General features: G+C 46.0%; 2 long non-coding RNA genes across 6 annotated transcripts; one reads left to right on the plus strand and one right to left on the minus strand.

The window, feature by feature from the left end:
- Positions 1-9,410: 9,410 nt before the first annotated feature.
- Positions 9,411-127,149, minus strand: LOC146811204 (uncharacterized). Of its 5 annotated transcripts, none has more exons than XR_014966695.1 (6): positions 127,021-127,149; positions 104,158-104,189; positions 68,598-68,612; positions 53,872-53,889; positions 36,842-36,859; positions 9,411-9,614 (listed from the first exon to the last, which is right to left on the minus strand). It is a non-coding gene; the product is annotated as an uncharacterized LOC146811204 (long non-coding RNA). The 5 variants fall into 5 exon arrangements; XR_014966696.1 differs by lacking the exon at positions 9,411-9,614 and adding an exon at positions 12,258-12,750; XR_014966694.1 differs by lacking the exon at positions 68,598-68,612 and having other exon boundaries at positions 9,413-9,614.
- Positions 127,150-271,075: 143,926 nt separating this feature from the next.
- LOC146811205 (uncharacterized) lies at positions 271,076-278,191 on the plus strand. Its single transcript, XR_014965793.1, has 5 exons — positions 271,076-271,119; positions 271,972-272,037; positions 272,356-272,421; positions 272,931-272,984; positions 278,160-278,191. It is a non-coding gene; the product is annotated as an uncharacterized LOC146811205 (long non-coding RNA).
- Positions 278,192-288,358: the final 10,167 nt, after the last annotated feature.

Consider the following 288,358-nt stretch of genomic DNA (forward strand, 5'->3'; position numbering starts at 1 on the left):
AAAAGACGGGCTTGCACCAGAAGCCCCGCCCCCTCCCAGCAACTCTCTGCAAACGCGCCCCGTGGCACTTTTTAAGTTGGGGAATTAATTTCCCTTCAATCCCTCAGGATTCAAGGGGAATTAATCCCCCAACTTAAAACCCACCAGGGGGGTGCGTTTGCACAGTGGTGAAGGGTTGGGGTGGGGCCTGATGTGACATGGGTGTACTTATCCAATCACTCTGCCAAAACAAAGCACTTATAAATTCACTATGCACTCTCCTTGAAGCACTCTAATCATCAAGTCACTCCCATGCACTCATGCAATGACCCATGCACTAACTCATGCACTGCTACAATACCCTGAGAATTATCCATGCAGACAAGCCATCACCCTGTCACTACCCATGCACTTCTCCAATAACCCAGTGAGCACCATGTACTTATCCAATCACTCCGCCAAAACCCAAGCACTTATACATTCACCATGCACTCTCCTTGCAGTACTCTAATCTTCCAGTCACTACGCATGTAGTCATGCAATGCCCCAGGCACTAACACATTCACTTCTACAATCCCCTGAGCACTTCCCATGAAGACCTATAACCACCTACACACTACTGATTCACACCTCCAATAACCCAGGTAGAACCCATGCACTCCAGAAATCCCTCTGTCACTACCCATGCACTCCTCCAATCACCCAGCCAGCACTATGTACTTATCCAATCACTCCACCAAAACCCAAGCAGTTATACAATTACCATGCACTGTCCTTGCAGCACTCCAATCATCCAGTCTATCCCCATGTACTCATGCAATGACCCAGTCAGTAACACATGCACTGCTGCAATCCCTTGAGGACTACCTATGCAGTCCAGTAATCTCCCTGGTACTACTTATCAAGTCCTCCAATCACCCAGCCAGTCCTATGTCCTTATCCTATCACTGCGCCAAAACCCAAGCACTTATAAATTCACCATGCACTCTCCTCGCAGTACTCTAAACATTCAGTCACTACCCATGTAGTCATGCAATGATCCAGGCACTAACACCTGCACTGCTACAATCCCTGTGTACTACCCATGCAGTCCGCTAACCAACTACACACTTCTCATTCGCTCCTTCAATTCCCCTGGTAGTACCCATGCAGTCCAGCAATCACCCTGTCACTCCCCGTGCACTCCTCCAGTCACTCAGCCACTACTATGTACTAATCCAAACACTCTGCCGAATACCCAAGCACTTATAAATTCACTCAGGCACTCTCTTTGCAGTATTTTAATGTTTCAGTCAGTAGCTATGTACTCATGCAATGATCCAGGCCCTAACTGACCACTGCTGAAATCCCCTATGCACTACCCATACAGTCCTCTAAACACTTACACACTTATTATTTGCTCCTTCAATTCCCCAAGTAGTACCCATGCAGTCCCGCAATCACACTGTCACTCCCTGTGCACTCCTCCAATGACCCAGTCACTATCATGTACGAATCCAAACAACTATAACATCTATAGTGGTCAAAGACTGACAGGTAGATTGCTGGAGTGCAAAGGTAGTCCTCTGGGGATTGTAGCACTACATCTGTTAGTGCCTGGGTCATTCCATAAGTACATGGTTAGTGACTGGATGATTAGAGTACTGCAAAGAGAGTACATGGTGAATTTATAAGTGCTAGTGTATTGGAGCACTTATTGGATAAGAACACAGTGCTGACAAGGTGTGGCGATTGAAGCAGTGAATGTATTCGTGCCTGGGACATTGCATGAGGGCATGTGTATTTACAAATTCACCATGCACTCTCCCTGCAGCACTCTAATCATCCAGTTACTACCCATGTACTCATGCAAAGGCCCAGGCACTAACTCATGCAGTGCTACAATCCCAAGAGTACTACCCATGCAGTCCAGCAATCCCCCTGTCACTCCCTGTGCACTCTTCATGCAATGGCCTAGGCACTAATACATTTACTGCTACAATCTCCATAGCAGTACCTATGCACTCCAGCTTTCCATTTGTCACTACGTGAGCACTTTTCTAATCACCCTGTCAGCACCGTATACTTATCCAATCACTGTGCCAATACCCAAGCACTTATAAATTCACCATGTAGTATCTTTGCAGCACTCTAATTACCCAGTCACTAACAATGTGTTTATGCAATGGCCCAGGCACTAACAGATGTAGTGCTACAATCCCCTGAGGACTAGCTATGCAGTCCAGTAATCTGCCTGTCACTACCTATGCACTCCACCAAGCACCCAGCCAGCACAATGTACTTATCCAATCAGTCCGCCAAAACCCAAGCACTTATAATTCACCATCGACTCTCCTTACAGTACTATATTCATCCAGTCACTACCCATGTACTGATGCAATGGCCCAGGCACTAACACATGCACTTCTACAATCCCCAGCGCACTACCCATGCAGTCCAGCAATCCCTCTGTCACTCCCTGAGCACTGTTCCAATCACTCTGCCAGTACCAAATACTTATCTAATCGCTCTGCCAAAACCCCAGCACTTATAAATTCATGATGCAGTCTCTTTGCAGCACTCTAATCATCCAGTCACTACGCATGTACTCATGCAATGGCCAAGGCACTAACTCATGCAGTACTAAAATCTCCAGAACACACCCATGCAATCCAGAAATCCCCCTGTCACTCCCTGAGCACTCTTCCAATCACCCTGCCAGCACCATTTCCTTATGCAAACAGTCCGCCAAAACCCAAGCATTCATAAATTCACCATGCACTCTCCTTGCAGTACTCTAATCATCCAGTCACTACCCATGTAGTCATGCAATGACCCAGGCACTAACACAAGCACTGCTACAATCCCCTGAGCACTTCCCATGCAGACCTCTAACAACCTACACACTACTGATTCACTCCTCTAATTACCCAGGAAGTACCCATACACTCCAGAAAATCCCTCTGTCTTTACCCTTGCACTCCTCCAATCACCCAGCCAGCACTATGTACTTATCCAATCACTCCGCCAAAACCCAAGCAGTTATAAAATCACCATGTACTGTCCTTGCAGCAATCTAGTCATCCAGTTACTACCCATGTACTCATGCAATGACCCGGGCACTAACACATGCACTGCTACAATCCCCTGAGCACTACTGATGCAGTCCAGCCATCTCCTTGTCACTACCCATGCACTTCTCCAATCACCCAGCCAACACCATGTACGTATCCAATCAGTCCGCCAAAACCCAAGCATTTATAATTCACCATCGACTCGCCTTACAGTACTATATTCATCCAGTCACTACCCATGTACTGATGCAATGGCCTAGGCACTAACACATGCACTGCTAAAATCCCCAGCGCATTACCCATGCAGTCCAGCAATCCCTCTGTCACTCCCTGTGCACTGTTCCAATCACTCTGCCAGCACCATATACTTATCTAATCGCTCTGCCAAAACCCCAGCACTTATAAATTCACCATGCAGTCTCCTTGCAGCACTCTAATCATCCAGTCACTACGCATGCACTCATGCAATGGCCAAGGCACTAACTCATGCAGTGCTAAAATCTCCAGAGCACACCCATGCAGTCTAGAAATCCCCCTGTCACTCCCTGAGCACTCTTCCAATCACCCTGCCAGCACCATTTCCTTATTCAAACAGTCCGCCAAAACCCAAGCATTTATAAATTCACCATGCACTCTCCTTGCAGTGCTCTAATCATCCAGTCACTACCCATGTAGTCATGCAATGACCCAGGCACTAACACAAGCACCGCTACAATCCCCTGAGCACTTCCCATGCAGACCTCTAACAACCTACACACTACTGATTCACTCCTCTAATTACCCAGGAAGTACCCATACACTCCAGAAAATCCCTCTGTCTTTACCCTTGCACTCCTCCAATCACCCAGCCAGCACTATGTACTTATCCAATCACTCCGCCAAAACCCAAGCAGTTATAAAATCACCATGCACTGTCCTTGCAGTACTCTAATCATCCAGTCACTACCGATGTAGTCATGCAATGACCCAGGCACTAACACAAGCACTGCTACAATCCCCTGAGCACTTCTCATGCAGACCTCTAACAACCTACACACTACTGATTCAATCCTCTAATTACCCAGGAAGTACCCATACACTCCAGAAAATCCCTCTGTCTTTACCCTTGCACTCCTCCAATCACCCAGCCAGCACTATGTACTTATCCAATCACTCCGCCAAAACCCAAGCAGTTATAAAATCACCATGCACTGTCCTTGCAGTACTCTAATCATCCAGTCACTACCCATGTACTCATGCAATGACCCAGGCACTAACATGTGCAGTGGTACAATCACCTGTGCACTGCCCATGCAGTCTTCTAATCACCAAGCCAGCACGATGTACTTATCCAATCACTCTGCCAAAACCCAAGCACTTATACATTCACCAAGCACTCTCCTTTCAGTACTCTCTTCATCCAGTCAGTACCCATGTACTTATGCAATGACCCAGGCACTGCTACAATCCCCTGTGCACTACCCATACAGACCTCTAACCACCTATACAGTACTGATTCACTCCTGCAATTACCCAGGTAGTACCTATGCAGTCCAGCCATCGCCCTGTCACTACCCATGCACTCCTCCAATCACCCAGCCAGCACCATGTACTTATTCAATCACTCTGCCAAAATCCAAGCACTTATAAAATCACCATGCTCTCTCCTTGTAGAACTCTAATCATCCAGTCACTACTCATGTACTCATGCAATGACCCAGTCATTAACTCATGGCAAATACAGAGGAGGTCCTGCTAATCACAGGGGTACCCCAACACATAGTGTTCCCTAGTGTATGTAGGTGTTTTCACTGTATTCTTAGTGTCTTTTAGCATAGCACTGGCTCTAGGCCTGGTTAGTCAGAGTCAGTTACCGCCAGTACCCGTCAGCAAAAAGTTGGTGCACAGGAGGACGTTCTGCTCCTCTGTTGGTTCTTTCTGCACATCTCTTGCTTCTTTCTGCGCTTTTCTTCCTCTTTCTTCACATGTCCTACCTTTGTAGGCATAGTTAGAAATTAGCATTTAAAATTGAAATTCACTGAAAAAACCATATGTTTCAGGGACTTTATAGTTAGAAATTAGCATTTAAAAAACCTTTGAAATTCACTGAAAAAAAACATAGGTTTCAGGGACGTCATAGTTTGAAATTAGTATTTAAAAAACCTTTGAAATTCACTGAAAAAACACAGGTTTCAGGGACGTTATAGTTAGTTGGACATTTCACTCGTACAAAACCAGAGAAATTCAGCCGTTATAGTTAGTTCAGCTAACTATAACTCGCGCCCCCGCAATGCACTGCTGACGATGTCATCAGTAATGTCATCAGTGATGTAATTTGAGATGTCATCAGTGATGTCACTGACTATGTCATGAATGTTGTAATATGTGACATCATCAGCAGCGCATTGCGGGGTGCCCGTTATATTTAGCTGAACTAACTATAACGGCTGAATTTTTCTGGTTTTGTACGAGTGAAACGTCCAACTAACTATAACGTCCCTGAAACCTGTGGTTATTTCAGTGAATTTCTAAGGCTTTTTAATTGCTAATTTCTAACTATAACGTCCCTGAAACCTATGTTTTTTTCAGTGAAAATATATATATAGGATGCCTGAAATGTGTATATTTACATCGCAGAAAGCTTTTTTCAATGCATGCTTTAAACATATCTGTATTTCTTTTATGTTTACCATTGCCTTTAAGGGGGGAAGGGCTATTTATATTCAAATGTGTTTGGCGCCATTTAGATTGAGAAAGCCTTTTGTGAAGGCGAAACGCGTCTCTCTTGCCAGGGGGTCGAGCGAGATCCGAGACATTAAACAAAGCCATACCTGACTTCCTCGAGTACGTGCCTTCTTCTTCATTGGAGTGGGATGGTGGATTCATATATATGTATATATATATATTCACTTAAAAAACCATAGGTTTCACACATGTTATAGTTAGCTGGACATTTCACTCGTAAAAAAACAATGAAATTCCCCCGTTATAGTTACTGCAGGCAACTATAACTCACGCAACCGCAATCCACTGCTGATGACTTCAGATATTACATCACTGTATTTAGACACTTATTTACCCATGTCTTCTTCCATTAATCTTTAGCTATACATATATTACAAATATTTATTTTTCAGAAAGACACATATGTCATCCGTGAAATGTCCAGCTAACTATAACATGTGTGAAACCTATGGTTTTTTAAGTGAATTTGCAAGGTTTTTTAAATGCTAATTCGTAACTATAACGTGTGTGAAACCTATGGTTTTTTCAGTGAATTTGTACGGTTTTTTAAATGCTAAGTTATGTTTTTTTTTTTTTTTTCCAGGTTTTACACTGTGCGCGCTCTGTGGGCACTCGGAGCGCTTCGCACACCGAGCACCCACGGTTCGCAGTGCGCGCAGGGTGCGCGCACCTCGCGATTTATAAGAAAAAAAAAATTGTTTTTTTCTCCCTTGGGGATCATTCTGTGACCCCCTGACCAAGGCTAGGGGGTCAGGAACTGTCCACTCTGCCCCTTTTTCACGTTCTCCACCTTTGTTTTTCACCCCCTCAGACTGCGAGAGACAAAATGGCGGCCGACACTTCCTGGTTTTGACCGATTCGAATGTTTACCGACATCTAGCGACCAATCAGAATTGCGCTCGCGCACGGCAGGGTGCGCGCACAGTGCGCGCACGGTGCGCGCGCATAGATATTGATATGCTTTTAAATGCTATTTTCTCAGGAAATACTGAACAGATTTACACCAGACCTGCAAAAGGCACTTCCTTGACCTTATGGCTACCTCTCTGCCAAATTCCACGTAATTCTGTTCAGCCGTTCGGGCTGTAGCTGCGACTAACGGTCCTATGGAAAAATGCATGGGGAAAATGCGTTTTGGGACCCCCCCTTTTTCTCGGCGCCCGCTTGACGAATCACCCCAAGACTTTCAGGGTAGGAGCTGAACGGAGCGCCCCATTAGTTTTGAAAATTTTGCGAGGATTCGTCAACCGGTGCAAAAGTTATTCAAAATAGAATTTTGAGATTTTCTATGGAAACTAGGTTGTAACTATAACTATCTACTGGCGACCGCAGGTAGATAATATATATATATATATATGTATGTATATATATATATATATATGATTCTCCAAGGTAAGCCTGATGCTTCAAGGACGCACTCCCAGTCACAGCTGATCACAAGGAACAATTTCAGAAGAAAAACCGGAAGCTGCATTCCAGGTAAAATTGCTTTTATTCCCAACGCGTTTCGAGGCGGCAGCCTCTTCATCATGGGTTACTGTTCGGATATGGCATGGAGGTTCCGATGTGCATGCTGCTTCGTTTTTAACCCTCAGTGGATCGCGCACAGCACGTGATATTCTGCACAGCATGCTGGGCTTGGTAGTCCTCATCGGCATTGTTTGTGCCTATAGTAGGCTCCTTGCCACATCCTATGATTAGTCAGTGTTCGTTACAAATTAATATACCTCTCGTAGGCCCCGGGATGATGTTCCGGTTTATATTTACTCTTGTGACTGGGCTGCTCGCAGCTGTGAGGAAATCCCAATGCCGCGCAGCCTTCTCCCTCTTCCAAGGTGTAATGGAAAGAAAAAATGGTGCAATCCTTCACGGCGAGGCAGCCGTGTAAAATGTGATTCTCCAAGGTAAGCCTGATGCTTCAAGGACGCACTCCCAGTCACAGCTGATCACAAGGAACAATTTCAGAAGAAAAACCGGAAGCTGCATTCCAGGTAAAATTGCTTATCCTATGATTAGTCAGTGTTCGTTACAAATTAATATACCTCGTAGGCCCCGGGATGATGTTCGCGGCATTGGGATTTCCTCACAGCTGCGAGCAGCCCAGCTGTGCGCGATCCAGCTTCCGGTTTTTCTTCTGAAATTGTTCCTTGTGATCAGCTGTGACTGGGAGTGCGTCCTTGAAGCATCAGGCTTACCTTGGAGAATCACATTTTACACGGCTGCCTCGCCGTGAAGGATTGCACCATTTTTTCTTTCCATTACACCTTGGAAGAGGGAGAAGGCTGCGCGGCATTGGGATTTCCTCACAGCTGCGAGCAGCCCAGTCACAAGAGTAAATATAAACCGGAACATCATCCCGGGGCCTACGAGAGGTATATTAATTTGTAACGAACACTGACTAATCATAGGATGTGGCAAGGAGCCTACTATAGGCACAAACAATGCCGATGAGGACTACCAAGCCCAGCATGCTGTGCAGAATATCACGTGCTGTGCGCGATCCACTGAGGGTTAAAAACGAAGCAGCATGCACATCGGAACCTCCATGCCATATCCGAACAGTAACCCATGATGAAGAGGCTGCCGCCTCGAAACGCGTTGGGAATAAAAGCAATTTTACCTGGAATGCAGCTTCCGGTTTTTCTTCTGAAATTGTTCCTTGTGATCAGCTGTGACTGGGAGTGCGTCCTTGAAGCATCAGGCTTACCTTGGAGAATTATATATATATATATATATATATATATATATATATATATATATATATATATATACACACAGACTACCTTTCTGTCGAAGAAGCAAGAGGACACAGCGGGCAACTTGGCAGGAGTTCTTTATTCTGCAGCTTGTGTGGCATAATGCATTTCGGCTCCTATGAGCCTTCCTTACATGCCGTGGCTGAAAATGAGGTGAGTCCAACTTCCTCCCTTATATTCCTAAGGCCCTCCCAATGCCGTGAGTTCAGCTAGCTCAGCTGAATTGGTATATATATATATACATATGTTGGATTTGAACATTTTAAGCAAACAACATTGCTAGGTAGTTGTTGGACAAATTGATATGACATGCAAATTGTGGTGTCTATTTTTTTATTTGCCATTGCCTGGCACATCCCGAAGCTGTGGTGGTGGGCCACAAAGGGGAGCCAGGATAAATAGGACTTGGAGACTGGTCACATCTGCCTCCCCTTTGGAGACACCAGTGGCTATAACTCAACATTTCACTTAATTAAGGGGTGAACAGTGTGCAGGGAGTTCCTCTCCCTGTTTTCAACCTATTCTGCCCAAAGTTCATGCATTAACTCAGAGTAATTCCAAGTTATGTGTTTGAAATTTAGGCATCTTGCAGGCATAAAATGGGTGCTAACACCAATGATTCAGTCCCTGGTACTTTGCAACCAGGGCTGCATTTTTTATAGTTTACAGCTGATGAATTTATAATGCCTATTAGAACATATCCACTGTAACCAAATGTGATTGGAAAAATCATGCACATTTTCTACTGTTGATGAATGCCTTTGCTAATCATTGGTAGGTAAACATTGCAATATTACATCATATTGTGTATCTTGAAATGAGTTAGGTAGAAGCAGCAGAGTAGGTTGTAATTCACATTCTGATTGGCTGATAGGACATTTAACGTTGTGGAAACTAGATCTTTATTTGCAGAAAATGCTTTGAGTGTGCGAATGGTTAATTTAGACTGACCATTCCACTGCACACCCTCAAATTATTCACAGCATGGACCTTCAATGTCTTCATTGAAAAGCACAGTATACGTAATTTACATGTTTTTGTACAAACAATAGCATGATAAACAATCTGATAAACAATCTGTACTTACTCCAGTAAGCGTATCCTAGAACATACATGAGACAAAGGATGGTATGACATGAAATCAAGTCAAATAAAACAATACAATTTGATTAAAACAAAAGTGTAACTTTATAGTAAATTCAATCATATAAAACAGGGATTGGCATGACATTGAATTATAATGAAACAATCTCAATATTCTAAAAAAGTGCATACATTATAATCTGGTGGTTATATAATGGTACTTTTTGTAACTTGTGAAGGCCTGAATTTTCCAATTTTAAAATGTTGCTGGCTTAAAAGGAAGGATTACCTGATGGATTTGCACATTACGTACTATCCCTCTCATAAAGTGGTTTTGTTCATACGCAATGATCTTATATCATGATCCACGTGGATAACCAGATAAAAACACTTTTCACCCATTTTATGAAGTGCACTATATCATTCTCATCATGTATGTAAACAAGCATTGTAAATGCTGATTGTTTCCACTTTTTAATGGAGTATAGAGAACGTGTTTTTACAAAGTTTCACTTGTGAGCCAAGAAAATTATTATAGGGCAGCTTGAGTTCAATTTCTTCTTACTCAAATGCAGATTGCATAAATTAGAGTTTGAGGTACAGTGTGAGAGAGAGAGTGAGTCTGTGAGTGTATTTATGTGCGTGTGTGTGTTGTGTCTGTGATTATGAGTGTATAAGAGAAGGTGAGAGGGTGTCAGTGTGATTGTGTGTGTGAGAGAGTGTGTGTGTACCTGTGGGTGTTTTATGCTTGTAACTGCACTGCTGGCCCTAGCATATTGGGGATAATTCTTGGCTTCTTGGAAGAGCATACATGCCCTTCTGGATGGAGGATGTTGTTTTGAGAAAATGCAAACCCTGGCACACAGGAGATAATTCATGTCATATGAGGGCATTCACTGCAAAATGTTGGTGCGGACATATTCGTGATAATTCTTGACAAAAAAGAGCACCTAGAGCGTGGAACACCTTTAGCAAAATGATTGCCCTTGCATTCTGTGTACACTTTTTGGTATATGTGGCCCCATGTCTATGGGGTTTATCTAAGGCACATTCTAGCATATGGTGTGCCATTCCTGGTGCAAGGGAACAAGGGCAGCATTTTGGTGATGATGTATTGGAGTTATTTCTTGGTAAAACAGGGTACCCACAGTATGAGGGCATCCATAGCAAAATGACAAAAGTGTTGCCCTTGAAAACCAGAGGTCATTTTTAGCATGTGATGGGGCATGTGGCAATATTTTTGCACTGGCTAGGTACGAGTGCCCTTTCAGATCTAGTTTATTATTGTATGCGAAAATTGTCTTTTAAAATAAATGCATTACTTGGCCCAATGTTGTTCGAAATTTACTCTGTGGGAGAATCTCTCACTCTGCCCTATCCCTCCTCACCCCAAACCCTGCTAGTAGAAATATAGTTCACTTACATTGCTCGCTGGAACTTTCGGCTAGTGTTGCAATCCACAACTTTTTAAGATCAATCGCTAATAATCGTGAGCAGAAGTAGCGAGGAGCAGAAAGGACAGTATATGGGCTGAAGGGACTGAGTTTGTTCAAGGAGGGCAGTTGCAGAGGTTTCGAAATTAAATTAAAAGCACTGTCTAGTCTAAAAATGTATAAACTTGTTTACATTACACAAGTGACAAGTGATAAACCAGCTGCACACCTGTCATACCTGTAATTCTTTACAATTTAAGTTCAAAATGTGGATATGGAATTCTACCAAATATTTTGTGAATCTGGCTCCCATGACTGTTACTAATGATTGTCAGCTGTCCTGCCAAATAGCGGACATCATTGATTAGGTTATAATATCTTAGATTAAATACCATATTACTATACTGACAGAGTGATCTTAATTGATCCCATTCCCTTTGTCATGGCACTGATGATGCAAGAGTGTCCCACACACACTGCACTAATTGCATTGTATTTCACCCGGCATGAGAGACACTCCACAGTTTGTCAGGCTCCAGCATGTGCTGCTCCTGGCCAAGCTTGCCAGTGAGGAAGGCCTAGAGGATGGCTGGAATCACAACTTTAAACTAAACAGTGTGCTTTAAATGAGCTTCTCCAGTGGTGCAAAGTTTGGATTCTCATTAAGAGTGGCCTGGCTGGGAAGGTGATAAGAATTGTATCTTTTAAAATCTGGTACTATGGATAGGAATTTCAAGAATGCAATAACTATTGTCTAGTAATTACTTTGCAGTCAAGGCCTAGTGAGATTGTCAACATTAATCAGGTCCATCTCCATGGTAAAAAGAGGAGGGTAGAGTACTTAAGTTGGAAAAAAAACAACCAATGGGAGACTGCAAATAATTTAAAAAGGCCAGAGTTTGTATGAAACTATTTAACTGTGATTTTGTGTTACACAAATCACTGTATGGCACTGCACAAATACAAGTCCTGCTCCACACCATTGAACACCAATATGAGAAACTGAGTTGTTGTGTGACTGAGATGTGAGCTCTGGTCAAGCAACATCCACAGTCCTTTGCAGTGTGAACCATAAATTGTCATTACATTTACCTGTGCTTAACCCTGGGTAGCTTGGCACAAAAAACAAAATGTAGTCATGCTTAACTTGGGGCTAATGTCTAAGGTATGTATGCAGCTCACTAATGGTAATAGAGTAAAAACACAAAAACACAAAAATCTCACAACAATTTAGGAAAATAGAGTAGGTTTTAATACATTATTTGACACCAAGACAGCAAAATCCAATCAGTAGAACCAGAATTATGAATGTTTAATGTTTTTTAGCAAAAAGTAGCACCTAAATGATCAAATACCCAACCGCTGACATTTAGTCATGCAAGATCTGGTCAAAATAAAAAAATATGGCTGACTTTGATGACATGATGGAGCATGGTTCGGATACAAGAACTGGATTGGGCTGGTTTGGGCTTACTTTCGGACTTAGAAGAAAGTTTTGAGAAAAAGTTTCTGAGAAAGTAAAAGTCAGTGGGGTGTTCAAGGACGGAGCATCATGGTCAGATAGTCTTTGATCGATGCCATGTGAAGATTTTAACATTTGGACTTGGTCTCTTTTTTGGAAGTCCGGAATCTCCAGCGGGATTAGGCAGAGGGCAGTAGCTGAAGACAGTTTCACAAGGCCGGATCCCCCTTCGAGGAAGAACCACTGAACAAGATTTGCTGCTGCGGAGAAACAAAGTCATTGGAAAAGCCATGACGTCAATCTGATCGGAGATGAACCTCGTGCAGTAAGCAGGCAGGTTGGACCAAGTCTTGTTGTGTAGTTTCTAATAATACATACGATCTGTGCGTTTAGACAACATAAACTAAGGTTTTGGTGTTCAGACTGATTCCAAACACCATAATAAATATGTCAGCCATTAGACCAGCTAGCTCACAGTGCCACCATACTCCGCCTAACCTTACAAAGGAGTGAATAGTTTCTGGCAACTATTGAACATGACAACCCTTCATCCTTCAGGGATCGTAAAAAGTAAAGTACTTTTCACTGAGTCAATTGTGCTCACTTAGTCTCAGAGAGATATGCAGAATAAACGATGGGGATATTTTCAATAAGCATTTATTGAACCAGTGTAATTCTAGAATAAAAAATGTTTGCTGAGACAATCATTAGACAGAAACAGATATATATGATTACAAGCACCGGCAGAGTAAATAAAAGGTAGAATACTACCATGGTACTAAAACAGTAAATATATGCAGGCATATCAATACATGGCAGTAATCAAGCGTACTCCTAAGATGTGAACCCTATCTAAGTGTACCTAGCATGTATGTGGGTGTACAGCCAAGAATCCCCTTGGAAAGAGCGAACCCAATTACCTGCTGGGAGAGAATGAAGGACCCTGTCTTGGTTCGAGTTGGACTCCCCGCAAGGGATGTCAGACCACTTCATGCTGGACCTTCTGCAGGCCAGGACCTCAGCATCTTGTGTCAGCATGGAAGCTTCTCCTCTGGTTACCCAGCAAAGATGTGGTTCTTTTATACCCAAAAAGTACCCGCAGGGGTTCTACCTAGATATGTAATGGCTTGCCATTATGTACAGTGGACCTGTCATCCAAGGATGACGTTAGCAGTTTATACAGAACATAGTTATCCTGCTGTGTACGTCCTGGGCAGGGGATTACAATATGAAACTAGGTATCCTCATGCATAATAAATCAGGCCAGTTTCAGAGAAAACTGATCAACATTTATTCAGCCTATAACTAGGCAAAAGTTCAGTGCAAGAACCGTTATGCAGAGCAAGTTAGAACAAATGTAGGTAAAAGGTCATGTAGCTACCTAGGCCTATTTTGAGGTACATTAGGGCTCAAAACAGGCTCCTCCTGGTTCGCAAAGACTTCTTGGGACCATATAATTCTAAATCCTCAGTTTTGGGATTTGGGCATCTGGGCACCTTTAGCACCGCAACCAAGGTTTCTGGACTCTTGGGACAACATTTGGGGGTTTAGGACTCACTCTGAGTCTAGGTGTGGGTCCAAAAATGGTTGAAGCCGTTTGTGTCCCTGTGACTCACAACAAAAGGCCAGTACACTAGCTCTTGGAGTCATTCTGGCAGTCCTTAGTCCAGGGGAAGATGCAGAGCTCAACAGCAGGGCAAAAAAGTCCTTCCAGGTACAGCAAAGCAGTATCGCAGAGAGCACAACAAGGTCGCCAGCAAGCAGTCCTCTGAGAGTCCTTCCGCAGGTCCAGGACTGAACAAAAGAGTCATTGTTTAAGGTTCTAGTGTTATACCCTGGTAACCTCCTTCTAGAATGTAGGAGAAACTTCTTGACAGTGGCATTGAAGTGCATGGAATTTCCCGACATCCTTGCCCTGGCTCCGAGCTGGATGCAGTGGCAATGCGGGAGTGATAGGTCCTTTGTGTAAAGGCAGAGCAGCCACGATTCAGTTGCAGGGAGGCTGTGCTCATCTCCGCCCCATCCTACCAGCAGATCGCTCATTAAGGTACACCTAATCCGTCAATTCCGTGAATGTTTGTGAGAAAACCACAAAGTCTAACTACAGTTATACCCAGTCATTTGACACACAAAATGCTGCATGTACAAAAGTGCAAAAAAAATGCCAACTTTCTTAAAAGTAGCATTTTAAAAATTGTAATAAAAAACCTGACTTTAACATTAAATAGGATTTTTCAGCTCAACTCCAGAGACTCTAACTTGACATAGCTGCCTGCTCCCAATTTGAAATTACAATTTATAAAATGTAATAAGGAATCTCCAATGTTATCCTATGTGAGGGGTAGGCCTCCCAGTAGTGAAAAACCCATTTAGGAGTTTTTCATTCTCAGGGCATGCAAAACTAAAAGGTATATGTCCAACCTTTCAATTACAAGGCACCCTGCTCCCTGCTCTGTGGGCTACCTAGTGCCTTCCTTTGGGGTATCATATATGCAATAAAAGGGGTGTATAGGGACTGCCAAGTCGACATCACAGTTTAAAATTGCATTCAGGCTGCAATGGTATGTCTAGGGCATGATTTAAAGGGCTACTTAAGTGAGTATCACAGGGAGTGCTGTAGGCCCAATAGTAGCATTTACAGGCCCTGGGTATAGGGTATACCACTCTACAAGGGTCTTATACGTAAATCAAATATGTCAAACAGGTGTAAATTAATCAAACTATGTTTAAGGGAGAGAGCACAAGCACTTTACCACAGGTAAGCAGTGGTAAAGAGCACAGAGTTCTAAAGCCAACAAAAATGAATTCAGCAAAAAGTGAAGGAAAAAGGCAAACAGTTTGAGAGTGACCCTGCAGAGAGGGCTAGGTCCAACGCTAGGCTACAGTTTTCTTACAGCATGCACTTTAATGTTTTGTGAAATCTGACTAGTGTAGGTTTATAAATATGATTGCTGTTCTTTTAAATCGCTATATTAAAGCACATTAGTTCTTATTCTCAAAGGAAAAATTGGCTGTATCTTATATCTGTAATCAGATTTAGCATACATATGCCTGCCAGGAGTTCAAAATGCAATTCCTGGTACGGTTAAGCCAAATTATGAGTTTGGAGAATTCCACCATGTTGGAGGGAGGACCACCGGGGAGTCGGGGGGACTACTCCGGGGCACCTTCCTACCGCAAAGTTATAGCCGAGCGCCGCTGAGAAGCCTCCTAGGAGAGGTCCTTCTCCTATGATCGTACTAGGCCCAGTAACACCACCACACAGGACTCCGTATCAGTTGCTTATCTTGGTTCTTTATATAAAAAGGAGCACGCTCAATATTTACAGTGGGATCGAGTGATCCAGTAAGAGTCTCAATGTTCTTGGAGGGATAGGGTAGCGGGACAGTCTTAGTACCAGCCAGGTACGGGAAGGCTCTGCGCCAGACCTTGGATGCTGGTCTCAGAGCGGCTCGGACGTGGAGAGCCGCGACGGCGTCTGCAGGGCTCGGGTGGTAGTTCCGCTTGGGTCGAGCCGCGACACAGTCAGCAGGGCTCCGGTGGTAGGTCCGCTTCGGTCGAGCCGCGACGAGGTCAGCTGGGCTCTGATGGTACGTTTCAACAAGGTCGGGCCACGACAGCGTCAGCAGGGCCCCAAAGGTTCGTGAAGGTCTTGTAAGCACGATGGAGCCGCGACGTCGTCAGCAGGGCTCAGGGTGTGGTTCCAGGAAGAGTCTTTCTCCGTAGGGTCAGCCGCGATCCGATCAGCAGGGCTCTTGACTCCGGGATACAACTGTCGTCTTGTTGCCGGGTCGCCCCAGATATAGGTCTGGAGCCCTTTGATGTCCGGACCCTTGCGCCCAGGAGGGCGGAGAGGCCGGGTAGGGCGCGGCCAGACGCCCAGCAGGAGAGGCGCCAGGCCCCAGAGAGCTGTGGGGCGATCGCACCTAGGTGTGGAAGGACGGTTGGGGGTCCCATCGATACTGCCCTCCGCCGGGAGTGGGGAGGGCTCACGTGGTATCCCCCGGGCCAGGGGTTGGTGCCTCGATGTCGGGCCTCGCTGGGACCGAGGCCGGGTAGAGCAGGGTCACGTAGGTGGTCACGTGGAGTGACGTATAATCCAAAATGGAGGAGCCCCGAGGTGCATGGGACCTCGTGCGGCTTAGCGAGGGGGAACAGGACCACGCCACGAGGCCGGCTCCAACACGCGTCCCCCCCAGCTGAAGGCAGGGAGAGTCACCCATCTCCTTGGGGGTTCTCCTCGCCGAGGCGGAAGAACCTGGACAGGCCGTCAGCATTGGCGTGGTCGTTGCCGGGCCGGTGTTCCACGGTGAAGTCCATCCCTTGCAGCGAGATGGACCATCGCAACAACTTGGGGTTCTCGCCCCGCATTTGCATGAGCGACCGCAAGGGCCGGTGGTCAGTCTGGACCCTGAAGTGGGTGCCGAAAAGGTAGGGCCGGAGCTTCTTGAGAGTCCATACCACAGCGAAGGCCTCCCGCTCGATGGTGCTCCACCTCTGTTCTCGGGGCAGCAGTCGGCGGCTGATAAAGGCCACAGGTCGGTCGAGGCCCTCGGCGTCCATCTGGGAGAGGACCGCCCGACCCCGTACTCTGATGCGTCGGTCTGCACCACAAATTCCTTGCTGTAGTCAGGGGCCTGTAGCACCGGGGCAGCACACATGGCCGCCTTGAGGGCTTCAAAAGCAGTCTGACAGCGGGGCGTCCAGTGCACCACCCTGGGGCTGTTTCTTGGAAGTGAGCTCCGTAAGGGGGCCCACAATGCTGCCATAATCTTTAATAAATCGCCGGTAGTAGCCTGTGAGGCCTAAGAAGGCCCGGACAGCGGTTTGGGTTGCGGGGGGCTCCCACGCCTGGATGGCATCGACCTTTAACTGGAGGGGCGCTACCTGGCCACTCCCCACCTGGTGGCCCAGATAGGTCACAGATCCTTGACCGATCTGGCACTTGCTGGCCTTAATTGTGAGCCCGGCCCTTTGGAGAGCGGCCAGGACTTCTCCGAGGTGTCCTAGGTGCGCGGCCCAATGGTCGCTGAAGATTGCAATGTCGTCGAGGTAGGCCGCGCTGAAGGCTTCTAGCCCGGCTAGGACCTTGTTCACCAGCCTCTGAAAGGTCGCTGGGGCGTTCTTCATACCGAAGGGCATCACCCGAAAGTGGTAGTGCCCATCGGGGGTGGAAAAGGCGGATCGTTCCTGGGCGCCGGGAGTGAGCTTGATCTGCCAGTACCCAGCGGTGAGATCAAAGGTGCTTAGGTAGCGGGCGGCCCCTAAGCGGTCGATCAGCTCGTCTGCCCGTGGCAGGGGGTGGGCATCGGTCTTGGTGACTGCATTCAGGCCCCGGTAGTCTACACAAAATCTGAGTTCCGGAGAAGTGCCGGGGGCGGCGGCCTTCGGCACCAAGACCACCGGGCTGGCCCACGGGCTGTCTGAGGGCTCGATGACTCCGAGGGCGAGCATCTTGGTGACCTCGGTCTGTATGCAGGCTCGGACTCGGTCAGGTACTCTGTAGGCGAGGTGTCGCACAGGGTGGGCTGTCCCCGGTATCCACGTCGTGGACGCACCAGGGGGTCACCCCGGGCGTGAGAGAGAAGAGGGCAGCGAAGGGTTGCAGCAGCCTCCGGCAGTCATGGCGCTGTTCTGGGGTCAGCTTGGCGGAGAGGTGGACGCCCTCCAAGGAGCCGTCTTGGCCCGAGGACCCCAGGAGGTCTGGTAGGGGCTCGGAGTCGCTTTTGCCCCCATCGTCAGTAGCCAGCAGCAGGCTTAGTTCAGTTCGGGCAAAGTGGGGCTTGAGCCGGTTGGCGTGTAGGACCCGGAGGGGGTTCCTCGGGGACTCCATGTCGACCAGGTAGGTGACGGGGCTCTTCCTCTCAACCACCTTGAAGGGCCCGGTCCACTTGTCCTGCAGGGCGCAGGGGTCCACGGGTGACATGACCCAGACTTGCTGGCCCGGCTCGAACTCGATGGTCGAGGCATTTGCGTCATACCAGCGCTTCATGTCTTCTTGGCTGGCTTCGAGGTTGGCTTCTGCCAGGGCCCGGAACTTCCGAGTCTGGTTCCGCAGGGTCAGGAGGTACCGGTAGACGTCGGGGGGGGCATCTTGGACGTTCGCCTCCCAGCCCTCCTTGACCAGGCTGAGGGGCCCTCGGACGGGGTGCCCATACAACAGTTCGAAGGGGCTGAAGCCCAGGGATTTCCTTGGTACTTCTCGATAGGCGAACAGGAGGCAGGGCAGCAGGACATCCCACCTCCTCCTCAGGGGCTCTTCCACGCCCTTGATCATCCCTTTTAGGGTTCTGTTGAACCGCTCGACCAGTCCGTTCCCCTGGGGGTGGTAAGGGGTGGTGAATCTGTAGGTGACCCCACATTGTTGCCAGAGGGATCTCATGTACTTTGAAATAAAGTTCGTACCCCTGTCGCTCACCACTTCTCGGGGGAACCCCACCCTGGAGAAGATGCCCATCAGGGCCCGGCCCACCACTGGAGCTGTCACAGTGCGGAGTGGGATGGCCTCGGGGTATCGGGTGGCGTGGTCGACCAGTACCAGGATGAAGCGGTGTCCCAGGGCGGTTCGGGGGTCGAGGGGCCCCACGATGTCGATCCCCACTCGTTCGAACGGGGTGTGGACGGCTGGAAATGGTTGGAGGGGGGCTTTAACTCGACCCCCAGTCTTTCCGCTAGCCTGGCAGGTCTGGCAGGACCGGCAGTGGTGGTCCACGTCTCTCCGCATTCGGGGCCAATAGAAATGGGTCACTAGGCGGCTGTAAGTCTTGTCCCGCCCGAGGTGTCCAGCGAGGGGCACGTCATGCGCCAGGTTCAGGAGGAACTCCCGGAACCGGAGGGGAACCACCAACACCCGGCCGGCTCCCAGTTCGGCGACTTTCTGCTCGCTATATAGTAAGTCATTGTCCCAATAGACCCAGTGGGTTCCCGTGGGGTCCCCCGAGGCCTGGGCGGCCGCTTGCTGTCGGGCCCCCTCGAGGGACGGGCAGGCCTTCTGTTCTTGCTGGAATTGTTCGCGGGTGGGGCCCCCATCGTGGCGCCACTGGGCCAGCTCGGGGATCTCGCTGAGGGAGGCGGCCTCGTCGGGAGAAAGTTTGGATGGCCCGGCCTCATCGTCGGGTTCCTCCATGCCGGAGGAGGGTGATAGTTCTGGGCCCGTAGGCTTGTCGGAGGCCGCGGCAGTGGCTGGTTGGGCGGCCATGGACCGGGTGGTGGCGCAGGCCCACTCGGGCAGCCCTAGCATCCCCAGATGCTCTCGGCGCTCCACCTGGGCCCAGGGGGAGCTCTCTAGGTCATTCCCCAGGAGGCAGTCCACGGGGGCGTCGTCGCGGACAGTCACTTTTAGGGTGCCGGACACTCCTCCCCACTCGAAGGGGATCCTGGCCATCCGGCACAGGCTTTCGGTGTTGTCCACGGTCCGGACAGGGCATAGGACATGTGGCAGGATTTGTTCGGGGGTCACTAGGTGGCAGTGGACAGCGGTCACGCTGGCCCCAGTGTCCCGGAGGGCTTCGGCCCGTCGTCCATTGATGGTGACCCACTGCTGGTAGTTCTGGGTGTTGCTGGGGATGGCCGCTCGGGGCACCATTTCTCGGGAGCCCAGGCATACGAGCGACATGGCAGCTGGTTCCCACTCGGGGGATCCGTCGTCGCGGTTTTCCTCCCCGTCCTCTCCTTCCCCCAGGGCGGCGGCGGCTATTTTTCGGGGAGGGGGCCCAGCGGTCCCGTTCCGTCGGTTCACGGGGCAGGCCGGGTCGCTCGCATAGTGGCCGGTCTGCTGGCAGCCGAAGCAGGTCACTGGTGGTCGGGGTCCAGGCTGGGCGATGGGGGTCCCCCTTCGGCCCAGGGTCGGGGACGTGTGGTTGGCGGCTTGGCCTCGTGGCGGGCTTCTGGGCGGTCCGGCCGGGAATTCCCGACTGCGGTGGGACCCCCCTCCTCCGCCCCGCTGGCGAGGAGGTCCCGTGGTACTCCGTTGGTAGTCCCCCACGGGGTTCCGGGGGACCCGGGTGTTGACCCATCGGTCTGCTTCGGCGGCGAGCTTCCGGGGCTCGGTCAGCTTACTGTCCAGGAGGTGTTGCCTTAGTTCCACAAAGCAGTTGTTGGCGAGGTGCTCCCAGACAATAAGGTCGAACAGTTCATTGTACGAGGTGACCTTGCTCCCTTTTATCCACCCTTCAAAGGCCCGGCTGAAGAAGTCCACGTACTCGACCCATGTGGTACCGGGGAGCTTCTTGCAGTCCTGGAAGCGCTGCCGGTACATCTCGGCTGATAGTCCGTAGCGGGTGAGTAGGGCTTCTTTCATGTGGTCGTAGGAGGTCATCACTGCGTCGGGGAGTTGCAGCAGGGTATCACGGCCCTCGCTGAGGAACCTCCCCCATAGGCCGGCACCCCAATCCTTCCGGGGTACCCGATGGGAGGTCATGGCTACCTCGTAGGCTCGGAACCACTGCTGGATGTCGTCGTTCTTGTAGTATTCCTTGACGACATCCTTGGGGATATGAACCTTTGGCTCGGTCAGTGGCAGAGCGTCCCGGGTCCCGGGGGTGCTGGTCTCCCCAGTTTTGGATTTCAGTTCGAGTTCTTTGAGGCTCCTCTCGTGCTCGAGGGTTAGCCGTCTCTCTTCGAGTTCCCGATGCCGTTTCTTTTCTTCGATTTCCTCTTGCAGCCGTAGTTGCTCCAAGGCTATTTTCTTCTCCGCCAGTTGGAGCTCGCCGTCCAGCCGGAGTCGTGCGAGGTCCATTTCGTGTGCCCGGACCCTCTCCCGTTCTCGCATTTCTTCGTGGGATAGGCTGGTTTCGGGGATGCCTCGCCCCCCATCTGTCGGGGTTGTGGTCGGCAGGTTTTCGTCCCGGGCCGCGGTCCCTTCGGTGCGGGGTGGAGTGGCCTCGGCTTCTGCCCAGGCTTTCAGGGCTTTCTGCATTTCTTCCTTGGTGCCCAATCCTGTGGTTGGGATCCCTTTGTCCTTGCAGAATTGTTTTAGTTCTTTGTGTGTGTATTCTTCCAGCTTTTCCAGCTGGAAGGTTGCAGCCACGGTTGCTTCTTGGCCGTCCATGGTTCCCTTTTTCTTTTTCCGTCTGGTTAGGTAGTGGGTGCGTTACTTGCCTGTATGATTGCGTCTGGCTCGGATCCCGTCGCTGGCCACCAAATGTTGGAGGGAGGACCACCGGGGAGTCGGGGGGACTACTCCGGGGCACCTTCCTACCGCAAAGTTATAGCCGAGCGCCGCTGAGAAGCCTCCTAGGAGAGGTCCTTCTCCTATGATCGTACTAGGCCCAGTAACACCACCACACAGGACTCCGTATCAGTTGCTTATCTTGGTTCTTTATATAAAAAGGAGCATGCTCAATATTTACAGTGGGATCGAGTGATCCAGTAAGAGTCTCATTGTTCTTGGAGGGATAGGGTAGCGGGACAGTCTTAGTACCAGCCAGGTACGGGAAGGCTCTGCGCCAGACCTTGGCTGCTGGTCTCAGAGTGGCTCGGACGTGGAGAGCCGCGACGGCGTCTGCAGGGCTCGGGTGGTAGTTCCGCTTGGGTCGAGCCGCGACACAGTCAGCAGGGCTCCGGTGGTAGGTCCGCTTCGGTCGAGCCGCGACGAGGTCAGCTGGGCTCTGATGGTACGTTTCAACAAGGTCGGGCCGCGACAGCGTCAGCAGGGCCCCAAAGGTTCGTGAAGGTCTTGTAAGCACGATGGAGCCGCGACGTCGTCAGCAGGGCTCAGGGTGTGGTTCCAGGAAGAGTCTTTCTCCGTAGGGTCAGCCGCGATCCGATCAGCAGGGCTCTTGACTCCGGGATACAACTGTCGTCTTGTTGCCGGGTCGCCCCAGATATAGGTCTGGAGCCCTTTGATGTCCGGACCCTTGCGCCCAGGAGGGCGGAGAGGCCGGGTAGGGCGCGGCCAGACGCCCAGCAGGAGAGGCGCCAGGCCCCAGAGAGCTGTGGTGCGATCGCACCTAGGTGTGGAAGGACGGTTGGGGGTCCCATCGATACTGCCCTCCGCCGGGAGTGGGGAGGGCTCACGTGGTATCCCCCGGGCCAGGGGTTGGCACCTCGATGTCGGGCCTCGCTGGGACCGAGGCCGGGTAGAGCAGGGTCACGTAGGTGGTCACGTGGAGTGACGTATAATCCAAAATGGAGGAGCCCCGAGGTGCATGGGAACTCGTGCGGCTTAGAGAGGGGGAACAGGACCACGCCACGAGGCCGGCTCCAACACACCACAAGTGATAAGTTCTCTGTAGTCAAAATCCCTCCAAGGAGTTCCAATGTGTGAGTAGCCGCGAAAGTTTGTTAATGCCCACAAAGATGCCTGTTTAACTTTTGTGATCTTTCACACATTTAACTAATGCCCCATTCTGCTTTGGAAATGGTCAGAGTTGTAATCTAGCCTGGCGCTGACATTGATCCTTTTCTGGGATGTTGGTCATAAATAAGAAAGGGTTTCCTCCAAGGGCATGGGGGAAAATAATTTACTAATATAGGAAAAAAGGAAACATGTATTTGCATACAGGATTCTATTCCCCATGCAGGGTGGTCGGCTATGCATAACTCCGGAATAGTATCCTGATACGGGCAGCTACAGATATGGATTGTGTGTCTGTTTTCTATTTAGTTGAGTCTAAACACTTCAAATAGATTTTCTTTTTTACAAAGCACAAGATACCTTATCATAAATTTGAAATCAATATGTGTTTACCCCAAACATCTACATTCATAAACAATAGACAGCTTTGACAGAACAACAGGGTGCACCTTTATTATTATTTTAACTGGTTAAATAGTTAAAATCATTGGGCCCAATTCAATAAAGTAATCTAAGACAAAATCCTAACTTTACGACTTTCAGTATTCACAAAAGGCATTTAGGAGTAGTAAAGTTGGGATTTTGTCTTAAGTTTGTCTTAAGTTTTGGTCTCCTAGGAGAGTACTTCCTTTGAGAATGACAGAGTATTGATGTTGGGCCGAGTGTACCTATCTGTGGGGGTGGGTGGGGTGATCATTTATTATCGAGGAATTTTGTTAACGGCTCACTAAATATACTAAGACACAATGGGGAATCATAATCCACTCTGCTTAGAAGGGGTTTTCCCTATGGGGAGGGACAAACGGTCACTGGCTGGTGCAACACTCAAGTGACAGGCTAAGATTGGGTCTGTCTCTTAAGGACCCTAAGTCCTCATTAAATTCCTTCCTCAAAAAGAATATATCAGTTTGTATGGAGTGTCTAGCTGAAGACACAGGAGAAGCTTTATTTGCAGCCTTTCAGTAATTATGTCTTTGTATTAGAAATTACCAGTTAAAACCCATTCAGCCACCTCAAGATGGTCCATATTGGTTCAATGGGCTGTGTTCCATGGCAAACCATCGTTTGACAAAGGCTGACTCTGAACTTCCAACAGACATTGAGGTGGTGCAGGAGGCTAGAGGGAATTACCATTGACTACATAACAGGTACTAGGATTAGCTGGAGTTGGCAGTCTCACAGAAAAACCATAAAGCATTTTGAGATGCTGCCAATAGACTATGTCAAAGGGATGCGTTTCCCTGTGATCGGTTAGGTTGTAATATCTCCGGCGCAGAGTGGATTAAGCATTTCTCCTCAGTCTACCAGCTAAATGAGGACAAGACCTGAATGTACATGTTATGCATCCATTTGATAACCTCCCCTCCACTCCAGGCTTCCCTCAAAGAAATAGAGTTAACTAGCAGATCGATTAACTATCAGATAATGCTCAGGCGGTAAATCTCCCGGGCCAGATGGAATACCCATCGATCTCCTCAAATCCAATGTTGACCTGTGCGGCCCTCTATTCACAAATATGTTTAACAATGCTTTATGCACTAGGATACCAAGCTCTTGAGCCCACTCAGTTATAGTACTCATCTTAAAAATAGGAGACCATGGGTCTCTTAAGTGCTATTGTCTGATTTCACTAATTGATAGTACAGTAAAAACTGTAGGGAGGGTAATCTTGAATCGTTTGCTAATCTGGACAAATCTTAATAAATTCTAACCCCTTGTCAGTATTGTTTTCACCCTGGGCTAGGCACTGTGGAACAGTGTCTAAACCTACACTTGATTGTGGGGGAGTATACCTCCTCTAGTTTCTGCCCACTGTACATTGCTTTTTTTGGACCTATCTACCATATTTGATTGCGCAAACAGGACTAAATTATCGCTTACCCTTTTAGATATGGGAGTGAAAGTCCCCTTGGTGAACTTTCTGTATACACTTGGTGAGAACATAGGGGCTAGGGTTAGATACGGTTGTGAGGGGAAACTACAGGCATCTTTCCCTTAAGCAGGGGTGTGTGGGGGGTACATCATGGCACCTCTGATTCTTATCATTTACAGCAATGAGCTCGGTGTTCACCTGAAGGCAGCTACTAGTGACATACCTAAAATAGCCAACGTCCTAGTCCCGGCTCTAGTATATGCTGATTACGCTGTCCTAATGGCCCGCACCCCTAGTTCCCTCTGTATATTGTTTGAATCCTTCATCAGATTTATGAGGAGCCTAGATCTGACAACTCAATATGGGAAATCTCACTTAATGGTATGCAGCCAAGGAAGGAGAAAGCTGAGGTCCCTGCAAGTTTTAGATTAGTTCTTGAGCTCTGTTCAGAATTTTAATTACCTTGGTGTAGTTTTCAATTCCACAGGTTCTTGGCAGACCCAGGTTAATGCTATTCATGTCAGGTTAAGGAGGGCTTCTGGGTCTTTATTTAACATCACTCGTAAGGAAGTCAGGGGTTATATTTGTCCTTACATTAGAATTTATACTTTGCAAAGTGTCCCTTTAGCAATTTATGGGGCAGTGGTCCTATACTGCTTTTACTATACAGGTGGATAAAAATCAGATATGTAGGTGACTCCTAAATCTCCCACCAACTAGTTCCAACAAAATTTCGCATTCAGAGCTTAACGAACAATACATTTCATATGTAGTTAAGCTGGCACCTCTTCTGTTGTGGATTAAGGTATCGTACAGACCACAATAAAGATTTTAACAGGGAGGTTGTTTTGGACTGCCTCAGTTTAGACAAGGGCCTAGCTATACCCTGGGTGAAATATGCTAATAAGGTTTTCGCTAATATTGGTCTCCATGAAAAGTTTACCACTTCAGCTACCTTAAAAAATCTGACAGGTAGCCAGTCAAGTCCCACCACACAGAGCTCTGTAGTTCACAAAGAACAGTGGGTGTCTTTAAAAAGTGCCACACACATTATATTCTTGTAGCTTCAGGGGAGATGGCATTTTATTTGCATTTGGGCCAGTACAGTTTGGCACTTTTTGTGTTTTCCTGATGACTCGAAGCCTCGGAGGAGCGGACTACTGGCCTGCCCTTCTGATGGGTTGGCTGAGCTGTCTTTGACACATTTTATGTTCTTCTGTAAATTTTATTGACCTTTCTTTCTAAGCTATCTTAAACATATTCTGAAACCTCTTGCCTTCTAGAAATGTAACAATGCCCTATTATGTTTGCAGCTGATAGGCAGCACGTTTGTTTGAGACAGTGTGTGTTGTGTTTTTCAAACTGTCACTTAGAAATAGTAAATTAATGGATGGCTGAGAAGTATTACTCGGCTAGCTGCTGATTCTGTGGTCAGAAATCTATGGAGGAGTGGTCCTCTAGTGGCTTTGCACTTATAGAGCTCTGTTTTCTATTAATGCAATACTAGTAATAAAATTATTCATTATCTAGATTGTTTCAAATAGTTTAATTGACTCAAGATGCAGTGTATTTTATTTATTATTTTATGTTCTTTTATCTGTAAAGTTTAATAAAGATATTTTGAACAGAATTGAATTGCACCAAAACAGTACATAAGTCAAAGACACCACACATTGAAAATCCAAAACCCATTTATATAAATATAGGATAGGAACCAAAGATATGAATTTCAAAAGATTAAACCAAAAATTGTGCATTCTAGCTCCAAAAGCTTAAAGTGTCAGTCGTGGCAATCTGGTCGTGCAGGACCAGGACAAAGTCAAAGTTTCAGGCTGACTGTGGTGGAGCAAGGGCTGACTCAATTGAGTGCTAGGTCTCAGTCAAAAGTTCACATTCAGACATAGGAGCACATTTATGAAATCGCTGCATTGCATCAGTCTGTGCAAGGGAGGCCTTCCATGGGTGTAGTGGTGGGTATTCTCACCCAATTGTCATAGTTTTTGACGCATTGCCAGAATTACAAACCTAGCAACCTTGACAAAACACCACAAATATACACCTCCACAGGGGAGGTGTAATGATTTTATTATTTTTCCTTGTTTTTCCTCTTTCTATCATTCTGCAGCACACATAGTAAGAGGAAAAAGCCTTTCAGTATTGTTTTTGTGCAGTAAGGTGCCCCTTCCTCCTCGAGAACAATCCTGCCTACAGCACAGGCATGCTAGCACCATTGTGGTAGGCAGCCAAAACGGCACCAGTACATTCCTGCCCTTTCCCTGTGATGGAGGGCAGCACCGCAAGGTGACTTGTGGTGCCGCCCTGCAGCACTAATGTCATAAATATGCCTGTAGTTCATTTTCTTGGAGCTTTTCTCTGCAATAATAAGTCGTCGGTTTCCTCGGATCCGCCGTTCACTTCGACAAGGTGGCCTGCTGCAGCGCTATGCCTCGATTAGTCATTGGAACTCTTTGCCTTTTGCATCAATGGCTAGGAGCTCTAGAGCTGTTCAGTGAAACAAAGCAGTGTAGTCAGGCTGATTCACAGTTCAATGTGAGCGGCTTGACTATGGAGGAAGAGCCTGTCTCTTCCTAGAGCTTTTCAATAAAACTTTGTAGAAAGTTTCCAAACTTTCAGAACTTGTTTCTTGTTGGTTCCTTTGTGGAGATAAGTGTCCAGCCAAGGGTTCAGGGACACTGGATTGCCTCTTGGGGGCATGGACGCATTCACCCGTGATTCACCTGTGCAGTCTAGAAACATCCAGTTGTAACTGATCAGCTGGGTAGTCCTCTCTTTGTCTGATGAAAGTGACTTCTTTCAGCACTTTTATACCTGTTACAACTCAGGGAGTCCATTTGTTATTCTTTGAGTCAGGCATGGTCTTTTCTTTGTGGATTGTTGAGAGTGCAGCAGGTGCAGTCATTTTGAATGTAAGCCATCTGTGGTGCAGTCCTACTTCTTCCTTTGGCCCAGGCAGAGTTCTGAGAAGCTCCTGCAGTTCTGCCATATTTATACCCCATTGTGGACAGGCAAGAGAGCGGAAACCCCAACCAATAGGGGTAAAGTTATCTCCTAATCTAATTAGTGCGGGCTCCCATCTTGCTGGGGATCAAGGAAGTGGGTGCTGGCCTGCGTCCTGTGACATCTTTTCTCTAGCCTTTGAAATCCAACCTATCTCCTCAGCCCCTTTCCTCTCTCTGGATTCACCAGTAATCATGTATCCATCACACCAAATGGGTGTATTTTTTCAGCCCCAGGCCTCTTCACACCTTTTAGGTACAGCTTAGCTCAAGCTGTCAAAGGATGGCCAATCAGAAGAAGATGAAACAGGGCTGTGTTAGGTAACTTCAGGATAGTAAGTTCTAAAACACTTTCCTGTAATAGTTATAATGCATTCGGCCATGGCAAGTTGTTGGATTTATTGTAACGATTATTTTTGTAGTTTGAATGAGATTGCTAGTTAGCTCCAAGTTTAATAAAGCCTTCCCATGTTAGCCTAATCGGCTAGCAGCACTACTATAGGGAAAAACGTTTTTCCCCACCACGGTATATGGAACATATTTTAATTGGCCCTGATTTTTATAATGAGGCAACTTATACTTGGTGCAACTAGGTCAGACCTTAGGGGTAACTTGTAATTTATAAAAATAAAAGAGTTGTTTTGGACTTTGGAAGTCAAATTGAACATAGTCTTATTTCAAAACTAGCCTGTAAGGCAGGTCAGGATTTAAAATGACACCAGACAGCAAAGCAGGACACATAAGTGCATTAAGTTCCCTGGGGTCTCTAAACCTACATGCCTTACCATATACTAGGGACTTACAGGTCATCTTGCCCATTCGATGTATACCATTTACCATATAACTTTAGAGGTCAGAGCACTGGCCTGGGGTCTGGTTAGCAGAGTCCAGGGCACTTTCAGAGTCAGTAACCACCAGCATCAGTCAAAACATGAGGCTGATCAGGGCAAATGGGATGATTCTCCTATGAGTCCCCCCTGAGAAAGGCGATTGGCACCTAACCTACACCCTGGAAGTCATCATCATCTGAGTGTTAAATCCAGGAAAGTCCTTCTGCATTGGCATGGGCAGTCCTAGGTCTGTGTTCCACTGTAAAGTCCATCACCTGTAGGTAAATGGACAACTTAAAAATGTTGGCTTCTCCCACCTCATCTGCATGAGCCATCTAAGAGATCTGTGTGTCAGTTTCCACACGGAAATGAGTTCCAAACAAGTATGAACTCAGTATTTTCAGGGATCAGACCTCTAAAAATGCTTCCCTCTCAATGGCACTCCATTCTTGCTCTCTGGGCATTAATTGCCTGTTGATAAAGCCACCTGTTTGATCTTGGCCCTCTTTATTTACTTGTGCCAGTCAATCAATCAATCATAACACTTGTATCGCGCACTACTCACCCGGAAGGGTCTCAAGGCGCTTGGGGGAAGGGGTCCGCTACTGCTCGAATAGCCAGGTCTTGAGTTGTCTCCTGAAGGCGAGGTGGTCCTGGGTCAGCCGAAGGTGGATGGGGAGGGAGTTCCATGTCTTGGCTGCCAGGTAGGAGAAGGATCTGCCTCCGGCGGTGGCTCTTCCGATGCGTGGTACGGTGGTGAGGGCGAGGCTGGTAGACCGTAGCTGGCGGGTGGGCGTGTAGAAGGTCAGGCTGTCGTTGAGGTACTTGGGGCCTAGGTCGTGGAGAGACTTCTGTGTGTGGGTGAGGAGCCTGAACGTGATCCTCTTGTTGACGGGGAGCCAGTGCAGGTCCCTCAGGTAGCCGGAGATATGGCTGCGTTGGGGGATGTCCAGGATGAGTCGGGCGGAGGCGTTCTGGATGCGTTGGAGTCTTTTCTGTAGCTTGGCTGTGGTTCTGCCAGTACTGCCTCAATTCCTTGCTCTGAAGCAACAGTCTGAGCGAGGGGCCAGTAGGACTGGTGCTGAACACATAGCCTCCTTCAGAGTTGCAAAGGCCTGCTCTGGGATCCACATCACCTTGTTGGGCTTCTTCTTTAAGGTAAGTTCTGTCAGGAGAGCTACAATGGTCCCATAGTCCTTTACAAACCTCCTGTAGTACCCAATTGGACCAGGAAAGGCCCTGGCTTGTTTACAGGTCTTAGGAACTTCCCAATCCAGGATGGTCTATGTTTTGGGCCGGAGAGGTTATACAAAGCCACCACCTAACAGGTGGCCAGGGTACACCACTGAACCTTTTCCTACCGGACATTTGCTTGCCTTGATAGTCATGCCTGCCTTCTGCAGGGCCCTAATCACTTCTTTAAGGTGGTTAAGGTGCTCCCCCTAGGTGGAACTGACTACAGCTATTTCATCTTGATATGAAGCATGAAAGTTTCCAAATCAGACAGAACTCTATTCACCAACCTTTGGAAGTTTGCAGGAGCATTTTTCAAACCACAGGACACCACCTTGAATTGAAAGTGGCCCTCTGGTTTGGAAATGCTGATCTCTCCTGCACTTAGAGTAAGCTGCTGGTAGCCTAAGGTAAAGTCAAATGTACACAGGTACTTGCAGCCTCAAACATTTCAAGGAGCTCATCAGCTCTAGGTATGGGGTGAGCACCAGTCTTGGTGACTTCATTCAAACCTCTGTAGTCCACACACAACCTTAATTCTTTCTTCCCCCTTGGGCATTAGGTTAGGGCACCAATACCGCTGGACTGGCCCATAGACTTTCAGAGGGTTCAATTACCACCAGATCAAGCATCTTAGCGACTTCAGCCTTAATGCTGGCTTTGACCTCGTCAGATAACCTGTAGAATGTGTTTTTGACCGCTAGGCTGTCGCCAGTGTCAATATCATGGACACATCAAGTGGCGAGTTCCGGGGTCAGGGAACTGCTCCAAAACTTGTCTGCAGGCTTTCTGCTGCCTGGCTTCCAACTTGGGAGTCAGTACTACTCCCTCCACTGACCCATCTTGTGTTGGGTGGAGAGGAGGTCTGGCAGATTATCGCTCGCCTCCTCCCCTCCTTCATCTGTGACACGCAGCATGGTCATGTCTGCCCTGTGTTGGTGATGTTTCAATCTGTTGACATAGAGTTCCCTGTGGTTACTACTGAGGGTGCCAAGCTCCACCAAGTAGTTAACTCACCCTGTGTCTCCTGAATGGGGCTGGGCTCAGTCAAGTAGTCCTGGAAAGCCTTGGGAGCCACACGCTCCAACACCCAAATAGAAAGGCAATGTAGCACACCAGGATGGTATAATAATACCCTAATTTGATCAATTCCTTGGGTATTGTCCATGAAAAGTTCATAAAAAGATGCACATCATTGTCCAGTCTTGATAAAGTTGTTTTTGTTGAATTCGTTTTATTATTAAGCAAGTAGGTGTCCAATGTTCAGAACGCAGCCGACGCGCGTTTCGCCCACAGGGCTTTCTCAAGGCTGCATATGTACAAAAAAGACAATAAAACATCAAGTCTGTTTGGTATTGTGCGTGAATATGCAAACGAACATTGCAAACTGTACCAAATCATGAATAATAAGGGAAGAGAGAGTAGATTGTACTGAAACCCGTGCTAAAGGAAAGATTGATACAACTATGTATATATTATCTACTGGCGGTCGCCAGTAGATAGTTATAGTTAGGACCGTGTTTCCATAGGAAATCCGCAACATTCTATTTGGAATAACTTTGGCGCCGGTCGACGAATCCTCGCGAAATTTTCAAAACTAATGGGGCGCTACGCTCCACTCCTACCCTGAAAGTCTCGGGGGGATTCGTCAAGCGGGGGCTGAGAAAAAAGGGGGTCCCAAAACGCGTTTTCCCCATGCATTTTCCCATAGGACCTTTAGTCCGAGCTACAGCCCGAACGGCTGAACAGAATTACTTGAAATTTGGCAGAGAGGTAGTCCTCAGGTCAAGGATGTGCCTTTTGTAGGTCTGGTGTAAATCTGTTCAGTAGGTCCTGAGAAAATAGCATTTAAATCAATATATATATCTGTAAGCGCGCTCCGTGCGCTTACCGTAAGCTTACCGTACGCGTACGGTGCCGTGCGCGAGCTCAATTCTGATTGGTGGTTACATGACTGTAAACATTCGAATCGGTCGAAATCAGGAAGTGTCGGCCGCCATTTTCTGTCTCTCGCACTGAGAAACAAAGGTGGGGAACGTGAAAAGGGGGCAACGAAGAGAGTTGCAGACCCCCTAGTGTTTGTCAGGGGGTCCAAGAAGGACCCAAAAGTACGAAAAATACATTTAATAATTTTTAAAAAAAATCGCGGGGTGCGCGTACGGTAAGCTTACCGTACGCGCACGGCAAAAAAAAATAAAAAAATAAATAAAGAAGTAACAATCAAATTTATTAAATAAATTAAAGGACCCAAAAGGGAGAAAAAAACAAATGTTACTGTGTAAAAAAAGGCGACGCGCGCACGGCATGGACTGCGCAACGTGGGCGCTCGGTGCGTGAAGCGCACCGAGCGCCCACAGCGCGCGCACGGTGCGCGAAGGCCACCGTGCGTGCAGGGTGTGCGCATAGTGAAAAACCAGAAAAAAAAATAAAAAATAAATACAGAACTTAGCATTTAAAAAACCGTACAAATTCACTGAAAAAACCATAGGTTTCACACACGTTATAGTTAGGAATTATCATTTACAAAACCTTGCAAATTCACTTAAAAAACCATAGGTTTCACACATGTTATAGTTAGCTGTACATTTCACTCGTAAAAAACCAATGAAATTCCACGTTATAGTTAGATCAGGTAACTATAACTTGCGCGACCGCAATCCACAATGTGTAATTTCAGATGTCATCATTGATGTCATGAGTGATGTCACTGACCATGTCATGAGTGATGTAATATGTGACGTCATGAGCAGTTTATTGTGGGCGCTCAAGTTATAGTTACCAGATCTAACTATAACGTGGAATTTCATTGGTTTTTTACGAGTGAAATGTACAGCTAACTATAACATGTGTGAAACCTATGGTTTTTTAAGTGAATATATAGATACATAGATCCAAAGGAATACCACCACCGAAGACAAACCCGTGCTGGGTGGAATGGAGAAACAGAATGAAAAGTAAAGGATGACCAAGTATGATACCAAAAAAGTAGAGTGAAAGAGCATACCGTGCGTTGTATTGAGAAGTGAGTTAAACGAATCAGTAGACCCCCAAGGAATTGATCAAATGAGGGTATTATTATACTATCCTGGTGTGCTACGTTGCCTTTCGATTTGTTTGTAAAATCTTTGGATTACTTGTAGTCGCAAAGATAATCAATACTCTTAGTGGATGAGTATTCGGCTTCATGTCAGCACCCATTATTACCATTTGCAATTATTACTGTTTTTTGGCATTACTTATGTACACCAAATGATGTGCAGATCCTTTCAGCATATCCACCAGGTTTTTTTCGCATACGCTCCAACACCCACACCAACTGTCCTGCATGGTACTCATCTCAGGCATAGTAGCCATCTGGTCATGCCAAAGCTTAGTAAGCTCTTGGGTGGCCTCCAGGTTTTTGCTTGCTCTCCTCATGTACTCTACCATACAGGAATGAAGGCCTAGCACATAGTCAAGCACATCTTGTATGGGCTCTTTGAGAGGCTTCTCCCAACCTTCTCTAACCAAACACAATGGCCCTCTTACCAGATGGCCAAACAGTAACTCAAATAGGCTAAACCTAACTCCTTTCTGCGGCCCCTCCCTTTAAGCAAACAGAAGGTATGGAAGTAGAACATCTCATGTCCTGACCCTGTCAGATAAACCCATGGTCATACACTTCAGGGTGTATATGAATTTTCCACCTCACCATTGATCCGGGATGATATGGGGTGGTGAACTTTTAAGCGACGCCACATTCATCCCACATTGCTGTCATATAGGTGTACATAAATTTACTCCCTCGAATCAGAGTTCCTTCTTTGGAAAGTCTACTCTGGTGAAGATGCCAAGTAGGGCTCTGGCCACTGTGGGAGCAGTGACCATCATGAGCGTGTTGCATCTGACAAAAATCCAATTTAAAGGAACCTGAGATATGAATTTGTAAAATTGTGCATTCCAACACCAAAATGCTTAAACCACCCACCATTCGCAGCTATCTGGCAGCGCTGGACCGTTACAAAGTCCAACTTTTAGGCTGACCGTGATATGGCGCGGGCCTGAATGTCTAAGCGCTAGTTCCTGGTAAAAAGTTTACCTTCGGATTTAGGGGCATATTTACTAGGGCCTTGCATCATGCTTCCACTACGTAATGTGGTACATGCATGACACACATCTCCAAGTCATATTTATGAAGCCATCCAAGACACTTTGCATAGCTTTGAATGGCTTTGTATTACTCTGCAAAAGGGAGGTGTTCCATGGGAAATACCCATGGTTTTTGATGCATTCCCAGATTTACCAAATCTCATAAAACTGGGAATGTGCTTAAAAGATACCCCTCTCTGGGTGAGGCATAACAAGGAGAAATATTTGTATTTATCTTTGTTTGTTCCTCTTTGTATGTGTGCTGCATTCTGCAGCACACATAGAAAGAGAAAAACTCCTTTATGGATTGTTTTTGTGCAAGAACGTGTTCCTTCCTGCTCAAAATCAATCCTGCCTCAAACACAGGCCATCTTGCACCATGGTGCAAGGGTGCCTGAGTTGGTGCTAGGTTGCCAAAATGGCACCAGTGCATGGGTAAAGGACAGAAATGCACCATATGGGATAAATGCAGTGCATTCCTGCCCTTTCCCTGTGATGGTGGTCAGCACAGCAAGGTAACTTGCTGCGCTGCCCTGAGCCACAATTCCCATAAACACTCCCCTTAGTCTTTTCTTGGAGCTGTCTTTGATGTAGAGTCCTTGGGTTCCTTAGATCTGGAGTTTTCCTCGACGATGGCAACGTGCAGCAGCGCAATGCTTCAGTAAGCCTCTAGAAGTCTTTGTACTCAGTGTCAATGCCAAGTAGGTCCGGACGTTTCAGCAGATCAAACCCGCGCATTCAGGCTGATTCACGGTTTGACAGTGGTGACTTGACTCTCGATGATGAGCCAGTCTCCTCCTGGAGTTTTCAGGAAAACTTTGTAGAAAGTTCCCAAACTTTCAGAGCTTGTTCCTTATAGGTTCCTTTGGGAAGATAAGTGTCTAGAGGCACGAGTCAAAGAGTGAAATGCTTTGATGAAAGTGTGACATTGGGATCCACCCACTCAGAGCCACCATGTTGTATGGAAAGGCCACACAACAGGTAAAGTCACAAGAGGCGATTCTTGATATGTAAGTTCAATAACAGTATCTTATAGCGCGTGCCTTAGGGTGCATATGCATTACACATTTTGGTCCTGATAAAAGCCAAAATGACCCTGATGGGCCCATAGTAATGGCTGAAACAATCTTTACATCGCAGTCATTAGACCGCGATGCCTTTACAACACGGTTGTTACAACAACTGCATTGTTACCACGTAATGCCATTACTACGCAAGTCATTACATCAACTTGCAGTAGATGATGCTCTAACATAAGGAATAGTAGAGCTTACTATTCCAACACATTCCCTACTGTTGCGTAGGCTGGAGTTGGAATAGTAAGTTATAGATTCCTAATGTTACGGCGCCACCTACTGCAAGTTGATGTAATGACTTGGTTAGTAATGGCATTGCGTGGTAAAAAAGCAGTTGTTGTAACAACTGCGTTGTGAAGGCACCTCATGTAATGACTCACGTGGTAAAGAGTCATATTCGCCTAAACATAATGACCACACAACAAGGGTTATAAAAGTACTATTAAAGTCCTAAAATATATCCCCCACATTTTTAAACTTTCCCAAGGTAACCATTAAATGATGTTCCAAATCAAGTGGTAGACTTTGAGACACTTTAAAATCTCATACTCTTCACGCACTTTCAGAAAACCCAGCACTGCAGTAAATCTGGTATCAAAGCACACCCTGGGGGCACTCAAGACCCATGATGAAGCATGTCACCAACTAGGTTGCTGATTGAGGGTTATTTTAAAAGAACCAAAGGGTTCCTTATTTCAGAAGGACTAAGAGACTTTGAAAGCAGCTAATGTTGAGTTAGTAGTGTGCTCATTCTTTATGTTTTGAAACATACATCTGACTACACTGTCCTTCTGGCCCCTCTCCTAATCTAGTTAGAGGGGCTCCCATGTAGCTGGAGGCCAAAGAAGTGGGGGCTTGCCTAGGTCATGTGCCATCTGTCCTCCAGCCTTCGAAGACCAGCCTCTCTCCCAAGCCCCCTTATTCTCCCTGGCTTCTCCATGAAGCAAATCACCTCCCACCAAATAGCTGTATTGTTTCAGCCCCAGGCTTTTTCCCACTTACTCAGGTAGTAGCTCCACTCAGGCTGTCAAAGGTTGGTCAATCGGAAGAGGCTGCTACAGGGCACAGCCTTCCCATGTTAGCCTAGGGGGCTAACAGCAATACTATAGAGAAAAAACGTGCTTGGCTGTTTTTCCCTACTGGGAAATATAAAAGATATTTGGGAACAGGCCCTGCTTATTATGACAAGACACCCTAACCTTGGGGCACCTAGGGCAGGCCTTATGCGTAACTAGTAATTATTATTTTTTTTTAAAGTTAGTTTTGGGCTTTGGAAATACTTTTAACTCCAAAGTCGAATATGACATAGGTGTAATTTAAAACAAGCCTGACAACGGACATAACAACAGTGCACACATAAGTGCATTAAGTCCACTGGGGTCACTAAGCTTACATGCCCTACTATATACTAGGATCTTACAGGTGGGTAGTCTTGGCCAAGTAGAATTATACCAATTACCATATACATTTATAGAACAGACCACTGGCACAGGGCCTGGTTAGCAGAGCCCAGGGCATTTTCAGAGTCAGTAACCATGGGCATCAGTCAAAAAATGAGCGTGATCAGGGAAAAATAGATGACTTTCCTATAAATATCTTTTAGGAGAAGCCATGCACAACTGCCTACCTTTTTTCAAAACATCCCATTTTCCTTTAAGAATAACAGGTAGCATTTTTTAAAAATTGCTTTATTTAAAATCAATCACAGATACGGTGGTTCTGCAGATCTCAGAAGGCCACCATATATTCCACTATATATCTACTTAAATGCATTCATGAAGTGTCTTTTTTGCTCGCTAAGAATATACTCGGTTTTAAGTAGTCAGAAAAGTTGATGTACACATCATGTTTCATTGATTAGCAAGCAATTTGCACATGGATCCAAAACTGAACTTACCGTAAGTGGAACACCACCCTAAATTAACAAAGGCAAAATAAATACATTTTAGGTGATATTTATATTCCTCTAGAAAGCATTACACACTGTATTCTAAAGCTGAAACATTATCACAGTTTCACCAAACACAACTACAGACATGGAAGAAATGAAAAGCAATACAGAACAAGAATTCTTTTTTTTTCCTTATATCTTAGATTTCATGACTGCTTCCATTCATTATATTTTTATGTGTTACTTTTTTGGCCAATAGTTCATTTGCATTAATTCTAGTGGTTTGTGTTGCCTTCATTTGGACATATAATATAGATTTGAAGTGCAAAGTTAATTTTTATTTGATGAATACAAAAAATAATCAATGCAATCATTTTTCAGTAATGCAGATTATCTGAATACAATTATGTTTTAGGTCTGTGTGGATTTCAAAATTATATTTGAAATGATGTGGACTTTTACACTCTTGATTAGAGGAGCTATCCACACAGTTAGTGAGCCTCATATCCATTGGCTGCGATTTATATTGGGTTGCAATTTGAGACCTACCTCATTAGTATTCATGAGGTAGGTTGATTGCAGCCCACTATAAATTGGGTTTTTGCAAACCAACCTATTAATAAACAGGTTGGTTTGCAAAAACAGAATAGATTCAGTAGGAGTTGGTGCGCAATTTGCAACATATTTTCTTTTCTTTTTTGATAATCACAACCAACTAGTAGTGTGTTTATGTATTTCAATTTCACTGTTTTCATTGAATATCTCTCTGTTTACAAAAAATCCAATTTTCAAGCTAACTTTCAGAAATAGACAAGAGAATTTCTATTGCCATATGATTAGTTTCCGTTTTTTTTTTTAATAAACAATTTTTTAAAAATGTTCTCTGTCAAAAACATGCTCGAAGAGCCATTTTAAGGATATGAAACAGGACACAATATGGCATATATATGGAAAATAACATTATTGTATATTAATAACAGGAACCAAAGAAAAAAAAAGAAAAATTAAAAAAAAAACAGGAAAGAAAAGAACAGGCTGCAGTGGTGGTTGAAGATTAAGGAATCTTGGGAGTATGATCATGTCCCTTGATATTGACCCAGTAATCATCCACTTCGTCAACTTGGTAATGGTATATAGACATAGTACGCTATGCATGAGGCAGAAACTCCAAACCCAACAATGATTAGTTTTTTTATTTAATTTTAGTATCATTGTTTGGGCATCTGAGGGTGTTAAAGACTCATGTGTCTTATAGACGTGTTTACTATTTACATAGCCATTTGGATAGAGCCCAGCACAGTTAGTTGATGTTCTTGTTTGAGCTCACTGAATTCAGTTTTTATCTTTAACCATTAGTCATTACTTTACCTATCTACATTGTAGAGTCTGGGACCATCAAGCAATAGTAGAACCTCACTGCAACAGTGTCTGATTGAGCATTTAATTTACAGGCCCTGGGTATAGGGTATACCACTCTACAAGGGTCTTATACGTAAATCAAATATGTCAAACAGGTGTAAATTAATCAAACTATGTTTAAGGGAGAGAGCACAAGCACTTTACCTCTGGTTAGCAGTGGTAAAGAGCACAGAGTGCTAAAGCCAACAAAAATGAATTCAGCAAAAAGTGAAGGAAAAAGGCAAACAGTTTGAGAGTGACCCTGCAGAGAGGGCTAGGTCCAACACTAGGCTACAGTTTTCTTACAGCATGCACTTTAATGTTTTGTGAAATCTGACTAGTGTAGGTTTATAAATATGATTGCTGTTCTTTAAATCTCTGTATTAAAGCACATTAGTTCTTATTCTCAAAGGAAAATTTGGCTGTATCTTATATCTGTAATCAGATTTAGCCTACATATGCCGGCCAGGAGTTCAAAATGCAATTCCTGGTACGGTTAAGCCAAATTATGAGTTTGGAGAATTCCACCACAAGTGATAAGTTCTCTGTAGTCAAAATTCCACCAAGGAGTTCCTAAATCCCACCAAGGAGTTCCAATGTGTGAGTAGCCTTGTAAGTTTGTGAATGCCCACAAAGATGTCTGTTTAACTTTTGTGATCTTTCACACATTTAACTGATGCCCCATTCTGCTTTGGAAATGGTCAGAGTTGTAATCTAGCCTGGCGCTGACATTGATCCTTTTCTGGGATGTTGGTCATAAATAAGAAAGGGTTTCCTCCAAGGGCATGGGGGAAAATAATTTACTAATGTAGGAAAAAAGGAAACATGTATTTGCATACAGGATTCTATTCCCCATGCAGGGTGGTCGGCTATGCATAACTCCAGAATAGTATCCTGATACGGGCAGCTACAGATATGGATTGTGTGTCTGTTTTCTATTTAGTTGAGTCTAAACACTTTAACTAGATTTTCTTTTTTACAAAGCACAAGATACCTTATCATAAATTTGAAATCAATATGTGTTTACCCCAAACATCTACATTCATAAACAATAGACAGCTTTAACAGAACAACAGGGTGCACCTTTATTATTATTTTAACTGGTTAATTAGTTAAAATCATTGGGCCCAATTCAATAAAGTAATCTAAGACAAAATCCTAACTTTACGACTTTCAGTATTCACAAAAGGCATTTAGGAGTAGTAAAGTTAGGATTTTGTCTTAAGTTTGTCTTAAGTTTTGGTCTCCTAGGAGAGTACTTCCTTTGAGAATGACAGAGTATTGATGTTGGGCCAAGTGTACCTCTCTGTGGGGTTGGGTGGGGTGATCATTTATTATCGATAAATATTTACCAGAGGAATTTTGTTAACGGCTCACTAAATATACTAAGACACAATGGGGGAATCATAATCCACTCTGCTTAGAAGGGGTTTTCCCTATGGGGAGGGACAAACGGTCACTGGCTGGTGCAACACTCAAGTGACAGGCTAAGATTGGGTCTGTCACTTAAGGACCCAAAGTCCTCATTAAATTCCCTCCTCAAAAAGAATATATCAGTTTTTATGGAGTGTCTAGCTGAAGACACAGGAGAAGCTTTATTTGCAGCCTTTCAGTAATTATGTCTTTGTATTAGAAATTACCAGTTAAAACCCATTCAGCCAGCTCAAGATGGTCCATATTTGTTCAATGGGCTGTGTTCCATGGCAAACCATCGTTTGACAAAGGCTCACTCTGAACTTCCAACAGACATTGAGGTGGTGCAGGAGGCTAGAGGGAATTACCATTGACTACATAACAGGTACTAGGATTAGCTGGAGTTGGCAGTCTCACAGAAAAACCATAAAGCATTTTGAGATGCTGTCAATAGACTATGTCAAAGGGATGCATTTCCCTGTGATTGGTTAGGTTGTAATATCTCGCAGAGTGGATTAAGCATTTCCCCTCAGTCTACCAGCTAAATGAGGACAAGACCTGCATTTACATGTTATGCATCCATTTGATAACCTCCCCTCCACTCCAGGCTTCCCTCAAAGAAATAGAGTTAACTAGCAGATCGATTAACTATCAGATAATGCTCAGGCGGTAAATCTCCCGGGCCAGATGGAATACACATCGATCTCCTCAAATCCAATGTTGACCTGTGCGACCCTCTATTCACAAATATGTTTAACAATGCTTTATGCACTAGGATACCAAGCTCTTGAGCCCACTCAGTTATAGTACTCATCTTAAAAATAGGAGCCCATGGGTCTCTTAAGTGCTATTGTCTGATTTCACTAACTGATAGTACAGTAAAAACTGTAGGGAGGGTAATCTTGAATCGTTTGCAAATCTGGGCAAATCTTAATAAATTCTAACCCCTTGTCAGTATTGTTTTCACCCTGGGCTAGGCACTGTGGAACAGTGTCTAAACCTACACATGATTGTGGGGGAGTATACCTCCTCTAGTTTCTGCCCACTGTACCTTGCTTTTCTGGACCTATATACCACATTTGATTGTGCAAACAGGACTAAATTATCGCTTACCCTTTTAGATATGGGAGTGAAAGTCCCCTTGGTGAACTTTCTGTATACACTTGATCAGAACATAGGGGCTAGGGTTAGATACGGTTGTGAGGGGAAACTACAGGCATCTTTCCCTTAAGCAGGGGTGTGTGGGGGGTACATCATGGCACCTCTGATTCTTAATATTTACATCAATGAGCTAGGTGTTCACCTGAAGGCAGCTACTAGTGACATACCTAAAATAGCCAACGTCCTGGTCCCGGCTCTAGTATATGCTGATTACGCTGTCCTAATGGCCCGCACCCCTAGTTCCCTCTGTATATTGTTTGAATCCTTCATCAGATTTATGAGGAGCCTAGATCTGACAACTCAATATGGGAAATCTCACTTAATGGTATGCAGCCAAGAAAGGAGAAAGCTGTGGTCCCTGCGAGTTTTAGATTAGTTCTTGAGCTCCGTTCAGAATTTTAGTTACCTTGGTGTCATTTTCAGTTCCACAGGTTCTTGGCAGACCCAGGTTAATGCTATTCATGTCAGGTTAAGGAGGGCTTCTGGGTCTTTATTTAACATCACTCGTAAGGAAGTCAGGGGTTATATTTGTCTTTACATTAGAATTTATACTTTGCAAAGTGTCCCTTCAGCAATTTATGGGGCAGTGGTCCTATACTGCTTTTACTATACAGGTGGATAAAAATCCAATATGTAGGTGACTCCTGAATCTCCCACCAACTAGTTCCAACAAAATTTCGCATTCAGAGCATAACGAACAATACATTTCATATGTAGTTAAGCTGGCACCTCTTTTGTTGTGGATTAAGGTATCGTACAGACCACAATAAAGATTTTAACAGGGAGGTTGTTTTGGACTGCCTCAGTTTAGACAAGGGCCTAGCTATACCCTGGGTGAAATATGCTAATAAGGTTTTCGCTAATATTGGTCTCCATGAAAAGTTTACCACTTCAGCTACCTTAAAAAATCTGACAAGTAGCCAGTCAAGTCCCACCACACAGAGCTCTGTAGTATACAAAGAACAGTGGGTGTCTTTAAAAAGTGCCACACACATTATATTCTTTTAGCTTCAGGGGAGATGGCATTTTATTTGCATTTGGGCCAGTACAGTTTGGCACTTTTTGTGTTTTCCTGATGACTCGAAGCCTCGGAGGAGCGGACTACTGGCCTGCCCTTCTGATGGGTTGGCTGAGCTGTCTTTGACACATTTTATGTTCTTCTGTACATTTTATTGACCTTTCTTTCTAAGCTATCTTAAACATATTCTGAAACCTCTTGCCTTCTAGAAATGTAACAATGGCCTATTATGTTTGCAGCTGATGGGCAGCACGTTTGTTTGAGACAGTGTGTGTTGTGTTTTTCAAACTGTCACTTAGAAATAGTAAATTAATGGATGGCTGAGAAGTATTACTCGGCTAGCTGCTGATTCTGTGGTCAGAAATCTATGGAGGAGTGGTCCTCTAGTGGCTTTGCACTTATAGAGCTCTGTTTTCTATTAATGCAATACTAGTAATAAAATTATTCATTATCTAAATTGTTTCAAATAGTTTAATGGACTCAAGATGCAGTGTATTGTATTTATTATTTTATGTTCTTTTATGATTTTATCCGTAAAGTTTAATAAAGATATTTAGAAAAGAATTGAATAGAATTGAATTGCACCAAAACAGTACATAAGTCAAAGACACAACACATTGAAAATCCAAAACCCATTTATATAAATATAGGATATGTGTATCTATGAAATTAAATTAAATCAACAAAAATCCAAGGTAAGGAACCAAAGATATGAATTTCAAAAGATTAAACCAAAAATTGTGCATTCTAGCTCCAAAAGCTTAAAGTGTCAGTCGTGGCAATCTGGTCGTGCAGGACCAGGACAAAGTCAAAGTTTCAGGCTGACTGTGGTGGAGCACGGGCTGACTCAATTGAGTGCTATGTCTCAGTCAAAAGTTCACCTTCAGACATAGGAGCACATTTATGAAATCGCTGCATTGCATCAGTCTGTGCAAGGGAGGCATTCCATGGGTGTAGTGGTGGGTATTCTCACCCAATTGTCATAGTTTTTGACACATTGCCAGAATTACAAACCTGGCAACCTTGACAAAACACCACAAATATACACCTCCACAGGGGAGGTGTAATGAGGAGAAATTTTATTATTTTTCCTTGTTTTTCCTCTTTCTATGTGCGCTGCATTCTGCAGCACACATAGTAAGAGGAAAAAGCCTTTCAGTATTGTTTTTGTGCAGTAAGGTGCCCCTTCCTCCTCGAGAACAATCCTGCCTACAGCACAGGCATGCTAGCACCATTGTGGTAGGCAGCCAAAACGGCACCAGTACATTCCTGCCCTTTCCCTGTGATGGAGGGCAGCACCGCAAGGTGACTTGAGGTGCCGCCCTGCAGCACTAATGTCATATTGCCTGTAGTTCTTTTTCTTGGAGCTTTTCTCTGCAATGTCAAGTCGTCGGGTTCCTCGGATCCGCCGTTCACTTCGACAAGGTGGCCTGCTGCAGAGCTATGTCTCGATTAGCCATTGGAACTCTTTCCCTTTTGCATCAATGGCTAGGAGCTCTAGAGCTTTTCAGTGGAACAAATCAGTGTAGTCAGACTGATTCACAGTTCAATGTGAGCGGCTTGACTATGGAGGAAGAGCCTGTCTCTTCCTAGAGCTTTTCAATAAAACTTTGTAGAACGTTTCCAAACTTTCAGAACTTGTTTCTTATTGGTTCCTTTGAGGAGATAAGTGTCCAGCCAAGGGTTCAGGGACACTGGATTGCCTCTTGGGGGCATGGACGCAATCACCCGCGATTCACCTGTGCAGTCTAGAAACATCCAGTTGTAACTGATCAGCTGGGTAGTCCTCTCTTTGTCTGATGAAAGTGACTTCTTTCAGCACTTTTATACCTGTTACAACTCAGGGAGTCCATCTGTTATTCTTTGAGTCAGGCATGGTCTTTTCTTTGTGGATTGTTGAGAGTGCAGCAGGTGCAGGAATTGTGAATGTAAGCCTTCTGTGGTGCAGTCCTACTTCTTCCTTTGGCCCAGGCAGAGTTCTGAGAAGCTCCTGCAGTTCTGCTATATTTATACTCCATTGTGGACAGGCAAGAGAGCGGAAACCCCAACCAATAGGGGTAAAGTTATCTCCTAATCTAATTAGTGTGGGCTCCCATCTTGCTGGAGATCAAGGAAGTGGGTGCTGGCCTGCGTCCTGTGACATCTTTTCTCTAGCCTTTGAAATCCAGCCTATCTCCTCAGCCCCTTTCCTCTCTCTGGATTCACCAAGAATCAAGTATCCAACACACCAAATGGGTGTATTGTTTCAGCCCCAGGCCTCTTCACACCTTTTAGGTACAGCTTAGCTCAAGCTGTCAAAGGATGGCCAATCAGAAGAAGATGAAACAGGGCTGTGTTAGGTAACTTCAGAATAGTAAGTTCTAAAACACTTTCCTGTAATAGTTATAATGCATTCGGCCATGGCAAGTTGTTGGATTTATTGTAACGATTATTTTTGTACTTTGAATGAGATTGCTAGTTAGCTCCAAGTTTAATAAAGCCTTCCCATGTTAGCCTAATCGGCTAGCAGCACTACTATAGGCAAAAACGTTTTTCCCCACCACGGCATATGGAACATATTTTAATTGGCCCTGATTTTTATAATGAGGCAACTTATACTTGGGGCAACTAGGTCAGACCTTAGGGGTAACTTGTAAATTATAAAAATAAAAGAGTTGTTTTGGACTTTGGAAGTCAAATTGAACATAGTCTTATTTCAAAACTAGCCTGTAAGGCAGGTCAGGATTTAAAATGACACCAGACAGCAAAGCAGGACACGTAAGTACATTAAGTTCCCTGGGGTCTCTAAACCTACATGCCTTACCATATACTAGGGACTTAAAGGTCATCTTGCCCATTCGATGTATACCATTTACCATATAACTTTAGAGGTCAGAGCACTGGCCTGGGGTCTGGTTAGCAGAGTCCAGGGCACTTTCAGAGTCAGTAACCACCAGCATCAGTCAAAACATGAGGCTGATCAGGGCAAATGGGATGATTCTCCTATGAGCCCCCCCTGAGAAAGGCGATTGGCACCTAACCTACACCCTGGTAGTCATCAACATCTGAGTGTTAAATCCAGGAAAGTCCTTCTGCATTGGCATGGGCAGTCCTAGGTCTCTGTTCCACTGTAAAGTCCATCACCTGTAGGTAAATGGACAACTTAAAAATGTTGGCTTCTCCCACCTCATCTGCATGAGCCATCTGAGAGATCTGTGTGTCAGTTTCCACACGGAAATGAGTTCCAAACAAGTATGGCCTCAGTATTTTCAAGGATCAGACCTCAACAAATGCTTCCCTCTCAAGGCACTCCATTCTTGCTCTCTGGGCATTAATTGCCTGTTGATAAAGCCACTTGTTTGATCTTGGCCCTCTTTATTTACTTGTGCCAGTACTGCCTCAATTCCTTGCTCTGAAGCAACAGTCTGTGCGAGGGGCCAGTAGGACTGGTGCTGAACACATAGCCTCCTTCAGTGTGGCAAAGGCCTGCTCTGGGATCCACATCACCTTTTTGGGCTTCTTCTTTAAGGTAAGTTCTGTCAGGAGAGCCACAATGGTCCCATAGTCCTTTACAAACCTCCTGTAGTACCCAATTGGACCAGGAAAGGCCCTGGCTTGTTTACAGGTCTTAGGAACTTCCCAATCCAGGATTGTCTATGTTTTGGGCTGGAGAGGTAATACAAAGCCACCACCTAACAGGTGGCCAGGGTACACCACTGAACCTTTTCCTACCTGACATTTGCTTGCCTTGATAGTCATGTCTGCCTTCTGCAGGGCCCTAATCACTTCTTTAAGGTGGACAAGGTGCTCCTCCTAGGTGGAACTGACTACAGCTATTTCATCTTGATATGAAGCATGGAAGTTTCCAAATCAGACAGCACTCTATTCACCAACCTTTGGAAGTTTGCAGGAGCATTTTTCAAACCACAGGACATCACCTTGAATTGAAAGTGGCCCTCTGGGTTGGAAATGCTGATCTCTCCTGTACTTAGAGTAAGCTGCTGGTAGCCTAAGGTAAAGTCAAATGTACACAGGTACTTGCAGCCTCAAACATTTCAAGGAGCTCCTCAGCTCTAGATATGGGGTGAGCACCAGTCTTGGTGACTTCATTCAAACCTCTGTAGTCCACACACAACCTTAATTCTTTCTTCCCCCTTGGGTATTAGGTTAGGGCATCAATACCGCTGGACTGGCCCATAGACTTTCAGAGGGTTCAATTACCACCAGATCAAGCATCTTGGCGACCTCAGCATTAATGCTGGCTTTGACCTCGTCAGATAACATGTAGAATTTGTTTTTGACAGCTAGGCTGTCGCCAGTGTCAATATCATGGACACATCAAGTGGCGAGTTCCGGGGTCAGGGAACTGCTCCAAAACTTGTCTGCAGGCTTTCTGCTGCCTGGCTTCCAAATTGGGAGTGAGTACTACTCCCTCCACTGACCCATATTGTGTTGGGTGGAGAGGAGGTCTGGCAGATTATCGCTCGCCTTCTCCCCTCCTTCATCTGTGACACTCAGCATGGTCATGTCTGCCCTGTCTTGGTGATGTTTCAATCTGTTGACATAGAGTTCCCTGTGGTTACTACTGAGGGTGCCAAGCTCCACCAAGTAGTTAACTCACCCTGTGTCTCCTGAATGGGGCTGGGCTCAGTCAAGTAGTCCTGGAAAGCCTTGGGAGCCACACGCTCCAACACCCACACCAACTGTCCTGCATGGTACTCATCTGTTATGTTATGTTATGTTATGTTAAATTGATTTATTGTGCGCACAGCTACTCCAGCCAAGGAGCGTCCCGGCGCAAAGACAAGGAGGAACACAACATAACAGAAACGGGAACGCCTAAGATAGACAACTAAAACAAAAAAGTCTTGATGGCTCTCCGGAAAGAAAGCAGATCGTCTAACTGACGGATTTCAACTGGGAGGGTGTTCCAAATTAATGCAGCTTTCACGCTGAAGGAGCGACCCCCCATCCGACAGAGTCTGAATCTAGGGACCACAGCAAGAGCCTGGCCCTGAGATCGGAGGCTACGAGTGGGGACATAGAAAGAAATAGGATTGGACAGGATTTTTGGGCCTATACCTCTTAATATCTTAAAAGTCAAGCAAAGGACTTTGAAAAGAATACGCTTCCTTACAGGGAGCCAATGCAAAGAGCGAAGGACATTCGCCACCGGGCAAAATCTGGGTAGGCCAACAATGGCTCTGGCCGCAGCATTTTGAACCCGCTGTAGGCGAGTTAACTCAGCCTGATTAGCCCCAGCCAGAAGAGAGCTAGCGTAGTCCAGGCGAGAGATGATAGTAGCCTGGACTACAAGCTGTCTGGTGGGGGCATCAAAGTGTTTCAGGACTGGTCTAAGACCTCTTAATAGACCAAAACAACAGGCTGCCATTTTTTTAGTATGTCCTATGAAGGTAAGGCCAGCGTCCAACCAGACCCCAAGATTTTTCACCTCCAACACTGGGGTCGTAGTGGGGCCCAGCTCAGAAGGCCACCACTGATCGCCCCAGAGCTCCACTCCCTTCCCAACAACCATCACCTCTGTTTTTGTGGCATTAAGCTGGAGACAGTTTTCTGTCAACCAGCAGGCAACCGCCTTCAGTCCGGACTGAAACCTGGGGGCGTCTTGATGGACATCTCCGCTAAGGGTGACCGCCAGCTGAGTGTCATCGGCATATGAGACCAAAGTAAGGCCCCACTGCCTCGCGACATCAGCCAGCGGTCTCACGTAAAGATTGAACAACGTGGGACTTAGCGAAGACCCTTGCGGAACCCCCATGGCCAGAGGCTGGAGACTGGACGAAAAGGGAGGAATGGCCACACAGAAGGAACGATTGTCCAGGAAGGAGCGGAACCACTGCAGCGCCAGACCACTGACACCGATCTCCTCAAGCCGATGCAGGAGGATGCCATGAGATACAGTGTCGAAGGCGGCGCTGAGATCTAACAATATCAGCGCCGCCGTCTGACCCACATCCAACCTAGCACGCAGATATTCCACCATAGCGAGGAGAGCGGTCTCCGTGCTGTGACCAGCGCGGAAACCGTTCTGTGTAGGGTCAAGGGCGTTGGTCCGGACTAGATGTTCCGACAGGGCCAGATTGACATGGGCCTCTGTCAACTTTGCCGGCCAAGGTAACAGCGAGATGGGGCGAAAACTTTCAGGTTTAGACGGGTCTAAGGAGGGTTTTTTGATGATCGGAGACACTACCGCCTGCTTCCATTTAGTTGGAACTACCCCCGACTCTAGAGAGAGGTTGACCAGGGAGCGCACCACAGGGCGCCCCAGAAAAGTCTGGTCTCGAAAGAGAGCAGGCTTTACCGGATCAGATGGAGATCCTGATTTAACTTGCAAAGCAAGTTTGTCAAACCCGTCCGAGGTGAGAGGGGGAAATGAGGGCAGGGCGATCTGACGTAGTGCCTCATTGGAACTTCCCAGCGGAACCCCAGTGCTAGGGAAAGTCCGATAGATGGCTTGGACCTTTCCCAAAAAATAGGAAGCCAGGGATTCACAATGGGAAACAGAACTCTCGGCTAAAGAGGTAGTCCGTTTGGCCATAAGATCTTTCACCGCTTTGAAGATAGCCTTCGACGGGTTGGTGCTGTTCCGGAATTCTTCAGCATAGAAGGCCGCACGAGCACGACATATGGCCCGGTGATAGAGCTTAACCGAAGCAGCATATGCGGCTTTTAAATCAGCCCCATATGTCTTCCGCCAGGCCCTCTCCGCTCGTCTACAGGCTCCCTTCAAGGCGCGTAAGGCCCCGCCATACCAGGGACTAGACTCGCGAGGGTTGATCTTAGTTGATACAATAGGTATCAACGCATCCAGAGCCCTAGTAAGCCAGGAGCAGAAGAGATCGTACCCTTCATCCACATTGTTCAATGGGCCCAAGGGCTCCACCAACAAAAGATGGTGAAAGTCTTCCAACCTGAGTTTGTTCCAAGATCTCCTGAGTACCCGTCTAGCTGAAGAAATGGGAAGAGTCACTGATACGGGACACTGATTAGACACCAGGAAATGGTCAGACCATTCTACTGGGGTGACTGCAGTGACTTTGGCCTCAGTTAAGTTAGTAAAGAAAGGGTCCAAAATATGTCCCCCGATGTGCGTAGGCTGTGAAACTAGCTGGGACAATTGGAAGGCCTTTAGGTCCAAAGCGATGGCACGAGCCGTCAAACTGGAGAGTGTGTCGAAATGCAGATTTAAATCGCCCAGTATAGAGAAGTTGGCGCAGTCAGTGGTCATAGTACCGACAGTATCCGAGAACGCATTTCTAAACAACACATCACTGCCTGGCGGACGATATACCACCATCCCAGACAGTGTAAACTCAGGATTGACAGAGACTTTGAAAGAGGCGCTTTCACAGCCAGCGATCTTAAGGCTGTTCCACACACAGGGAAAACAGGACCTAACTATCAGCGCTATTCCCCCCCCTCTAGATGCTCTATTCAAGGTGTACATCGAATAGCCAGAGGGGCATGCCAGATTGAGAATGGCAGTGTCAGCTTCCTGAAGCCATGTTTCAGTTAAAGCCAGGATGTCCGGGGCTTCATCCTCAATGAGATCATACAGATTTTGCTGATGTTTCAAAATTGACCTCACATTCAGGTTCATTATCCGCAAAGAGGGAGAAGCGACCCTGCTATGATGGAAAACAGAGGGAGATTTCCGAGGGAGAGGCATTGGGGGGTCAAGTATCAGGCCATTGCATGGACAGCGGTACGGACCGCAGAGAGGATGAACAGGCGGGCGTGCACAGCAGCGACTCACCTGGTTGATGGACATCATGCTCTCCCTGGAATATGTCAGCATGGCAGCAGACACGTTGTTAAACTCTCGCGAACCCGAGCCAGAGCCCGCCACGTCCCGCACGGCCTTAGCGCGGACGGGCGCAGACGGGCAGGACTCTGGCACGACTCCGGCCACGCGAGGACACGCCCGCTGCGCGATCCCGCTGCGCTAGGGGAGGAGCATTAACTACGCGTTCCCCCGCTGGCGCATGCGCAATGAGCGCTGTCAGCCCAATCCTCACCACCCCAATCCAAGATGTCCGACCTCCCCAGGACCAGCCCGCCAAACGGCGGTGAGGGGCACGATTACAGTGCAAGTGAGGGGAGGAGTGAAGCGCGAGTCCGGTACCTAAAAGAAAATAAACAGGTAAGATTTTAAAAATTGCTCAGCAGCGCCGTAACGCTCCTGCAGCGAAACGCTCCTTGTCAGGCATAGTAGCCATCTGGTCATGCCAAAGCTTAATCAGCTCTTGGGTGGCCTCCAGGTTTTTGCTTGCTCTCCTCATGTACTCTACCATACAGGAATTAAGGCCTAGCACATAGTCAAGCACATCTTGTATGGGCTCTTTGAGAGGCTTCTCCCAACCTTCTCTAACCAAACACAATGGCCCTCTTACCAGATGGCCAAACAGTAACTCAAATAGGCTAAACCTAACTCCTTTCTGCGGCCCCTCCCTTTAAGCAAACAGAAGGTATGGAAGTAGAACATCTCATGTCCTGACCCTGTCAGATAAACCCATGGTCATACACTTCAGGGTGTATATGAATTTTCCACCTGACCATTGATCTGGGATGATATGGGGTGGTGAACTTTTAAGCGACGCCACATTCATCCCACATTGCTGTCATATAGGTGTACATAAATTTACTCCCTCGAATCAGAGTTCCTTCTTTGGAAAGTCTACTCTGGTGAAGATGCCAAGTAGGGCTCTGGCCACTGTGGGAGCAGTGACCATCATGAGCGTGTTGCCTCTGACAAAAATCCAATTTAAAGGAACCTGAGATATGAATTTGTAAAATTGTGCATTCTAACACCAAAATGCTTAAACCACCCACTATCTGGCAGTGCTGGACCGGTACAAAGTCCAACTTTTAGGCTGACTGCGATAAAGCGCGGGCCTGAATGTTTAAGCGCTAGTTCCTGGTAAAAAGTTTACCTTCGGATTTAGGGGCATATTTACAAGGGCCTTGCATCATGCTTCCACTACGTAATGAGGTACATGCATAACACACATCTCCAAGTCATATTTATGAAGCCATCCAAGACACTTTGCATAGCTTTGAATGGCTTTGTAAACATGGAGTTATGCAACGCAGCGCCAATCATGGCACTGCATTACTCTGCAAAAGGGAAGTGTTCCATGGGAAATACCCATGGTTTTTGACGCATCCCAGATTTACCAAATCTCATAAAACTGGGAATGTGCTTAAAAGATACCCCTCTCTGGGTGAGGCATAACAAGGAGAAATATTTGTATTTATCTTTGTTTGTTCCTCTTTGTATGTATGCTGCATTCTGCAGCACACATAGAAAGAGAAAAACACCTTTATGGATTGTTTTTGTGCAAGAACGTGTTCCTTCCTGCTCAAAATCAATCCTGCCTCAAACACAGGCCATCTTGCACCATGATGCAAGGGTGCCTGAGTTGGTGCTAGGTTGCCAAAATGGCACCAGTGCATGGGTAAAGGACAGAAATGCACCATATTGGATAAATGCGGTGCATTCCTGCCCTTTCCCTGTGATGGTGGTCAGCACAGCAAGGTAACTTGCTGCGCTGCCCTGAGCCACAATTCCCATAAAAACTCCCCTTAGTCTTTTCTTGGAGCTGTCTTTGATGTAGGGTCCTTGGGTTCCTTAGATCTGGAGTTTTCCTCGACGATGGCAACGTGCAGCAGCGCAATGCCTCAGTAAGCCTCTAGAAGTCTTTGTACTCAGTGTCAATGCCAAGGAGCTCCGGACGTTTCAGCAGACCAAACCCGCGCAGTCAGGCTGATTCACGGTTTGACAGTGGTGACTTGACTCTCGATGATGAGCCAGTCTCCTCCTGGAGTTTTCAGGAAAACTATGTAGAAAGTTCCCAAACTTTCAGAGCTTGTTCCTTATAGGTTCCTTTGGGAAGATAAGTCTCTAGAGGCACGAGTCAAAGAGTGAAATGCTTTGATGAAAGTGTGACATTGGGATCCACCCACTCAGAGCCACCATGTTGTATGGAAAGGCCACACAACAGGTAAAGTCACAAGAGGCGATTCTTGATATGTAAGTTCAATAACAGTATCTTATAGCGCGTGCCTTAGGGTGCATACGCATTACACATTTTGGTCCTGATAAACGCCAAAATGACCCTGATGGGCCCATAGTAATGGCTGAAACAATCTTTACATCGCAGTCATTAGACCGCGATGCCTTTACAACACGGTTGTTACAACAACTGCATTGTTACCACGTAATGCCATTACTACGCAAGTCATTACATCAACTTGCAGTAGATGATGCTCTAACATAAGGAATAGTAGAGCTTACTATTCCAACTCATTCCCTACTGTTGCGTAGGCTGGAGTTGGAATAGTAAGTTATAGATTCCTAATGTTACGGCGCCATCTACTGCAAGTTGATTTATTGACTTGCGTAGTAACGGCATTGCGTGGTAAAAAAGCAGTTGTTGTAACAACTGCGTTGTGAAGGCACCTGATGTAATGACTCACGTGGTAAAGAGTCATATTCGCCTAAACATAATGACCACACAACAAGGGTTATAAAAGTACTGTTAAAGTCCTAAAATATATCCCCCACATTTTTAAACTTTCCCAAGGTAACCATTAAATGATGTTCCAAATCAAGTGGTAGACTTTGAGACACTTTAAAATCTCATACTCTTCACGCACTTTCAGAAAACCCAGCTCTGCAGTAAATATGGTATCAAAGCACACCCTGGGGGCACTCAAAACCCATGATGAAGCATGTCACCAACTAGGTTGCTGATTGAGGGTTATTTTAAAAGAACCAAAGGGTTCCTTATTTCAGAAGGACTAAGGGACTTTGAAAGCAGTTAATGTTGAGTTAGTAGTGGGCTCATTCTTTATGTTTTGAAATATACATCTGATTACACTGTCCTTCCGGCCCCTCTCCTAATCTAGTTAGAGGGGCTCCCATGTAGCTGGAGGCCAAAGAAGTGGGGGCTTGCCTAGGTCCTGTGCCATCTGTCCTCCAGCCTTCGAAGACCAGCCTCTCTCCCAAGCCCCCTTCATTTCCCTGGCTTCTCCATGAAGCAAATCACCTCCCACGAAATAGCTGTATTGTTTCAGCCCCAGGCTTTTTCCCACTTACTCAGGTAGTAGCTTCACTCAGGCTGTCAAAGGCTGGTCAATCGGAAGAGGCTGCTACAGGGCACAGCCTTCCCATGTTAGCCTAGGGGGCTAACAGCAATACTATAGAGAAAAAACGTGCTTGGCTGTTTTTCCCTACTGGGAAATATAAAAGATATTTGGGAACAGGCCCTGCTTATTATGACAAGACACCCTACCCTTGGGGCACCTAGGGCAGGCCTTATGCGTAACTAGTAATCTTTTATTTTTTTTTAAAGTTAGTTTTGGGCTTTGGAAATACTTTTAATTCCAAAGTCGAATATGACATAGGTGTAATTTAATACAAGCCCGCTAGGCAGGCCTGGCTTTAAAATGACAACGGACATAACAACAGTGCACACATAAGTGCATTAAGTCCACTGGGGTCACTAAGCTTACATGCCCTACTATATACTAGGATCTTACAGGTGGGTAGTCTTGGCCAAGTAGAATTATACCAATTACCATATACATTTAAAGAACAGACCACTGGCACAGGGCCTGGTTAGCAGAGCCCAGGGCATTTTCAGAGTCAGTAACCATGGGCATCAGTCAAAAAATGAGCGTGATCAGGGAAAAATAGATGACTTTCCTATAAATATCTTTTAGGAGAAGCCATGCACAACTGCCTACCCTTGAAAATGTTAGGTACAACGTTTTTTTTTCAAAACATCCCATTTTCCTTTAAGAATAACAGGTAGCATTTTTTTTAAATTGCTTTATTTAAAAGAAATCACAGATATGGTGGTTTTGCAGATCTCAGAAGGCCACCATATATTCCACTATATATCTACTTAAATGCATTCATGAAGTGTCTTTTGTGCTCACTAAGAATATACTCGGTTTTAAGTAGTCAGAAAAGTTGATGTACACATAATTTTTCATTGATTAGCAACCAATTTGCACATGGATCCAAAACTGAACTTACCGTAAGTGGAACACCACCCTAAATGAACAAAGGCAAAATAAATACATTTTAGGTGATATTTATATTCCTCTAGAAAGCATTACACACTGTATTCTAAAGCTGAAACATTATCACAGTTTCACCAAACACAACTACAGACATGGAAGAAATGAAAAGCAATACAGAACAAGAACAAAATCTCTTTTCTTATATCTTAGATTTCATGACTGCTTCCATTCATTATATTTTTATGTGTTACTTTTTTGGCCAATAGTTCATTTGTAATAATTCTAGTGGTTTGTGTTGCATTCATTTGGACATATAATATAGATTTGAAGTGCAAAGTTAATTTTTATTTGATGAATACAAAAAATAATCAATGCAATCATTTTTCAGTAATGCAGATTATCTGAATACAATTATGTTTTAGGTCTGTGTGGATTTCAAAATTATATTTGAAATGATGTGGATTTTTACACTCTTGATTAGAGGAGCTATCCACACAGTTAGTGAGCCTCATATCCATTGGCTGCGATTTATATTGGGTTGCAATTTGAGACCTACCTCATTAGTATTCATTAGGTAGGTTGATTGCAGCCCACTATAAATTGGGTTTTTGCGAACCAACCTATTAATAAACAGGTTGGTTTGCAAAAACAGAATAGATTCAGTAGGAGTTGGTGCGCAATTTGCAACATATTTTCTTTTCTTTTTTGATAATCACAACCAACTAGTAGTGTGTTTATGTATTTCAATTTCACTGTTTTCATTGAATATCTCTCTGTTTACAAAAAACTCAATTTTCAAGCTAACTTTCAGAAATAGACAAGAGAATTTCTATTGCCATATGATTAGTTTCCGTTATTTTTTTTAATAAACAATTTTTTAAAAATGTTCACTGTCAAAAACATGCTCGAAGAGCCATTTTAAGGATATGAAACAGGACACAATATGGCATGTATATGGAAAATAACATTATTGTATATTAATAACAGGAACCAAAGAAAAACAAAAGACAAATTTTAAAAAAAACAGGAAAGAAAAGAACAGGCTGCAGTGGTGGTTGAAAATTAAGGAATCTTGGGAGTATGATCATGTCCCTTCATATTGACCCAGTAATCATCCACTTCCTCAACTAGGTAATGGTATATAGACATAGTACGCTATGCATTAGGCAGAACCTCCAAACCCAACAATGATTAGTTTTTTTATTTAATTTTAGTATCATTGTTTGGGCATCTGAGGGTGTTAAAGACTTATGTGTCTTATAGATGTGTCTACTATTTACATAGCCATTTGGATAGAGCCCAGCACAGTTAGTTGATGTTCTTGTTTGAGCTCACTGAATTCAGTTTTTATCTTTAACCATTAGTCATTACTTTACCTATCTACCTCGTAGAGTCTGGGACCATCAAGCATTAGTAGAACCTCACTGCAACAGTGTCTGATTGAGGGAGTTACAGGTTTGCCCTACTGTAGGATTTTGGTCTCCATAAAAAGGCATCAAAAGTAGACTGATGAGAGCACTATGGCATACATGAATTTTGAATGTTCCCTCTTGGAGCTTTTCTTGCCAATTTTAATGACTTCAGTGGACCTCACTAAACAGCTATCAGATTTTCAGATTGCTTCACGACAGACTAAGTGAGAAAAAAAATACTTGACTGGGACAAACCTTCTTTGGGTATCTCAACTGCGCTGCATCACTGTCAGTTTGAAATTACATTTAGGTCCTAGACCACCATGAATAATACACTCTGATTAGCACTTTACTTTTTATTGGCACTTTTTGCTTTAAATATTTGGAAATTCATACCTCCAATTCTCCTACTTGATTTTTATTGTTTTGATGTCACTTTGCTCATTACGTTTTTCTCTATTTTTAGAAATTGATTGTCAGATTTTTATTATGTATTTTACATTTTAGCTGCTTTTTTCTGCCAAATGTTGTGCACATTTTTCAAAGTTAAGCCTGTCTGTTCTGTACTATAAGTGCGAGGGGTTAAGTACAGTTTTAAATTATTCAAACTATGTTTTACCCAGGCAAGCTTGTGACCTTATTTCTTATGGTGGACTCACATTCACCCCAATTAATAACCCAATATCTTAGATTATGTATTTACTTAAATACATTCATAAAGTGACTTTAGTGCTCATTAAGAATATACTTGGTTTTTAATCAGCAAATGTCATGTATACATGATGTCACATTGATTATGAACTGTTTTCACACAGATCCAAAATTGTATTTACCGTAAATGGAACATCGCCCTAATTTAGGAAAGGCAGAATAAATACATTTTAAGTGATGTTTACTTTTGTGCAGAGAGCTTAAGAAACCAAAGCCAGAAAGCATTATCACACCTCCACCAACTACAGTCATGGACAAAATCCAGGCATTATAGAAACGGGAAAAAGGTCTGTTCTTATATTTTAGATTTTATGACTGCTTTCCTCCATTATATATGTATGTGTTACTTTTGTGGCAATATGCATTTGTTATAACTTTAGTGACTTGTGCCCAATCCAGGTGGGCATGTAATATACATTTGAATTGTAAAGTTTATTTTTATTCCATGAATGCAAAAAAATAAAAATGCATTCATTCTTCATTATAAAGCAGATTGTATGATTCTATTAATCGAATTATGTCATAGGTCTGTGCAGAGCTCAAAATATTATTTGAAATGATGTGGACTTTTACACTCATTGTTTGGATGAACAGTCTAAACAATGAATGAGCCTAATAGCCAATTTCTGCGATTCATAATGGGTAACAATTTGTGGCCTAGCACATTAGTGTGCATGAGGCCGGTTGAATAGAAACCAACTATGAATTGGGTTTTTGCGAACCAATCTATTAGTACATTGGTCAGTGTGCAATAACAAAATAGTCATTAAAGTTGGTGCGCAACTTGCAACATATTTTCTTCTCTTTTTTCTAATGACAACCAACTAGTGTGTTCAAGTATTTCAGTTTCACTGTTTTCAATACATATTTCCCTGTTTACAAAATACACCCTTTTCAAGCTAACTGTCTGAAAGAGACAAGTGAATCTCTACTGCCATGTCATTAGTTTCTTATTGGCAGTTGTCACAATTGTTTGGACATCTGAGAGTGTTGAAGACTCATGTGTTTGCTATTTACTCATCCATTTGGACTAAGCCTTGCACAGTGAGGTGATCTGCCTTTTTAGGACTCCTTCAATGTATAACCTTTTTGAGGTTTAACCATTATGCAATATTTTACCTATCTGCTTTATAGTTTGTGCTGTTGTAGGTATTGCTTTGGAGAGTGAAGCTGGGTTTGTATTTGATGTCTTTGTGAGAAAGTACCTTTTTGTGTAATTATGCCCATTTACTATGCACTCATGCTGTTAGATTTTGTACTGTTAGCACCGGGGTGCTGATGCCCAGCCCCAGTTGTATGAGCCCTAAACGATAAAACATGACATACTCATTATAACTTTAAGGCTGCTGTGAGAACTTGGGTTACTGGCTGAGGCAGGTGAAAACTAGCAACCATAATCTCTGTCAGGATGAACCACAAAAATCAATAACTTAACCTGTGCTTAACCCACTTGTAGTTTGGCACAAAAGCAGTCAGGCCTAACTTAGAGGCAATGTGCAAAGTATTTATGCAGCGCACAGACAATAATAAAGTGAAAAAGCAACACAAGAACATTCCCACACCGATTTAGAAAAAATGAGCACATTGTAATCATTTGTTTGACACTAAAATGAAAAACTCCAGTCAGTTGAACTGGAGTTATGATTTTTTTAAGTTCAAGGTGAACACTAGTGCCTAAACGATCAAAAAGCAAACCGCAGACATCTTGTCATGCAGGACTGGGTTTTGAAGAAAATCTTCTGAGAAGGTGCATTTCAGTAGGGCAAGGCTAAAGGCGGTGTCTATGGAGGGAACGTTGTCGTCGGGGAGCCACTGGACAAAGTCGAGGTGAAGATTTTTACGTTCAGAATTAAGACCTGATAACGTGCTTGGCAGACAGTTACTCAATCACAAATTTGATGGATATCCCATCAGCCAAATTACAATTCCATAATATCCTACGGAACTCATAAAATGGTGGACAGGATATCCATCACATTAGTGATAGAGAATCTCATCTGCCAAGATCATAATTAGATCCTAAGTCTCCTCTTTAGAAGTCCAAAATCTGCAGTGGAACAATCAAGATGCTGTAGCAGAGAGGAGTTCCCTGAAACCTGATACCCCTTTAGGAAAGGACCGCTGAGCATGATTTGCTGTTGCAGAGAAGAACACAGTGGAGCTGCTGCAAAGTAAGGTTAACCGGTGATACACCTTAGGCAAATCGACAAGCAGGTTGCCCCAGTCTACTCTCAGTTCTAGGAGCTGTTTTAGCAAAAAAGTTTCTAAGTACCAAGTTTTGGATTTCAGCAATCTGGGCATCTTTTTGCACCACCACCACCAAAAGTCTAGTAGTGTAGGGACACCACATGGAAGGTTAGGACTCACTCAGGCTGGCTGAAGGTGTGGGTTCAAGATGGTGGGAGACTTTTCTGTCCCTGAGGCTCTGAACAGGATGCCATCAAATGAGCCCTTGGAGTCATTATGGTAGTCCTGGCTGCAGGCGATGAAGCAGGGCTCAAGCAGTAGAGCAAGCTTCTGAGGGGTCAAGCAGACTCCAGGCAGCAAAGCAGTCTTGTGGAGTACACAGCAAGACAGAGCATCAGGCAGTCCTCTGAGAGTCCTTCCGCATGGCCAGAAAGTGACTACACCTAGCCATGTGGCCCATGATACTCTACAGGTACCAAATAGTTTAGGGCAAGAAAATGGCAACTTTCTAAAAGTCTCATTTTCAAACTTTAACTTAAAATCCAACGTTGCCATTAAAAGACTTTTTAATTACAATTTCCCAGACACCAAACATGAAATGAATACCTGTTCACAATCACAAGTTAACACTTGTTAAATGCAATAGGTAACCCACTGTTATTCTATGGGACAGTCATGCCTCACAGTAGTGGAATACGCATAAGTGCTGCAGGACCACCAGTAGCATTTGATTTACAAGCCCTGGCTATATGGTATACCACTTTACCAGTTACTTATAAGTAAATTAAATATGCCAATCAGGTGTAAGCCAATTTTACCATGTTTTAGGGGGAGAGCACAAGCACTTTAGCACTTGTTAGCAGTGGTAACGTGTACAGAGCCCTAAAGCCTACAAAACGAATTCCGCAAAAATAGAAGGGGTAAAAGCAAACAGTTTGAGGATCACTCTGCAGAGAGGGCCAGGTCCAACACAACCCCCCCTAGCCAAAAGACAGGAATGACTACGCAATACTTGTTGGGCTTCCTTGATTAGGTGGTAGAACATAGAAAAGGCCCCTCTACTGCAGCAGCATTAGTCATTTCCATGCCCTTCTGAACTGACCTATTGGAAACCCTTCTGCTCACCCCATCTGTGCAGGGCCTAACTTTAATTTGCTCACATATGCATCCCATTAGGCAGACAGTATCATCATGGCCAACAAAGTGATGTGGCCTATGCCACCCATCGGGTCAGACTTTGGTCACCAGCCCAAGAAAATATCTGCTTATAAGGACAGCAACTAACAGAGGCTACTGACAGCTCCCAATGTCAAGAGCCAGGTCCCAGGACATCCAGGGTTCTGTGACCTCTGAAGTTTCTCAGAGTGGGGAGAAACACTTCCAGGCACTATCCTTCTACTCTCTTTCCTAATAGCCCATGGGTCGAATCTATACCCTAAACCTGAGTAAGGGTAAGGGTTGAGCCCTTCCTTCCCTGCCTCTTTCAATGGGCCTCTGAACTCTGTACTCTTAGGGGACCCTGGGCAGCTGCCCCTACCAGCTCTTAGAAATGGGGCACCCTTGACCACAGCCCACCAAACCCTCCCTCATCAGAAGGGGCATGGGAACCCTTTTGCCCCACCTTGCTCTGGGTCCTGTCTGTGTCTCCTTTGACCTCTGCCTAACACTGCAAATAGCCTGAACCACCCTTTTGGGGTCATTCCCAGGTACTTCTTATGGACCCTGGCGATGAGTCAGAGGTCTGTCTCCTTAGCAACCTCCCTGGGGTCAGTGAGATTACTATCCACAAGGTGTTGGCACAGCTCTATAAACCAAAGACTGAACATATACCCCCTGCAATCAAGTTATATAGCCCTTTGTAATCATTCACATCACTGCCCTTCACCCAACCATCCAGTGCCTTGCAAAAATGATTCACACAGCGGGAATGCTCTCTGGTGGGGGGTGTGGGGGCTCATAACCACAAGGCCCAGAAACCCCTGCAAGGCAGGGGAAGTGGAGATTGTCAGCAGCTAATGACGGGTGGATGCTTTAAAAAGGCTTTGCTGTTGCATCACTGCTGGACGCTCTCTGGTGGTGTGCAGGGGCCTAGGACCATGAGGCCCATAAATACCTGCAAGGCAGAAGAGGCGGAGACAGTCAGCAGCCAGTGCTATGCAGGTGCTTTGTAAAGGTGCTTCTGTTACCCATGCTGCAGGACGCTTTCCGGTGGTCTTTGTGAGCCCAGCACCACAAAGCTCATAAGCCCCTGCAAGGGAGGTGGAGATTGTCAGTAGCCAGCTCCAGGTGGGTGGTTCAAAAAGCCACCATTGTTCCCCGCCACTGGACACTTTTTGTGGTGTGTGGGGACAGAGGACCATTAGGCTCAGAAACCCCAGCAAGGAAGGGAAAGCGGAGACTGTCAGCAGCCAGCTCCGGGCAGGCGCTTTAAAATGCCGCCCCTGTGCCCCCTCCCCAACAAGACCATACCAGGCCACCACTCTTGGCTTCAATTTTCACAAACACCTATATCAAAGAGACCTCATAACGGACCGAATATATATTAATATATCTGAACTCGGTGGTGGGGGCTGTTAACGAAGGGCTCACTACAGTGGAGAAGGAATTTGGCCTTGTCACTAGCCCTGCAGTGTCGGGCCTTTCTGTTACTTCTTTAACATCTATAGATCCTCACATTAAGAACTCCACCAGTTTGGCATCAGATCATATTACAGTATTGTCTACTTCTCCATCTCCTAGCCCCAGGCCTATTACTACAAATTAAACTGTTCACGAGCAATGTGACCCTGCAATGCTCCACCTATGTGTTCCACCTAGAAGAAAGGGCAGAGCAAAGGCCTCATTTCAGGGCAAGACCTCATCATCCAATCTGAAAGTTGCTAGCACTTCTTACACTTTATGTAATTTTCAATAGGGCAGTTTGTTAAAAACATTAAAAGATACCACTGAATTATATAGGGAATGCTGTGATAGACTACTGTCGAAAAGCAGCTTGGTGTCCTTTCAGCAGTCACCTCTTTTGCCAATAATTTATCAACTATTGTCTCAACTGTCTCTGTCGAGTGAAGTACTCCTGCTCAGGAATCATACCAATGCTCATGCCACCCTTCACTCAACCTATCCTGACACGGAAAGTGTGCGATCAAATGTTACGAGCAGTGTTTCTGCCCCTGACACTTCAAGTGGGAGATCGCTTGACAGTCCTTGGATGCAATCTCCCAAAGCTTCTTTACAACTCTGCTCAGGGATAACCTTGTCCAGTGGGTGGCCAAATTCAGGCAAAAAAGTTCCCCCTGATCGATGGAGACCAGGAATGCTTAGATCTTTCCCCTTCAGCCATTCTGTTTGTTGTCATCCTGACCAATGTTCCTAAATTGAAGGCCTACTCTATCGAAGATTGCCACCAATTTAGAAATAAGGTTGTTCACTTCATGGTCAGCTGACCTCCAGCCTGCACCCATTTAAACATATAAATATGGTTAGGTGTGTTGCATTGCTGGCAAGAGCTCTAAAACTCTACCTGGTAACTGCATCGCCATTAACTTTAACAACACGTTTAGCGTGAGAAACATTCTAAGGTCACTCATTTTGCAGCGCAATCCCAAAACAAGTAACACTCCTGTACCATTGGATTAAAACAAACATCTTCACTTATAACCTAGCTCACACCCTAGTACTCTTTGTACAGCTGGCTTTACTCAAGGTGCTTCTTGTTTTTCTGGACACCCTGGTAATCTTCATAGTGGTTTGTTCAGTTTACCCCTCTCAAATTATTTTGATCCCCTGTGTACCTTGGACACTACTAACTGACATACATCATTGACTGTACCCCCAGGGCTACAGGAACTTTCACGTTTAGAGCCAAAGAGTTGTATTAATAAACCTCCTTTTGCATTGGTCATCCTTTCCTGGAACATTGCTGACATTGCAGGTTATAGGGATGACCCTTCCAGGTTGTCCTTCTCTAGCTCATGCAGGTTGCTTGTTATTAACTTGTAGAATGCTAATTGCCGTCTTCTTACAGCTGACCAAGGTAGAATTATCAGATATGTGTTTTATAGTTGCCCTCAATCTGCAATGTTTTCACCCTGGTTATTCTAATGAGAGACTTCAATCGACATTGCTGTGATGACTGAAAATGGTATGATAGGTTCTTACAGTCCTTTTCACATACACACTTTGTACAAAGTGCACTAGGAGATCCGTTTAAGCTATGTGCGCTGTGTGAGGGTGCAGCGCTGTTTGGGGGCAGTGCTCTTAAACCTACTTTTATGGAAAGTGGTGCCTCTACTATTATAGATTTTATTTTTTGTTTCTGCAACCTTGCTGCAGCTGTTGACACACTATGATGTGGTTTGGGACACAAAAAGTGACCACAATCCTCTTCTTACCACTGTCTTGGAGGCAACAGGTGGATTTCTCCCAGAATCTAATCCATGGTCGGTTGTCTAACATTGAACAGGGGCAAAGGCTTAGATGGCATGATATTGACCCTGGGCTTTTCCACTGTAAATTGCTTAATCATTGGTTTGATTCTTTTATGTTGTGTCTTGACCCTCAATGTTCAAATGAGACCTTTTTTTGTTTGTAAGAGATTATTGGCAGACATGTGGCAGTCCTCCTTACTTAATCCAGACCAAGCCAATCTACAGATGTCAAATGGTCTGGGTGCTTCTGCGAAAGGACTCATGGCTCTTAAGGGAAAGCCCAGGGATAGATGTAAAGTTGCTTCCCTTATAACCCAATATAAAGCTACCCTACAGAGCCGAAAGCATGTGCTGAAACAAGATGCCTGGCATGATCTTGTTTCTATATGTGCATTTAGATCCAGCGGTAATTTTTGTGAGGTCATAAACGGTCCTTTCTTTACTGATAAACAAGGCATCGCCTTGTCGCAGCATATTATGGCTGCAATGTGGGTCGAACGTTTCAAAGCTAATTATGACAGACCATGTTATGTTGCAGAGCATATAGGGTCCCCTTCAATATTGACTATTATGTACAACCTCTCTCTCTTTTTTGACTGGACGGAAGTAAGAGATGTAGTTTTAATCATGTCTAATCAACAGGCCCCAGGCCCAAATGGAAAACTTATGTTTTTATCTACAATCTCCTTTGTACTTGATTTTGGTCTGTTATCATCCTTGTGTACAAAAAATGTTTGAGGGATGATCCTCGGTGTTATCGCCTGACTTCTTTGATAGACTAGAGGTCAAAGTTATCTGTAAAGTGCTTCTATCTAGACTAACAACTTTGGCCAAACACCATGGAATATACTAAAAAATGTACAAAATGTTTTTAGTTCGGGCAAGATCATTGTAGATCAGTGCCTTAACCTGTACCTTTTAATTAATAAATACACTGTGGCCAAACCCGGAGTTGTGCACCTGACTTTTATGGACTTAACTTCTGCTTTTGATAGGGTCACCGCTCTCACCTGTGCTGGGCGCCACTGGTCAACAGAGACAAGCTGTGGCTCTTCATGCTAGATATGGGGATTGACAATAGCATTGTTTTGTTTTTATGTGATTTGCACTCTAATTTGAGCGCATATATAAGGTATGGTTTAAATGGGAAATGTGCTGAGCTCTTTACACTTAACAGAGGGTTCAGAAAAGTTTGTATTTGAGCTCCTTTTTATTTATTCTCTATGTTAACAAATTGCAGCAGATTCTCATGTCTGGGAGTCGTGACCATCCTAAAATGAACGGCCGCCCTATTCCTGCTCTCCTAAACGCAGATTATAACATTTTAGTCTTGAGGTCTGCGCAAAGTCTTTAAATTGTATTGGACCTTTTTAGCAATTATATGAACTCACTTGATCTTAGCATTAATTAGATCAAAATGCACACTACGATTATAGGTCCCAGAAACAACAAGCGCAGAGTTCACCTTTGCAAGAGTGACACATGTATTAGAGTCAAAACCTTTTCATACCTGGGCATTATGTTTAGCTTTTCTGTCAGTTGGTCTTCTCTGGTTACGTCAAGAAGAAATCTTTTTGCTGCCATTTTTTACTTTGCTGCTAAATTAGGTCATAAATAGGTGGGGGCTATGTTAGAGATTTAAAAGGCCAAGGGGCCTATTTACAAGCTGGTTGGCCTCACTCTTGCACCATACAACGTGCCAGAGTGATGCAAACCTTAAGTCAGATGTATGAAGTCACTCAATGCTATTTTGTGTAGCCCTAAGTGGCTCCATAAATCTGCAGTAACAGCAAGAATTGCTATGTTGTCTTAATCTGCCCTGGGAAGGCATTCCATGGGCATTGTGAGGGTGTACAAAGCAAACACAAGGAGATAATGGACGGAGCACTGAAACTTTTTAGACACTTACCCCCAGTCACAGATCTGGGTTGAATCCATCATCATTCTTTAGCCCACTTCGCCACCCCAGTTCAATCTTAACGCTGTTCCTCATGGGAACAGTCTAGCCCGAGCTGCCAAGTTATGTCTTCCCTGGACTAGAATCAAGGACCCAGAGACCAGTTTTGGGGTAAATCATTCAACTTCTATGTTTTTTGATGCATACCCACATTCACCAAAACTGGTAAACCTGGGAATGAGCCAAATGTGATATGCCTTCCTAGGGGAGGCATAACTAGGAGAAATATCTTTATTTCTCCTTATTACTGTCTCTTTCCAGCATTCTGCAGCACACATAGAAAGAGGAAGATACCTCTCAGGATTATTTTTGTGCAGGAAGGTGTCCCTTCCTGCACAAGAATATCATGCATGCAACGCTGGCACCCTTTTGACAGCCTGCATTGGCGCTAGGCTGCCAAAAGGGTGCCAGTGCACAGGAAAAGGCAGGATGCATCATATTGCCTTTAACATGGTACATTCCTGTCCTTTCCCTGTCATGCAGTGCAGGGGAGAAAGGTGACTTGCTGTGCTGCACTCCATGACATTTTCATAAATAGGCCACCAAATATATACCTATAGCGCCTTATAATTGTGATATTTGGGGTCATGCTTACATCACCTCTTTACAATGTGCTGAGAACATGTTCCTCGGAAAGCTACTTGCACTTCCTAGTAGTTCATCTACTTGTATTATACATGAAGAGCTGGGGCAGGGATTTCTGGCTGGCACGATTCAACTGAGTCCTCTCATAATATGGTTGAATGTCTGGGTCAAGCCGAAATTAGAACTTAATAGGAAACTGCTTCAGGACTGCCTAAACTTTGATCGTGTCTCTCGTACATCTGGGTCACTTATGTTTGTGATTCTCTGTTTAAATTAGGACATCCCTCCCTCATTAGCTCCCCTGAGAGCATTAAGAAGGCTGATGTTACTAAGATTAAAGAAGCCTTTTGCAGACAATTGTTTGAAAAGAGGGACTCCCTTGCTCTTACTTTGGTTTCAGTCAGGTCATACTGTCTTGAGTAGTCCACTTTCTCAATAGAACCTTATCTTTTGTTTGACATGCCCAACACTCATCAATATTTGTTAACTCACTGTAGGTTAAATATGGTTCATTGTTCACGTAGTATTCTCAAAGGATGGTATCATGATGCAGACTACCCCTATGTATTTGTGACGCTTTATCTACCCAAGACACCACACACTTTATTTTCTTTTGTCCTATTTACAAGCACTTTAGATCTTGTTTCCTAAAGACACTTTTAGTGGGAAGAAACTTTGCAAAGGCCAGAACTGCCTTAAAATGTTTACAGCTACTAAGCAATCCTTTTATCTGCCACTCTGTTCACATCGTGCTTTGCTATTTATTATTGCATACTGGTTGATGTTATTGTGTCTGACTTTTATGGTTTGCAATTTTACAACTGAATAAAGTTTACTGATGATGATCTTGGTGATGATTCAAACAATCCACACAGGTCTGTAGTGGGCAGAATCTGACTGTCCCTAAACCTTTACCTAAACTTCTCTGGAGCGAGCCCATATTTGCTTGTCAGAGCCTCTTTCATGAGAGGATACTTCATCCTGTCCCCTTTCCGTAGGGCTAACTGGGCATCCCTCTTCTCAATGGAAATATGGCTCCAGAAGCTGGCCCTCAATCTTATTCAGGGACTGTATGCATCTCCAGGGCAATCTCATAGGCCTGAAACAAGTTGTCTATGTTATCCCCTACAACAAAGTTAGGCACCAGATCCTTTGGGATGGGGGCCCTCTTTTCTCCACTGGGCACTGCGGTAATGCTGTTCTCAATACTGCTGGACTCTGCTGGCTTTGCTCTGATGTCCAGGTCCTTGAGACTGAGCTCCTTGCCTCCATGGCAGTTTCTCCCTTGCCATTCTCTCCTCAGATTCCAACTTTGGTTTGGCCAGTTGCTTTTGGGCTTGCTCTCCGACTTCCTGTCTCCAGCTTCTTTAGGGACACATCCCGGGCAGACACACTGCTCCCTGCTCCATCCTGGGCATCTTGGGAATTCTGGGGTGAGTTGTGCTCTCCTTGCAGCTCAAGATCCATGTTTGAGTCCTTCACTACATCATCATCTTCTAGGTGGGCTCTTTCCTCCTCATCATCCCCATGTGGGATGGACTGCCACTTCTGTACTTTCTCATATGCTCTGAGGGCTACCATAAGATTCAACTTTGTAGTCTTCATGCTTGCCTTCAGCCCTTATTCTTATAGAGCTTCAGTAGCTCAGCCCTGCTAAGGGAGTCAAAGTTGATCAGATCCATACATTCATGGTAATACAGATAAAAGGGAAGTAGGTCAACTTAAATTTGAAAATGGGGTATAAAGCCAATGATTCACCAAGAAGAGTTTAAAAAGAGGTACATTCTGCTGTCAAATTATTTATACAAGATACTTGTGTTGGACAAATCATTCAATGGGACTGCACAAACACTAGTCCTGGATCCCACCGCTGCCACCAATGTGGGAAATTGGGTTGTTTGCTGAGTGGGGGGTGAACCCTGTTCAAGCAACAGCCACAATGTCTTTCAGGGTGAACCACAAAAGTAGGACAGGTCCAAATGTCTGTAGGCCTGATTCACAATGGAAATTGCAACTCATAAAATTACGAGTCTATAGTCTTCGCATTCGGGTGGAGTCTCTGCACTCATGGAAGAAATTCTGCGCTTGCTGTGGGATCTCAGTTAGGATCATTGCTGAGAGTCCGCTATATGGAAATTCCTCCCAGAGTGAGGAAATTCCAGCACTAATGCAGACTCTGCTCCGAGTGCAGAGACTACACAATCATAACTTTACAAGGCATAAGATGCTTTGTGAATTGGACCTATTGTGAAAGAAAAGACATCAATGACATAGAAAAGTTAATTGCTACCTGTAGACTGCAGGGCTGCAGAAAAACAAAACAGGACTGTACCTACTGTCTGAGACCTGTGTAGAAAATCTGAATGGGTGGATAGGCTCTAAAATGTACCCAGACCTAGGAAGTGAACTTAAGGGTCAGTTGGCTAACCTCCTGTGTGGCTATCAGGACTCAACAAGCTGCAAGATGCTTTTTCCCTGATGTGATGTGCCCAGCTAACGAGTAGCAACTGGACCTTGAACAAAGCCCTCTGGTGTCTGAAGGGGTTCCTGTCCCCTAAGCAATGTTCTGTAGTCCTGGGAGCCTTCGAAGTGATGTGGGGGAGCTTTTCCAGGAACTCTGAAAAGTTGAGACTTTATTTTGTTCTTATTTTGCTGCAACAGTGTCCAATTGTGAGAGTTCAAAGCTTGGCCAATTAGACACAATGACAGGAGTGAATTTAGAATGTTCTCGCTTGGACCTTTTTTTTCCAATCCTAATAACTGCAGTGGAACCACATTGAGGAGCAGCTACCCATCTTTGAGATGGCTTCACAGGATACAGCCTGCAGCCCTGCCCTGTTGGAGGATTTCGACTTCCATTTCACGGACTAAGTTAGAAGGAAAAATCTTTGACTGGGTGATCTGCTCTTCATCACAGTCAGTCTGAAATTGCATCTATGTCCTAGCCATCTGTTAATAATACCTTCTGATTGGCACTTTACTTTTTCTTGGCCCTTTTTGGCTTGAATGTTTAGAAATGCATATCTACAGTCTCCCTATTTGATCTTTATTTTTTTGATGTCATTTTTCTCATTTAATTTTTCTCTATTTTTAGAAATTGTCTGTGGAATTTTGATTGTGTTATATTTATATATTTTAACTGTTTTGTTTCTGCTCAATACTTTACACATTTTCCTAAGTTAAGCCTGTCTGCTCTGTGCCATAGCTACCAAGGGTTGAGCCCAGTTTTAAATTATTGAAACTATATTTTACCCTGAACATTTTGTGGCCTTAGTGTTTTGTGGGGGAATCACATTCACCCCAAATATCTTACACAATGTATTTACTCAAACACATTCATAAAGTCTCTTTATTACTCTGTAAGAATATACTCGGTTTTAAGCAGTCGGCAAAGTTCATTTAGACATTTTTTTTCATTGATTAGAATCCATTTTTCACATAGATCAAAAGCTGGACTTACCGTAAGTGGAAAACTCTAAATTAAGAGAAGCAGAATTGATACATTTTAGGTAATGTTTACTTTTTTCCAGAGAGCGTAAGACACTGTATCCTAAAGCTGAAAGCATTATCACAGTTTCATCAAATGCAACTACAGGCATGGAAGAAATGCAGATACCTCAGAACAAGAAAAAGCTACATTCTTATATCTTAGATATTATAACTGTTTCCCTTCATAATATTTTCATGTTTTACTTTCTAACAATTATGTATTAACAAGCAATAGTTCATTTGCTATAAGTTTAGCGACTTGTGTCAACTTCAGTTGGACATGTAATATGAAATTGGAATGTAACGTTTATTTTAATTTAATGAATAAAAAAAAATAATAATGCAATCATTCTTCAATATGAAACAGATTCGTACAATCAAATTAAGTCATGTCTGTGCAGATCTCGAAATAATATTTGAAAGGATGTGGACTTTTCCGCACTTGATTGGAGGAGCAATCAAGACAGGTAATGGGTCTCATCACCATTACAAATTCCAATACTAATGATAGAATTCTGCACCTAAATATCACTTCTAAAAGGGGTAGGCTATAAGTCAAGAAAACTGATCTTTGCCTGGCCGTGTAACAATACTTAAAGTCCATTCCATTGAGTCAGTTTTACATTGTAAGTACCACCTATCAACATCTTCCTTTCACTGTAATAGCACCGAGCCTTTAACTATTTTTTTTAACTTCAAGTGAATTAGGTAATATTTACTATCCATTGGATACCCTCACACATTTCACTTGATGATCTCCCTCACATACAGGTTCTATTGACTTGAGTTGTAGTGCACCAAGTATGCCAAGGTGATCCTATCTAAAATCTGTTAGATTGCTTTCACAATGTGACCATATTTCATCCGCATTATTTATAGTTTTTGGGCTTACATAATTCTCTCCTCCTTGTCAAAGGGTACCCCCTCAGAAACCAAATACTGTAATCTGCAATCATACCAAACCCTGGATGTTTGCTATTCCCTGCGCAATAAGCCAGCATCTTTAGACCACCCTGGAGATAGGATGGAATAGGGACTCATAATTCCTCCTTTTAGTACCACTTAGAAGTCAACCTACATACTTGCACTTATTCCGCAGCTGTGGACCATTAATAGGCCCTTCCCCTATACAGGAGACTCTTACCTATTGTCAAGTGAGACCTTTATGGCTAACACTAGCAGGTACACAGAGCTGTGCCGTGGATCTAGTTACATGTTCTGATGTTTGTTCCGTGACCTATGACATGTGGATCCATACTTGAATCTAATGCTGGGCATGAACACTATCCAATACATAGGCCATCCAATTTAATGTTAAATATACACAAGTTTATTTTTCATTATCAATTAAACCAACTGATATACGGTACCATCCATTAGGTGTTTCCCTTTCTCTGTCCTAATGTTGACCCAGTAGAAACAGCACTAGAGGGTCGAAACATTAACACTATAATAGTGTACTGTATATATGTACTTCAGGAGCCTGCAACTCTATATTAGAGTATAGATTAAACAAATGTGTATCCTCCACAGTCACTATTGATGTATATATTGTATGGCACTAGTGAACTCCTCAATCATTCATTTCACACTCCCTGCGCCATTGCGTTGTTTGGGAAAGAACGCTTTAATTACAAACTGTACATGTTATCAAAGCTCTAGGGGGACGATTCACAGAATCAATCTGAGATAAAATTCTAAACTTACTACTCTTGGTATTCACAGAAGGAATTTTGTAGTAGTAAAGTTAGGACTCCTAACTTTACTACTACTAAACTGAGACAAAATTCTTACTTTACGGCTTTCGGTATTCACAAAAGGCATTTAGTAGTAGTAAAGTTAGTAATCCTAACTTTATTACTACTACATGCCTTTTATTCCGCAGTTGTGGACCATTAATAGGCCCTTCCCCTATACAGGAGACTCTTACCTATTGTCAAGTGAGACCTTTATGGCTAACACTAGCAGGTACACAGAGCTGTGCCGTGGATCTAGTTACATGTTCTGATGTTTGTTCCGTGACCTATGACATGTGGATCCATACTTGAATCTAATGCTGGGCATGAACACTATCCAATACATAGGCCATCCAATTTAATGTTAAATCTACACAAGTTTATTTTTCATTATCAATTAAACCAACTGATATACGGTACCATCCATTAGGTGTTTCCCTTTCTCTGTCCTAATGTTGACCCAGTAGAAACAGCACTAGAGGGTCGAAACATTAACACTATAATAGTGTACTGTATATATGTACTTCAGGAGCCTGCAACTCTATATTAGAGTATAGATTAAACAAATGTGTATCCTCCACAGTCACTATTGATGTATATATATTGTATGGCACTAGTGAACTCCTCAATCACTCATTTCACACTCACTGCGCCATTGCGTTGTTTGGGAAAGACCGCTTTAATTGCAAACTGTACATGTTATCAAAGCTCTAGGGGGACAATTCACAGAATCAATCTGAGATAAAATTCTAAACTTACTACTCTTGGTATTCACAGAAGGAATTTAGTAGTAGTAAAGTTAGGACTCCTAACTTTACTACTACTAAACTGAGACAAAATTCTTACTTTACGGCTTTCGGTATTCACAAAAGGCATTTAGTAGTAGTAAAGTTAGTAATCCTAACTTTACTACTACTAAATGCCTTTTGTGAGTAACGAAAGTCGTAAAGTTAGGATTTTGTCTCAGTTTAGTAGTAGTACTACTACTAAATACCAAAAGTAGTACGTTTAGGATTTAATCTCAGGTTAGTTCTGTGAAACAGCACCTAGGAGCTTGCATTCCTATGATTATAAATAATTTGTATTTGAATAGGATTGTATGTGTTCCAGTAAAACCGATCCTTAGTTAGTCATTTACTAGTGTTTTAGTAGAAGTTGAGTTTTACACTTCCCTCTTTAGGGACCATTGTTTCCTTTATAAATTTACTACTCAGGCCAGAGGGTTACTACTCCATCTCTGCCAAAGTCAAATTCCTCCAAAGGCCAGACGGATTGAGGGCCCAATGAGGTTTGGCTGTATGTTTGCCCACCTAACTTAGATGAGTAGGCAGACAGACATTTTCCAATACAGTTTACCACTAGGAAAAACCTTGCACTAAGGGACACTAAAAAGTGCTCAATGCCAGCCCTCACCATGGGAGAAAACTCCCATGGCTAGGGAGGCATTTTTTTCCTCAAAAAGAAAATCCTGCTTTAGTATTCTCTTTTTGAAAATAAATAAATGTGAGTTCGACCTATGACTCCGCTATGTAGATGGTGCCATCTGTCAAACTTACAATACATAAGGGCAGCGGAGCGGCAGGTCCATGAAGGTAGGGGATGTCCCCATGAGAAGGAGAAGTTTTGGTGATTGTGAGGGACCTATAGAGGCCTCATCTACAGTCATTTTGTGAAATCGAGCAATTGTATTTTTGGTATTGTAGTCCATCGATGTAGTATATCCTTGTCTGTGAGGGGGAGGTTTGAGGGTCAGAACTGCTAATCCAGTATCCTGAGTGGTACATGGTGCTTACATGCATTTTGGTTCTCTTTTACCCAAAGTAAAATTGTTTAAAATAAAAAAAACGGACAATGCTTTGGCTGGAACCACCATGACAGCAGTTCCTGTCAACTCTTGAAATGTCTGCCAGGCCAGCTGACATTTTAAAATGTGGCTGGCAGAAACTCCATCAGGATGACTGAGTAATTTTCTTAGTCACTCTGGTGGAGGACGAGCCATCCAGTAAATAATAAATGCGGCCCTTTAGTCTTTTTGTGGACCCCAAATCCTTCAGCAGGGCAAGGCAGAGGGCTGTGTCTGAAGAAGGCACCATGAAATCAGATATGCGTAGGAGGGGGTCTCACTGAAGATGATGTCTATAGGGGGAAATGTTCTGAGTGGGAAAATTCACATTTTGCACCTAGGGAAGCCCTCTTGCGATGTGAATTCTTTTGACACTTTTGGCTAGTCAAAATGTTTACTTTCGGAGCCCAAAATCCTCTAGCGGGGCAAGGCTGTGGGCAGGGTGGTCAAGGGATCCTTGAGACTGGATAACTTCTTCCTGGGGTCCCTCAGAAATGCATTTGTTGCCGCAGAAAAGCTCTAAGTGGGGGAAATGCGTTTCTTCAGCCCAGCAAGGTTGGGTATTGGGCAGACTGGCTTGGCAGTTTGTCCTGGTCCTCCGGGGATCTTGAAGCCCCAAAATATTCTAAGGCCATTGTCTCTGCTCCTGGAGCAGTTTTCACACTTCATCAGGGCTTTTCACCAGCTTAGAGACAGTTGGGGGCATATTAGCCTCCAGTAGCTTCAGTCAGAGAACGGGTAACTTTCTAAAAGTTTCTTGCCCTTCATATTTATCAAACATATGAATTCAATATTAAGTTGAGCTTTTAATAAATATTAAAAATAGTTGTTTCACAATTTTTCAAGCCGTAGAAATAATCAATATTCCTGCCTAGTGTTTCTCAATGGGCCAGCCAACCTTCCTACAGTGAAAATAGCTTTTGTGTGCTAGCTGCCATAAGACAAATTTGCCTTTACATTTTTCCATAGGGCCTACATAGAGGTGACTCATTAATATTCATCAATTGTTTATTTGGGCTTACAATTCCCTAGAACATACAGTAAAAATAATATGGGAGCTAGACCATAGTAGCAGTAATAACAAAAAAACATATACCAGCATTTAAAACCAATCAAATGACTTAGGTTATTTGAAAACAATCAGACTATAAAATCAACAATACAATACATTTCTTATTATATTCAAGTATTTTCAAATCAATTTCTTGACAATCACTTTTCCAATATTTAAGATTGTAACATAATATGATCATCCAGAAGCAGGAGAAATGAAAGGAAGTGCAGTCCACAAGTATATAGTCATGTTTTCTAAGACTTGAGCAAGGACATAGTTGATTCACACAATCGCTTATGGATAAGCCAAGTGACCTGTAAGAATTTGGACAAGCCAACCATTATCACTTCTGTAGTGTCAGACATCAGGATCCTAAGCGCCATCTCCGGTGTCTCAAGGGCGGATAGTCAGCACAGTGGGATACTCCATTTCTTGCACGGTGCTTGACAAGCATCACAGAAAAATTGAAGATGTGGAATAGATTCGGAGGCATTGTTGAATACTGGACAGGATTTGATAGATCTATTTATGTTCTCCCACCTAGAAGTAAACTGTGTTAATGGGAGCGTGACATACCTAAACTACCTAGTAGAAAGCCTTGAATGGCTTCAAGCGAGGCTTCATAACATGGCATGATCTTATGATCAAGAAACTGGTCTGTTAAACTACCAGACTTGCAATTTTTGATCTTTTCATCCCAAATAGTTCTTAATAAATTGTCGTAGGAATCAGGAGGTGTCCAGGTCCGGACTGGGAACAGAAACCGGCCCTGGCAAACTGCTCGAACGGTGGGGGGTGCGGCCGAGCTGTTTGCTAGGGTTTTGATACTGTATACTGCCGACCCCGGTAACAGAAATGGCCCCACAGGGGCCAAAAACCGGGCCCCACCCTGGCGGTCCACCGGGGAAACGCCTGGTGCCCGCTGCAGCCAGTCTGGCCCTGGAGGTGTCTCCTGGGTTATCCCAGAGAGGTTCCAGGGCTAAAGAGTAGACTATTTTCTTTAGGTAGGACAACCAAGAGATTCTTAAGTGGCCCGCTGCTTTTAAAAGCTCCCTCATTGGCTACCTATAAGATTCTATTTGTAGTTCAACTGAATTGTGAAAGAGATCGGACCTAAGTTCATATCCTGAAGCAAGGGAAGGGTAGGGTTGCTCTATGGGAGGTTAGTAAGATGCCTGAGAAATCTATTCTCTACCACACTCAACTCGTTAATACCCGAGTCGCCCCAAATTTCGGTGCCATAGAGAGCGGCGCTTTTTGTCTTTACTTTATAGAGTTCTATAGCTGGTGTTAAATGATCGGATTTTAGTTTTTGGCCATCTTAAGAATTACCTGTCTCTTGCTGCACTTTCAGTTGTGGGACAGTGTCAGTCCCGGTTAGACAAAATGTTTTACTAATTCAAGCAAAGTGTTGTAGACCTGTGGACTAGTTTGTACAGACCTATAAGAATTGAGCGCTATACATTTAGTTTTTCTGACATTCAGCTCTAGCCCACAATGTTCACAGAACAACATAAAGTGATCTAAAATTGTTTGAAGGCCCCTAGGTGTTTTCAGAATGAGGAGCGTATCTTCTGCAAATAGCAGCGTGGGAATTTTCATAGGAACAATTTTAGGGGCATCCTTGTTTCTGAAGTTTTTAAACTTCTGCCAGGTCATTAATGAATAGAGATAAGAGGCTAAAAACACAGCCCTGCCACACTTTTCTCTCTATCCTAAAGGAGTCATATGGCTCCCTTTTTTTCCCATCTCTGACATGTGTGGTTGTTTTCATGGAGCCTAATAATTCTTTTTTAAATGTTTACTGGCACTCCCATATTTCCCAAAACGTCCCACAGCTTGCTTTGGGGAATCATATCAAAGGAAGATTTTAAATCTACAAAGGCAACATAGAGGTGGCCTTTCCCACTGTCTTGCACTTTATGATATTAAACCTCAGGATTTGGTCTAAGGTGCTGGTTTTCAGTCTAAATCCAGCTTGCAAATCCAAGAGTATATTATTAGTTTGGACCTAATCAGTTTGCCTAGGACTTGCCTGCAGAAGAACTTCTGTAGCCAATCAATTAAGCGTATTGGTCTATAATTCCCCTCATCGTCGCGTTGCCCTTTCTTGTAGACTGGGACGAACTCAGCTCCGAGCCAGGACTTAGATATAAGACATCATTCAAAGATTGGCCTTGTTAGGATGTTTAAATAAACTCCCCAAGTATGTCTCGAAATTGTAGACTGCATCCCAGACCATGGGCCTTATTGGCCACTAATGATTTGAGCACTGTAAATTAATCTGAGCTAGATATTTCAAGGCTATCTACTTGAGTTAGGATATTGATGCAGCTAGGGCCAATAAGCTCTCTGTTTTCTTCTCAACATTGAGTAAAGAGTACAGTTTCCCAAAGTGGACTACCAACCTATGCAGCTGTATGTGAAAAGCAACTGGGCTTGCTAAGAAATGGCTACAGTGTGATAAAATACTCCAAAATGTCTTATCATCCCCAGACTTAGTTGCTTGCATCCGATCTGCCCAACCCCTCTTCTCTCAGCAAGCGTTTACTTGCTATAATGCTTCTTTATAGTTTCTGCGGGCCGCTGAGAGGCCACTCTGGAGTTTGAATTTGAGAAAATCTAAGGGTCAATTCTGATCTCGCTCGGAAGGCCTAGGAATCGAATTTGGCTTTAACGGATCCGATTCGTAGCCCTTTTTCCCGACTGACAATTTGAACACTGGACCATACGACCAAGTACAATGCAAAGTTCACGTATGTGTCGAGCAAATCATCTCCCAACCCGATCCAGTGTGTACGACTCATACGCAGACGCTTCGTACAGCTCTATGGACTCTGTTTACGAGCGAGCAAGTACAATACACGATTCGGACAACCTTCACGATTCTGTATGTCCGGATCAGAAAAGCTGTTGTAATCATTCTTTTGGGGCATGTCGCAGGCCCACCATCACCTGGAGCCCTCCGATTCTGACCTGTGGGGGTACCTGTGGGTCCCCCCTTCCCATGCATGCACAGTGTGGTGGGCACCATGGGGTGCCCGCCACAGGGTGTATGCTATTCCCCACTCACCCCTTTTTGCTATGGGAGCCTGTGCACGCGTCCAGTATACAGGCTTCCATAGAGTTCAATGGGAGTCCGAGTGAACCGAGTCTGTAAACATGAGAATGCATCTTACTTGCTCTTTCGGACTCCAGTTGCACGAATCGCTCGTAAAGCCCTACGGATCCGAGTCGTACGGAGGGCTTTACTAGCGAGATCGGAATCGAGCCCTAAGAGTGAAGATTTTGTTGATTTGCATTGTGTGTTATACCAGGGGAGTGGATTATATCCACTCTTCATTTCTATCATTGGTTTATGGAAAGGAAATCCAACTAGTTTTGAAATAGGTCCTTCTGGATGTTAATTATTAAGTTAGAGGCTGAGCCTTCATCCAATCGATGGCTCATTTTTTCCAGGTCAACACCCACATTTGAGTATACTTTAATTAAAAGGACCAGGTGTGCGTCTACATATTCCCACTTTAGGGTCTTTTGTTGTTCAATAGAACTGCATTGCCAAGGAGACTGGGCTTTATTATCTCTGGGCTAGGGGTATTAAGACAAATCATTTCTAAGTTCAAAGCATTGTGATCACTATACCTTATTTCTATGAGCCTCATGTTTTTCAAAGATGACCACGTATGCAGGGATAGAAATATATAGTATATTCTGCTTGTGCAGATAAAACAATTAAAAGTAAGGGCGCCATCTTGATCCAACATAGATCTACCATTGCAGGCTCTTTTTCCTGCCCTTAGTGTGATACCCAATAATTGGAGTGCAAGGGTCAAACTACTAGTTGCTTGGGGGATTCACATTTCTGGGATGAGCCACTGTGCATCTTCCTCATCAGTTAAAGTTGAATAGCTATTAACCAATAGTTCAAGCGTCACATTGAAATCACCTACAACTACAGTTAAGTTAATGCTTTAAGGGGGAGAAGGCTCAACTGATGGTCTAGGACTGCGAGAGTAGGTGATTTACTGAACACACTCTAGGCCTACTGTAAACATTATAGAGGTAGACACATCTTTTATCTTTGCACAGAGACAGCTCCAAAAGTTCAGGAAAAGATCTGGGCAACCTTGTAATTTTATAATTTAACACGTTTTTTACCCAGATAATTAAACCCCTCACAGCTCGCCCTCTTGGTTTAACCAAAGCTGGGCAAAAGAAGGTCAAATACTAACGTAAGGCCATTTACACCAAGTTTCCTGAAAGGCACAAACTTCACAGTTATCAATAAAGGATCCCCATGGGAGGTTGATAAGTTCGGCTTTTAGTCCTGCCAAATTCCATGATAGGACACTCCATGTAGCTGTCCTTTGATAGGAGTCCTTGGGGGTGAATTTCCGCTGACCTTATCCATGCAGTGATCAGACATAGCTACCTTGTTTGCTCTGTCAATGGCCACAGTACTCTGATAGTTGTCAAGTGTTCAATCTATTTCCTTGAGCAGAGATGAGAGGGGACCCACTGCAGTCATGTGGTTGGTTGAGGTAATGGAAACATATCTTTTTTCTCCAATGGGGCCTGCGGAAGGACATGGTGCCCTGTTGCTCTGGCATTGGTGCGAAATTGTTGCACTGCTCAGGATTACCCTCAGGGTACCACTCTCAGAATCTGTAAATAAGCCTAGTTCTTTAGGACCTTGAAGGGGGTGTGTCCTTTAGTGTCACACGAATTACCATTGCCACTCGCTAACTCTAAGTCCAATTCCAACTGCAGAAGTGTATCCTGGGGGGGCGACTGGGCTTCTAGAGCTAAGAGTCTATCCACTATGTCCTTATTTCTTATACCCAGCTTAATATTGTCAAAAGAGCAAGAGCCGATGGACCACCAACTGCTCCGGCGGTCCGACCACGGAATTATGACTTTGGAGCTCGGATCTCCATAGGACCCCTGCTATCACCAGGGATCTGTGATCCCTGGCAGTCTTGAAGCAGTCTGAGACAACAATATGCTAGCGGTGCTGTTGCTGCACTGCTAAGCATTTTATGAGTTTCCTCACTGCCCTCCTTTTCATGGCATTGAGCCCGTCAAGAAAAGGGTGGCAGTGAGGAAACTAAGGGAGCCCTACAGGGCCCCCAGGTACCTCGTGCCCAGTTCCTGCATAGAATGGACTTTACAGTCCATGCTGTGCTGAAACATGTTGTGGTGGTCCCATGGCACTGCCTTTCAAAGGCTCTCCTATGAGCCTTTGAAAGGCAGGGCTTTGGGCCACCTGCTGCAGGACAGCCCACCTGGATTACAGCTTGTAATCTGGCGAGTGGTCAGCGGTGGAGCTTGGTGGTGTGGGAGCGGGTGGTAGCATGCCATTTGGTGGTGTGGGAGTGGGGTGGTAGCATGCCACCCTGCTCCCACATTGCCAAATAATGCAAAATCCAAACCTTTGCTTTTATGGCATATCCAAAGTGTCAAATTGTTGACTGAGGATACCGTTGATTCCTGTTGGCCCTTCACGAGGCTAGGGACCTTTGTCATATAGATGAATCCACCTTGGGGGTTTGAATGGTACTAAAAGGTCCCTCAATGAATGTAAGGGGATGGGATGTCCTGAGAGGAAATTTCCCCACAATCCTTCACCTGTACGATGATACCCACAAAGCTGACAGCTTGTTCGGCTTATTTGTCTTCCACACTGTACGACTGAGAGAAACTTTACCTTCTCTGACATTTCCAGATTGGATTTCTGGAGCACTCTTACCATAGAGCATCGGGATTGCACAGTCTCGTTCAGAGTTTCATGTACTTTCCTAAGGTTTTCAACCCCTCTTAAGGCAGACTCCTGCGCCATTCTATTGGTCTTGGCTACCTTTAGAACTTTTTGCCTGTAATATCCTCCTCCAAGTTATTAAGGGGGATAAAACGGTTAGAGCAAGCAATGTTAGGGAGAGGCTTGTTTCTGCTAGTGCTTGCTTAGGGGAACCGGAAAAGACAAGGTTGCTGTTGAAGTCGCTGGAGGGGGGCAGGGGTCTATTGAATTCGAGAGCGGACCAGGATCATTAACAATAGGCCTGCATGGTCTTTTCCTCTGGAAAGTGGCTTTCTTGCTGTTACCTTTAAAGTAATGAGTGATTTTAGGCGTAGCACCACTTTCTTCTAGCTAAATTTGTACTTCACCCAAAATACCTTCCACCTCCTCATTAGCACATCTATAGCACCTAAAGTGCAGGTGTCTGCAGCATGTCTTTTGGCAGTCTTCCCTGTTAGTCAATGCCCAGCTGCAATCTGCAGCATTTTTCTCTTACCCATTCCAAAGACTGTCTATGTTAAGGGAAGAGAATACATTCTCATAGTTGGAGCTGGCAAAGGGGCACTTTTTGATAACAGAATCAAGGGGGTAGACCTGCCCTATTCCCTCCTGTTGCTGACGGGTGCAGGACAGGCCCACTCTTGGCTGCAGCGGGGTCTGTGCACGGCCTGCGCTGTGGGACCTCGGTAAGCTCCTTATATTGCCATAGTGATGAGCAGCAGGTGCGATGAAGGCTATCCCACCTCCAGATCCTTAGAAATGTGGGACTTGCGGTCCCTGCAGCTTGCCTCCTCTGGATAATATAAAAAAGAGAGATTTTCTCCTCTCAAAAAGGGTCACTTTGACAGGCCTTCCAGGCTGCTGGTTAAAAATTGAGGCAGCTAGGTCACAGTAGTAGACCTGGAGTCATGTTTCTCTTGTTGCACTAGGGGATGGTGCTGTAGTCCACAGGTGACACCTACTTTTCAGTGCTATGGGTGCATTTTGGGACATTGTATACAATGGTCTAAAAGGAAAACAAATAGGCCAGTTAGGAGTAAGCCAAATCTGTCATGTTTTGCAGTGCAGAGCACATGCACTGGGGTCTGGTTAGCGGTATGCCAGTGCACAAAAAACCAGCAGCATTAGTTCTCAAAAATGGGGGTGACTAAGCAAAGAGCTTCTTTCTGACACTCACCTTTTTGGAGCTCAAAACTCACCTGCAAGGTCCTGCTGACACATTGGAGATCTAAGAGGTCAAAAAGTTACAATTTTCAGATTTTCGGGTGCAGTTCCTCCTGGTCCTTTGTAAGACTTCCAGGATCTCAGGGCCAATACTCAAGTACCAAGACTCACTTGAGCAGAGGCCCCTGGCAGTGCCCATTCTAGGTACAGCTCCTACAGGGAAGCTACAATCTCCAAGAAAAGTACCTCTAGTGTCTTTTTGTGTCTCTGTAGCTGGACAAATCAGCCAAAAGACCAATGGAGTCTACATCGCAGTAGTAGATACCAATGGGAGAAGATGTAGCCATTTAAGTCTCTACACAGGAGAGAAGGCCATGTCCTCTTCTGTTTTTAATTCAACGGGTCCAAATGTGTTCTGTTGATCTGGGGGTTAAAAGCCACTTCTTTTGGATTCAGTAGTCAAAGGGTGGGTGTGACTCCTGGACAGTCCATTTCCAATGAGAAAAATGTCCCAAAGGGCAAATCTTACAACAATGACATGACCCTTCTTCCCTTGAAGGTGGCAGGTGATCCAGCCAGGGGTGTGTCTAGGTAAATTATACTTCCCAAGGCTTTCCTTTATGCAGGCAGGACTCGCCTTGTTTTCTTTCAAGTTGGTGAAGTTCCTGAACCCTCCTCAGCTGCACTTCCTGAGCTGAGAGGAGTCACTTATTTAACATCTAGGTCTTCCTGCCAAAAGCCCTAAAACATTGTTTCTCAGCGGCAGACCGTCTATTAGAGTGGAGGAGCGCTGCCCCCGCCACTACCCTTAAATAAAACGATAATAGGAGTTTTAAACTCATTTTATTATCGTTTTTATTTTAATCCCCCTGGATTCGCCCCAGGACTCTAACGAGTCTTGTGGCTGTTTCGGGAGTCTGACACTGTGGTGGGGGAGTGGTAGTGCACTTCCTTCAGTGCACATGACGGTTTAACCAGCAGTCAAAGGCTGGCCAAACCGACATGCGCAGTGAAGCTCTCTCCAGCCTCAGCTATGTTGCTGGGTCTGGAGAGAGCAGGCACAGGCTCCCAGTCTGCCTGGGAGTGCAAATTCCTAGCGCTCGGGCCAATCCTGATGCTGCTTTCATTCATCATCAGATTTGGCTGCAGTGCGTTCTGGGAGCCTGTGCCCAGAAGAAGCCTGGAGGAGTGCGATGCAGCGGCGGCAGCGATGATCAAGTATGTTTTATTATTGCTTTTCCTCTGAACCCCCCCTACCCAGCTCCCTCTTTCGGCCCTCTCCACCACTTTGGCAGGGGACGGGTTGTTACTGTTGTTTCTGCTCTATGAGAGGAACAATTTTCATACCTCATTAAGGGGATACACTGACAGGGGTCATCTGCTGGCAGGCTAATGCTAATTACCATACTAGAGGTTCAGGCACAGAAAGTCTAACTCTAAGTTACTTTCATAAATGTATTAACAATCCGACTTCGCCATTAAATTGGATCTTTAATAGTCATTAAACCAGGGAAAGCAGAGCTATAACTTTATTCTGAACATTAGTTTCTCTCATAGGACAGCTACAGCTTTCACAGTAAAAATAGGATTTGAGGACCAGCTACTAGAACATGCCAGCACTACTTGTTAAAAACTAGGGGCTATTTATGAGCCCCTTGCGCCATGGGTGCATCACCTTTTATGGCGCACCAAGGGCGTAAAATATGCGCCACACTGCTACATATTTACAAAGTGACACACCTAAGCATATGCGTCACTTTGTAAACTCCTTCGGTACATTATACCTGCATCATGTATAATGTATACAGGGTGGGCGTTCCCCCGCAAAAAAAGTCATAGAAGTGGGGCAGTAAAATCTATAAGATTTCACTACACCACTTCTAGGACACCACCGTGCCAAATTCTTACGCCTGTCTCACAGCAGGCGTAAGACTGATGCAGGCACTTTCACATGGGGCTTGCCCCATATGAAAGGACACATTGCTGGAGTTCCGTCTGTTTTGCGACGCAATGCAGCAATGTGTCATTACTGCAGCAACAAATATGATTTCTAACATCAGGAATACTGACATATCTGTTGACTCCTTGCGACCTGGACGCCGCAAATACGGCGCATCCAAGGTGTCACAAGGAGGGCGCACTGAGAAGTGTTGCGTTCCTGAATTCATGCAGCAATGCGACACTTTTCATAAATGCAGCCCACAATACCATACTTTGTGGCTTTTTTTTTTATTTTTATTTTTATTTTATTTTTTTTATTGAGTTTTACAGATGTTATACAAAGGAAATCCACAAAACAGTAAAGCTTCTTTGTCCCTCACATGCCTTAATGGACCTTTAAAAAAAAAAAAAAATAATAATGATTCAGTATATGGCTGCTAAAGATCTCTCCAGCTAGTTATTGGAGCCCAAATGGCTCTCCCCATATCCCTTACTGTGATGCTTTTTGATTCAAATAAACATGATTCTATATTATGAATCCCGAGCAACCGTGCCAGCCACATTTGAAATGTGGGAGGAGAAGGTTCCTTCCAGCCCGCAGATATAATAATACGAAGCACCGCTGTACAAATAAAGACCAAAGCTTCCGCATTGCTACATAATTTCATGTTCCTATCAACTCCCATTAACATCAATGTAGAAGAAATATCAATTCTGCATTTTAAGAGCCCCTCCAAAAAGACTGAGATTTCTTTCAAAATAATAGACAGTTTTTCACACTGATAAAACATGTGTATTAGATCTGCTGGGCTTTTATCACATCTAGGGCAATTATCCTTCGGCACCAGACCCCAAGCCGCCAGCTTTGCCGGCGTAAAGTATAAATTAAAAAGTGTTTTGTAATGTTGAGCCCTCAGATTAGATGATCGGAGTAATTTCTTATCTAGCATTAAAGCAAGATCTAAGTCCACATCAGGATCACCTGTTTTGACTGCTAGTGAAGACTCTACTTTCTCCAAATCATCCTGTATTCCCTCCAGCAGATGACTATATATAATTTTTATTTTACTACCCCCATTCCCTACATAGTCTATCACAGGAAGCCTTGTGGATATCAGAATTCTTGGTCTAAATGCCTTCAATGTCTTTACTACCTGTCCATACAGAAACCAGTGATTGGTAGAAATCCCAAATTTAGACTGGAATGCTCCAAAGCTTAAAAATTCCTCCCCCTCAAGAAAATCGCCTACAGATCTAATTCCATATTCACTCCAGAGAGGATTAATCATATTTTTGCCTAAAAAAGGAAATAGATTAGAATTCCAGAGAAGGAGGTACGAATTATACTTGGGAATTTCCAATAGCTTTTGGACTGCTTTCCAAGTCCCCCATATCCCATTCAGTATCTTCAATCTAGTCTTCTTGTAAAATCTCCGATCAGCCTCCCTCAGGAGCAGCCCTATAGCATTTTTCCCAAGAAGGAGCTCAAAAATGGAGGGGGGGGGCCTGCATACTTCCCTGGGTCACTACCAGGCTGGAATCACGATAGAAGAAAATTGACATATGTGCTAATAAACAAGAGAGATGGTATAACCGAAGGTTTGGGAGAGCCATACCACCCCTGTCAAACGGGAGTGACATAAGGTTCAACGATCGTCTGGTTTTCCCATATTGCCATATGAACCTGTTAAAAAGGCTTTCCATATTTTTTATAATTTTTTCCTCCAATAATAAAGGGATAGCTCGAAACAAATAAAGAATCTTAGGAAAAAAAATCATCTTAAGTACGTTTATCCTTCCGACCAGGGAAAGGTGTAAAACATCCAACCTTTTTAACTCTGCTTCCATCGCAGCCATAAGAGGGCTGTAATTTTCCGTAATGATCTTATCAACATCCGAATTAACTCTGATCCCTAAATAAACTGCTGAGTCCAAATATCTGCTGTCTAACCTAATAATATTCTTAGTGCAGATGATCTGGGTCTTCTCTTCATTAAGCAAATACCCCGAGCTACTACCAAATTCCTTGGCCAGATCCACTAATGCGGGCATTGCCTGATGTGGATCACTGGTAAAGATCGCCAGATCATCTGCATAAGCTAGCAGTTTAGTTGTGTGCCCATTAAAAATAACGGGGCTAATCCTATGGCATCCCATTATTTTCAGGATCAGGGGGTCAATATATAGTGCGAACAATATCGGGGAGCAGGGACATCCCTGTCGTGTTCCTCTTTTAATCAATATCTTCTTCGACTTCTCCCCCATTACTGACACCCTGGCCACCGGGTCTAAGTACATAGCTCGCAGAGCTGTAATGATCTTAGGGCCAAAACCCTTTACAACTATAATACGCCATAAAAAGTTCCAGACTACGCGGTCAAAAGCTTTCTCCGCGTCGAGGAGGATCATGGCCATCTCCCTCCCCCCAGCAGCATGGGCATCAAAAAGAGCTATAGCCCGGCGAGTATGGTCCGTGGTGCCCCGTCCGGGCACAAACCCATGCTGCCAAGGGGAGACAAGGCTACCAATGACCCTCCCCAGCCTTTTAGCCCAGATTTTTGCGTATACCTTAGTGTCTGCGTTAATAAGCGAAATTGGCCTATAAGATCCTGGTTTCTCCTTGGGTTTACCCTTTTTATGAAAAATGATAATGTTGGTCTCCTTCCAGGAATCTGGTATAATGCCTGAGCATAAAATGCCATTAAAAAGATCTAGCAGGATAGGAAGTAGCTCGTTTTCCAGACTTTTATATACCTCCAAAGGGATTCCGTCGGGACCCACAGCTTTCCCAGCAGCCAATTCTCGCAAGGCATCTTTAATCTCGGTAATCGTTACATCCCTTTCCAGCTCCTCTCTTAATGCTGCATCAAGTAAGGGGCCTATATTGCCACTCTCTAAATTATACAACTCTTGCTGTTGGTTCTGATGGCTCTCATCATCATACAAATTTTGATAAAACTTTTCGAAGACTTTTAATATGTCCTTAATCTCCGAGTATGTTTCCCCCTCATCCTGTATACTCATGATAACATTTTTTGTTCTTTCCTGTCTGATGCGTAAAGCCAAAATCCTGCCCGCCTGTTCCCCGGTCTCATACCGCTTCTCCTTTGATACCTGATACTCCCCCACCGCCTTCTGGGTGACCAGTTTTTGCAAATTAGCTTTAATAACCGCCATACTTCTAAAACTCTCCAGCCCATCCAAACTCCTCCCTATTCTTTCACTATGCACCTTCTCCGCTATTGCAAGATCCTCCATAAACTTATCAACCGTTGCCATATCCTCCTTCCTTAATCTGGCCGAACAGCTTATAGTTTCCCCCCTAAAGGCTGCTTTAAAGGTTTCCCAAACCCCATTCCTAGAGGCACTATATCTATTTGCATCAAAAAACTCCCCAGTCCAGTTTTTAATATGTTCAAGAAACCTCCAATCTAATAATAATTTTCTTTCAAAAGTCCAATTAGTATATTTCTTCTCTGAGCAATGAACCCTATACGATAAAATAAGAGGATTGTGATCAGAAATTAATCTGGGGAGTTTCTTAATAGTAGCCTTAGTAATTTCAGATTGTGAGATAAAAAAGTAATCTAATCTGGAGAATTTTTGATATGGATTCGAGAAGTATGTAAACCCCGGATCCTGTGGTTCCTTTTCACCCCAGACATCTTTGAGTCCATGCGATCTTATAAGGGAGGTCAGAGCACAGTATACCCTAGGTTTCCTTCCAAGATATTTAGACATATTCTGCCAGACTGCAGATATATTTAGATCCCCACAGACTATCAGCGGAGTTGGCCACCCTGCCAACTCAGTTTCCAAATAATCAAAGATATCTGGATCATCGCAATTTGACCCATAAATAGAACAAATTGTAACACCTAAACTTAATTCTGCAATGACCCAGCGACCTAACCTGTCATTTTTAACTCTCTTCGCTCCCCCTAAAGAGGTTCTTGCCAGCAATGCTACTCCCCTATTCATAGATGTCTGTGAAGAACATACAATCAACTCATAACCTCTCATATTCAACAAATTACGTTTGGCCCAGGGAAGATGGGTCTCTTGTACGCAAATTAAATCCAGCCTATTATGTCTGATTAGGAAGTCTAACCTTTGGCGTTTTTTCCAATCATTTAATCCCGAAACATTAATCGTACATATTTTAATACTCATACTGATATGATTTTTCTGAACAGCCCTGCCATACCAATACCCAGCGAGAAACAAAATTTCCAAAGCATGCTATTAGTTTATCAGCAATAAAACACATTTCAAAACTATAAGTCCTTCTACAACATCTGATCAGCTCCTTTTTATTTTTACACCCCCAAACCCGTGCCACCCCCCATGACCCCCCCACCCTGTTCCCCCGAGCCACCCAACACCATCCCCTTCCCCCTTAAATGAGGTGCCCAGACCTAGTCTGTGCATATGATGAGAGCAGTGGTCGCGAAAAAGGAATAAAGAAATAAAAACATAGAATACCACCTAGAGATCAATGTGGATTAATCCTAAAGAAAGAGAACCTAAAGCCATGCCGACAGATAACTCCCCTAACTTTCCAGAGAAACTAGGAACTCCTTCGCCTTTATCTCTGAAGCAAAATAGAAAGCTTTCCCTTCCTTAATGACTTTTAGTTGAGCAGGGTTTATCAGAAACACTTGTAGTTTCTTCTCCTGGAAGGGTTTAATAAGCTGGCGAAGTCTCCATCTCCTCTCCACCGTGGTATGGCAGAAGTCCGGACGGACAAAGAAAGATATTCCTTCAACAGTCCTCTTTGCATCAGGTCTCGCCTTCTCTGCAACTAGCTGTCTTATTGTAAAGTTGCCAAAAAAGATCAAAATTGCCCTCGGTTTATCCCCCTCTCTCACATTTGTACGAGCTCTAAAAGGGGTACGATTAACCCTCTGAATCTCGGACTGCCAGTTCCAGGTGGAGAGCTCCGGGAATGCTTGAGTGAACAATTTCAGAATAAAGGCTTTAGTATCTGACCCTTCAGCCCCCTCCGGGACCCCTAGAACCCTTAAGTTATTCCGTCTTTGCCTATTTTCTAAATCCTCCAATTTCCATTGGATATCAGACACCTGTGAGCACTGTACGTCAACCCTGTTTACTGCCTCAGCAGCCTGAGACTCTGATGACACTATCCTCTCCTCCAAATTTGATACTCTGTCACCTAATGAGGCACTAGCCTTTGAGAGCCTCCTCACAGCCCCCTGCATTTTCCTCATTGCAGCTTGCACCTTCTTACTGTCTTGTCGTGTCTCCTCTCGATGAGAAATAATTTCCTGGTGTATAGATTCCAATAAGGCCAGCTCAGAGGGGCTCCCTTGCGATGACATGGCCAGTGGACGAACCCAGTTGCTTTCAAAATCAGCCTGACTTTTTGAAGTTACCTCTGACCTTACCACAGTAGCGGGAGGCTCCTGCTCTATATCGCTATCCATGCCATGAGTACTACCTTCCGTAGAAGAGCGATGTTCATCATCATCATCTGACCACTCCGAGACCGAAAAGAAGCACTCACTTGGCACTTTTTCCGACACACTCGGCTGCGAATCCCCTGAGGCAGTTCCAATAGTCCCGGTAGTTACTGTGGTGGGGTTACCAATCTCACAAGAGACATCCTTCTCAAGTTGTACCCCCCCCCCCTTGTCTCCTCTACTAAGCTGTTGACCCGTCTTGGAACTAACTACGGTTTTACAGATATCCGACTTTGTGGCTTAAATGGCTTACTTGAGAGTGCCTTGTTTAATACTTAAAATTAAGATTCTTTCCTGTCAAACAGTATGCCTGCAGGTTTAAAAGTTATGCCAGTAAGGCTACAGAAGTAAGGCAAGAAGATTTATTGTTTTTGTCAGCATATTAGAAGTCACAATATGTGCTGCAGTCCACAGGTGACATTAAACTTTCAATGCCATTGGTAAATTTCCCTGCCTCATATACTATCACCGTACTAGAAAGTTAAATATTCTAATTAGTATTTCTGTCATGTATTAGGCATCAGACCAAATACACTGGTGATAGCAGTTCCCCCGTGGGCAGAGGCCAAATTTCAGCAAGACTGCTCAGCAGAATAAATATAAAAAAGATTTTTATACTTGTATTGTTGTATTTGCTGCTCACTTAACTGAGGATTCACATATCTAGAGATTGTGAGCGAACTGATTGAATGTTGAAGTTATATACTACACCTTCCAACACAAGAAGTGAAAACTATGCTCCACTGGCCCTATAATAACAAACCAAATATAATTTATTTGCTATTGAAAAAAGACTTAGGGCTTGATTATGAGTTTGGCGGTCCTGGAGTGGGCTGTTACACCAGCGCCCATCTACAGGACTGCCAAACTCGACCACCGGCCGCCCACCACATTACATGTAATCTCATGGTCTGGCAGGTGGTCTTTTGGCGTTCCCACGATGTAGCCTATTAGAAAGGCACTGCAATGGGAATGCCGAAGCCTGTTCCTGCACGACTTGGCCCAGTATGGCCCCCTTAGTTTCCTCTCCACCACAAATTTCATGGCGGGCTCACAGCATTGAAAACCGTGGATGAGAGGAAACTCATTAATATGCTTGGCGGTGCCGCTGCACACCACCAAGCATATTGAGGCCTCGAGACCATAGCAACAATGCAAGGGGACCGCTGCAACCGCCAGGGATTAAAGATCCCTGGCAGTTGCAGAGGTCAAATGGTGGTCTGACCGCCCAACTTGTAATTGAGCTGCAGTGCATGACAGGGTGAGGGTAGAAATGCACCATATTTAACATTACATGGCACATTCCTGTCCTCTCCTTTCACTTGATCCTCTTGAGGGGCAACTGCACTGATGATAAAATGCATTTGGGTGCATCAATGAATTTGTAACACCATTTGGTGTTCTAATGGTGGTCTATTATTTCATTAGTCTAATCCTACTTGAGATGTTAAAAAGGGTGAGATCATGTAGACTGTCATATAATTATGATTACAATGATTGTGTGGTAAAATGTCCAAAACACTTCTTTATTTGTTGATTACCTGTACAATATGATGGTTTTCTATATGAACCACTTTGAGTAATATGAGTGTTTCTTTTGCCCATTCCAAGATAATGTATCCTTTTTTTCAGTAGACTGTTGACCTTCATTTATGTTAATGACTATGAATTTACAAATGTTAAGGTTTCATCAAGTCAAATATTACTTTATTTCAGCAACAGCCATAAAAGTATTGCAAAAAATTATAAAAAGAATACAACACATTAAAGCATCCAATTAAAACAGCAAGAATCACAGTCAAATGGTAGCAATAGCAACCCTTCTCTTCTCTCTGGCATGCTCCTGATTGAGGGAGGAATTTCCTTTGGCTGCTGACCAGTAGCGGCTTGCATGGGGCGAGCTGCGGGGTGGTGGGGTGGGGAGGGGCAGAGTTGGGGAGTGGCAAACACGGACATACGAACAAACGGAGAAACGTAATAATTACTTTCCTCAAATTCCGTCCTATGTCCGTGTTTGCTACTCCCTCACCCTTCCCCTCCCCTGCCCATCTCACCACCTGGCAGCACACCCTATGTGAGCCGCTACTGCTGCTGATGGCCCAACAAGATCCCCTGTTACTTCCAGTAAGCCCCACACAATGAGATTGCTGAGAGGCCACATCCTCTGTTTCCACCACTCTGCAAATGTGCCTCTCAACTCACTCCTGGTGAGGGATGAGGTCCCTCTGCCTCCTTAAGGCCTCAGGGCTAAATTGGACTTCTTTCCCCAACAAGTAGTGCACCAGGAGGTGAGTTTGCATGGCCCATATTGGCCTCTCAACAATCTACTTGTGTGGGTCGTACTGGAGGTAACATGAGGTCTAGTTGGCCCCCAAAGACCCTCAAGAGCCAAGGGGACTTCCTCCCCCAAGTAGTAGTGTGCCAGGAGGGGTTTGAAGAGTGATGGAGAAAGGGGGTGTGACCACTGAAAACGTCTTAGCCAACCCACTGTGTGAGACTTGCTGGAGGTAACAAGAAGGGTTGTTGGCCCCAAGGATCCTTAATAGCCAAGGGGACTTCATCCCCCTACTAGTAGCATGCCAGGAAGCACATTTGCAGAGTGGTGTAGAAAGGGGGCGTGGCCTCTTATCAGGTCACAGCAATTCTGCTGTGTGGGACTTACTGGAGGTAATAGGAGGGGTAGTTGGCCCACATTGACATCCTTGGGGGACAACTACCCCTCGTGTTATCTCCAATAAGTACCACACAGCAGAATTGATAAGTGGTCTTCGGAGGACATGCCCCATTTCTTAACCATTCTGCAAACGCGGCTCTTGGTGCACCACTGGTTGGGGGATGAAGTCCACTTTACTCTTGAGGGACCTTGGAGGCCAAGAATCCCTCCTGGTACCTTCTGTAAGTCCTACACATTGGGATTCCTAAGAGCTGGTCCTCTTTCTCCACCACTCTAAAATGCAACTACTAGTTAAAACAAAACCATAGAAATTCACGGGAAAAAAACAAAGTTTACAGGGACGTTTTAGTTAGGAATTTGCATTTAAATAACTTTATAAATTAACTGAAAAATACAAAGGTCACAGTGACGTTATAATTAGGAAATGGAATGAAAAAACCCCATAGATATTCACTGAAAAAAACAAAGTTTACATAGATGTTATAGTTATGCTCAGGTTTCACTTGTACAAAGCCAGAAATTCAGCAGTTTCACTTAGCTGAGCTAACTATAACTCGCGCTCCCGCAATGCACTGCTTATGACCTTGCATATTACATCACTCATGACATAGTCAGTGACATCACTCATGACATTAATGATGACATTTGAAATGACATTAATGATGACATTTGAAATGACATCACTAATGACATCATCTGCAGAATGTCTGATGCGCTCACTCACACCCCAATATTTCCTTACGTACACCCACTCCAAATTTCACACTACCATTCTAGAAACCATTGCTAGACCCTTAAGAGTACTTACACACCCACTCACTGATTCATATGCCTACACACACATCTAATCAGTCACCAATACAGCTACTCATATACCAACTCATTCACTAATACAACCACTGATATATCCACTCACATACCCATACAGCCAGTCACACACAGTCAGTCACCCATAGAACTACTCACAGACCTACTCACTCACCCATAGAGTCAATCACACAGCCACTTACTCACCTTAACTGTTATACACACACCCACTCACTTATTCATACAGATAGTAATACATACTCACCTATACAGTAACTAACACAAGCACACACTCACCCATACAGCCACTCGCAAAATCAGTCACCCACACATACAGTCACTGATATGCTCCAACACTCACATATACTGCTTTTCACATATGCTGTTACTAACCCATATACCACTGGCACATCCATTCACTCACCAACACAGCCAGCCATATACACACTCAGTCACCCATACAGCTCCTCATGGATGCTCTCACTAACCCATACAGCTACTGACTCACACCTTCACTCATGCATGATGGCAGTCACATCCCCCTCATCCACCCACACAGGCACTCATGCACCCATACAGGTACTCATACCACCAATTAATCACTCATACAGCCACTCACATACCCACTCACCAACCCATGCAGCCACTTAGACACCAACTGACTGACTGATACAGACATTCACACAACCTTGTCACTCACCCATACATTTACTGAGACACCAAATCACTCACTTATACAGTCACGTACCCACTGAATCATCCATACAGGCACTCATACACCCACTGATTCACCAATACAACTTTGTATACATATTTAACACTCATACACTTTTTAAAAACACTCACAGTCACTGGTGATGAACCCTGAGCCTAACTATAATGTCTCTATAACCTACCTCAGTTTTTATTGCAAATTTCTACAGTTTAATAAATTCCATTTCCTAACTATAACATTCCTGTAACCTTTGTTTTTTTAAGTATATATATATATATATATATATATATATATATATATATATATATATATATATATATATATATATATATATGTGTGTGTGTGTGTGTGTGTGCGTGTGTGTGTGCACCGAAGGATATATATAAAATTAGATAACTATATGAACTCTAGGCACTTTGGAATTCTGAGGTAATAAGTCATATCAGAAATAAATCAACCAATATAATACACTGAAAGTGGTCCACTAACACACTAACATTAAAAACAATCGTAATTGTTATTCTGCAAGATGAATCATAAACTTTAAACTTAAAGATATGTTCACAACTGAATTTGGCTTTTTATGCCTGCCAGTAATCTCTAATAATGTTGCTTGCAGGCAGAAATGCATTTACTACTGTGAATTTCTCTGCCTTATGTGCAGACAAATCTGAAATAGCAAATTCATCATAATGGGTGCAAAGTGATCATTTCAAGATGTGGTTGCCCAGGAAGATTGAAGATGCCCCAAAAGTCTGCTTTTGTGGCCATTCCCAAACTCAACTCTGTCCCTTTGTACCCGGTAGATGTTCAGAGATTTACTTCAAATAAAGTCTAAAAAAAAAGTTCACTGCTAGGACAGAATAGGAATGGGTCACCTCCAGATTTGGAGGTAGTCTAAAGGAATTCTCCAGGGGGAAAATGTTTTTCCTAAGGAGTTAAAAATTACACTGGTGGCACTAGGGAGCCCAGGGCAAGATGACCCCAGTCTAGTGCAGCTTTGCCGGCTGGGACTCATTATTGGCTGCTTATTGGCAACCATCCAGGCTCAAAACCATAGGCATGATATATAGAAAGTTGCAATGCACCTGAGTGACCCTAAGAATGGAAAAATACTGGGCTGTTGATGACTAAGACAAACATAGTGGAAGACCCAAAGTGAACTGTCCTGTGGGCCCGAGATGGTGGCTGCATGATCTGCGGAGCCGATCAGCACCTGGCAGGATGGAGCCAAGGAGATGGAGAAGCTACGATATAGGGCACTGGGGCCGAACTGGTCGCACTTTGCAACACTGATGAAAGCGGGACTGTAAAAGAGTGGACCCCGGATGCAGGGAAGCAATTGTGCGGCCTGCTCCAGTTGGGGCCATCCACCAATATAGCATCCTACAGGGAGAGATCGATTACGAAGGCTGCTGCAGATGCCCATGCAGTGTATGGCAATTAAGTGACAGCATATGGGGCCTTGGGGGGGACAATGAATTGAGGAGCAACAGATGGCAGCGAGGCAGTGAGGGTACGGACTGATGAACAGTGACCCATTGTGAGAAACTGAGTGCAGCCTAGAAAAACCCCGGCTACGTGCAGGCCATATCCAAGACGTGGTACACAGAGAAGGGCACTCTATGGAAGTCAGCGGTGAATAGATGGGGACCCAGCATGTGCCGCCTTGTACCCATGAGATAGTGGCTGCAGGATATGCACAGCAGCCCAGAGCTGAATCAGTGCGGACTGGTCGGAAGAACGACAGCAGCGAATGCTTAGGCACACTGACTGCACATAACAGTGCTGACGGGCACGCAGAAACAACTGTGTGAACTGCTGTGGTCTGTGCCATGTGGTGAGGGGGCAGACTGTGGGGAAAAAGAAAATATGGTTGTGACTGCGACGCTCATGCAACACATGGCAGGTGAGATTCAGCAAATGTGACAGAACGGCGGAATGTAGAGATGCAAGTGGCAACAGTACGATGTGAGGGCTGACACTGTGGTCTGGGGGGAGCACACGAACGCAGCAGTTGAACATGGCCTAGAAACCCCTCTTGCTGCGAGACAGCTCCATAGGAGTTGCTGCTGAACTGGGCCCTGAATTATACAGTCAGCATAATGTAGCTCAGGAGGCCTAGTAGCATGATGGTATGTGATATTTGGCTGACTAGGAACAGCAATTTCTCTTGCATACCCTTAATGAGGATTCTACCTGCTCTGCTAAATTTGACCAGTGCAAGAGAAGCTAATCTGCTAATTCATCCTCCCCCTTGGCTGGAGAAGGGATATTGTGCACCTGCACTCGAACCACACTCTGCACCATACACTATGCATGCTACCTCATCAGAGTGAAGGATAGAAGCATACCCAAGTAGTAAATAGCTGCATGGAAATGTAGGGACCTGAGAGTGGCATGAAAAGTGGACAGGATCCATTACAGTGAATCGCAGAGACAAGTCAGAGTCTAATACTTGCCAACATTGGAGAAGAGACATCTGTAATGAGGTAGGGAGTGGCATGGAGGTGTATCCATAAGGCAGAACTGAGATGATTTGCTGAGAAGCTCCTTAAATGCTGCCTGAGAGGGAGTGCCTGAGCACGGGGCACTGTGAGAGACACGCCAACTAATAGTGGCCTGTACAACTGCATGCAACTTGGGTAAGGTAGACAGAGCTCAATCTTGCCTAACTTTTGAATCTCGAGGCTTCGCTAAGTCTCAATTTGATCGTATACTGTAATCGACTGAGGAAGCACAGCCTTCAAGTGCAACAACTCTGGAGGCAACATCAATGGCTATGCAGCAGAGTCTCTAACCTATAACTAGGAAGATTGGCTCTCTTAATATACGCATGGATTGTATGGCAATCAAATTGGATAAGCAAACCACCCTGATTACTGCAGCAGAACAGCGCATATCCAATGTGGAGGATGACTTGCTGGCCGTCATATGCAAATGTCTAACTACGGAAAACGTGTTGGCAGTAATACAGGCCAAGGATGAGGATCTCAAGGCATGCTCCCACGCAACAATTTGAGAATAATTGGAACACCTGAATCCACACACACATGTCTGATAGAGAGATATGTGGAGGACATGCTTTGATCATTCTTTGGAGCAGAGAACCTCACTGCCATGCTGTTTGTCGAGGGCTCCCACAGGTCCCTGTCGAAAAGACCTCCCTTCGGAGTGTCATCGAGACCTATTATGCCAGTCTACTAAATTAGTGAGACTGAGACATGGTACTCCGTATGGCAAGAGAGAAAGGCGAAATCCAACACCAAAGCAATATGGTGGCCTTCTTTCCAGACTTTACAATGGCAGTGCAAGTGGCATGCAATACATTTGCTGAAGTTAAGTTGGCAGGGTATGCCCAGATGTGGGTCCCTTACTTACTTTGCCACTTGATTCAAGCTAGCCAGACTGATGAAGGGTGTTACCCAGAAACTGATCCCAGGATGCTTGTTTCTGGTTCAGGGAAGAGCTGGCTTGTCAGTTCGGGCTGGACTGTTCCAATGAGGCACTGAGTCAAGACAGATTTGCATATAGCTGGGTCTGAACTGAGGTGGCAAAGTGAGCTAAAGAATGATGATGAATCCAACCCAGATCTGTGACTGGTGGTGAGTGTCTGAAAGGTTTCAGCGCTCCGTCCATCATCTCCTTGTGTTTGCTTTGTTCACCCTAAGTTGGCAGGGTATGCCCAGCCGTGAGTCCCTTGGTCACTTTGCCACAGGATTCAAGCTAGCCTGGCTGATGAAGGGTGTTACCCAGAAACTGGTGCCAGGATGCTTGTTTGCAGTTCAGAGATGACCTGGCTTGGTAGTTGGGGCTGGACTGTTCCCATGAGGCGCAGGGTCAAGACTGATTTGCATATAGGTGGGTCTTGACTGAGGTGGCGAAGTGAGCTAAAGAATGATGATGGATTCAACCCAGCTCTGTGACTGGGGGTGAGTGTTTGAAAAGTTTCATCGCTCTGTCCATCATCTCCTTGTGTTTGCTTTGTTCGCCCTAAGTTGACAGGGTATGCCCTGACGTGGGTTCCTTGCTCACTTTGCCACTGGATTCAAGCTAGCCTGGCTGATGAAGGGTGTTACCCAGAAACCGGTTCAAGGATGCTTGTTTCTGGTTCAGGTAAGACCTGCCTTGACAGCTCGACTGGACTGTTCCCATGAGGCACAGGGTCAAGACTGATTTGCATATAGCTGGGTCTGAACTGAGGGGACGAAGTGAGCTTAAGAATGATGATGGATTCAACCCAGATCTGTGACTGGGGGTGAGGGGGGCTATGTATATGTCTTTAGTGGGTTTGGATAGGGGGTATTGTTTTTATATTCGCATCACAGCACAGAAGGAGACATCATGCATTTACTTGACTATAAAAGTTCAGCATAAAGATAGAGCCTCATGGTCAGATGATATTGGTGGGGTAACACTGGCAAATAAGAGCCAGTTGAAACTTTTAACATGGAATGTTCGATGGTTAAAAAATCGGAGAAAAACAACATAGGTATTGGGATATCTAGATAGGCAAGATGTGCAAATCACACTTCTCCAGAAGACGCACCGTACTAAGCACACAGAAGGAAGTTTGAGGACTCCCTGGGCGGGTGTCCAAGTGGCCTCCTCCTACCCTTAATACTCCAGGGGTATTCATATTAAAAAAGGTGTGTGTTTAGTTTATTCGAACCCACTCTGAAGCAGATAAGGTAGGAACGATTCTTGTTACTACAGGGTGGAATATATGGTACTATGATTACCCTGATAGCTACTTGTGTGCTGAATATAGATGACCCCGATTTCTACATGCGGTCATGACATCATCAACATAAGTAACAACTCACCTTTATTATTTGGGGTTGGGGTCTCAACTTATATTTGCACCCACTGAGGGGTTGAGCAGCTACAGGAGACTGGTAGGGCAAACACTCTGCTAGCGTACTGCATGAAGGAATGGAAGACAGGGGGTTAGTGGATACATATCCAGCCTACGAAATTCTGATAGAAAGGAAGGTGCATATGTCTCATCTGTTCATTGGACATGGTCCAGATAGGGTTATTGGTTAGTGACCACAGAAGTCAACACATGGGTTACTACATTGCATCATATGCCCCGGACACTCTCCGACCACACACTGGTCAGATTCGTAATAAAGGTAACGACTCATACCCCTTCTCCATTTGCAGGAGATTTTAACCGACAGCCTTACACAACCCTGTCTTTAGAGATGGTCTACGAGTTGCTATACAAGAGTACTTTGCTCCTAACGTGGGGTCAGTGGAAGAAGCGGACGTTCTTTGGGAATCATTTAAGGTGACTTTTAGGGTCAATGCATAAGCACACAAGTGGGAGAACTGTGAGCACTATGCAACCAGCATAAAAAATTAGAACAGAACCTCTGTACGCTAGAAACCCAATATGAGAGAACGCCAAGTCCCTATATTCTAACCATGATACGAGAACAGCTCACAGAATATAAAGAGGTAGTGGAACAAGAAATCCACCACCTGCCTAAAAGACATGTAGCAATATCATATGGGGAGGGGGGACAACCGGGTAGTGCCCTAGCGACTAAGATCAGGGAGCCCCCAGGCACCTTTGCACATAACGCACATTAAAACACAAGATGGACATCATGTATATGACACTCTGGCCATATTAGATACATTTAAAAACTATTAGGGGCAGATTTACAAGAAAGTGACTTATCTGTAGAGTTGCATTACTTTCTCTGCACCACGGTGAAAAACCCTTGTGCCACCAAGGATGAGCCGTATTTACAATATGACGCACCATGGCGCAAGGATTGACAGATGCATCAGAAATTCTGACGCCTCTGTTGGCGCAAAAGTCACACATTGCTGGAGTCGTGACGCAAGCATGACGCTACTCCTGCAATGCATGGGGAGGCCTATCCTCATTGTGCTGTGTCACTCCTTACACCTGCTCCAAGCAGGCATAAGGTTTTGACGCAGTGACGTCCTAGAAGTGGTGCAGTGCAATCTTGTAGATTTCACTGCGTCACTTCTACAAGGCTTTTTTCCGTGGCAATGCCCATCCTGCATACATTATACCTGATGCAGTTATAATGTGATGCAGGGTTTTATAACGTTGTAAATAGGCCGCATTTTTACACCGCCGCTACGTAAAAATGATGCAAGGGGCTTGTAAATCTACCCCTTACACTTCCCAATAACAACAGCATAGCTCAGCCACATTAAACAAGACTGCAAATTATTTAGAGGACATAGCGTTGACATGGCTCTCGCTGGGACAGTGGGAATACCTAGTAAAACCACTTACGGTTGAGGAGGTTAAGGAGGCCATTAGCACCATACTTAATGGTAAAGCCCCGAAATAGATGGCCTCACTGTTGAGTTCTATAAAGAATTTGTGGATATATTAGCACCACACCTATTTAATGTACTTCCAGAGGCAAACGCTAAAAAGATGCCCTCATCATCGCCCTACCTAAGCCGGATAAGGCACTCAAGAATTGTGATTGTGATTCTTACAGACCTCTATCACTCATTAATATAGATGCAAAAATCCTAGCTCCTACGCTCCAACCATTACTCTAAAAAATTATACTGCCAGAACTATCTGGTTTTAGTCCCACTCGATCCACAGCTCAGAATTTACGAACTATTTTAGCAATATTACACCCGCTGGACCCATCCATATAGGCGGTGCCGGTGTTGTTGGATGCGGCCATAGAATGGACATATGTGTTTACAGTCTTGAAATACATGGGATTGCCTCAGGTCTACCTTGATTGGGTACAACTCCTATGCACAGCCCTTCAGGCCATGGTACGAATTAATGGAGTTACATCAGCTCCACTATATCACAAGAGGCATGTGACAGGCAGGCCTCCTTTCTCCAATTTTATTTGTGATAGCCCTAGAACCATTGACATGCATCATTAGACAGAGGCATGCCATGGCAGCTGAGTGCTTCCATCAAAGCCCACTTGCCATATCACTATATGCAGATGACATGGTACTGTACGTCTGTGATCCATATGCGCATCTAGCACCAGTGGCGTGAGAGCACATTCAATATGGGAGGTACTCAGAATAAAGCATTAACTTGACAAAGTCTACTATATTCCTTTTAAGTTAAATCAAAGTGCCATGTAAACTAGACTTTCCATTAGAATGGAGCACAGAACAGGTTAAATATCTAGGGATATGGATCCAAAGAGATCCAGACCTAGTGGTCTGACATAACTATATCCCAGCTTGAACATTAAGTGTTGCGATGGATACGACTGCCTTTATCGCTGACAGATAGAATCACCCTAATAAAAATGATTGTATTTCCAATTTGTTTGCACCTGTTGATCACTGGCAGGATCTAAAGGCCGCAGCTTTACAAGAAGACTCAGCTCCCTTTTGGAGCCTCATCAATGTCAGCACTAGGGGAGGGGCTGACCCAATCCCAAATCATATAACGGGGAGTCAATGGCACCAGCACTTCTCTGACCTTTACTCATTTGGGGAAAGAACGGCTCCAGAGAACCTAACCCCGGTAATTGAGAACTTGGTACCCCTGGAAATGGAGGCCGCGTTTGGACTATCGGAGGTCCTCTCTGCAATCAATATGATTGCTCCGGGAAAGGCAGCAGGACCTGATGGTCTCCCGGGCGATCTCTTGTTACACGATAAAGATCTATGGGCAGAATTTATTCTCCGTATTTTAAATAATTTAGCCTTGGGATGCCCGGTTCCGGGTTCTTGGAAGGGGGCGGAGGTGGTGGCCATTTATAAAAAAGGGGATAGGGGGGACCCTGCCAACTACAGACCGATTAGTTTAATTGATGTCTTACAAAAAGTGGTTGGCAGAGTCCTCCTTACCAGAATCAAGGCCTGGATAGATGAGGAGGGCATCCTGAGCCATTTTCAAGCTGGTTTCAGGGAGGGAGTTGGCACCATTGACCAGGTTTTTAGATTCTGTACCATACATTGGAAATCTGTGGTCATTGAAAAAGGCAGCCTGTATTTGGCTTTTATTGATTTAAAAACGGCCTTTGACCTGGTCCCACGACTACAGCTGTGGCAGGTCCTGTATGATTTGGGCATCCCCCCCTTAATCCTGGACCTCCTCAAACGCCTCCATGAAGGTAATTTTGCCAAAATCCGATGGGGGCATCAGAGTCAGCTTACAGAGAGGATAATCGTCGAGAAAGGGGTGCGCCAGGGCTGTGTTTTAGCCCCGACCCTGTTCTCTCTCTTTATAAATGGGGTGGCAGACCATTTGAGAGATGACACGGTCGACGCACCAACCCTGTGCGGGGAAAAAACACCCACCCTGCTCTTTGCTGACGACACTCTGTTGATATCTAAAAGCCCTATGGGCCTGCAAAGATTGCTCTCACGTTTTTCCCATTTCTGTGACATCAGGGGCTTGAAAATAAACACTTCAAAAACTAAGCTAATGGCACTATCACCCTCTAAAAATTTTAGGAATAACATCAAGCTTAATGACACTACTCTTGAGCTAGTTGAGGCTTTTGATTATCTTGGAGTCAGGGTAAACAACAAGCTAAAATGGGCCCCCCACCTATCGAAAATGCTTCTTGCCCATAAGAGAGCCTCGAAACATCAGAGACTCTCTTACAGCAGGCCCATTGCTGCGGCAGTCAAGGTCTACGAGGGGAAGGCAATACCAGCGGCCCTCTACGGGGCGGAACTGTGGGGGTTCGAAAACTTAACAGAGCTGCTTAGATCGGAGAATAAGTTCTTCAGAGACTTACTCTCGCTCCCTCTGTCTACCCCGCTAGTTCCTCTCCGTAACGATCTCGGTAGACAAAATATTAGCAATGTGGCCAGGCCGCGTCCTATACTATACTGGGCTAGGCTTCGAAGAACCCCTGAACTCCACCAGTATGCTTCTGCCCTGGACGAGTTAATAAAACTTGGAGCTGAGCGCAAGATTCCTTGGGTATCGATCTTGAAAAAGGAGCTCCAGAAGATAGGTCTGGAAGAGGCCTGGGAAACCCAGCTCCCCCCACCCAAACCACTGATAAAAAAGATGTATTGGGAATGGGTCATGACTAATAACCTAAGAAATCAGGGAGGTAAGCTAACTCTGATTTTCCTGGATGTGAAACCTGCACCTAGCATGGAACTCTTTCTCGACATGATTGAATCTCCTGAAGATAGGTCCCTTTATCTCAAAATGAGATATGGTACTCTCCCACTCCACGAGTTTCAATCTAGATGGAGTACGGCACCCGCGAGCTTGAAAGGTTGCCCAGGCTGTGCCTCGCCCTTAGAGTCTATCGGTCACTTTATGTTTGCATGCCAAGCATACCGGCAACCAAGATCAAGATGGCTGATACCGGTCTGCAAAAATCTGGGGACCAGGTCTGCTAGGGTGGCACTGCGCATCCTGACCCATGATACATCAGCCCCTAGTGCCATCTGTGGGACTGCCAAATACTTGGGCTAGGCCTGGAGGATCAGACGCAAGCTTCTTAAGGTGCACTAATTTTAAGCTATAAACTTAAGACCTCCGGCCCACAATGAATATCCTTGCCTAATGTACCGACAAACGGGGGTCTTTGATCATGTTGTATGTATAATATTACTGTTTTGTATTTTATCGCTTTTAATTGTATAACGATCGAAGTACACAGTTGTAGTGGGTTTTAAAATGTTTTTATATTTACTGTACCAAACTTTTATGATATTTTTAATATATCGAATAAAGTAACTACAACAGCAACAGCACCTGTTGATCAATATACCTGTAACACTGACCAGTGATTTTTTTTAAAACACTCATCACACATGATTACCCTGAACTGAGGGGTGAAACAACCTAGAATCAAGTGGAAGACTCTAACCCTGCCTTATGAAATGGGTGACTTCAGAGCCCCAGACTCACAGCTTTATTACTATTGTGCTCAAGCGCATTTTGCAAACTACTGGCTTCACCCCCTCCACACATGCTACATTTAACTATAAGAATGATGACGCTCACCCAACACCTCTGTCAGAAATGGCTACACATAGACGAAAGCCGAGACCCTGAAAAGAAATAAATACAATTGATTGACCACAGAGGCCTGGCGGGCCCTAGGATCCTGGGCAAAAAAGCTGCCACTATATGCACCAGCATTACAACTGGGATACTATCCCAAATTATCTTTCATGCATGAGAAATGAGCATTAGAAATATTAAAGAAGCACAAGGCGACAACGCTTTGGGATATGTACCTGGGGGAGAAACTTGTGGAACTGGAAGAAATAGGCCCTTACTATTATTTACTTATCATAGATTGAGGTCCCCAGATGCACCTCCAACACTGAATCCATTACAGACACTCCTAACAAGCTCATCCCCAAAGAAACTGATCCCAAGCTGATACATAAAAACACAGCAGGAAAATCTCAAAACAACACATTGAAATGGAATGCTTTACTAGACATACCACTGAGCCCTGAGGACTGGAGATTTTGCTGTACATTGATGGGAATGCTCACAGGGAACATGGCCAGACTGGCCATGCCGGGCATCAAGTGTTTCCCCGGGAGGCTGAATGGCCGGTTTTGTTACTGGGGTGCCGGTTTTGTAGAAGTGCAGCAGTTAGAAACCTTGCATAAAAGTGTTCAGATAACTCCAGTGATTTTTTGGAGGCTGGTCTGAATTTCTTTTTGCAAGGTCCGCTTTGGGTTATCTTCCGGGCCCTGACAGCGAACAGCAATTTACAAATAATTCACTTTAAGTATCTGCAACAAATGTACCATACCCCTGCTAGGTTGTATAGATCTGGATTAAGGGACGATGATAGGGGCAGACGTTGCAGAGTAAAATAAGTTGATTTTCTACACAAGCCATGACAGTATGAGAAGGTGGGTCAATTTTGGGGTCAAGTACGTGAGGCACTCACTGAAATGATAATGGGGCCGGTGGAGTGCAAACCTAAAATGTGTCTACTCAAATTGGTGAGATCACTGAAACAAGCAAATCTGAAGCTTGCGGCCGTGGGGGGCTGCTACTGTCAAAAAGAAGAGTAGCGATACACTGCAGGAAGAGATCAGTTCCTAAATTTGATAAATGGCTGAGAGATATAAACTACTTGCAAGAGCAATTAGAATTGTAAGCAGAAAAGCTACCACGAACCTCGAGACCAGAGATATTTGGAGTTTGTTGACAGCATACTTATTAACGCACACTGCGGTATTGTAAAATGTTGGAAGGTACTATGGGCCAGATGTACCAAGATAAATTGCGATCGCAAATTATCGCAAAAAGAGAATCGCCAACATTTTGCGATTCCCTATTTTGCGCAAGCATTTAGAGAATTGCAATTTGCCATTTCCTAAATGTTATTCTGGTAGACATCGCAAATTGCGATTTTGCTGTAAGGAATCTCAAATTACCACCAACTTCAGATTGATGGTAAATTGCGATTTCCATGAAAAATGCAATTTTATGCATTTTTCAAGTGCAATGTGGCACACATACATGCCGCGCCACATGTGCACACATGCTTATTTCAGGGGTGCAACAGGGTGTCCTTTAGAAAACCTTGCAGCCTTGAAATTGCGTGCGCAATTTGCGAGTACCTATTGGGTATTTGCAAATTGCGTACGCAATTCCCATTCATTCCTATGGGCCTCTTGGCCTGTAGGAATGAATGGGAAGCCATTCCTTATTTGCGACTCGCAATTTGCGAGTCGCAAATAAGGAATGCGTAGGAATGGCTACATTTTAGCAGATTCCTACATACATTGCATTTTGCGAGTCTATAATAGCGAATCGGTAAAATTCGCTATTATACTCTCGCAAATTGTAATAATGATACATCTGGCCTACAGTCACAAAGAATTGCCAAAAATGCTTTATGCAATACTGTGCTGTAACTGTATATGTCTACAACATGGATGGGCTGCTCGGACATTGCGGTACATGATAACGAACTGATGTTTCGATGTGCTGTGGTATAAGTTACCAAAATCAATAAAAAGAATTAAAAATATAATTGCACTGGAGTTTCCATTCATGTGGTGCAGAATGCTCTGCCATGGAGAACTGTGAAATGCCAAAAAATGCCTTCTTGCAAAAGCCACATGAAATTTCCGCTCTCAAATAGTACTAGTGGAAACCTGTACTTGGTACATACACCTTTCCAGACATACTTTTGCGAATGTTTGCAAATAGAAACATACTTTAAAGTATGCTCAGGCTAGAGTAAAAACCTCCACTCATACTTTTACAAATTGTTTCTTGAATAGGACAACACTATGAGATGAATGAAATGACCTAGACATTTTGTATCTGACATTAAATTACGGGTATTTGTACTTTGTGTCATACCTACCGGAAGACCCAAAAACTGACAGGAAGTCATGCCTGCAATACAGAATGAAAATACAAAAATTGTTAGAAACATCGTATGGCTTAGATAGCCAAATGTTGTGAAATTCTGTATGAGACGTGCCCTAAAGAGAAGTGGCAAACTTTGCAGACATCTTGTGTCAAAGCACAAAATATACCAGTAGAACAGTTAACATGTGCACAACCATTTAAAGAAGTGTTTGCGGGAGGCTTTATTAACAGTTCTAATATTAAAATTGTACCTTTAATATAACTGATGAGTACTAGACAGGTAGGTACAGGAATACATTTAGAGTGGGCTGGATGCATTAGATAGGTGTAGACTTCATTCATAAGATGTTTTTCCTATTCCATACCTTAATCTCTGAAGAATATCAGTCAAGAAAGTAGCATGTGAACATATAACTGCAGCCTTTCTTTCTCCAAGCCACCTCACTACAGCCTAAACCTACCACATAACCTCATGTTCCATCTAGAAATATTACTTACTGCTACAGCTGCTGCAACCCAGATATTCCCAAAGCACTTTTTGCATTCCCAACTGAGCCTTCTTAACTTTGCAAATTATCTTCTAAACCCGAGTGCTACAATATTTGAGCGGGATATGCAAAGAAGGGAAACCATTGGAGTTTAGATGGTGGAATGGAGGCAAAAAGTGGAATTGAAGACTGGGTGGCTGTTGAAATATCTCTGTATGATTTGGAGGCTGATAAACCATGTACCCCAAAAGAGTCTGCAACTTGAGATCCCCAACTTCAAGAGGAAATGTATTCTTGGTACTGACACACAGATCAGAACCTCTGTCCCTGATCTGTGCTATGCACCTTCCTTCATCATTGTTTACAGTGAGCTCAACATTTTGCTTTTAAAAAACACCTGATTAACAAAACATTGGCTCCACAGCATTGTGCTGTAATAACAGGATGATGTTCAATTGTGGTGTGCTTCTGCTTTCTGCTCTCCCTAATCTATTTGTTACACTGTTACTACTAATGGTCATTACGAATGCCTATTTTATACCTAGAGTCATTTCTGATACCCCATGACAATTATTTTGTCCTTTATCTTAAGACACCTTTGTCATGTAAAATATACCTCTCTAAACTAATTTTTCTACTTCATTGTAATTATTTTTCATTGTAAAATGACCTTTTCAAAACATCTATGTGAAGGATAACTCATTGATGTCCTACCTGCTGCCAGCATGATATCATCCTCCACTCCAGGCGCCACCTCTCGTTTGAGGCAGGCAGCACTGAAAAGTAGAGAGTCTCTCCTTTACATCAACGCCCCTTCAAACAGATCCTTGCTCCTGCATCACAGGTGCACCCCGACTCATGAGCAGGAATCCCACTAGACACCACTGATCTTCTATTTGCAGGGAAGTTGGCCCTCTATCCATGGGTCAACCAATCAGGGGACCAAATGTATAATAAAAACAATGAATTTCTCTTCGCTGTGTGGCCACTGGGGCCTCTGAGGAGCAATTGGGCCCCTTGGGAAAAGAAATGTTGCCAGCATTTTTTTCACCTCTACTGCCCGTGCCCTTTCTGGCAACCACCCAGGCAGCACAGTGTGCAGGACATTGTGGGTAAGAAAATCATGGGAGCCACACAAGGGATAACTCTCTGGACTCCTCAATGTGTATTGTTTTCAAAGATTTCTGGGTGTGGTAGGTTTCTCTGGATGGCGAACGCGCCCGGGCCAAAATACCGCAGTTACCCTATTGCCAAAACATGTGGGTTTTTTTTACAGGAAGTATTGATATCTCCTCATTGCTTTGGTGACCTTTTGTGCTCCAGGTGCTAGGCTGAGACACACAAGTGGTGTAGTGTTTTTATCAGAAGAATTGTGGGAACACAGAAAAGTATAACATCTGTTATTAAAGCTTGAATTATTCTCCATTACTAATATCCAAATGCGCTCAAGAAATAATAAAGCAGCCACGTACCTAGCCAGAAAGAGTGAATGTCAAAGGAAAACACAAGCGTTCTCCATTTTTGGCAGAAGTGTAGTGTATAGAATAGTTGAACATTTTATATTACCACTTAAATTTCTCACCATTTTTGGATTCCAAATGCAAGCAATTTTGCAAGAAAGAAAACATCTTGACAATTGACCTCTGAATAACATGATAGTATGAGTAACCCCAAATACAAATGTGTTCAAATAACCACTCTACTCCAAAATTCAGTATCTTGTGCACATTTCAAAAACAGATAGGTTTCCTTTATTCTCAATCCTCATCCACTAGATTTTACTATGTGGATTGGGTATTGTGTGTTTTCAACAAATACCATATATCACTGCCAGCAGAAGGGTTTGATGGATGCAATGGTGATTTACTTTTTTAAATTGGCCTTATGGGCAGCAAATTACAGATGAAAACATTTTTCCCAATTGCTATTTTCCCACTCATTTTCATTGTTTGTTTGGTTTTAACATTTATTTTACTTTGGAAAACCAGAAGAAGTCTCCACAAATGACATCTTGCTGAATGTCGAACTATGGCTGTCATACCTGCTTCCAGTACAAATTGAAAATATGTTTAAACTGCAAATAATTAGCAAAAATGGGCCACCAGTACAGACAACTTTGGTTAAATCTGGGTTTCTTTCACCACTCTTCTTGTTCATGAAAGTTAGGAAGATGGTAATCTTAGCACAACAAACATTTCCTTGATGCCATTTTTAGGAAAAAAAATATATGTTGTTTTTCACAGCACTTTTACAGTTAAAAAACAAATTGCTATATTGTTGTGATTTACTCTCTTTTCTCCAGGGGAATCCACAAATGTTGTGTATGTTTAGAATCCCGAAGATGTCAGAATAGAAGGGAGTAAAATTGACCTTGATGCTTTTCTTTGGAAAAAAGGTATGAAGGCTTACTCACAAGGTGACCTACACATCAAAAAAAGGGATCAGCTCTTTGGGTAGAAACGCCTCAGCAGCTAAGGGGTTAATACTGACGTCCTACTACTATCATCTGCCCATCCATCCTTGCACCTTAAGCTCTTCCTACTAATACTGATGGTTTAAATGCCAGTTGTTCTCAGTCCACTTCCCAGCCAGCACTCTACAATGTCCTGTCATTGTTTGCCCGCCATTTCTTACTATGTTTTAACCATCTGACAATGATCCGCATATTTATTGTTGTCCTTAATTCCTCCTACCAGCAAGAATGTTACCTGCATGAAATGCTGATCACTTAATTGCTAACATTTTCCTGCTGGGATGCCCACGGTGGGAACTCTTGCTCCCCATCATATCACAATTTATATCTCTTGCAGTTACTTCTGCCTTCTGAACAATCCTAACCCTGGAACCTGTGCATATTCAGAGCAGACCTACTTTCAAGAGCCTTTATTAAATATTTATTAAATACTTAAAATTACAAAATTAACTCACCTTTGCCTAGTCTTTCATCAAACATGTATTCATGAAAAATAAATTAAACCAAAACAATCTAATTTCACCCAGAGCCCACTGTCAACTTTTTTAAGCAAGCTATTCCATGTAATATAAAAACCATAATAACAGATAACTTGTATAATATTGTTGTATATACCATGTGGCCTATCAGCTAAGGCTGCTGCCTTTGGAACCTGGGGAACCAGGTTCAAGCCTAACTGGCCCATGCATCAAGCAAAATTCTCCTCGCTAAATTAGCGAATTGGTAAAATAGGCCGTTAGCGAGCGCCAAACAACATATTCCAATGCATCAACCCCAATGCCGAAAAAACTACATAATCGCAAAAAAAACACGGTAAAATACGGAATCGCAAATAAGATAATCGGAAATAGCGAAAACAACAATTGTGCTTGCCAATAGCGATTAGCAAATAAAGAATCGCAAAGGAATGCATCAAAAATCGCAAATACAGAAAATCATCAAAATTGCTATTTAGCATGAGCAGAATAAGGGGAATCTCAACCAGGAGGTAAAGATGATAAAACACAAAAAAAAAAATATCCCATTGGTGCAAACAACCTGGAACGCTTCAAAAATGGCACGGGAGACCCCATAATTTTTTCAAGATGGCAGCCCTCTACATGCCTGCAAGGAGGATGAGAATACATGCAGCAGCACAGCACAGGAGGAGGATCCAGTAGAGGGTATTCAGAGTGCGCATTACATTGCTGGGCCAAAATGAGGATGAAGTATATGACAAGTACCTTCTGAATCATGCCATGATAATGCGCCTAATTGCTGACCTGGAACCACTACTGCAGCACCAGACACGTAAGACCAATGCCATTCCTGCGCATGTCCAGGACCTATGCAGCCTGCACCTAGAGGCGTCTAGAAGTTTCCAGGGGGTCGTAGCGGTAGCGTGAGGCGCCTCACAAAGCGCACTTACACGCTTCTTCCGTAGATTCATAGATGCCATGCTGACAATGATACATACCCACATCACCTTCCCCACAACCCCACAGCAGTTGAACCAGACCAAAGAGGACTTCTACCAGGTGGCCCAATTCCCCCATGTCATAGGATGCATTGACTGCACGCATGTCCCCATCTGTCCCCCCTCAGCCAACGGATACATCTTCTGTAACAGGATGTCCTATCACTCGAACAATGTGCAGGTCATGTGCAATGCCAAGCACATAATTACGGACATAGTGTCACAATTTCCAGGGAGCACACACGACTCATATATATTTCGACACAGTGGCATCCACAGGCGTCTGCTCAACGGTGAATTCGGAGAGGGACACCTACTTGTACATACATATACCTATTCATTACATCATTATCACATATGTAATTGCATTACTGCCGCTAAGACTTTGCTTTCCACCCTGTAGGTGACAGCGCATACGCCTTGTGGGAATATCTCCTCACCCCCCTACCTCAACCCAGCACCACAGGAGCAGCGCTACAACGCGGCACATATTAGCACCAGAAATGTGGTTGAGAGTACATTCGGGATCCTGAAAAGTCGCTTCAGGATCTTGCAAAAGACTGGTGGTGCATTGCAATATAACCCCGAGACCTGCTGCAGGAATGTAGCAGCATGTGCCATGCTGCACAACATTGCAACCAGAAGGGGGATACCAATTTTGATGGACGAAAATGACAACGTTCGGGATGAACAACCACCCGCACAACACCTCAACACTGAGGTGGACATACATCACACAACATCACTTCAGAGCCAGGTAAGAATGAGCCATCACAAAATATTGTTCAGTGCAAATGTTTTATTCACATGAACACATGTCAAAGTAAATATTCATAACAAGGAAACATGATTGGGATTGCATACTTTGTGAGATCAAATATAACAGTTAACAGCACGGGAGTGCAATCACAATATTTAAGTGGACAATGGTTACACCACCATGGACAAATAGGCGGAACTGAATGTCTAGCGCCTCTTGCCACATACCCCCAGCCTCCTGTCGCATGGCTCCTCTACATCACCACGATGTGTGCCTGTGGATGTTGAGCTGCGCGAACTGCAACTCCTGCTACTGGTCTCCGGCACGGACACGCTACTCATGCTTGATGCCTCCTCACTACCCTCCTCCCCTTCCAAGTTGCTGGCACACAATGTCCCAGACTGTAGATGTTCCACAGCAGTGGTCACTTGGCCTAAGGCCTTTGCAACATCCCCGCAGAAATGGCCTAGGTCTAACGGCAGTGACACGGAGACGGAGCGGTGTGACAAGACAGCAGTGCTGTTGCAGAGCTTGGTGATGGCCCTAGTCTTCTCAGAAGAACGAAGCAAGCTCTGACGATGCCTCCTGTGCTCACTGCGTTGTCCTGCTAGGACGACACTGGTGAGCTCCTGTAGGCACTTCTTAATTTCCTGACTCCCCTCTGCTACAACTGTGGTTAGGTCACGTACACAGTCTGTCATCGTGCTCATGTTTTTGGCCGGTTTTGAGATCTGAAGGTTCATTGTGCCCATATGTCTCCCGTGCAGGTGCTGAACACGTAGAATCTGGGACTCTACCCCACCATAGACATTTGGAGCCTGTTCTGATGCCGCTGCAATACTGCTCATGGACCTGCACCGCTGTCTGACTCGGCCACATGCTGGTGTTGGAGCTGGCGGAGGAACACATGTCTGGCTGGGAACTCTTGTGGGTGCTGGGCTCTGCTCTGTTTCCATTGCCTGCAGTGCAGGGACATGTGCCCTGCATTTTGGTGGTGGTGGTGTTGGTGTTGGTGTTGGTGCTGGTGTTGGTGGTGGTGGTGGTGGTGGTGGTGGTGTGGATTGAGGGTCCAGCAGAGTCTCTCCATCTGTCTCTGCCGGTGTCTCCGAAATGATGAGGCGCTCGCTGTCATCTAAGTCCACCGGAGATGCATCTCTGTGTTAAACAGTGCATTGTTATTTTATTTTGTTACTCTATCTGTTTATCATTTAGCCTACTTTTCACATAATAAATAACATATTTAAACACACTGTCGGACATGTACTGCTGGTGTCATTTCTTGCGCATTGGTGATTATCCATGCACACTTGCCTGACATGACTACAACTCCCATGATGCAGTTCGTATGTGGGGTTATATGTGTAATGAACTTCTTCCTGCCCACTGTGATTAGCCTGGGGGGATGTGCATGGGTATACAATATGCAGCGTATTAGCGCAGGCATGCATCTTACCTTGTTGTGTGGTTGCTGCACCGGAGGTGTCCATTTGGGTGATTCCTACGACTGCCTCAGGCTCAATAGTCCCCTCAACGAGGTCCTCCAGGGCTGTGTTGGCGGGTACTTTGGATGACCCCCCTCCTGTGCCAGCTGCTTCCTTCACCCTTTCTGCTATGCGCTCCTTTGCACGTTTCCTGAGGTCGTACCACCTCTTCTTCAGCTCGTCAATGCTGCGGTGCATGACTCACACAGCATTTACCTTCTCCTTGATGCACACCCATATTTTGCACTTCTCAGCTTCTGGCACCTTCAGGGACAACTTTCCAAAATGTTTGTCATGCTTGCTGCTCACCCCCTCTATCAGGTGTTCCAGTTCCCTATCAGAGAACTTTCTCTTCCTCTTCCTGGGCGTGTCAGTTGTCTTAGCAGCATTGTTGTCCATCCTGGGTAGGTGTAGTGTAGCTGGGTTGTGAGGGTGAAGTCTCTCAGGTCCAGCTTCAGTCCTCTGCCTCCTCCTCTGAGTGCCTCAGGGCACTGAATGAAGCATGGGCTGGATGACTTCCTGGTTGTGATGTCATCAGCCTGCTTCTGGAGTGACCCGTTTTTTGCGAAATCGCTTTTTCCGAATTCGCTATTACCAAAATCGCTAATACCGAAATTCGGTAATAGCTAATATCTATTTCAAGGACTCTATTGTGTATTCGGAGATTTTTAGCGATTTTTATCGAATCGCTAAAAGTTACCGAATCTGTATATGCATCCCGGAAAACGATTCCTTATTGGCGATTTTTTATTTGTCGCTAATAAGGAATCCCTTTACTGATTTTTGATGCATGTGCACCTAAGTGCTTTAATCATTATCATGTGATTCTGGAAAAATCCCCATGGGCCCGATGTAGGTAAAACCGAACTACCGAGTCCTAAATAGCAAATTTTACCGATTCGCTATTAAGGACTCGCAAAATTGAATGTAGGTAGAAATCACTAAAATATTAGCGATTCCTTAACATTCCTTAATAACGAATCCCAAATTGAGATTAGTTGATAAGGAATACCTACCCATTCATTCCTATGGGCTAGGAGGCCCATAGGAATGAATGGGAAGATATTCACTATTAGCGATTCGGTATTAAAGAATGCAAATAGCGGGCGCTATTTCAAGGGTGCCAGGGTGTCAAAAGTACACCCTGTTGCACCCCTGAAATGTGCATGTGTGCACATGTGGCGCACATACATGCTCTAAGGGCATGAATGTGTGCCACAAGGCACTTTCAAAAAAGCAAAAAAGTGCTTTTTAAAAGGAAATTGCTAATTACCACCAACTTGAAGTTGGTGGTAATTAGCGATTCCTTAAGGCTAAAGTACACTTACTTTTGTGCTACTTACATTGCATTTAAGGAATCGCAATTTACGATTCCTTAAATGCAAGAGCAAAATAAGGAATCGCAATTTTGTGATTCCTTATTTTGCTAGTAGGTTTAAACTCACCTACATTGCTCGCAGCCAAATAGCGATCAGTAACGCTGGAATTCTGCTAATTTCAGCGTTACCGATCGCTATTTGGCCACCTACATCGGGCCCTTAATCTTCTTCAGCCAAAAATATGAATTGTAATCTTGGTGAAATGTATTTGTGTAAATCAGCACTTGATGTACACAATCTTATAGATCTTCTCTCAACCCTCCACTAATGTACAGGGCTCCATTGCTTCATATCTAGGTTTGCATTAAATAAATACTAATACTAACATATGCGGCCTGGGCAAAATGAAATTATCCAATCTAATTCATGTAATTTTAGGAATTTCTTATTTTGCTTGTTAAGTGAAATTTTCCCAAATCACTCTATTATGCAAGATCCCATAATTATGTTACATTTGTGGTCAAATTAACCACAGGTGCACAATTTGTGTCAAAAATGTTCCACAAATACACAAAAACAACCAGAAGTGAGTGGATGTTTTTCACTGTGCTTTTGTTTAAATGCGTCCTTATGCCAAAATATTTATGCAAGGAAGCATTTTGCTCTAAAATATAGTGCAAAATAACAGACTGGCACTTTGCCTATTTATAAGCAATATCATGTTATTGTACCGTTCAAACACACCTTCATATATTGCCATCTCAAAGATCTGATGACATTTACAAACCAGTCGCCAATCAACCTTGTGGTTTATATTTACGTATATAAATATGTAAATATTTATATATATATTCACTGAAAAAGACAAAGGTTACAGGGATGTTGTAGTTAGGAAATGGAGTGAAGAAAATCTTAGAAATTCGCGGAAACAAATAAAGGTTTCAGTCATGTTATAGTTAGGCTGAAGTTTCATTCATACAAAACCAGAGAAATTCAGCTGTTATAGTTAGTGAGCTAGCTATAACTCACGCCCGCAATGCAGTGCTTATGACATCACATATTACATCACTCATGACATGGTCAGTGACATCACTGATGACATCACCCTTGACATCTCAAATGGCATCACTGATGACATCATCCAGAGACTGTGAGTGTTTTTAAAAGTTTATGAGTGATGAATATTTATACCAAGGTGTATTGATGATTCAGTGGGTCATGACTAACTGTATAAGTGAGTGATTAGGTGTTTCAGTGAATGTTTGGGTGAGTGACCGGTTGTGTGAATGTCTGTATTTGTCAGTTGGTGTCTAAGTGGCTTTATGGGTGTGTGAGTGGGTATGTGAGATTCTGTATGGGTGAGTGATTGGTTGTCTGAGTACCTCTATGTGTTTCTGAGTGTCTCTGTGGGTGAGCAAGGGAATGTGTGACTGCCTGTATAGATGTGTGACTGAGTAAGTCAGTGGCTGTATGGTTTAGTGAGTGCATGTGTGAAGGTCTGTATGGGTGATTGAGTGTGTGCATGGCTGTATCAGTGAATGAGTGCATGTGTCAGTGGTATATTGGCGAGGAACTGGGTATATGAAAGTCAGTTTAGCTGAGTGATGGGGTGAGTGAGTGAATGTGAGAGTGGCTGTATGGGTGTATGTATCTATATCAGTGACAGTATAGGTGAGTGAGTACATGTTAGTGTCTGTATGAGTAAGTGAGTGAGTGTATACGTAACTGCATGAGTGATTATGTGGATATGTGATTGACTGTATGGGTGAGTGAGTAGGTGTGTGAGTAGATCTATTGGTGACTGACTCAATGTGTGAGAGGCTGATTGGGTGTATGAGTTGATATGTCATTAGTTAGTGAGTGGTTGTATGAGTGGCTGTATGGGTGAGTAAGCAGATGTGTGTTTTGATCTACGAATCAATAAGTGACTGTGTAACTACTGGTATGGGTGTGTGAATGGGTTTGAGAATGTTAGTGTGGAAGTTGGATTGGGTGTATGAAACGTTGTTTGGAGTGTGAGTGGGTGTGTCAGAGATTCTGTGGACGATCTCATCTGTGATGTCATCAGGGATTTTATTTGAGATGTCATCAGTGATATCACTGACCATGTCATAAGTGATATCATATGTGAGGTCATAAGCAGTGCATTCCGGGGGAGTGAGTTATAGTTAGCTCACTAAATATAAGGCTGAATTTCTCTGAGCACAAGTTAAAAGTCAGCCTAACTATAACGTCCATGTAACCTTTCTTTTTTTTCTGTGAATTTCTACGTTTTTTTTCATTCCATTTCTTAACTATAATGTCCCTGTAAAATTAGGTTATTTCTGTGAATTTCTAAGGTTTTTAAAATGCTAATTCCTAACTATAACATCCCTGTAACCTTAGTTTTTTCAGTGAATTTCTATGGTTTTTTAAGTAGGACTTGCATTTACAGATTGGTGGAGAAAGGGGATGGGGCCTCTGAGTAGCTGTCAGGAAACCTGCTGTATAGAACTTACAGGAGCTAGCAGGATGGCATCTTAGTTGACAAAGTCTCTAAGGAGTACAGTAGACTTCATCCCCCAACCGTTAAACACCAGGAGTTGCATTTGCAGAGTGGTGGAGAAAGGGGGCGTGGCCTCTAAAGACCTTCTAGCAATTCCACTGTGCGGGACTTACTGGAGTTAACAGGAGGAGTAATAGGCCCTCCAAGGACATCCTTGGGGGCCTACTACCCCTCCTGTTACCACCAGAAAGTCCCACACAGTGGGATTGCTGAAACCTCATAGGAGGCCATGCCGCTTTTCTCCACCACACTGCAAACGCGCCTCCTGGTGCACTACTGGTAGGGGTATGAAGTCCCCCTGGCTATTCAGGGCCTTTGTGGGCCAACTACCCCTCCAGTGACCTCAAGCAAGTCTCACAGAGGTTTTCAGTGGCTACGTCCCCTTTCTCCACCACTCTGCAAATGCGCCTCCTGGTGCACTACTCGTTGGGGGATAAAGTCCCCTTGGCTCTTGATGGTTCTGATATTGGCTGTTAGTGCCAGATATGCTGTGATTGGTCCATTTAAACTGGAGGGGCTGACCACAACATGGAGAATATGTTGCAGCAGTTGTTAGGGGACTCGGGAACTTGGTCACTGTGTTCTGAGAAAAATAAATCAGTGGTCACATAAAGGGGAAGGGTGAGCACACACTGAACCCCAGTGTCATGTGATGCAGCTCGAAAGGGACTAAAAAAAATTGGGTACCAGTTACCGCAGTACCAGCACTTTGTACAGTGGCATCTAGTACCTCAACCCCTGTGGTACCCCAGATTGTGGAGATTGATCACCATTGGGGATTCAGTACAGGGCCTGGCTGGAGACCAACCCTGACGGCCAAGTCCCCTGCACCACACAGCCAAAGAACATGGACAGCAGGGACTTCAGCACCTGCTAGGATTTGGGCACCAGTTTAGGGATGCCTGCTTGCATTCTATTAGGACCAGACCTTGTGCCCAACCGCCTTTGTGCCGGCTGTAGCCTATGGGAAGTAGGGGTTGTCCACCTGTATTTGATTGGGTGCAGGGCCAAACCTTCCCTGTGCAGGCCTGAAGACAGTGGACAGTGTGGTTAGGGGTACATGTGAAGGTTTTTGCATCAGTAAGAGGTTTGTCACATCGGGCCATTGTGCAGGCATAAGCAATTCACAGTGGGATTGGATACCTGAAGTTTATTGGGCACTGGGAAAAACTGACGCATTGTACAGCAGAAAGCCATGTGCAGCAAGTGGCTGGGCAAACAACAGGATTAGGAGACAGAGGTCAGACCCTGTGTTGGACTTGGCCCTTCTGGCAAGTTCACCCCCAGAACTTTTTGCAGTATATTAGCTTTTTCCCTATAGTGTATTAGTGGATTTAAGCCTCTAGGCACTTTCACACTGTGTCCCAGTGGAAAGCACGTGCGCTCTATGTATGGTTTGGTGAGACTGACCTGCCCTTCCATAGGAATGCATGGGGGATCTGAGTGACCATGTTAGTTCCTGATGCGTGGGGAGTGCAGGTGCGAGTTTGGTATGTACGGACTCGTGTGATTAAATGCTGCGCGATGATGTGTGCGGCGTTACTGTAGCTAGTACAGAAGCGCCACTTCTAGACGCTGGCATAAATGTGCAGTGACTGCCTGTCGCGTGATTGGCTGGCTGAAGTCATGTGACGGGCTAGGGAATCCACAGTCAGGAGGAGTCGCCCAGTGGTGAATGGAGAGATCAGCAGCCAGATGGGTGGGAGGAGTACACCTAGGAGCTGAATAGGGCTGGGCTTTTCCCACACAATGCTGGCTCCGCCCCCTGTGGTGCGACTGATGACCCTGGCCTGCACTCTGAATAGGGAGAGGGGCTGAGCAAAACAAAGTGCTCAAGAACCAGTTGCATCTGGTTCGCCCCTCCCCTGCACCTTGAGACAAAGGTATTATGTGTATAAAAAGGGTCTGTGTCCCCTTACAAAATGTTCTGCTTTGGATCCTGACAGGAGGCGGCTTGCTGCTGGTGGGGCCCAGGAGGGACCGCCATGGGGGCTGCCTCCCTGCTGGAGGGCCCTGTGTGCTGGCCCCTGCAAAGCCCCCTTGATGCCTCAAGGACTCTTCTTTGGGACCCTTGGTGCTTTGGCCTCTAGCGCCCTGTGAGTGCTTGGCTTCTATTTTCCTGAAAGCGCTTTCCCTGTCGCTGTGCTCCCTACAGCTGAGGAGGAGCTGTACGATCACCATGGAGGGAATCCCCGGTGTTGGAATTCTCCCCCCCGCATCGCTGCATTTATATTGCTCGCTAGCGGGTTCCGACCCCGCTTTTATATATTTAATTAAGAGGGAGCCTACCCCTCATGGTGCCACGATAAACGGAATCCTGCACGGGTGCCCACCCCGCTTATATTGTGCTTTTGGTGCGGGTGCCTACCCCGTTGGTTTGATTGTATGCGCGGGTGCCCACCCCGCGACTTTGCCTGCCGAGTGCCGAGAATGCCGCTCTGGGTCCCGCCGCGGCCGCCCCGGAAGTCAGGCAAAGTCTGCCTGTGACGGGGCGGGGCCGCAGCGGGACCAGAAGCTGTGCGTGTCGGTGCGGGGCTCCCGTGAGCCGATGGGAGCCCTGAGTTTATGCCACAAGGGAGGACGGGAGCCCAACACTGCCTCCCAGAGCAGGAGAGAGGAGCCCCGGGTCCTAGGAAGGGGCCCGGGTGAAGAAAACGCCGCCCGGTGGCGGAAGCTGGCGCCTGCCTGTGCGGGGCTCCCAGGAGTGAGGGAGAGCCCCGCAGGCGCCGCGAGAAGAGGTTGGAGGCGGAGGGGGGGCTCGAGGCACATTGCCGGTGCCTGCCCCCCCCCCGCGTATGGAGAGAAGTGCTGCCGGTCCGGTCTGCCGAGAGAGGAGACCCCGAGCAGCGCCAGAGAGCCCGGTGAGTAAGGGCTGATCTCGGGGGAAGCTGCAGTCAGGTTACAGAGTCCCCGTGGGGGCATTTCCCTGCACCCACCTGTAGGCAGTATCTGGGTGGCCCCACATGGCAGAGGGCCACTCCAACGGGAGTTATATTTCGTTTAAGGGCCCCAGTGGGGGTCTCCGCGGCCAGTGGTGCCCATGCTGCCACGCCTCGGGGGCCGGTTCATTCAAAACGCCAGTGCGCGCCCCAGTGCTCAGGGCCAGTCCATCTTTAATGGCGCATAAGTGTTTCAGGAGCCCATGCCCTCCAGGGGACATTATTATTCTAGAGCTAGATGGCTCCCACGTTTGGCACACTGGTTGTTCTAGAGCCTGGAAGGCTCCAACGTTGGCCCCAGCATCACTGTTCTACAGCTGCCCAGCACTTCGTGGGCAGCTGCTCCGTTTAGGCCCCTGACACTGGGACACAGGGCGTCCTTGCCCCTTCAAGGCCAGTTGGCCTAGGGACTGCCACAGGTGGTGGCTAATGTGAGTTTTGCGCTATTGTTCCTTTCCTGCACCTCTGAATGTATTTTTATGCGTCATGTGCCTTGTTCTTACACCGCTGAATGTGTTTTTATGCATCATGTGTTTTCCTTTCCTGCACCTCTGAATGTGTGTTGATGCATCATGTGCCTTGTTTTACACCACTGAATGTATTTTATGCATCATGTGTTTTCCTTCCCTACACCTCTGAATGTGTTGTGATGCATCATGTGTAATGTGCTCATACCCCTACAGGTATTGTGATACTTAGGTGGTTGTTTGTCTCCTAGTACAGGTGGTACTAGTGAGGTCCTGATTCCCTGCGTAATATTTTCCTAAGGTGGTTAGGGTTGCGTAGGTGGTACTTACCTGTGACCAGTAGTTACTGGTCGTGTGCTACATATGTTCTTTAGTGCTACGGTGATTGTATGTGCTATGTTCTAAAGCATTATTCCTATGTTCTAAGTGCTAATTTCTACAAAGTGCTAATTCCTGACAGTGGTCTATGTGGCCCTGTCCCCTGTACATATAATCCCTTGTAAACTCTGCCCGTGCCTGTTGGCACATTGTAAAGTGTGTGTTTTTTTCTAATGTGTTTTGGTAATACACAGGCTATTTTTATATAATACCTTGTGTGGAGTTTCTTTTGTGGTGGGCCTTGGGTGTTGTTGCTGGGTGCGCGCGCAAACGCTTTACACATCGCCTCCGGGATAAGCCTGACTGCTCGTGCCAAGCTACCAAGGGGGTGAGCAGGGGTTATCTTTGGCATGTAACTCCCCAGCCCTGACTAGAGTGGTGGTTTCTGCCTGACTTTGGCGCAAGCCATAGCCAACCAGAAATCGCCATTTCTAACATTGGTGATCAGCGGTGGGATTTGGATTGCGTTTGCTCTATACCGCAGCAGCAACTGGCTGCACCACAAAACTCTGCATTTAGATAATCACATGGTATAGGGATTATTGTTCTAAGTTTGTTTTTAAATGTCATTTCTGTGGAAATGTGTTTCTGGATTCACCAGTAAGGGTGGGATCCAGTGGTGGCAGCAGATGTGTGTCCAGTGCATGTATTCCCAGTTCCCGGGGTAATGGTACCTGTGTCACGTGGTGGTCAGGTTGAGAAATCAGGGGCGGTAGAAACTGTCTTACCAGTCTTGGGAGGGGTTTGGGGATGAATGCGTAATGCGCTGGATGAATGTGAATGTCCCATTCCCAGTTCCCGGAGTAATAGTACCTGTGTCACGTGGTGGTCAGGTTGAGAAATCAGGGGCGGTAGAAACTGTCTTACTAGTCTGGGGAGTGTGTATGTGGATGAATGGTGTGAGTTCTCTGAAATAAGGAGCTTGCTGAATACTTTGGTGTGAGTTCTCTGAAATAAGGAGCTTGCTGGTTGATTGGGTGTGAGTTCTCTGGGATAGGGAGCTTGCATTGGGGAGTGATTCCAAAAGTAGTGGCTGAGGTGTCTTCCAGCCCAGCGTGGTGGAAGAGGTTCAGAGTAGCCCAGCTAGGTCTCGGTGTAGGGGCTCACGTCCTGTCTCTGCGGAGAAGGAGTGGGTGGGACTGCGTGTCTCCAGGTGCCCAAAACCCAGTCTCAGGGCCTGGATGGTTTCTTTAGGGAACATCAGGTCGGGGGCCTAGGCTGTACCAATAGGTCATTTGAGGAGGATCTCCCAGTGTCTAGAGGACGTGGAGTGTCTGTAATCAGAGCTCCAGTAGTCCTGGTGTCTGGCGGTACCACTCCAGTTGGGAGGGTGCGGAAGTCCAGAGGGAGGGGTGAGAGGGGGAGGGATTCCCCAGTGGGAACCAGTAGGTCAGGAACCAACCGGGAGGGCTGAGTCGCCACTGAGTGACTGTGGTCTCGCCACTTCTGTCTTGGGGGGTCTGCACGCACTGTCAGATGGACAGGAGGTAGTGAGATCAGCGCCAGGCAGACTGTCACACGACCCATTAGTTATGTGTCACCCTCGTTAAGTCCTGGTTCGCCAGGCATCTGACCAAAGGGTACGTCCCTCGGTTGGGGAGCCAGTAGTCGGTGTTTCCGGATCTGGACGTAAGGGCGGCTGTAGTTCTGAGGGCAGGTGCGGCTCATCTTAAGTGAAGAGACCCTGCTCTACAGTGGAAGGGGGTGCAGAGGGAGGGAGTCCTCGCCTCTGACCCCTTGGATCCCAAGTGGTAGACCAGTTGGTGGAGAGAGGTCCTGAACTGGTGGGAGAGTTGTGTTCTGGTGGGTGCTTACCTGAGAGGGTGCGGAACCCCAGAAGTAGAGGTAGGGTGGGGCATTCTTGCCTGTGACCTCTGGTCAGCCTGAGGGTGCGGACCCTAGATTGAAGGATCAGTGGTAGTTGGGAACTACACTGAGAAGGAGAGTGGAGAATGGCTTGTATGCCAGGGGTTACTACCCCCCACTCTGGGTTTGGCAAGGACCAGTGGTATCTGGGTGGCCTAGGGCCTGGTCCTGGCCGTGGACAACTAGGTAGTACCAGTGGGGTAGCCTAGTTGGGCCTGAGTTTTTTTTCGGTTGTTTTTTTTTCCCAAATTGAACCATGTTGATTGAGAATGGCGTAGAACCGGAGAGTGTCCCTGCAGTGCGGGCCTGCGTCCGTGTTCTATCGCCCCAAGCAGGGAAGACCATCACGGTGGTGATTGGTCTGCCCTGCGTTTTGGCTGGAAGGGGGTTGTGTTGGACTTGGCCCTTCTGGCAAGTTCACCCCCAGAACTTTTTGCAGTATATTAGCTTTTCCCTATGGTGTATTAGTGGATTTAGGCCTCTAGGCGCTTTCACACTGTGTCCCAGTGGAAAGCGTGTGTGCTCTATGTATGGTTTGGTGAGACTGACCTGCCCTCCTATAGGAATGCATGGGGGATCTGAGTGACCATGTTAGTTCCTGATGCGTGGGGAGTGCAGGTGCGAGTTTGGTATGTACGGACTCGTGTGATTAAATGCTGCGCGATGATGTGTGCGGCGTTACTGTAGCTAGTACAGAAGCGCCACTTCTAGACGCTGGCATAAATGTGCAGTGACTGCCTGTCGCGTGATTGGCTGGCTGAGGTCATGTGACGGGCTAGGGAATCCACAGTCAGGAGGAGTCGCCCAGTGGTGAATGGAGAGATCAGCAGCCAGATGGGTGGGAGGAGTACACCTAGGACCTGAATAGGGCTGGGCTTTCCCCACACAATGCTGGCTCCGCCCCCTGTGGTGCGACTGATGACCCTGGCCTGCACTCTGAATAGGGAGAGGGGCTGAGCAAAACAAAGTGCTCAAGAACCAGTTGCATCTGGTTCGCCCCTCCCCTGCACCTTGACACAAAGGTATTCTGTGTATAAAAAGGGGCTGTGTCCCCTTACAAAATGTTCTGCTTTGGATCCTGACAGGAGGGGGCTTGCTGCTGGTGGGGCCCAGGAGGGACCGCCATGGGGGCTGCCTCCCTGCTGGAGGGCCCTGTGTGCTGGCCCCTGGGCCCTGCATTGCCCCCTTGATGCCTCAAGGACTCTTCTTTGGGACCCTTGGTGCTTTGGCCTCTAGCGCCCTGTGAGTGCTTGGCTTCTATTTTCCTGAAAGTGCTTTCCCTGGCGCTGTGCTCCCTACAGCTGAGAAGGAGCAGTTCGATCACCATGGAGGGAATCCCCGGTGTTGGGATTCTCCCCCCCGCATCGCTGCATTTATATTGCTCGCTAGCGGGTTCCGACCCCGCTTTTATATATTTAATTAAGAGGGAGCCTACCCCTCATGGTGCCACGATAAACGGAATCCTGCGCGGGTGCCCACCCCGCTTATATTGTGCTTTTGGTGCGGGTGCCTACCCCGTTGGTTTGATTGTATGCGCGGGTGCCCATTCCGCGACTTTGCCTGCCGAGTGCCGAGAATGCTGCTCTGGGTCCCGCCGCGGCCGCCCCGGAAGTCAGGCAAAGTCCGCCTGTGACGGGGGCGGGGCCGCAGCGGGACCGGAAGCTGTGCGTGTCGGTGCGGGGCTCCCGTGAGCCGATGGGAGCCCCGAGTTTATGCCACAAGGGAGTACGGGAGCCCAACACTGCCTCCCAAAGCAGGAGAGAGGAGCCCCGGGTCCCAGGAAGGGGCCCGGGTGAAGAAAACGCCACCCGGAGGCAGAAGCTGGCGCCTGCCTGTGCGGGGCTCCCAGGAGTGAGGGAGAGCCCCGCAGGCACCGCGAGAAGACGTTGGAGGCGGAGGGGGGGGGCTTGAGGCACATTGCCGGTGCCTGCCCCCCCCCCGCGTATGGAGAGAAGTGCTGCCGGTCCTGTCTGCCGAGAGAGGAGACCCCGAGCAGCGCCAGAGAGCCCGGTGAGTAAGGGCTGATCTCGGGGGAAGCTGCAGTCAGGTTACAGAGTCCCCTTGGGGGTATTTCCCTGCACCCACCTGTAGGCAGTATCTGGGTGGCCCCACATGGCAGAGGGCCGCTCCAACGGGAGTTATATTTCGTTTAAGGGCCCCAGTGGGGGTCCCCGTGGCCAGTGGTGCCCATGCTGCCACGCCTCGGGGGCCGGTTCATTCAAAACGCCAGTGCGCGCCCCAGTGCTCAGGGCCAGTCCGTCTTTAATGGCGCATAGGTGTTTCAGGAGCCCGTGCGCTCCAGGGGACATTATTATTCTAGAGCCAGATGGCTCCCACGTTTGGCACACTGGTTGTTCTAGAGCCTGGAAGGCTCCAACGTTGGCCCCAGCATCACTGTTCTACAGCTGCCCAGCACTTCGTGGGCAGCTGCTCCGTTTAGGCCCCTGACACTGGGACACAGGGTGTCCTTGCCCCTTCAAGGCCAGTTGGCCTAGGGACTGCCACAGGTGGTGGCTAATGTGAGTTTTGCGCTATTGTTCCTTTCCTGCACCTCTGAATGTATTTTTATGCGTCATGTGCCTTGTTCTTACACCGCTGAATGTTTTTTATGCATCATGTGTTTTCCTTTCCTGCACCTCTGAATGTGTGTTGATGCATCATGTGCCTTGTTTTACACCGCTGAATGTATTTTATGCATCATGTGGTTTCCTTCCCTACACCTCTGAATGTGTTGTGATGCATCATGTGTAATGTGCTCATACCCCTACAGGTATTGTGATACTTAGGTGGTTGTTTGTCTCCTAGTACAGGTGGTACTAGTGAGGTCCTGATTCCCTGCGTAATATTTTCCTAAGGTGGTTAGGGTTGCGTAGGTGGTATTTACCTGTGACCAGTAGTTACTGGTCGTGTGCTACATATGTTATTTAGTGCTACGGTGATTGTATGTGCTATGTTCTAAAGCATTATTCCTATGATCTAAGTGCTAATTTCTACAAAGTGCTAATTCCTGACAGTGGTCCATGTGGCCCTGTACATATAATCCCTTGTAAACTCTGCCCTGCCTGTTGGCACATTGTAAAGTGTGTGTTTTTATCTAATGTGTTTTGGTAATACAAAGGCTATTTTTATATAATACCTTGTGTGGAGTTTCTTTTGTGGTGGGCCTTGGGTGTTGTTGCTGGGTGCGCGCCCAAACGCTTTACACATCGCCTCCGGGATAAGCCTGACTGCTCGTGCCAAGCTACCAAGGGGGGGAGCAGGGGTTATCTTTGGCGTGTAACTCCCCAGCCCTGACTAGAGTGGTGGTTTCAGCCTGACTTTGGCGCAAGCCCTAGCCAACCAGAAATCGCCATTTCTAACACCCTGCAGTTAAACTCCCCCCCTCACTGTACACAACTGAAGGCCACAAGCAGTGGGGGTTGGCTGCAGAATGCCTGAGGGGGTAAGGACTATGCTCTATTTTGAATATTATAAAAAACACAGAAATGTACAAAAAAAAAGTTAAAGTGACTTTATACTTCGGTTTGTAATAAGAGCTTGGCATATGTTAAAAAAACATGTATGCACTGAAATAAGGGTTAATGTGACATTATAGTATGGTGTTGAAATAAGATAAGAGTTAACTTTTAAAAACCAGAAACTCACTGAAGTTTGCAAATCTAATTTAGTGAACTGACTAAAACTAATTATAACTTGGGTGCCTGCCATGCACTAATCCTCACATATTTCATCACTCACAAAATGAGTTAAATGACACCATTGATGACATCACTGATGACATATTTAATGACATCATTAAGGATATCACTTATGACATGCAGTCATTGTGACAGCATGCTATAGTGTTTGTAGACTTGAAGTAAATCAACAAGCTATAGTACATGAAAATATATAGAGACATACTTAAAATATCTATATATATTTATTTGAATCATGGGAAAGAAAAAATCAATGTCCCCCAAAAACACATTATTTAGAGCAACTTTGTTAAAAAATACAATATATGCAGATGTGTAAAGTGTGATTTTCTGTTTATTACCATTGTTGAGTGTGGGTAACGGGACATATTTACCAGAGATGGAGCCTCAAAGGAGTCAAGATGCCCCTCCCTGCCCTAAATAATGGCAACATATAGAATGTTATACCGTACTCATCTGCATATATGCTTGCTACCATGGTTTTTGTTCCTTTTTACATATTTTAACAAAAGGCATTAAACTAAGACCAGGATGCAAAAGGTTAAATGTGGTCACTATGGAAAGAAATCACTTAAAAAAATCTTTGGGGCATATTTACAGAATCACACAATGCAGTGCAGCAAGGAACATCGCTGCTCTTTATTGCATGAACAGAATAGAGCAGAACTGGTCCAGATCTACTTAGAAAGTAACCACTTCTGTTCTGCGTTGTAATCACCATAGTTTTTGTTCAGGATGGACTTCCTTCCTGGACAAAAACTATACTTTGAGGTGTTTCCCCCTTTGTGCACACATGCAAAGAGTAAAAAACGAGGAGAAACTGAATCATTTCTCCTCATTACACTTGCCTCGGGTAGGGCAGGGTTTTGGCACACAGACTCCATGATGCTAACACCTTTTTCTGGATGACCATAGATTTATTAGGCTTTTTCCCCATGGTAGTGTACAGTAATGTAAGAAAGATTTCTTTAGATCTACTAATGACTAGGCAGAAAGATCGAATCTTACAGTTTAATCTTCAGATCCTCTGTCTCATCTTTCTTATCACCGCCTCCGAGATTTGAGTGTGTATCTTATTATTTAGGCTGAATTTCATTAGGAGATTCAGATTTATTTTTGTGATATTATATTTTTACAATACGCTTTCGAGTCTTCTCGATATCAGCTTGATTCGGAGTCTGTAATAACACCCTTAAACTGTATTCAGTAGCCCTGGGGGTTGTTACACTGCTATTGTTATTTGGAATTTATGCTAACTCCCTCTTACCTATCATGCAACTAATAAAAAGTCCACTAACTGAAGCCAAGAGAAATCAATGGGCACAGAGCTTTTTCAGAAGTCATGAGATTTCTTTTATACAGCATGTGTAAACGTTGTGTATTAGTATTTCTCCTTTATAGGTGAAGATCTTACAAAACAAGGAAGGCAGGCAATTAAAAAAAGATCATAAAAAAAATTGTTGAAACAAACTAGATTCCCACCAGGATATAGCGCACATCTAAAGACCGTCAGAAAGCACCTTCTCTATACAGATTTATATTGTTTGTCACTTATAAAATGGGGAAGCTAAACATAATAGTATGTGATTGCACCCTTGCCAAGTCAGTTTGATGGACAGGCCGCACTGTCAGACTCTTGACGGAATACACCATGCTCCAAACACTCACTCTGCCCACCATATTATGAATCTGGTGGACTTTCAGTTTCCTGACAGCAGTGCCTGTGTTGGCTTCGCCATTAGAAAACTTACTCCAAAGGCCTGATAGAACTGGGGTCTTTATTTTGAGCGGGTGGTCGGATCTCCTTTTTTGTCACTCCCACACCACCTGATAAAACTTGTTGGTCACAAACAGAGAAAAAAAATCTTTTTGTTTTTGAGAAGACAAACTCCCAAAGTGGTGGTTTGTTTCTGAAAAAGAAACAAGTTGTTTCTGCACAGCCACCTGACAGGGTGGTTTCCTCTGAAATTATAAATATCAATGCTGTGCCAGCTGCGACCTCTAAATTTGACAGATTCGTCTCCATAAAGGTGGTGGACGAAATGTCCACTCCCAACCTCATGGACAGCAGGCCATCTGCCAACCCCTAAATCAGGGCCTAGTTTTGTTGACATTTCTTGGAATCCCCTGTGTTGCTGATTAACAGTCTAAAAAACTGTAGGCGCTAATCCTCCACTTACCATACGCCACCACCACCCTATTAGCTTTCAGCTACCTTATTTGACAAAATCTCCACTGGTGTTAATAGTTTCTTCATTTGTATCTGCTTATTTCTTTTATATGTTAAATGTAAATGTAAATTTGATACTTGTATAGCGCACTACTCACCCGCAAGGGTCTCAAGGCACTTGTACGAATACCACTGTGGAACCCATCCTGGCTTTCCCTGTGAGGTGTCCACTCCTGGGCACCCCCAAGGTGGAGGCCAGGCATCCTTAGCGTTGTGGGGGCCATTGTGGAGATTAAGCAAGCTATTGCCCAGAGTTGCAGAGTGGGACTCCATGATTGGAATAGGCACCGAGGCGAGAATTATCAGGTCCCTGGAATTTTTTGAGCCCAAGACCCTGATCTTGGGCTAGACCCTGATCTAGAGGCTAGACCTCTGCATCAGGGTCTGCCACTCTAATCATTGAGCCACACTTCTCAATATGTTGATTCTCCCATACTTTTATTTGATTCTTTATATGTGTGCCGTCTGCACTGAAAAGCAAAGTTGTTCACATTGGCGTGAGCCACGCTACAGCATCTTAAAAAATAAATGAATAAATATGCGATGTGTTTAAAAAGTAAATATGAGGTCAGTCAGTGAGAGTTTGCATCCCATTGTCTGGTTACCTGGGGTGCTCGTTACCTGTTGTATACAGTGACACAGAGCATGCTGGAACTGCATCGTCCTATACATTTGACTATTTTACAAAGGGCTGCTGTCCAAACATTGCAAATATCGGATTAAAGTGTTCGAAAAAAAACGGATTAGTCACTTACCTAATATGAGGGCGAAAGTACCAACGAGCAGAATGGATGAAACTGCGAGCTTCATGATGCTGGCAGGAGCTGCTAATCGTGCTAATGTGTGTACAAACAGTGGGCAAGTGTGATTTCAGTCACTGAGCCAGTGCATACATATAAATAGGCATGACTCCTCACAAGGACAGGCTCCTCCCATGAACAAACACGAAGAATGACGTCAGCACTAGAATCCGAATCCAGCTCGAACAGGTACGGTTCTGAGGCGCTGTCTGAGAACATTCACTTGATACAAATGGAATCACGAAGAGTAAACTGTGCTCCACTGTAAAAGAAAAAATCATTGCTTTTCTTGCTTACATTTTGGGATATAGGCAGTCAGAAAATTTAGGAAGAATATCAGAAGTACTCAGATCCCTCTGCCAGTGTTTAATGTGTAAAAAATGAAGTGCCAGGGCCCTTCTCGGAAGGCCTCAGCATCCTGCAGCACCCATACCCTGCTAGTAATACCAGCATAACATCCAACCATCCAACTCGTCCAAGTGTGACAATTCAGACTATTTCAGGCCACACACAGCTATCATAATGGCATGAGACTCTGCTAGTATTTTTCATTTTCAATGTATATTGACTTAATAAAAAAGGGTGTTGTGCTCATCTCAAAATTAAAAAGACAGCGCCACCATGTGGTTGACTGTCACTAGAGCCGGGGCTCTAGTGTCAGTGCTGAGCACCAGAAACCACCAGCACTAATTAAGCACTGCCGCACCTGTACCTCTAGCAGAAGTGGAATTTGGCTGAGAATAGCAAATTGCTATAAATGCCTCACGGCCTCCAGTAATAACACTGGAACACATGCAGCGATGCAAATGTAAAACCGCTATGTGCATAGCCTTGTAGATTAGCAGCCTACAGGGGGCTGGAGTGCTATGATTTTCCATTACTTTCTGGCCCTGCTGCAAAGGCTTCACTTACTAGGAACAATGTATTTATGGCTGAGGTGTCCTGACGGAGCAACTTGCGGTCAGTCGAAAAACAACTGGAACTTAAATAGACTTTCGAGGCAAACAAATAAACACTCAGTGGTAGATTTACCATAAACTCATGCAACTAGTGCAACACAGCACAGCTACAAAAGTGGCTTTCCTGGGTAGCATGAGAGGGAGATAGCAGAAAAATAAGTTTATCTGCAGAGATACTGGACTATCCTGCTCTTCCCCTAGTGCTGGCACACAATCAGGCCGCGTAGTGCCAAACACACACCCTCACAAAATAGTACAAAGGTGTTTGCATCAAATTTAGCACAGATTTTGTAAGAGAAGGGCACCCTTCCAGTACAAAATACTGTGCCCAGAGCAGCTTTAAAAATGTTCCCACTTTGGATGTGTTCTGTACAATGGAGCACACGTTCAAAGTAGGAGAAAAATAAAAGCATTTCTCCAAATTAACACTAATCTCAAAAAGGAATTATTTTTTGGGACAAAACCCTGTCTCCTATTATTAGTAGATAGTACTTAGTGTAAAAGTCAATGGGTGGTTGCATGGTTGCTGCCAAGATGCACATTAATTAAAAGCAGCGCAAAGCTCTGCTTTGCCTTACTTTCAGGCAACTTTCAAGTGCAAAATATGCACTGAAGAGGCAATTCGAAATAAAAATATTATGTTAGTTTGCATCACTTCTGTGCCACAAACCTGGACTGAAATGTTAGTACAGCTGCCCGTCAGAATATCACTTCAGGTACTGACAAGAGCTAAAATTATTGTTGAACCTTTGTAACAGAGCTAAATGAGTACGAGTCATCTGAGCTTTGTATGAACATCAGGTATGTCTCGTTATGTATTTAATAACACCCATATATATTTATATATCTGTTAGACCTGGCTTCCTTAGGGTGGTCTTTCCCCAGAATGTTTGCTTCTTATCTCCTGTTTTTGCTTGTTCTGTTTGTTGGCTTTACGATTCTGAGCCCTTTACCACTGCTAACCAGCGCTAAAATGTATTTGCTTCACCCCCAAACATGATGACATTTGTGTATAGTGACTGGCATATTTGTTGTACTGGTAAGTCCCTTGTAAAGTAATATACCATATACCCAGGGCCTGTACTTCAAATGCTGCTAGTAGGCCTGCAGCACTAATTGTGCCACCCAACTAATTAGCCTTTGAAACCTGTCTCAGGCCTGCCACTGCAGTGCCTGTGTGTGCAGTTTACTGCCACTTCGGCTTGACATTTAAAACTATTCACCAAGCCTTAAACTCCCCTTTTATTACAAATAGGTCACCCCCTAAGGTACAGTGTACCATGTAAGTAAAAGGTCATGTAAGTAAAAGGTAGGACAAGTGTGTTTACTCTTTACATCTCCTGATAGTGACAAACACCCATGTTCGCTTTTCCACTACTGTAAGGCCTACCCGGCTTGTAGGTTGACACTGGGAATTCCTTAATTCACTTTTAAGCTGTAATTCCTGTTTCGAGAGGAGTAGTTTTTCATGTTTTATATGTTTGGAATGGTAATGATAAATCTTACTTACTGGTGAAGTTGGATATAACATTACTGTTTAGGAAAAGCCAGTTTTAGAAAGTTAACACTTCACTGTACTTACTGCTCTATGTGCCTTATAGCCTGTCTCCAATACACATCTGGGTTGGGTGACAGCTACACTGTGTGCATTCCCTCTACCCAGCGAAAAACACAGGAAGGTGAGGCTCTTCTGCATTCTAAGCACTCATCTGCCTTCATCAGCATTATGATGGGTCTTCTTGGACAGGGAGGAATGGGTGTGGCTGACACTTACACATCAATAGGTAGTGTCCTGTCCACACACACGGCACTGATTTGCGCCCCACAGATACACTGGCAGACAGGAAGGGGTTAAAAGGGATTTTTGTGCACTTCAGAGAGCTGCTGTGAATTCACCCCCTACACCAAAGACACTTTTAAGTATCAGCACTGGATCTCTGACCCCCTAAAATCAGGCAATTCTGGATCTCGTACTGAACCTCTGTCAGAATGACTTCACTGCTGCTTAAATGGCTCAACTGGGCGGCTTTTCTGAATGGACTGCTTTTCCGCTTGTTGCCTGCTGCTCTCTGACTCTGCTAAAAGACTGCTGGACTTTGCCTTCCTTCCAAGTGATCTCCAAGGGCGTACTGGCTTATTTCCTGTTTTATGAATTCTCAGGAACTCAAAATACTTCTTGAAATTCTGCTGGTGCTGCTGGACTCTGCGTTTGGTGAGTCCTACCATTGCCTGGGATGCCCTTTCCAAGTTCCTTGCCTCAAAAGTGTGTCTGCAGCTGATTTGCTGCAAAATGAACGCATTGTCACTTTTGCGCCGGTTGGATCCAACGCATCGCCCTTCAACGCCTACGCAGAGGTTGTTCAACAACAACGATTGTACAGCCTGCCTGGCCCAACGACGACACCCTGCGTGGCTTGATTATGACACATTTCCTTCACCTCAGAGAAATCCGATGAGAACTCAGTGAGCCAACTGCATGTTAAAGATCGACGCATCATGCCCTCAGTGTAGAAGCTTTGCTCCATCCAAGGTGCTTTCTCGGCGGGCCCTGCGTGGGTCCCGTAGCTGGTCTGACCTCCATCACGGTTGGCCTGAACATTTTTACCAATAACTCTCGGTCTCAATTAACCTTTTGACCGCTAGTGACTTCTTAGCACTATTTTTGCATTTAATCTTTAAAAATGTATATCTTGACTTCTACTGATTGGATTTTTGTTGTTTTGGTCTTATTGTGCTCAGATACATATTCTCTAATCTTCTAAATGTGTATAGAGTCTTTTTGTGGTCTATTCCCTCATATATCACCCACAAAGAGCTGGCTGCCCCTAACATTAATGATAATATTGGTACACTAGCTCTTACTGTTTGGTGTGGCATTTGGAGTAAGGAGGGAGCCAAATTCATGCAGGAAATCATTAAGGATTGTCTTTCCTTTGAGTATAACAAAAGAATTCCCTGGTTGATGTGTATTAATAACCTTTTAAAAGAGTGCACTGAGAACATTGATTTTAATAATCTCATGCAAATTCTTGATTATAGTAAAAAGGATTTGACAAATGGGCAATTAAAGTCAAGAGAATGGCTAAGAAAAACTGAGGCACAATCGAAAAAGCTATGTAGGTCTTACTATGCTATGCCTAATGGACTAGGGACGCAGTGTTATTTACTCCAGGTCACCAATATAAAACATAAATTTTATCTGAGAAGGTGGAGAATGGGAACAATTCACTTTTTAGTAGCTTTTTCAACATGGGCAAATGGATTTGAAACCTTCCAAAATGCCCCTGTGTTGGAAAATCGGACCAAACGACTCTCCACTTCATTTTATTTTGCAATTTTTATATGGATATTAGGAAGAGCGTTTTACACCCGCTATTTTAAAGGAGAAACTGTATTTTTATAAAATTGCTTTTGACTTTATTTGTAACTTAGAAAATGTGAAAGTTTGCAACATGGTAGAGGCTTATATTCAAAGGGCGATCAAAAGAAGAAATCTTAATTCACCCCTTGAGACCCCACTCTACGAAGAGAGTAGGACACACATTGATTAACGGAATTTTGGGATGTTATGCTTTTTTTTATCCCTTATAAATATTTGCACTTATACACTTTATGTATAAACCATTATCCACATTTTTCTATCTTGATATAGACAAATTACTATACCACGTCACCGGTGTCTATCAAACTATGGATTGATTTTTAAAACAAATTACGCAATTTTTTGTACTGATACAGATGAATTATGAACAGGATTACATTTTCTTAGAATGCTTTTATGGTTCTATTTCTTTTTATCGAATAAAGCTGATTTGATTTGTGGTCTATTCATTAGGTTACTATGTGTGTGTGTGCGCGTGTGTGTGTGGTGTGTGAGGTGTACAAATACTTTAGACATTGTCTATTTAGATAAGCCTGACTGCTCATTGCCAAGCTATCAGAGGGTGAACACAGGTTATGCTTTAGTGTTTAACTAGGTTACCCTGACTAGAGTGGTGGCTCCTGCCTGGCCTGGGTACAAATCCCAGCCAAGCAGGAATACCATTTCTACCAATATCACACAATACCAACTGAATTTTTGGGCACAGATGTTCAATGCAACCGAATGGGATTTCTTTTTTCAACCTTAGAATAGCAAACAGCTGAGTTCAAACTTGAAAGAATTCATCATTATGTTTTATAAAATACATGCTGCTGTTTGCAGCTGGTGCATTAGTGACTGAGGTATTTTATAATTAGTGTAATTTGTGATCTACAGGTTACCCAAAAATATTTGCACCAAGATCTTTGGCTTGCTGACCTCCTGTGCATTCTACATTATATGCAATGGCTTGCTAATGTAAAACCTTTCGGGGTCTCTCTCTTTCTCTCTCTCTCCCTCTCCCTCTCTCTCTCTCTCTCTCTCTCTCTCTCTCTCTCTCTCTCTCTCTCTTCCTCTCCCTCTCTCTCTCTCTCTCTCACACACAGACACACACACACACAAACACACACACACACGCAAAAAACAACCCTCAAACAAATCATTTATTATATTAAGCACAAAGATCATCATAGCTCACAAAAAAAAACAAGATACAAAATACATGAATAAAAACAAACCAGCTGTTGGCAGAGAGGATATACAAAAGTTAAAACATACAAATGGATAAAAACATGTATATTTTAAATAAGAAGCAGAAACTCTTTCTACGGACTAAAATCAGCAATCTAATAAATATTGGCTTGCTAAAACGATCTTCACATGACATATAAAAGCAATAGGTCTGAGTTGGCTTTGGGTTTACAAATACAAAGCCAGTCCCCCGTCAGTAGATACCATATGCGGGATTAAGAAACAATGACCACACTTCCACATCATTTCATTGGCACTTGGTTCGCCTTATCTAGAAGGCTACAACAAATGTTGCTACAGCAAATAGATGGAGTCTACTTGTACTTGTTCTTAGAATTCAAAAGGCAACCCAGTGACTTCTGGTGCCTAGGTTCTTGCAGAAGGGCACAATCCACTTGGCCTGAAGCCTACTGTACTGAGGACAGAAAAACAATATGTGTTCCTGTTTTCATTATCCCCTGTGCATGTTGGGCACAGGTCGTCTCCCTCCCTTTCATCATGCCATTTGGTGCTAGAGGCTTTATCTAATCTGCAGGTATAGTTTATGAGTTAGAGTTGATACAATTTCATCAATGGTTGCCACACACAAACAAAAACACAAATACACACCCATCTCACGTAACTACATTAACCACCAGAATTACCTTAACAGTATTATGTTCTTGTAACTGCTAGACGGGTAGAGATGTCTGCGGAAGGCACCTTTACACCCTAAGCGGTATTAAATGCAATCTCTTTGGTACCATTTAAGTAAGTCAACCTTCCACAACTAGTTGGATCCCGCAGTACATTTTTTCAATAGCAATCACTGGTTAGGCATCTCTGATGGTTGGCTAAATTTGTAAATGAAAATCTTTGAAAAGAATGCTGCTAGCAAACTATCCCCAGCCATGATTTAAAAACTAAGGAACAGATTTACTAATATTTAATGGAAATCAGCACAGCAACCAAAGTTAGTGTGTTGCATTGCATTAGAGGGAGATGGCAGGGCAACCTCACATCTACATTGACATGGCACTGCTGATCTCTTCCCATGCGGTGGCACACCTTCAGCCATCTATATGTACATTTTTTCTGTACACAAGGTGCGTATTGAATCTAAATACAAAAGCCCTGATAATGAGCTGACTCAGTTTTAGACATAAAAACTAAATACGACATCAAGTGTTCGGAGAATTTCAGATGCGATAATTATCACCAAATGTGGGTTGCCCCTATAATTGGACATAATCGCGATTTGAGTGTGTACCGCACCAAAATTCGCTCATCCTGGCAATTACAGTGCATTTTCCCCTTTAAATTCAGGCAAGGTTATCCCGCCAAAATTGTAACAGGAGGTGCATTTTGGAACCAGTAAGAACCATGAGCAATAAACAAATCAGCAAAACTCATTATTCTGATATAACAAAAGTTAGTTGCACATGCTGTTAATTACCAGATCTTTCATATTCAATGAATTTGAGGAACAGTTTGTGACATTTGGCCTTAAGGGCACAGCTAGATCTGGAATAAGAATGAACACTGTCACGATATACTACTTCTGAGCTCTGCTGCTCTTGATGAGTGTTTTTTCCACTGTCAGCATAGGTGTATTTGGCCTATGTGTGACCAGCTTCTTACGTAACTTACGTAGCTCTACCATAATTGTTCTATAGATAACGTCATTACATGTCAAAAATGACTATCCTTTTTGTGGTCTCTCGTCACATTTTTGTCTTTTTAAGCTGAACCCGTTTTTGGAGCCAATAGGACTCTGTGCACTTATTGGGGCATATTCTCAAGAACATGTAATAATCATCACAAAAGTAACTTCACACAACCTACAACATCGCTGTCTATCGCGGGAAATTTACAACGATGTTAACCAAGTGTTCACAATACGGTGGTACCATGTGATAGTCACCAAATTACGCGTCAAATGGCCGCGTTAAAATCAACGCCACGCCTCAAAAATGCGAAAGACAAACGCAAAAAAAGCTGCGATGAGGCCAAGCGCAATACAAAAAGCTGCGAAAACCAGCCACAGACCTGTAAATCCCACGCGTCTGGCGAGAAAATGCACTATAAAATCAGAACAAGAAAAACACACCAGAAACAATCAAAAGTGACCATGGATGCACCCTGACCGAGCACAGAGGCCAACGTGAACCCCACAAGCCCCACAGACCACCAGCAAGGTACAACGGGGCCGGCGAAGGCCAGGGAGAAGACGGAGAGGAAGACGGGGTGCAGTCCACAGCAACACAAGACCAGCGTCACAGAGGTGACAGAACACTACCAGCAACTGTCCCACAATCAGACTACCTGGAATGCAGCCGGAGTGTCGAGGAGGGCAATGGATGAGGCCAAGAGGCGCTGGCATGACCTGAAAACCTAAACCAGGCACAAAGACGCCGCCAACAGGAAGGCAGCAACGGCGACAGGAGGTGGGAGTTCTGCGCCACAGGAGGAGCAGGAGGAAATGGAGGCCAGTCATCAGTGTGGAGACGGTGCAATGAGGTGGGAGTACAGACACGGCTCGAGAGGACCTGACACAACAACAACAGAGTGAGTAACTGCCAGGGACTGGGGGGACGGGGGGAGATGGGCACAATGGCACACATGCACAATCAAGTATAGCACACTGCACACCCACAATGACCTAGGATCATGTCCCTCATCCCCGTGGCACACTGCAGCACACACACATAGCAATCACAGCACATCCCATGACAATGTGGCACCAAGTGCAACATCTGCACTGCAGAACAGGGAACACAAATGGGTCCACTCATGCACAGAAACAGTCCAATCACATTGGACAGAGCAGGGAACTGTGAGATGTATATGCACGGGTACAATCTCACATCTGTCATGTAGTCCCAATGTCCACTCTCTCCCCCAAATTGCCAGCACCGCCCAAACAGTCACAGTGTACATTGTCACACAGTCTGCATGTAAACAAGAACAATTCGCAAACATAAATGTCAACATGCATCTTCCCTTCACATTGCAGAGGGACAAAAAACACCTCAAGCAAGTCAGACCAGACAAACCATCAGTGATGCCGGAGACGACCACCACACCTCCGACACCGATGCCCTACAACAGCTCATGGACTTCTCAGGCAACCCACCCCCAGGCGCAGGGCAGCCAAGCTACATAGAGATGACCCCAGCCCCTGCACAGACTACACAGCAGGAAGCACCCTCCATCACGGCTGGCTCCCGCACACCGCATTCCAGTGCCAGAATGCCAAAAGGAGGTGGCCTACAGGTGTGGGTGGGCTCAGAGCTCATGGAAGCTGGAGTAGTTCACATACGTGGGTGTTCAAGTCTCAACAGGGACCACCTACACCCCACAAAGGAGACCCACACCGCGACAGATACACATGCATGTGCACATGTCCTGCAATGAACCACGCCCAGAGCCACGGAATCATCATTCACACCCCGACGCTGGACATCCGTACGACGGCCCAGTCCACTCCTCATACGCATTGAGTGGCTGATGACAAAGCTACATGTCCAAGGTCTTACCCGCTGCCTGTGGTGACTTGTCTGCGTCCGCTGTACACAGCACACTGTAATGTCGTAGGGCCCCGGGCTCTCATGCATACAACAAGACCACAGGGACACACGCATATATCATGTTAAACTGGCTACGGGCACATGCGCCCGGAACCTTTATTGGCAGGGCCACATGTACAGTGATGCCTGTGCTGGATGTGTGTGGGCTGAGTATAAGCCAGCCCGTACGGGGTGCTTGGTGCTGGCAACAACTTGAACAGTGGACACCAGTGCAATGAAAACAGAAAACACCTGCACAACAGAGTCAACTGCTGAGCAACATGGAGGGAGCCGGAGCAAGGACAGTGGTCACCCAACATTCAAACAGAAGTGTCCGTGAGTTGCAGTGCACTGAGGTTGGGGCACTAGAGATGAGCGCGCTCATGTGAAGAAATTGCTAGGATTGTGTCCCTTCGGGTTAGTCCTGATGCAAATGCAGTGGGGTGTGTTACACCTGCATCAAATTCCTCATCAACGTCCCAGGTCTCCCACACTGCCTGAGGTGACATTGCTGTGCAACCTCTCCACAGCACAAAACTCAATCAGTAACGGTCCATGGGTTGTGGTGCATTGAGTCAGTGGCACCTGTAGTGCTGAGCAGGAGATGTGTCGCGTATTCTTCCTAGACAGTGAACAAAGGGCCTCTGTGTGTGAAGGTTAGCATCTTCCAGGCAGAATTGATGCAAAGGAGTTGTACCCCTGTGATGACTACACCTCAAAGGGGTCTTTCCAGGATCATAAAGAAAGAACCTGATACCAGGCCAGCCTCTGCCTTTGCTTCACAAGTTGGTCTGGAACCAAACCCAAAGGAAAGAGAGGAACTGAGCTGAACCAGTTTAAAGTTACACAAAGGGCGTGTCCTCTACCAATAGGGCATACAACTGACACGACAGAACCTGAAATCAGAAAACTCCTAGACTTGTGAAGATTCAGAAGAATGACTGCCATGCTGTCTGAAGCCTGAAGGAATACTGGACCTTCTTGCACTGAACCCAGGACCCCAGAAGTTACTCCAAGGGTCAGTGGCTGTCCTCCTGTGTTAACTACATGCAGACAACACGTTCCAGAGGCCTTTCCTACTTTCTGGATGACCAGGCCCTGCTGACCCTACTCCATCTCCTCTGCTCGCTGCTGCATGAGTTAATTCCGACACCCAAGTGTTGTCCTGAAGATCCAGGACACTTGTCTTTAATCAGAGTGTACTTCTCCCTGCCTAATGTACAGTTTCAATGGATCCAACACAAAGCAACACAGAGTCCCTCAGACCCACGCTGTGTAGCTCCCAACTGGATACTTCACCGGCTCCAATGCAGAGTGAGGCAGATCTCGGTAGAGCTACAGCATGCACCTCCTGACTGGAAGCCTCACCAGATCCAATGTAGAGTGACCCAGAGCCATGCCACGCAATCCTCACATTGAAGTTAGAAGGGAAAACTTACAGTAGGATGAACCTGGTCCTGTCACATGCTCCATAGTGGTGAGCCTGAACTTGTGCCTTTATTCCAGTACAACACAACCAGATATCTACAGTTAGCGGTTCGCGCTAGTGGTTTGCGCCTTTAGGCACTTTTCAGAACCCTAAAGAGACGCAAATCATAATTTTGTTTCTCATGATTGGATTTTTGATTTTTGGTGTAATTGTATTTATTACAATTTATATTTCTATAATAGGGTTTCTCTTCTGTTATGTTTTGACTTTCTTACTGTTTGAGAGCTGCATTAATACTTTATGTTATGCCTGACTCTTTTGTGTGCTAAGCCACCAGAGGTTTAAGCACAGTTTCCTTAGCAGCTTTAGTGGGTTACCTTGACAAGAATTGTGTTTATTACTGACCCGGCATAGGTGAATCCAGAGAGTGACATTCACATTAAGTCAATTTTTCTGGTCTTCATCAGGGTCTGTGAAATCCATCTTCTCTCTCGCTTCACGTTCCCTGCGCAGAGGTTTTTAATTCCAGGATGCCACATCATCACTAAGCTCTGTCCCACCCATCATGTACAGAATTTTAGGACATTTCAAGATTGTAATTTGAAGTGGTCTATTGAAAGAACTTTCTAAAAACCTGAATCCATACCCCCATCTGGCAAAGCTGCCTGGCCTCTTCCCTCTCAAACTTCAAAGAAGAACCCCTACTGTGATTGGCTTCAGAAGTCTAGACTACTTTCCTTTGCTCTACATGTGAGGACCCTTTCCATGTTTAAAGCAGTGTTAAACATGATTATAGTATGCCTATGTTGTCCCCACACTATTCCTTTCCCAGGAACGTGTCTAATCACAGCCAAATATGTCCTATTATGTGGGGAGGCCTTTGATCTGCCGGGTGGCCAGCAGAGTAATTAGCTTGGCTCAGCATGAATCAAATTTTGAGCTTGGTCAGAGAAATATGATAACATATGATAAATATTCAAGTGCCAGACAGAATGCAGATATTATAAAAAAAGACATTGACTCTGCAATTGGAGTCCATGTTTAGAATTTAATTGATGTGGCACACTAATCTCTAGCCCCAGCTAAGGCAAAACTGTACTTTGGCGCAGATTTCACCGATAATGCATGATACATTAAAGTATAAGCACTTTTTAGTGAAAAAATAAAGACTTAAACTAAGAATACCACCCACATTATGAGGCCTAGACAAGGTCAGTACCAATCCCTGGAGGGTCCGTTCTGCAACAATCTATCTGCCACATATACCGGCTGAGCTGGACGGTAGTCAACTTGCTCAGCCCTCAGTTGTGTACGCATATGTGTGTGCATGTGTTCAAGTGCAGCCAACCCAGAGCCTCTTACACCAGCTAGGCAGCAGCAGACCTTATTTTAAATGGCAAATACAGGTGACTAGCACTCTCAATCCATGTCAGCAAAGTTTACAGTGAGTTAGACTCAGTAGTTTAAAAGTCCAAGAACAAGGTAGTCTAAAAGCAAAATAAATCCAGGGATTTAAATGAGTCAGAACCTATTTTACTACACTGACACTCTGTCTTGCTCTTTAATTGCCCACTTTTTTGCCTGGTAAATCAGGTCCTTCTTCCAGCTACAGAACGGTGTTATTCAATAAGGTACTGAAGTCCTTCATTACAGTGAAATGGTAAATTTTCTCTTAACTAAAATTATTATGGACACATGCATACAATCAGTTTTCTTTCTTCAATGGGCAGTAGTTCAATTAGGCATGTTAAGGGCGGCTAAATTTTGGCTGTCCTGTTATATTTGTTCCAGTGAGAAGATCATGATTTTATGGAATATCAAGTCATTTCTACTCACAGGAATGAAGACAGCTCAAGAGCTACTGCACTTATTGCACTGCCACTACATTGTCTACAATTTCAGGCATCAGATATGTGCAATACATAAATAAATTGGACTTTGCATTAGCTTAGTAGCACAGAGTGCATCTTGGCCCAAGCTATACTAATCTTTCCTTGGAACTTTTTTAACGTAGCTGATATACCATGCATATAATGTATCTGATATGTCTACCACCTCCAGGCATCCATTTGGTTGCATCTAAATTCTTGGTTTAGTTGTAATTGCCTCAATGGCAATTTGATTGCTTTTGAGTTGATTGACATAATTGTGCTGATCTTTGGTCCATCAAATCCACAAGTATTTTACATTTAAAAGATATTCTGAGGAGCGGAACTATCTAAGCTTTCACCATAGTAGTTGATCTCTTCATTTCATGAGTGCCAGATTCATGCTGAACAAGTTGATCCAGCTCTCTTCTCCCTAAGCCACTTCACATTATATTGCATTGTTGCTGCAACATAACAAAGAATCACTCTTCTCTTAGCACTCTCAATATATAATTTGCTCATCACTTTATCCATGCCTTTAAGAATCACTGTGTGATGTACAGATATCTTCTAGTATATGTGACCATAGCTGTTGAGGAGCACCATCTTCCTCTACACTATTCTTCAGGTTGTAATTGTGGCCTAGCTACTACTCCACTAGATTTTGTGATGTGAACAAATTTCTCAGAGGCTGTTCATGAATCAGTGCAATTTGGTGTGAGAGAGTGCACCCATTAGGAAGAGGAATTTGTTTTTTGTCATTGTTGTGTCACTGGAGATAAATGAGAGGCTTCTTATCGTATAACTGCTGTTATATATAATACGTAAACCACAATGATATTTATCAAACTATGGGACTAAATATAAGTGCCCTTTAATTGTGATCAAGTTACCAGCCTCATTGGATTGATGAGTCCAACAGGGACATTGCAGGTCTGCTGCATTTAATTCTTTATAATGAATAATTTCCTCAAACGTTTTGCAAAACACCTCAATTGTGCGCTGTTCAAAAAAATAGATTGTTTGCTTCTGATTAAGGTTTATGTTTAGTTATTTGTGGAGTGTGTGGCTACCTGAGGGCTTCCCAGTGCTAAATAAGAGTGTTGCAAGTGAGGGTGGAAGATAAGATGGCTAAAGAGGGAACAGCCATGCCTTGAGCTTCTTCCTAAAGCTGGGTTCCTCTTCAAGCAGTCTCAGCTACCGGGGCAAGGAATTCCACAGCTTCCCGACCAGGTCTGAAATGTTTACCCTTATGAAGAAGAAGGTTGGTGCAGTGTGCTTCTGCTTCATCACATATTAGATAGTTGATGCAGTAAGCTACAGTGTAAAAGTCGCAACACAATTATAATAGAGGCTTAATTGCTAAAGCGGAAGAGCAACTTTTTTGTGTTAGTTCATGATCTTGTATTTGGCACATCAAAAAGTGCTGTAATTAATTTGGGGGGGGCGTACAATTTACTTGTTCTTTAGTTATCTCTAAGTGTTTTCACTAGAATTAAAGATGTGTGGTAAATACCTAGACCAATACCTAGTACTACTGTTACCATGTGCTTTTTGAACGTTTCTCCATACAACTACCACCAGCCAAATGATGAAATTAATTGTAAAGGCTATTATGAGGCACTTCATGGCTGGCTTAATCTACATTCCAACAACCCATGAGCACTCCGCCTGCCCATGCCCCCCACCCAGTTAATTGTAGTTACCCCCGATACCCCCACTGCGTAACGCTCCCCCAGCAGTACCGATATAAGGAAGCAGCGAGAAAGAACTTCACGGGGAAATGACCCCTCCTCCGACGCGCAGCCTAGCTTGAGCTGTGTCTGGCAGAACGACACACAAGGTTACTGAGTGCCACAACACGCCGGGGGAGACATGCCCCACTGGTTTGATTGTTTACTGCCATCAATGTTATTTTCACAATGTATCTAAAATGTCAACTGTTCACTTTTTTTAATTAGCTGGTCCTCCAGATGTATTATGGTACCCCAGCAACAGGTGGGTATCCCACATATGTACTGCTGCCTTATCATCCCGAATACAAAGTGTTGTACTCTCCTCCATTAACAGGTACTGTGAATGTTTGGGTTGAGGCATTGCGCAGTGTTATGGATTGTATTAAACTGATGTCTCATGAAAATACAATGAACAGAGTTAAACAAAAATATGAGTCACTTCATGGTGTCTAATTCAGAAAACATGCATACAACTAACAGTTTTTCTGTGATATTACAAAAATACCTCAAGCAGTAAAAATGCATGTTAACCAGGTTACCATATGTTTTTCTCCTTAAAACCTAAAGAAATCAGCTCTGTCAATAAGACTCAGTGGAACTAATCCACCATAACAATGTACCATTGCATGCATGGATTTACACTTTAGTTAAAAATATTGTTTTAGAGTTCAAAAACCTATCCAAGAGTGCACCGAGAAAACTGTGCCACTATCAGTTTTTCCAAACACACCAGAATACCGAAGGATACACAGGTCATTGTACCGGCTCAGGAGAACTTGCATCATTGTTGCGTGACTCACAGCACCTTTCGTATATTTCCAAATTTGATTGGTTGCAGCTATTCGTGTAATTAGGTTACCGTGCCTCTCCATGCCAGTGCCCTCAATTGGGAATTGCCCCAATCCCACCCTACTTCCTTTGCTATGCGCCAAGACGCTCAAGTGATCTAACGTAACTCCATGCGACTGCAGTAGTCCCTTCCTGGCATTATCGCTATTGCCTCATTGATTGCCCCCTGCTATTACGCTTGTCATAAATTCCCTCAGGCATTTAAATTTTACATCCTGATGATGATCCCAGTATTGTTTCTACCGGATCGAAACGTCGTCGACCTTATATACACCGTAAACGCGATTGAATTAATTACTGATGTGTAACGGTGTCTCTACATATTGTTTGCTTGTTGCATTTCTTTATACATGTTACAAGCATTTTTTGTCCCGCCCAAGCCTTTTTCAGAATTTGTGAATTTCTGTTAATTTGTGTCTTTGTTATATATGTTGCGTTGGACATCGGATTGTGTCCCACTTTATTCTTGTGTTTTATTTGATTTGATACATTATTAAATTTTCTGTCTGGCTGGACAGCTTTAATATAGTACTGATTTCAGGCCTATTTTCATTGTTTTATGTGTGAATCTCCCCTGTCAAGGACTATTTTGTAATTGTAACTTACTATCAGTTTTACAGGCATATGCCTGGGAAAGGGATTTGACTTTTTATTGTAAACCATTTTAACAATTCAGAATTGTTTTGACAGTACAATGCAACATTGGAAAAAGGCAGGGTAGCAGCACAATTGCATGTTGTTTGTGTTCTACAAAGGAACATATTTTCTCCATACAGAAACCACTTTTTTTGCAACTCACACAAACTTTTGGGGTTTCCCGTCTTGTCCTGGAAAACAATGAAAAACGATTTACTTCAGGTCTTAATTGTTGTAATTGAATGACCATTTCCTGGGTTGTAAAGATCCAGACTGGAGTTTGTTAATGTTCAAACGCAACAGTGTTTCTAACTCAAATTTACAAAACATTGGACTGCATAGCAATGTATCAAAACTTACAGTGCTGCGTTTTTCTAAACCTAAAATATTGAGCAGCACCACATTCGCATTGCACGTTGTTAGTATCATCAGTGACAGTTAAACAGAAAAGTCCTGCAGTGCAGTAGCCCAGGCAACAGCCAGCAATATATAGCATGGTATTTGCACATTAAGTACACCTTCTACTCATAATTTCTGTTGGAGGATAACCACATGCAGCCACATTAGATATGTGAATTTGCATAAATCATGTTCATGTACATATCACGTGATATACTTGCAGCACCTTTGACTGTGCTTGTGCTTGCTAGGCATAAGGATTCGACACAAAGCCAGGTCCGGCTATTTTAATTGTTCTAGCTGTTTGCCAGTCCTATGGGTATTTTTCTCAGTTCAGCCCACTTACACCTCCTTCTACTACATTAAAATGGGCATTGCTCCTTCTCGGGCAAAGCAAATTTGGAGCTACATACAGGGGCGGCTCCTCTGTTGGAGTGGAGGAGTGTCGCCCCACGTAACGTACCCCCAAAAGAATGAAACATAAAATAGTAATATATTACTATTTTATTTTTCATCCCCCCGTACTGCCGCTCAAGACAGGATGGGGACGGGCCGCTGCTGAGTGACAGCAGCATGTCACTAAGCAGAGAAGAGGGTGGGCTCGTTCTGCACTTTTCAAAGTGCGCATGTCTTTTTGGCCGGCCGTCTTGCGACGGCCAGCCACACATTCACACTTTGAAAGCCCTAACCCAGCTGTCTTAAGGCAGTTGGGTCAGAGTAAGTTTAGGGCTCCAGAGTCCTTGGGAGTGGCGAGTGAGGCTGCTTCCTCCAATCATGGCGCTGCTCTCACACCGTGACAGCAGTGCCAGGATTTGAGCCTGCACTGCAGCATCTGGTTGCAGCTGAGAAGAGGTCCAGAGCTGAAGTCGGACGACGTCAGTTCAGTCCTGAGCCAGTTATTGTAAGTTTTTGTATTTTATTATTTAAAATGTTTGCACGCTCGACGGCTGCGTCTCCGCTTCCCATACATGCCAGCCACTACTGCCATGGTAGGCTCTCTGCAATCCGCCCTTAACCTGTTTCTCACCTTGCGTCGTCGTCTTGTGGGGGAAATTGATCTCGAGCCATGTTTACACACAGAAGGATACGTATAAATGCAAAGCATGCTGGCGCGCGAGCCTCCCGCAGGAACAATCTCATCCAGCCTCTCCTCTGTGAGACTGTTTTTGTATTTTCTGCAGTGGGTAACTGCTGTTGCCTGACAACTAGAGGTCTTAGCAGATATTTTTCTTAGTTGCCGAAACGGAGGATCATGGTCCCCTGAGTCGCATAGGGGCAAGCAACATGTTGCAACATAAACGTTATCCTCCTCGTCAGAAGAGGTCCAGATTCTGGCAATGGCAGCTGGAGCATAGGTGTCGCTGCAAAGACACCCCCAGCCCAATCACACAATAATGATAATGTGGTATTGCAGCTGCAACAGCAGAAATGAAAACAAACAAACTGACAGATCTGTCACTTCAAGTATTTTCTTTTCTGTTGTCTATATATTGTCAGTGCAAAGTGCACATGTCATCAGCCAATGGAACGGCATTTCAGAGTTCTGTGAATTGCGTATGTCTGAGGGGCACTTTTCATTTAAACCCATTCAGACCTTCGGCAGGCCATATATATATATATATGCTGTGCATGCTCAAATCATGGCAGCACGTATGAAAATACGAACCTGCTTAGATGGTGACGCTATTCAACCAAGTCACCCAATCAGAAGCCAGGTTAGACCAGGAAGTGAAGCAGGATCAGCCCCCACCCTATACTGACCACTGGTAGGACTTTCAACAGGCCTACTTTCAGTGAAATAGGCGCGCGATGCCTGACAGACACATAGAGGGAAAATGTGTGGAGTTCCCGGTAAGTAAAACAAGTCGTCTGTTGGTTGTACCACAGCTACTGAAGGCTCCACAAAATAGTTTGGGCATGATTTGTTTAAAAACAAAATCTCAAAAGGAGGACCCCGAATCCCCTTAAACAACGTGGGATTTGATGTACTTTGCTAAAGGCAGGCGCTTTCGCCTCGCCAACTTCAAATTTCACCAGCCGCCCCCTGGCTACATGACTTGACTTTCAGCCCTTAATAGCTTTTGAGCACCACCGCTGACTGGCATGGTTATTTGTGCCACAAAGGAATAGTAAATCTAAACTTATGAGCCTTTAAAAGCTAAAAAGGCAGAGAAGGTTGGTATGTAAAGTGACTGATATGGTGGATGGTGAGAGTACAGGCAAAACTGGTATGTATTTTTATAACACCAATATCAGAACATTAAAATGTGGAACAATGATCACTTTTGTTGAGTAAGGGATGTAAAGCTTTATATACCAATCAAAATATATTTTGAAGAATTGTTTGGGAGAATAAAAATAATTTTTAAAACGAATTAACATTTTCCGGTTCTAGGTTTTCAAATAGTGACTGAAGTGATATTGCCAGACCAGGAGCTAGGAGACCAGATGATGCATAACAGATATGATACACTCACCCACTCTGTAACACGACACATAGTGTGTGTGCTGGGTCCAGAGTAGGGCCATTGCGCCATATCACTGCAAATGCACTCTTCACAGAATAGACATCACGTCGCACGCGTGTAAGGAAGAGCGCATTAGTGAAAGGAGGACTGGCTGTTTGAAGTCACTGGTCCACATTTCACTGTAGATGACAATCCAGCCTGCATACCACAAGGGTGCAGAGATCTCCCTTCAGACACGTGCAGTGAATGATTGCCGTTACCTGCAGTGTGATTCCTGAGGGACCTGCAGAACCACATGTCCCCATCTCAACATGTGTCCTAGAGGGACACTAAATGTGCGCCATCACCATTTAAAGAACTATTGATGTGCATTTTATCGCCTTCTTGGCTGCAGTTCCCACTTCTGTAATATGGTCCAGGTGCACAGGCAAAAGATTCCCTCATTTGAATGGGGCTGCATGCATGAAAACGAGGACATGCCTCTTGACATCACTTCAGTGCACATGTAGCACCAGCACAATCTGCATTACAGAAGGGGCTGCACAAGCATCTGCAGCACATTCTGTAACACCATGTGCCTAAGGGGCACACAAAGCAGACTCACACTCCTGCTGCACCCGCTCAGAACTGTCTGTGATCTGGCCCTGAGTGAACTTTAACTTGTTACATGTTGTCTAAACTAAAATGAACAATCATGTGTTTACCATGATGTGTGTTGCACTGCTCTCTTCAGACAGTTACTTAGGCGCCCAAACTTAGGTTTCTCAATCAACAAAAAAGATGAGGCCGGATGTCTTCTAATATCAATCGACATATGCTTTTAAGAATATGCCAAAAACTACTGACCTGAACATATCATGAGACCTCCTGCAAAACTGAGACGGAACAGTTATAAGCAATGCAGTGTGCTTCCTATGGAAACGTTTTGAATGGGAAAGCTATTGAAATCTTCTTTTTAAACAATGTCATGTACCTGGGTTCATCAATGTTCCCTGCAGTGGTAACAGATCAATCTTTAAAATAATGATTACATGATAACAATTTTACAGTCCCCTAACTTACATTTCAAACGGGGAAAATAAACAGTTTGAAAAGTAAAACATCACTTTTAAAAACATGAGGCCCCTTGCACTGCTGGAACATTACTTTTTGTGACGTTCCGTGGCGCAGGAGCCTGCTCCATGTGCATGAGGCAGCACTAAGCCGCTTTTTTGGCTTAATGCTGCCTATTAAATATCATTCCCTTTAACACAGTTTTCTGGCTTAAATATTTGTGCCCTGGGTGTTGATGGGGCCATCCCCAGCAACATCCATGGCTTTTTGACACTGACCCAGATTCATGAGAAATCGGAAATCTGAGGGAGCACCAAAATCATACACCTCCATAGGGAAGGGGTAAGGAAGGCATGACGAGGATAAATAGCTTTATTTCTCCTTGTTTTCCATTTTTCTATGTGTGCTGAAATCTGCAGCACACATAGAAAGAGGAAAAAGCCTCCTTCGATTCGACACGGCAGTCCACTGTGCGCCGGCGCAGGGGAAAAGGAAAGAAACGCGCCGTATCTGATAGATGCTGCACATTCCTGCCCTTTTCTTTGCCGTAGGGCAGCACAGTAGGAAGGCCTTAGTCAAAACCTCAAAAATCGGTTCTAATGCTGTTGAACCAATAAGTTGAACACTTATACCAATATAGTTCTCATACATCCAGTACATTAATGAAGCAATATATTGTGTATGAACCCTACAATTATGTATGTCAATCAGTATGGTATGCATGCAAATCAGTGTGCTATGCATGGAAATCAGCAGGAAATGCAAGTGAATTATTTAATTATTTTGTTCAAAATTCTATTTAACGCTTTTAAACTAATAGTTTACATTGTAGTTAATATATCATACATATAAACCAGCACATTACAAGAGTCAACTCATACCTTGTGTTCAAAGTAAATAATTATTCATGTGTATCACTCCATTATGAATGTAAACCAGTATATAATGCTTTCAGACCAATAGTGTAATAGTGTGCACATCTCAAATGACATATTATGCACACAAAGCAGTACAAGAGTGAACCAATATAGTATGTATACAAACTGGTACATTGAAAATCTCTACCAATGTGTTACTCTTGTGAAGCAGTTTGATAAGCATGTGAATCAGTATGCTTTTCACATATTATGAAGACAAACCACTATATTATGTATCTCAACCAATATATTACTTGACTGTAGCAATTTGTTATGCATGCACAGCAGTTTGGTATGCATGCACAACATGAATTTATGGAAATGAAGCAATTCATTTTGGGGGTAAACCGACAGAGTATACCTACAAACGAATACATTCTGAAAGCATACCCTTGTTTTACACAAGCACCAGTATTCGCTGTGCATACACTAGTGAAGAGAATAGATACAGCAGTATTATGTTGATATAAGCTTGCATATTGAAAATATAGACCAATATGTGTGTTTGAAAAATTCATACTTTAAATATTATGCACCTTCATTTAAACTAAAACCCTCTCTTGGTTTTACAATAGTTTACATTCATATTAACCAGCATTTTCATTCCTCAAACCAATGTTGTTGTATGCCAACCAGCATTGTGCGTGCAAGCCAGTAAAATTTGCCTAGACAAGTGGGATAAGCACCAAAGCACATTCAATATGTGCAATACTTAAACCAATGGAGTTACAATGTGAACCATTATGAGTGATAAAACGATTATGTGCCACTTACGAGATAATTGAATTTCAACCTCTATAGCACCTCGTAGAACTGATTTCTGTAGTGCCATGATCAACCACACAGCACAGCAAACAAAAAGTGTGTTCTGTGCTACCAAAGCCAAGTATATTAATTTCTGTAAACAGACTGGTTGAACGGCTTGACTAATTTAGACGGTTGAATAATGTTATTCAAGGCATAAAAGTAAACCATTCTTACCCGGGATCACTCAGAGCCTCATAAACTGTTTAGTTCTTAGATAATTCAGGGTTTTAGAAAACTCTGATTTTATTTGGAAACCAACCACTTTACCGTGAGCAAATTCGAATGTCATAACATTATGAATGTATTGAACAGAGAGCTCAGATACTAAATTGTGCAATATTCAGTTTCGTGAAGAATAGAATGGTACCTGCCAACACTTTGTTTACTACCAGGGCGTGCTCATTGGGAACAGTTTATTATATACTTACCTCTTTGTTTGCACTAACGCTTCTCTTAGAGCTCTGTTTTTCCTGGAACCCGTTCCTGCAACAATAACCTAATCCTATCTCGATTCAGAGAGTTTCCTTCAAATTTGTGAACTTTGTGTCTAATGCTGATCAGTTGGTAATTTTCCATTGGCATGGAGCCATAACATTGTTCATAACAGCAACTATGTTCAGTATACAATTAATAAACTTAGGGCCATATTTCAGAAAGGGGTTGTGTCCCTTTTGCACCACACAACATCTGCATGCGCAATGCGACCCCAAAATGAAATTTATCAAGCCTTGAAATGTCACTTTGCGCGGTCCTGAGTGGCTTGATAAATCAGGAGTAACGCAACGCAGCGTAATTCGCTGCTTTGCGTTACTTTTACATGGGTGTTGTGTGGGTGTTCCCATGCAACTGCCATGGATTTTGATGCATTCCCAGATTTACCATTGCTGGTAGACCTGGGAAGATGTTTTCCCAGAAGGGGCGTAGCAAGGATAAATATTTTTTTTTCTCTTCCTTTCTTCTCTTTCTATGTGTGCTGCATTCTGCACCGCACATATATAGAGAAATATTCCTTAGGTGATTGGTTTTGTGCACGAAGATGGCCTTTACTGCACAAAAACAATCCTGCATGCAACACATTCCCCCTAGGGGGCCTGCATTAGCACTGGGCAGGCCACTGTGCGCCTGCATTACGGAAAAGACAGGAATGTTCCGCATTGTGATAAGTGCAGTGCATTCCTGCCCTTTCCCTGTAACCCAGGGTAGGGCAGTAAGGTGACTTGCCTCGCTGTGTTGCATTACTTTTTCATAAATATGGGCCTTATTCTTTTCTGCCGTTCTATTTTTTAATTGACTGCTTGACTTCTTTCCATCTCAATGAAAAGCCATTTTTTTTTTGTAGACTTGTAATGTAAGTATTGCTGATCTCATCCAGTATGGGCCATATTATAAATGTATGCACTTGTGGATGGCAGAACTGATTGCCTGTTTTTATGCAGCTGCACTATCCTAAGTACATTAATTCAACTCGGAATATTTCTAACTCAGGCTTTTATTTCTAGTGCCCATTAAAATCCAGAATTTGGGTTAACACCACAGCCTGGAATGTTTCCCAGGTAAACTTTGGCACGTCCAACCTGCTGAAATGTATTATACAAAATGACCAACAATTACAGAAGCATGTAGACAATGATGCTGTATCCACCACAATCTGTATGTCTTTTCCCCAGAAACCTTTATTACATTCACTCAATAATTTCCAAACCCTTGTAGAGTCAGATTTGAAAACATTTGCACCAAGCATCTGCCCACCAGACCACTCATAATTGGGGCCCTAATCTCCAAAAGTGAACACCTAGCTTTTAATTGAAAAATGCGATTTTGGCAACATTGGACATAGAAGCACTTCATGCCAATATACCACAGGACCAAGCTGCAGATATAAAGGATATTTACCTGATTAAGAGGCATAGACCACACAATCTACAGGCTGAACTCATCCTGAAACTGACAGAAATATATATAATGAAGAATTACCTCTGTGCCTTTGACCCAAAGATGATGATACTTTTTATGGCCAATTGGGTACATGTAACAACCTATTCCAGCCCATCATCAACCTATAGAAAATGTACATTAACAATATAGTCATGGTTGGGCATGGCACAGAATAATAACTACTGAAACATTTAAATAGCCCTTCATTCTGACAAACGTTCCATCAACCTTCACGACTTATCCATCAATCATGGAGATTGGGTACCAAATAAATCACTGAACATAAAGGACACGGGCAAAAATATGAAGCTGCACTATGTACATTTCCATCCAAGAGATCTAAGTGACAACTTACCTTTTGGATGTTTCTTAGTTTGAGTTGCAACTACTACAAAATGGACCTCTACTTCAATACAGACATAGTCTTAAAGAGGAAATTACTTGTCAGAAGATATCCCAAAAGACTGGTGAATAAATCCCTGAAAAGTGCCTTATGTGCTCCATGGAGACTTTACTAACACCAAAGATAAGATATTTAGTAAAAATGCTCACATCTTGGAGAGGATCCATCCAGAAATATGGAAAAAAGACACTTTTCGTTGTGAAACATGATAGAAATGTAAGAGATAATCTAATATAATCAAGGTCGATGAGCAAAATGATAACAATACCATCTGTGTATTTATGAATTTACCACCATTTACAGGCCACCATAAATGTTTATATTTCAGTGTATGCCAACAGACTAATATGGAAAATGAATTCAGATATCAAGTGATGAAAGTAACACACAACAAATTCATGAACTGTAATATAAAAAGTGATCCTGCAGTTTGGTATTCCTAGGAAAAATCAATGAAACCCAAAAAAGAATAGTTCAGCTCAAATCCAAGGTCAGGAACAGCAGTTGTATCACTCCACTTGTTTCTATTTTTTAAAAGGAAATCATTCCAACAATACTTCATGAAGTACAGTTTTGAAAGTAATACAGCGAACGAGCAATAGTGGTAATGTTGATAGAACATTTCTTAAAAAAGGAGGTCACTATAATCTAAAAATTATATCAACGAAAAGTTAATCGATTTAACAAACAGATTAACACATTGCCATGTAAACCCACTACATTAAAAATGAGAGGTAGAAAACTATAAAATGCCGGACTAAAATGATAATTTTAACATTAACACGATACAAGGGAGAGTTCAGAACCAAGAACCACAAGAGGCCATGTAGTAAAAGGCAAAAGTGAGAAAAAACGGCGTTTGCTAAATATGGAGATTAAACATGCAGTTGCTTCCTAGTCCTACAATTTTTTGACTGTTGTTGAGAAGGTTTCAGTTACCAGCACAACAGCCTTCATTATGAGTGGCCCGTTGAATTGTGATCTATTCACAAATGTTTGCACATCTTTTTTGGCACCCCCTCTAATGACCTCCTTCCTCAGGGATTCCCTCACTACCACCCTCCAACAGTGCTCCTCATGCATGTCATTCAGTTTTAGTGCTATTCATACCAGTGTACGGTGTCAGAGCACAAATAAGCATATTTACAAGCCCCTTGAGCTGCTGGGGCATCACATTTTGTGAGGCATCGGCTGTGCTGTGTGGTGCTCCATATCTCCAAGGACACACAAAGCCACCCTGCATGGCTTTATGTGTCCTTCACTTTGCGTGAAATTATTAAATCATTATTTATTTAATTCCCCCCCTCCCCCCGCCCCCCCCCCCCCCCCCCCGGCGTCGTCTGTTGAATCCCCCACAACCCGCCGCACCGTTCTTACCTGCGCCGGCTGCTCCTGATTTTTTTGATCTTAGCCCTTTTGTGCCTTCAGCCTGTCTGAGGTCACATGACTGGGTGTAAATGACAATTAGACCTTGTGAATACCTACCAGACAGTCACACAATAGAGGAATTAGGTGTGTCTTAGTGGACTATTTGCTGGCAGGATGGGAGGCATGACTGAGCACAGCCACACTTGCAACTGACTACAGAGTGTTTTGCCTTCACAGAAAGAACCTATCACCTCCACATTGTCACTGCAGCCACCTTGGAGCCATGGTAGGGGATTGATGAAATTTCAAGCACTTCAAAGCCACTGTATAGAAACATTTCCCACTTTCCAGAAGGAGGGCATCCGCGTATAAAAATAAGACCTCAATCACCAATGCTTTAGTTAATTCCTGGACCTGTGGAAGGATTGCCTGCTACTGTGACCTGCTATGCACTCTGCAAGACTGCTTTGCTATACCTTGAACAACTGCTTTCACTTGAACCCAAGACTACTCCAAATGCCAGTTTGCTGGCCTCCTGTTCAGAGCCATAAGGACACAAGAGGCTCCCACTACTTGAACCTGCACCTGGACACAGCCTGGGTGAGTCCTAAAACTCAAAGTGGTGTCCCACCAGTCCTGGACACTTGGCTGTGGTGCTAAAGGTGCCCCTATGGTTGAAGTCCAAAAGTGAGGACTTGGAAAATTCTTGACCAAAAACTGCTCTGAGAACCAGGAGGAGAAGGGGACCAACCTGTTTGCCTATATGCCCAAGGTGCATCAGCCGTTAAATTGGCTCTGCATACTCCTCCAGAGCAGCAAATTCTGTTCAGAAGACCTTTGCCAAAGGGGTATCTGGCCTTATGGAACTGTCTTCAGCTACAGCCCTCTGCCTCATCCCTCTAGAGATTTTCAAGTTTCAAAAAAGCGACTAAGTCCAAATGTAGACAATTTCACCTGGGCTTCGACCCAAGGATATCCGGTAATTAAGCTCTCTCCTCAGACAACTCCTGCAGCCTTGCCCTGCTGAACTTTACTTTCTCAGAACATTTTGCTCAAGATTTCCTCTAAATCTTTAGGTAGGTGATCAACAGGCCTGTATGAATTTGGGTTGTATGTTGACTGGGGCGTGAGCCCTGGATAAGTAGCAACCACAATCCTTGTTGGGGTAAGGCACAAGCAAACCCCAAATTAAACTGTGCTCAACTCCCTGGTAGTTTGGCACAGAGCAGTCAGGCTTAACTCTGGGACAATGTGTAAATTATTTATGCAACACTTTAAAGAGTAAAGCAGTGTAACATCACACAAGAAGGATCCCACACCAGGTTAGACAAATAGAGTCAAATGTAACAAATAAAACAAGACCAAGATTACAAACACTCAAATTAGTAGATATGGAGCTATGGAATTTTAAGGTTTTTAGAGAATATAGCATCAACAGACACAAAAAGCCAACTTTGGATATCCTGCTGCGCCACACTGTGAAAAAGTCACAAGTTCCTGCCAACCGCGATGGACCACAGGCTGGCTATGGGGACCCAGTTAGACCCACTGAATTGAGTACTTTAATCCTGGTTTGCAGATTGTGCATGGATTTGCTCCAACTATGAGCCGTCCAGCCTAAGTGATGCATCAGTGCCGAGATGTGGCAAGGCTGCAGTACGAGGCTCTGTTGTATCAATGTCGAGGATCCTGTTGACGAGAGCTTGAGATCAGAAGTCCGCAGTCTGGGATGTTTCGCACAGTCAGAGCAATGTGCTGGTTCTGTGGAGCTGTGAGGCTGTGATGTGGAGTCCATCGTTGTTGCCGAAGCTGCCGCTAATGAAGAGATGCCAGGGAGGATGTGTTGTGCAGTGGGGGTTTCAAAGGTGATGGCGGTTGCGGCAGTGATGTGAGTCTTTACAACAGGCCCAATCCACGCAGCAGGAGCGATGAGCTGGTTCTGCCCAGGTCTGTGTAATGCAGCAGAGGGGATGTGTCAGTTCTGATGGATCCACAGGCTAGCAGAGCACAGTAGGCCTACTTCCAAGGGTCTAGGACTGGGATGGCACCACTTGCCAGGGTAGGCTCACAGATGACAGAGTCTGGGTGGAGTTGCAAGGTTTTTGGAAGCCTTCTGTTTCCATGAGGCTTCAGATCAGGATGCCAGTCAATTAGTCATTGGAGTTACTCTGGGTTCTGGGTTCAGGAGATGCCCAGTATCCACAGGTCCTAATGTGGTGGTGTTTGAGGTCCATCTTTTATACCCTGGTATCCTGGTTCTGGGAGGTGGGAAAAGCTTCTAAGCAGTGGCTTTAAAGAGCATGTAATTTACTGCTTCACCTACCATGGTACCACGCTGGATGGAGTGACAAAGCAGGGTCATCAGGCCCTTTGTGTGGAGACAGGACAAAGCCCATTCAGGTGTATGTGGGGCTGTGCTCAGCTCCACCTCCCATCCTACCAGTAGATGGCCCATCCAGGCAAACCTAACCCTCTAATGTGTGACTGTCTGGGAGAAATTCCCACAGCCTACCTGTTAGTTACACCCAGTAATGTGACCTAGGTCAGGCTATAGGCACAACAGGGCTAAGGGCAGTAAAATGTCAACTCTCTAAAAGTGGCATTTGGATACATGTGACCAAAAATCCAACTTTACTTTAGAATAGGTCTCTTCACCACACCAAATATGAAATGTTAATCTCTCTCCCTTTATAAATGTCACTTCTAAAATGTAATAAGGTAACTCCAATTTTATCCTATGAGCGAGATAGGCCTTGCAGTAAACAAAAGCGAAGTAAAGAGGTTTTCAGTACCACTACATGTAAAACTTAAATGTACATGTCCTACCTTTTAAATACATTGTACCCTGCCCTCTGGGCTGTCCAGGGCCTACCCTAGGGGTGACATATGTATTAAAAAGTCTTATTTTGCCAGGTCGACATAGCAGTTTAAACTGCACACACAGGCTTTGCAATGGCAGGCCTGAGACATGTTTAAAGGGCTACGTAAGTGGGTGGCACAATCAGTTGTACTGACCCACCATTTAATTTACAGCCCCTGAGTACATACTTTACTGAGGACTTATAAGTAAATAGGTATGCCAATTGATGATAAGCCAATATTACGATGTTTAGAGAAGAGAGCACATGCAATTTAGCACTGGTTAGCAATGGTAAAGGTCTCAGAGTTCTCAGGCCAGCGGTAATGAGATCATTAAAAATATAGGAGAAAGGCAACCGGTTTGGGAGAAGACCACCCTAAGGATGACAGGTCTAACAGGGCCCAATTGACTTCTTATATCCGAACAGGCACTGCTTCGCGGTCAGTCATATTTTTGAACTTTAGCCCGGGCTCAAGTAATTAGATGTCCATGGTTGGCACTTTTGATCATTTAGATGCTAGTTTTTCCCAAAAACTTTAAACATTCATAACTCCTGTTCTACTGATGGGAATTTTGTCATTTTAGTGTAAATAATGTATTAAAAGTTACACATTTTATCGACATTTTTCTAAATTGATGTGGGATTTTTCTTCTGTTGTGTTTTCACTTTATTACTGTTTGTGTGCTGCATAAATACTTTACACATTGCCTCTAAGTTAAGCCTGTCTGTTTTTGCACCACGCTACCCAGGGTTCAGCACAGGTTAATGTAGTGACTTTTTGTGATTCACCCTGCAAGGGTCTGTGGTTTTTTTCCTAACCAGGGTTCACACCCCAGTTGACCACCAGCCCAATATCTTACAGCAATGGAAATAAGGACTAGCAACAGGAGGGCCAAGACCATCAGATCAAGGAAGACCAAGGGGCCAGAAGCAAAAAGACCAGGACCTGGAAGACCACGACCAGGAAAGACCAGGATAGCAGGACCTGGATACCTTAGATGACCAGGGGGATTATAAAGGATAATAAAGTCTATGCCCAGTGGGACCAGGATCAGAAGGTTCAAGAGTTTCAGACTCAGTGGAATCTCAAACCAAGGTGACAAGAACTATATGAACCAGGGTGACCCACAAAATTGGAAGCGGGAGGATCACAGTACCATAGTGATGAGGAAGACCAAACTGAAGAGGACCATTACTGCGGGGACCATGGTCAGATGGACACAAAAAAGGTAGAATACGCAAACAAGGAAACTATGAGAACTAGTAGGAGTAGGATGGGGCAGAAGGTACACAGACTTGGAGGGCTGACAAAGCCAAGGCCATTGGAACTAGTGTTAGAAGACCTGATAAATAAGGGCCATACAACAGAGTACTAGACCTAAGACCATGACTACATGAACCAAGGTGACCAGGTTCAGAAGAATTAGGAACAGGCAAACAAGGGGACTTAATAAACAAGGGGAGATGGACCAGGAGGACTGATGGATGAAAATTAGGTTGAAGAGGATGAAAAGGTCCAGGACCGGGAGCCTGTGAAATGGGAGACCCAGGATAAAAAGGACTAGGGGCAAGAGTACTTGGGAATGATGACCAGTCATACTAAGACCAGGAACTACAGGGCTTGGAAGTTTTTAGACTAGCATGAACTGGAGGTCAAGGAACATCAGAACTATGAAAGGTAAGGATGATTAGTGATAGGACAAATTATTGCAGAACTATGCGGGCAAGGAGCAGGAGGGTGAGGGTCATGAGGACTGAAGAGGACTACAAAGATCAGAATCTGAAGGGCAATGGCCAGTATGTCCAGGATACTATGATAAGCAGGACAGATACTAGGAATACTGAGGGAGCTGAACCAATGGCACCCAGAATATTATAGCAAGAGGACTAGGTCAACTGAAAGGGTCATGACCAGGGGGACTGGAAACAGGGCGAAGAGGGTCATGAAGATCATGACCTTGGGGACCAGGGCTTTTATTACCAAATGAGGCAGAACAATCATTACAAGTAGCAGCACCAAGGTAAAGAGGATCTGAGTTAAGAAGTCCAACCAGTATCTGGAAGACCTGAAGACTAGGTGGAATGAACAGTGGTGGTCAAGAGCACAAGGCCAAATTGACCAGACTTATGAGGCCCGAATAAGGAAAACCTAGATCAAGATGACTTGTATCAATGGCTGCAGTACCAGAATGGCTAAATAAACAAGGAACAGATCCAGGCGCATCAGGACAACCCAACCAGGAGGAAACATCCTAAGAGTGCCTAGTCATGGGACGCAAGATGGATAAGGATCTATGGAACTATCGCTCGTTGATTGACAATGAGGGGAACCAGGGCAAGGTGACCAGAACCAAGATGACAACAAAGGAAAAGGGCCAAATGGACCAAGTCTGGGGGAACCAAGAAGGGTCGTGTTGTCCAAATGGCAAAGTTTATGATAACACACACAATAGGACAAGAAGGACCCTGAAGACCAGGACCAAGGAGACCAAGACTAGGATAGCAGGTGGGTCAAGTCTGTGGTCCTCCCGGGGGGGTCCCCTCTTGTCTAAGTAGGCACAGCAGCACAACTGCGTAGTGTTGGAGGCTCAACTGCGTATTGTTGGAGGGGTCAGAGTTGAAATCATCATAGTCCAGCATGCAGTCATAGTCCATCATTGCTTTGCCTGAGGAAAATCATCCAGATCAAGCAAAAGAAGTGCGAAAAAAGTGAGAAAGGAAGGAACATGTGCATAAGAGGAGTTGCTCTTTGGCCTTTCATTTTCGAAACTTAGTTCGTGATCCTGACCCCTTGAGATCTTCTGCAGGCTGGTACAGGCTGGGACAATTACAGCTGCCTATAGGGAGTGCTTTTTGACTACTATTTGTGCCCTGTGACTCCAGCAGAAGCAGCCTAGTAAGTACTGGGTGCTGCTTGTGGTGTAGTTCACTTGGCCCTGCTCATGTTTCTCACCGGAGTTCTGCATAGTTTTGTGGGGCTCTACCTCCTAGGGGTACATAACGCCTCGCAACCACATCTTATGTATTTTACATGGGCTGCTTTGTGAATACATAGGTGCCTCTGCTAGTTTAGTGTGCTCTGTAAATCAGCAGAGTGGTGTGAGTCAATCGCCTAGTGGAATTAGGTCTACTTTTTGGTTAATTGAGCTTTCGTTTGTTATGTTACCTGCTCCAGCTGGTCTTTTTGACAAATTGTAAGAGCTTGTTTATTGTACATTTTTCCTGGACTGGAGGGATACCAGGCTTAAGCATACCCGGTATAGTCAGAAGATGCCCGCTAGATATCTACAATCTGGTTGATTAATTACACCCACAGGGCCGGGATTAGAGCCTACCACTGGTTTCATTGGAAATACATCTATTTGTCTCAATTCACTAAAACTATCTAAAACTAGCAAGCGAAAGAAGCCCCAAGACCACCTGTCCCTCCTGAAATCTAATCCAGCGGAATTTGCTATGTTCAACAAGGGTTTGAGTAGAGAGACATTGCGGATTAATGAAGGGAAAGCATACCCTGGAGTGCTTACTGATGCCGAGTTGGGGGCCGATATGGTCATCTCACAACTGTTGGTTCCACAACAGAGTAAGTTTATTCCACAGAACTTGGTGGAACCCTTTGTCTCAACCCAACTTACCCAGTCTAGCGATCAAAGTCTGTCAAACTTACTGGATGAAGATATGGAAACGGACATGGAAGATGCTAAGGTTAATCTTAAAGCAAAAGACACTGGTAAAAAGCTGACACTCGAATCTACAGTCTCACAGCAGCCAATAAACTTGGTGGTCAAACCTGACACTATAAATGCGGCAGAGTTAAAATCAGGAGTCATTCCATCTGGAGAGTTGCCACAGATGCCTGAGAATGAACATGGTGGGGTCGAATGTAGTTTTGACCCTGGGGATATTGCCCAACCAGACATTGCTATACCCATGGGGAAAATCAAATAATGGAAGCCAACCTAAAATCACCTACCGCTCGAGAATCAGCTTTGAGTCTGTCTATGAACTGTCCCGTTAGTTGCCAGCCTTGTGTGGCAGTACTCCTTCAAATGCTCTTCTCTCTCATCCATCGGGGTCATTGAATTCTGAGGTGACCCTAAGTAAATGGGCACATGACATATGGCAACTAATGAATGAGGGTGCAAATGAAAATGTGGGGGCAAAGGAGAAGAGGGAAGGGAGCGACAACTCTGATGTATTAAGGGCTTATGAGAGGATTCTCCTATCAATTTGAACTTTGTTTGAAAAATGTACTGTCAACTCTGATCACATGTTTGATGTATTGTCCCTGATACTGGTGGGTGTGCAGCACCTCAGTTCTGCCGGTATTGTGTAGGACAGTCAGGTAAGGGTAAAACTTTGAATACCCAGGCTACCCAGACAAATGTGGTAGGGAAATGGGAATCCAAGTGGGCTGTCCCGGTGACTCGGGAGTTCCAACAATTGAGCGGGCTGGTGATATTAAAGCACTAGATAGTATGTCTTGTACCGGTCCCAGAAATCAGCTGTCTGTGGATAGTTATCCGACATATGTCATAAGGGAACACATAAAGGGCTTGGCACCAAAGATCTCCTCCTCTATCCATCCAATTTTAAAAAAAGAAAACCCCTGTAATTCTTTTGATCCAGCCTGTATAACTGTTCCTTCTTTTATTAAACACTCTAAGGTCGAAACTGCTTTGATTTCCCTGGGGAGGATGCCTCTCAATCCAAATGTAATGGAGTAAAAGCATGGAAGGGAGCGAAGAAAAAGTACAGGCGTATTACAAAATGCAAACCAAAAGATTTGAGGTTTTCCGATGTCCCGGAAGAACTTCACAATGTTTCTTTGTTCCAAAAAGGAAAAGAGTGCCAGGTTGCTGGGTCCTATAGTGATCAGGACTTGGAGTGTCAGGACAAAAGCCCCCTTCCTTCCCCCCAATAATGATAGAAGTGCCCATATAGGGGGGGGGGGGGGCAGGGCAGGAGGAGAGATGTAAGTATTTGACAATAGCAGGATACAATGAAGGGGGAGGAGTGGGTTTCAAATGGGCAACCCAAAATCCAGGGTCGGACGAGGATGTTAAAGAGGACATGGGAGTAAAAACAAATAATACCCTGTTAGAGATAGAGCGAATGGTGGAGACTCCTCCCTTAAATCCTTCCCACTCTGAGTCTTTCCATGAATGGGTAGTGCATAATCAAAGAAGACTGAAAAAATGGGGGGTAGGTTCTTCCTCTACTCTCTCTCATTCCATCCCTCGGTCTGCCTCCGGCAAGATAGTGGAGCTGGGAGCAGAACGGAAGCATAGTGATAAGGCAGTAGCAAGGTGTAAGCTAGGACAAGCCCCAAATACCCTGAAGTTTGCTTCCCTGTTTGACAGGGAACTGGGCACACTCAATAGAGGTTGCGTATTGCAGTCACTATCTGAAATTGAGGATTTGAGATTAATAACAAGTGGAGATATTGAGAGGGTGCTATTGGTGCAGGTACTTTTAGCTCTGTGATAATTGCAATGTTAGTCTTGGCGAATGTCAATCATTTTAGGAAAAACAAAATTGACGTATTTCTGACTGAGGAACCACTACTTGTTTAGATTGAAACCCCTGGCCGAGATCAACAGGCCTTAGGCAGAGTAACACCGAATATCAGGGGGTTTGTAAACTTGAAAGATTCCATCACAATCTCAGATGGTAGTAACACAGGGAAGTGATTAACATTGAGGGACATGAGGATCAAGGGGCTACCATGTCGAGCAGGGAAGTTGAATTGGCACAGTGGAGTTGGGTAGTGGGATCATTAAATGCTCCTAAAGGAAAAAAGAAAAAACTTTGCAGGGGTAACCCCGGGGTAAGATCTTGTCTTGGAATGTGGCAGGTGTAAGAAACCCAAGTTCCAAACTGAGTTCACTAATGACTCATAATACATGAATAATCAGCCTGCAGGAAACATTGCGCTGTGCAGATTTTAGTTTTGGGAACTTTTCGTCTTCTGTTGTGCAGTAAAACCTTCTGAAAAGGTCATCCAAGTGGAGGTTTATCCATCCCGCTTAGTAACCGTATAAATGGGAACCCACTGGTTATTATTCACTCGTCAAATGCTGTATGTGCTTAAAACTGAGTTGACACCAGGCCAGTACTCAACCCTTTTACTGGTAAATGTATACATTCCACCGGGTAGGGCATCAGATTCTCTTGTTAACTCAATTTTTTAATTTGTGCATAGAATCGGTACCTCTGAAGATTGCACATTGATCATTGTGGTAATTGATTTTAATGCCAAAATCTCAAATTGCTCTTCGCTGGCTTTTAGAAAGTGTGATTTGAAAGATGTGTGGACTATTCCTGAAATAATTCTGCCAGCTTATACGCAATTGAATAGGAGAGGGTTGAGTTTCTTGGCTTGTTTAAGAACCAATAACCTAGTCATGTTGAATGGAAGATTCCCAGAGGACTTCTCTGGGAATCTTCCATTGGCGGTATCGTATCAACTCTTTGGAGCATGTACTCAGTTAAGATACTGGGGACAGGAATGAGTGACCACAGTATTTTATTAGTAGATGTGAATTTGGAACTTAAGATTCTTGATCGCTGGAATCAGAGAAATGACTCTCTTATGTACAATAGAACAAATGGGCATATCTTTTGGTCCAAGAATAATTTAGTATGCTTAGGGAGATAAGTTGAAAATGAGAGCTCTGGCCCTGGTCAGGAAAACCCCATTCATTGGTATTTAGAGTATGTGGAAGTAAAAAAACTAGTCACTAGCATTGCCCATTCGGTGGTTACACCGTGAAAGGTAAAAAAGTTAAATCGGAAACTAAGGTGCCAATTACGATCCGGTAAAAAAATTCCCTGTGCGACTCGTATCCGGTCTTTTTACTGTACGAATCGTACAAGTGCCGTACGAACTGGCAATCACGATTCGCATGGTAAAAAGATCATACGAACCGCATCGGGAATGAATTCCCACACGTCCTCGGGTCGGAAATTGTGTCCGACACGTCCTCGGACGATGTACCGTACAAATGTGAAAGGTGAAGTCCGACCGAGGAATCACGATCCATCCCGTGCGTCCGATGTCACAACCGTATGGAAAAAACTATGTCCGCACCGAACTCCCATAGCAACCATGGAGACATGTGCCCGCATACGCGCCCAACACTCCCCCCCGCCCCGTACGTCTGAGACGTACCCCCCGTGTATGTACACCCCCACCCGTGTATGTACACCCCAGTACGTTCGAGTCGTACCCCCACCCCTGTACGTGTCGTACCACCGTCAATGTACACCCCAGTACGTTCGAGTCGTACCCCCACCCCTGTACGTGTCGTCCCACCGTCAATGTACACCCCAGTACGTTCGAGTCATACCCCCACCCCTGTACGTGTCGTACCACCGTCAATGTACACCCCAGTACGTTCGAGTCGTACCCCCACCCCTGTACGTGTCGTACCACCGTCAATGTACACCCCAGTACGTTCGAGTCGTACCCCCACCCCTGTACGTGTCGTCCCACCGTCAATGTACACCCCAGTACGTTCGAGTCGTACCCCCACCCCTGTACGTGTCGTCCCACCGTCAATGTACACCCCAGTACGTTCGAGTCGTACCCCCACCCCTGTACGTGTCGTACCCCTCTGAACGGACACCCCAGTACGTTCGAGTCGAACTCCCACCCCTGTACGTGTCGTACCCGCCAGTATGGACACCCCAGTACGTTCGAGTCGAACCCCCACCCCTGTACGTGTCGTACCCCCCTGAATGGACACCCCAGTACGTTCGAGTCGAACCCCCACCCCTGTACGTGTGGTACCCCCCAGTATGGACACCCCAGTACGTTCGAGTCGTACCCCCACCCCTGTACGTGTCGTACCCACCTGAATGGACACCCCAGTACGTTCGAGTCGAACCCCCACCCCTGTACGTGTCGTACCCCCCAGTATGGACACCCCAGTACGTTCGAGTCGTACCCCCACCCCTGTACGTGTCGTACCACCGTCAATGTACACCCAAGTACGTTCGAGTCGTACCCCCACCCCTGTACGTGTCGTACCACCGTCAATGTACACCCCAGTACGTTCGAGTCGTACCCCCACCCCTGTACGTGTCGTACCACCGTCAATGTACACCCCAGTACGTTCGAGTCGTACCCCCACCCCTGTACGTGTCGTACCCCCCTGAACGGACACCCCAGTACGTTCGAGTCGAACTCCCACCCCTGTACGTGTCGTACCCCCTAGTATGGACACCCCAGTACGTTCGAGTCGAACCCCCACCCCTGTACGTGTCGTACCCCCCAGTATGGACACCCCAGTACGTTCGAGTCGAACCCCCACCCCTGTACGTGTCGTACCCCCCTGAATGGACACCCCAGTACGTTCGAGTCGAACCCCCACCACAACCTCTTAAGTACGGAGCGCACCCCATGCCCCAACATCACGACCGCATGTACGAGTCGTACCAAGCCACACACAAGGACAGCACCGTACAACCAAATGGCCCATGTACACACCGTACACACGCTAAAAACGCACGTACACAACCAGGACAAAACAAAACAACACAAGAATACACCATTCGAATGGCACAAAGCCACTAAACATGTCCAACAACCACTAAAATAACACATTCACTGACCTGCAACTGCCAAAAACAAACAGAGGCCCAATACACCACCACTCCTTATAACACACTCACCCAAACTTCAAACACAGCCACACCCACCAATGGACCAATAAAAAGGGCCCACACACACAAACCATGACCCTTTGCAACAGACTCACTGCTGCCAGCTCCACAGACCTACAGCACTATACTACAAGCTACACCACACCTTACACTTGCACACCTTCACACAACCACCTTCACAAACACCCCCTCATCACATTCACACACACACACACCTGCACAACCACACCCACACACCCACAACCATCCACCCCCCCCCCATCCACACCCCTCACCATGCCCACTACCAAGAATCCAAAGTTCAGTAACCGAGAGTTGGAGGTTCTAGTCGATGAAATCCTCAGAGTCGAGCCACAGCTCTTTGGAACATTGGTCAGAAACACCAGCATGGCAGCAAAAACAGCCATGTGGCAGACCATCATCGATGCTGTGAATGCTGTTGCGGACACCAGAAGGACCAGGCAGGAATGCCAATCCAGGTGGTACGACCTGCGGAGGAGGGTCCGAGCCAAGATGCTGGAGGAACACAACCAGGCCAACGCCACTGGAGGAGGGCCCTCCCGCAGACCCGTACACTACCAGCCCTGGGAGGAGAGGGTGATGGCCATACAGCCGGTGGAGGCAGTCGAAGGATTAGGAGGACTCCGAGACCCGGGTGAGTACACAAACAACGCACCTCACATGGGGGGCACGTCATCCACAACCAAAATCACTAACAGGCACGCAACCACCCCAACCTATCGCATGACTCAACCACACTCCATGAACACGCACATGCCACTGCCGCCACCATGCCCCATGCACCCAGCTGGACAATGTCAAGTCACAGGCCACAGAAGACACCAACACATGACACGGTAACCCGGATGGCGGGAGGGTGGGCCTCAAAAATCACATAGTGCAACTCAGAAGCAGACAACAATGCCCTCTGCCCATATGGCCTAGGTCACAGCCAGACAAACAGTGTGTACCCACACAGGAAAGACATTCCAGCAAATGGCGGACGCCTTGCATCAACACATGGGGGTGAAGGCACTGTTTTGCACATGACAGCAGCTAATGAACAGCCAACATTGTGAAAGAGTGGCAGCACACACCACCACAGCAGCAGCGCACAGACACACACTACACCCAATGGGTGCCTGGAGATCAGAAACAAACGCACATCAACAAGCCAAGGGCCATTCAAAGATCTGCTAACAGTGTGTGGCCAGGAAGCTGGGCTCAGGTGACAGAGGGTGACACACAGAGGGAGGGAGAGGGGGACAGAGAGGGAGGGAGAGGGGGATAGAGAGGGAGGGAGACACAGGGACACGGACAGAGGGAGGAGGCTGACACACGGAGGGAGGGAGAGGGGGACAGAGAGGGAGGGAGAGGGGGACAGAGAGGGAGGGAGACACAGGGAGAGCAAATCAGCCGTGTGGTGTGTGGGAATGTCTGCTCGTCAGCAGGTAGACTGCGTGCATGTAGCCAAGGGTGGCCAGTGCCAGAACCCCCCCTCTTCTCCATGGCAAAACACAGGGCCATGTCACAACCTGTGCACGAGCACAACGACAGCTACCTGCATTATATAAGTGTGTGGATCCACTCCATGTGCACATGTACAGTGCTACACGGAAGGCGCCAATGCATGGCTCGCCACGCCTGCCGACTCCACTGCTGACTGCAGTCACACTTGACGCAGCAAGTAAGACGGTGCCACACATAGTTAAAGGGGCCAAAGTGGTGCCCAAGGGACACACCCATGCACAAGTGCACTGTGAGTGGAATGCAAGACAGATCCTAATTCCAAGAGGAAAAGTGCCAACTTTGAAACTGATGAAACATGGATGTTGCATGGTCCAAAATTAACATTGTCTCTCTCACACACAGGTCAACGTCGTGGTTCACCCCCCAACACTGGGGGGGAAGACTCACAGGACCCGGATCTGCGGGAGCCCGATCCCACCGGCAGCGACGGCTCTCACCACTCTGTGGACGACCCCGACCGACCTGGCCCCTCTGGTGTCCAACCACCTGCAGCACCTGCGTCAGGTACAACTGTGCCAACCACCACCCCCACTCCTGCCACATCCCAGGAGACACCCAGGATCCCTGCCCCACCACCACCATGCAGCCAGGCTGGCCAGGAGGGACACGGTGTCCCGGGCACCCAGGAGGAGGCAGGCGACAACGCCAATGCCACCCCTCAGGGGTCCCGGAGACCCGATGTACCCACAAGGGCAGGCCAGATGCAAGTGGGCAGGGGTGGTGGGAGTGGAGGACGGCGGAGGCGCGAGCCTGACCAGTTGGCTGGGGAACCGGTATTTGCCCATGTCCGTAACATCATGGACACATACCGGCAGGACACCACGGGCATGGCCCAGGTTGTGTCCACCCTCAATGAGATCAAGGGGACCCTCGATGAGATAAAGACCCAGCAGGCCCAGCAACATGCGGAGCAACATGCCTGTCTACCGCAACACCAACGGAGGATGGAGGACAGACAGGCTGAGCAAGTGACGGTGTTCCAGGGGATTCACGATACACTCCGTCGGATGGCCGACAACATGGGCAACCCTCCCTGTGCCAGACGGCGTAGAACATCACCACCCACAGGGAGGGATCAGGAGGAGGAGGAGACATCCGACGGAGCATCCCAAACATCGTCAGAGCCTGCTGCTGAGGGCCCCCGCAGGAGGCCGGGTCGTCCACGGAAAGGACCGTGAGGGTCGGCGCTACATCACCATCTCCCAGGACACCTGGCCTGGCACCTGGCCCACTGGAGCAACAGCATCACAGCATCAAGAGACATTCTCTGCCACATGGCCCTGCTGGTCACTCTCTGACCAATGTTGACAAAGACTGTGGCATGGACTATGAGGATTTCCAATGGCAAGGACACCAACTCCCCTACTGAACTTTGGATTCCAAACTCCCGGAAAGCCCCTCACCCCCCCCCCCCAAATAAAAAATCACACCATGAAGAGAAGATGCCTGCTGGTTGCATTATTACCTTACATGTGTGTTGTAAAGTCTAAACATGCCTGAGTTCCCTTTTGACTTCAACCATCCACACCCTGGGGCCTGAGTCTGGCACAGGACACACGGGTCACAGTGTATTAGGCAAGACAGACATGGAGCACCATACACACCCGTGATGGGCCCAACCAGCTGAGGGGGTGGCCGCACAACCGTGCTGACAGACACATTGAGTACAGCAACAGTCATGCGCAGAGGTCAGGGATCATGTGGAGTGTCCTGGGGGGCACCCAGGTATGTGTAGACAGGTGGCAGAACCATGTCCTGCAAGCCTGAGTCCGGTGGATGCAGAGAATGGGGGCCTGGCCAACGTTGGATGCATGGGGATGGCACATGTCACAATACCCACACAGTCATGGACATCATGCCCAATACACAGTCTCAGCCCACACACACAGCTTGCATCTTGCTACTCGACACATCGACACTATCCGGGAAAACCATGCCAGACATGCTGGATGCACCGTGGCAACACACCAGCATTGACTGAGAAGAGGCACCTTGGAGGCATAGGGACACCTTTATTAGTCATGTTTTCGGGATTGCAGAGGCAACTTGAAGTACACATGAACACATCTTGTGGAGGAACATGTGGGTCCAACACTGGCACCCCCCTTCTGCAGCACAAATGCGTGTTAGCCATGGAACTGGCACACAATTGTCGGCTAACAGCTAAACACCCACAGCTGCTCACGGAGAGCCTGCCATACACCATAGATCCGCTGATGTGGAAGTCCCACACCATGTCAGGCCAATGCAAACCGTATGTGTCCAAGGGCAGTGTCACACACATTGATGCCATCATCACAATCCACCATCCCATCACTGATGACTGTCAACCAGTCAGGCCATCTATTCAGGTGTACACAGCTGCATGTCGTGTCCCATGGTGATGCTACATGGCTGCAGAGGAACCAAACATCGACAGGGGCAGTGTGCATACATTGTGAACAACAACCACACCCAATACACCCCTGATGCATCCCTTACCCTATGGAGACTTCCAAACGTGTCCGTGCCTGTAACGCTGAGTCAGCCCACGATGACGTGTCCATGAGGAATAGCAGTGCCACAACAATGCAACCAGCAGACGGCATGCGCAAGTACCTGGGGAAGAGAGACACACAAGAAGTCAGCCACAAAAAGCACAGCCACTTGCATGTGCATTTACTCGACACATGTATGGATGACAACATGCTAGGTCACAATTATGACTGGGGAAATACAACCATCACTGCCACCATCACTCCAGTGACACACCCACACACACCTCTGACTCACGTGCCATACATGCAGGTGGAGACACACATCACAACACATGCCACACGGGGACCATTGCGTGCACACTCAGACACTGGTACTCACCACTAAGCAAAGAAGTCGTGTATGAGCCGAGTCCGGATGTCCTCTTGCGGCTCCCCATCCTCCACATCACTAGCCCCATTGCCAAGCCCTTCGTCCTCCACGGGTGGATGGTCCTCGTCATGTTGATCCAGGATGAGTGGCACAGCTCTCTCAACTGCCATGTTGTGCAGCATGCAGCAGACCATGAAGATTTTGCAGACCTTCGCAGGGGCATATGGGAGCGCGCCGCCGGTCTTGTGGAGGCACCGAAATCGGCTCTTCAGCAGGCCAAACGTCCTCTCTATCACTCGCCTTGTCCGGCCATGGGCGGTGTTGTAGCGGAGCTGGGCCGGCGTGATGGGGTTGCGGAGAGGTGTGAGCAGCCAAGGCATGTTGGGATAGCCAGCGTCCCCTACATGGGAAGCACATGGACATGGTTAGTACTGGTGAAGCGGTCGTGCTGGTAGGCTATGCAAAATACAGGACAGACAGACTGTACCCACCAACAACACATGCTCTTTCGTTGCGCAGCTGCATCATCATTTCAGGCACCCTGCTACGCCTCATGATGTAGGCATCGTGTGCTGATCCTGGAAAACGAGCACAGACATGTGAAATCACCATGTTGGACTGACACACCACAAGGGCATTGATGGAGTGGTAGTGCTTCCGATTGCGGTACGCTACCTCCCGTGCGTGTGGTGGTACCAAAGCTACATGTGTCCCATCTATGGACCCAATGACATGGGGCATCCCTCCCAGGGCATAGAATCCACGCTTGACCGCAGTCAACTGTTCAGGGGTTGGGAACTTGATGAAGTCATCCAGGTGAATCAACATGGCCTCTAAGAAATCATGCAGCACACGGCAGAACATGCTCTGGGACATGCCACCAACATGAGCTATGGTATATTGAAAGGTACCCGTGGCAAGAAAATGTAGGGCAGCCATTACCTTCAGCTGGGGTGTCAGTGCCGTAGGATACCTGTGCTGCGGTTGCAGGTGTGGTGCCAGTCTCGCCGTCAACTCCAGAATCAACGGTTGGGTGAAGCGGTAGCAACGGATGCTGTCATTCTCCCGCATGGCAGCCAAGTCCGGAATTGGTCGTGCAAGAGGCGGCGCTCTGCAGTAATTAGGAAGTGACAAGGAAGAGTGAGTGCACTACGACAACAATTCATATGTACTGAGCACATGTAAATCTGTCAATACACATATGCCACATAGGGAGTCAGGTATGTGCTACATGCCCAGGACACGTATGGCTGCCAGGTGACACTCCTACCAAGACCCAGCTACACACGGAGAGTGAGAACCTCCCCATGCCATGCCATGGGAATAGCTGTGTCCCAGTGCAAGTGAACAGCCAGACGCAAGACAGGAGTGACATACGCCCACACATCAGCAGAAGTAGGATGCCGATTGCAGAGACTGTTAGCGGGACACTAGAGCCACAGGTCACATGACATTACACTAGGACAGCCCACACACCTTGCCATGAAGGTGCACATGTCATGACTCACCACACATTCATTGTGAGGATGCAGACATGTCAGAGATTGTCGACATTCTCGGATTACACACATAATACCTAGGAAAAGATGCCCCTGGGGACAGTAGTAAAAACAACAATTGATGGACAGAATGCAGAACAATGTCATACATTCACCCCAGTACAGAGATCTGGGCCTAAATCCATCGTTTTTTTGCTCACCATGCCGTTCCAGTTTGAACCCAGCCATAGGCAAATCAGTCTTGACCCTGTGCCTCATGGGAACAGTCCAGCCCGAATTGCCAAGCCAGGTCCTCCCTGGACTGGAAACAAGCATCCTAGGACCGGTTTCTGGCATTTCAGCCGTCTTCAGCCAGGCTTGCTTGTTTTCCAGTGGCATGGAGAGCAAGGGACCCACGTCTGGGCATACCCTTCCCACTCGGGGTGACAAATGCAAAAACAACAATTGATGGACAGAATGCAGAACAATGTCATACATTCACCCCAGTACAGAGATCTGGGCCTAAATCCATCGTTTTTTTGCTCACCATGCCGTTCCAGTTTGAACCCAGCCATAGGCAAATCAGTCTTGACCCTGTGCCTCATGGGAACAGTCCAGCCCGAATTGCCAAGCCAGGTCCTCCCTGGACTGGAAACAAGCATCCTAGGACCGGTTTCTGGCATTTCAGCCGTCTTCAGCCAGGCTTGCTTGTTTTCCAGTGGCATGGAGAGCAAGGGACCCACGTCTGGGCATACCCTTCCCACTCGGGGTGACAAATGCAAAAACAACAATTGATGGACAGAATGCAGAACAATGTCATACATTCACCCCAGTACTGGGGACAGTAGTGGCCACACAACTCCATGCTCCTGAATGGGAATGACTGCAACACACGCTAACATCCCTGCACTATGCCTAACGCACAATCATGCACATCATGTCACAGGCCACCACATGGGACATGCCTGCTGGAAGGCCTGGCACTCGAGAGATTAACTCCCATGTCTGGACTCAGCATTAGTGCCAACTGACATGGAACCCACAAGTCCAGAACTGGACAGGGCACAGGCAAGGTCACAAAACCTGTTACACACCACCCCCACACATGATGCTGCAGGCATTGTACACTTGGAGAAGGTGTCAGGCTACATAACCTTGTGATGGAGTGACTACACACAGACCAGGGAACACATTGCAAGGAGGGGAAGGGAGGCAGGAGTGCACTGCAATACTCTGCACCCACCCCTCCTGTCTCTGGGCACTGCTGGGAGGACTCTGCACACACCCCTCCTGTCTCAGGGCACTGCTGGGAGGACTCTGCACACACCCCTCCTGTCTCAGGGCACTGCTGGGAGGACTCTGCACACACCCCTCCTGTGTCTGGGCACTGCTGGGAGGTCTCTGCACACACCCCTCCTGTCTCAGGGCACTGCTGGGAGGACTCTGCACCCACCCCTCCTGTCTCAGGGCACTGCTGGGAGGACTCTGCACCCACCCCTCCTGTCTCTGGGCACTGCTGGGAGGACTCTGCACCCACCTCTCCAATTTCACAATATGTACGCTCATGACATGCACGGATGTGGGTACGCTCCATGCATTCGAGGTGGGGGTACGTGTCGTACTTACACTGTTGCGGTGGGGGTACGCTCCATGCATTCGAGGTGAGGGTACGTGTCGTACTTACACTGTTGGGGTGGGGGTACGCTCCATACGTACGCGGGTGGGGGTAGGGGTCGTACTTACACTGTTGGGGTGGGGGTACGCTCCATACGTACGCGGGTGGGGGTAGGGGTCGTACTTACACTGTTGGGGTGGGGGTACGCTCCATACGTACGCGGGTGGGGGTAGGGGTCATACTTACACTGTTGGGGTGGGGGTACGCTCCATACGTCCGCGGGTGAGGGTACGGGTCGTACTTACACTGTTGGGGTGGGGGTACGCTCCATGCGTACGCGGGTGGGGGTAGGGGTCGTACCTACACTGTTGGGGTGGGGGTACGCTCCATACGTACACGGGTGGGGGTAGGGGTCGTACTTACACTGTTGGGGTGGGGGTACGCTCCATACGTACGCTGGTGGGGGTACGGGTCGTACTTACACTGTTGGGGTGGGGGTACGCTCCATACGTACGCAGGTGAGGGTACGGGTCGTACGTACACTGTTGGGGTGGGGGGTACGCTCCATGCATACGGGGATGGGGGTACGGTCCGTACATATCCGTACCCATGCTATGGAATGCTTGTGCGGGCCGTACCCAGGCCTTTGCCACGTGGGTACGAGCCGTCCCGCCATTGTTGGGGTGACGTGGGTGTGGGCGTGGTACGACTCGTACCCACGCTCTTCAGGCGTGGGTACGGGACGTACCTGTCTGTTGTGTTGCCGGTTCGCGTCGTGACGGACTTCCGTTGTGGCGGTCGCTGGCTTAGCTGGACACGCCCCCACCCCCTCGTAGTGACCAGGGCATGGGAGTCAGGTATGTCCAGGGCATGTGTGCTGTGTGACTTTGGTGGGGGGTTTGTGGCCTGCCCTGGTCCTGCCACCCCCACCCCACCCCACTTTCCCCCCTCCCTTAGTTGTTCTGACCTTCGGCGGCGTCTGCGTCGGAACCTGTACAGGAGGTCGACTGCTATGAGGGCCGGGATGACACGTAGGTTCGGGTCCATGTCTGTCCGTCGCGTACTGGTCCTCCTTGTTCGCGTCGTCTTGTCTGTCCGTCGCGTACTGGTCCTCCTTGTTCGCGTTGTCCTGTGTGTCCGTCGCGTACTGGTACTCCTTGTTCGCGTCGTCCTGTCTGTCCGTCGCGTACTGGTCCTCCTTGTTTGCGTCGTCCTGTCTGTCCGTCGCGTACTGGTAGTCCTTGTTCGCGTCGTCCTGATTTCCCGGCAGTTTTTGGCAGCCGGAAAATAATCACCGTGCGGGATGACGTCGGTGCGAATCGTAATTCCTGGTTCGTGAATGGCAGGCTGCGAGCGTCCCGACGTCAGGTCGGCGCTTTCCCGGATCGCATTTGTAGGTTTATTTTGTTCGGTCGGGGTTTTTTACGATTCGTACGGAAATGGTGTTCCTGTGCGAATCGTAATTCCATGTTTGTATATTTTTACGACCGGGTACGCGTCGGACGGAGAATATGCTCCGTCCGACGGTTCGTACCCGGTTTTTACCGGATCGTAATTGGCACCTAAATGTTTTAGTAGGGGACCAATTTAGGTCGATATCATTGTGCAGGAAATGGGAAACTAACAGGTTAAAGCGGGTAAGAATCAGGCTCAAGGCCTCTGAACGTAGGAGGGTGGAGGATTCCAAATGGATTACATTGAGAGAGGTTGCACAGTCTGGTGATTCCCACAACTATTGTGCCCTTATTGCAGAATTATGTGATAATAGAACTAGGGCAGAAGTTATTGTAATATCTGTTGCAGAATGGACCTAATATATTTCACAGCTATATGCATTAAACACCAGCAAACGTTTTAATCTGGAGCCAAGTTCAGAGCCCTCCCTGGTGAATATATATGTCCCTCCTTTCTGTGAGGAAATAGAGAGTTTTATTAAAGAGGTAAGGTATTCTGGTGCGATAGGACTGGATGACCTCTTGATAGCCATTATCAAATAAGATAGCCGGTCATGGGCTCGATTTCTCCACCTGGTGTTTTCCTACTGCTACACATACAGAGTTATTCCTTTCTTTTGGAGAGGAAGCATAGTGGTTCCATTAGCTAAAAAGGGCCCTAAGGATTCTCCTGCGAGCTTTAGGCATATTCCCTTACTGGATGCAACCGGAAAATTGTTTGCCAAGAGCATACTCCTCCACCTCCAGGATTGGGCTTTTGGTAACAATCTCGTACCTATTGAACAAACAGGATTCCGTCAGCTTAGTGGTAATTCGGATAACATCTCTGTCTTACAAACCATGATTGAAAAATACTCAATAGGTAGGGGAATTGCCCTATATGTTGTCTTTATAGATTTATCACTGGCCTTCAACCGGGTTGACCAGGGGACATGGTGGAGGAAACTGGCTGCAGTAGTGATTCCGGGGCATCTGTTAAGTTGATAATTGCATTGCATTCCTCAACATGGACACAGGTGTTGATGGGGGGTAATAAGGGTCTGTCAAGCAAAGTGGTAACTCACAATGGGCTGAAGTAAGTGTGCCTATTAGACCCTCTCCTCTTTTTCTTGTACATTAATGATTTACGAAGCTGGGTTGGGCATTGTAAAGGAGACTCATCAAAATTAATTTCCACGTAATTGAGTTGTCTGCTTTATGCAGATGACGCTATCCTATTGGATCTAACCCCAATAGGCTTGCAATGGTGACTTATTGAGTTAGCTCATTACCCTAATGATCATTTTTTTCAAATAAATCATTTAAAAAGTCAAATTATGGTTTTTAAGTCTCGGAGATGTGGGTTAGAAAAAATATTCAGTGGTTCTTAGCTAAAAACAAACGAGGTTGTGAAGCAATAGCCGTATCTCGGAAGTATTTTCTAGAGTAAGTGGTCCAGCAATGATCACATCGACCAGTGAGCAATGACATTTCGCACATGTTTTATCTGTCTATAAAATTAAAATCACGGCAACATTGAGTTATGCATGTGAATCAGTGGATGAACAGCCGAGGGATTTTTTCGAAAAGGTGAAAGGGCGCATTTGGCACCAAATCTGCAATCTGAACCATGCAGCTGGTATAGCGGCCCTTATACTTGAATTTGGGCTTCTTTCAACTTATGTGGTTGCCATGGCAGCATGTTTAAGGTGGGATACTGCTTTATTGGAATATGAGGCAAGCTGTATTCGGGCTGCGCTAAGACATGAAATATTTATCAGCTTGAAATGGAAAATTGTTCTTTTTAGAAATTATTAAAAAGCTTTAGACTTATTTGAAATTGTGTGTAAAGGTACATGTCACCATCCTAAACTTGTATTGAAAAGTTTAATACAAAAAAATTATCTATTAAGTCAGTTGTAAGAGAGATATATCCTTGTGTTCAGGGCACGCTAAAAACAACATAAAAGTGGGGAGCTGTATGTATAAAAAATCCCAATTGTACCTCGAATGGACTCAACCCCATGGAGTGTGTGGCACCATTTTATTGTTAAGGTTGAATCTGCTCCCTTTGCCACTTATAACAGGGGCCTGGGAGGGATTACCTAGGGAGAATAGATCATGTGATCTTTGTGGAAATGAGGTGCAAGATTTGAACCATGTACTGTTTGTTTGTCCTCTATTACAACAATTGCGAAGCGCTTCTTAAGACCTGTATTTTTAAACTATAATATTAATTCCACAGAGGAGTCCCGGGACTGTCTAATAGCTCCCCCCTCTGAATTAGAATGCTTTAAAACTTTTTGTTTTTTAAAACACTTTTTAAATATTAAATAGGTGCATACCGCCATCTATAGTTCCAGATGTCAAATTCGATTCCAGATGGGTAGCATACTTTACACTTTATAAAATGGAACTTCAGGCAGGATAGGAAAATCAAGTGATGTTAGCCCACCCCCCACAATATTTACAGTCCTGATAGGCCAAACCTGGTGTCTGCTGCGTTGAATATATATATATTTTTGCACTGTACATCGACTTTAGGGTACTTGCATTGTATAGGGAGAATGTTGAACCGCTTTGTTCGCCATAAGTTGGCAGGGTATGCTCAGACGTGAGTCCCTTGCTCACTTTGCCACTGGATTCAAACAAGCCTGGCTGAAGACGGCTGAAATGCCAGAAACCGGTCCTAGGAAGCTTCTTTCCGGTCCAGGGAAGGCATGGCTTGGCAGTTCGGGCTGGACTGTTGCCATGAGGCACAGGGTCAGACTGATTTGCATATGGCCATGTCTGAACTGGGGTGGCAGAGTGGGCTAAAGAACGGTGATGGATCAAACCCAGATCTGTTGACTTGGTGTGAGTGTTTGATTGGTTCTGATGCTCCGTCCATCACCACCCCCTTTTGCACCGCTTTGTTCGCCATAAGTTGGCAGGGTATGCTCAGACGTGAGTCCCTTGCTCACTTTGCCACAGGATTCAAACAAGCCTGGCTGAAGACAGCTGAAATGCCAGAAACCGGTCCTAGGAAGCTTGTTTCCGGTCCAGGGAAGGCATGGCTTGGCAGTTCGGGCTGGACTGTTCCCATGAGGCACAGGGTCAGACTGATTTGCATATGGCCATGTCTGAACTGGGGTGGCAGAGTGGGCTAAAGAACGGTGATGGATCAAACCCAGATCTGTTGACTGGGTGTGAGTGTTTGATTGGTTCTGATGCTCTGTCCATCACCACCCCCTTTTGTACCGCCTTGTTCGCCATAAGTTGGCAGGGTATGCTCAGACGTGAGTCCCTTGCTCACATTGCCACTGGATTCAAACAAGCCTGGCTGAAGATGGCTAAAATGCCAGAAACCGGTCCTAGGAAGCTTGTTTCCGGTCCAGGGAAGGCATGGCTTGGCAGTTCGGGCTGGACTGTTCCCATGAGGCAGAGGGTCAGACTGATTTGCATATGGCCATGTCTGAACTGGGGTGGCAGAGTGGGCTAAAGAACGGTGATGGATCAAACCCAGATCTGTTGACTGGGTGTGAGAGTTTGATTGGTTCTGATGCTCCGTCCATCACCACCCCCTTTTGTACCGCTTTGTTCGCCATAAGTTGGCAGGGTATGCTCAGACGTGAGTCCCTTGCTCACTTTGCCACTGGATTCAAACAAGCCTGGCTGAAGACGGCTGAAATGCCAGAAACCGGTCCTAGGAAGCTTGTTTCCGGTCCAGGGAAGACATGGCTTGGCAGTTCGGGCTGGACTGTTCCCATGAGGCAGAGGGTCAGACTGATTTGCATATGGCCATGTCTGAACTGGGGTGGCAGAGTGGGCTAAAGAACGGTGATGGATCAAACCCAGATCTGTTGACTGGGTGTGAGAGTTTGATTGGTTCTGATGCTCCGTCCATCACCACCAACTTTTGCACCGCTTTGTTCGCCATAAGTTGGCAGGGTATGCTCAGACGTGAGTCCCTTGCTCACTTTGCCACTGGATTCAAACAAGCCTGCCTGAAGACAGCTGAAATGCCAGAAACCGGTCCTAGGAAGCTTGTTTCCGGTCCAGGGAAGGCATGGCTTGGCAGTTCGGGCTGGACTGTTCCCATGAGGCACAGGGTCAGACTGATTTGCATATGGCCATGTCTGAACTGGGGTGGCAGAGTGGGCTAAAGAACGGTGATGGATCAAACCCAGATCTGTTGACTGGGTGTGAGTGTTTGATTGGTTCTAATGCTCCGTCCATCACCACCCCCTTTTGTACCGCCTTGTTCGCCATAAGTTGGCAGGGTATGCTCAGACGTGAGTCCCTTGCTCACTTTGCCACTGGATTCAAACACGCCTGGCTGAAGACGGCTAAAATGCCAGAAACCGGTCCTAGGAAGCTTGTTTCCGGTCCAGGGAAGGCATGGCTTGGCAGTTCGGGCTGGACTGTTCCCATGAGGCACAGGGTCAGACTGATTTGCATATGGCCATGTCTGAACTGGGGTGGCAGAGTGGGCTAAAGAACGGTGATGGATCAAACCCAGATCTGTTGACTGGGTGTGAGTGTTTGATTGGTTCTGATGCTCCGTCCATCACCACCCCCTTTTGTACCGCTTTGTTCGCCATAAGTTGGCAGGGTATGCTCAGACGTGAGTCCTCTGCTCACTTTGCCAATGGATTCAAACACGCCTGGCTGAAGACGGCTGAAATGACAGAAACCGGTCCTAGGAAGCTTGTTTCCGGTCCAGGGAAGGCATGGCTTGGCAGTTCGGGCTGGACTGTTCCCATGAGGCACAGGGTCAGACTGATTTGCATATGCACATGTCTGAACTGGGGTGGCAGAGTGGGCTAAAGAACGGTGATGGATCAAACCCAGATCTGTTGACTGGGTGTGAGTGTTTGATTGGTTCTGATGCTCCGTCCATCACCAACCCCCTTTTGTACCGCTTTGTTCGCCATAAGTTGGCAGGGTATGCTCAGACGTGAGTCCCTTGCTCACTTTGCCACAGGATTCAAACAAGCCTGGCTGAAGACAGCTGAAATGCCAGAAACCGGTCCTAGGAAGCTTGTTTCCGGTCCAGGGAAGGCATGGCTTGGCAGTTCGGGATGGACTGTTCCCATGAGGCACAGGGTCAGACTGATTTGCATATGGCCATGTCTGAACTGGGGTGGCAGAGTGGGCTAAAGAACGGTGATGGATCAAACCCAGATCTGTTGACTGGGTGTGAGTGTTTGATTGGTTCTGATGCTCTGTCCATCACCACCCTCTTTTGTACCGCCTTGTTCGCCATAAGTTGGCAGGGTATGCTCAGACGTGAGTCCCTTGCTCACTTTGCCACTGGATTCAAACAAGCCTGGCTGAAGATGGCTAAAATGCCAGAAACCGGTCCTAGGAAGCTTGTTTCCGGTCCAGGGAAGGCATGGCTTGGCAGTTCGGGCTGGACTGTTCCCATGAGGCAGAGGGTCAGACTGATTTGCATATGGCCATGTCTGAACTGGGGTGGCAGAGTGGGCTAAAGAACGGTGATGGATCAAACCCAGATCTGTTGACTGGGTGTGAGAGTTTGATTGGTTCTGATGCTCCGTCCATCACCAACCCCTTTTGTACCGCTTTGATCGCCATAAGTTGGCAGGGTATGCTCAGACGTGAGTCCCTTGCTCACTTTGCCACTGGATTCAAACAAGCCTGGCTGAAGACGGCTGAAATGCCAGAAACCGGTCCTAGGAAGCTTGTTTCCGGTCCAGGGAAGACATGGCTTGGCAGTTCGGGCTGGACTGTTCCCATGAGGCAGAGGGTCAGACTGATTTGCATATGGCCATGTCTGAACTGAGGTGGCAGAGTGGGCTAAAGAACGGTGATGGATCAAACCCAGATCTGTTGACTGGGTGTGAGTGTTTGATTGGTTCTGATGCTCCATCCATCACCACCCCCTTTTGTACCGCTTTGTTCGCCATAAGTTGGCAGGGTATGCTCAGACGTGAGTCCCTTGCTCACTTTGCCACTGGATTTAAACAAGCCTGGCTGAAGACGGCTGAAATGACAGAAACCGGTCCTAGGAAGCTTGTTTCCGGTCCAGGGAAGGCATGGCTTGGCAGTTCGGGCTGGACTGTTCCCATGAGGCACAGGGTCAGACTGATTTGCATATGGCCATGTCTGAACTGGGGTGGCAGAGTGGGCTAAAGAACGGTGATGGATCAAACCCAGATCTGTTGACTGGGTGTGAGAGTTTGATTGGTTCTGATGCTCCGTCCATCACCACCCCCTTTTGCACCGCTTTGTTCGCCATAAGTTGGCAGGGTATGCTCAGACGTGAGTCCCTTGCTCACTTTGCCACTGGATTCAAACAAGCCTGCCTGAAGACAGCTGAAATGCCAGAAACCGGTCCTAGGAAGCTTGTTTCCGGTCCAGGGAAGGCATGGCTTGGCAGTTCGGGCTGGACTGTTCCCATGAGGCACAGGGTCAGACTGATTTGCATATGGCCATGTCTGAACTGGGGTGGCAGAGTGGGCTAAAGAACGGTGATGGATCAAACCCAGATCTGTTGACTGGGTGTGAGTGTTTGATTGGTTCTAATGCTCCGTCCATCACCACCCCCTTTTGTACCGCCTTGTTCGCTATAAGTTGGCAGGGTATGCTCAGACGTGAGTCCCTTGCTCACTTTGCCACTGGATTCAAACACGCCTGGCTGAAGACGGCTAAAATGCCAGAAACCGGTCCTAGGAAGCTTGTTTCCGGTCCAGGGAAGGCATGGCTTGGCAGTTCGGGCTGGACTGTTCCCATGAGGCACAGGGTCAGACTGATTTGCATATGGCCATGTCTGAACTGGGGTGGCAGAGTGGGCTAAAGAACGGTGATGGATCAAACCCAGATCTGTTGACTGGGTGTGAGAGTTTGATTGGTTCTGATGCTCCGTCCATCACCACCCCCTTTTGTACCGCTTTGTTCGCCATATGTTGGCAGGGTATGCACAGACGTGAGTCCCTTGCTCACTTTGCCACTGGATTCAAACAAGCCTGGCTGAATACGGCTGAAATGCCAGAAACCGGTCCTAGGAAGCTTGTTTCCGGTCCAGGGAAGGCATGGCTTGGCAGTTCGGGCTTGACTGTTCCCATGAGGCAGAGGGTCAGACTGATTTGCATATGGCCATGTCTGAACTGGGGTGGCAGAGTGGACTAAAGAACGGTGATGGATCAAACCCAGATCTGTTGACTGGGTGTGAGTGTTTGATTGGTTCTGATGCTCCGTCCATCACCACCCCCTTTTGTACCGCTTTGTTCGCCATAAGTTGGCAGGGTATGCTCAGACGTGAGACCCCTGCTCACTTTGCCACTGGATTCAAACAAGCCTGGCTGAAGACGGCTGAAATGACAGAAACCGGTCCTAGGAAGCTTGTTTCCGGTCCAGGGAAGGCATGGCTTGGCAGTTCGGGCTGGACTGTTCCCATGAGGCACAGGGTCAGACTGATTTGCATATGGCCATGTCTGAACTGGGGTGGCAGAGTGGGCTAAAGAACGGTGATGGATCAAACCCAGATCTGTTGACTGGGTGTGAGTGTTTGATTGGTTCTGATGCTCCGTCCATCACCACCCCCCTTTTGTACCGCTTTGTTCGCCATAAGTTGGCAGGGTATGCTCAGACGTGAGTCCCTTGCTCACTTTGCCACTGGATTCAAACAAGCCTGGCTGAAGACGGCTGAAATGCCAGAAACCGGTCCTAGGAAGCTTGTTTCCTGTCCAGGGAAGGCATGGCTTGGCAGTTCGGGCTGGACTGTTCCCATGAGGCAGAGGGTCAGACTGATTTGCATATGGCCATGTCTGAACTGGGGTGGCAGAGTGGGCTAAAGAATGGTGATGGATCAAACCCAGATCTGTTGACTGGGTGTGAGTGTTTGATTGGTTCTGATGCTCCGTCCATCACCACCCCCTTTTGTACCGCTTTGTTCGCCATAAGTTGGCAGGGTATGCTCAGACGTGAGTCCCCTGCTCACTTTGCCACTGGATTCAAACAAGCCTGGCTGAAGACGGCTGAAATGACAGAAACCGGTCCTAGGAAGCTTGTTTCCGGTCCAGGGAAGGCATGGCTTGGCAGTTCGGGCTGGACTGTTCCCATGAGGCACAGGGTCAGACTGATTTGCATATGGCCATGTCTGAACTGGGGTGGCAGAGTGGGCTAAAGAACGGTGATGGATCAAACCCAGATCTGTTGACTGGGTGTGAGTGTTTGATTGGTTCTGATGCTCCGTCCATCACCACCCCCTTTTGTACCGCCTTGTTCGCCATAAGTTGGCAGGGTATGCTCAGACGTGAGTCCCTTGCTCACTTTGCCACTGGATTCAAACAAGCCTGGCTGAAGACGGCTAAAATGCCAGAAACCGGTCCTAGGAAGCTTGTTTCCAGTCCAGGGAAGGCATGGCTTGGCAGTTCGGGCTGGACTGTTCCCATGAGGCACAGGGTCAGACTGATTTGCATATGGCCATGTCTGAACTGGGGTGGCAGAGTGGGCTAATGAACGGTGATGGATCAAACCCAGATCTGTTGACTGGGTGTGAGAGTTTGATTGGTTCTGATGCTCCATCCATCACCACCCCCTTTTGTACCGCTTTGTTCGCCATAAGTTGGCAGGGTATGCTCAGACGTGAGTCCCTTGCTCACTTTGCCACTGGATTCAAACAAGCCTGGCTGAAGACGGCTGAAATGCCAGAAACCGGTCCTAGGAAGCTTGTTTCCGGTCCAGGGAAGGCATGGCTTGGCAGTTCGGGCTGGACTGTTCCCATGAGGCAGAGGGTCAGACTGATTTGCATATGGCCATGTCTGAACTGGGGTGGCAGAGTGGGCTAAAGAACGGTGATGGATCAAACCCAGATCTGTTGACTGGGTGTGAGTGTTTGATTGGTTCTGATGCTCCGTCCATCACCACCCCCTTTTGTACCGCTTTGTTCGCCATAAGTTGGCAGGGTATGCTCAGACGTGAGTCCCCTGCTCACTTTGCCACTGGATTCAAACAAACCTGGCTGAAGACGGCTGAAATGACAGAAACCGGTCCTAGGAAGCTTGTTTCCGGTCCAGGGAAGGCATGGCTTGGCAGTTCGGGCTGGACTGTTGCCATGAGGCACAGGGTCAGACTGATTTGCATATGGCCATGTCTGAACTGGGGTGGCAGAGTGGGCTAAAGAACGGTGATGGATCAAACCCAGATCTGTTGACTGGGTGTGAGTGTTTGATTGGTTCTGATGCTCCGTCCATGACCACCCCCCTTTTGTACCGCTTTGTTCGCCATAAGTTGGCAGGGTATGCTCAGACGTGAGTCCCTTGCTCACTTTGCCACTGGATTCAAACAAGCCTGGCTGAAGACGGCTGAAATGCCAGAAACCAATCCTAGGAAGCTTGTTTCCGGTCCAGGGAAGGCATGGCTTGTCAGTTCGGGCTGAACTGTTCCCATGAGGCACAGGGTCAGACGGATTTGCATATGGCCATGTCTGAACTGGTGTGGCAGAGTGGGTTAAAGAACGGTGATGGATCAAACCCAGATCTGTTGACCTGGTGTGAGTGTTTGATTGGTTCTGATGCTCCGTCCATCACCACCCCCTTTTTTACCGCTTTGTTCGCCATAAGTTGGCAGGGTATGCTCAGACGTGAGTCCCTTGCTCACTTTGCCACTGGATTCAAACAAGCCTGGCTGAAGACAGCTGAAATGACAGAAACCGGTCCTAGGAAGCTTGTTTCCGGTCCAGGGAAGGCATGGCTTGGCAGTTCGGGCTGGACTGTTCCCATGAGGCACAGGGTCAGACTGATTTGCATATGGCCATGTCTGAACTGGGGTGGCAGAGTGGGCTAAAGAACGGTGATGGATCAAACCCAGATCTGTTGACTGGGTGTGAGTGTTTGATTGGTTCTGATGCTCCGTCCATCACCACCCCCCTTTTGTACCGCTTTGTTCGCCATAAGTTGGCAGGGTATGCTCAGACGTGAGTCCCTTGCTCACTTTGCCACTGGATTCAAACAAGCCTGGCTGAAGATGGCTGAAATGCCAGAAACCAGTCCTAGGAAGCTTGTTTCCGGTCCAGGGAAGGCATGGCTTGTCAGTTCGGGCTGAACTGTTCCCATGAGGCAGAGGGTCAGACTGATTTGCATATGGCCATGTCTGAACTGGGGTGGCAGAGTGGGCTAAAGAACGGTGATGGATCAAACCCAGATCTGTTGACTGGGTGTGAGAGTTTGATTGGTTCTGATGCTCCGTCCATCACCAACCCCTTTTGTACCGCTTTGTTCGCCATAAGTTGGCAGGGTATGCTCAGACGTGAGTCCCTTGCTCACTTTGCCACTGGATTCAAACAAGCCTGGCTGAAGACGGCTGAAATGCCAGAAACCGGTCCTAGGAAGCTTGTTTCCGGTCCAGGGAAGACATGGCTTGGCAGTTCAGGCTGGACTGTTCCCATGAGGCAGAGGGTCAGACTGATTTGCATATGGCCATGTCTGAACTGGGGTGGCAGAGTGGGCTAAAGAACGGTGATGGATCAAACCCAGATCTGTTGACTGGGTGTGAGTGTTTGATTGGTTCTGATGCTCCATCCATCACCACCCCCTTTTGTACCGCTTTGTTCGCCATAAGTTGGCAGGGTATGCACAGACGTGAGTCCCTTGCTCACTTTGCCACTGGATTCAAACAAGCCTGGCTGAAGACGGCTGAAATGCCAGAAACCGGTCCTAGGAAGCTTGTTTCCGGTCCAGGGAAGGCATGGCTTGGCAGTTCGGGCTGGACTGTTCCCATGAGGCAGAGGGTCAGACTGATTTGCATATGGCCATGTCTGAACTGGGGTGGCAGAGTGGACTAAAGAACGGTGATGGATCAAACCCAGATCTGTTGACTGGGTGTGAGTGTTTGATTGGTTCTGATGCTCCGTCCATCACCACCCCCTTTTGTACCGCTTTGTTCGCCATAACTTGGCAGGGTATGCTCAGACGTGAGTCCCCTGCTCACTTTGCCACTGGATTCAAACAAGCCTGGCTGAAGACGGCTGAAATGACAGAAACCGGTCCTAGGAAGCTTGTTTCCGGTCCAGGGAAGGCATGGCTTGGCAGTTCGGGCTGGACTGTTCCCATGAGGCACAGGGTCAGACTGATTTGCTTATGGCCATGTCTGAACTGGGGTGGCAGAGTGGGCTAAAGAACGGTGATGGATCAAACCCAGATCTGTTGACTGGGTGTGAGTGTTTGATTGGTTCTGATGCTCCGTCCATCACTACCCCCCTTTTGTACCGCTTTGTTCGCCATAAGTTGGCAGGGTATGCTCAGACGTGAGTCCCTTGCTCACTTTGCCACTGGATTCAAACAAGCCTGGCTGAAGACGGCTGAAATGCCAGAAACCAGTCCTAGGAAGCTTGTTTCCGGTCCAGGGAAGGCATGGCTTGTCAGTTCGGGCTGAACTGTTCCCATGAGGCACAGGGTCAGACTGATTTGCATATGGCCATGTCTGAACTGGGGTGGCAGAGTGGGTTTAAGAACGGTGATGGATCAAACCCAGATCTGTTGACTGGGTGTGAGTGTTTGATTGGTTCTGATGCTCCGCCCCCTTTTGTACCGCTTTGTTCGCCATAAGTTGGCAGGGTATGCTCAGACGTGAGTCCCCTGCTCACTTTGCCACTGGATTCAAACAAGCCTGGCTGAAGACGGCTGAAATGACAGAAACCGGTCCTAGGAAGCTTGTTTCCGGTCCAGGGAAGGCATGGTTTGGCAGTTCGGGCTGGACTGTTCCCATGAGGCACAGGGTCAGACTGATTTGCATATGGCCATGTCTGAACTGGGGTGGCAGAGTGGGCTAAAGAACGGTGATGGATCAAACCCAGATCTGTTGACTGGGTGTGAGTGTTTGATTGGTTCTGATGCTCCGTCCATCACCACCCCCTTTTGTACCGCCTTGTTCGCCATAAGTTGGCAGGGTATGCTCAGACGTGAGTCCCTTGCTCACTTTGCCACTGGATTCAAACAAGCCTGGCTGAAGACGGCTAAAATGCCAGAAACCGGTCCTAGGAAGCTTGTTTCCAGTCCAGGGAAGGCATGGCTTGGCAGTTCGGGCTGGACTGTTCCCATGAGGCACAGGGTCAGACTGATTTGCATATGGCCATGTCTGAACTGGGGTGGCAGAGTGGGCTAAAGAACGGTGATGGATCAAACCCAGATCTGTTGACTGGGTGTGAGAGTTTGATTGGTTCTGATGCTCCATCCATCACCACCCCCTTTTGTACCGCTTTGTTCGTCATAAGTTGGCAGGGTATGCTCAAACGTGAGTCCCTTGCTCACTTTGCCACTGGATTCAAACAAGCCTGGCTGAAGACGGCTGAAATGCCAGAAACCGGTCCTAGGAAGCTTGTTTCCGGTCCAGGGAAGGCATGGCTTGGCAGTTCGGGCTGGAATGTTCCCATGAGGCAGAGGGTCAGACTGATTTGCATATGGCCATGTCTGAACTGGGGTGGCAGAGTGGGCTAAAGAACGGTGATGGATCAAACCCAGATCTGTTGACTGGGTGTGAGTGTTTGATTGGTTCTGATGCTCCGTCCATCACCACCCCCTTTTGTACCGCTTTGTTCGCCATAAGTTGGCAGGGTATGCTCAGACGTGAGTCCCCTGCTCACTTTGCCACTGGATTCAAACAACCCTGGCTGAAGACGGCTGAAATGACAGAAACCGGTCCTAGGAAGCTTGTTTCCGGTCCAGGGAAGGCATGGCTTGGCAGTTCGGGCTGGACTGTTGCCATGAGGCACAGGGTCAGACTGATTTGCATATGGCCATGTCTGAACTGGGGTGGCAGAGTGGGCTAAAGAACGGTGATGGATCAAACCCAGATCTGTTGACTGGGTGTGAGTGTTTGATTGGTTCTGATGCTCCGTCCATCACCACCCCCCTTTTGTACCGCTTTGTTCGCCATAAGTTGGCAGGGTATGCTCAGACGTGAGTCCCTTGCTCACTTTGCCACTGGATTCAAACAAGCCTGGCTGAAGACGGCTGAAATGCCAGAAACCATTCCTAGGAAGCTTGTTTCCGGTCCAGGGAAGGCATGGCTTGTCAGTTCGGGCTGAACTGTTCCCATGAGGCACAGGGTCAGACGGATTTGCATATGGCCATGTCTGAACTGGTGTGGCAGAGTGGGTTAAAGAACGGTGATGGATCAAACCCAGATCTGTTGACCTGGTGTGAGTGTTTGATTGGTTCTGATGCTCCGTCCATCACCACCCCCTTTTGTACCGCTTTGTTCGCCATAAGTTGGCAGGGTATGCTCAGACGTGAGTCCCTTGCTCACTTTGCCACTGGATTCAAACAAGCCTGGCTGAAGACGGCTGAAATGACAGAAACCGGTCCTAGGAAGCTTGTTTCCGGTCCAGGGAAGGCATGGCTTGGCAGTTCGGGCTGGACTGTTCCCATGAGGCACAGGGTCAGACTGATTTGCATATGGCCATGTCTGAACTGGGGTGGCAGAGTGGGCTAAAGAACGGTGATGGATCAAACCCAGATCTGTTGACTGGGTGTGAGTGTTTGATTGGTTCTGATGCTCCGTCCATCACCACCCCCCTTTTGTACCGCTTTGTTCGCGAAAAGTTGGCAGGGTATGCTCAGACGTGAGTCCCTTGCTCACTTTGCCACTGGATTCAAACAAGCCTGGCTGAAGACGGCTGAAATGCCAGAAACCAGTCCTAGGAAGCTTGTTTCCGGTCCAAGAAAGGCATGGCTTGTCAGTTCGGGCTGAACTGTTCCCATGAGACACAGGGTCAGACTGATTTGCATATGGCCATGTCTGAACTGGGGTGGCAGAGTGGGTTAAAGAACGTTGATGGATCAAACCCAGATCTGTTGACTGGGTGTGAGTGTTTGATTGGTTCTGATGCTCCGTCCATCACCACCCCCTTTTGTACCGCTTTGTTCTCCATAAGTTGGCAGGGTATGCTCAGACGTGAGTCCCTTGCTCACTTTGCCACTGGATTCAAACAAGCCTGGCTGAAGACGGCTGAAATGCCAGAAACCGGTCCTAGGAAGCTTGTTTCCGGTCCAGGGAAGGCATGGCTTGGCAGTTCAGGCTGGACTGTTCCCATGAGGCAGAGGGTCAGACTGATTTGCATATGGCCATGTCTGAACTGGGGTGGCAGAGTGGGCTAAAGAACGGTGATGGATCAAACCCAGATCTGTTGACTGGGTGTGAGTGTTTGATTGGTTCTGATGCTCCGTCCATCACCACCCCCTTTTGTACCGCTTTGTTCGCCATAAGTTGGCAGGGTATGCTCAGACGTGAGTCCCCTGCTCACTTTGCCACTGGATTCAAACAAGCCTGGCTGAAGACGGCTGAAATGACAGAAACCGGTCCTAGGAAGCTTGTTTCCGGTCCAGGGAAGGCATGGTTTGGCAGTTCGGGCTGGACTGTTCCTATGAGGCAGAGGGTCAGACTGATTTGCATATGGCCATGTCTGAACTGGGGTGGCAGAGTGGGCTAAAGAACGGTGATGGATCAAACCCAGATCTGTTGACTGGGTGTGAGTGTTTGATTGGTGCTGATGCTCCGTCCATCACCACCCTCCTTTTGTACCGCTTTGTTCGCCATAAGTTGGCAGGGTATGCTCAGACGTGAGTCCCTTGCTCACTTTGCCACTGGATTCAAACAAGCCTGGCTGAAGACGGCTGAAATGCCAGAAACCAGTCCTAGAAAGCTTGTTTCCGGTCCAGGGAAGGCATGGCTTGGCAGTTCGGGCTGGACTGTTCCCATGAGGCACAGGGTCAGACTGATTTGCATATGGCCATGTCTGAACTGGGGTGGCAGAGTGGGCTACAGAACGGTGATGGATCAAACCCAGATCTGTTGACTGGGTGTGAGTGTTTGATTGGTTCTGATGCTCCGTCCATCACCACCCCCCTTTTGTACCGCTTTGTTCGCCATAAGTTGGCGGGGTATGCTCAGACGTGAGTCCCTTGCTCACTTTGCCACTGGATTCAAACAAGCCTGGCTGAAGACGGCTGAAATGCCAGAAACCAGTCCTAGGAAGCTTGTTTCCGGTCCAGGGAAGGCATGGCTTGTCAGTTCGGGCTGAACTGTTCCCATGAGGCACAGGGTCAGACTGATTTGCATATGGCCATGTCTGAACTGGGGTGGCAGAGTGGGCTAAAGAACGGTGATGGATCAAACCCAGATCTGTTGACTGGGTGTGAGTGTTTGATTGGTGCTGATGCTCCGTCCATCACCACCCCCCTTTTGTACTGCTTTGTTCGCCATAAGTTGGCAGGGTATGCTCAGACGTGAGTCCCTTGCTCACTTTGCCACTGGATTCAAACAAGCCTGGCTGAAGACGGCTGAAATGCCAGAAACCAGTCCTAGAAAGCTTGTTTCCGGTCCAGGGAAGGCATGGCTTGGCAGTTCGGGCTGGACTGTTCCCATGAGGCACAGGGTCAGACTGATTTGCATATGGCCATGTCTGAACTGGGGTGGCAGAGTGGGCTAAAGAACGGTGATGGATCAAACCCAGATCTGTTGACTGGGTGTGAGTGTTTGATTGGTTCTGATGCTCCGTCCATCAGCACCCCCCTTTTGTACCGCTTTGTTCGCCATAAGTTGGCAGGGTATGCTCAGACGTGAGTCCCTTGCTCACTTTGCCACTGGATTCAAACAAGCCTGGCTGAAGACGGCTGAAATGCCAGAAACCAGTCCTAGGAAGCTTGTTTCCGGTCCAGGGAAGGCATGGCTTGTCAGTTCGGGCTGAACTGTTCCCATGAGGCACAGGGTCAGACTGATTTGCATATGGCCATGTCTGAACTGGGGTGGCAGAGTGGGTTAAAGAACGGTGATGGATCAAACCCAGATCTGTTGACTGGGTGTGAGTGTTTGATTGGTTCTGATGCTCCGTCCATCACCACCCCCTTTTGTACCGCTTTGTTCGCCATAAGTTGGCAGGGTATGCTCAGACGTGAGTCCCTTGCTCACTTTGCCACTGGATTCAAACAAGCCTGGCTGAAGACGGCTGAAATGCCAGAAACCGGTCCTAGGAAGCTTGTTTCCGGTCCAGGGAAGGCATGGCTTGGCAGTTCAGGCTGGACTGTTCCCATGAGGCAGAGGGTCAGACTGATTTGCATATGGCCATGTCTGAACTGGGGTGGCAGAGGGGGCTAAAGAACGGTGATGGATCAAACCCAGATCTGTTGACTGGGTGTGAGTGTTTGATTGGTTCTGATGCTCCGTCCATCACCACCCCCTTTTGTACCGCTTTGTTCGCCATAAGTTGGCAGGGTATGCTCAGACGTGATTCCCCTGCTCACTTTGCCACTGGATTCAAACAAGCCTGGCTGAAGACGGCTGAAATGACAGAAACCGGTCCTAGGAAGCTTGTTTCCGGTCCAGGGAAGGCATGGCTTGGCAGTTCGGGCTGGACTGTTCCTATGAGGCAGAGGGTCAGACTGATTTGCATATGGCCATGTCTGAACTGGGGTGGCAGAGTGGGCTAAAGAACGGTGATGGATCAAACCCAGATCTGTTGACTGGGTGTGAGTGTTTGATTGGTTCTGATGCTCCGTCCATCACCACCCCCTTTTGTACCGCTTTGTTCGCCATAAGTTGGCAGGGTATGCTCAGACGTGAGTCCCCTGCTCACTTTGCCACTGGATTCAAACAAACCTGGCTGAAGACGGCTGAAATGACAGAAACCGGTCCTAGGAAGCTTGTTTCCGGTCCAGGGAAGGCATGGCTTGGCAGTTCGGGCTGGACTGTTCCCATGAGGCACAGGGTCAGACTGATTTGCATATGGCCATGTGTGAACTGGGGAGGCAGAGTGGGCTAAAGAACGGTGATGGATCAAACCCAGATCTGTTGACTGGGTGTGAGTGTTTGATTGGTTCTGATGCTCCGTCCATCACCACCCCCCTTTTGTACCGCTTTGTTCGCCATAAGTTGGCAGGGTATGCTCAGACGTGAGTCCCTTGCTCACGTTGCCACTGGATTCAAACAAGCCTGGCTGAAGACGGCTGAAATGCCAGAAACCAGTCCTAGGAAGCTTGTTTCCGGTCCAGGGAAGGCATGGCTTGTCAGTTCGGGCTGAACTGTTCCCATGAGGCACAGGGTCAGACGGATTTGCATATGGCCATGTCTGAACTGGGGTGGCAGAGTGGGTTAAAGAACGGTGAGGGATCAAACCCAGATCTGTTGACTGGGTGTGAGTGTTTGATTGGTTCTGATGCTCCGTCCATCACCACCCCCTTTTGTACCGCTTTGTTCGCCATAAGTTGGCAGGGTATGCTCAGACGTGAGTCCCTTGCTCACTTTGCCACTGGATTCAAACAAGCCTGGCTGAAGACGGCTGAAATGACAGAAACCGGTCCTAGGAAGCTTGTTTCCGGTCCAGGGAAGGCATGGCTTGGCAGTTCGGGCTGGACTGTTCAAATGAGGCACAGGGTCAGACTGATTTGCATATGGCCATGTCTGAACTGGGGTGGCAGAGTGGGCTAAAGAACGGTGATGGATCAAACCCAGATCTGTTGACTGGGTGTGAGTGTTTGATTGGTTCTGATGCTCCGTCCATCACCACCCCCCTTTTGTACCGCTTTGTTCGCCATAAGTTGGCAGGGTATGCTCAGACGTGAGTCCCTTGCTCACTTTGCCACTGGATTCAAACAAGCCTGGCTGAAGACGGCTGAAATGCCAGAAACCAGTCCTAGGAAGCTTGTTTCCGGTCCAGGGAAGGCATGGCTTGTCAGTTCGGGCTGAACTGTTCCCATGAGGCACAGGGTCAGACTGATTTGCATATGGCCATGTCTGAACTGGGGTGGCAGAGTGGGTTAAAGAACGGTGATGGATCAAACCCAGATCTGTTGACTGGGTGTGAGTGTTTGATTGGTTCTGATGCTCCGTCCATCACCACCCCCTTTTGTACCGCTTTGTTCGCCATAAGTTGGCAGGGTATGCTCAGACGTGAGTCTCTTGCTCACTTTGCCACTGGATTCAAACAAGCCTGGCTGAAGACGGCTGAAATGCCAGAAACCGGTCCTAGGAAGCTTGTTTCCGGTCCAGGGAAGGCATGGCTTGGCAGTTCAGGCTGGACTGTTCCCATGAGGCAGAGGGTCAGACTGATTTGCATATGGCCATGTCTGAACTGGGGTGGCAGAGTGGGCTATAGAACGGTGATGGATCAAACCCAGATCTGTTGACTGGGTGTGAGTGTTTGATTGGTTATGATGCTCCGTCCATCACCACCCCCCTTTTGTACCGCTTTGTTCGCCATAAGTTGGCAGGGTATGCTCAGACGTGAGTCCCTTGCTCACTTTGCCACTGGATTCAAACAAGCCTGGCTGAAGACGGCTGAAATGCCAGAAACCAGTCCTAGGAAGCTTGTTTCCGGTCCAGGGAAGGCATGGCTTGTCAGTTCGGGCTGAACTGTTCCCATGAGGCACAGGGTCAGACTGATTTGCATATGGCCATGTCTGAACTGGGGTGGCAGAGTGGGCTAAAGAACGGTGATGGATCAAACCCAGATCTGTTGACTGGGTGTGAGTGTTTGATTGGTTCTGATGCTCCGTCCATCACCACCCCCCTTTTGTACCGCTTTGTTCGCCATAAGTTGGCAGGGTATGCTCAGACGTGAGTCCCTTGCTCACTTTGCCACTGGATTCAAACAAGCCTGGCTGAAGACGGCTGAAATGCCAGAAACCAGTCCTAGGAAGCTTGTTTCCGGTCCAGGGAAGGCATGGCTTGTCAGTTCGGGCTGAACTGTTCCCATGAGGCACAGGGTCAGACTGATTTGCATATGGCCATGTCTGAACTGGGGTGGCAGAGTGGGTTAAAGAACGGTGATGGATCAAACCCAGATCTGTTGACTGGGTGTGAGTGTTTGATTGGTTCTGATGCTCCGTCCATCACCACCCCCTTTTGTACCGCTTTGTTCGCCATAAGTTGGCAGGGTATGCTCAGACGTGAGTCCCTTGCTCACTTTGCCACTGGATTCAAACAAGCCTGGCTGAAGACGGCTGAAATGCCAGAAACCGGTCCTAGGAAGCTTGTTTCCGGTCCAGGGAAGGCATGGCTTGGCAGTTCAGGCTGGACTGTTCCCATGAGGCAGAGGGTCAGACTGATTTGCATATGGCCATGTCTGAACTGGGGTGGCAGAGGGGGCTAAAGAACGGTGATGGATCAAACCCAGATCTGTTGACTGGGTGTGAGTGTTTGATTGGTTCTGATGCTCCGTCCATCACCACCCCCTTTTGTACCGCTTTGTTCGCCATAAGTTGGCAGGGTATGCTCAGACGTGAGTCCCCTGCTCACTTTGCCACTGGATTCAAACAAGCCTGGCTGAAGACGGCTGAAATGACAGAAACCGGTCCTAGGAAGCTTGTTTCCGGTCCAGGGAAGGCATGGCTTGGCAGTTCGGGCTGGACTGTTCCCATGAGGCACAGGGTCAGACTGATTTGCATATGGCCATGTCTGAACTGGGGAGGCAGAGTGGGCTAAAGAACGGTGATGGATCAAACCCAGATCTGTTGACTGGGTGTGAGTGTTTGATTGGTTCTGATGCTCCGTCCATCACCACCCCCCTTTTGTACCGCTTTGTTCGCCATAAGTTGGCAGGGTATGCTCAGACGTGAGTCCCTTGCTCACTTTGCCACTGGATTCAAACAAGCCTGGCTGAAGACGGCTAAAATGCCAGAAACCGGTCCTAGGAAGCTTGTTTCCGGTCCAGGGAAGGCATGGCTTGGCAGTTCGGGCTGGACTGTTCCCATGAGGCACAGGGTCAGACTGATTTGCATATGGCCATGTCTGAACTGGGGTGGCAGAGTGGGCTAAAGAACGGTGATGGATCAAACCCAGATCTGTTGACTGGGTGTGAGAGTTTGATTGGTTCTGATGCTCCATCCATCACCACTCCCTTTTGTACCGCTTTGTTCGCCATAAGTTGGCAGGGTATGCTCAGACGTGAGTCCCTTGCTCACTCTGCCACTGGATTCAAACAAGCCTGGCTGAAGACGGCTGAAATGCCAGAAACCGGTCCTAGGAAGCTTGTTTCCGGTCCAGGGAAGGCATGGCTTGGCAGTTCGGGCTGGACTGTTCCCATGAGGTAGAGGGTCAGACTGATATGCATATGGCCATGTCTGAACTGGGGTGGCAGAGTGGGCTAAAGAACGGTGATGGATCAAACCCAGATCTGTTGACTGGGTGTGAGTGTTTGATTGGTTCTGATGCTCCGTCCATCACCACCCCCTTTTGTACTGCTTTGTTTGCCATAAGTTGGCAGGGTATGCTCAGACGTGAGTCCCCTGCTCACTTTGCCACTGGATTCAAACAAACCTGTCTGAAGACGGCTGAAATGACAGAAACCGGTCCTAGGAAGCTTGTTTCCGGTCCAGGGAAGGCATGGCTTGGCAGTTCGGGCTGAACTGTTCCCATGAGGCACAGGGTCAGACTGATTTGCATATGGCCATGTCTGAACTGGGGTGGCAGAGTGGGCTAAAGAACGGTGATGGATCAAACCCAGATCTGTTGACTGGGTGTGAGTGTTTGATTGGTTCTGATGCTCCGTCCATCACCACCCCCCTTTTGTACCGCTTTGTTCGCCATAAGTTGGCAGGGTATGCTCAGACGTGAGTCCCTTGCTCACTTTGCCACTGGATTCAAACAAGCCTGGCTGAAGACGGCTGAAATGCCAGAAACCAGTCCTAGGAAGCTTGTTTCCGGTCCAGGGAAGGCATGGCTTGTCAGTTCGGGCTGAACTGTTCCCATGAGGCACAGGGTCAGACTGATTTGCATATGGCCATGTCTGAACTGGGGTGGCAGAGTGGGTTAAAGAACGGTGATGGATCAAACCCAGATCTGTTGACTGGGTGTGAGTGTTTGATTGGTTCTGATGCTCCGTCCATCACCACCCCCTTTTGTACCGCTTTGTTCACCATAAGTTGGCAGGGTATGCTCAGACGTGAGTCCCTTGCTCACTTTGCCACTGGATTCAAACAAGCCTGGCTGAAGACGGCTGAAATGCCAGAAACCGGTCCTAGGAAGCTTGTTTCCGGTCCAGGGAAGGCATGGCTTGGCAGTTCAGGCTGGACTGTTCCCATGAGGCAGAGGGTCAGACTGATTTGCATATGGCCATGTCTGAACTGGGGTGGCAGAGGGGGCTAAAGAACGGTGATGGATCAAACCCAGATCTGTTGACTGGGTGTGAGTGTTTGATTGGTTCTGATGCTCCGTCCATCACCACCCCCTTTTGTACCGCTTTGTTCGCCATAAGTTGGCAGGGTATGCTCAGACGTGAGTCCCCTGCTCACTTTGCCACTGGATTCAAACAAGCCTGGCTGAAGACGGCTGAAATGACAGAAACCGGTCCTAGGAAGCTTGTTTCCGGTCCAGGGAAGGCATGGCTTGGCAGTTCGGGCTGGACTGTTCCCATGAGGCACAGGGTCAGACTGATTTGCATATGGCCATGTCTGAACTGGGGAGGCAGAGTGGGCTAAAGAACGGTGATGGATCAAACCCAGATCTGTTGACTGGGTGTGAGTGTTTGATTGGTTCTGATGCTCCGTCCATCACCACCCCCCTTTTGTACCGCTTTGTTCGCCATAAGTTGGCAGGGTATGCTCAGACGTGAGTCCCTTGCTCACTTTGCCACTGGATTCAAACAAGCCTGGCTGGAGACGGCTAAAATGCCAGAAACCGGTCCTAGGAAGCTTGTTTCCGGTCCAGGGAAGGCATGGCTTGGCAGTTCGGGCTGGACTGTTCCCATGAGGCACAGGGTCAGACTGATTTGCATATGGCCATGTCTGAACTGGGGTGGCAGAGTGGGCTAAAGAACGGTGATGGATCAAACCCAGATCTGTTGACTGGGTGTGAGAGTTTGATTGGTTCTGATGCTCCATCCATCACCACTCCCTTTTGTACCGCTTTGTTCGCCATAAGTTGGCAGGGTATGCTCAGACGTGAGTCCCTTGCTCACTCTGCCACTGGATTCAAACAAGCCTGGCTGAAGACGGCTGAAATGCCAGAAACCGGTCCTAGGAAGCTTGTTTCCGGTCCAGGGAAGGCATGGCTTGGCAGTTCGGGCTGGACTGTTCCCATGAGGTAGAGGGTCAGACTGATATGCATATGGCCATGTCTGAACTGGGGTGGCAGAGTGGGCTAAAGAACGGTGATGTATCAAACCCAGATCTGTTGACTGGGTGTGAGTGTTTGATTGGTTCTGATGCTCCGTCCATCACCACCCCCTTTTGTACCGCTTTGTTCGCCATAAGTTGGCAGGGTATGCTCAGACGTGAGTCCCTTGCTCACTTTGCCACTGGATTCAAACAAGCCTGGCTGAAGATGGCTAAAATGCCAGAAACCGGTTCTAGGAAGCTTGTTTCCGGTCCAGGGAAGGCATGGCTTGGCAGCTCGGGCTGGACTGTTGCCATGAGGCACAGGGTCAGACTGATTTGCATATGGCCATGTCTGAACTGGGGTGGCAGAGTGGGCTAAAGAACGGTGATGGATCAAACCCAGATCTGTTGACTGGGTGTGAGAGTTTGATTGGTTCTGATGCTCCGTCCATCACCACCCCCTTTTGTATGGCTTTGTTCGCCATAAGTTGGCAGGGTATGCTCAGACGTGAGTCCCTTGCTCACTTTGCCACTGGATTCAAACAAGCCTGGCTGAAGACGGCTGAAATGCCAGAAACCGGTCCTAGGAAGCTTGTTTCCGGTCCAGGGAAGGCATGGCTTGGCAGTTCGGGCTGGACTGTTCCCATGAGGCACAGGGTCAGACTGATTTGCATATGGCCATGTCTGAACTGGGGTGGCAGAGTGGGCTAAAGAACGGTGATGGATCAAACCCAGATCTGTTGACTGGGTGTGAGTGTTTGATTGGTTCTGATGCTCCGTCCATCACCACCCCCTTTTGTACCGCTTTGTTCGCCATAAGTTGGCAGGGTATGCTCAGACGTGAGTCCCCTGCTCACTTTGCCACTGGATTCAAACAAGCCTGGCTGAAGACGGCTGAAATGCCAGAAACCGGTCCTAGGAAGCTTGTTTCCGGTCCAGGGAAGGCATGGCTTGGCAGTTCGGGCTGGACTGTTCCCATGAGGCACAGGGTCAGACTGATTTGCATGTGGCCATGTCTGAACTGAGGTGGCAGAGTGGGCTAAAGAACGGTGATGGATCAAACCCAGATCTGTTGACTGGGTGTGAGTGTTTGATTGGTTCTGATGCTCCGTCCATCACCACCCCCCTTTTGTACCGCTTTGCTCGCCATAAGTTGGCAGGGTATGCTCAGACGTGAGTCCCTTGCTCACTTTGCCACTGGATTCAAACAAGCCTGGCTGAAGACGGCTGAAATGCCAGAAACCAGTCCTAGGAAGCTTGTTTCCGGTCCAGGGAAGGCATGGCTTGGCAGTTCGGGCTGAACTGTTCCCATGAGGCACAGGGTCAGACTGATTTGCATATGGCCATGTCTGAACTGGGGTGGCAGAGTGGGTTAAAGAACGGTGATGGATCAAACCCAGATCTGTTGACTGGGTGTGAGTGTTTGATTGGTTCTGATGCTCCGTCCATCACCACCCCCTTTTGTACCGCTTTGTTCGCCATAAGTTGGCAGGGTATGCTCAGACGTGAGTCCCTTGCTCACTTTGCCACTGGATTCAAACAAGCCTGGCTGAAGACGGCTGAAATGCCAGAAACCGGTCCTAGGAAGCTTGTTTCCGGTCCAGGGAAGGCATGGCTTGGCAGTTCGGGCTGGACTGTTCCCATGAGGCACAGGGTCAGACTGATTTGCATATGGCCATGTCTGAACTGGGGTGGCAGAGTGGGCTAAAGAATGGTGATGGATCAAACCCAGATCTGTTGAGTGGGTGTGAGTGTTTGATTGGTTCTGATGCTCCATCCATCACCACCCCCTTTTGTACCGCGAAATAATAATAGGGACACAGTACTATGTAGTTTCTGCCCAAATCCAAAGTTGGATGCGAGAAGGATTTTCATATATGCGCATTTGCACTTCAAACATAAAGGTGCCGATTCCGATCCGTTAAAAATAATTTGCGTACGACCCGTATCCGTATTTTATTACGTACGAGTCGTACAAGTACCGTACAAACTGGCAAGTACGATTTGTCCGTGACAAATAACTACGAATAGCGTCGGGAAAAGTCTACGAGAGTGCGTCGGAAAGTGTTCACGTCCGAATATCGTCGGGAAAAGTGTACGAAAGTGATCCGGACAGTTTCACGTGCAAATCGTAAAACACAAGTCCGAGCGCGCAAGTACAATCCCGACCGTCCGTCCGAATACACAATCGCACGTAAAAAGGCCCGTACGGAGCCAACGCAGTTGCACACATCTACACGGGTAAACTCATGCCCGTGTACGAGCCGTACAGCCCCCCCACCCCCAAATATGTCAGCACCGTACACCACCCTGTCCGCACTGCACCCCAGCCCCGCAACTGTACGCACCGTACCCCCCCATGTACGCGCAGCACCCCCTCATGTACGCGCCGTACCACCGCATGTACGCGCCGTTCCCCAGGGCCGCACGTGTACGCACCGTACCCCCCACCGCATGTATGCACTGTACCACCAGCCCCCCACCACATGTACGCACCGTACCCCCACCGCATGTACGCACTGTACCCCCAGCCCCCACCACATGTACGCACCGTACCCCCACCGCATGTACGCACTGTACCCCCAGCCCCCCACCGCATGTACGCACTGTACCCCCAGTCCCCCCACTGCATGTACGCGCCATTCCCCAGGGCCGCACGTGTACGCACCGTACCCCCACCTCATGTACCCACTGTACCCCCAGCCCCCCACCGCATGTACGCACCGTACCCCCACCGCATGTACGCACTGTACCCCCAGCCACCCCACCGCATGTATGCACCGCACCCCCCCACCACATGTACGCACTGTACCCCCAGCCCCCCACCGCATGTATGCACCATACCCCAGAACTGCATGTACGCACCGTACCCCCACCGCATGTACGCACTTTACCCCCAGCCCCCCACCGCATGTACGCACCATACCCCAGCACTGCATGACCGCACTGTACCCCCACCGCATGTACGCAATGTACCCCCAGCCCCCCCACCGCATGTATGCACCATACCCCAGCACCGCATGTACGCACCGCACCCCCCCACCGCATGTACGCACTGTACCCCAAGCCCCCACCCGCATGTACGCACCGCACACCCACACCGTACCCCAGCACCCTCACCCAGCATCACGTATGTACGGATCGTACCTACGCGAAAAAGACTCATACAGAACCAGGACACTGTATAACAGCACAAGGAGGGTCAAATCGACTCGCACAACAACACAAAACACGTCTACACGACAAAATACATCACAATGACTGACCTGCCACATCCAAACAGGCCAACAGAGGCCCCAAACACAACCACCTCTTATAACACACCCACCAAAATTCAAACACAGCCACACCCAAAAATTGACCAATAAAAAGGGCACACACACACAAACCATGAGCCTTTGCAACAGACCCACTGCTGACAGAGCCCACACACAAACAACCCCACATAACTCATACCTTCGCTACACCTTTACTCACACACCTTCACACAACCTCCTCCACAAACATCCCCCTCTTTACATTCACACACACACACTCACATTCACACCCACACACCCACAACCATCCACACCCACACCCACACCCCACACCATGCCCACAGACAAGAATCCAAAGTTCACAACGGCGGAGCTGGACCTCCTTGTCAACGAAGTCATCAGAGTCGAGCCACAGCTGTTTGGAACATTGGTCAGACAGACCAGCATATCTGCAAAATCTGCCATGTGGCAGAGGATTGTCGACAAGGTGAATGCTGTTGCGCCCATCCAAAGGACCAGGCATGAATGCCAAGCCAGGTGGTATGATCTGCGCAGGGCGGTCAAGAGGAAAATGAATGAAGAATATGCCCAGACCAACATCACTGGAGGTGGGCTGCCCCGCAGACCCGTACACTACCATCCCTGGGAGGAGAAGGTGATGGCCCTGCTACCGCCGGTGGGAGTACACGGAGTCGAAGGAGTCGCAGAGCCTGGTGAGTACACAAACAACTTACGTAACATGGGGGGAATGGCATCCACACCTCAACTACAACAAATGTACGCACCCACCCCCAAGCACCCACCGCACATAACCACACTAAAAAACCACGCCCATGCCACTAACGTCACCATGCACCCTTCACAAATCAAGGCAAGGCCATGTCCAAGGCTACAACAACCACAAACACAAGACTGGATGTCCGGGAGGCTGGGAGGGTGGTCCCCACACAGCACATTGTGAAAATGATACACAGACAACAATGCCCTCAGCCCATATGGCATAGGTACATACCCATGCACAATGCACAGGGACTGGCAAACTACTGACAAGATAGTTGACACTGGGCCCTGCTGTATGCAGCACAAGGCCCTCCTGGGACCACTGTAAACTCAAACACCAACTCCACAAGCACAGGTATCTAGCACAGGAACTCACACTCACTATCATGCCAGCATGCACCATGAGGGGACAGACACATCACCTGGGAGACCCAATGACAACTCACACTACACACAACAGCACGCCCGGTCACACCCCCCCTAACACAAGCACACACCCCCGGGGCAGGCAACGGATTCACACACTCCCACAATGGACATGTGACACAACAAGACCAATACAGAGCCAAGTAAGCATCAGAGCCAACAATCTACAGGTCACACACTCAGGAGAACATCCCAATCTGTCCCCCGCAACATACCCATCCCCAAGTGGACACTGAGAGGAATGCTAGGGACATCCAACTACCTGGAGGAACTGTGTCAACTTGGCATGAAACAGCATTAACATTGTCTCTCTCTCACACACAGGGCAACGTCGACGATCTCCCCCCAACACTGGGGGGGAAGAATCACAGTCCCAGGCACCGCGTGAAGACGATCCCACCGGCAGCGACGACTCTCACCACTCTGGGGATTACCCCGACCAACCTGGCCCCTCTGGTGCCCAAGCCCCTGCAGCACCTGCGTCAGGTACATCTGTGCCAACCCCCACCCCCATTCCTGCCACATCCCAGGAGACACCCAGGAGCCCTGCTCGCACTGAACAACAGAGCCAGTCTGACCAGGAGGGACAAGGTTCTGCGGGAACCCACGAGGAGGCAGACAACGCTGCAAATGCCATCCCTCAGGGGTCCCATAGACCCGATGTGCCCACAACGGCAGGCCAGGGGTGGTGGGAGTGGAGGCAGGCGGAGGTGCGAACCTGACCAGCCAGCTCAGGACCCCGGTATATCACACATACGCAACATCCTGGACTCATACCGGCGTGACACCAGAGGCATCGACCAGGTCGTGTCCAGACTTTCCGGGATGCAGGGGACCCTCGATGAGATTAAGGACCTGCAGGTCGAGCATCATGCCAGTCATCAACAACACCAAGGACGGATGGAGGCAAGACTGGCTGAGCTCCTGGCGGTGCACAGGGACGTGAACCAATCACTCCATCAGATCGCCCAAAGCCTGGCAAACCCTCCCTGTACCACCAGGCGTAGACCAGCACCAGACGCAGGGAGGGAGGAGGAGGAGGATTCATCTGACGGAGCGTCCCCAGCATCGTCAAGGCCTGCATCTGAGGGTCCCCGGAGGAAGGTGGGTCATCCACGGAAAAGACTGTGAGAGTCAGCGGACCATCCCCATATCCCAGGTCACCTGGCCTGGCACCTGGCCCTCTGGCGCAACAGCAGCACCTCATCCAATGACATTCTCTGCCACATGGACTTGCTGGTCACAGTCTGACCAATGATGACCAACACTGTGGTCTGGACTCTGATGACTCCAACTGACAAGGATGCCATCTCCTGTGAACTTTGGATTCTATGCACCCGGTAGAGCACCTTAGCACATCTACCAAAAGACTCACCCCACCAAAAATAAATTCTTAATTTTCTGCACATGAGATGTTGCTGTCATTTGCCATTATTCAACGACATGTGTGTGGAAATGTCTAACTATGCCTGAGTGTTGAACTAACTCCAGCCATCCATACCCTGGGATCAGAGTCTGGTACAGGACACACATGGGTCACAAGGTATCATTCAATGTAGGCATGGAGCACAACACTCACCTGTGATGGCCTCCGGCTGCTGAGGGGGTGCTTGCTAAACTGTGCGGAGAGACCTATTTGGGAGATTATCATCAAGGCGTAGAGGCCATGGCTCATGTGGAGGTTCCCGGGGAGGGAGTCCCAGGTATGTGTGGCCAGGTGGGAGAACAATGTCCTGTATGCTGGAGTACGTGGATGTGAAGAACGGTGGCCAGGGCAAGGTTGGATGCATGGAGATGGACCAACAGGTTCTAGGATGACAGACGTACAAGGTTGGTGTGGGGTCGGGTTTGTGGACTGCCTCCTGAGTGTGGGTGGGGAGTGTGGAGGTCATCCTGCAGCAGACAGTGATCCATTGCAGCTATCTATGGTGGACGGTGAGGTGGCTGGGGCGCAGGGTGTTGAAGCTGAGGTGTGCAGATGCCCCCTGGAAGTGGACCAGTTTCCTTGGAGTTTGGATGTACTTGCTCCGTAGAGGGCAGGGCAGTATATGAGACGGATGTTGTCATGGACCTGGGGGATGGTCTGTCGTAACTTGGAGTGGATCTATCTGTGGATCATGTGCATAATGCAGAGGGCGTTGCAGCATGAGGTCCAGATGCTGTGGACTAGCATGGCATATGTGAGCGAGCCAAACATGATGCACACCATCTTGTGTCTGTGGCCACTGGGTGCTCGTGCAGAGCCCGCAGCAGCAGGCGCCATCTTCCTGCAAAATGCCCCATTTTGCACACAAAGACTAGGATGTCAGAAGGACAACTGCAACAGGCGCGTGTGTAAAGTAAGGAGTGTCCAGTGTCACATGGCACACCCAGAGACAATGCATGCACAATCACCAAAGAGCCATTACACCGGATCAGGAAACTGAAGGGCGACCTGCGCACAGGAGACACACCCTCAGCAGCTGATGATGGCCCATTGTGTGGTCGACCTTGCTAAAAAACATACACGACCATGTACTTCATGCACAATAGGGAGCCTAATCCATGAGCAACTGCATGCATGTCACTAAACTACACATGGACTCCTATGCATTATCTACAGCAAGTATGCCAGAGATGCCGCATGCAAACTGGCAAGAGACCTGCATTGACAGAGATGAGGCAACTTGGAATGTGACGAACACCTTTATTACTCAGCCTCACACTAATGGAAATGCATCCATTGGAACAGACTCACAGGTCATTTGGCTGAACATGTGTGACCTACACTGGACACCCCCTTCAACACACAGATGTGGTAAATCATACTGAGCTGGCACACAAGTGAAGGGGTTGAGCCTCACACCCCTTGCTGCACACCGAGAGGTTGAAATTCCCCATTGAGGCTGTCATGGGGATGTCCCACACCATGTCCACCATTAGCATCCCGTATGTTCCTGAGGGACGTTATACACACATTGATGCCTTCATCAGAATCCACAATCCATGACAGATGACTGTCAGGAAGGGTGACTATCAATTAATGGGAGCCATGCAACACGTCATGTGGCCCATGGTGAGTTGACATGTATGCATGGTAACACAACATGCACAGGAGCAGTCCCCACATATCACACACACGTACCACCCACAAAACACCTTGCTACACTCCTTACCCAAAATGATTTTTCACCATGTCTGTGCATGTAACTCTGATCCAGCACACGTTGCAATACTCATGAGGAATAGCAGGAGGGCAATGATGACATGAGCAGACGACAGCTGCAGGAACCTGGGGAGGACAGACACACAACAAGTCAGCGAAGAGCTAGTAATCCGCAGACATGTACATGTACTCTACAGGAATGATGTTGTCACCATGCTATTAATGAATTTTGTGTTCCCGCAAAAATTTGTGGAATGACATCATCACTTGAATGACACATCAGAACACACCTCCAAGTCACTTAGCACACAGTCAGCTCGACACACACATTGCAACACATGCCACACAAGGCTCTAAGCGTGCACACTCAGACACAGGGACTCACCATCATGAGAAGAAGTTGCGGATAAGCTGACTCCGGATGTCCTCATCCTCATCCTCCTCCTCATCCTCACTTGCCCCGTGCCCAAGCCCTTCATCCTCCACGGGTGGATGATCTTGCTCATCGGGATCCAGGATGAGTGGCACGGCCTTCTCCACTGCCATGTTGTGCAGCATGCAGCACACAAGGAAGATTTTGCAGACCTTCACCGGGGCATATGGGAGTGCGCCGCCGGTCTTGTGGAGGCACTGGAATCTGCTCTTCAGGAGTTCAAACGTCCTCTCAATCACGCGCCTCGTCTGCCCATGGGTGTCGTTGTACCGGTGTTCTGCGGCTGTTCTGGGGTTGTGGAGAGGCGTCATCAGCCATGGCATGTTGGGATAGCCAGAGTCCCCTACATGGAAACATCATGGACAGAAGTGGGTCAGGAGAAGCAGTAAGATATTAAGATACCGCTAAATACAGGAATAACAGAGTATACCCACCAACAAGACATGCACGTTCGTTGCGCAGCTGCAGCATCATTTCAGGCACCCTGCTACGCCTCATGATGTTGGCATCGTGTGCTGATCCTGGAAAACGGGCACAGACATGGGATATCAGCATGTTAGCAAGACATACCACAAGGGCATTGATGGAGTGGTAATGTTTGCGGTTACGGAAGGCTACCTCCTGTGCCTGTGGTGGTACCAAAGCCACATGTGTCCCATCAATGGCCCCAATGACATGGGGCATCCCTCCCAGGGCATATAACTCACCCTTGACACCTGTCAACTGCTCAAGAGTTGGAAAATGTATAAATTCATCCAGGTGTACCAACATGGCCTCTAACACATCATGCAGGACACGGCTGAACATGGTCTGGGACATGCCACCTACATCAGCTATGGTCAATTGAAACGTACCAGTGGCAAAGAAATGTAGGGCTGCCATCACCTTCATCTTGGGTGTCAGTGCAGTAGGATACCTGTGTAGCGGTTGGAGGTGTGGTGCCAGCCTTGTGGTCAAGTTGTCAATCAACGGTTGGGAGAAACGGTAGTGGCGTATACAGTCACGTTCCCTTATGGCAGCCAAGTCTGGCATTGGTCGGGGGAGAGGCGGTGCCCTGCAGAAATTTGGAAGAAATAACGAAGATTGAGTACAGCACTACACCAATGTCAATGAACTGAGCACATGTTCAACAGCTAATACACATATGCTACATACAGAGTCTGTTCTGTGCAATGCATCCAGGACACGTATGCCAGCCAGGTGATACTCCTACCAAGAGTCAGCTACACACGTGGGTGCTCAAGGTCAACATGACATGCCATGAAACTAGCTGTGGGCCAGTGTAAGTGAACAGGAAGACGCATTACAGGAGTGACAGACATCCACATATGTGCAGAAGAAGGATGTTTATCATACAGACAGGTTGCGGAACACTAGAGGCACAGGTCACATGTCCTTGAAATAGGACAGTCCACACACCTTGCCATGAAGGGGTACATGTCAAGACTGATCACACATACATTGAGACTACGCAGATATGTGCTTTTGTCGCAAGTCCATGTGCGATGCATACATACACCCGTTACGTCTGATTCCACATGTGGCCTGGTGTGCGTAATAGTGTGCCATGCCCATCAACACGCAGACACATGTTGGATGCAGCAACTGCAGATGCATGTCACGGAACAACTACAGCAAGCTCATTGGAACACATGACACACAAATGACATAGTCACATCGTGCAACGCCGGTAGTTACATGTCAGGTGTCATTATCCGTGTACCTGGCATCAGGGGACAGTTGCGGGTGTAGGTGACTGTGCCATGCCAGTGATGCAGTGCTCGACTGTCCCCAGAGAGTAGCTCCTCTGTATAAATTGATATCAAGTAATTTGCTGTTGTGACATGCTCCCCATTGTTTCCCAGTGGCATGGTGGGTAAACCAACTGTGTGGTGCAGGGCCTACATATGTTTGTAGTATTGTAGATGTTACTCATGTTGCTGTTCATGCTATGCACTGTGTCCTATGTAGTTTGGACTCATGTGTCATATGTATACAGGTGTCTGATCATTTCCTGTCTCTTCACCTTGCCCACAGCATCGTCGGGGGAAACCGAGGAAGACACTGGCACGGACGTGGGGGAGGGATCCAGCACCGGGGCCACCAGTGCTGGGGAGTCTGGCGCAGCAAGTGGCACGGAGGCCGAGGGGAGTCAGGCGGAGGACCTGTCCAGTCCCAACACCGACTATGACGCTGACGGGTCCGAGGCAGAGCTCCCAGAGGGGACGGAGACTGCTCCCAGAGCTGAAAGCAGCACTCCATCTCTCGCCGCACCCTCCATTCCCATCACCGCCCTCCCACTTGCTCGGGTCCCTTGTGTCCGTGCTAGGCGACAACAGGTGCGTGAGAGACGGCAAGGAGGTGTATTTAAAAGGTGAAGGGTGCACTTCCACTCCGGATCATTCTGTGGTGTGTAGGCACATTCAATTGCATGGTGCTTGTAATATACACGCTCATAATTTAGCTTGTATTCTGAAAGGGATTCGTGTGCCAGTTATGACACCGTCTTGTACGCTGCTTGCTAACGGTAGTTATGTGCTATTCAATGATGAAGCTTGCTGTGGGATGCTGGTGGGAATTCCTCACATAGTGACTGTATCACTACGAGTGGTTTTCTGTAATAATGTCCTTTCCCCACCCCCGCATGGCCGGTTCGATGTATCCATCTGGCCTTCCATTCCAACCTTGAAAGCAGAGTTCAACAAGATGAGCAGAATAAGGGCTCTATTGTCTCAAAAACAAGTCGTGTTGACTTCATCCCGAGAAACATTTGTCCTTCACGTAGCTAACACGTGCACAGAGGTGCCATTGCTTTTGAACACTGATCTCCCACTACATTTTGGGACTCTGATTCAGACTATCTTTCATGCCTCGTCAACAAGTGGCCTGGCTGATTTTTTCTAAATTGTGGGCTCCGGCCTCGTGACCTCCTTCCAAACTATGTATGGTGTGATCCCCGCATTTAATCATTTGATTTTTTCTAGCATCTTCGGAGGTCTCTCTTTACTTCTCGCCCTCGTAGCTGGGGTACTATTATTGATCTGCGTACTACGCTATGGCTGCACAACTTGCGTTACAAGACAGCATGCACCGGCTGCTCCATCTTCGGAAACAGATGCTTGAATTCTACGGCACTCTGCCGCTGGCGACCTTAAGCATTGCCTATGGATTGTCCTTCCGGTTTCCCTTCTTTACCTGCGTGCAACCTGTCTTTCATTGCCTAGATTGTCCATTCGAATGGGCTCTGGATTTGTGCCTGTCTAACTCGGTGTCTCCTGCCCCGGATTATGATCGACTGATGAGCCCCTTAGTGGCTCATGAGTTGGACTGTTCTGGCGTCAGGATCATGGCCTGTGCTGCAGCACATGGGGTCCTAGGGAATTGGGACATCGGAACGGCTGCAACTGAATTCTTATCCAGAAGTTATCTTGAGGTCCCCACCTGTTGTCCACAAATGGTGCTGGATGCCCCGATTGTTGAGGAACACGTGTGTTCTTTCCCCCTGCTGAACTGGATGGCAGATAATTTTGCGGAACGTTCAAATGATTTCCTCTTGGAAGCTGTTGCAACTTATTGTGCTTATACCTTGATGGATTGACTTTAGCCCTGCTCATTTCATGGTGCATCCATCGATGTTATATTTTTCCCCCTTTTACATTGTTAATTTCCCTGCAACATCGTTCATTATTGAAATTTCTTTTATGACTTTTTCGCTTCCCTTCAATGGACTTCCAGTTCATGCCCTTGGTTCCGTTCTATCAAACTTGAACTCTGCGTTCTTGAATTTGCGCCCCTAGTGGTTAGTGGTACGAACAAGGGGGGGTGTACTCATGATTCCTATCTCCCTATGTACAATACTAAGTTGGCACCACCGCGTTAGTTGTTAGGAAGCCATCTTGCCAATTTTGCTGCTTTTGCACACGACACTGTAGTTGCGTGTTATTAATTGAAAAATGCCTACTCGAGTTTGCTTCACATGAGAACTGTCTGTTGTTTGACATCCTTCACAGTGAGCAGCGAGCTTGTACTGTACATTGTGTACACAAACAGTCTGGGTGACTAGACGGTGCATGTTGTTGTGTGCAGGTTGATCGACCCACTATTTAGCCATTACATGCACGCAGCTGCAGATACCTGATAGACGAGTGCTTGCCATATTGCAGTGCAGCACGTTTTAGTTTCATTGTGATGGAGAACTTTCACAGGAGAATAGACTAGATGATCCTGTAATGTGATTCCACTGAGCTGATCTGTATGGTGGGGGGTCCCCCATTCAAGCCTAGAGACCTTCTAATAGTCTAATGATACTACTATTGGTTTACTGGCGACAGGAAGATTGCTGTTTCCACTGTCATTTTCTTATGATTGCTCCTTTCATTGTCTATGATATTGCAACAATGCTGATGCTTCTGAACTTAACCATTTGTCTGCTTATGTTAGCCACAGTACTGCATCTTAGGACGCGAGGTTCATTGAATGAACTCTTTCAACTTTACCGTGTCTTTGTCTATTCTGTTGTGGACTGATCTGAGAATAATGACGAACAGGTATTTCTGATTCCCACCATTCCTGAGAATATTCTAAGTCGCTTGTTCTGGGTTGTCTAGACATTGGGACTGCCAAGCTCAACATCGGCTAACGAATGGGACACTAAGCTAGTCGGATAAGGGGTTCTGAGGGGAGTTTGTGGTACACCAAACATGTCTCCTTCGTGCCAGGCACCACACCCCCTGCCCTGGTCTCCCCTGCTGCCGTCAATGCAGAGTCTGTGGACATTCAGCGCCAGTTGCAGGTTGGTCAGACATCGCTGCTGCGTGTCCTCCATGGCCACACCAGACTGCTGACACGGATGGTGTCGTACATGGAGGGCATTGCAGAACCAGAACCTTTTGGGTCTGGCGGCGCAGGGTATGCCCAAAGTCTCCGGAGTTCTCCTGCTTCGCTACACAGAGACACGGGACACTCTGTCGGCGTTAGAAGATCAGATTTATTTAGCTGCAGCTAGTACAGTTATCCTAGAAGTACACAGAGTAGGTTCTCCGGAGACTGCCACTTCACTCTTTGGCGCATCAGGTTAAGTACCATACAATAACACAATCATTAATAAAATACACTCCCAGAGCATACAAGAAAGAGCCAATAAGGAAAGTTGGAAAACAAGGTGGAACCAATAAGAAAGGTTTGAAAACAGAAGTGTCAGATGACTCGAAGAGACCTCTCCTCCAACTGTGTTTGTCACTCCACCCTCAAGCTAATACATTAACAGATACATAACTAACTTGCAGGTGGCGAGATACGTTTGTGTGTGTTGGAGGACAGTTGTGAAACGAGAGAATGCTAGCAGGAGACAGTGAAGGCCAGTTGATAAGATAAGGTCAGGAAAGAATAGTGTGAATCAACAGATAGTTGAGACGGGGATTAGAAAAGCCAGACAGGGATTAGTGTACTCGGCTAGTTCCAACACCAGCTTTGCAAATAGAGGCAGAAGGCGTATTTTGACACCAGGCTACAGAAAAAGCAGAATAGACTTTGTTCGCCGTGCTGCCTGAGTGATGGCAACACAAAATGGCGGTGGGCCACAAAATGACGGGTCGATTCGATCGCGATCAAAAATCGAAGTTCCTCAGCAAGTCATCAGCGATGTCTGACCAACGGATGTTGCTGAGGTCCATGGACTCGTCACTGACGGCAGCAGTGGGTCTCCTGCAGCGCTCCGTCCCCCCCCTACCCCGGCACCATCTGCACTTCCCACTCCCATGCCTGTCCCATACACACCCAGACGTCCCAATGCACGCACCCCACCAGACACAGGCAGCACACCACCAGGGAAGGCACACACAGGGGGGAGAAGGCACAGCCACTGGGTCGGGGGGCAAACAGCAGCCACGCTGTCACAGTAGGAGTCCGCAGTCCTCTCGACCCACTACCTCCAAAATCAGTCCCCTTGGCTCTCCTGCCCAACAGTCGGACAGAGAGTCCTTCATGGCCAGTCTGTCCCTCAGCCCCAGTGTGACACCACCCCGCAAGTGTTTGAGGGATTCCCCAGGAAGGGTAGTTGAGTCCCCCCCCCGTCCACACCCTCCCCCAGTTGCGCTGTGACCCATCCCTCCGACCCCCCCCCTCCTTGGGGCCTGTGGTTCCTTCGGGTGCATGGGAGACACTGGAAGAGCTTGCGGCCGTGTGCAGCGCCATACTGACCTCCTCCTTTGGTGCTGCCCCACCCCCTGTGGTGGAGTCGTCCGTCCCTGCACCCACGACACCTACCCGTGCCCCTCCTGTCCCTGCGGTGCCTGGTTCTTCCCCCCCACATGATGCCCCCCTTCTGTGGATGATATGGGACAGTGAACTGTGCAGGCAAGCTAGGGGAGACGCGTCCCAACGTGTCCCCCCCCAGGACTTCGCATCTGGCGCAGCCTATGGGCTTGGTGAATAGTGTACTGTAGCTAATTTTCTTCAAAGTGCTGAATGTGGTTTTTTGTTTTTCCTTAGCACACTATTGCTTTTCTGGTATTGCTGTTGGTGCTGCTGCTCCCTGAGTTGGGGTGGTGATAATGTGTTGGGTGTCTGGGAAATGTTGTAGTGTGCTGCTCATGGGGTGGACCCTGGTATCTGCATGCCGTCACAAGGTGTCTGCATATATTCTTAGGTCATGTTAGCTCTTACTGCACGGTGACATTGTCCCGAGGTGTGTTCCTTCCTCTGTGGCACCTGACATCTTCCCTGCAGGGTGTTTCCCAATTGTTGTGCTGAGCTGTGTCAACATTTCCTCGGTGTGTGACACATCCCTTCGACTTTGGCGATGCATGCTCTGCAATGTCTCCACCTGCATCATTTGTGGCATCCTTGCTGGACACTGTACTTGTGTATGGAGTATATTGACATGACTTCATGTGAACATTTTCCCTTTTACGCACTATGCATGTGTGTACTCCCTGCCTCACACACGTGTTACGTGTTCTGCAAGGTATTTGCGCACCTGACTGACAATTGTGGGCATTGTATCTGTGTACCCATGCCTTTGGGACGTGTGTACGGGCCGTACCGCCATTGTTGGGGTGACGTAGGGGTACGGCCCATACCCATCCCTTAAGGACGTGGGTACGGGTCGTACCACGCCAGTGGACAGACACATAGGGGTGTGTGGCCATCAGCCCCAGCAGTGCCCAGACACAGGAGGGGTGGGTGCAGAGTCCTCCCAGCAGTGCCCAGATATAGGAGGGGTGGGTGCAGAGTCCTCCCAGCAGTGCCCAGACACAGGAGGGGTGGGTGCCTATCACTCCCAGCAGTGCCCAGACATAGGAGGGGTGGGTGCCTATCACTCCCAGCAGTGCCCAGACACAGGAAGGGTGGGTGCAGAGTCCTCCCAGCAGTGCCCAGACATAGGAGGGGTGGGTGCCTATCACTCCCAGCAGTGGCCAGCCATAGGAGGGGCAGGTGCCTATCACTCCCAGCAGTGCCCAGACATAGGAGGGGTGGGTGCCTATCACTCCCAGCCGTGCCCAGACACAGGAGGGGTGGGTGCAGAGTCCTCCCAGCAGTGCCCAGACATAGGAGGGGTGGGTGCCTATCACTCCCAGCAGTGGCCATACATAGGAGGGGCAGGTGCCTATCACTCCCAGCAGTGCCCAGACATAGGAGGGGTGGGTGCCTATCACTCCCAGCAGTGCCCAGACATAGGAGGGGTGGGTGCCTATCACTCCCAGCAGTGCCCAGACACAGGAGGGGTGGGTGCAGAGTCCTCCCAGCAGTGCCCAGACACAGGAGGGGTGGGTGCCTATCACTCCCAGCAGTGCCCAGACACAGGAGGGGTGGGTGCAGAGTCCCCCCAGCAGTGCCCAGACATAGGAGGGGAGGGTGCAGAGTCCTCCCAGCAGTGCCCAGACATAGGAGGGGTGGGTGCCTATCACTCCCAGCAGTGCCCAGACATAGGAGGGGTGGGTGCCTATCACTCCCAGTAGTGCCCAGACACAGGAGGGGTGGGTGCAGAGTCCTCCCAGCAGTGCCCAGACATAGGAGGGGTGGGTGCGTATCACTCTCAGCAGTGGCCAGACATAGGAGGGTTGGGTGCATATCACTCCCAGCAGTGCCCAGACACAGGAGGGGTGAGTGCAGAGTCCTCCCAGCAGTGCCCATACACAGGAGGGGTGGGTGCCTATCACTCCCAGCAGTGCCCAGACATAGGAGGGGTGGGTGCCTATCACTCCCAGCAGTGCCCAGACACAGGAGGGGTGGGTGCAGAGTCCTCCCAGTAGTGCCCAGACATAGGAGGGGTGGGTGCAGAGTCCTCCCAGCAGTGCCCAGACACAGGAGGGGTGAGTGCAGAGTCCTCCCAGCAGTGCCCAGACACAGGAGGGGTGGGTGCCTATCACTCCCAGCAGTGCCCAGACACAGGAGGGGTGGGTGCCTATCACTCCCAGCAGTGCCCAGACATAGGAGGGGTGGGTGCCTATCACTCCCAGCAGTGCCCAGACACAGGAGGTGTGGGTGCAGAGTCCTCCCAGCAGTGCCCAGACATAGGAGGGGTGGGCGCAGAGTCCTCCCAGCAGTGCCCAGACATAGGAGGGGTGGGTGCAGAGTCCTCCCAGCAGTGCCCAGACAGAGGAGGGGTGGGTGCAGAGTCCTCCCAGCAGTGCCCAGACATAGGAGGGGTGGGTGCCTATCACTCCCAGCAGTGCCCAGACATAGGAGGGGTGGGTGCCTATCACTCTGAGCAGTGCCCAGACACAGGAGGGGTGGGTGCAAAGTCCTCCCAGCAGTGCCCAGACATAGGGTGGGGTAGGTGCCTATCACTCCCAGCAGTGGCCAGACATAGGAGGGGTGGGTGCCTGTCACTCCCAGCAGTGCCCAGACACAGGAGGGGTGGGTGCAGAGTCCTCCCAGCAGTGCCCAGACATAGGAGGGGTGGGTGCAGAGTCCTCCCAGCAGTGCCCAGACATAGGAGGGGTGGGTGCCTATCACTCCCAGCAGTGCCCAGACATAGGAGGGGTGGGTGCCTATCACTCCCAGCAGTGCCCAGACACAGGAGGGGTGGGTGCCTATCACTCCCAGCAGTGCCCAGACACAGGAGGGGTGGATGCAGAGTCCTCCCAGCAGTGCCCAGACACAGGAGGGGTGGGTGGAGAGTCCTCCCAGCAGTGCCCAGACACAGGAGGGGTGGGTGCCTATCACTCCCAGCAGTGCCCAGACACAGGAGGGGTGGGTGCCTATCACTGACAGCAGTGCCCAGACATAGGAGGGGTGGGTGCCTATCACTCCCAGCAGTGCCCAGACACAGGAGGGGTGGGTGCCTATCACTCTCAGCAGTGCCCAGACACAGGAGGGGTGGGTGGAGAGTCCTCCCAGCAGTGCCCAGACACAGGAGGGGTGGGTGCCTATCACTCCCAGCAGTGCCCAGACACAGGAGGGGTGGGTGCCTATCACTGACAGCAGTGCCCAGACATAGGAGGGGTGGGTGCCTATCACTCTCAGCAGTGCCCAGACACAGGAGGGGTGGGTGTAGAGTCCTCCCAGCAGTGCCCAGACACAGGAGGGGTGGGTGCCTATCACTCCCAGCAGTGCCCAGACATAGGAGCTGTGGGTGCCTATCACTCCCAGCAGTGCCCAGACACAGGAGGGATGGGTGCAGAGTCCTCCCAGCAGTGCCCAGACACAGGAGGGATGGGTGCAGAGTCCTCCCAGCAGTGCCCAGACATAGGAGGGGTGGGTGCCTATCACTCCCAGCAGTGGCCAGACATAGCAGGGGTGGGTGCCTATCACTCCCAGCAGTGCCCAGACACAGGAGGGGTGGGTGCAGAGTCCTCCCAGCAGTGCCCAGATATAGGAGGGGTGGGGGCAGAGTCCTCCCAGCAGTGGACAGAGACATGGTGGTGTGTACACCATCCTACAATTAGCAACACTCCATGGGTGCATGAAGGCATACACAAAGTGCGACTATATTGAGAGTGGCATGCCAACACATCACTGACAGCAGTGTCCTACTCCCATGAGGGTGGATGTCCATCCCCCACTGCATGACACACCACATGTGGGTGTGATGACAAATGACACATGCTTACCCACCCCTGGCGCTGGCAGCACAATACACACACTGAGAGCATGCAACAAGACTGTATATTCATGTGCCACCCTACTAAACTAAGAGACCCAAAGGGAACACACACTGTCACGCACATTCCAGGACTGATAGGAATGTACAGGTGCTGGGGCAGCCAACAAGTTGTTGCCTCCCATGGAAGGAAAAGGGTGGAGTACCCACTGATACAATGCCCACAATTGTCAGACAGGTGCCCAAAGACCCTGCAGAACACGTAACGCATGTGTGCGAGGCTGGGAGTACACACATGCATAGTGCGTAAAAGGGAACATGTCCACATGAAGTCATGTCAATATACTCCATACACAAGTACAGTGACCACCAAGGATGCCACAAATGATGCAGGTGGAGACATTGCTGAGCAAGCATGGCCAAAGTTGAAGGGATCCGTCACACACCCAGGAAATGTAGACAGAGCTCACCACAACAATTGGGAAACACCCTGCAGGGAAGATGTCAGGGTCCACAGAGGAAGGAACACACCTTGGGACAATGTCACCATACAGTAAGAGCTTACATGACCAAAGATTATTTGCAGATACCTTGTGATGGCACACAGATACCAGGGTCCACCCCATGAGCAGCACACTACAACATTTCCCAGACACCTACCACATTATCACCACCCCAAATCATGGAGCAGCACCACCAACAGCAAGACCAGAAAAGCATTTGTGTGCAAATGAAAGCCAAAATGCTTTATTCAGCATAAAAAATTATAGCAAAAGAAATGTCCACTATATACAGGGCCCATAGGCCAGGCCATGTGCGAAGTCCTGGTGGGGGACACCTTGGGACGTTTCTCCCCTAGCTTGCCTGCACAGTTCACTCTTCCATATCATCCACAGAAGGGGGGGCATCATGTGGGGGGGAAGGACCAGGCACAGCAGGGACAGGAGGGGCAAGGGTAGGTGTTGTGGGTGCAGGGACGGATGACTCCACCACAGGGGGAGGGGCAGCGACAAAGGTGGTGGTTAGCAGGGCGCTGCACACGGTTGCAAGCTTTTCCAGCGTCACCCCTGCACCCGAATGAACCACAGGCCCTAAGGGGGGGGTCGGAGGGATGGGTTGCAGCGCTACTGGGGGAGGGTGTGGACAGGGGGGGACTCAACTACCCTGGCCGGGCACTGCCTCCACCGCTTGCGGGGTGGTGCCACACTGGGGCTGAGGGACACACTGGCAGTGAATGACTCTTTGTCCGACTGTTGGGCAGGAGAGCTAAGGGGAGTGGTTTTGGAGGAAGTGGGTCGTGAGGACTGCGGACTCCCACTGTGGCTGCATGTCTGCCGTTTGCCCCCCGACCCAGTGGGTGTGCCTTCTTTCCCCTGTGTGTGCGTGACAGGAGGTGTGCGCTTGCCCTTCCCTGGTGGTGTGCTGCCTGTGTCTGGTGGGGTGCGTGCATGGGGACATCTGGGTGTGCTTGGGACAGGCATGGGAGTGGGAAGTGTGGATAGTGCAGGGGTAGGGGGGGGACAGAGTGCTGCAGGAGACCCACTGCTGCAGTCAGTGACGAGTCTATGGACCTCAGCAACCTCCGTTGGTCAGACATCGCTGCTGACATGCCCTCCATGTACGACACCATCTGTGTCAGCAGTCTGGTGTGGCCATGGAGGGCATTAAGCTGCGATTTATTTTATTTTATTTTAATACACTTATAAAGCGCCTGGTTACACCACAAACGGTGTGTCCCCGCGCTGTGACACAGGAGAAAGAGAAAGTTGCAAGAGGTGGAGGTGCTAGTATGAAACTATAGTAGTACATTATTACCATAGAGCCATGTTTTAAGTTGTTTGCGGAAACATATTTCAGAAGTCTCCGTTCTTAGGGTTATTGGGAGAGTATTCCAGGTCTTTGCGGCTTGATACCTGAAGGAGCGTGCACCCAGCCTGGCTTTGTATATCCTGGGTATTTTAACCAAGGCCTTGTCTGAGGAACGCAAAGTTCGATCAGGTTTATATTCCTTCAGGAGTGAGTGAAGATACTTAGGGCCGGATTTCGTGAGGATGCGGTGCCCATAGCACAGAGCCTTAAATATGACCCTCTTTCCTACTGGCAGCCAGTGGAGTTTTTTCAGGGCATTCTCTGTGTTTGCTTTTCTGGGTAATCCAAGTACCAGTCGAGCAGCAGCATTCTGTACCCTCTGTAGTTTGGCAAGTCCTCCCTTAGTGGTTCCAAGATATAGAACATTTCCATAGTCCAGTTGAGAGGTTATTGTTGCATGGACAATGGTTTTCCTAGCACTAGAAGACATGAGGTTCAGAATTTTCCTCAAGACTTTAATCGCTCCATAGCATTTGCCCACAACCCTATGTATCTGGTTGATGAAACTTAAATCAGAGTCAAAATAGATTCCTAAATTTTTTACTTCAGTTATAGGGTTGGGTAATTGGCCTAAGGAGGCTGGCCACCAGGCGGATGACCAAATGGTTGGTGATTTCCCCACAATCATTACCTCCGTTTTGTTCCCATTTAGTTTTAGACAATGGTTTGACATCCAGTTCGCAACCTCTGATAGACAATTGGAGAAACGAGTGGCTGCATGTTCATCCCTTTGTGGCAGTAGGACAATTAGTTGTGTGTCGTCAGCATATGAGACGATTGACACATTGTGCTGTTCGACTTGTACGGCCAAAGGACTTACATATAGGTTGAAGAGGGTAGGGCTTAATATGGAACCCTGCGGTACTCCTTGCTCAAGAGGCATGCTCTTTGATATATAAGATTCCTGAGCCACTCTAAAACTACGATCAGAGAGGAAAGACTTTAGCCAACGTAGAGCCTTACCCCTAATACCGCATGCTTCCAGTCTTTGTAGGAGCAGCTGATGGGATACAGTATCGAAAGCTGCACTGAGATCAAGAAGGATCAGTGCAGCGGTATCTCCTTCATCGGCGTGTTTCCTCAATGCTTCCGTGGCATAGAGTAATGCCGACTCCGTTGAATGCGCACTTCTAAAACCTGATTGTGAAGGATGTAATAGATCATGTTTGTTTATATGGTCAGTAAGTTGCTCATTAGATATTTTCTCTGCTATCTTAGCTGTAAAAGGTAGAAGAGAGATTGGACGTAGGTTTTCTAGTACAGTATGGTCAATACGAGGATTTTTTTTCAGAGGTTTGACAATGGCCTGTTTCCATTTATCGGGAACAAGACCTTCTTGGAAGGAGCGAGATATAATGTCCATGATATGGGGCATGATAGTGTTGGCGCCTTCCATAATTATATTCGGTCTAGCGGCATCAAGGGGGGAGCCGGATTTTTTTCCTCTAGCTGTCTCCTTAAGTACGGCTAGGCTGTGTATGGTGAATTCGTCCAACGTGCCTCCTGCGTGGTATTTGTCACTAGAGTCAATAGAACTAGTACCTAGTCTTGCCTCTATAGGAAAAGTGTCATAAATGTTCTTCACCTTAGAGGCAAAGAACTCTGCAATTTTGTCACAGTTCTCCTTGGAGGTAGGATACTCCTCCGGCTCCTTCTGTGTTTTTAGCGATTTAAATATTGTGAAAAATTCTTTCGGAGCATTCTTGGCTCCATTTATTATCTCGGTATAGTAGGTGCCTCTGATTTTCATGATTTGTGAGTGATATTGTTTGAGTTCGTGTTTATGCTCTTCTTTAGCTTTGGTGCAGTACTTTTTCCTCCATATTCGTTCCAGCTTTTTACATCTCTTTTTGGCTACAGCTAGATCTTTATTGAACCATGGTGCGGTTGCACCCCTCCTTTTGGGGATTCTAGTGCTCCATGGTGCTATTTCATTTAGCATCTCGGAAATCCATGAATCTAATTGGTCATTTGCACGGTTAGTGTCATTGTCCAATCTAGGTTCCCTTTCCATTAGTGCCTGCGAGAAGGAAGTGGAATTAAATTTGTTCCAGTTCCTTGTAGTTATTTTCTGGTCAGGTAATTGAGGTGATTTCCTGTGTGAGGGTATGGAGAAAGGCACTAGGTAGTGATCTGACCATGGGATAGGACAAGGAAGTCCAACCATTACATCTTCACAGTTAGTGAAAATGGGGTCTAGTATGTGTCCTTTTTGATGGGTGTGAGTTGTGACCCTTTGGGCTAGATTTAATGTCATTAGGTCTTTGCATAGGAGATTTATTCCCTCGTCCTGTTTATTGTCAAAGTGGATATTTAAGTCACCAAGCACCATAAATTTGTTGTGTCTAAGGGCTGGTTGCACTATTGTATCCACTAGACTTGATATGAACTTAGTAGCTGGGCCCGGTGGTCTGTATATTAGAAAACCACTTAGTATAGTGCCCTCTAATGTTGACAGAATATATGAAAAAGCTTCACAGTCGTCTATATCAGCTTGTTGCGCGTCACATGTCATATTGACTTTATGGACTATGGCTATACCTCCTCCAGTTCGCCCTAGGCGGTCCTGCCTGACCATCCTGTAATCATCATTAATGGCATCCAGAACGTCTGGGGTGGAACTCTCATTAAGCCATGTTTCTGTCAAGAATAGGGCATCTAGTTTATGTTCCTCAAGTAGATCTTTAATTTCATACTTGTGTTTGGCTAATGATCTGCAATTGAGCAGGGCCAAACGCCACACGTGGCTATTATTAGTTTGTGTTTCTGGCCTGAAGTTGTTTTGGCAATGCCAGCACTTCAAAGTGTTTTTGTCTACACTTAGCCTATGTTTACATATAGGGTTCAGTGGTTTGGATGACATAAGTAGCTCTTCTCTGGTGTAAATAATCCTATCCCTGGGAGTAGTGAGATCGGGGGACCTGGCCCCTGGGCCCGGACCTGCGCGGACGGGCGCAGACGGGCTTGCCTTTGGCGCGCCTTCGGCGCGTCGCCAGCGCGCCCGCTCCGCGCGTCCGCTGCGCGGTCGCCTGCACATGGGGTTAAGTAGAGGAGTCAGGTTAACTCCTCCCCGCCTCCCTCCCAGGAAATGCGTCTGCTAGCTCGGCCTCGCCCTCCACACAATCGGCACACGCCGTGATGGACCGGGTCGGGCGGAGCTGCAGCTTTTAGACAGGTGAGCAACAGTAAACCAGTGAAATGCAATACAACACGTTTAAAAATGACATAAATACTTTAAAAACGCGCTAACTCGTGCTAGTATCCGAGTGTTTCCGCGCTGTTTAAAAGCAGTCAAATTAAAAATGATATGCTTAAGATCATGAACAGGTAAAAAACACGTACTCTTACGGGTGCTTTTACTCCTAGTGTCAATGCGCAGTCGCCTGCACATGGGGTTAAGTAGAGGAGTCAGGTTAACTCCTCCCCTCCTCCCTCCCAGGAAATGCGTCTGCTAGCTCGGCCTCGCCCTCCACACAATCGGCACACGCCGTGATGCAACTTCCGCAGAATGTCCACAGACTCGGCATTGATGGCAGCAGGGGAGACAGAGGCAGGGGGTGCGGTGCCTGACAGGAAGGACACATGTTGGCGCCTAGCACGAACGGAAGGGACCCGAGCAAGTGGGAGGCCGGTGATGGAAATGGAGGGGGCGGCGAGAGATGGAGTGCTGCTTTCAGCTCTGGGAGCAGCCTCCGCCCCCTCTGGGAGCTCAGCCTCGGACCCGTCAGCATCATAGTCGGTGGTGGGACTGGACAGGTCCTCCGCCTCACTCCCCTCGGCCTCCGTGCCACTCGCTGCGCCAGACTCGCCAGCACTGGTGGCACCAGTGCTGGATCCCTCCTCAAGGTCCGTGCCAGTGTCTCCCTCGGTTTCCCCCGACGATGCTGTGGGCAAGGTGAAGAGACAGGAAAAATCAGACACCTGTATACATATGACACATGATTCAAAACTACATAGGTCACAGTGCATAGCATGAAAAACAACATGAGTAACATCTACAATAATACGCACATATGTAGGCCCTGCACCACACAGTTGGTTGACCCACCATGCCACTGGGAAACAATGGAGAGCCTGACACAACAGCAAATAACTTGATATCAAATTCGACAGAGGAGCCAGTCTCTGGGGACAGTCGAGCACAGCATCTGGACTACACACCGTTGCCAAAAAAGGGATGAGCAGGAACCATGTCTCCTAACTTTTGGCACATGCTGCTTAGCAAATACATTAAACCATGCCCAATATGACTGGGTCACTGCATGTTGAGTGTATGTTCAGACAATCATCACACACAGGCCAGACCTGGCAAGGAGACATAAGGTTTGGACATGTAGGCCTTTCCTGCACAAACCCACCCCCCTACCTGAGACAATGTGATTGAGACAGAGGAAGTACTTACACCTCCTACTCGGGGATTACAAACATGCCCTTCAATAAATCCTGAGTGTACACAAAGTACCCCTCGTGCGCCTGTCCACACATATAATTGACAAACAACCATCATCATATAGTTGTACCAAGACACACAGGCACTGGCCACTATGAGTATGCACAAGCCAAATTGGGTCACCCTGTACAGTGGACACATGTAGCACACTTTACGTAAATACAAATTAGGCCAAGGTACAATGCCAGAGAGCCCAACCTATGCTGAAGACACAGAGAATGTCCACATTGTTGGATGACACACATGATACCTAGGAAAAGGTGTCCCAGGGGACTGTAGTGGCCACACTCCTCCATGGTCCTGTATGGATATTGACAGCAACAGAAGCGACCGTCCCTGCACTATGCACATCTCCCACTCATGCACATCATGGCTGAGGGCACAACATTGGTCATGCATGCTGTAAGGCAGTACACTTGTAAGACACACTCCTATGTCGGGACTCAGCATCAGTGGCAACTAACATGGACCCCACAATGACTGAACTGGCCAGGGCACAGGCAAGGTCTCAACACATGTCACACACCACCCCCACACATGATGCTGCAAGCATTGGGCACTTGGATTAACTGGCAGCCTAGATAACCTTGTGCAAGAGTGACTACACACAGACCAGGGTACACATGTCAAGGAGGGGAAGGGAGGAAGAACAGCACGTGTTGACTTGTGGGAACAGGATATGCACTGCACATATAAACCTTGGCAGTGTATCCATGCGACTGGGCACTTCAAAAAGCTGGTGACACACAACAAACACACATGTACCTACCCCCTTCCTGCTGCTGCTTCTCCCGTAAGCGCCTATATATCTCTAGGAAGACCACCGCCAGGACACGCCTCATTATGTGGGTGAGGCCGCGGCGCCCACGGTTCTTATGACCTTCTGGTGAGTCCCCCAGCAGGACCCGGGCGATCCTCCTGGTCCAGCACCGGGTATCCTGCCAGCGTTTCCTCACCTGGGCCAGGCGCCGCTTTCGTCCCTCCACCGACCTCACGGCCCTGACGGACTCCTTCCAGATCTCCCCCTTGGCATAGGCGCCTACCTGTGAGGATGACAAAGTGAGACAACATCGATACACCTGCTACATGTCACAAAGACAAACATTTGAACAATTTGGCTGGTGTGAACAGGGCATAGTATGCAGCCAACTCATTGCACCTTTGTCATAGGGACATTATCCTCTGGGGAAGGCCAAATGCACTACGTGGCATTGAAAGTACACAGGTGGAATGAGGGGTGCCACAAAATCAATGATCCTGGCTCACAATGTGCATCACAAGCTACACCAGGATTATGTGCAGCACCTCAAAGCAGTCACATGCCCCAGGCCACTGACGCAACCTCAGCAGAGTACACAGACACACACAGGCACAGGACAATCACCTGCCATTGGCAACTGCGGGTACAAACCTCACTCTGCACATGTGCCACTTGACTGGGGGGTGTCACAGGTGTTGGGCTAGCCCAGCACGTCAGACACACAGCACTGCTCCCTGCTCACATCAGATGGGTAGGGTATATGCATCCCTCATGCATCTGGGCTGCAACACTCCACATAGACACTCACCCACATGACAGGGGACTTACACACACACCAATGTCATGGGGACGAACACATCATTTGGACACTCACCACAGGTACACTCAACTCACACACATCTGTGGTTACAGTCACCTGTCACACTGGGGGGAACACAGAATCACATCAGGACTGTAGAAACAACATTCCCAAGAGGATTAGCCAGGCTGAATGTGGCATGCACCATACAGTGATTGTCACAGTAAGCACTATGCAAGTGAGGAGTGCAGCCATGCACTACAGCATGCTCTGCATGGGAGACATGAGCCATTCCCCCCCCCCCGGGACCCACTCTAAAGAACATTGCATGTCTGTCACACCTGGACACAATGCCAGAAGTGACAGTCACAAAAAAGGGGCACAGTCTCAGCTAGTGGAGTCAACACTCACCTGCTCCCCTGGTCTCCCATACAGGCTGGGGTACTGTGGGAGGATGACATCCAGCAATGCCACATTCTCCTCCAGGGTGAATGGCTGGGCCCTCTCCACAGACCTGGACATGGTGCCAGAGGAATCACAAGCAGCAGCAGTGGTGTGGAATGAAAGGTTGTGCAGGCAAGTGCTCTCTCATGGGACCTGGCTGCCTTATATCACCATGGCGTATGCGTACGGCTACACTACCATAGTGATATGGACCCTACACACGCATGTATGGGTCGTATCACCATGGCGTACACGTACGGCTACACTACCATAGTGATACGGACCCTATAAACGCGTGTACGGACCGTATCACTATGGCGTAGGCGTACGGCTACACTACCATAGTGAGACGGACCGTACACATGCGTGTACAGACCGTATCACCATGGCGTACGCGTACGGCTACACTACCATAGTGATACGGACCCTACACACGCGTGTACGGACCGTATCACCATGGCATACGCGTACGGCTACACTACCATAGTGATACGGACCCTACACACGCATGTACGGACCGTATCACCATGGCGTACACGTACGGCTACACTACCATAGTGATACGGACCCTATAAACGCGTGTACGGACCGTATCACTATGGCGTAGGGGTACGGCTACACTACCATAGTGAGACGGACCATACACATGCGTGTACAGACCGTATCACCATGGCGTACGCGTACGGCTACACTACCATAGTGATACGGACCCTACACACGCGTGTACGGACCGTATCACCATGGCATACGCGTACGGCTACACTACCATAGTGATACGGACCCTACACACGCGTGTACGGACCGTATCACCATGGCGTACGGCTACACTACCATAGTGATACGGACCCTACACACAGGTGTACGGACCGTATCACCATGGCGTACGCGTACGGCTACCCTACCATAGTGATACGGACCCTACACACGCATGTACGGACCGTATCACCATGGCGTACGCATACGGCTACACTACCATAGTGATACGGACCCTATACACGCGTGTACGGACCGTATCACTATGGCGTACGCGTACGGCTACACTACCATATTAATACGGACCCTACACACGTGTGTACGGACCGTATCACTATGGCGTACGCGTACGGCGGTAGCAAAATAGGATGGTAACAGTTCCTAAGGGCAAAGAGATGCAAATAAACAGCCAGGTAGGCTGAAGAGAAGTGTAAGATGTCTCCAAAAGAGTTTGAGTGTGCCGAGAGAGAGTAAGGTACTCCTGTGTGGATCTAGAGGTGCCCTCACACACCCTTTCAGGTGTATAGCATCATCATCGGGCTGGTGCTCCTCGTGGGGGTGGCGCTGCAGTCCCTCACGGGCCCGTTTGACAGGGCTCTTTGATGGAGATCTTTTAGGAGTTTGCCGCAGTTGTGCATGGGGGTGTGTGGGACAAAGTGATGGTGGTGAGTGAAATATAAAAAGAGACCAAGGACACTGACACTTTATTGAGGATGTCCCTGGAGTCTGGTTAAGATATGTCACGGGTGATGGAGAAGAAAGGTCAGTTGCCTTTGTGAGAGGGGAATTTAAACAAATACATTCCCTCTTCTCTCACCCGTGTTGTGAAGAAGGTGGATATAGAAGGTCGACATGTTTCGCGCTTTAATGAGTCCCTAATGGATCTAAGAGCGCTTCATCAGGACCTTAAGAAAAAATGTGCAACATGGGAATCGGGAAGAGACGCCCTATAATCCCAATAGTCCTATATTTTAGGAAATCAAGTAGATAAAGTAGGAGAGGAACACGTCGATTATGCGTGTCCCTAGATGTGGCCTATGTAGGAGACATAAACACAAGAGGGGAGGGGGAGAAAAAGAACACAATGACACGATTATTATCATGGTCTCAAGTGGTCTTGTTAAATCGTCTGTGCAAGACAACAGAAATGTGTCTAAAAGTGCCTCGTGGGGGGATTAGCTGAGTATCTGCGTTCGTGTGAATAGGCTATGATGATACGGGTGGGTTAGGGGATCTCTGGCATGCGCCGTGCATTCATCCGTGGTCTTGGTAAAATGCCTGTGCCTGGGGGTGGAAGCAGCCCCTCGTAAAGAAATCACCCCGGGGGGGAAAAAAACCTGGTGCTAGGTTTGTGCATGGGCCATCTTACAGTACAAGATCCAGAATATTAACTGTGAGGGGAAGTGTTCGTATATTGCGGAGTGACACACTTGTACAGCGTCTTGTGTAATAACTGTACCTAGTGTAGGGAAAAGACTAAAAAAGCATAAAAAGGCAGATCACACCAAGGGGACCGTAGTACCGGGTAAGTACAACGGCTGCCTAGCGGTAAAACATCACTCTATTAAGCTGAAGGCGGAGGTGCTGACATAGTGCAGAATGACGTACTGTTGCAACACATAGTAAATACCATGACTACAACTACTTGCATCTGTCATACATAGAGGTGCACATAAACATTGTGATTGTCAAGAACTTCGCATTGCCTACCCTCCTTAGCTAAAGGATGGACCTCGTCAGCATAGCCGTGCGGAAGTAGAGGAGGCTGAGGAAAAAAAGGGCAAACAAGGATTCCATAACAGTAAACTAGAGTAAAGTTAAAAACGGGCAGGAAAAATTACCGTTAGTGAGGTAATGGTTACAAATATACACCGGGATGGGGGCACTTACTTCACGATCTTCCTCTGTTCTCCTGATCTCCTACCCGGTTGCCGCGGCTGCTGAACGGCAAACATAACGGCTGTGTCCGTTAAATACAGACATAAAGCCATGGGGATAGGTGCAGGTGAGCGGGTTGGCGTCAGGACGTTGTTGTGACGTCAAGGCGGGATCCGCGTAAGAAGTAAAATGGTGGCCATCTTGGAGCGGGACAACAACCGGCATAACTAACGCTACTCGTATCTAATTATAAGTGGTAGGCAAGCCGTGGGAAGTCATTGCAAAGGAAGTCATTGCAAAGGGATTACTGACACAATACGATACCGTAATCCAAGTTGAGAGGTTTTTTACGCCCCAAAAAAATGTTTATAATACAGAAATGTAAAAATATATAATAGTGGTGCGGGGGGAGAAAAACGGGGGGAAAAAATAAAATTATTTTATTATAGTAGTAGTGACAGTGTCGTCACTTACTCTTTATAAGCAGAAGAAGGTGGGGGAGGTGCGAACCGTCCTATTAAAAGGTCACATGGATCATAGTGACACGCACTATCTGTGAGATGTTGTCGTAGTACGATGGTGGGAAAGGTTGGGGACAGATTGGCCCGTGTGAGAGGAGAGCCTCTGTGAGGTATGTTTAACAGACATGACTGCCCCTAAGAGATATGGGGGAAGAAATAGTTTTGGTATATATGTATATATACCAACGGGTAAAGGAACATGTGGTGGTCTTCTAACTTGAAAACCAGGTTCATACAGGGATATAGGTATAAGAGCCTCAACTGATATTGGTAATGTAAGTTAAGGAGTAATGACTCAGTAGTCCTCTAACTAGAAAACCAGGTTGTAACAAAGATATAGGTAGAAGGGCCTCTACTAACATTGGTCATGTAAGTGATGGAGTGTTGACTCAGTGGTAGAGTTATAAGTTGGTCATCAAGTCTCATCTGAGACTATCATAGCGCCATGGAAATGAGTGTGGTATCAGAAACCGTGGAGCTATGTATATCATGTGTGCAATGGATGTTACAGGAATAATCACTGGGTAGTTATCTGGTCAAATCAACCCAGGGTATCTCATCGTTGAGACCGCCATTATCACTCTTAAGTCTGAAGACCCACCGTTGTTCACGCTCAAACAGAGTTGTTGCGGACCATTGGGGATTGGATTCTATAATGGTCCACCGCAAACTGTCTGGGGGGTGATTTTGCTCCAGGAAATGGGTCTGTAATCTCGTTGCGGAGCGTTTGCAACGGATTGTGCTTTTATGTTCTCCGATGCGTATCTTTATTGGTCGAGCTGTCATTCCTATGTAGTGGGAACCACATGGGCACGTGATCAAGTATACGCAGTTCTTGGTGTTACAGTTGGTGTGGCGTCTCTGCTGCCATGGTTTCGAAAGTCCAAGGTCAAGTTCTTTAGTTGCGGTAGTCTGGGGACAGACTGTGCATGTCCCGCATGGGTAGTGGCCCATCACAGGGGGTAGCATCCAGAGGGTTGGTTGTGGGTTGGCTTTGTTTTTTGGACGTGTATGTACCAAAACGTCCCTTAGATTCTCAGTTCTTTTGAATGCGAATAAGGGTATCGGTCCTGGTGACACATTGCCTGTTTCCAAAATCCTCCAATGTTTCTTGATTATTTTTTGGATTTTGTTGGAGTTGGGAGTGAATGACGTGACGCAGGTTAGTTTGTCAGTTTCCTGCTTCTCTTTGACTTCAAGTAAAGCTCCTCTGTGGTTGTTACTCGCTCTCTTACGCGCCTTTCTTATGATGTTGGGGGGGTAATTTCTTCTGATTAAACTCATCGACAAGGTCTCTGCTTCTTTCTCAAATTCATTTTTGGTGTTACAATTTCTCCGAAGGCGAAGGAACTGGCCCACAGGTAAGTTATCCCTGAGTGCTTTAGGGTGGTGGCTTTGGAATAGGAGCAAACTGTTCCTATCTGTGGGTTTTTTGTAGTTGGTTGTTTTGAGAGTGCCCTCTTCTAGTGATATCAGAAGGTCTAGAAAGGGAATGGAAACTGAGGATAATGAACCAACAAATCTGAGAAAGGGATTGATGGTATTAATCCAAGTGAAGAATGAGCGGCAGGTCTCTTCATCCCCTTTCCAAAAGATGATTATATCATCTATATAGCGGCGCCATAGTAGAATGTTGCCGATAAATGGGTTGGTATCCGTGAGGATATGGTCTTCTTCAAACCTGGCCATGTAAAGACATGCCAGGCTCGGCGCAAATGTACTGCCCATGCTGGTGCCCTGTACTTGATGATAGATCTTGTTTTTATTATTATTATTATTATTATTATTACTTTATTTCGGCCATTTTGGCCATAAAAGTCACATACATACATTAAAAAAAAATCAAACTGTAAACATAGCAGCAATTTAAGAGAATAGTGCACAAAAAATGAATACCTTTTACAATTCATCTCATTTCAAATTTTTAAAAATATATAAAAATATTAAAAATGTAAGAGATTTGTAAACATATACATATTTCCAACTCAAAGTACCTGTCCTTGTTTCTTACGAGTTATGTAGGCAGAGTATAGAAATTTACTTATGCTAAATACAATGTACTGGGTTGAGTTACTTTTCATGATCCTAAAGGCTATAACGCAGGACCTGGTTCCCAAAAGGTTGCACATTGGTTTTAGCCATTTCTTTCTAGCATTCATGTAGGCGCTACAGACAAAAAACATATGAGCTTCATTCTCAGAACAGACATTGGAACACATAGGGCAACACCCCTTTTTAACATTCGCTTCTCCCATTCTTTTTTGTGCCCATCTTTCGGTGTTGTAATTAAGCATAAGTATCCCATATCTGAACTTTAAATAAAGGGTTTTTGCAATAGGAGGCTCTATCTCGTCCAGGAATGGTTCAAAACGAAACTCATCCTTAAATGACAAAAAGAACTGGACTGCGGAGCCTACACTAATTCCATCCACTAAATTTCTGTTCGTGTGGGTCCAAAAAGCTCGCTTAACTATTAGTTTAGAAGAGGTGGGCAATTTGTCGGGAGCCTCCCACATGGAATATAAGCCCAGGAGTGTAAACCATTTTTTAATATGCACTAGCCATTGGATGGAATTAAAAGAATCAAGGGTCATCAGTTCATGTAGACCATTTCTATATTCTATCAATTCCGGGGTGGACCAAAGCCTAACCCAGAATATTAATGGTCTTAAGATAGCTAGGTGGTCTGTTCTCTTAAGGTTCAGGTCAAGTTGGAGAGGTAAAAGAGGTGTACTATTAGGGACCCTTACAGAGGCACGCATGAATTTGTTGTCCAGATTTTGAAAGCTATTCTTGGCCCATGCGCCCCATATCTCTGCTCCATAAAGCACAGCAGATTGTATTTTGAATTTAAAAAGTTCTAAAACCGGGGTTACACTTTTACTCGTGCTAGTATTCATTTTACATAAAATTGGCTTAGCATTTTGGGCATATGTTATCTTGCTTTTCTCGATTTGGGCTTTCCAACTAAGTTTGGAATCAAGCACAACACCCAGATAGGTAAAGTTTTCCACAATATCTAGTTTTTGGCTATTCAGGGTTAAAGACCCTCTATCTGGCATACTGGGATTTAATGACATGCATTTTGTTTTGTCAGCATTGATTTCCAGGCCCTTTATCTGACAATAGCGACTGAAGGAATTAAGGAGTGCCTGGAGGCCCTTTTTTGTTTGAGATATAAGTAATGTATCATCTGCGAAGAGCAACGCAGGCACCCTTTCACCATTGAGCCGCGGCGAATCGTTAACACAGACATTCAGATAAGCAGGAGCATCATTAATAAACAGCGAAAACAAGGTAGGGGCCAGGACCTTGTTTTTGAATGCGACAAAGTTTTCTTTTAACGCAAGAGAGGCGCAATCACAGATAAAGCTGATAGGTGTCGGAAACGGCCAGGGGTTCAGATGGCGTAATGCACGTTCCAAAACCTGGAGGGAATCATCTTGCGGAATGTTAGTATAAAGCGCCTCCACATCTAGGGTGACGAGCAGTGTGATGGATTCAGGTTCCTCAAAATGTTCTATTAAGTTGAGTACTTCTGTGGTGTCCCTCAGATAAGTTGGAGTCTTGTTGACCAAGGGACGTAAGAAAACATCACAAAATGTGCTCAGCGGTTCAAGTAAAGAATCGATGCCAGATACTATCGGCCGTCCAGGAGGGGGGTCAATGCCTTTGTGAATTTTGGGCAGACAGTAAAAATTTGGCATGCGAGGATGGTCATTGATGAGGAACATGGCTTCGTCCTTAGTTATCCAACCTTGAGCTTCGGCTTCAAAGGTTAAACAGCGTATGGTTGTGGAGAGTCGTGATGTAGGGTCCTCATCAGTAGGTTTGTAGTATCTTTCATTGGATAACTGTCGTAAGCATTCCTGATCATATACTCCTCTGTCCTGAATGACAATAGCTCCGCCTTTATCGGCCGGTTTTATGATGATGGAGTCGTCTTCTGCCAGATTTTTTAACAAAGATATATCCTCTTTTGAGAGATTGTCAAAAGGGCGGTTGGTTGTGATTTTATCCACATCTTTGAGGATGGCCTGCTCGAATGTCAGGATCTCGTTGGGAGTCATAGCTGCAGTAGGGGTAAATCGAGACTTATTCTTGAGACCACTACCTTCCGGTGAATTATTAGGTTTATCATGAAAGAAAGCCCTCAAGCGTATCTTCCGGAAAAATTGGTGCAATTCTTGATGTAATTTGAAGTCGTCTACCTTGGGTGTCGGGACGAATCCAAGACCTTTCTCCAAGAGGTTGATCTCGCCAGTGGTGAGATGTCTGGACGACAGGTTGACCACTAGGGTCTTGTCGTCTTGCTCCGTAGTACCATCTGTTCTGGTTCCTGCCAATGGACGTTCTTGGCCCCTCCTCTTCTTCTGCCTCTTCCTCTGCCCCTCCCTCTGTTGAGAAAAGGGGGGTTGGGGAATGATTGATAATTAGGCTGGGGATGCTGTACTGGTGGTCCATTCCACATAGGTTGAGGGCCCATCCATGGTCCTTGATAGACCGGTGCTTGAAAAGGGTGGGTAGGAAAACCTTGAAATAAGGGTGGTGGCATAGGTTGGTATCTATAGCCTCCTCTGGATCTCTGTTGTCTATTGCCATAGTTAGATTCGCTCCCGGTGGAATCTGATCTCACCGAGTTGTTACTGCCGGTGTCTCCTATGTGGTGTCCTGGTTAGGGAATACATAATCATCTTTGGTGTATGGATAAACTTTCTCTTTATCGAACCTCCTCACATCTTTCTGGAGTTGATTAATTTTTTGTTTAGTGAGATATTCTTTATGGTCTTGCATTTCTTGATTGATTTCTGTCAATCTCGACTTGAAGGATGTGACGGAGATGCCAGTTTTCAGTCTGTTCTCAGAGAGTGTGATCTGAATCAGAAGGTCATCTGATAACCGTTTAGCCGTATTTATGATGAGTATCAGCCAATCGCGGGTACATTTCCATGAAATCCTTGACCATTCCCGACGGAATGTCAGATCCTCTAAGAAGGGCGTACGGCTACACTACCATAGTGATACGGACCCTACACACGCGTGTACGGACCGTATCACTATGGCGTAATCGTACGACTACACTACCATAGTGATACGGACCCTACACACGCCCTCAGAGCGTGTGTACGGTGAGTTTCACAGCTTTCACTGGTGACAGGCTTCACACAGAAAGGAATTGAGCTGTCATACTTGGCCAAGGCTGGACATCAAGTTATTGTCAGTGCAGTCCTACATGTCTCGGGACTGTCAGGCTGTGATGTGGCACATATCGCCTCATGTTTGAACCCAATAGATGTGTGATGAGCTGTGTACACATGTCATGTGTGATGGTGTACTATGTGCCACACATCCCCTACACACCTTTGACATGTGTGCATGTAGTACAGACTTTTTGAGAAATGCATCACTGGCATGGCACAGTCACCAACACCCGCAACTGTCCCCTGATGCCAGGTACACAGATAATTACACCTGACATGTAACTACCGGCGTGGCACGATGTGACTATGTCATGTGTGTGTCATGTGTTCCCATAAGCTTGCTGTTGGTGTTCCGTCAAATGCATCTGCAGTTGCTGCATCCAATATGTGTCTGTGTGTAGATGGGCATAGCAAACCATTATGCACACCAGGACACATGTGGAATCAGACGTAATGTGTGTATGTATGCATCGAACATGGACTTGCGAGACAAGGACATATCTGCGTAGTCTCAATGTATGTGTGATCTGTCTTGACATGTACCCCTTCATGGCAAGGTGTGTGGTCTGTCCTTTTTTCAAGGACATGTGACCTGTGCCTCTAGTGTTCCGCAACCTGTCTGTATGATAAACATCCTTATTATGCGCATATGCGGATGTCTGTCACTCCTGTAATGCGTCTGCCTGTTCACTTACACTGGCCCACAGCTAGTTTCATGCCATCTCATGTTGACCTTGAGAATCCACGTTTGTAGATTGCTCTTGGTAGGAGTGTCACCTGCCTGGCATACGTGTCCAGGATATATTAGACAGACCTGACTCTGTATGTAGCATATGTGTATTGGCTGTTGAACATGTGCTCAGTACATTGACATTGTTGTTGTACTGTACTCACTCTTCGTTATCCCTTCCAAATTACTACAGGGCTCCGCCTCTCCCCCGACCAATGCCAGACTTGGCTGCCCTGAGGGAACGTGACTGTATACGCCGCTACCGCTTCTCCCAACCGTTGATTGAGAACTTGACCGCAAGGCTGGCACCACACCTCCAACCGCTACACAGGTATCCTACTGCACTGACACCCAAGATGAAGGTGATGGCAGCCCTACATTTCTTTGCCACGAGTACGTTTCAATATACCATAGCTCATGTTGGTGGCATGTCCCAGACCATGTTCAGCCATGTCCTGCATGATTTTTTAGAGGCCATATTGGTTCACCTGGATTAGTTTATTCATTTCCCAACTCCTGAGCAGTTGACAGGTGTCAAGGGTGACTTCTATGCCCTGGGGGGGATGCCCCATGTCACTGGGTCTATTGATGTGACACATGTGGCTTTGGTACCACCACAGGCACAGGAGGTAGCCTTTCGCAACCGTAAACATTACCACTCCATTAATGCCCTTGTGGTGTGTTTTGCTAACATGGTGATTTCCTATGTCTGTGCTCGTTTTCCAGGATCAGCACACGATGCCTACATCATGAGGCATAGCAGGGTGCCTGAAATGATGCTGCAGCTGCGCAACGAACGAGAATGTCTTGTTGGTGGGTATACTCTGTTACTCCTGTATTTGGCGTCATCTTTCTGTCTTACTGCTTCTCCTGACCCACTTCTGTCCATGATGTTTCCATGTAGGGGACTCTGGCTATCCCAACATGCCATGGCTGATCACGCCTCTCCGCAACCCCAGAACGGCTGGCGATCACCGGTACAACAACGCCCATGGGCAGACCAGGCGAGTGATAGAGAGGACCTTTGGCCTCCTGAAGAGCCGATTCCGGTGCCTCCACAAGACCGGCGGCGTACTCCCATATGCACCGGTGAAGGTCTGCAAAATCTTCCTCATGTGCTGCATGCTGCACAACATGGCAGTGGAGAAAGCTGTGCCACTCATCCTGGATCCGGATGAGCAGGAACATCCACCCGTGGAGGATGAGGGGCTTGGTGACGAGGCAAGTTATGCTGAGGAGGAGGAGGAGGAGGACATCCGGAGTCGGCTCATACGCAACTTCTTTGCTTAGTGGTGAGTTGCAGTGTCTGAGTGTGCACGCATTGAGCCTTGTGTGGCATGTGTTGCAATGTGTGGGTCCATCTGCATGTATGGCAAGTGAGTCAGAGGTGTGTTTGGATGTGTCACTCGAGTGATGGTGTAATAAAAGAATGTCTTTCCTGAGACACTATTTTCACCTAGCATGTTGACAACCTTATACGTGTCGAGTACATGCCCATGCATGCAGATGTGCTTCTTTTGGCTCACTTCTTGTGTGTCTCTCATCCCCAGGTATTTGCGCATGCTGTCTGCTGGTGGCATTGTTGTGCTCCTGCTATTCCTCATGAATACAGCAATGTGTGCTGAATCAGCGTAACATGCATGGACATGTCGAAAATTCTCCTTAGGGTAAGGGATGCAGCACTGCTTTTTGGGTGTGCTATTTGTTTGGAATGTGTGTGCACTGCTCCTGTTCATGTTTGGTTACTTTGCATACATGTAGAATCACCATGGGGCACATGACATGGAGCTGGATTCACCTGAATTGATAGTCACACTTGGTGACAGTCATCTGTAATGTGATAGTGGATTGGGATGAAGGCATTAATGTGTGTAACACTGCCCTCGGAAACATACGGGATGCACCGGGTTGACATAGTGTGGGACATCCCCATTAGAGGCTCAATGGTGAATAGCAGCCTCTCCGTGAGCAGCACGGGGTGTTTGCCTCAAACCCGTCACTTGTGTGCCAGTTCTATGGATTTCCTGCATCTGTGGTGCAAAGGGGGGTGCCAGTGTAGGTCTCACATGTTCATCCACATGACCTGTGCATCTGTTAATATAGATGCATTTGCCTTCCGGCAAACATGACTAATAGAGGTGTCCCTCATCCTCCAAGGTGCCTCATCTCTGTCAATGCAGGTCTCTTGCCACTGTGCATGCGGCATGTCTGGCATAAATATCACAGATTGTGCATATGAGTCTATGTGTAGAGTAGCAAGATGCAAGCTGTTTGTCAGGGATTATGATATGTATTGTGCATGATGTACATGGCTGTGTAGGTATTTTGGCATCTCAGTCCCCACAACGGCCACTTTGCTGCATGTGCATCTATTGCCTTTGTGTGTGCCATGTTGAACCAGACACTCCGTCCTTTTCATACACCTTTTGCAGTAGTCCTTTCTGACATGCTTGTGTGCAACTTGTGGCATGGTTTTCAGGACATGGCGCCTGCTGCTGCAGGCCCTGCAGCAAGGGCACACAGAGTTTCTATATTTGCCCTCACACACATGCCTCTAAGACGCACCCCCCTTCCTCCCTCCACCCATTCATTTTGGTGTAATCTGCTTGTGTGTGACACAGTTGCGGTGGCAAAGGCTGGACCGTCTGCACATGCTACGTGCACATTGCACGTGCCTCATGTCCTTGCATGTGCCACATCACGCTACACCATGATGTTGAGGCCACCCACCAAGCAATATCCATCCAATACATCTGTTGCATGCACTCAGGCATGCACTCATCGCCCACACAACACCTTTGCATAAAAAGTGTGCAACTCCAACTGCATACACAGCGCTGGCATGCCTTCCAGGCCCTGTCACACCAACCAGGTCATGTCCCTCTACCCCCCACCGGCTCTGTACCCCAACAAGGCCAATGGGAGTGGTACTCCAGGCCTCTGCATGTAGTATGGTGTCGTTGTGGGACACATGGCACAGGTATCATGTCTCAGCGTGTCAGTCTACAATGTGTCCAGGATCCCCCTCTACACCATGACATGCGCACTGCATCTCAGCATCATCTGGTGTCCCATTGCCAGCCAGGTGCTCCTCACCCTCCCCAAAGACGCAGTCCTTGCCAGTTCTCATATTGAATAATGCATGGTATCCATTGGCAGATGGCTGAACATCGGCCACCTGATGCTGGACTTGTACATGACTGAGGTGTTCCTCTGCGGATTGTCCCCTTACAGCTGGGTCAACTGCTTGTGTCCCACCCGCAAGGGCCCTGCACAGGCACACAGTGTCCACGCACATGAGCTGGTGTGCATCATGGATTGCTTGCTCACATGTGCTATGCTGATCACCAGCATCTGTACCTCAGGCTTCAGCACACTCTGCATTATGCACAAGATCCACAGTCCACCTCAAGGCAAGACAGACCATCCCCCAGGTCAACTACAACATCCATGTCTAATCCTACCCTGCACTCTACGCAGAAGTACGTTACAACTCCCATGATACTTGTCCACATCCAGGGTATATCTGCACAGCTCTGCTTCAACATCCGGCGACCCAGCCACATCACCGTCCAACAGAGATAGCTGCAATGGATCACTGTCAGCTGCAGGATGGCCTTCACAATCCACGCCCACACTCAGGATGCAGCCCACGACAACGACCCCAACACAACCTTGTGGCACTGTCATCCAAGACCCCATTGTGCCATCTCCATGCATCCAACCTTGGCCTGGCCACCATTCCCCACATCCACCTGACTCCAGCATGCAGGACATAGTTTTCCCACCTGGCTACACATACCTGGGACTCCCACCCCAGGACACTCCACATGATCCCTGACCTCTGCGCATGACTGTTACTCTTCGAAATAGGTCTGTCCGCACAGTTGTGCAGGCACCCCCTCAGCTGGTTGGGAACATCACGGGTGAGTATGGTGCTCCATGTCTGTATTGGATGATACATTGTGACCCATGTGTGTCCTGTGCCAGACTCAGACCCCAGGGTATGCATGGTTGGAGTTACTTCAAAACTCAGGCATGGTTTGACTTTCCAACACACACATGTTATGGAATAATGCAAAATGACGGCATCATCTTGTGATTTTTATGATTTTTATTAGTGGTGGGGTACGTGTTTGGTGGGATGTAAAGAGGTGCTTGCCGGGTGTCTGTAATCCAAAGTTCACAGGGGGAGTTGGGATCCTTGCCATTGGAAGTCATCAGAGTCCATGCCACAGTCTTTGTCAACACTGGTCAGATAGTGACCAGCAAGTCCATGTGGCAGAGAATGTCATTGGATGAGGTGCTGCTGTTGCACAAGAGGGCCAGGTGCCTGGCCAGGTGACCTGGGAGATGGTGATGGTCCGCTGACTCTCACGGTCTTTTACGTGGATGACCCACCTTCCTCCGGGGACCCTCAGAAGCAGGCCGTGATGATGTCTGTGATGCTCCGTCGGACGAATCCTCCTCCTCCTGATCCCTCCCTGTGGCTGGTGGTGATCTTCGCCTGGTGGCACAGGGAGGGTTGCTCATGTTTTCGGCAATCCGACGGAGTGCACGGGTCATGTCCGTTTGCACCGCCACGAGCTCAGCCAGTCTTGCCTCCATCCGTCCTTGGTGTTGCTGTTGACTGGCATATTGCTCGGCCTGCAGGTTCTTAATCTCATTGTGGGTCTCCACTACCTGGCTGATGCCCCTGGTGTCACGCCGGTATGTGTCCAGGATGTTGCGGACGTGTGACATAACGGGTTCCTCAGCTGTCTGGTCAGGTTTGCGCCTCCGCCGTCCTCCACTCCCACCACCCCTGCCCACTTGAGCCTGGCCTGCCGTTGTGGGCACATCGGGTCTCTGGGACCCCTGAGGGATGGCATTTGCGGGGTCGCCTGCCTCCTCCTGGGTGCCCGGAGTACCTTGTCCCTCCTGGTCAAACTGGCAGCGTTGTTGTCTGTGAGCAGGGCTCCTGTGTGTATCCTAGGATGTGGCAGGAATGGGAGTGGTGGTTGGCACAGTTGTACCTGACGCAGGTGCTGCAGGTGCTTGGGCACCAGAGGGGCCAGGTTGGTCGGGGTCATCCACGGAGTGGTGAGAGTCGTCGGTGCCGGTGGGATCATCGTCGCGCCGAGCCTGGTCCTGTGACTCTTCCCCCCCAGTGTTGGGGGGAGATCGAAGATGTTGCCCTGTGTGTGAGAGAGAGACAATGTTAATGGTGTTTCATGCGACATCCATGTTTCATACATATTCAAGTTGGCACAGTTCCTCTGGGTAGTTGGATATGTCTAGCATTCCTCTCACAGTGCACTTGTGGATGGGTATGTTGCGGGGGACAGATTGATATGTACTCCTGGTTATTTGGCCTGTCTAATGAGTGTTGGGATGCTTATTTGGCTATGGATTGGTCTTGTTGTGTCACATATCCATTGTGGGAGTGCCAATTTGCGTTGGCTGCCCCGGGGGGGGGGGGTGCTTGTGTAAGGGGGGGGGGGGTGTGTGTGACCGGGCATGCTGTTGGGTTTGGTGTGATTTGTCATTGGGTCTACCAGGTGATGTGTCTATCCCCTCATGGTGCATGCTGGCATGACAGTGAATGTGAGTTCCTGTGGTAAGTAGGTGGCATGTGGAGTTGGTGTTTGAGTGTACAGTGGTCACAGGATTGCCTTGTGCTGTCTACAGCAGGGCCAAGTGTCATCTACCTTGTCTGTACTTGGCAAGTCCCTGTGCATTGTGCATGGTGCATGGGTATGTCCCTTGGCCACAGCTTTCAACACTTTTCCTATGTGTGACCCCTTCTTTGTTGTTGCATCATTTTTGAATGCAGTGAGCAGTGTAGCGAGCGTGCGTAGCGAGCGATGCAGAACCGGCTTACGTGTTGCACTGTACGTGGCCAAATGGTGCTTTTTCATATCTATTGGAGAATGCAGGTAGGTAACTTATGCATTTGTGACTGGGTTCTAACAAACACAGTGAGTGGGTATACTGGGTGTAAGGTTAGGTTTGTGCCTGCAGCAAGGATCTACTTGTGCACAGTTTGACACATGGCACAGTGATTTCCAAACTTAAAAGGGGTGTTTCACGCACTGCCAGACCTTGTCAACATGCACACAGTCCACCTGCTGACGAGCGGACATGCCCACACCACCCAAGGGTGATTTTGTCTCTCTCTGTCTCCCTCTCTCCCTCCCTCTGTCACCCTCCTCCCTCTGTCTGTCTCCCTCTGTCGCCCTCTGTCGCCCTCTGTCTCCCTCCATCTCTCTCCCTCTCCCTCTGTCTGTCTGTCACCCTCTGTCACCTCAGCCCAGCTTCCTGGGCATACACACTTTGCAGGTCTTTCAAAGGCCATTGGCTTGTTCATGTGGCTTTGTTTAGAATCTCCCGGCCCCCATTGGGCAGAGTGTCTCTGAGTCTGCGCTGCTGCGGCGGTGTGTGCTGACACTCTTTCACAGTGATGCCTCTTCATTAGCTGCTGTAATGTGCAAATTGGGCCTTCATACCCATGTCATCCTGCGACGCGGCCACCATTTGCAGGCGACACAGTACAGTGTCGGGACACACTGTTTGTATAGCTCTGCCCTAGGCCATATGGGCTGAGGGCATTGGTGTCTGCTTCTGAGTTGCACAATGTTTTTTTGGAGGCCCACCCTCCCGGCATCACGGACATCCTGTCTTGTGTTGGTGTTTTCTGTGGCCTGTGACTTGGCACGGCCTTGCTTGGTGCATGGGGCATGGAGCCGCTAGTGGCATGTGTGTGTTTGTGGAGTGTGGTTGTGTCCGGTGATGGCTTTGGGGTAGTTGTGTGCATTATTGGGAGTTGGGTTGTTGATGCGGTTCCCCCCATGTGAGCTGAGTTGTTTGTGTACTCACCAGGCTCAGCGACTCCTTCTACTCCGTGTACTCCCTCCGGCGGCAGCGTGCGCATCACCTTCTCCTCCCAGGGATGGTAGTGTACCGGTCTGCGGGGCGGGCCACCTCCAGTGATGTTCCCCTGGTTATATTCGTCAGTCATTTTGGGAGGACCGTCCTCCGCAGATCGTACCACCTGGCTTGGCATTCATGCCTGGTCCTTCTGATGGGCGCAACAGCATTCACCCTCTCGACGATCCTCTGCCACATGGTTGATTTTGCTGCTACGCTGGTCTGTCTGACCAATGTTCCAAAGAGCTGTGGCTCGACTCTGATGATTTCGTTGACAAGGATCTCCAGCTCCGCTGTTGTGAACTTTGGATTCTTGTCCGTGGGCATGGTGTGGGGTGTGGGTGTGGATGGTTGTGGGGGTGTGTGTGTGGTTGTGAAGGTGTGTGTGTGAATGTGATGAGGGGGTGTTTGTGAAGGTGGTTGTGTGAAGGTGTGCAAGTGTAAGGTGTAGTCAAGGTTCAAGTATGGTACTGTGGGTTGTCTGTGGGGTCTGGCAGCAGTGGGTCTGTTGCAAAGGCTCATGGTTTGTGTGTGTGGGCCCTTTTTATTGGTCCATTTGTGGGTGTGGCTGTGTTTGAACTTTGGGTGGGTGTGTTATTAGGAGTGGTTGTGTTTTGGGCCTCTGTTTACCTTTTTGGCTGTTGCAGGTTAGTGTATTGGATGTATTTGGGCTTGTTGGACGTGTTTTGTGGTGTTGTGCGATTCGAATTGACTCTCCTTGTGGTGTTTTGCAGTGTCCTGGTTCAGTACGTGTGATTTTCGCGTCTGTAAGGTGCGTACATCGGCCATGTTGTTGTACAGTGCTCACATTTGCTATGGCTTGGTACGACTCGTACATGCGCAATGCTGGGTGAGGGTGCTGGTGTTGGGACCTGGGGTAGGGTGCGTACAGGCATGGGCAGGGTGTAGGGGCCTGGGGGTACATGCCGTGAATACGGGAACAGAGGGTACGGCGCATACATCCGGGGGGGCTGGGAGTATGGCGCTGACATACGGGGGGTGCTGCGGGTACGGTGTGTACCCCCACCCCCGTATGGACGGTGCGTACCCCCACCTCCGTATGAACGGTGCGTACCCCCAGCTCCCGTATGTAAGCACCGTCCCCCAGCACATACCCCCAGCCCCCCGTATGTACGCGCAGTACCCCCAGCCCCCCGTATGTATGCGCCGTACACCCAGCCCCTGTATGTACGCGCCGTACCCCCAGCCCCCCCGTATGGACGGTGCATACCCCCACCCCCTATGGACGGTGCGTACCCCCCCTATGGACGGTGCGTAACCCATCTCTGTCTGGACGGTGCATACCCCCAGCCCCCGTATGTAAGCACCGTCCCCCAGCACATACCCCCAGCCCCCCATATGTACGCGCAGTACCCCCGGCCCCCGTATGTACGCACCGTACACCCAGCACCCCGTATGTACGCGCCGTACCCCCAGCCCCCGCTATGGACGGTGCGTACCCCCACCCCCCTATGGACGGTGCATACCCCCCCTATGGACGGTGCGTACCCCCACCCCGTAGGTATGGAGCGTGCCCCCACCCCCGTAGGGGTCTGCACCGAACAAACGGGGGTGGGGGTACGCTCCGTACCTACGGGGGGTGGGGGTACGCTCCTTACCTACACGGGGTGGAGGTACGCTCCGTACCTACGGGGTGGGGGTATGCTCCGTGCCTATGGGGGTGGGGTGGGGGTACGGTGCATACATGAGGGGGCTGGGGGTACGGCGCGTACTTGGGGGGGTGGTCTGGGGGGGTGTTCGGCGCGCATGCGGGCACATGTTTGGACGTCTCCATGGTTACTATGGGAGTTCGCTCCGTACGGTGTTTTTTCCATACGGTTGTGCATTCAGACGGACGGGACGGATCGTACTTGCGCGCTCGGACTTCAGTTTACCGCTTCGTACGTAAAACTGTCCGGGGACGTGTCGGACACTTTTTCCGACCCGAGGACGTGTCGGGGAATTTTCCCAATGCGATTCGTATGGAGTTTTTAACATACGAATCGTACTTGCCAGTTTGTACGGGACTTGTACGATTCTTACTGAAGAAAATCCGGATACGAATCGTACGGGGAATATTTTTAACGGATCGAAATCGGCCCCTGAGTGTCTAGAGCTCCACTCTCCAGCTTCGGGACAGCCAGCAATATACTTTCATTGTCCGACTTTACACTCATCTTGTACACATGAGCAGATCAGGTACTTCTATAATAAAATGAACAGGCTTCTACTACTCTGATTCACTTATACGTACAATTAATGTACCCCACTGTGACCACCCACAAAAACACATACAACATGTGATTCAGTAACTAAACAAGGTATTAATCTAACTGCACATTGACAAGATGATTCTAGCCAGTGTCATTGAGTGAAACAACCTTTAATAGAGAATAGTGAGAGAAGATTATTTACTGAAGCTTTTTATTTTTTCTATGCCACTTCGATTTATGCAGTACTGACCCTGTTCCAAGATTGGGATCCAGTAAATGTTTAAAAGGGATGTGCTAGACTTGACATCAAGGAGGATTCCATTTTTAATATTTACATGATCTTTACACTTGAACCTGCATGGTTAAGTGGTTTGCCCTACACATGGAGATCAATATATAATGTTATTTCATCCTATAGTGTATTTCTTCAGACTGCTTGCTTGCTATCTCAGAAAGCCTTCTCCCAGTGTTCATCTAAAAGTCAGCATGCAAAATTGACCCTGACTTCCTTCCAATTCATTGCTGTTCTTTCTTAAGTGTTATCCTCTCCTCACCTTCTATTCTCTGCATGTCTTCTATTTCCGAGATTAGCCTCCTCTCATTCACATGCCTGTCCATCTTAATCTCTTTTGTTGTAATTCTTAAAATGGCTTACACCTCATTTCATGGATCACAGTCTCTACTTTTTTGTGACACTACTTCTGAAACTTAACAATACCTAACCTTCACCATCCTACTATTTTTTATCAACTATTTGCCTGAAAGAACACATCCCCCACTATTGATAGCATCTAACTGGCATTAATTTTAATACAACACAGATCGAACTAGAGCACCTGCATGAAATGTATTGTTTTTAGAACATGTGACAACTCCTAATAACCAACAACACCACTGGATAAACCATTAACCTTGGGCTCCGGAGCAGTGTGCTACTTACTGTGAATTACTTCAATAACTCATCATGGCATTAAACTCTATATAAATACAATTACAATACAATAAATTATATGCCAAGGCAAATTGAAAATATATTTGAGAAGCTCAAATAATCCAATGCAATGACAAACCTGTAAGAGCCAATCACTGATTGAGTAGACAGAGTTGCTCTGGGATCTAGGAACACTAGGGAAGGGCACAGAGTTCTGGTGAGATGATGAATAACACCTCCAGTAAGTAGAGAACAAAACACAGCCTAACTTTCACGAAATAAATGACATAAAATACTGGATAACAAGTAAGAGTACAGAGAAATACCAAAGAGAAAGCTTACTATTTGTGCCTTTAAGAAACAGCTTACAAGAAAGATAGTGTTAACACGCAAAGGCAGTCTCTTATCAGTTTGCTCCTGAAGTACTGGCTTCAATGTTGGATCGATAACCTTATGTACTTAAAGGGTCCAGGGTCGGACCTGGCTATTTAGGGCTAAAAGGTTTGGTTCACGGAGGCAAGCAGAAATAGGCTACGTCGGTAGGTGCACAAATTGTTGCTAGGTGATGCTTGTTTGTGTAAACTATGAATTAAATAGGGTCCTACAAATGTTTGCTTGGATTGTTTTGAAGAGTCCATTTTAGGGCACTGCATACTTTTTTAGGGCTTGCATTCACCAAGACTTTTTTCTTTTAGCCAGTCCTTACCGCCCATTAGAGTTCAGCATGGGGCACATCAACCAGTGGCTAACTTCAGGTTGAATGACAGCATTCCACTTTTTCACAAAGAGAACATCCACACAAAGTAGCTCCCTTACCTATCAGGGGCTGCTGTGGCAAAGGTTGTTTTGCAAGGTCTAAACAATGTTGTTGCTTTTAGCTAATGTTCATGCTTCACATTGTTAAGAGCCCATCCGCTTCACCAAATTGACAAAACAAAACAAACTATGACAAAGTCAAAAGTCTGACAGACAATACTGGAACTATTGGCTTTGCCATTGGTGGATTAAAAGTGCTGCAAGAGGAAGGCTGACCCTCCAGGACAGTGCAGCCTCTATGCAGGGAATATCTGAACTACAATGGCATTATGGCATGCTCTCATAGACATAATAGACAAACCACCTTAACAGTAAAATCAATATGGGGGGGCTACATGGAAGCACTAATTTTCAGCTACAGAGACAGGTGTGACAGTAGCATGTGGTTGAGATGGAAGCCGGCCACTGAAGAAGCAACGTGTATAGGTGAATTGCAGACGCTTTGCCAATTGCCCTGGGTAAACTAACCAATGTAGCCATGATGAGTATCAACACAGAATGGAAGGTTGAGTCTTTTTCAAGGAGCAACAGTGACATATACTCTTCGTGTTAATGGAGGTTTCCCTGCCTAGCTATCTCCCTGCTGCTCAGCCAGAGTGAGAGTTGGTATTGGAATGTTGGTGTGACTGTGATAAATAGAATGCTTGGGTGCCTGTGTGGATGAGTGGTGACAGTTGGAGATGAGCTGAGCAGCACTGGATTCTAAGGAACATCATTCTATTGGTCTGTTGTACACATTTAATATCCTGAACCAGATGCTAATAAAGAAACCTAGAAAACTCTTTCTGGCTTCCTGTCTTCGGATACAACAAACAGAACCTCTGAAAGTCGAGCATATAAACAAACAAATAAAAATAGACAGAGTTTCAAAGGCTAGACAGCGGGAAGAAGGTATCAAATTAGAGTTTTTTACAAGGATGTAGTGATGATAAATAAAGCACAACCGGAAAGAGATGAGACTCAGAGCTTTGGAATCCTGATGTGTGTAGTAATGTGTTCTCTTTTTCCTCATCAGGATACGGAACAGTTTCAGGAAGAATCCACAAGATAGAGCTATTGCTTATGGACCTTCAGGTTTAAAAGACTGTGAAATAGAGACTTTGATTCGGTTAAAGCTATTTATGGCTTATGAAGTATTATACCTATTCAATTCGCACAAATAATACTTAAACAGTGATAATGTCTACATATGATAACTGAATGAAACCAACTCCTTCTAGCCCTTACAAACACAGACAAAGCTTCATGAGATGGAGGGATTCCACCCAACTATAAGGAACCCTAATTCTCAAATATATGCAACTCTGCTTTGCTTGAAGCATCTCAGACCTCAAGGAATGGAGGAAGAGGATGGGACTAGGGCAGTAGTGGCCGGCACGGATCTGGAGTGGTCGGCGGGCTTGGTGGACATGATCTAAAGCATTTTTTTTAAACGTACCTTCTCGCCGCTTTCCCACTTGTCGTCTCAGTTTCTCCTCTACAGGGCTGGAACAGGAAGCAGCTAGGCTCCCTCCTCTAAGCCAATCACAATGCTGCAATGCAGCGTTGTGATGGGTCTGAGCGAGGTGGTCCAGCGCTCAGCCAGGGAATGGGTGCCTGGGCATCTTCTTTACGCAGGCTATAATGCAGCCTGCATGGAGAACATGAGAAGTGCGCATGACTGTTTTGGATGGCCCCAGAGGGCTAGCCAAACAATCATTGTGCACTTGGAGTGGGCAAACCACTCTTATACTGCTCTGGGAAGAGAGCAGCCCCGCCTGCCTGCAAAACTGCAGCAGGAACAAATACAATTAAAATAACCTTGAGTTATTATCATTGTAATTGTTGTTTCTTTCATTGCTTTGCGGCAGTAGGGCAATGCTCCTCCACCTTAGCGGAGGAGCCGCCACTGGAATAGGAAAGGGTACAGTGGAAAAGGAGATTCATACAACTCTTTAGCACTGCATCCACACAAAAGGCAACCTCCTAACCATCATCATCTCCCATGTCGAACCTCAAAGACACACTGAAGTTCATGACTGCAGAGGTTATGTGAGCCATACTACACAGACTTATCAGAGACAATATGTTGCAGCTATTCACTCATTCACCTACAAGGTTACATTCCCCATCACTGGCTAAAAGTGCAGGCCACGCCACTTTCTAGAGCATCAGAATGCAGAGTAAATAAGAATAAAGTAACTTATATTACATCCCATGGTGTTCACAGAGCTATAGCATAAGCAGATTTCTACACATAATCATCACCAAGCTATGGAAGTAAGCCTTCAACTACTTAACCGCTAAAAATATACTAGTTGGTGTGCACTGTACAGCTATACTCTGTCTACTGTAACCACTACAAATCCTGCAACTGCAGCATTTAGCTGATATACAATGCCAAGTTATGCTTTAGGTGTCTCTGAATCATGACTTAAAACAGGCATCACCACCTTTAAAAAAATGCAAAGTCAACAGTTCTTGAATTTGGCACATGTAGGAGCTATGTAGTTCTGTGCAGACAGACTAAGTACTGCTGCTCTGCATTATGTGTCTCAATATGGCTTACTCTTTAGGACCATGTACAAATCTAACAATGACCCTCAATATTTTTATTATGGCGTGAAAACCACTATTTATCCAGCATAAAACAGGCAGGCAACCTCTGGACGCCTCCTTCCCAGAGGAGTCCCTGAGCAAAGGAGAATGGCTGAAGCTTAGGCGGACCCTGCTGAAGCATTTGCAGGCTCGATCTGCTGGGAAACCAAGGAACTTTTACAGAAGATCAAGGAGTAGCTCTAAACCTCTAGAATCAACTTCTGAAGACAATGAAAATGAATCTATGCCTCCACCTACTATGATCCTCATCTATCACAAGTATCTCTCTTGACCCATCAACTGAAACCTGAAAAGCAGACGAGAGTAGCAAGGGCAAATGCAATGGTCAAATGAATGCTCTGAAAGCTCTGACCAACAGTAACAAGCAATGTAGTGGATGCCGCCACTAATTGGATAGTACTTGTAACTCATAGAGCATACGCAAGAGGCTGAAGGATTCAAAAGCAACTACACACTGGAATTACTTAAAGTCTTCTAACATTTTGTACAGTGCTAGGCACTGCTTCACAAGTCCTATGTTCCATCGCACGATCAATTGTGTGTCTAATATTTCTGGGTTATCAGGGCACTTATCACACCAGCTACCTGGAACCCTAAACCAGACCTCAACCTGGCCCATCCATTGCTAACCTCTATCTTTTGGGTCTGTTTTCTCAAACATGCATTAACCTGACATCCTAATCTGACTGGAGAAGTAAAGCACTGACGCAAACTTGGCAGGTGAGTTCAAACCATCAACAGAGGATGGATGGGGGTCTTTGGAGGAGCCCCCCTAGAGATTCCATGTTGATAAATAGGGCATAAAGGAGCAGTTTACAGGATTATATTTCATTAACTTGTGAAATTATTTCCTGGTGGTTTTTGGAAGGGATTCAGGAATGCTAGTGATTTCAGCATGGTACTTAGGTTCAACATCCCAAAAAAAAGTGCGCCTAAAGGAAATTCCACCTAGTTCAAAAGTTAAATAAAGCTCATGGATGTGTAAGTGGGAAGGAATATATAAAACACACATCTTACATCATAACAATTGCACGCACACTGAGCTCTGGCACTTTTTTGGGCATTTCTTATTATGTAAAATTCTAAACATACCCATGTTTTTCACTAAGTTCAATGGAGTTAACTGACAAAATATTGAAGAAATACTTTGCCTTATCCATCTGTAATCCTCTTGTACTCCTGAGATCTAATCCAAGCCAAGACACAATATGAACCGTGGGCTTTTGTACAATCTTGCGATTCTTACAATTCCTCCTTTGCAGCAGAAAGAAAGACATATATGTTTGTCTTCTATGCCCAGATGAGGGAAACAACCTGGAATGGATTACATCCAAGCAGATCCACCACACACAGGGATTGAAATATGATTTATGGAAGAAAAGGGGAATGGGACTTGGCTGCTGCAGTTTTGCTTGCTGCAAACATCGAGTCAGGATTTTCCACACTCGGTAAAACTGGCTGTGGGAAAACCTAACCTGTTGTAATAAAATGGAGTGAAAATAACGTAAAAGCATGATTACATGTGTCCTCCTTACTTGTATTCAGGTCAGATGTCTTTTCATTTTTAAGGACATCTAATTAGTATATACCCATACGGTCTTCAGGCCTGTCCGAGAGGATCTGGGCAGCAGACATAGCCCGCATGTAAATGCTTTGGTATTTCATTTGGTTATTTTAAAGAAGCTTGCATAGCACGTTTGCTTTTTAAAAAAAAAGAAAAGCATATTTTTGAGAGCACTTCTTTCTGTACAGCATTATAGGTTTGGTTTGTCTGCAGTAAAAAGTAAATCAAATGTTTAAATATGATGTTCAGAAGGGGACGTTTGGTTAAATGCTGTAGTTTTGTTGTTTGAAAACGTGCATTGGGAATTGTAGAACCAAGACGTTTTTGGAAATGCATTCAAGAAGGAACAGCTAACAATGGGCCTCAAGAGCAATTAGAAAATTCAGGTTTTGTTACCTTTTATGAAGCGGCTCAGATTACACTGACTGCAGTAGTAAAGTAAGTGCAGCTTAGTATGCAAGTGTTCAAATGCGCTAGTACGCTAAGATTTGAGGGGAAAAATCATAGACAAGGCCTGCAATTGGAAAAAAAGTATGTGTTTGATGTCACTCCTTTAATAAAAATAGTTTGAAACTACTGCGTTTTGTGCAATAAAAGCAACAAAATCCAGCTAAATATTCTACATTGTGTTTGTCCTAGGTACTCTCTAAAGAGCAACAAGATGTTTCAGTAGGAGGTTGTTAGAGCACACACACATATACAACAATAACAATGCAGGCTGACAAAGGAGGTATTAGGAACCAGCTGACGCTGAGTTTGTTTGTGTTTTAGTATGCCTGGCCTGGAATCTGCATCACCTTGAAAATTCTAAACAGAATCAAAATTAATTGCCAGATCCTTTTCTCTTCTGACTCTTCATTTAAGGACTCATCTTCCAGATGCAGTTATGCATGCGATTGACCAACATTCTACTGTGATCCTGCTGTCTCATCTAAATAATGTGTAATAAAATAGCTAAGGCATCCCACTTTCTCTATGCTCCTTGTGTTCATTGGCCCACTGTGGCTGGTGATGGATTATAGGGTTAGACAGAAAGACCTGCAAACAACAAACATATTTAGGGAACAGAGTACTCTTGAGATACACAGTATTTTGTATCACATTAACGGAGCATGGCCGAGAAAAGATGACTTTTTACATGCCTTGCACTTACATGATAACATACTTAGAGCAGGGACTGCTTCTCCACGTGGGCATCGGAGCGTCACCCCACTGCTTTCTCACAGAGCAACAAGCAGAAATGTAAAATGGTATAAATACCAGTTTAAGTTTCTGCTTCTCGCACTGCTAGAAAGCAGAAGAAGGGTATGCCTTGTTAGGAGCGGGCGGGTGGGCGGCTCGGGGAGGAGTGGCTAGACAATGTTCTGGGCCCTGGCTGCTTGGTCAGCCCCAGGGCCGAACAAACTAGTCATAGCACACTCTGTATTTTCATGTAGGCTGCTGCGCAGCCTGCATGGAGAAAACGGCCTCCCCATAGATGCCTGTACTGACGGCGTACTTGCCAATCACAACACTGCCATTGAAGCATAGCGATTGGCTTAGGGAAGGAGAGGGAGGCTGCCTGCTCCCTGTGTGCACTAAGCAGGAAACGCGACGCGGGACTCCAGGACCGGAGGCGAAGATACTTTTTTAAAATGTCTTTGTTTTTTAATTAAATTAACTCCCCCTCCATGCGCGACCCCCTCCCAGCGTGACCCCCTACCTCTCCACCCGCAAGTCATACCGGCCGCAGCTGACTTAGAACTGACTTAGAGATTATTCTGATGCAGTACATGTCCTAGTAGGCATATTATCATTGTTGCCTGTACCCTCTGTTCAAGGCTAGCAACATTGAATGCAATGCCCTTGCTTTTGGTTGGAGATATTTCCAAGTCTCAAGACAAACAATCACATCAGGTCTGTACATTTGAAACAGTGCAATTGGAACTGTGTTTTTATTACATAAACTGCATCTGTGCAAAATTCTGCAGAGGAGCACTTCTGCTGGGAGTATCCTGGAAAGCTGTGCACTGTGACTGAGATGCAGTCCTGCTGCTCTAATCTTCGTCCTGCAAAGGGCAATAGCCTGCTAAACATCATATTGGCTTCCTGATACTTGATACACTGGTAAGGGGGGTTGTGGTGTCCCTCGAGATCTGGCAGAGGGTACTCACACTATGATCTTGCTAGTGGAGGCAGTATTGGATAGGAGTATAAATAGAATTATGTAATCATGGTAACACACATCAATGTTATAATGAGTGAACTGTATATCTTTTTGACTATTCTTGTAATGCTGGTTACAATCCTTTGCTTCGTCCCAATAATAATTCCAGCTAACAATTTTTACACAAGAATACAATTGTTTCAATAAATGTTTAAAAATCCAATGTGTATCTTTCTTGTGCCTCCCTTGGGCATGCCTGAGTAAAAACAAACAAGGAGATCTCTATCCACAATTTTCAATGGGGAATTAGAGTGTTCATGTTCTGAGGTTATAGATACCATCTGTCACCCTGGTAACATTAAGGGTACAGATGAGGCACTGTGAACTAGCTAGGAATTAGGTCAACATACTCTGCTGATATGTGTGGACTCAGTCTCCATATTCTGATGGTTATGTTGTCCAGATACACAGTCCTATTTGATTCGTAAAAACCATAAGACACTGTGAAGCAAAGCTTGAGTCTGGGTGTGAGCTCAACTTCCTGTGATTCTGGGCGAATCACTTAATCTCCCTGTGCCTAAAAGAAAAGAAAAACAAGAAAGAATGTGGTCTTGTAAGATGTAACTGTTGCTCATATAAGGTACTCCAAAACCTTTGGATGGGGTCGCACTAAATAAAACAGCGAAAATTCATAAACAAAATACATATATGAGACTCTGTGCCCTATGTCTACCTCTAAAAATGGAAAAATTACAAAGCAGGGGTCTATTGACTGTACATTATCCTGATTGAAGAACTACACTAAAGATATGAGGAACAGCTGCCTAAAAACAATAGAAAAACATGTCTTCTCTAATTGAGAGGGAAGGGCAACAGAGGCTCTCTAATGGGTTTCACACTTGACCTCAAAAGAATTACAGGACTAAACCCTCCTGTCCTGTGTTCAATCCCCAAAACACTGACTGTTTTTTAGGTCTTAAAATAAAAAGCAATATATATATTCAATTTCTGAGTATTTATCCAATGTTGATTTATTCTTAAATCAAGAGGTATTATCTAGTAAGGCCAACACGTTTTTCACAACAACATGTCGCTTCTTCAGTTCCATATCATATATTTTATGTACAAATGCTATTAATGGTATACAGCACAATGATGATATTTATTTTACATCAAAATATGATCATGAAGAAAGGAAATTAATCCAATAAAAGAGTAGAACATGGAGAGACAAAACATACAAGGAATAACTGAAAACTTACAAAAGCGCATGTTAAAATAATACATATAAAAGGATTCATACAAGAAAATCTGCACTCTATTAAAGCACAAGGAGAAAAAACACAACATAAAATGCTTCACTTGACTAAATACAAGCGATTCACTTCACACGATTAAAGACAAGGACTAAAGTACTAACATGGGAAATTATTTAACATGAAACGAGAAAGTCTGGATCAAGGGCCTTAGAAATCCAACAGAACAGCAGCCCAGTGTAACAGCATATCAGCAGGCATGAGCATGGCCTCAGGGTGAGTGGAGAGAAACTCAACTAAACGTTCTTGATTGAATCATATTATATTTAGTTTAAGTGGCTTAACGCCACTTTGCAAAAAAGGAGAAGGGGATATCGCCACCTGAACGTCACTAAAATTGAAGCTCTGATGACGAGATCCCCTTGTAATAATGCCGCTTAGGGGATATATACAAGAAAATGTTAGAGTGCGGTGTAACGCCAAATCTGGCAACGCTGCACTCTGACATTTTGAAAATGCAGGGATGAGCCATAGTTGTGAAAATACATTGCACCCCTACATTTCCTCTAGCGCTAGCATTAAAAAAACTGCCTAGCATTAGTGCAGACACCCTTGACCCATGTTGCAAGGGTGCCTGCGCTGCAGGCTCGATTGTTTACGTGCAGCCCTGCAATTTTCTGTTTAGTTGACAGTGTAGTTTGATTTTGTGATATGTATATATTTTTTTACCATTTTGAAGGCATCTAGGCACCAAATAAGCTTGCAATGTTTACCATATAAATAAATTAATTGTTCTATTTATTAATAATTTATAAATTATAAATGGATAAAGCTTAAAACAGATGCTTTCACCTCAGAAAATTCTGTTACGTTACAGATTTACAAAAGCTAAACATGTATACCACAAGAGAAATGGAGGTTTAACAATGTTACTAACTGTGGTAGATAAGAAGACAAGGTGAGGAATTCTGCTAGTTACAGGAAATAATGGTACCTTATAGAGCCAATAGTCACTCATCCACCTGTTCTATGAAGCTGGCTGAGCTACAGAGAGTAAGCATCATTTAGAAATTATAGTGCTGGGCATAATAGCAGGGATATCCTATGCTGACACTACATCAGGTCAGCTTTCTGGAACATATTTAGCACGAAGGCACGTGAACAATTCATTTTTGATGTGTTATCTGTCTCTGGAATCACGAAGTCAAATACTCCTGCAAATTTTGGGTTTCATCGAATTGTCAGGTGCCTCCTCTCTAAGTTTTGATTTTCAGGGGTGTACCGAGTTTGAAAAGTTAGACGGTGTTATAGGCTAAAGATTGAATCATGGTGCTAGGGGGCATATGGCCGATGCAACAACAAAGTCAGGTTTCCTTTTAGCCCATTTGAAAAAATATATTCCAAATAAAAAAGGCTATAAAATATTCTGTAAATAAAACAACAAAATAAGTAAAGAATGGGAGCTGCAGCTGGACAAAAGATGCTGCCAGAAGTCTACTCTCTCAACAAGAAGTGGAATTTGATATACTGTCCACCACGATGCACTGTTTTGATCATGATCATGCAGAAGAGGTGAGGGATACATCTATGATAAAGCCTAACATCAATGACCAAATCAACGTATTCTACCTATTGATGCTGCTGCTTTGACTCAAGGAAACATAACATGGTGTTTACATTTTGGAGCCTTGAAGAGACCTTGGCCTTATGGGTTTGAGTCAAACATGTGTTAGCTGGAGCATTGGAAGATGAATACTGAATACAAATAAATTGAAGTATAGTTACTGCTCAAAAACGGAAGAGGATTGACTCTTCACATTTATACAAGTGCCAATCCATCTATAGTAGATATCCTTCATCATTAAAATATTCAATGACAGAGTGACTTTGTCACATACAACTCTCTCCTTTCCCATGCATGGTATAATTTGCATTTGCTACTTTTGACAGTGGGTGGGTATGACAGAGAAAGGTGCAGCAAAAGAACATATTAATACCCATTTGAACATAATTATTTGTCTACGATCTACATAGAGAAATATGACATTAGCACACAGGATGCTCTGACTCCTTAAAGCAGTGTCACCCTGACATTCACATAGTTAAAAATAAAACAGAACAAATTGGTAAGCCTAAAGTCCAACTAGTGTTTCATTTAAAATAGCAAGTAGCACAGGAAAGGATCAAAGACAAGTGTCATTTTGAGTGAGCTTGGTGCTTGCTAGAAATAAGTCAGTTGGAGCAATGTGCTAACATTTGTAGAAAATAAACCTATTAGAAATATATGTTTTCTCTCCCTACATCTCTGTGAAAATTAATTTGCAAAAGTGTATCTAATGTCAAGTGGCAGGATCTTCCATCCATGGAAGTATTGAAAGGATTTGAGATGAAAATATAATTAATGAATCTCACAAAATCCCGCTTTCACTTGTCAGGTTTGAAACTGAGATTATGCGGTTCTGAAATGTGAAAGGTACAACTCAGAGTCCCATGACTTCTGGGCTGTTAAGAGAAAGTTAGCAAACAGGTTTACTTTTACAGAATGTCTCAAATGAATATAAAACAACATCCGTATGTGAGTCAAATAGACAATGCATTTGACGTTATATTTGTAGTTACTAATACAGCATAATATGAAAGAAGATTAGCATAACGCAGTCAAGATTTAAGTTAGCTTTCATGACATATTATGTGTGTTACTGTGTCAAAATTGCCACAACATGTGTTTCACACTCTTTATGATGTGTGTCTGACATGAAAGAATTTAGCTAGATCAATGTGTTAGGTGTATTTAACAATAGTAGCTAATTAACCTTTATAAAAAAGGCCATATGACAAAGGTGACCTGAACTTTTTCAAAACACTGATAATTTTTCACTAGCAAGTTTCTGTGTGTTGAAACAGTCTTAAACACATTTTCAATCCACAGATACATGTTTATTTTTTATATGGTAAAACTTACTGCCTTGCTGCTACTCATGACCCCTCAGCTCAGTAGAAAATTCAGATCAAGATGTTTTCAGGACCCTTGTGTGCACTACAGGGATCTTTGGGGTGCAGTGTATGAGGCTGAAGGATATCAACTAACAAATCCTGTGTCTTCAGGCATGCTCAGCACCGGGAGTCCTCCCAGTGCAAGCACCACTCCTTCGCTCAACTGCTATGAACTCCCAATGTAATGTCAATGTCCTCCCAGATTTGAAGACGTGCTGCATTACTCAGCTGTCTTTTTAGTCCCTTGAAAAGCTGGGGTTATTTCTGAGGACCTTATTCTGATATCCTCTAATTCCTCCAGGTATAAACCTGGGACCCTATCTTCCTTTGCCTTAGCCAAGTGGGGGTTTCTGGAACAAAACAAGCAGCAGGATGGAAATTACAAGTGTGGATGAATCATGTATCCACTTGTAATATGGAATATGTTGATGAATAAAGGAAGGTTATATCAATTGATACATATTACATTTAGAATTGCAAATATGGTAATTATGTAATGATGTTGCAACAGTAGTATCTTAAAATTGTATATGAGGATTGTGTCACATTCACGACTCATTATCCGCTCGAAGCTGTCCAATCTTTGTGATTCACCAACCAAACTTGCAAGTCAGGTGAAAAGTGAGGTCACTAGTTTGTGACACACCTGCAGACCCTGACAGCTGTTCTATGTCCCACCCTGGGATCATGGCTGGAGCCGCAGTTTAGGGGTAAAGTCTACATGTAAGCACTATTGCAAAGACAATACACTAGAATGATCTTGTGCAATTCTAGGGAGTCATTGACCACCTTTCTGTATGATAAATATATTTGAAGGGTGGCTTAAAGGATGCCAAAAGTTCATTCAATAATGGCTTGCATTTGTGTGTGTGCCTTGTTGTACCTTCGTCTAGGCTGTGTGATTGGATAATGGAAGAGGATGAGGAAATGGAACGAGGGAGAGCGAATATACAGCATCACATGCAGGAAAGACATGATATTTGTCATGCAGTTACCCTGAGAATATAGCAGACATTGTATAAATGTTTACATTCAATCTTTGCCTCATGAATGTATGTTGTGAATGGGTGAAGTTATGAAATAATACCTTTGTGAATCCATACCCAAGGTATACAAGCAAACCTAGTGTAAGTAGGTTAAATTGACCTTAGCCACATATCACCAACATCCCCAGCAACCAACTCATGTGGAATGTTGCAAAATAGAGCTGTTGTGTGAAGCAGCCCCTGTCATTACAGACGGTCTGTAAACTGAAGGAGTGCCAGTGGTGTCTGTTTTGGAAATGCTGTTCTATCTGGCTGGGTGGCTGAAGTGCCAAATGCGGAATCAATTTCATCTAGTTCCGGAGGAAACTGGGTAGAGGTGTTGTATTCCTATGCCAAACATTGCTTTTCTAACAGTGACTCTGGCATGGTGATTGTTGGAACCAGCACTTTCTGGTTGGCTGAAGGGATACACCCAGTCAGGTAGAATCTACCACTCCCATTAAGAACGGGTGAATACACTTGCTGTATAACCTGTGCTCACCCTTGAGTAGCTTGGCAGTGAGAAGTCAGGTTTTCCACAGAGGCAATGTGTAAAGCAAAGGCACAGTAGTCACATGCGATAAATATAGTGAGTGTCACAAAAGAGATTTCACGCAGGATGTATGTAAATAACGTATACATTCAACACACATATTCAATCATTATCACATAAACATTATATACTTTTGGGCATAAAACCCATTTGAAAATATTACTAACAGTACTAGGCCCACTTGTATGGTTATGATATCAATAGTATGCACGCTGTGGACAATTCCTATTCCCCTCCACCCAGAGAGAGAGAGAGAGCACCCTTATGCGGTGTGATACGCTGTCCAGCCCAGGCCTACCTAGCAATTCTGAAAATACAATCCCACACAGTTAGAGTGTTTACCCTGACTCACAACAATATCGATGATATGTAGAGAAATGAAACAATAACACTTTCTGGCAGCACTGCAGGCCGGAGCCACATGGGCAAACCCAATGTCAAATGTATTGTGCTTTTGATATGACAACATATAAAGCAGCACCACCAGCCAGTGTCGTGAATCACAGGCAGTCCACAGGCTATCACTCCCGCTCACGCACACTCACTCCACTCAGCTACCCGTTACTACAGGTACCAGCCCAGTCTGTACGGAGCTCTCTTGCATACATATGCACTCAGCACCCTAATGCTGTACTACTGGTGCCCAGCAGATCAATGGATAACATACTGCTGACTCTGTATTCCCAGCCCGTCCACCTAGATATGAAGCTGCACGCGGCCAAAGTCACACTTAGTCTGGGTCCTCAGGAAGCAGGTGGGGATATTTAACAAGTTTTAATTAGGAGTTAGACATATACAAGGGGAGTTTACAGCCACTAGGTACATTCACCCACAGGTCCCACAACACAATGGAGGCACGCAGTCTCTTGACCCACTTCTGGCTGTCTCAAAAGTGTTCCTTCAACCCAGTCAATCTCTCTCATGCTACTACCCAATACCAAGACATCTTTAGGAGGGCCTAGGTGTGGAAAGGGCAGTTAGTGTTCTGTGATGATTGTCAAAAGGGAGGAACCAATGAATGGGGAGTAAGACAGGGGAGCCTCTTGGTAGGAGGAGGCCCCCCTTTCTGTACACAATGATCAGGGTCATGGGCAGGCAATCAGGGCACAGTGTCTGGTGCACGTTGGTATGGATAACACCAGACACTTCAGGTCTCAAACACGAAGAGTGGCAAAATCCAAACCTCCCTGGAAATGAGGCACAATGAACAGTGCATGTTAGAATAGGTTGCACCAGGCAACACACAGGTGCAAATTCAGCAGAGCATGAGGTAGAAAGAGACGCTACTACTGGTGAACCCTGTGAATCGGACACCGCACACAATGAGCATGCAGTCAGCATGTCGCACAGGAGAGATGCAGCATAAGCGACAAAACTGTCCACACAAAGTCCCACAACTGGTGAATCCGCTCACCACCAACTAGATGCTTATGAGTGTCAGGGTTCCTGCGATACAAGCTCCACAGCCCTTAAATGCAGGCAAGATTTCAAGGGCTTCAGACCAAACATTCTCGTCTCCAGACACAAATCTTAACTTCATGCTCACACCGCACTACCCAATTCGATTGAGTAGCTGAGATGGGCATTTGAGAAGGCACCACTCTCAAGATGTCACAGGTAGATGTTGTAGGTCCCTCGCAGGAGACCTTTGATGCCCCTGAGATCTTCATGAAAACAGGAAGCCAACCAACAGGCCTTTGGAGAGCACACTTCAGGGCACCATACTTCATCAGGGCTTTGTCCCAGGCCAGCCACTATTTAGAAGGGGCACGCAATACCCTTCATGGGCAGTAATCCTCCATGTGCACAGCAGAGTCCTCTGGCAATATACACCACGCAGTCCTGGTTTACTGGTCCCCGGAAATTTATCTCACCCTTTGCTGAAGGATGGCACCAGTGCTTGTATGACAGAATAACAATTGAATGAAGCATGCATGCCTTAACCAAACAAGCAGAACTGTGACAATGCCTAAACCACGGAAGTGTTTAGCATGCATGTCTGAACAATGAAAATAGTGGCTAATATATTAACTGTACCTTAACCACGCATTCCATTAGCTTCTTATAGTGGTTACATTACGGGAATCCTTAAGGCAGGCTAACACACACAATAACACCCTTCTTTCTATGTCCTAACACCGGTACAAATGGAGCAAGAGTCTGCTGCACTACGTTTTCCAGCACGCAGTGGGATATCACAGAAACAAACGTCGGTTGTAGCCCGGCCCCTACTTAAGCACTTCCTCTTCCTGGGAACAGTGCTTGACAATCTTGGATCGGATTGGATCTAAACACTGACTATCACTCGGGGTAGACTTCCAACTCATTGTTCTCTTGCCCACCATCCCACCTCAGTTTGGACCCGGCCATATGCAAGTCACTGTTGACCCTTCTCTAATGGGAACGGTTCAGCCTGAACTGCCAGGTCAGGCCCTCCCTGAGCTAAAACAGGAGCAACCCAAGATTGGTTTCACACTGATTGGTGCTCTTTAGTCCAGTGTAGTGACTTCCAGTGACACAATGAGCATGGGCCCCATGTCTGGGCATATCCTTGCTACTTACGGCAATATACCAAACACACAAAAGGTATGATTTGCATATGAGTCTAATCCGAAGTGTCTTGGTGGTCAAAGAACGATGGGTTGCAATGCTAACCCAAGCAATTGTCAGTGGTTAGATGTATTGCAAGCATCCTCTCCTTACCTTTCATGTGTTTGATTTACTAGCCTAAGTGGCCTAGGGTATGTACTGATGTGGGTTCCATGCTCACTGTGCTTCTGGAACTAAGCTAGACCGAACTTAAGAGCCCCAATCAGGGCAAAACAGGTCTTGGGTAGCTTTAGTCGCTGTTCAGAGAGGACCTCGCTTGGCAGTTCAGGTTGGACCGTTCCGATTTGAGCAAGGGTAAGACAGATTTGAATGTGTTTGGGTCTAATCCTAGGTGGCATTGTGGGCGAAAGAACAATGGTTTGGAATGCTACTCAAAGCAATTGCCAGATGTAAGACTTATTGCAAGCATTCTCCTATCACCTTTTAGATGTGATATCAAGAATCAAATCAGGTGTGAAGCAGAAATCATAATTAACCTGGACCTTCCCGTCATAATGATTCTCTGCCTGTACATTCTGTCCCTCCTTCGCCCCCCCTCAAGGAATTGTTCCTCAAAATGAAGGGGAATGAGACAACAATATTCACCAACATGAGGAAAATATGCTTGTTCTTGTATTTTGATTTATTACATGGGTAGGCTGTGTGTGACTGATTGATCTTACAGTGATGTTTAGTTGGAAATGGGTTTTGCTGGCATCATGACTACTGATTTACACACTCCCTTGCATTAGCAGGAGTCTTGGATTTATATGAACGTTTGTTCCCTATATGTATTACTTACAGAAGCAAACACAATTAGTGGTTTTCATAAAGCATTTTAAAAACTATCTCAAATAAAATGTGAATACTTTTTCTCTTTTTTCCTATTTTCCTTAGGTGCTGTTAGTACTATTCCCCTGCCTCCATTGATTCCCATGAGACCGCCTTGCAGGACCAGTGACTGGCCATCTGCAGTGTTTGAGTTACTTCAAGAGTTGATTGGAGTCAATTTGAGCGTGCTCAGTCTGCAGTACTTTTGAAGTAGATGTGAGTGTAACTTTGATGAAAGGCATTCGTCTTACTCTTTTGTAGGAGTGGTAATACATTTGCATGTGCCTAGCTGGGCGTCTCCTTGTTTTCCTTTTCAGTCCTCCGATTAAGTAGTAGATATTCTCATTAACCAACCACTTCTCCATTATCCTTAAACATTTTCATCAGAAAATGTATATCCCCTTTTGCAGTGTTCGCTGCACTTGTGATTGAAATCTTCACGCATAAGGGAGGGGGGCAGGCATAGATGGGGCTCACCACCCACATGTTAATGAATAGCATTTGTGAGTACATAAAGTAGGCCTGCTGGAGGATACTTTTCATGCTTAAAAATGATTTGCTACATGATGCCCATAATAGTAATCACCAGACTCTATATTTATTAATGCAGCGAAAAAGCTCATGTATAAAATGTATTTACTTTTGGCCCCCATTATGAGTCTGAAGGAGCGGTATTCAAAATTTGAAATTACCAGGAACTGGAACACCAACTGCCTGTCTACACCTGGTTAAAGTAGAAAGGATTAGTGAACAGAGTTTAAGCCTGGTCCCTATCCTACCACATCCTACATCACATGTAGAGCATGGAACGCTCTCCACAGCCATGCCATACCCTATCCTGTCCTGCCCACATCACACTCCAAACCACCTAACTCCTACACCAACTGTGATTCATTGTTGCTTTTTAACCTCAGGTCAGAGCAGCTGGTAAATATATGACTGATCCCTAGAATTCAGAATAAGCATAGGAAAGATATTTCTAGTTATCATTAGATCTGCCTGATTATTCTTCATTCTTGGGACTAAAATTTGTAATGCTCAGAGTAAGGAGGGGAAATCATCTGCATATCTTTTCTTCCAAACCCTGGACATAGCTTTGTGGAGCCCTAGATGGGCTGTCTAGTTGATGTGGATGTTGACAATAATACATCAAATCACTTTAAAATATTCAAGATTTTTTTTTTTTACAGAGTTTTATATAGAGCAAACTTGACCCGAATCGGGTATCAGAGAGCTTCACATAGCACCAGTTGCATTACATGAGGAAATTTTTACTGTGTATATATAATACACTTTTGGAATTTTTGTGAGAAAAGATCATTTGGAGGATCCAATCAGGAAATAAAGGAATATAATTCTTTCTCTAACAAAAAATACACTATGTCACTTTCTATGAGTCACATAATATATGAAAGGCGCCATTCTAGGCCAGAATATAATGCTCATTATAGTTCCTGATGTGTATACCAATACAAATGATGGGCAAGTGTGAGGGAATTGATATCTGTATTAGAACAAAAAAAATAAACCTCTAAGGGCCAGATGTAGGTAAAATCCAAATTGCGATTCCTTAATTGCGATTTTTACCAAATCGCTGTTAAGAAACCGCAAAATGTGATGTAATTAAAAAAATTGATAAAAATTAGCGATTCGGTAATATTTCTTAAAATACGAATTCGCAAATACCGGATTGGTATTACCGAATCGGTATTTGCGGATTTGCAATTTAAGAAATCGCAAATTAGCGAATCTGCCATTCAGATGCAGCCTGATGACCTCACAACCAGGAAGTGGCCACACCCATACTGTTTCTCAGTGCCTGAAGCTGCGGAAGAGGCAGGGAGCAGGACCACACACCCAGGAGCTGCACAGCAATCACCAAGCAGACACCAAATCCAACAATAGACACACAGGAGAAGGGAAAGGAGCAGGCAGAAAGGAAGAGGAAACACAAATTTAGTGAGGAGGAGTTGGAGGTTTCAATTGAGGAGGTGGTAAAGACCCACGACCACCTGTTTGGGAAAAAATCCCTGCATGTTCCTGAACCCACCAAAAGGAAGATATGGCTATAAATCCATCCAAAAATTAATGCCATTGGTCTCACCCAGCGCTCCATTGACGAGCAAAAGAAGCGCTGGTATGACCTCTGCAAACGTGCCAAGGAGAGGGTGGCTGAGAGGCTTAAACAAGCAAAACAGACAGGTGGTGAAACATCCACTGCGCCAGAACCTGGAAGAAATGGTGGAGTCCACCCTTCAGTCTGAGGCCATCATTGGCATTGGAGACGCGGACAGCTCAGCCAGAGGAACCTCCAGACAAGGTAAGATGCATGCACAGCATGGTGTCACTCCCCCAACCCATTCCCCAATTGCCAATCCCAATGAGCAAGTATGAATCCCACTCCAGTCCATGATTTGCTGGCAACCAGCTATGCATCCTAGGAGATGTAGTCCTAATTGACACATAGCATACCAGTGAGTCCAATTAACTCAAGTGCATGTGAGCCACATCAGTAAATAAGCAAGCTGGGGACTGTTATTTACAATGGAATTCATGTAATTTAATGAAAGACAAATGCTGCAAGGCAAGTCAGTAAATTGACATTCTGTACCCACAGGCAAAGATACACTCCAGGCTGCTGCAAGGGAGTCAGAAGAGGCACCTAGGGGACAAGACAATCAGGATGAGAAGACCCTGCCAGCCGCAGATGTAACACCACCGCCACCACCACCACCTCCACCGAGACCCAGGAGGTACACAGTGGGCAGCCTTCAGGAGATGGAGCGGTCAGAGGATGAGAGCACAGGTGCCCCAGAGACCATGCAGGAAGAGGCAGAACACACTCCAGAGACACAGACGCCCATGGAGTATTGCCACACACATGCCTGACAACACCGACCAAGGGCACTCAGTCCAGATGCACAGGGTGAAGGGTCCAGTGTATTTGCAGGACTGGAGGGAAACATGTTGAAGGTGCAGCGGCTGCAAGGCAAAACAATGCCGTCAATGCAATGCCAGATGGTGGACATGGACAGACACATGAGGAACATGAAGAGGTACATAAATGCTCTAAATAACACTGTTGCTGAGGGCTGAGGGCATGCGGGACATGGCCTATGCTATAAGGCTGTTGTGCAGCAAAATGAACACGCAGCGGATGGCACTGCGCAGGGACAAACAGCACATGGAAGGGTATACAAAGGCGGTGAACCGCCAATGCAATGCCACTGCTGTCCTTAGCAGACGTTCAGTGGACATGCAGTTGGAGATGGCCTACTACAGCCGGGACGTTGCAAGGGGTTTAGTTACTGTCACCACTGCGTTGGAAGTGCTCCAGACAACACACATTGCTGCCACAGGGTCTGGGGATGGTGGTGAAAGTGAGGAGGTAACAAGCCGCAGCAGCATCACCCCACCAATTACAGAGTCTAGGAGGCGCAAGGTTCAGTCCTCTAGGGAGGGCAATGCGCAATGTGAGCGGAGCAGTGCTGTGTGTGGCCGCAGAAACTGAAAACATGCTGCAGCTAACATTGGGAGATGGGTGAGTACCCCATGTGAACGAATAATGAGGGATGACAATGAGCATGCAGTCTATCAATGCCATGCTGGGATTGTTGAGGCACTGAGATGCCAATATGGTACGGCGGTGTGCATTACTATTGCCTGTTGTAAGGTAAATAAAACACCCTTACACAATTGCAATTACTTGCTTTGTTTCATTACTCGCTTAGAAAATAGTTGCGTGTGATCTCAGTCCGTCTGTGTCTCCCATCTGGGGCTGTTGCGTGACCTGCTGCGCGGTGCAGTGGCTGTGGACATTCCTCATCCTCATCCTCTGATTCAGTGACTTCCACAGGTGTTCCCTTCTTTGTAGCCAGGATATGTAGCATGGCACATGTTGCTATTATTTTGCAGCAGATCAGAGGGTGGTACTGCCGTGCACCTCCAATTTTGTGGAGGCAGCGGAACCTGCTTTTCAGGAGTTCAAATGTACGCTCCACCACACTTTGCGTTGATTTATGGGCCACATTATATCTCCTCTCACTTGGTGTACATGGGTTGAGGTAGAGTCAGGATAAATGCCTGCAACGCATATGCGCTATCACCTAAGTGGTAAAGGAACACACATTATTCACAGTCAGCAACAGATACATCCAATGTATACATCAGGGTGTGTCACATTGATTTACCTAGCAGGTATCCTTCTCCAAATTCACCCCCAGCCAGGCGTGTACAGATCCCACTGTTCCTGAAAATGTAGGAGTCATGCGTGCTCCCAGGACATTTTGCATCAATATCGATGATGATGTGAGATGCATCACAAATGACTTGTAGGTTGATTGAATGGGCTGATTTACGGTTCCAATATATGTACTCAGTAGTGGAGTGGGGGCAGATTGGAATATGTGTCCCATCGATGCTTCCTATAACATGTGTGAAGTGGGCCTTCTGATAAAAATCCATCTTTGTCTTCTGCAGTTCCGTCTGTGTGCTGGGGAACCGGATATAGTGGTGCATTCTTTGCAACATGGCATCCAGGAATGTGTTGAAAAAGCGTGACAGGCAACTTTGAGAGACACCACAGCTATGAAGCCCTGGTAACTACCTGATGCAAGTAGGTGCAGGCAACAGAGGACCTGTACATGTGGTGGTATTGCGTGCGCCCTTGGTGACTGGTGCTCCAGGATTGGGTGCAGGTCACGTATCAGGTCTAAGATGGTGGTGGGGTTCAGCCTGTACCTCTCATGGATTTCTGCCTCTGTGAGTTGGAATAGTGTGATGCGTACTCTGTATACGCGTTCTTGTCATCTCCAGATCCTCTGTGCTGCTGCTTGCATCCGCATCCCCCTTGCAATGACATAGAGGGCCGCCATTGTGTTCATACAGACGCATTCTGGGGCTGTTTATATGCAGTGCACCTGTTTACCACCGTCTTTGAGTCAGTGTTAATTTGCGACTCCTGAATAGCGATTTTTCAAAAATTCACTATTTGCGATTTTTTGTACATTGATTTGCGATTTTGTTTAGCGATTCCTTATTTAGCAAATCACAAATTAGGGAGTTGGTGTGGCATATTCGCTAAATAAGGAATCGCTAACTGTTTTCCTTTAATTTTAGCGATTCTTTATTTTGCAAATCGCTTTTTCTGTATCTGCATTTCACATGGGTTATTTGCGATCGTGATTCTACGAATTTCTGCGTTTGCGATCGCAAATTGTCTACCTACATCTGGCCCTAACTCTCCATTTATAGGATTTTCATATAAAAGGCCAAATTCAACATCACTGTTATTGCTCGCTTCATTTCTGCAGCTCTGATGAATGTGTTCAGGAAAGGCATTTCAGCTGGAGTCATATGGCTTTCTTGCTGATTAAAAACGAGTACTTAGAAGCAATTTGAGAAGACCCTCATAGCTGTTGAGCCAAGCCCACTAACAAAGAGGTAAAGAGGTGGATCTGCAGACCAGCTTGTGAGGTTTTCTGAAGTGTGCAAAACTAATGCCTCGAATGAGGGCATGGGTGTGGACTTTGAGTGTGTGAAGTTGCAAAGTTGATAAAATCCAATGTAACATTCTGTTCAAAATTTTGCAGACTTGGTGAAGATTATGGAATTTAAACTGTGAAAACAAATCCACCAAAACACTTTAATAGAGCTTGAATTTTCTTGCTAAAATTTGGGGGAGAGACACTCTTCTGCAAAATATGTTTTTGCAAGAATTTTCACTCACTGAGAGAAATTCTTCTGCAAAATATTTGTTTGCAAGAATTTTCACCCACGTTATGTTACATGAAATGTACATATATTTGCAACCTTCTGGAAGTGTTAAGTATATCAATTTGGCAAACATTTTTGTTTCAACCTCTTCTAAAAAGGTTCCTCACAACGTTTTTGGTCTCCAGCAGTACACTTGGATCACTGATACCTCCTTAAAGACCCATGGCAAGGTGAAGCAAGGATGAGGAATCATCTTCAAGCCTTGCCTTCATCCCATTGGTGATCACGACATACTTTTAAAGTGGCAACAATTAAACCGCCTTGAAAAGACGCATTGTGCATCCTGTGGCTGAATAGAAAGATTCAGGGCTTTTAAAATAGTAGTGGTATTTTATTTTCACGTTTAGGGTCAGATTTACAGACATTTTGCTCGGTGTTTGCATCACAAAAGTGATGTAAATCAACACAAAATGTTATTTTTGTTATTTACTTTCTAGAAATTGCCAAAAAGTATCATCAAACAGTGCTACGCATCAAGGGGGCATTACATGGGTGGTACATGGGCATTTCCATGCAACCACGCATGCTGTTTGACACAAAATTCTATCAAAAATTTAAGACAGCTTTTTGCATCAAAACTTAACGCCACTTGAAAGAAGGTTTTAGGCGGAGAATTGGTTTCATTTCTCCTTTCTTTTGTGACTTTGCATGTGTGCTGCACTATACAGCACACAGTGACATTTGGAAACGTTTTCTAGGCATAGAGTTTGTAATGGAAGAGAAGTCTTCCAGTTCAAAACCTGTGCTAAACATATGCACACACCCTTGCACTGCGGCACAAAGGTGTGTGCATGGCGCTCAGCAGTAAAATTCTGTGCTGGCGCTAGGGAGAGGAGAGGAGAGAGCCATAACTCTAGATATGGCGCTCTCCTGCTCTCTCTTTCTCATGCAATGGGGCACAGTATTTGTGGCTACTGTGCTGCGTTGCGTAAGAATTCATTACATCTGGCATTTGGTTTCAGACTCGCGTTTAGAAATCACAAAATGCAATATTTCACTAATCCGTTCCTTTTCATAACCATTAAATTCAAGATGGTGGTATCTTTGCAGACACAACATTACCAGTTCAATCAGACACAGGGCATGACGCTATTTATATCAATTGTGGGGTTCGGCATGAGCCTGGGAGGTGCACTCCTACTCAGAGTGATGACAACCTCTGGAGCTCAGTCTGACTCAGCTGCTTCCATTTCCTCATTGTTCAATGAATCCGGAAAACACTAGGCCATGGGCACAGCACTATCTTTTTGTTCATCTAGACAGTGGAATGAAATGTGCCCACTGATCCTTCTGCAATGAGGGGTAGCCACATAGTAATCAGAGGGTTCCCGGCCACTGAAAAATAACTTGAACATTCCCCTCCATTCTCTTCCAGAAGGCAGTAAACAATATAGTGCAACCAATATTTTCACTGCTTTTTATCCTCTGGTTCTAGCAGGTAAGTTCACTGTCCGATCTGGAGAATACGGGTATTGTCCCTGCAACTGGAGGAAGTCTGGAATTATAAGGAACAGTAATTTAAAAAACGCTACTTTTTCACGACTGAAAATACCTTTTAGATATGGCAATAGTCATTATTGCTGGGAAAAGAAGGTGGTAGGTAAAGCAAACGTCAGCTCAAATCTTAGAGCCCTGGGAATGTTTACTTTCTGCTTAGAGGTTTAGTGTCAAGTGCTAGATGTTTGGTTTTGACATCTGACTGCAATGAAGCACATTAATTCACCACTCTAGGATGTGTGTTGTTTGCTGACCATAGCACCTGCCTTGCCACGTCACTCTGGGGGTTGAGATGTAGCATCCGAGATTGGTACAAGTACAGGGTCTCTGCTCAGAGCTTGTCATCAAGATCCAAACAGGTTAAGCTTGACATCGACAAACTCTCCTCTCGCCAACATGAAGATGGTCATTGCCTTCCTGGTAGTGGCTCTCTGCTGCTCCCTTGGTAAAAAGCATATTCTCTCTCTAGAGATTCCCTGATAAAGTTAATCCAAATTCTAGTTAGTTCAGAAATGATTGTGTCCTGTCCAACCAGAGGTAACTTTACTGTCTGCACCATTCATTAATCTGAGGGTGGTAACAAACTACTGAACCAAATCATGCTGGGTCCAATCAGTGGTGTCCAACGTAGGTCAAGGAGGGCCAGAACCATGCCAGGAAATATAAGTCTACATGGAAGGAATGTTAGCAGAACTAATTTACATTGTTTGTGCTTATCCTAAGGTTCTGGCATGGATCAGGTGCTACTGAACCTACGCTGGACACCCCTTCTATACATTGTTAATGCCTCGAGCTTGGCAAAAAAAGACTGCAACTCTGTCCTTCCAGTAACTACTGACTTGCAAACAGCATGATCCGAACACTGAGATTGAATCTCAAATCTAGAAGCCACTGTGCCTGAATACATATTTTTCTGTTTATTTATTTCTTTGTCTATCTATTCATGTATCTATTTATGTATATAATTACTATTAATTGGCAGAAAGATTTTGACATGAACCATTTCGTGATGTATCTAGCTCAAGAGAGCAGTCTATCGGTCATAAAACGTTTGATTGGGTAACACTTTTAAGAAAGCAGTGAGGAGCAACTATGACGAATAAAAATGCAAAAATGTAAACATGTATATCATATACATATTTACATCCTTTCCATTCAGTTGATTCAGTTCCATCCTTCTTCCACTTTGACTGCCAGACACACTCACCCAGCAGGATGTTGTCTGTTTTTAACTCAGTTTATCACTTCATTTGAGGTCCTGCCTCTGTCACAGGCACATTGCATATCGAATACCCTTCCTTAAACATGTCCTCTGACAGCAGGGTCTTCGGTGGTGTAAACAATCATTTAGACAAGTGCAGACTGTGAAGTACACCTACTATCAAGGTGGGTCTTCAGGTAAAGATGCTGGCTGTCCTGGACATATAGGGCAGACGTGTTCCTATAAATGTTACATTTTCATTTCACCAAAATAGAGAAAAAACAAACAGTAGAAGGACAAGTTTGGAAGTACAAGTCTTTCCTCCCTACCTCTGACTTGGCCCAACTGAACTGGCTAATATTCAACTATTGGGCTTTGTGTATTTTGCACATTTTAATAAAAGTGGTTACATTTTTTCTCTCTTTTAGGGTCGAGCCTGCGTGAAAATGCGCTAGAGTTGCTCTTGCTTGCAAGGCACTATTGTTTGCAATAACGGGCTTAGAGCCTCACTATTGCTTACTATTTGCTGGTTTTAGAGGCACTTTTCTTCACTGCCTCTTAATTGGCCAGTGCAGGTCAAGTGTCACTTCCATTGCTTTCTGTGGAGCAGGAACCAAGCACAGTTTTATTTAAGTTAATGATTGTCCGTCCGCTGCTTGTGCTGTGATTGAGGTACCATTTCTATTTTGCCCTCTCACTGTCCTGTCTGGTACTCCCTCCCTCCTACCCCTAAACCTTTTATTCATAAAATCTAAATAACAATTTAGATTTGCATGGCCTCATAGATAAGGATAGGGGTGGGCGGAATTTGCGAAATCCACTTTCGCAAATTATCGCAAAAATGTTAAAAATTATCGCAAACACGCGGAAATATCGCGAAGATGCGGAAGTTTTTTTCCCGCAGGTTTGCGAGATTTTCTGCATGGTTGCGGCTCGCCAACTTACCCATGTGGTTGCTCGCGGGTGCGGCCATCTTGTTTTCAGTTGTCTCGCGGTGCATGATCGCGAGAAGAAAGACGTGATCGCGCGATGCATGACGTCACTGCGGGCGCGAACTGTCGCGAGATAGCGCAAATGGCTAAAAACAATACAACATCTCATGGAGAACGCGACCGGATCAAGAAAACTTGTCAGCGAACGCAGGAATTCAGGTAAGGCGATCGCGCGCGCGCGAGAATGTATTATTTTACAGCGCGAGCAAGAAACAAATTATCGGCAAGCTGCGGAATGCGGAAATTTTGACATTTTCGCGCTCTCCGCAATTTCCACAAACGGAACGAAATTTTGCCCAGGCCTAGATAAGGAGTAAGAGAAAGCAGTGCAAGTCACTGTGTTGCGTTACTCAATAACAGGAAGGAGCTCCATTGGCGTTGTGGTGGGTTTTCCCATGCAACACTCATGGATTTTGACACTGTCCTGGAATTACTTAATCACGTAAACCTGGAGCAGTGTCAAAACCTTTTTTCTCCCAGAGCAGGTACAGAGAGTAGAAATATTTTTAGTTCTCCTCGTTTTTTTCCTCTTTTCATGTGTGCTGCAGAATATCACACATAGAAAGAGAAAAACTCCTCTTGGGATTGTTATTGCGCAGGAAGGTGCCCACTTGCTGCAAAAAACAATCCAGCATCCAACACAGACAGCCTTGCACCATGATGCATAGATGCCTGCATTGGCACTTGCAGCATATCGTATGCCAGCGCAGTGGGAAAGGACAGGAATGCACCGTATTTCATAAATTTGGCGAATTCCTGCCCTTTCACATTGATGTTGAGCAGTGCAGCAAGAACACTTTCAACGCTGCCCTAGACAATTCCCAAAAAATGAGGCCATTAAGTTACTCTCACCTGGGACGCACAGCGCTTCAATGCTTCTGGCCCTACGTCTCTCCGTGCATTGCTTGTTCAGAACATCATACCTTTTAACGCTCTGGCTGTTCCCGTCCCTGCCAGCCAGAGGCAGCTGCAAAGTCAACCAGAAAGAATTACTGCAAAGAAACAAGGAGAATAATTAGATTAAGGGCAGACTTCCCAGTACTCAGTGCTTTAAATAGGCCAGTACTGTTCGAAACTGAGTACCAGAATTTTTTTATTTTGAGGGGGAGAGTACCAGCACTTCTCAAGAGAAATGCAATACCTTTAGCTGGAGAGTACCGGCACTTCTCAGAAATAAGCAGGTACTCTGCAACTGAGTACCGGCACTTATATTTTTCCATTTCAAGCTCTGCCAGTACTGAAGAGTCCCCCCAACAAAAGAAGCTGGTTTGGTCCTTTGTTATCTAGTCCTAATGTTGCTGAAAATGATTTGTTTGGGCAGCTATACATTCTTATTAGTAAAGTCAGCCTTTACCAGTGCTTTAAACAAAAAAAATATATGTGAGAGAGGGGCTATGGAGAGATGAGGGGCACTTATGCCCGGTGGTCATGAGGAAATCTGAGGAGGAGGTCATGGGATGGCGCCAAAAATGATTGTCATTTGTCACACGTGCTCCAACAGCGCGAAAGCCGGCCCTGCTCACTGAGAAAAACAAGAAATATGCATTCGCACAGCTGGCTCTACTCCTCCTGTGCAGAACTTTACCTTTTCTACATTTTTGCCAACCGGGAACAAGAGCCCCTGGGAGAGGTACATTGACACTTTCAGTAGTAAGCTTGGCAACTTCCTTTGTGGCGCAGTTTTTCAGCTGTACTGTTGGCAATGTTTGTGAATTGAACAAACACACATATGTAGGTACAGGCCAAGTCATAAACATATTTCTGTGCTTTTATTTTTTTTTTTAAAGCGACTCAAGCCCCAAATCTTTGCTGGACAGCAATGATTATTTTGTCAAACAATAGAAGAATATGGTGAACTTGGTCTTCCCCCAAATTTGTTATAACACATTTGGAGTGAAATAAACTATATATTCGGGTCAAGTGGGAAAATGCTGCTCTCTCTCAGGGGGTTTATTCACACAAAACAAGGCATTGCGATTGAAATGTCATGGCATGCCTGCATTCTCAATGTGTACAATGTAACCTGGTTGTTCTGCTTAGTATTGTTTCTCAGTCTTATGCCTGAGTTTCCTAAATAGAACAATCCAGACTCTTGTCTTTCACACATCTCTCTGCAGGGGGCCGACAACAAGGTATGAGGGGTTTCAAGCACTATATCAATGCTCACCAAAGGAAATAAAATAAAAATAAAACAATCTAGTAGCTTGTCTTGTAGGTCGTTGCAGACACCAATACAATTCTGTAGTATATTTACCTATTATAATTATATACCTCATAAGCGATAATTTCTATCTACACAATTTCCCAGCCCCTTTCGATTTCTACAAAATATTATGATTGACAGATAGTAATACACCTCCTCCATGTGATAAAACGTGTTAGATCCACTATCTATTCATCTTAGACAGTGAATCATTTGGAGTACTTTTCTCTCGATTGTTGCAAAAGAAGATTCATTCAAGAGTGATCTCATGGTAGAGGTGCCCAGCACTGGTTCACATGAAGCGGATTCATGTCAGACGCTCAAGACAGCACGTGACTGGGGAAATGATTCCCATTGAAATGCATTGTAGGGGTGTTTTGTGGGTCTTCTAAAAATCTTGCAAACATGTGGACCACATATACCAAAGGTAGACATCCACACTGTTGGGAGACTGCCTCTTTATGGCATAGTTCTTGCAAAATGTTGCAATATCAACTTGATAAACAAAAACATAAAAACACAAAACCCTTCATTTATAACATGCTGTTTAAGAATGTATATACACCGAATTTCACTTAAAATTGAGGTTGCAATTACTGTATCCAATATAATATACACAAAATAAAATTCTGGCAATACAGATGACACAACACGAATTAGGAGCAAATGAATTGTGATGTAAAAAACAAGTCCTCCGCCACAATTTCTAAAAACTTGAAAAACGGTTAAAACACCATGTAAAATACTTATATCAAACTCTGAAAAAGTAAACAAATGTATCATGAGTTAGAGCCATGTTCCACAACAGAGCAATTACATGCTCTCTATGCTTTAGAATCAATGTTATATTATTCGTTTTTATGATGCAAAAGGAGTACAACATACACCCCCACAACCTCCTGGCTGGCGCATTAAAGGAGAGGAAAAAGAAAGGAATGGTAAAACACAAACTCAATTTAACTTCAACCCCCCCCCCACCACCACCCCCCAGCTCCCTTCTCCTCTCCTAACCAGCGGCCCTAGGCCCATGCCAATCTCTGGTAGGTCTGCGATCCCAAACAGGAGAACCCCCAATATTTGGCACTGGTACAGCCCTTCCTAAAGCCCCACTATGAATTTTGATTAATTCTGTGTGTTTATTCCAAGCAGCGGAATTACTGGTACTAGCTATTTTTGTGACACAGAATTCCTTCATTTATGAGTTAAACCCTTCCGAATGGGGAAAAGTCTGCAGACCTACATCACCTTTCACAATTTCACACACTATTCCTGATTCCAAGGGGTTTAAGACAGGTATTTACCACCTGCTCCAAGCACTGGTAACATCTGCAGCACCTCTGTGTAAAGGGATGGAAAAGGGAAGGAGAGAATGTCATCTAATGGAGGAGAATTACATGCATTCACCATGCCTACGCTAAGGATCAGGACATATGTACAGTGGTCCAATGTAGATTTTTCAGCTGGCAAAATTGTCCAGTGCTACCGCACCTGGAGATTCTGGGTACGGGAACACCGGGTTACTGATAATAATGGTAAGCAGAATGTTTCACTGGAAATCTGCTCCACACTTCCTGTAACTGGGGCCTCAATTGATGCATGTAAAAGCCTAAATATCTCTTTTTGGTCTTGCCTACAGAACTCTTTAGCTGTCTGTTGACCAGGCCTATTGTTTCCCAAATACTTAACGTGGCTTAAGGCTTACTTCATTACTTATGATTGAAGGGCTTTGTTGACTATCTCACTCCTTCCTCTTGATTCGATGGTTTTCCTTCTTATTTTTGTGTTTGACCCACTCAACATCATTTTGGTCTCACATTGTTTTCATTGGTTGCCTTGTATCCGTTCTCTGTTGGTGTTGCTTGCATTCGCGAAACTACAATGTTCTTCTCACAATACCCAGCCAATGTGCATGTTGCTTTCCCCTTTGCTCCCAGCTTTTATTTCTTACTATTTATTTTGTAAATATAGATCTTAATTTGTGTCTTCCCCTTTCTCCCACCAATCAGCAGCGTGTCCTTCCTGCCAACTCTCCATCCCTACCATTCCACCCCTTCTCTTCCCTGTTCCATCTGTTTTATTTTTATGTAGTGAGCCTTGACACATATTTTATGTCGCTTTTTTAATGAACTGCTCCAAAGTAATCATCTGCCATCCTAGAACACCCTATTAAGACCTTTGCGTCTGCATGCACGATAACTCATGGTAGTCATATAAGAACAGGTGTTCCTTAATAGGAAATCCATTTCAAGATTGTCAAACATGCGTGTGCATGCATCTTGACCCATGTGTTCACATTTCAGTACAGACAAGATTTGGCAAAGCCAAAAGCTTATCCATTTAATGCAGAGGCCTATTGGCTTCTTCAGAGCTATATTATAGATACTTTGATTTGACAATTGGAGTCTTCCATTTAAATGGCAACTCTTCACTCTCTCAGATACTTTTTCTTCTAACACTAAATGTACTACAACGGATGGTGCAGTAAAGGGCCGCTTTGGAAAGTCTTTGACTTTTGAATATTCTGGACCATAAAAGGTTCTGTTGCCTTAACCTCCTAGTCGTTATAGATATGTATTCATTATATGGGGTTCAGGTTAAATGCACAAAAGCACCTACAACAAATCATTCACTGTTTATCTCTGAGAAGTTACCATATGACATTAGGTAAGGTTACATCTACAAATACTACTTCTTACTGTTACCTGTCACGGAGCAGAGTACAGCCCTTACCACAACCAGATTTGGGAACAGAAATCTATCAAACAACAAACCTAACAGTCCAATTTTGACATTGCTTTTCTGAAAGTCGATCAAAACAGAAAGATTGTTAATACTACTGTTGCCAGTCAAAGGTAAAGTCCACCACCAGAGATGCGTCTCCTTGCATTTCTTACCACCCCGCCCAAAACGAGAGACCAGGTCACATACTTTCTTTAAGCTGCTATAGTATGCTAAATATTTCATTTCATTCCAGGTGGATATCAAGGAACTGTTGAAGAACAGAAGATGTATTCCGTAAGTAACAGGGAAAGCAGGTATAATTTTAAGGCACATTGGGGTGCATGGGAAGGAGGGGGGAGCAACTTTTACACCGTAGGAATAAACTATGAACAATGCTGACAAAAGCGAACAAAATAGAAACCAGCGGTGACTGTCACTGGTCAAACTACATGTCACAGGTGGACCTGTGGAATAGTGTGTGGTGCTTCACATTAGGTCTGAGTGGTTATGATTGAAGAGTTTGCTGTGGTTCTCATTACTCCATCTGTAGGTGTTTGTGGGAGTTTGGTGCAGTGAGAAGTTCTCTGCTTAATTGTTTGGTATCACTGGTGGGTGAGGAGTCCCAGGTCTGAGCAGTTTCCAGTGCTCCTTCAGGGGTCACCTCTTTATAAAGTACCTTTGAAAGTCAGAGTTTATCCCACTCAAAGCTATTTTGATAGAATATTGGAGATCATTTCAGATCTTGACTTCATGGCCTCATTTTGAAAAGGACCCCAGGAACACCTCTGAGGTTAACTGGGAATTAGTAGGTTTTGCAGCATGAAATAAGGATTGAGTTGTGTTTTGCTCTGCAGTGGTCTTGACATCTTCTTAAGTACGCTTAATTTAAATCCTAGTTTATTTTTACTTTTAAAAGAATGGCAAAACCTGCTCAGTTTTTACTACCTGCCAGTAATTTCCTGAAAGGAACTTACACCTTTGCTCAGTACTAATTTCAGCAGGACCATATTTTACTGCTATGAGTAATTCTTATTTAAGGAATGTGGAAACGACTGAGTATATTCATTAAAACTAGGTTTCAGATGGATTTATAAAATTGCTTTGTGATCTAGGAATGTACTGACTTATTCCTAAACTGTCTTGCAGAAGGATCAAGCACAGATGTTTGCCTATTTATTCCAAGGGTCTGTCTGCCTATACAATGCAGTCCGGGTAAGAGCCTCTGCATCATGCTTTACCACCAAGTCCACGCACATATGCGGGGCGGGGGTGGCTGAAGGAGCTTTGAGGCAATGAGAGAGCCTGTACCTTTATGATGCGCTGATGCACCTGTGCTATGGGTTACATCAGGGTAGCTCATATTTACAAATGTGCAGGCTGGTGTCCCGCCTATATCCACCACATGAAGGCCCCTGCAACTTCCTTTCTCACACAGAGCCACTTAGCACACAGTACATGACCAAAACCATACCCACCTGAACACTTTACAGGCGAATACTGAAGTAACTCTCTGATCTTTGTTTCTTTCAGAATGGGCCTGTGAACAAGAAAGCCGAATCCTATAAATTTATTGTAGAAAACAGCATCAGATTTGTGGTAATGATAACAATTTTAATGTCATGATATTTTGTGTGAGTTATTTGACTCTGAGACTCAACTAGTGTATGTCGGTGTATCTAAGTAGAAGAAGCAGCCACTGCTGTATGTCGAGGAGAGGACACATGGGGTGGTGGCAACGTACTGCGCAAGGGTTTTTTGAATGATGCTAGTGATGCATGTCAACAGTCACGCCCAAGGCAGATCTAGGGTTAGGGGAAAGGAGCTTGCACTCACTGTGTACTTAACTCCACAAATTGTTGCTGTATCTTTCACATAATATAAAACACTGATAAGATTTCCAGGAAAGTAAACCTGCTTGCTTGAGCCAAGTCAGAAAAGAATGTCTTACAGGAAGGGTATTACCAAGTCACGCATCCAGTTGAGTTCACCTTTGCCCTCACAGGTGTTCCTGAAAAAGTGATGCATCACTGACAGCTGGGTTAGCAGTGTGGATGATGTCTTCAAGAATATATATTTACTACAAACCAAGTTCTCTTTACCCTCAGGAAACTACTGCAGCCAGCTGTGGACTCCCTACCCAACAGCTGTTCCTTAATCAGGTAAGAGTTTTCTTGCTCTAGGGCTACCCTATTGTAAACCACTGTGATAGGTCAATTGATTCAGGCCTCAGTTACTGAATATAGTTGAAGTCTATTGGATGCAGACTTGAGATCCTGCAGGTATGACTAGACCCATGCAAACTGTTTTACGTCAGCAAAATATGTAACATTTTGCAAATTTTACTGGAGCAAACTTTTGCATTATTTTTTCTATAGGGGACTTTTTCTAATCAGTCCCCTAACTGATGTCTTCCATGTCTTTTGAACTTTTTTGCCCACAAAACAATTTTTGCACAGGGTAGCTTGATGTTAATCTTATGAAACTTTATGTAAGTTTCCATGACATTTTGTGAACTCCCACAAAACCAAGTTTTTCCATTTCACATACACACAACCTTTCATTTTCAAGAGGTCAATAAATTATGCAATTAAGACCATTAATACACTTGAGGCATAATTGAAAAGGGTAAGAGCCAAAGTGGAAAAGATCGTCCATTGAATGTGGTAAGTGTGGGTCTGCACATATGTGTGCAAGCATAATCCAGAGTTGTTTATACATTGCATTGTTTCATATACATTTTGTTTGCGTGGTTATGTTTACCAAGCAACCCAGGCGATTTAGTTACACATTATTGAAGTGTAAATAAATGACATGGAAAAGCCCCTGTTGATAACGACTTTGAATTGTATTACCAAATTCTACTTATTCAAGCACACATGATGCCAAACAATAGTTAATCATAATTTGAACTTTCAGGAAATCGGTCACAATAAAATTGTTAAATATGTCCTGCCCTCAGCGCAAACATCCTTAATCTTACAGAGAAAGAGGTAGGGCTAGGGGTAGGGTTAAGGGTAAACTGAGAAGAGGGCGAGAGATTAATACAGAGAAGTAGGTGAAATAGAGAGAAATTCTACTTTGCCAGGAGCCCCTTGGAAGGGGGGGGGCTGGGCAAATGCCCACTGTGCTGATGCCTTAAAACATCTCTTACCATGGTGACCCAACCTAAATCTCAGAGGGCAGGACCCACAGAAATATTTAGATTTGATTCATTGTATGTGAATTTATCTGACACGTATATTCTTAAAATTTTGCATAGATCAGGTCTTCTAGAGCTATTCTGGACACATAAGATAAACCTTTGTCTGTCCTGCAAGGAGAGGATGGTAAACACTAATTTCAATCATTTATTGTTTTTTGCCGCTCAGGGGTTCTATCCCTATTATAATAATGCCTATATATAAAAGAAATCTCACAATACACAGAGATAAGAAAAATTTAGACATCACCAAGAAAATTGATGCCTATGACTAATCACAATAAGGTTGACAGATAATCTTCTGATGGGGAGTATGCCTTTGGTGGGGGACAGCATTCCTTGAATAAGGATCATCCCTCACTTCTTGTGCACATATTTCGACCACGCATAGTTCACACTCACATGCAACAATCACTTAAACTTGAAATGACTACATCAAGAATAACAAAAAAATGTTATTTTCTCTTTGTCCTTACTTTTTAAACCCTCTGTATCTTATTGCCATCACTATTCCCTCTGTGACATGTTCCTCCACACTTTTCAGCACCTTTTGGTGAAGAGTGCTGTCTTTGTCTTCACCTTACAAGTTTTTCTCATCCACTCTTGGTGTTCTACTTTTGAGCATCTTTTCCTGCTGTAATTCCAATTGTTCACCTTGTCACTGAGCCTATTATCTTAACATTCAAGTGTAAAATATGTTTTCCAAATTTTTAAGTTTGTTAACAATGCATGTATCCCTGAATTATTTTGATGTTATTCTTCTTACTCTCTCTGCTGATCTCCACAGTCTCCTCTGCATTCTTTATTCTCTTTGAATTTATAGTTGTGCTCATCAGTACTCCTCATCCACAAATGTGATTTTCCTCTGCATCTTGGAATGGGCCTTTCTCCTCTTTGATTTCACCTTTTTTCGTGGTTGCACACATTTCTTGTACAGAGTATAGACTTTCCAAAATAGATTTTGTTTCTAAAGTTTCTATCCTCTGTAGCTTTAGGCCACATTTACTATGGCCCGGTATCGCCGATACCTCCTGGTTAACTGACCATTCCTCCTCAACTTCAACAACACTTGACATTTGTCAAAACACAAACAAGTTCCATCTTTTTGGGTTGTAAATCCCTGAATGTATTTATTTACACATATAAATGAGACAAAAAACAAATGTTACTTTATGCACAGTAACCCACATTTGTACAGTTGTTTTACAGGAATCAATGCCTAGCGTTAACAAAGACACTAATACATTTATTTCCTATCCATAACTACATTTCTGTTCCAGTGCATCATCAATATTAATTTTTGGGTGAGATCATAACTGGTCCCAGTGTCCTTTCCTCATAACAACCTGTGTCCAATCAAAGCTGTACCTAGATTTGTGCCTCCTTATGGGAGGACCCCACCCAAGGATTTCCCTTAACGGGCCACTCCATTGCAGGGGGGCCACTAAGATACATCTTTTGGACACCTTCTACATCCACCATTTGCCCTCACAAGGACCTGTGCTAGGTTGTGCCAGTGCACCTGCACGGGTGGATGGCAGGTAAGGACTGCATGCCAATGGCCGCCCCAACCCCCTGCACCTCTGCAATCTTCTTGAACTCGCTGCCAGCACCCCTTGGAGGGTCCCATGAGGCTGCTGTTATTTTGGTGTAAAAGGAAAAGGATTCCTTATATATAGCATAAATGTCAAACCAATCATGACCTCACCCGTCACAGGCCAGCATAGTTCAGTTACTATCTGGCCTCCCCGTAAACAATTGCATTGGACATGTACTAGCCATGCCACCAAGTCCTTGAGAATATTTTGTTACTTTCCTTAGGCCAGTATACCCCATCCTGCGATAACCAACTGCTCACACTTGATGCCCTCTGGGATATAGAAAACCCCCTGTGTGGCTTAACCAACGTATTCATCCTATTGTGATAATGTGTTGGACTGGGAACAATGATGTCCCCACTTGCACCATCTCAGAAAACTCCTCAGCGTGCCAACCAGGCTTACAGACAATCAAAACAAAGCAAGTCTGCCCTTTCGGTTGGAGAAGAGCCTTTCTTCTGTACAGGGAGAGGCAGGGGTGTGGAATGTGTCTAGAAAAGCATAGGCTCGTGGGTGTTTCTGGCAAAGTTTTAAATAGCAGTACTTCTGCTTGCAGTTTCTTCCCCTTGACGCCATAAATAAATGGGCCTAATTGCATTTTCATCTTTCACAGAGACTGGATCAAAAGATTTTTTTTTCAAAAAAGGGGATATTTGAGACCATTCCCATATTTAAGGTGTGCCCTGTGAGCGGATACCTACGTGCATGAGACCTTGATTCTTTCCTTGATGCAAACCATGCAGCCACAAAATATCCTTATCAATGTCCCCTGCTGTACTAACTACATTAGCGCAAACTCGGCAAAAAGCATTGGAGAGCTTCACCTGAATTCCAGCTAGCCCAAGGCAGACAATGCCAAGTAATAAATGATACTGGTGCAACAACGCAAACAAAGGCACCCTAAAACCCCTAGTGCCCCCTCACCTTCATAGCCTAGAAGTGCATACCAGAGGCACCACTGAGTACATGAACCCCTAAATTGGACTTGGGTCTTGCAAGAAATGGCTCTCAAGTCTGTGCGGCTCCCGGAGACATTTGCTGGACCTTGGCTGCCAAGCTAGATGCGGAGGTTCTGAAGAAGGATATTCAAGATCATTCCCATGGTGCTGGCAGTAATATTTGTCGGCCCTCAGGAACCTAAAACAAAAAAAAATTGAAAAACAAAGAAACATGCGGGCAACAGTCTGGGTTCTAAGCACAAGAGGGAGAGAAGTGGTGTACTGTTCAATGCAGCCAGTGGGAAAAAAGACACCCACTTGCCCACTCTGTGCCTTTTATGGGCTAAGCTAACAAAATTGCTGGGACAGCCCCAGAAGCACTCCAACACATCTGGTATAGTGCCACCCGTCAGCCAATCCTGCACTGACCTTCCCCAGAAAGGTCATGATGTACCACAACCCTGGTTCGGCCCAGCTTGCCGCCATATGTACTGCTCCTTGAGTTGAGGAAGCCTTTGTCAATTTTTACATGATGAGTAATTTTGTTTCATCTCCTTAGGTAGTTTTTCCCCATTTCAGTGAAGGTCTTAATTCTTGTCTGCCTGCATCAAAAATCCTGAATGATTTTCCACTTCCGGTGACTCATATCTAAATCAAAGACTGTTTGGGGCTATTGTGAGTTAGAGTCATGGCCATATGGATGGTGTGCCTGAAGCACCACTTCAGCCATCCCAAATGTAAGATTGTCTGTATGTTAACTGCCATTTTGGACATGCCATCATCCATATTGTTTTAGAAGACAGATCTACAGAGACAGACTTTTCTTTTTCAGACACAATATAACTAATGATCCTCAAACACTTCTAATTTTCTTTCAGTTGCATGGGACACTTCTGAAACTTTCTGTCTGAGACTGCAAGGGAGTAAAGTGCAGGCATAGCAAAAACAATACTAGTAGGCACAGCACTGGGAAGACACTCACTAAATTGAATGGTCTTTTTGAGGTGAACCAAAAAAGAGTTTCTGATTGTAGAGCTGGTGGTGACTGCAAAATTAGGTATTTTGACTTCCCCTACACTTTGAATGAGGCAAGAAAGAAAGAGACAATTTAATAAATATTACTCAATTTTAAAAGGGTGCCCTAGTTTCACCAACATCTATTTGAGAGCTCTTGGCTCATTCTCATCTCACTGGCCTTTCAGTCAGCCTCACATAATCATTGATTATACCTGAGCTCCTCTTGTCTTTTTGTAGAATGGATCATACATTGATCATCTCAATCCCTTCCTGCCACATGTGAATTGGTAAATCAGGAATTAGTTAAGTGTGTAGATTCCCAACGTTGCAATATATCCACTTACAAAACATGCTTTTGCCATCCTTTCTTCTGTTTGATTGGTTTAGTCTAGTGATCTAATTAGAAAATTTAGTTCATGTAATCATGTGGTTGTTGTGTTATGCATGCTTTATGTTCCTTCGTATCGCCTATTACAATTTCTCATGTATGTAAAATCATCCACTGGTCCAATTATTAGACAAGTGCCAACTGATTGCCATTGTCTGAAGCTGAAGCTCTAAATATGTTTTGTTTTGTTACAGAATGTCTACAACATCTACATGGAACTAGTGAGGATTTCTCAGGTAAGTTTGCAATCCTTTATGTTACTATAGCTCTTTTAAGAATAGTTACACGGTTGTGGAATGTTTTGAAATCCATCTCAATGTAGGGATGATAGATACCAAAGTAAGAGTTGAGTTATCTTTGCTTGGCATTAGTTATGCCCCCCCCCCAAGTGCACACACCAAAGATGCACCTTCTAAATATATTCAAAGGCTATTGTATTTTTTTCAAGAATGATTTTATTAAGCTTTAGCATGAGCACAAGGCACATTGTATTTAGTACAGTATCATTTAATGATTCAGATAATCAATGTGCAGTGTCCCATTAGGTCACTCTATCACATATAGTAGCGTAAACATCTGTAGGGGACATTGGTCTATTCTTTAATGTAACCGTGACAAAAGATATGTTTAACAGTGTGAACAGGCACCGCACTAACAGTTCCATAGTCAAGCTCTGTGTCTCCCATGCAGATGAATGAATGAATGAATACACACTTATATAGCGCATGGCTACCCAAGGGCATCCCAGCGCTTTGATGGGTGTATGTATGGCAATTGGTATTTATTTCTGTTATCACCCGCAGCAGGCATGCACACAGCGTTCGAGCACAGCTTCAGACACACACAGAAGGGAGAATGAACCAAGGTGTTGGGGCACTCCAGGCATGACTTTGGGAGCAAATAAAGAGTGGGGGAACAGAGTCACGACTCACTCCTGGACCCCCTTTCCATGTTCCCCTCAAAGCGGACCTGTAACTCACACACAAAAGTATCTCAATCCTGCGTGATTGGAACCTTTTCTAGGCACCTCATCTCCTCCCTGCACATTGCTGTGGACTTGGCTCTACTCCATTTTAACATTGCCGCATATCAGCAGGACATGTTTGGAAGGTAGGCACCATTCCAGTTTCAGTTCCAGTTCCGTGTTTAGTTATTATTAGGACTAAGTCTATGAAATGGACTGTTGCGTCTCTCCTTCTCCTATGTCAAAAAATCCCCAGTACCCCCAACTTCATCGTGCTGAGATGTAACTTCCGCCAAGGCATCGAAGACCACCCCTTATAATAACTGTGTCTCTGGACAGTTGCAGAACATATGTGGCATATCTGCATTTCTGGAACCACATCTGGGGCACACAGATTCGCTTTCATATCTGCTGGTCAGTCTCTCGGGGCGTAAAATAGGCCCAGTGTAAGACGTTGAGCTGGATGTATTGGAACTTCACATTGTGGGAATGTTTACGGGGGTAGATGAGTGCCCTATCTCATTCTTTAGGAGTGATGTCATGGCCAATGTCTTGTTCCCAGTGTAGTTTCGTAGGCAATTCAAGTCCCAAGAATTAGAGGCCATCATGCGTATGAACCATGTGATAAGTTGCCATCCGTATTCCAAGATATAGACTGCATGGAACAATGGATTTTTCTTAAATATCTGTTTATTAACTTTTCAAGTTCGAACAACAGAGACATTATTCATAACATATTATTATATTCAACACATTGTGATGTCTGCTGCGTCTCTCCCTATCCCCACCTCCCTCCCATCTACCTCCGTCACTGGTGCACCTTCAGATATATACAGCATAAGCACTTACACATCCTCCTTGGGGAATCTCAACAACATCAATGAATAGAAGCAGTGCTGTTTCAGACGCATTGATCTCCCTCACAATAACTGTCGCTAGTGACCTGCAGCTAGTTGGACACTCTATGCAAGTGTGGCAGTTGGGCTCTTTCGTTCTCCTTCTAGTGAGCCCTCTTCTGAATCTATATCTGGTGTCTGAAGTGCTGCAACCAATGCTTCCCACACCCTTGCTGTCTCATACACTGTGTCATTACTGCATGGAACAATGGATGTGCCTCAGGTTCTCGTAATATGCTGAAACCGTTGTAATTCGGCCAGTAGTGTGTGGTGCACTAGGAAATGGCCTGGGGAGATGTCATGACGTTTGCATAGTTTCTCAAAGGGTGCAAGAGCTCCCTAGTGAAACAAGGTGCCCAGTGTGACTGTCCCTCCCGCCTCCCAAAGTTCCACCCTCTCACTTCAGAGCAGATCCCTGAAACATTGTATAGATCTAACTCAGATCTCCGGTGTGTATGCCAATAGAAGTTAATATATTATTTGAGCACGTCGGTGTAGTGAGGATGAGCCCAGCTCAGCCAGATGTCGACCCGCCAGCCATCTTGATGGCCACTGCACCGCAAGATAATAAAGCTCGAAGTTAGGAGCCCCCAGTCTCCCAAAAGCAACAGGTAGCTGGAGCCTGTCTCCACCTTTTGTTTCAGATAAGGAAGCCCAACATCCCATGCAGTGTGTGGGATGTGGAGCGTGGTACAGTGGCCAGCAGGTTCTGGAAGTAATACATGAGAGGAGGGAGCATAACCATCTTAGAGAGGAAAGATCACCCTGCAAGGCACGGGGCAGCATGCTCCAGAAGTATATCTGTGGCCTCAAGGAGGTAATTGCCCTCTTAAGATTGCCGTCACATAGATCACTGGTTTCATTGTAGATATGAACCCTAAGGTAGAGGAACGTGGATGGTTCCCAGTGCACCTGACAGGGCCCTGCCATGAGGGACTGTGGGGGGTATGTCGGTCTCAATGGAAAGAGGCAAGTCTTGCCCCACTCCCAGACCGAGGCATTCTTAAATTGTTCAAGCACTGAGTTGATGCTCTCAAGTCCCTGCCGGATGTCATGTATGTAAAGAAGGACATTATCCATGTATAGGGAGACCGCATGTAGTTAAGTCCCTTAATCAGAGGCCATTGTAAGTATGAGAATCCACATTATACTGAAATGTTTGGGATCGTTTAGATCTGATGACAGCATTTTCAAAAATTCCAGATTCAAACACTCACAGTGAAGGGAGAGAAGACTGACTACCTTGAGTGTTCATTGCAGCATAATGAAAATATAAACTGCTGGGGATATCCAGGCGAAACATTCACTATACCATGTGGTATCTAAAAAAATCAAACATCAGAACGCGTGAAACATATCAGATTTGATACAGTGATTTAAGCATATCACAAACAAATGCACCTTCAAGACAGAAGGGTGATGTGTTTTGGTCAATAGTACAGCAATATCATAACATACAGCAATATGTGTTCCATCATTTACAGTTTTTCTAAATGACTGATGCGTTGTCCTGTTATTAGACAAATGCCAATGTGTTCTTTTCAATGTATTTACTTTGCTAAAATGGAAACATTTCAATGGATATTTTGTTGACTTTTCCTTACGGAGGTGCTTGTTGTTTTATGCCTGCCCTAGAGACAGAGTGACGTTCATTAATTGCCCTTTGGCACTCATTTGCTTCAGTTTTCTGCAATGCTAATATGTCGTTGGATTTGCAACCTTTTTTCTTTATAAAGTAAAGACATGCACACACATAGGCTTTTTTAAAGATGCAATAAAAATGCTGGTCTTTTGTGAAAATTATCTACTATGCAATGTTTCATTATTTGTACCTTTTAACTTCATCACGTAAATTGAGAATTTCATCTTCTGGCTCCTTTTCATAACACTCTAGTTTGAGAGTATAGCTTAATTCTACTAATTCAGTGTAATCAGCAAAATGGCTCTTCTCTCTGCTTTAATATAGTTGTATCCTAAGGTTTTTCTTCTTTATGACATTTTCTTTCTAGGATAGCTGGTGGTGACAACAAGGCAGCAAATCATTACCAAACATTTTCCCTTACAAAAGGCCACACCTATTGGATTTGCCAATGCTTGTTTTCTATTTTCTCTGGTCATTGAATCACTTCTAACAACACTAGGTGCCAAAACATGCAACATTTCTTTTAATACATACATCTGACTTTTGATTTTTACATTTATTTCATTTGCCTACTTGAGTAACTAGTAATGTGTTGTGACTACTATTACTCTTCTAAAGAGACATGTTTGGCTCATGAGCTTGGTGATGCACAAAATGTAATATTCTGTCTCTGTGTATTCAGTCTGTTTCTAACTTTGAAAGCCCTACCTTGGTCGCATATCCTCTCAGTGAAGCATCATAATGTGGATGTTATAGGAAAACTGATGTTTAGCCCTGTTTGATCAAAGCAGCATAGGTTCATTGAAATGTGTTGGAATGTTTTAACAAACATTTTGAGGGTATATATTCAACTGATTTTAAAATAATGTAATTAATTAACAATTAATAATATCTCTTTCTCTAAACTTTTCTTAGTTCTTAGAAATTATGGAGACATTGCATACGTGGAACGTACTTGCGATGGTTTGTTTGCTGGTCTAGGAGGAGCACTGGTAGGTTAACTTTCTTACAAAAAACATGGCGCTTGATAATGTCCTGATAAAGTCTACTTATAAAACTTGTTTTTGCATTACATTTACAAACTCTTCAATACACTTAATGCATGATAACCTTTTAGTGTGATATCTGAACTTTACAACATGATACAGATCGTAAAGTTTCTCTACCACCTGTCAGCCGCACACCTGCCAACATCGAGTGTATATTTCTCACCATAAAAGTTAGGTTGCTTGCCACCCACCACTCAGCAAACTACTTCACATAGCTTGGGCTTTCATCAGTCTGTGTAGAAAGGCAAACATTCTTCTTATGCACATCAATAACAATTAGACAGGTATGACCTCTGAATATCAAAGCCAGAATATTCATAGTCTACAAATCTCAAGGATGAATTATTGAATCCAAATTAGCCCAAAGGTAAGTATAGATTTTCTATACCTAACTACAAACATATCTTTCTTAGCGATATATAAATCTTCCTGGTATGTACATGTGCAGTTAGGAATAGTAAATCTATACGTCCCCTGTATGCATTTACCTTTTGATATTTTGTTCTACTTTATTGTGTCCACAGTATTCTTGTATCTTGATATTCTGAGCTTCAATATGCAGTAGTACAACTATTAGGCGGGTGTTACTTAGATGAATTCGCAAAAAAGAGAAACAGTAAACCCAGCACAAATTAAAATGAAAGATTAACCTAAGGATCCTACTGGCCAATAGGAGGCAGATTCCAGTGCAAACCACTTGTAAATATTGCAGAACTACTTAGGCAAACCTTGAAATATGGCATACGTTGTTGAATCACTAGTGACTATAAGGGTGCTGACCTATAAAAGCCATCTTCATCAGAGCTCTTGAAAGCAGAGCCCACTTGCTGGAAGATGGATCCCCGTTGTGAATGGAATTTGGTCATACAACTTGTAGTTGAACGAAGAGAAATATACCCAGTGCTTTGATCATCTTGTTACACCACTCTGAACGGTTTCAGAACACTTTACAAACATAATTAGAGTTATACAGGTCTAAATATACATGAAAACGGAGTTTAATGTTGCCATGAAGTATCTGTCAATATAGAAATATATATATTTAGGATATGGTATATATAACATACCTATTATAAATGTAATACAGATACAGTTTGTAGTCGAAGTCTGACAGAGAAGATACATAAATGTATTGTGTTGTTGGAGGAAATGGCAGGAGACACTGCTGGAAGTGCCTTCATTATCAGGATTTGAGTGCACATGGGAGTTTGCACCGACATTGGATTACACATTGTGTACAATTACAAAACACATTTCATCAGACAAAATCTGGCTAATGCTGAGTGGAGAAAAATAGCAACACTCTAAATTATACAATGAAAGATGTGAGAAAATGCTGCATATTAAACTTTTATTTCACGTTTTAAGCTGCAAATTGTGGATTGGGAGGTAATACTGCAAAGGGAATAAACTGAACTCTGTGACATTTGTATTTACTCAGATAGCGGTATCTCTAGTGATTACTGAGGCTCTAAAAATGTGAGTTTAGAAATGAGGAGTAGCCTACAGACATGAGCACTTGACATCTCAGAAGGGTTTTAAGAGAGCCATCATCATTGATACCAAACCAATAAATAACTGCTAAATGGCTCTAATGAATCATCAGTGTGTCTAAGAAGGTGAAAATTAACATCATCACAGATCTGTTTTTTTATGGCAAAGTAGCCTGCATGTAAGAGATTTGACAACAAGGACTGCATTTCATGCATTGTAAATGTGTTGCAGACAGAGCAAGTCCTTGTTCTTAGAAGGTACAAAGCCCAGATTTACAAAGATGTCATGAAATGCAGTGCATCTACCAAAGTTGCTGCGCTGTGTTGCGTGGGAGGGGGAGAGCAGAAAACCACCACATCTACTAGTATTGGTGCACATTTAGGTTCCCTGGTGCCACACAGACACCTTTGCGCTTTATTACAAAATTGTCTGCTTCTTGTTTAGCACAGGTTTTGTACTGCAAGGGTACCCTTCGATTGCAAAATACTGTGCCTAGACAAACTTTCAAACTTTTCCTACTTTGGATGTGTCTGCAGCACATATGCAAAGCTGGCAAAGTTTAGAGAAATATAAGCATTTCTTCTTTTTACACCTGCCTCAAAGAGGCGTTATTTTTGGGTGAAAGTCATTAGCTACTATTGTTAGTAGATGAGGATTTGCATGAAAAACTATGAATGGCTGCATGGAAACAACCTTGTACTATCCATCAAACACAGCCCTTGCAGCAAAATAATGGATAGCAGCATAAAGTGCTGCTTTGCATGACTTTCAACCAACTTTTCAGCACAAAGCACATTTTGTGTAACTTTTATGTGAAAATCTGCCCCATAGATCTAACAGACAACTGTGGAATACGGAGCTAGTGTACACATTTGAAAAGATTTGTAATGTTCAAATAGATGTTCTTTGTGTGGCCTGGTCTGCTTGTACAGGAGGGTGTCTGTGGCTTATTTTCTTCTGTCCTCTTACAGGGTGGAGTTTTGCAGGACCTTGGACTTGCTGCTGGTGATATTGGCCTATGTTTGACCGGAATATTGGTAAAAGCTCTTTCTTTAATACATACAATTATGTCTGTTCAATGCCTACTAGTTTAAATATCGAAAGATAGAAAGGCTGCAATGGTAAAAATGCAGGGTTTGCATTGCGGTGCCTGCCAAATTGTGCAGGGAAATGTTGGGGGCACCATAGGTGCCCCCCAAGTGCAGTAGGGAAGTACCCCTGCTAAGGGGGGGCCCGTAACGGTTCCAAAAGTCAATCTACGCCAGCCTCTGTATGGTGGGTGAACCACCATTCTAGGCTTGTGGAGATGAAGCATCCTAATATGGCGGACGGTGCCTGTTAGGTGCCGCCACCATTCTAGGTATGATTTGCCAGTCTGCCAGGCAATCAGAACGATTACCTGTGGCGGACCCGTGGCGGACGGAATTCCCGTACTCCAGAAAACCTCCTGCCATCATAATTTGGCAGGCAGAGAATGGTGGTGAATCCACCACTGGCAGGCTGCTGGTGGTGGATTGACCGCGATCGTAATGATCCCCTTAGTGCCAAGAGGTGATTTTCATATGACTCCTATGTACCTCCACATCCCATTATCTGAGATACTCTTCATACTACAAAATGTGGAGTGCTCAAACTCAATCACGCTACAGTTTCAATACCAATCAATCATTTGTCTGTTTATAATATAATCTTTCAAATTCCAAGTAAATATGCATAAGATTCACCCCTGTCCACTGCAACAGCCCAACCTAGATTAGGCAACGAGTAGACGAACTTCAGCAAGCAATGCAGCATTTTGTTCTTACCATAACTATGAAGTAACTTATGTGTATGATGCAAATCTATTAACCATCTATAACAGCTCTAATACCTAAAGACAGTTTAATTTTTGTAATGTATGTTCAGAGCATGGATCTATAGCACAGAAGGGAATCACACTGGTTAACAATAATATTATCACTAAATTGATTGGCACAAGACTAAACAAACCAGGCTCTAATAAGACAGGATATTGTCTGCATAAATATGTTGGCCCAAATACGTTTGCGAAAAAATAATGTCTGATTAGGTGTAGATTTTCTAATATTAAGTACAATGGGGTGATATTTATGTAAACGATATTTTGGAAAAAATATTTATGTCAGATGGTACCAGGTAGATTTCTAGTATGCAAGAAGCAAAAAAGATGCTACATAATTCAAAATTCAAACTTGAGATTTTACAACATATCAAGCTGCCTGTGTCTAATAGTAATGTGCAGGAACGTTTCATTGTATTCGGATATAGAAACCCTTCCTCAGGACAAAGAAGCTATCATGGTGAGCAGTAAAATCAGACAGTAAAGTTGCTCTGCATGAGTGGCAGAGAGTAGAATAGCAGCATTTTTACTAAGACATGACACTGTTCTGCTCTTTTTCTGTGCTGGTGCACTTAAGGCTGCCATGCCCCTAAGCAGATGCCCTTGTGACGTGCATGGATTTCTGCATTGTGGAAAGCATAGGCTTTGTACTAGGAGCGCTCTCTGCCAAATCACTGTGCTTTAAGGTGTTTCCCAATTTCCATGTGTGCTGTACAATGCAGAACACATGTAAAGTGGCAAAAAAGGTGAGAAATGCAAACATTTCTTTTTGTTATGCCTGCCTTGAGGAGGTGCAGGATTTGGGTGAAAATCCCTGTCTACAATTATTTGTATAGGAATTTGAGGTAAAACCTATTGGTGGTTTCGTGGGAAGGCCCATGCGCCAACAATGGAACACCCCCTTGACACAATTTCGCAGCTTTGTGTTACTTTAGGTTACAATTCAACACGAATCACGTTTGCATTAGAGTGTGAATCCCACCTGAACGTTTTACTTGGAGTTTGCATTACAAAAGTACCGCAAACCTGATGCAAAGTGTTTGTACAGCTGGGCCCTAATTGGTAAATATATTTCATGTTCCTTCAACTAATACAAGATTACAGTAATACGCACAACCCAGGTACAGCTTGGGCCACTGGGATCTTCATTTAAGACTTTATTTAGAGTTGAATGGTGTAGAAAAATAGAGAGAATGGTAAATCTACTGAGGAGGAACAAACATAATGTGAGAGACTAAGGGCTTGTTCAGGATTTGGCAGAGCAGGAGCCTCCCCATAAACCAGTAGGGCGACCATCCCTCCACATATGCAATTCCTCTGCTTCATTTAGAGATGGGGTGCTGTTAGGTTTCAGGGAGTGGCGCCTTCGATGACTCTGCCTTTTGAAAGTTTTGACCTGGCAATCCATCTCAAGAGAGCTACTGGGTCATCAGTAGTTGTAAATCCTCCATACTTAGATATATTAGATATATCTTTTTCGTGCATCATTAAGGAAAAAAGCGCATAGGACTCTGAGGCATGTGACAAGAATTCCTCTTGTCTCAAGGGCTTAGTTTATTATTTTGGTTCATAAAGCCTTGCTTTGTGTGTTTTTAAAAAATCTTGTTAACCAAAAAAAGACTTACACTATTTGTAATTTCTGAATCTGTCTCTGAGCCTTTTCCATAATGGGCTAAGACAGTGTAACAGCTTGAATCTTTGACATCCTGTACCTCTATTAACTGTTTTCTCTTCCTTTCAGGGAGGAATTGCAGGAATAGCTAGAGGTCTTGTGGTAAATTTCACTTCATTGTTTGAACCAATTTATGATGATGTTTACTGTTTGCCTGCACAGACAGAATCACTTTATAAATATTTAAATCTTCTCAGTAAGGCTTTCTGATAAAAATGCACTTCCTCTCCTGGGCACATTTGTGTTTCATTAAGTGTTAGGTATTCATCACAGCCAGATTTACTAACCTTTCATGCAGAGCAGTGTGGCTGCATTGAATGAAAGAGGAGAACAGAAGAGCACCATGTATACTGAGATATGGCAGTGTTCTCCTCTCACCCCACACTGGCTCACTTTGGACTGCCATCCGTCAGAGCTCACACCCTTGCATCACAGTGCAAGGGGGGTCTGTCAAGCACAGTTTATGTACTGGAAAGGGACCCTTCCAGTACAAAAACCATGCTGTAATACTGTTTCAGCTTCCTATGTGTGCTGTACGGTGCAGAATACTTGCAGAGTGGTAATAATGTCTGTTACTGTGACTTTCACGCAGGCCTAGAAGACGCATAAAGTTTTGGCACAAATACTTGTCTACAAATGTTAGTACGAAAGGAGCTGTGTCAAAACTCATAGGTGGTTGCATCGGAATTCCAATGTACCACCCATGGTAAATCCTCTTGATGCAAAGAAGCACAACGTGTAATTTTAGGCAACATTCCAATGCAAATCATTATTTGAGTTGGAAAGTAAAGTATAGCACAATACTTTGTGCTGAGTTT

The sequence above is a fragment of the Triturus cristatus genome, chromosome 7 (genome assembly GCF_964204655.1).
Source record: "Triturus cristatus chromosome 7, aTriCri1.1, whole genome shotgun sequence".
In the NCBI taxonomy this organism is placed as follows: domain Eukaryota; kingdom Metazoa; phylum Chordata; class Amphibia; order Caudata; family Salamandridae; genus Triturus; species Triturus cristatus.